The sequence below is a fragment of the Budorcas taxicolor genome, chromosome 9 (assembly GCF_023091745.1).
Source record: "Budorcas taxicolor isolate Tak-1 chromosome 9, Takin1.1, whole genome shotgun sequence".
Classification (NCBI taxonomy): domain Eukaryota; kingdom Metazoa; phylum Chordata; class Mammalia; order Artiodactyla; family Bovidae; genus Budorcas; species Budorcas taxicolor.
In genome coordinates, this window is record NC_068918.1 from 41,846,674 (window position 1) to 42,135,031 (window position 288,358).

General features: G+C 40.4%; 4 protein-coding genes across 7 annotated transcripts; all 4 read left to right on the plus strand.

Moving 5' to 3' along the window:
* The first annotated feature begins 5,062 nt into the window (after positions 1-5,062).
* USP45 (ubiquitin specific peptidase 45) lies at positions 5,063-54,565 on the plus strand. The gene is made up of 17 exons (XM_052645870.1): positions 5,063-5,162; positions 8,513-8,685; positions 10,075-10,178; positions 11,181-11,281; positions 23,140-23,282; positions 23,890-23,985; positions 26,520-26,650; positions 27,939-28,026; positions 36,782-36,863; positions 38,731-38,822; positions 40,394-40,450; positions 40,779-40,922; positions 42,220-42,886; positions 46,379-46,476; positions 50,584-50,670; positions 53,726-53,879; positions 54,435-54,565. The coding sequence occupies exons 1-17, from the start codon at positions 5,063-5,065 to the stop codon at positions 54,563-54,565; spliced, it is 2,448 nt and encodes an 815-aa protein (XP_052501830.1).
* Positions 54,566-63,941: 9,376 nt separating this feature from the next.
* Positions 63,942-90,821, plus strand: PNISR (PNN interacting serine and arginine rich protein). Of its 3 annotated transcripts, none has more exons than XM_052645665.1 (13): positions 63,942-64,019; positions 73,006-73,086; positions 75,234-75,352; positions 76,975-77,163; positions 78,519-78,742; positions 80,213-80,384; positions 81,524-81,714; positions 84,065-84,202; positions 85,857-85,956; positions 86,684-86,737; positions 87,809-87,979; positions 89,239-90,325; positions 90,572-90,821. In XM_052645665.1, exons 3-13 carry the CDS (start codon positions 75,265-75,267, stop codon positions 90,600-90,602), a joined length of 2,445 nt encoding a protein of 814 aa, XP_052501625.1. In that variant the 5' UTR covers positions 63,942-64,019; positions 73,006-73,086; positions 75,234-75,264; the 3' UTR covers positions 90,603-90,821. The 3 variants fall into 3 exon arrangements, with proteins under 3 accessions (XP_052501625.1, XP_052501627.1, XP_052501626.1); XM_052645667.1 differs by having other exon boundaries at positions 89,272-90,325; XM_052645666.1 differs by having other exon boundaries at positions 75,238-75,352.
* A 4,036-nt stretch (positions 90,822-94,857) lies between these two features.
* On the plus strand, positions 94,858-118,453 carry COQ3 (coenzyme Q3, methyltransferase). Its single transcript, XM_052645827.1, has 7 exons — positions 94,858-94,966; positions 105,136-105,262; positions 106,794-106,946; positions 108,942-109,041; positions 113,074-113,316; positions 116,215-116,374; positions 117,665-118,453. Exons 1-7 carry the CDS (start codon positions 94,858-94,860, stop codon positions 117,883-117,885), a joined length of 1,113 nt encoding a protein of 370 aa, XP_052501787.1. The 3' UTR covers positions 117,886-118,453.
* Positions 118,454-134,548: 16,095 nt separating this feature from the next.
* FAXC (failed axon connections homolog, metaxin like GST domain containing) lies at positions 134,549-208,701 on the plus strand. Of its 2 annotated transcripts, none has more exons than XM_052645731.1 (6): positions 134,549-134,612; positions 140,663-140,798; positions 151,853-152,049; positions 162,140-162,363; positions 186,131-186,247; positions 207,676-208,647. In XM_052645731.1, the coding sequence occupies exons 2-6, from the start codon at positions 140,760-140,762 to the stop codon at positions 207,963-207,965; spliced, it is 867 nt and encodes a 288-aa protein (XP_052501691.1). In that variant the 5' UTR covers positions 134,549-134,612; positions 140,663-140,759; the 3' UTR covers positions 207,966-208,647. The 2 variants fall into 2 exon arrangements, with proteins under 2 accessions (XP_052501691.1, XP_052501689.1); XM_052645729.1 differs by lacking the exon at positions 134,549-134,612 and adding an exon at positions 134,947-135,212 and having other exon boundaries at positions 207,676-208,701.
* The last annotated feature ends 79,657 nt before the right edge of the window (positions 208,702-288,358 follow it).

Genomic DNA, 288,358 nt, shown 5'->3' on the forward strand with positions numbered 1-288,358 from the left:
GATAGATTTGACTTAACAGCACGGAAGAGTGTGACGGAGGGAAGTCGGAGGCAGTCTGCGCAGGGTGTCCAGCCACAAGTGGGACTTAAACCCGACTCCGAGAACACGGGAGGTGGGCAAACTCCAAGCCCTATCAGGATCCAATTAGGATCTATTTACGTTACCCTAAGATTAGCTGGGGTCTACCTACTGCTGTATAAGCACGGGAAGCATGTGCGACTGCAGCCCGCAGAGCCCGGTGTCCACGCCCAGCTCCGGGTAAGCCGCCACGCGAGGGGCGGTCCCAACTCGTCCGGACGTTGGGGCGGGCACACGAGGCCCCGCCCCTGCCGGCGGGAGGGGCGGCTGCGCAGGCGCAGTCTCATGGGGTTGTGGACGCGGCTGCTCGGCCTGTCAGGGTGAGTTGTGGGTCCGTTGCTGGGTCGCCTCGTTTTCTCTAACTTCGTTTACGCAACCCTGGCCCCTTGTGGCTTGGACAGGCTTGGGAGAGAACCCTCTCCCCGCCTTTCTCGGTCCTTGGGGGTTCCAGGCGGTCACCGAGGGCCATGTGAGAGCGGCGGAGCCGGCAGGGTGTCGGGGCGGCCGCGGGAGGAGCCGGGGAGGCGGGACGGGAGAGGGGCCGCCTCACCTTGACCTAGGGGCGCGGCGACCCAGCAACCTTCCGGCCGCCCTTCCGCGTTCAACCTCGCGGCGCATTTTCTCTTCGGGAATTTGGGATGTTTTTGTTAGAGACCAGAGAAAGCGTGTCTTACCAAGGTCTTCTGGCAGCATCGTGTAGTATTTGGAACCCTGGAGATGGACTGCCTGGGTCCAGATCGCCATCTACCACTTACTGGCTTTTGGCTTCTGCAAGTCACCCAACTCCTGGGTGTCTTTCTTCAAGTGTAAAATGGGGGAAATAATAGTAACCTACCTCATAAAGTGGTTGGTGGTTGGGAGGATGAAGTGGGTTAATATCACTGAAGTCCTTAGAACCGAGTGTGATGCACGAAAAAGTGAGTGCTAGTCATTTTTTTGAGCCTGGTATCCTTTTGAACCTCTGAAAGGAGAAATTTTGTCCCTTTCCTCCCTCCCCTCGCACCCTCGCAGAAAGTAATGGCTCAAGAGTAGGAAAAGAATTTTTTTTTTCTTTCTTGAGAATATGGGCTTCTACAAGCATGGCCTTAAAAAAAAAAACAAAAAACTTATAGTTTAGTTGCACATCCTACATTATGGACAAATATTAGGCTAATGCAGAAGTTGGAAGTTGGAAAGTTTTATTAGGAAATCACCTGAGAAAAATGGCCATAATTTATTTGTGCTGAAAAGACAACATGGCAGGCCTGAGACGGCTGTCCTTAAAAAGGTCTGCTTGCAAGGTTAGCCCTTGCTTGGCTTGCCTAGGAACAATATGGTTTATTCTGTAGGACATAATTTATCCAGAAGTTACTAGCCCCCATAAAAATCCTGCACCTGTGAGTGTGTAATGGGCTTCTGTGAGCAGAAACATTGCACAGACATTACTTATTGGGGGAAGGATGTAGGGTATTTGACCACTCTTGGGAGGGAGAGAATGGTAAGGAAGCCTGCATTTGGATTGCTCTAGACTTCACCTGTGTGTTTTTCATTATGATAGTCTGTGTGTTCACACTACATTGCTGCAATAAACGTTAGCCGTGAGTACACCTATATGCTAGGTCTTGTGAGTCCTTGAGTAAATCTCCACATGTGAGGGTGATCTCAGAACTCTCCAGACGCATTATTGATGATATGCAATATGTGAAGCTCTAATAATTGGAATTTTTTTGTAATAATTGGACTTTAATTTTGACTCTTTTTACCTGAACGGGGAATTGAAAAAGAAAGCTATACAAATGAGTGACTGCTTAATAGTAGGTTACTGTCCAAAATGACTCTATGTTTAGACATACTGCGTGTGTCAGAAAAATCACTGGAATTGACTATATTGCCACATTTGAGTCAGTGTTTTTGAGAAAAGGCATAGGTCTTTTATAGATTCTAAGTTAAGTATCTTGTTCTTTTGGTTCCTCTGCCAGGATTAGTTATGTATTAATGCTCATCTTTATCAAGAGTTTACCTGTGTGTGCGCGTGTTAGTTGCTCAGTCATGTCTGACTCTGCAATCCCAAGGACAGTAGTCTGCCAGACTCCTCTGTCTGTGAGATTCTCCAGGCAGAAATACTCGAGTGGGTTACCATTTCCTTCTCCAGGAGATATTCCCCACTCAGGGATTGAACCTGGGTCTCTTAAATTGCAAGCAGATTCTTTACCATCTGAGCCACCATGGAAGTTTCAAAGTTTAGCTATGCGGGGAGTGTAAAAATATGACCAGTTTCTTATGGACCATATTTCTTGGATTCCCTTAGTTATGCCCATCTCTTTTTCAGGACATCAAGTTACAATAGTTGTAACAATAGTTACAATGGTAAGTGTATAAGTTTAAGGGTGGAAATATCTGATTTGCAATCTCTTTTGTGTCCTTTCTGTCAGTAAAGTAGAAGACCGGATGATATTTGAAAGAGTAGGGAGAGGAGGAGTTGGAGATTGGGAGAGTGAAAACAATTTCAGATTGCTGTGTAATAAGTTGACCAGAAGTTGTAGTAGATAATGGGATGTCTTGATCTGTTTGCAGTTGTGGTGGTTAATTTAGTGGACCCAGTCACCTTTCTTGCAAGACTTTTTCTCTAGCCTCTTTGGATACTGTCATGGAGAACGTGGTTAATTGGCTTATCTAGGATTGAGATTGTTAGGGGGGTGACATAGTAGCCATTAGGCTGTGTACACGTATTCTTTTCTTGCTAGGTACATGATAAGGTTGTACTCTTTGTATACTCCCCTTACTCTCACCCCTCCCTTTCCCCTACCATGTCTATTTGAAATTAAATGTGGCTATATGACTTGCGTTGGCCCGTAAAACATAAGCAGACTTGCACCATTTGCAAGTAAAGCTTGAAGAACCAGCACTAAATTTTCTGCTTCTCTTTCTCCTTTCCCTGCTACAGTGATCATGGAAGGGCTTGTTGAGATGTAGCCTCTTCTCAACCTGGGCATTAAAAGAGAATAGGAGTGGCTGATCAAGCAAGCTGGCAGAATTTGAAGCTGTGGTCAGAGAATGGAATACTCGAATTAGTGATTTTGTGAGGTTGAAATGTAGCCATAGGTTGATGAAGTAGTCTGGAGGGTGAAGGCAGGAATAAATGAAGTGGTCAGAAACTTGGAGGCCTTCTGCATCTCTGTAACCTTGAAGGCATTAATTTATTGCAGTGTTGTTCAATAGTGATGACCCTTGGGCCTGAAGAAATGACTTTTAAAATGGTAAACGCAAAAGCTTCCTTATGTGGAACTTGGTACAACTAAATCAGGTTTCAGAATTTATTATTGAATTGAGCGATTGTTCTACCTTGATCAATCAAAGCATATACACAACCACAAAAATTACAGTATAGCTTAGCCAGGTAGCAGCATGATATTAGGTAGGATTTAGGATATGTGTGTGCTTAGTTGCTCAGTTGTGTCCAGCTCTTTGTGATCCCCATGCACTGTAGCCCTTCAGACTCCTTCTGTCCTTGGGGATTCTCCAAGCAGGAATGCTGGAGTGGGTTGCTGTGCCCTCCTGCAGGGGATCTTCCCAATCCAGGGACTGAACCCAGCATTGCAGGTGGATTCTTTACCATCTGAGCCATCAGGGAAGCCCATGAATACTGGAGTGGGCAGCCTCTCCCTTCTCCAGGGGAACTTCCTGATTCAAGAATCGAACTGGAGTCTCTTGCATTGCAGACAGATTCTTTACCAGCTGAGCTACCAGAGATATAGTGGTTTTTAAAACATGCATTAACTTCTATCTAAAACCTTTAGAATTAACTTTGAATTTTTATGAAATATAAGAGATTTCTTAAAAATATATTTAGAGGTAAATAACAGCATGAACAAAAAATTAAAGTCTGTGTGAGACATTATACAACTTTGCTGTTGAAAGTGTGGTCTGTGGATCCCAGCAGTGGCTTCCTGTTGGAAGCTTTTTAGACAGGCAGACTCTCAGGTCCTGTGCTAGACTTAAATAAAAATCCACACTTTGAGAGGATTTTGCTAGACTGGAATCAAAATCCACACTCTCCAATGTGACTCATATGCACTGTCCTGATCTCTTAAAAAGTTAGGGTCTTAGGAAAGTGAAACACTATTCTCCATTTCTTGCGGGAAGAACAGCTGTCAATTAGAAGATACTGACATAACCAATTGAATCCTTATTCAAAAAAGCAGACGTTTTGGGTTACCTGAAGAAATTAGAATATGATAAGATATGATATTAGGGAATTACTCTTAATTTTCTTAGAAATGATAATGATGTGAGTGTATAGGAGAATCTCCTTAAGGAATATATGTTGTCTGCAACTTCTAAATAGTTCAGCAAAAACAGATGTACTCACATACATGTGTAGATATGTCTATGTACACATTGATATTTAGATAAAACAGATGTGGCAAAATGTTCCAGATATGGACTCTAGATAGTCTATGGTGTTCGTTATACTGCTGTTTCAACTTATGTGACAGTTTTAAATTTTTCATAACTAGAAAATGGGGAAAAAAACACACAAAAAAGGCAAGAGCTTAAAAAGTTGGAAATGTATTTCTCTCTTTGTAGTCCACTGGGTTGTACAGTGCAGGAAGGGTGGCTGTACTGTGCTTGGCACTTGGCATCCATCCCTGGCATGTTGTGGCTTTTCCAACTCCTACTGCTTCCTAGCTGGTGAAACAAGAGAAAGGGCGAGATGAGCACAGGAGTCAGAAGTGGCATAAAGTTTATTTTTTTAAATTCACCTGGACATCATACATGTAGGGAGCTGTTGGTTAAAGTCAGATGTAATGTGGCATTTGTGTGTTGGTGTAATAAAAATTTCTTTAGTTTCAGCTGATGTTCCCCTCTTTCTCCTCTGTTAATTTACGAGGCTCATTAAACTTGAAGTCATTTTAATATGCATTAAGTAAAATACATACAGTTTTTAATTTTGAGGATTAATGTGTTTTTCCCCCCAACCCCCAATCTTTTCAGTAAATAACAGATGCGGGTGAAACAGCCATCCAAAGCTTCACCTGAGAAAGCTAAGAGAAGTAAAAGGCCTCCTATACCTCACGATGAAGACTCGTCAGATGACGTTGCTGGTAAATTATGATGTCTCGCATCCTGAACAGTGTTGCAGAGGACAAATCATATGTGCTTTTAATGAATAAATCCTTTGCTCTTTATTTTAGCCATTTTCTGCATTACTTCAAAATCAGCTTGTCTATTTCCAAAATACCCTGTTGCCATTTTTGCTGAGATTTTGTTTATTTTTTAAAGTAACTTAGAACTGGCATCTTCTCTTGTTGTTTGTTTCTCATGACTATTAGAACTGAGCCCTGAAGCCAGTGAGGTTGGTTGATGACCTTGAGGGGCTTCCTGGTTTGTCTTTCTCTTTAGCCTCATGCCTTGGGTTTTAGCTTCTGAGGATTTTCCTTACTGGCTTTACCAGTTCAGTTCTCCATTTAAAAAAGATGTTTTTAATCTGTTGTTTCCATTTTGAGTATTTTTAACTTGGACAGTGTTTCAGGACAGATTGCTGAATTGAGGGAAGTCTGAATTATGTCTTCAAATATTTGTTCTGTTAATATGGTGTTCTTCAGGGGTTTGATTATTCTTATAACTCTCTTTTGCCTATCTACCATAGTTACCATTTTTTCTTAAAGCCTCTAAAACTCCTGTTTTCCTTTTCTTGTTGTCTGCTGTTCATTTTTATTTTTTTAGTGTGTTCAGCAGTGTCTCTTTCATCTTCTTTTTGGTTTTACCTTTGTTTGATTTATTTTTCCTGAACTCTGCTGGTCACTTCCCTTTGTGTTGCCACTTGAGCCTCAAGTGTTCACTTCTTTTTTTGTGTTTTCCTCTCATGGCAGTGATTGCGCTGCCATTTTTGCTTTTCCTTCCTTCCCTTTTCATATTATCTTAGCACGGAATTTGGGGCTTTGATTTTCTTTGATTACCTATTCTTTCATGTAGAGTTGCCTTTCTTGGGCCAGTTCGGTTTAGAATATTTGTGTAAGAAGGAGGGCCAGAGCACTGCTGAGACCTAACTGTTGAGTTTGAGCCCAGTTAGTCTTTACTTCTTTCCAACTACCAGGATTATTCAGTCCTGGGCTTTTTCAGAATCCAAATTCTCTCTTCTTTCCAACTGCCATAGGAATAAGGCTGTTCTCTGCCACTATGGCTTGCTTTTTTACTTTCACTTAGTGAATGAGAAATCCCCTTCTTTCATTTCTTCTGAAAACAAAATTGGATAAAGGGGTGCTCCTGCCACTTTTGTTGCAGCACAGAAATGTAGGTTTTGTTCTGTATGCGCAAAGCGTGCGTGGTTCTCTGAATCCACTGCTGCGGTGTTCTCTCCACGTCCTTCTATGCGCATTCCTGTTTGATCTCCACTGCTTTGAGGTGGAAGTCTTCCCATTTGATTTGTGACTTCGGGCTTCAGCTCTCTCCTGGTTGCTCTGAGAATGAGCTTTGTATTTTTACTTTCTGTTCTTTTTGCCCTTGGATAGTTTTGGGGAGGAGAAAGGGGAAGTGTTGATTTTATGTCGCCATTCGCATGCTGGAAGCCCTCCATGTAAAATTTTTATTAATATTTTTAAAATGTGAAGATTTTGATTATTGCTTTTGATTTATGAATGTGAAATAACTATTTGCTTTTAATACATTTTTATATTTTTATTCAGGAATCTCTAGAGGACCTGTTTGTCAAATGAAAATTTGACAGTTATATGATTAAACAACTTGCAGGAAACTGAGGAAATTTACTTATTATTGTAGAAGGATATTTTTTACATTTTCCCTCCTCACAGAAGATAGTAAATGCTGTTTAAACACTTATAGGAAAACCTCAGACTTTTAAATTTGTTTATACTTATAAAAAGTATATACAGTTAAGATATTTAAAAGCTAGTAAGTTTAATTTAGGAACCTGCAACCTTTTTATCTTGCATTCACTTATCTTTGAATTCATTAACAATTTCAGTTTGTAAGTCTGAGTTGTAGAGTCAGAGACTGGTTAAGTTGTACCTTGGCTACATCTTATACTAGAGATGATTCAAAAGGTGTATGGAATGATTTTTCCTTAGAATTTTAAAATATAAAAGCTCAAAAACAAAGTGATGACTTTTGGTAAACCATTTCTAGTTCTTGTGTGGTCATTTTTATCAGTCTTTCTCTAAACACCTTTTTTCAATGACATGTATCTTTGCTGTTCAACCAAAGGACTTCAGAATTACTTCTTTTATGCCGATTCTTATAACTTGCTTTTGGTGTAATATTAGAAGTTTTAATCTTTTATCAGATTTACATTTTACTTTTGTTGAAATTATTTATTTTAATTTGTCACATTCTTTGTCTTCAGAATGAAATGGAAGTAATATTTAGTCTCATTAACCAGTAGATAAAAAGGAATGCTTTATGTTCAGAAAGGAAAGTAGGGAAAGTTGAAATGTATATACTTCTGTTTCCCTCTTCAAGGTATTCAGTTTCTGCCTTTGTTGTTTGATTTTGGCAGATAGCTGTAGGTTTAGTATTTGGGACATTTGAGGTGGAGAAATTGAAGAGTTCAGGTATTTAGGAGAAATGGAAGTGTACTGAGCCCTTGGGAGACAAATATGGTTATTTGAAGAATTAACATATATGCTCATTTTGGCCTTTTGTCTCCACACAGTGCACATAGTTGGAATCTGTTATAAAGGATAATTATTGGCCATGCAAAATATATTTGTTATTTGGGAATATTCATTAAGAAGAATTCAGATAATTCTTGTTCCTGCAAATTATGCCATTGTTTGTTCCTCTCCTTTCTTTCAGCAGTGGTGAAAATAGTATCACAGCAGAGCTGGCCCATGGGAGAAACTTTTACTTGTGTATCTTAGCGGAAAGAAAATATGTTCAAAATGCTTGAGGCATAGTAGCTGCTCAATAAATAATCTTCTTAATTTATTTATTAAACTTTAATTTTTGAACTAATTTTAGATTCACAGGAAGGTACAAAAGATACTCCATTTACCCTTCATTCAGTCTCTTCTGATTTAATATCTTGCATTTCTGTTGCACAGCATCAAACCCGGGAAACTGAAATGGGTACAGTCCTTAGAGCTAATTCAGGTTTCACCAGTTGTACATACGTGTGTGTATGTGTGTGTATAGCTTAATAACGTGTAGCTTTCTATAACCAGCACTGTCAAAATACTTGACTACACACTGGCCACTCTGAGTGCTGCTTATGTATAGCCACACCACTGCTCTCTATCGAAAGCCCCTGGCGACTGCTAATGTGTTCTCCAACTCTATAATTATGTTATTTCACAGTGTTTTATAAGTGGTATCATACAGTATGTATTCTTTTAAGTTATTTTGTCTTTTGAATCTTCGTGCTTTTTAGTTAATAGTACTTTAATATTGCTGACTTTTGCTTGCTGATGTTCAAATTTTGTTTTGCCTCTTTCAGTAGGTTTCACTTGCCAACATATAAGTCATGCTGTCAGTGTGCATCATGTAAAAAAAGCAATAGCTGAGAACCTGTGGTCAGTTTGCTTGGAATGTTTAAAAGAAAGAAGATTCTGTGATGGACAGCCAATACTTCCTCCTGATATCTGGTTGTGCCTCAAGTGTGGTTTTCAGGTGAGAAAAGTCTCTTTTCTGTGCGAGTTTGTCTTAAATATTTTCCTTAATTGCTCGCTCTGAGTTGGACTGTTGGTAGTGCTTAGAATTTAAGATAAATTTATTCTGTGTTTAGATAGAACTCTCCAGGGCCAAGCATAGAAATGTTTAAGGTAAAGTAAAACGTACATTGTGTTCAGAGAGTTATTGTGCATAGTTTATAAGTATTTTGAAAGGGAATCCAACCTACTTGCAGTAGTTCTCATATGTGGACCCTCCTTTACCTATTTGTATTTACTTAGGAAATGGATCCAAGCCTTTTTAAGAAATCTTTTGGGATTCATTTTCTTCTCTATGAGAAGTGATTTTTCTTTTTTTTTGCAGAGTAACTTCTCTTAAGAGCTTAGACGCAACTGATTCTATTAACAAGGGAATTTCTAAATAAAATTAAAAGTATATATGTATATTTTTCAATAAGAGTTATCTTTATTATCTCATATAGAAAGCCAGAAATAGGGTCACTCCTGAGTTAGTTACTTCAGTGGAAAAAACATTAAAAACTGAGATGTCTTCCATTTTTCTGCTGTGCTATCCTATTCCATGGTTTCAGGATGGTCGAAGATGTTTCATGCATCATGTATCATACAGCAATCCCCAAAGGTCAGAAGGAGGACAAAAAGTACATCCCTTCCCATATGTAAAACTTTTCCAGAAACATATATTAGACTGCCCCTCATGGCACATTGACAGAAATTGAGTCTCATTTCTTTACTTACCAGGTGATGGGAGTTACTGTGATTGGTCTGAGTCTCAGTAGTTTTCAGTGGAGTTGGGTGAGGTGTGAGGATATGAGAAGTGTGTGTACAGGGGAGAGGCACTGCTGGCCTGTGAAGATGCTCAGTGTTCCACTGTGCATCACAGAAATGGTATGGAAATTAACTTGGCTCATGCCTGTTTTTACTATATGACAAGAAGTAAATTAAATTAGCCTCTCTGCAAGAAGTTGAGTTTAATGAGAATCTAAATTGCTTTCTGAAACTTTTTTAAAAAGTTTAAAACAAAACTCCGCCCCCCCACCCCCCACATTTCAGCCATTTGTTTTTTTTTTTAATCTTTTAATTCCTCTGGGGTTCATTAGGTCTTTATCAGTTAACATTCTCATTTACAAAGACCAATTTACATTAACTGTAGTTAAATCTGACATATCAAGGGTGTGCTGCGTGCTGCTGCATGCTCAGTCCTGTCCAGCTGTTCGTGACCCCACGGACTATAGCCTGCCATGCTCCTTTGTCTGGGAGTTCCCAGGCGAGAATGCTGGAGTGGGTTGCCATTTAAGGATAATTTAGGTTTTGATTAATTTGAAATGAACTTGTATGGAAGTCATACAAATAGTGTTCTATTTATCTTTAGGGATGTGGTAAAAACTCAGAAGGCCAGCATTCACTGAAGCATTTCAAGAGTTGGAGAGCAGAGCTTCACTGTATTATAATTAATCTGAGCACATGGATCATATGGTAAGTTAGATTTGGTTAGTACTTGTAAACATCTGAGTTTTATAAGGTAAGATATCTAAAGCTATTATATCAGCTTGCACTTTTAAGCCTGAACAGAATCTATAAAATAAGAAAATTAACATTATCCATGAATATAAAATTTAAGTAAGAAAGAAATTTAGTCATATCTCTAGTTTTCTTTAACATTTTCTCTGTACGTTAAAGAAAAATTCTTGCTAGTTGATTTTGCTAAATTAGAATTCCAGAGGAGAAAGTATCAGTTCTTCAACAGTCAGTTGGCTTGGTGATTCTCTACAGGGAATAGCCTAAGCATGTACAGTTTGTGAAAACTTAAGGATCTCTCAATTTCAGTACTGTGGTCATTTGGGTTGATAATTCTTCATTGTGGAGGGGCCTGTCTCATGAGAGGACAGAGTTAGCCCTGGCCCCTAGCCACTGGGTGCCGAGAGTAGCTTTGCCAGTTGTGATAATCAGAAGTGTCTCACAGCTTTACCAGATGTCCCCAGGGGTGTGGGTGGGGCAGAACTGCTCCTGTTTGAGAGTCACTTGACATACCCACATCAGCTTCTCCCTTTCCTCTTTCTTTTCATGTCCAGTTCATTCCTGCCTGAACCTGAAAGTATGTAAATCTGTTCATTTCTCTCTCGAGCCACTGTATCTACCCTGATCTCCTGCTATTCCTGATGCTATCCAGTCTGACATTAGACAGAGTGATGTTTTTAAAATGTAAATTGGATCATGGCAACCCTTGCTTAAAAACCTCCCATGGCACTCCATTACACTTAGGATAAGTGACCCAGACTCTTAATTTGAATACCAAGGCTCTGTATGAACTGTCCCTGGTTATGTCTGTAGCTGTATCTCATTGCTCTTGCCTCACCCTATGTATTTTCCTTACCCCTTAATTTAAAGACAAAAGTGGATAAATACTAACTTTATTACTTGATGTGTAAAACTACTGAACATGTTTTCATAATATTTGCTTAAATTTATTTTTTTTAGGTGTTATGAGTGTGATGAAAAATTATCAACACATTGTAATAAGAAGGTTTTGGCTCAGATAGTTGATTTTCTCCAGAAACATGTTTCTAAAACACAAACAAGTAAGTTAACAGCAGTTGCTAAAGAAATTTGTATTAAAGTGTAATATTTTATAATTCCTATAAAGAAATGATACATTTATAAAGAGTACTTTGAATTTTAGTGTTACCTCTCAGTATGAGTGCTGTGAATTCTTAGGTAGCGATTTTGTGATGTTATCTTGTGTTGTACTTACATAACTAATAATGAGAAGATGGAGAGGATAGTTACTGGATTGTGGGCTTTGGAGTCAAATGGTGCTGAATTTGAATTTCAGTTCCACCTAAATAATTAAATTGTCTGTGTGACTATAACTTCTTATTTGTATGATAATTCTATCAAGTGGGATTGTTGTAACGCTTAGACATGTTCTCTAAAGATTAGGAAGTAATGTGTATAAAAATACATAAATCTCAACACATATTTATGAAATGACATCTGTTATTTGTTATCATCATAATGCCATCCTGACATTCACTACCTGGAGTTAGGCTAACCTGGCAGATTAAGGGCTCAGTTCCCAAAAGATTGCCCTCACATCAGACACCATTTTCGGGCTAGGAGTTCTCAGGCCCCCTGCATTTCTGACCGACTGGCTATCAGGGTGCCCACTATCTTCTTAGTTCAATAATTTATTGGAATGACCCAGAACATAGGAAAGTGCCATACTTAAAATTACTGTTTCAATATAGCAGCAACAACAACAAAAAAGACACAAATCAGGACTGGCCAAAAGAAAAGACATAAGCTGAGAAGTGGGAAGGTAACAGACATGAAGCTTTTGTATCTTCTTCCTGTGGGGTCAGGATGCATCATTCTCCCAGCTCAGTGATGTGTCAGTACACCCAGGGTATTGTTAACCAGGGAAGCTCACTGGAGCTTTGGTGTCTGGAGTTTTAGTAGCGTTTCATTGTATAGGCATGGTTGATTGAATCACTGGCCACATGATTTAACTGAGCCTCCAGTATCCCAACCCTCTAATCACACGTTTGGTGCTTCTGGTATGGCTGGCCCCCATCCCTAGTCATCTCATTAGTGTACACCCTCTAGAGTCCCACATGAATAAATAAAAAAGATACTTTGCTAACATAAACTATCAAGAGTGGTATGAAGGGCCCACCATAAGTAGAATAGATTCTCCAATCACTCTGGAAATCCAAAGATTTAGAGAGGTCTTCTCAGGAACTTGGAATAAAGAGCAGCCAAATTCTTTATTATGGAAGTGATGTATTATATACTGTATTTTCTTATCTAACATAAGAAATATGTAACACATGTTAATATATATTAAGAATATATAGAGAAGCAGTTTCTTCAATCAAAAATGTTAAGTGCCTACCACTTAATACTTTGATATGAAGTGGTAAAACAAAAGCAGTTTTAACTTGTCCTCATGGAGTTTAGAGCATAGGGAGAGAGACAAACATAACACACATGTAACTTCTGATAAGTGCTGCAAAGGAAAGGAACAGATTGCAGTGATATGTGGTTTCATGGTCATAGTGATCAAGAAAGGCTTACATGGCTGGAATGTGGTTTGCTGGGAGAGAGCAGAATGTGATGAAGTTAAGATACCATTGTCAGGTCATGAAGGATACCGTAGGGAATTCCATGGTAAAGAATTTTTATTTTATTGGAAAAGTCATGGAAACTGTTAAAGCATTTTAAGTAGAAATGTAGTAGTCATTCTGTCTTTTTAAAAAATAAAGATTACTCTGCCAAATGGAGAATAGACTGTTGTGCATGAAGAGTGGAGGTGGGGAGATCCTTAAAGAGGTTATTGGGGCAGGGCAGGTAAGAGATGAGGAGGGGTTCTGGTGGATAGCGGTGGACTAGGTGTAATGAGTGAGGGAGAGTAGGAGGCATCAAGTACAGATCTCAGGATTTGGGTTAACAAGGTGAATGGGGATAAATGGCCATGATAATTTTGAAATGCCTTTGGAGCAGGAATTGAGCTGCTTAGTAGGTGGCATCAGAAACTGAAAAATTATGTAAAAGTATAGTTTTCAGCTGTGTTTTCTGTAGCCCATTAGAGAATGATTTTTTTTTTTTTTTTGAGGATGATTTTTATTAGCTATTGCTCTGAGACAGTAATGGTGAAAACACTGGAGGAGGAGCTGGAGAAGGTAAACTCAGGTTCTTGGACAGCAGAAGAAATGATTAATTTTATCACTCACTCATTGGAAAATATGGTGGTTGTAGATATTTAATACTTAAAGAGCAGATGTTGGTCTTGATGGCTCTCTCCTGAAAGCTGCACATTACTTTTGTTGGCCAAAAGAAGAAATGTAGGGACAGGATGGCATGGGTGCTAAAACTACAGTTGTAGAAATTATTTCCTCTGGATTTTTACGTTAGAGCTTCCTTGAGGTTGAGAATAAAGACACTCTGATTCCATTGAATTTTACAGATTCCTTGTGTATTTATTATCACAAAGGATGTTGTAAGGTAGGGAGTGTGGAATGGGAGAAAAATCATGGGGGGATTTGGCATTCAAATCTGACTCTTTTCAATCACTAGCTCTCGTTCTTTTATTTCTTTTCTTTTTTTTAAATATAAAATTTATTTGGCTGTGCCAGGTCTTAGTTGCGACATGTGGGATCTTTAGTTGCAGCATGTGAAGTCTAGTTCCCTGACCAAGGATCAAACCCAGGCCCCCTGCATTGACAGTGTGGAGTCTTAACCGCTGGACCACCAGGGAAGTCTTGTCTGAGCCTGATTTTCCTCAGCACTTTATCCATCTTTCCCATGAGAAGAGAGGTTGACAAGACCTTTCTTAAGGTTTAAGGTGTGAAATTAAAAAGATAATGATGTAATTCGAATAGAATTTATATTTTGAGTGATATTCACATAGAGTCCTTCAGAAATTCGAAGAGGAATACAGTGTTCAATTGAACTCAGTAGGAATCACACATGAGTGGATGAGCTGGCTTCCTAGTTGGTCCTTAAAGGATAAACTTTGGACAGGTAGAAGACATCATTTCAGGTGGTGAGAAAGAAGTGCTAATGTAAGCTTTAACTGTTTATGGAACCAGGGTAGCACTTGGAATAGGGGAAACAGGTTCTTGAAGGAGTTTGAGAGGTGTGTAGAACCTTTAAAGTCAGGGAGAGACATAGTTCTGAATTCAGGGTTTCCAGAAGTTCTAGGCCAAAATGTTATTATCTCTGTGTTCCAAGTTTCAGTAGCTCTTGGGCAAGTTTGATTTAAGATAAGATCCCATGGTATTCTAGAAGTAAGTTTTTTGGGATAGTAATATTATTATAAAATGCTTTACAAATCAAATGTGGAAGTTGCTATTGAGGTTTGTAAGAATGCTGGATATGATTATATAGCTATTTTAAATGATAATCATGAAGATTGTGGAAATATAAAAGTGTCTGTATATGGAAACTCAAAAAGACTATTAAACCATATACACTGTGTTCAAGTGAAAGGATAAGAGTGACTTAAAAGGAGTCTTTTTATATGTTAAGTAAAAATAACTACTGAGAGGAAAGCCTGTACCTGTATGTTAAACATGTTTTTAAGTTACATGATGCCTGGGCTCGTTTCACATCTGATACATCTAGTTCAGCCTCTCTGCTCGGTGAATCTCAACTTTTGTTCCCAGTAACTCTTTAAACTCTATCAATATTTCTCATACTAGAAATTAAAACTGAAAAAATTAGAATGTTTTTTAATTTTACTGAAAAATAGCAGTAATTCCATGACATGTTAACACAAATATCATATTTTTAGGACAGAGAACTGTTTCCAGAACAACACAAACCAATCAGTGGCATTGTTTTACATTTTTACAACTCTCTTGAATGTCTGGCTTAATAGAAACAGCTGGATTCTCATAGCTACTTATGCATCCAATCTGTTCTGATATCACATGGCATGTAGCTGCTGGAAAACTGCTTTGTATAATTGAGAATGAATGAAAGTTAAAAAACCAAATAACATCTTGGGCGTATTACGAAAATACTGTTGAGCTTAAGGATGCTCAAGAGATGGAGGTCATCTTCAGATCCACTTTGAGAACTGCTGAACTAGCACATTTTTGTCCTTGTAGTTTCTGTCTTCCATCTTTCTTGTCTGAAGGCTCGGCTCAGATCCTACTTCAGTGGCACTTTCCCAGTCCTTTGTTTTATCTCTGCTGTGTAGCCTACATTATAATCTTAACACTCGGTTTTGTGGTGTTCAGCTTTTGTGTGTATCTGTGTCTGATTTTTACAACTGTACATGTCTTGAGGAATGTACCCTGGCTTACGTTCTCTCTGATTCTCATAGAACTAGGCAGTAAATACTGTTGAACTGAACTGAATTCTTGCATTTTCACCAAGACACCCCTGAATATTATAAAATTATTTGTTCATTCAGTCTTTTAATATAGCTGAGTTTCTACCTTGTGCCAGAAACTGCTAGATGTTGGAGATACAGTAGTGCATGAGACACATCTGCTTCTCAGTTCCTGCCATTATTGATCTTTTAGTCAGTGAGGGATATTGACAAGTCATAATTACAATTGCTGTTTAAATAGTGCTGTGATGGAGCAAGTACAGTGGACGATGAGAACACTTTGGAGTGGTATCTAACCTAGAGGATCCAGGAAATTTTTATTTAGAGGAAGAGATTTCTAAGCTGGGAGCTGAAGGCAGCTAAATATTAGCTAAGCAGGAAGCTGAAGGACAGCTAAACATTAGCTAAGCAGAAAGGGAAGGGGAGATAGCTTATTGATGAAGGATCTGTTCAGGGGATTGTATAGCTGCAAGGTTGAGTTTTGTGATGATGGCCATGGTGAGAGGTGAGAATCTGGAGGTAAGTGGAAATACCTATTGAAGGGCCTTCTAAGTTTAGAGTTTATCTTGCAGGCAGTATTGAGCCGCTTGTAGGTGCTAAGCAGAGAAGTGGATGATCAGTTACGTATTTTAGAAAGACCACGTACTGTGCAATGGAGATAGATAAGAATGCCCTTGTATGTATACCTGCCCACTCATATGGCAGTGTCATTTTATTATATGACTCAATCCAGACTTCTAAGGACAATGCTTAACCAGGAGGTAGAGGAATTTGGAGAACAACCAGCTGAAGTCATTGTTATTTGATTCCAAGGTAGAGGAATAGTGGGATAGCAAGTTTTTCCTTTTACTCTTTAAAGATTAAACTTCTTTTCAGCTGTAGAAATGGGCAAATTACATTAATACTACATGACTGGTTTAGGTAATTGCATTAAGCAGTTGAGGGAACCCCAGTGCTGGTTCCCAGAAGAATGCTTACAGCTGTGTAGATCTCACATCTGATGCTAGGATTTGCTTTAAAAAAAAAATCTCCACAACCTCCACCTCAAACACATATCAGAAAACTAAAAACAACAAATAAAATCTTATAATGAAAAGGTCATATATAACACAAGATTGGAAAAAGAGCAAGAAAACTTTCTTGTGAGACCCACCCAGAAAACCAGAAATATGTACTGTTAAAAGTGGGCCAGTTTTCTCAGAGGGCTTATTGCTCATTTTGATAGTCTTGTAAATGTCACAAGTATTCTACACATACAGGAATTCCTGTCGAAATTGTGTCATTGCATATATGTGAACTAGGCAGATGATAGAGAATCCCACATTCTTTCTAAACCAGTAAATTTGAGTAATACTGATGGGATGCCATTTTCAAAGAACTTAAAGGAGCATAAAATATTATATTCTGTTCAATTAATTAAGCTTATGCTCCTGATGTAAAAAGACATGTTGGTTCTTTGGTTTTATTAAGTTTGTTGTACCTGTTTTTGAAATAAGAAAGTATATACATTTGGGATCTGAAATAATATATCTGAGTATAAATAATATTGTACCCTTTTACAATAACAATGTATAATGTAATACTTTTTAAAATAAATAATACAGTTCTGCTATCAAGTGACAGTCGTATGCCTAAAATTTGCATTTTCAAAACATAAGTACTAAAAATAGTTATTCCCATATATGAAAGGGGTTAGGGACAAAAAAAATGTTGAACATTTAAAAAAACCACTTGTTACCTGTAGGGATTTCAATCTGGAGTTCCTCTTCCGAATTACAGAACACAGAAAACCACTTGAATGAATTTCCTCAGTTCTCCCAAAAATGGTGCTAACTTGTACCCTTCTGGGTGTAGGGGAAGATGTTAAATTGCATACAGTGGGTACGTAGAGTATTAGGGCTTAATATTTTTTGATGAACCCTTTGAGAATCTCAGGGCTGCTGTAAACTTTAATAAAGCTATAAATTCATACACCAAAGACATCCAGCAATTGATTATATCCAACTTTTACTTGAAAGCAGTAGTCTTTTCTATCACCACTAGCATTTCATCAGTGTCTTAAGTTGTTACACTTAGAAACCTTATCGTCCATTGTTAGACAGATAGCAGATCATAACGGATGTGTGGATTCTGAACCCAGATTGCCCACGTTTGAATCTACTCTGTACAGTTAGCTGTGTGCTTTAGTTTGATCATGATCTTTACAGTGAGGAAAGTTATCAGAGGAGATGATGCTTTCAGATTCTTTCTTTAAATAAGCAGACTGCAAAATAAGTTTGCTTTCCTCATGCCTATGGGACACTCAGGATGCACTAGTGTTCCAGCTCTGGTTTAACCAAGACAGTTCACAAATATTTATGCCTTTGCGAAAAGAGCGACATTTGATATTATTTGGCAACAAATCCACTGTTGGTTGTTTTCAGTTGTGTCCTATGATGAGCAAAACTGCATCTCTGTGTATTTGCTTCTGTATTTCTGTAGGTTAAATTTTTTGGAATTTCCGGCCAATTTATAAGCACATCTTGAATTTTGATTACTGTTGTTAAGCTGCCCTCTGGAAAGACTATGCAAAGGATATAGTTGGCAAGAATACTCATTTTTCCGTATCTTACTTTCTTTATAGTTTTTAGTGATTTTTTTGGATTTGTTTTTGGGGGTTTGGAGGGAGCAGTAATGAAGTTTTTAGAGTCATTGTTACTAAGTCCACCAGTCTTTTCTGTAACGGTTTTATAGCCTTTGAGGTCATGCTTTGAAAGTCTTTTGTATTCTAAGGTTATAAAGATATTCACTCACAATTTTCTGGTACATTAAGGATTTTTTAAAGTTTATAATTTAATGTCTAGAGTTGGTTTAAAAGGTAGGGAATCTTTGTGTTGGACTCATTTTTATGGTAGCAAAATTTGAGGTACTTAAGATGACTTTTTAGATAGTCTTAGCCAAATTTTGAAAATATTTTTTTTTTCTCTTTATTTTGGCTCTGCTGGTGCTTTAGCCAGAAAATGATGAAGACTTTGTCTAGTTTATTTTTTTTGTTATTGTTGTAGCAGCTTTGTCCTTTTAATTATACCATCCTTCAAAACATCTTGAAGTTCAGCCCTTAGTTGCATTCATTCTGTGTTCATAAAGGAAGAGTTCTTAAAGTGAATATGATCTCAAGTCGCTGCCAGATTGAGAAAGCTTTGCTGTCTCTAAAAACAAAATGATCAGTAGTTTTTCTACGCTGGAAGTAATAAATTGCCTTTTATTAAAATGCATACCTGTCTGTAGGTCAGATAATTGTGAGACTGATTCAAACACCCTTGTTTTCAACTAGAACCCTAAACTCGCAGCTGACAGTTTCAGTAAGTAAATGTACATGAATACTTAGTTTCTAAAAGTTTTACCATGATGTAATCATTAATTTCAGGCTAAATTTCTCTATGCTATTCACTGTGTGTTAATTCCTTATACTCCAGTCATAAATCATAGGCAATTAATTATAAATAATTACAGATAGTGGTACATACAGTATCTGGTACACAGTGGACATTTAATAAAACAATTTTATTTGAACTGTTAGATTTTACATTTATAGTTTACATGTATTTATATAAACTGTTTCATATATAACTGTTTCATTGTAAGCATGCTGCTTAGTAAAATGAAAAATGTGCCCTTTAAATAAGATACATATAAATAGTTCTTAGAAAATGTCAGTCTGTTTTCTAGTCCTATTATTGGATCTATTTAATATTCAAGCCTAATAACATAATTAATTTTGAATGTGTTCTCACAGAGTTACATGTAAAAGTCAACAAAACAGACTCTTGCCACTTGTGCGAAGTAGCTATTTAACCATGAAATAAACTATTTTTATTGCCATTGCCCCGTGGATATGTTCTTCCTGGCAGTGCTGTCCATATTTGGTGGCTCTGCATGGAGAGCCAGGTGGTGCTGAAAAGCATCGCACAGTGAAGCGTGGATATATCTAGGTTTGACATTTGTCATCCCTTACTGCTGAAGGGAAGGGTAAAATCTGGTTTTCCATATGCTTATGCTTTTTTTTGCCTGCAGTTTTGACCAGATGGTCTTATGAACATTGTTTACTTTAAGATGCTATCCCAGATGTTTTGAAAACTGATGGGTAAATGTGATATACAGATACATAAATCATTTGCACTTTATGGTTTAACAAATACTATTTGGCCTTAGAAGATTAAAATATAATTTAGTTCTGGAAGTGTTTTCCCAAGTGAATAATAAATATAATTTATAGATATATAGTATATATTTATATGGAGATAATATCTATATAGTTTGTTTCCCCCAGCCACTCTGTTTTCATAATAAGCTAAAACATGGCAACATTTATTAAGAACATTAACTAAAGGGAATACTTGTGAGAAGTCATATTTGTTAGGGGTTGAGAACAGTCAAATCTGTACGAATCTTGCCTGCTATTTTTTTGTAATTCTTCTCATTGTGCATAAATCACTGAAGAGAAATTACCTGGCAAAATGACAATGGATTTATAATCAAAAGATTATCATTTTTAATTCTGGGCAAATCACTTAACCAGTTGGAGAATGAGTTTTGTAAAATCACAGCAACAACCTTGCCCCAAAAGACGGGACACTGCTTGGATTTAATTATTCTTTTGTCCTAAATCTCTTAAAAAGCACTGTGAAGCCATCCAGTGGCAACAGCTACAATGAGAGCCTGAAATCTGCCAATTCTGGACTTCAGTCGGAATATCAGATATAAGTAAGAGGTGGACTGCTCCCGTTTGCAAGCCAGGATCGGCATGGGGCTTCCTCTTGTTTGTGTAGTGCTTCTTAAGCACTGGCTGGCTTTTTTCATTTGCTTTACATTTCCTTGCAAGTTTGAATACTGTCTGGCCTTTCCCCGCTTTTCCTTTTCTCTACGCCCGGCCTCTGTACTTCAGCGACCCTCTCCATTGATTGTACCAAGTTTTGTCCCCAGGCTCTACTATGGGATACAATTCTTATCATTTATTTTAATATCTGGAGGACAGGAGAAGAGATCTATTTTACTAGTTCTTTTCTGTGTTAATTCAGAACTCTAGGGTTGGGATTTAAAAACAATTCTTCGTTATCTGGATAACAAATATCCAGTAACAACCAATAGTGTTTAACATAGAAATAAAGGGGAAAACAGGAGTAAAGGGGGAAAACACAGGTAATAGAGTTTATGATAAAATGTTGCGTCACAGGGTAAAAGTTGAGTTGAAGGAAAAATCTTTTCTTTGTAATAGATTTGGTTAGTGAAAGAAATATCTGAGAACCTACAGATCTATTTTTCTCACTAAGATGTTTTCACATTAGGAAAAAAAGCAGGATCACAAAAACCATGAAGTCAATGTAAAAGGCAAAACTCACATTAGCAATTTAGGAAACTTGAGGGGGAAGTCCCTGGAAAATACAGGAAATGATTAAAGAGAAGAAAGTGAGAACAGACCAATAATGGATGTGACAAATAGCTCATGAAGATGTGGATGTTGGCATGAACAGCAATTTCGGGGGGCTCTCTGGGCTGTTTTTCACACACTTACATAGTGCTTAGCATGCTAGATACTTTGTAAAGCAAGTTTAGCTCATTTAATCCTTATACAAACCATATAAGAAAATATGTTAGTCATCCCACTTGATTGATACTGGAGCCCTATAGCTAGAAGCCTTTTCTTTGGCAAAAGTCACAGGTTCCAAGTCAAGCCTAATGTGACCAACAAGGTGTGCCTGATGTCAGTCTGCCAGTACCTGAGACTGAGGTTTCTTTTGATGGTGTTTGTTTCCCACTCCTGTCCCTGAGAAAAGGGCCTCCTCAGCTCCTTTACATCTCCCATAATACTTTTGTACAGAAGGCCGGGGAGGAGATGTGTTCATTTATTTCGTCTTAAGAAGTCATTGGAAAAAAAGTCATTGGAAGCATATAAAGCTCAAATTTGACTGTATTTGCTGTTTAATGTTGTTGGTTTTAATTTATATTGAGCTTTTAAAATGTATATATTCTCTTCAACATCACACCTCTGTGGAGGATAGAGCAGTCATGAGACATTCTTTTATCTCCATGAATCTGGTTGGAGAAGCAGACAGCCAAGTTAATTAGCAATGCAGTATAGCATGTCAGTATTGCGTGCATCCATGCTAAGTCACTTCAGCTGTATCCAACTCTTTGAAACCCCATGGACCGCAGCCTGCCAGGCTCCTCTGTGGGATTCTCCAGGCAAAAATACTGGAAGGGGTTGGTTGCCATTTCCATCTCCAATGTCAGTATTAGGTAAATAAAAATATAATTGGAAATATTGTAAAATCTGAGAGTTGAAAGGAATATAAAAGAACATCCCTTTAAAATCAGATTTGAGAACTTGGCAGTTTCCTGTCAAACTTCAAATTACAATGATTTAGAAATCTGTTAAATAGATAATAATGTCAGTTCATAAATGTTAGAAATTTTTCTTCATTTTCATAATTATTAAACACGATGAATTGATATAATTTGCAAATCAGTGTTAATTATGCAAGTCAGTAAGCCCAAAACATGCACTTTACCATACCCTCAAGTATTAGGTATTTTACTTTTTATATTATCTGTGGGGTTCCCCACCCCCAAGCCCCAGGTTCTACATCCTTGGATTCAGCCAACCACAGATCAGAAATATTCCCCCCCCCAAATTCCAGATACTTGCTAAAAGCAAAACCTGAATTTGCTGTTCACTGGCAACTATTTATTTACATAGCATTTTTATTGTATTAGGTATTATAAGTGATCTGGAGATGATTTAAAGTATATGGGTTGATGTGTGTATGTTACATGCAGATACTGTGCCATTTTATCTAAGAGACTTGAGCACCCATGGATTTTATTTTGACAGTTTCTAATTTATAGAAAACAAGAACTATACCATCCCCAAATTACTACTGTATGGTGTTTTTAAAATTCCATCACATTTCTTCTGTTTATTAATTGGCATTCTTTTGTAAGGAGACTTTTTTTCTTTTATACTCATTTAAAAAGTCTTATCAATTCAGACTCTTTCTCATTTTGTTCAGTGAGTAATATTCTTATCAGCACTCTTCTTTATTTTGATATTCAAATTGTTCTAAATTGGACCACTGGAAACCTGTTCAAAATGATGCCTGTGTATTTTGACATACTCATCTTTTTTTCTTCTTTGGAGCACTTATTTTCTGGCATAACAAAAATGGTATAGGCTCATTTTGCCTCTTGCTGCCCCAGGTTTAGAATGAGCCTTTTCTTCAGAGAGTCTTCATTTGTTTTAATGGACAGTGGTATTTAGAAACCAAGATCTTTTCTGCCTGCTTATTTAAAATTCATTTTAAACTACTTTATTTTTAAATTCATCTGGAATTCTACGGGGAGGTTTGAAGAATGGATGTGTATGTATTAAGATGAATTAAAATGAATTGCTTTAGCAGTAGGATACAAAACAAGAGCTACTTATTTCCATTTGTATTCTTGCCCCTCAGAAACACTGATTCAGAGGAAAAATCTTATTTAATTTTAAATAATATATTTAAATTGTATCAAATGATATGTATTTTAAGTCTCATATCCATTGTCTTTTCTCTAACTTAGGTGCATTTTCTAGAATCATAAAACTTTGTGAAGAAAAATGTGAAACAGGTGAAAAAAATAAGGGGAGAAAAGGTGGCAGTGTAACATCTGTAAAGGGAATTACAAATTTAGGAAATACTTGCTTCTTTAATGCAGTCATGCAGGTAAGAGCCATGGGAAAGCTTTGTAAAATATAAAAGTTTGTTTTACTTAATTTGTGTTTTTTGGCACACCTTGGACGTCAAATAGCACACCTTGGACTGCTAAATGTTCGTCTAGAAGTTTGTCTGTTTTCTTTTTGATTGTTTTAGGCTATCTTTAGCAGTTGGACTTCCTTTGTGGCTCAGCTGGTAAAGAATCCACCTGCCATGTGGGAGACCTGGGTTCGATCCCTGGGTTGGGAAGATCCCCTGGAGAAAGGAAAGGCTACCCACTCCAGTATTCTGGCCTGGAGAATTCCATGGACTGTATAGGCCATGGGGTCGCAAAGAGTCAGACATGACTGAGTGACTTTCATTTTCACTTTAGCCATTGTCATACAGTACATATGCCTTCTTTTTCCACAGTGATTCTGCAAAGACCTCTGTATTTTACCATGGCTCTGTTAGTGATATTTATTAAATGTAAAATGTATTTAGTTAAATTTTCTTAAAACCTAAAGACATTTTTGCTATATCAGATGATATTTGAAACTTGGAGAGAATATTTATTCTGTGAAATTGGAGGCATATTATAACTGAATCAGAAGATAATACTTTTATTTTCTTTCAGAATTTGGCACAGTCTTACATTCTTACTGAATTGATGAATGAAATCAAAGAACATGGTACAAAACTCAAGATTGTTCCTTCCTCTGACTCTCAACTGGTGAGAAGTATAATTATCTGGATAATAGCTCGTTTTAGAGAAGCCAGTGATGTTGCCAAAATCTATCTTCTCAGAGCTATCCATTGAGATGGTAGTCAGAGAATTTGAAAAAATAATTCAAAAACATTTTGTGAAAATAAATAATAAGACTTAAAACTGCTAAAATCAGAGCTTTAAGATATGTTTTGCTTCAAACATCTCATAAGTCAAACAACAGAGAAAATACTGAGGCAGCTCTTGAGTAGACTTACTAGAAAAGACTAAAGCGTTTTGATTTTTGTTGAATGAAACGTCTAAGATTCTTGTTTTATATTATAAAATCTCTATTATAAAGTTTATAGTTATTGGTAACATTTCCTTAAATACAGCATTTTTTATCCTTTAAAGGTAGATTTAATTTTAATAGTGATCATCTAAAGGTTTTTTGGAGCCTAGTTTGATATTGGGTTTTTTAACTAGTGAGAAAGGGAAAAAGGCAGCCTCTGACACCTGGAAGCTATCCTGATACCCACAGTTAGGCCATGTTGTTCACGTGAACCTCACAGAATACCAGCCTCAAGCAAGGTTACTCCAAGACTGTTAAAATGAGACAAAACAAGTCCGCTTTTTGTCTAAACCAAGATTACTCTTCCACTGAGAAGATCCCAGTCACCTTCTCTTGGCCAAAATGAGTCACTGTGACTTCTTTTTTCACTTGTAACAGCTTTATCTTCATTCTGCTGCTGCTGCTGCTAAGTCACTTCAGTCGTGTCCAACTCTGTGCAACCCCACAGACAGCAGCCCACCGGGCTCCCCCATTCCTGGGATTCTCCAGGCAAGAACACTGGAGTGGGTTGCCATTTCTCCTTTTATTGAGATATTTCATCATATAAATACCCCCACTTTCTTACAACATCCAACTGAGAGCAGACCTTTTCTAAAATTATTTTCCTTAATTTCTTCCCTAAACCACCCAACTGAAACCCAAATCCTCCATTGGTTCTTTTGAATACCTCTGATTGAGACACTCCATGGTTCCCTGTTATGTGTGTTCCCCCTCAAAGCAACAAGTAATGAACCCATCTTGTTCTGCTCCAAGTGTGTTCCTGGTGGTCTTGGAGGGTATTACACTAATAATTAGGATTCCAGTTAGAAATTGATTCGGAGAAGGCAATGGCACCCCACTCCAGTGCTCTTGCCTGGAAAATCCCATGGACAGAGGAGCCTGGTAGGCTGCAGTCCATGGGGTCACGAAGAGTCGGACATGACTGAGCAACTTCCCTTTCACTTTTCACTTTCATGCACTGGAGAAGGAAATGGCAACCCACTCCAGTGTTCTTGCCTGGAGAATCCCAGGGACGGGGGAGCCTCGTGGTCTGCCGTCTATGAGGTCGCAGAGTCGGACACGACTGAAGTGACTTAGCAGTAGCAGCAGAAATTGATTTGTCTGTGTGTTTTAGAGGAACAAAGAGTGAAGGTATAGCTCATAATCTGGCTGTTGAAATTCTTAAAAAAGAGCAATTCTAAAACTTACTAGCCCAATGTAGTAACCTTAGATTTTTCTTCCAAAGAAGCAATTTTGAAAGACACTATGGTTGTATTTTTTGTTGAAAAGTCAGTCTGTAAACTCACTGCCCTTTCATTCTCTTGAGATTTTTATGGTGGAGCCCAGTTGCCACCTTAGGAGCTAGTGAAGACTGCTTTACAAAATAATGATAGGTGTTTGAAAAGATTTCTGACCAACTGTGATCTGATGTTAGATTTAAGTATTTCACACTTGAAGCTGTGAAGTTAGTATATGGCAGTCAGATATTATAGCTGATCACTGTAGGTTTGTGTCATTCTAAGAGGGAAATTTTTAATCTTAGGTCTTAGTTTTCTAGGACATAATAATTGACCTGAGTGGTGGGACTATTGGTATAGATCACTGCTCTTTCGCCACCTGTTTTCTTTGGGCCTTTGTAATCTGTATGCCTTTTCTTTCTTTTCCATACCTTATTGTGGCTCAAACCACCAGTAATTTTGAACATAAGTTGAACAGAAGTGATAAATGTCTTCATCCCCAAATTAGGGAGAAAACACTCAGTACTTCATTATTATTAAGAGTATGCATAAAATAAGTACAAGGTTATGTATTTTGTGACATAATTCCCATTCCTTATTTTATTAGTAAAATATTTGGAAAAAAGAAGAGTATGGGGTTTTGCTCATAAATGTTTATGATTATTTGTGAATATGTACAAATAGCAAGTCAATAAGTAATTTTAGGAGGGTACATGAAGGGACAGTTAAAAGCAATGAAAGATTGGTTTTTTACTCTCAAGCTAATAGTTATATAAAGTCAAGGGCAGAGGATATGAGAATACCTATATTTTTCAAGGTAAGGCATTTAATTTCATTTTTTATATAGTTATCTTGTATATGAGGAAATAAAGCTTTTTAATACACTTGAGATGGTTTAGTCATCATTTAAACAGTATAACTCTTAGATTTTTTAATGACATTTTATTTTAAATTTGTTTATTTTTGACAAAGAATTGATCCTGTTTTTAAAGGACCCGTTAGTGGTGGAACTTTCAAGCCCTGGACCATTGACCTCAGCCTTGTTCCTGTTTCTTCACAGCATGAAGGAGACTGAAAGAGGACCACTTTCTCCCAAAGTTCTTTTTAATCAGCTTTGTCAGAAGTGGGTACATCTACCATCTTAATATGAATGATCATGAGTTACGAAGCACTAACATGCTCATCTGGGCTTCCCTGGTGGCTTTGACAGTTAAGAGTCTGCCTGTGATGCAGGAGACCTGGTTCGATCCCTGGGTAGGGAAGATCTCCTAGAGCTTAATATGAGTAGTTTGACACTTACTGTGACATTGCCGTTATGTCTTGGACTACCAAGAGAAAGGGACTTTCCAGGTGGCACTAGTGGTAAGGATCCCACCTGCCAATGCAGAAGACATAGGAGATGCAGGTTTGATCCCCGGGTTGGGAAGATCCCTTGGAGAAGGGAATGGCAACCCACACCAGTATTCTTGCCTGGAGAATCCCATGGACAAGAGGAGCCTGGTGGGCTATAGTCCATAGGGTCAGCGAAGAGTTGGACCTGACTGAAAGCCACTTAGCACACATGCAGAAAAGGAACTAACATTTGTTTAGTTGCCGCTGTGTGCTTTATGTAAATTATGTCTCATAATGCTCTGAAGACGTGATTGTTTTCCCCCATTTTATGTATAAGAAAACTGAGACTGCCAGAAGTTGAGTAGCTTCCCTTGCTCCATGTAAGGGTTTAAATAGATGTCTGTCCTGACTCAGAAGCCCATTATGTAATACCATAAAGTAAGAAAATTATAGAATTATAAAATCTAAAAGTGCCGTTATAGATCATCTAGCTTAGTTTTCTTATTTTTTAAGATGAGTTTTCAGGCATGCAGAGTTTAAGTAAATTTCCCAAGATATTGCCAATATAGTTAAAAACAAAACCCTTATGTGCCTAGAAATAAACACGTCATAAAGGACCTAGCTTAGCTTTAAAGCATTCATTTATTCTTTCCTAGAAATTTGAAAAAAAAAGTGTGTGTGTGTGTATGTGTGTGTGTGTGTGTGTATATATATATATATATTCCTAGTTTTGTGATATTCTGTGGTGTGTCATGTACCTTAAGGGTGTCTCCAAATTCTCAAGATAAAAGTTCAGAATACTGTACTGTGAAGCTTGACACATTTACGGTACTTGATGTGTAGTCACTGCTTAATAAATGTTAGCTATATTGTTTCCAGTGTCCTGAAGATCTCATCCTCATGGAAACAGGAACCATATTTTGTGCTTCTCTTTATAGAAAAAAGAGTAAATTGAACCTTTGAATATATGAATATTGAATATATGTTATTTCAAGGTGATTTTAAATAATAGTAATATATTATTGATATAATTACTTTATTTATTTATTTTCCTTTCCTGTTTTGTTTTTAAATCATAGGGCCCCTGCATTTAAAAGTTTTCAACAACAGGACAGTCAGGAGCTTCTTCATTATTTGCTGGATGCAGTGAGGACAGAAGAAACAAAGGTCAGATTTCTCAATGTTTATCACATATACTCTTTAAGAAGAAGGTACAAAATTGAAGGAATTTTACCAAAATTTTAATGTACAGTTGAAAGTAATTTGACTTTTTAAAAAACTATTTTGTTTATCCTCCTCCCCTTTTTTGCCCTGCCTACCACAAGATTATTTTTTTTATCATTTTACAGCTCTATTATCCTTTATTAGTTTGTATACTTTGACTATAAATAATAGAAATTAATTAAAACTAGCTTAAATAAAGAAAAAGGAATCTAATATTCCAGATAAATGGGGATATAGGACAAGAAGTTTTTCAGCAATCCAGAAAGTATTCTCCTCTTCCCCCTGGTTTCTCTGGCTCTGTAGATTTTCTTTATGCATGTCTCTGCAGACTGAGTAGCTTCTTTGCTTCCCTGTCTGAATGGTAGCTCCTAACTGCCGTGGCTTGCATGTTGCAGTTCCACATGTATAAGATGAACTGGCTGCTTGTGAATCCTAATTTTAAATTCCCAAAAGAGAGAAACCTCATTGTCCCATGTTGGGTTAGAATTCACTCAGGGACTAGAGAATTGGAGTCCCAGCCTTCTGAGTCAGGGTCTGTTGAGTAAAGAAGATCTAGATAGATTTCCCAAACAGTGTTTACTGTAACCCTGTCCCTTAATTTAGTGGCTGTTGGTTGACTCTAATATTAAATTAGTTATTTACACCTTTTTTGGTGGGGTCCTATGCAAATAGGATACAGTTTTTCAGAGAAAATGCCAGACATTAAAGATGTCCAGTATACAGTACATATCCCCCATTTCCTCCTTTCTCACTTGGAGCAGACCCTGCTAATCATTTCATCACCGTTCCACTGAGTCAGGATTCAGTCTCAGAATCATTCTCGACATAGCACTCTGGACAGCCCCTGCCAATCCTAATTGTCGTAACAGGTGAAAACCCTGTTTCCTGTTCAAGGTGAATATATTTCTTCATCTGTATGTTAATATGCAGTAGAACAACCAGGTGCAAGTGAAATGCTGATGTGCTTGTGGTAGGTGTTTCTTTTGTTACTATGAAGGGTGGTATCTTTTCTTTTTTAATTCTGCTTTGTTGGAATTGTACATGACATGGTAGTGTTTCTTTATTCTGTATGGCCAGTTTTCAGTGAAGAGACAGTCATGGTTCTAATAATTTCTCATAAGTTATCTTAAAGAATGAGTTAGTTACCAAACAGTGTATATTACAGTTCTGTCCTTAATTGGCTGTTTATAGGGTATCATATTAAATGAGTTGAATTTCCACTTCATTTTAATGGGGCTTCCCTGGTGGTTCAGATGGTAAAGCATCTGTCTGCAATGCTGGAGACCTGGGTTTGATCCCTCGGTTGGGAAAATCCCCTGGAGAAGGAAATGGCAACCCACTCCAGTACTCTTGCCTGGAAAATCCCATGAACAGAAGATCCTGGTAGGCTACAGTCCATGGGGTTGCAATGAGTCAGACACGACTGAGCAACTTTTTACTCACCTACTGTTTAAAATCAGGTCTGTCGTCTCTGAACCGATTGTCATCTCCTCAAGGAATGGTATTCTGTGTGCCTTGCACTTAGTAGGTGCTCATTTAATGTTCAATATGTTGTCTGTGTTTACTCTTTAAATGGACAATTTCATTTACGTATTGAATTGGGAAGAAAACAGTTTCTTAAATGAATAAACTAGCTAGTTTTGGGGGGCATTTGTACTTATTTTGAATATGTTATAATTTGAGTAAACTGTTAAATTGAAGGGTAGTTCTGCATTATGTTTTATCTGTAATTTGTTTTGAAGAAATCATTTAAGAGTAAGTTTTGGTAACATTAGCACATCCCCCTGAGCTAATAATTCATTACATTTTCTTAGATCTGGAAACTGATACCATGAGTTTGGAGATACAAACTTAAGTGTTTCAGACTACCAAACAAATGATCTAATTCTATACAATACTGCTGATTAAACTTTAATTTTAGGAACTTCCCCTGTGGTTCCATTGCAAGGGATACGAGTTTGAGCCCCAGTTGGGGGACTAAGATCCCACATGCTGCACAGTGTGGCCAAAAAAAAAAAGGTTTAATGTTAATGCTTGATCATCAGTGACTAGTATAAATATACATTTTAAGGTTGCTATTTAAAATGTAACCATAATTATTTCACTATTTGAAAAAGTATTGAATCTGATTTACTAATTGATATTCTTATTGAAGGGATTGATACAATAAGAATTGATATTCTTATGGAAGGGATTGATACAAGGTAGCAAAGTAGAAAGAGATGCTCTGTGTTAGGAATAGTAAATGCATTTTGACCTTCTGAGCCTACAGATGACACAGTAGTTACTTTAGGATTAATTGAAGCCATCAGTTGCTAGAATGATTTTTTTTCTTTTCCCCTGAGATTTACAGGAATATGTTTACTACATAGTGGTCATGTATCATTGTAATGGAATTAAAAGTCACCTTTTTACAATGTTTTTCTCTGTTGCTATTACAAATAAAACAATAAAATCTATCATTGTAATTTTTTTCTATTTTACTTTCATTGATGGCATTCTTTGTTGTAATTATTCTTTTGTCGTAATGATGCGTTGGGATTCACAGTATCTTGAAAACTCAGGCAGTACAGCAGGAAACATTATTTTTTGAAAGCTCTTATCTTTCTTCCTCTATGTGAGGCTTTTAGATGGAGTGGCAGAATTAAAATGTCAAGTCTTGGATCTGTTCTGTCTCGTAAGCAAGGACGGTCGTGCTGGCTGTACAGTGAGCACCCGGGCAGGAGCTGCATTGTCTGGCCTGGGAACTCCACAGCTGTTAATCGGGCTGCTGTTGTAGTGTGTCAGCGCATGTGTTCTTTGATTGAAGGAAGGCTACAGCGGTATGTCTGCCACCAGACTCTTCCAGTGATGGTTAAAAAACAGCTGACCTCCTTTCATCTTGTTTCACTAAGGTCTTTTTCTTATGACTATGAAGTTGAGGAATATAACTCCCTCTTGCTGAACAGAGAGATAAAAGGGATCATTTGTGGAAAAATTGTAAATTTTTTATCTGTGAAATAAAGTCAAATTCACAATAAGGGCTTCTTTTATAGGCAGTCTTTTCAGCTTAGAAATATATGCTTCTTAACTTTTTTTCCTTTTAGTTTGAGCTATCACTAAATTAATGGTATTATTACATTTTTATTATCAAAGATTTATCACTTTAATCCATTATTAGGTAACATGCTTTTAAAGGTAGACTAGCTCTGCTAACTTAAATTATGTGTTTTGCATTCTTATTTTTAAAAAGAGTTTAACAAGGAGGTTTGAACTGGTTGAACCTTGATGCTGCAAATTGATTAATGTGCTGCAGTTGTTAGTAGCTCTCTGACCAGTCTTTTTTAAAAATCTAAATGGTTCAAAGCACAGCTCTTAACAATGAAAGTTGTAGATGGACCTAAACCCATTTATTTTATTCAACTTGATGAACTACCTTTTAACTAACTTTAACAGTTTAGAGCAGAGAATGTAAATTTGTGGCTAGGATACAATAAAAAAAGCAAATGTCTAATAGTTTAGAAGTTAAGAATTTAAACAGCTTCATTGTTTTTATTCTTTTAAAAAAGAGTGATATTACAGCTTACATATCAGTGTATGGTAAAGGCTCATTAAAAGTCATGTCTGAATTAATAAAATGTTCACATTGTAGAATAAATTTATAGACTTGTAAGTTGAATTAGAGGTCTTTAGTTGCTCGAGAGACTTTTTACAGTTATATCTATAGATGATATTTATAGGTAAACTTGGGTATTTATGGCATCTTTCATTTAAGTCCATTGAATATTTCTCTTGCATATCTCTTGCACCATTCTAATTCGCTTCTTTTAGTTCAGTGTTCTCTTTTCAAGGTAAAAAAGTCAAGTTTACCTCAGACAGTATCAAAATGATATCAATTTTCAAGTTTATTGAGTCTGAATTGGAGATTATTTCAATATTTAATAGCTTCTGGGACACATATTTCAATATCCTTCACATGTAAGTATATTTTAGGAGTGAATAACATGGTATGGATTGTTGTATGTTTACTTTTATATCCTACTTTGTATATATTTAAATTTTTGAATCTTACATTAACTTTCAAAATACACTTGAAACAGAATAGTGAGCAGTTCTAGGAAATACAGTGTGCTGATCATAGGCTAGTTAATAAATATAACTTACTTTCATAATTATTGGGGAGGAATATTAAAAACTAATTATAAACATATCATACATATGAAAGAACATGTACAAATATAGTTTAAAGCATACTATAAATACTATTAGCACTCCTCCCTACCACCACCCCCAGAGTTAAAAAATAGATTATTAGTACCATGAAAGCTACCTGTTTCTTTTTTTCAAATACTTCTTCCTCAGCACAGGTAACCACTGTTTCGACTTTTACAGAAATCATTCCATAGTTTTGAAAGCTACTTCTGTATGCTTAAACAATATATTGTTTAGTTTTTGAAAACTGAGTAACAAGCACAAACTTAACTGCCTTTATTGGATGGTTCCCAAAAGATGAGAGAATCTCTGGAACATAGTCTGGCTTTGGCTTGCCAATTTACAAGACCTCTTTCTGGGAAAGTCAGTAGGCAAGGTCATGAATGTGTTCTGAGTCACACCTGTCAAAGTCGAGGTCAATTGACAGAGATTAAAAGAGACCAGGTACTAGTTCTCATCCCAAAAGGCTGGAGACTGCTCCGTGTTTTCTGCTTCTGAGTTCATCATGGCCCACATCATGACTCTCGGGAATAGGCCCAAGCAGAACAATTCTGGGGTGGTAAATTGTGTCCTCTTCTGATCAAGGTAGCAGAGCAGGAAGGGGAGATGTAACATTAGCAGCTCATTCCCTGTACATTCTGTTCTCAGAGAAAAACATGGTAGAATGGCAGAAGGGATCTTGGTGTCAACAATATGTCCATCTTGTAAGTCTCACTGCCCCAGTCTAGATTGGTTGCCTCCCACATTAGCAGTGTAAGCATCATTCTGAAATTCTTCCTAACTGTCCTCCTGGGAATTCTCTCTGACTCTCTTACATTATGTCCCTGCTGTTGCCTGTAAACCACTTTGTTATCTTTCTTTGTTTATGTTCTCATTTGGTGACATGTGTGTATACATATGTATATTTCCTTTTGATTCTTCAAAAAGTGGCATATACTAATCCATGACCCTGTCTTTTTGAGGTAACATATTGTAGCAACTTTCCATATCAGAAGATAAAAAGTTTCCTTTTTTTAAAAAAAACCTGTTCCTTTATAACCAATTCTAACCATTTCCCTATTGATTGTCCCTTATATGTTGTTTCCAGTGTTTTTGCCTTTATGAACAATGCTCTGATGAATAATGTATGTGTGTTATTTCACATGTCTGTAAGTATATCTGTATAAATATAGAAGTGAGCTTTCTGGGTCACATGATACATGCATGTGTAATTTTGATAACTGTTACCAAATTGTCCTCCATAGGCATACAGTTTTCACTGTGTCAGCAACATAAGTGTTTTTCCATAGCCTCACCAAAAGACTTTTGTACCAAACTTTTAACATTTCTGCCAATCTGATAGGTAGAAAATGGTATCTCAGGGTTATTTTAGTGTACGTTTTTCTCTTTATGAATAAAGCCCAATATCTTTTCATTTGTTCTAATTTTTTTGCCCATTTTTCTACTGGGTTTTGATCCTTTGATGATTTCTAAAAGCTTTTTGTGTACTAGAGAGGAAATATGTTACCAAGTTTATCATTTGTGATATGATTTTGCCTATAATGTGGCAATAGCTTTTTTTTTAAATGTAAGTTAAACATTTTTTTGTTTTTGAATTTAAAAATTTTAAGATTTTTTTTTTAATGGCTTCTGGATATTGAGTCTTAGTTGAAAAGGCATTTTTAATTTACTTCAAGGTTATAAAAGAATTTCCCCATGTTTTCTTCTGATACTTTTATGATTGACTTTTATCTAAATCTTAATCTATTGAAATTTACCCTGTTCCATGATATTTTCATTTTTCCCATTTGGCTGTCCTATAGTTACCCAAACTATATAGTATGCTTTCCCCACTAAATTGGTAGCACTCTTACTAACGTCTCATATTATTTGGGTTTTTTCTCAACTTGCTCTTGGTTGTGTTTGCTTATATGTTTAAGTACTAGATTTAACCTTTCAGTTATGAAGATTTTAATGCATTTGGTCAGTCATCTCTTACTACACTTTCCTCTCTGCCCCCAAGTTTTCATTGCTATTCTTATTTATTTTTTCCATATCTGGGTAGAACCTATCTCTCCCTTCAATCTCTCACATTAAAAAAAGAAAAAACTCTAAAATCTATATACTATTGCCATTTTCACTGGGATTATGTTAAGTAAATAAATTGGGTGGAAGGTGGATTGAAATGTTCATAATGATAGGACTTATCCAAGAACATGCTATGTCTTTCCATTTGATCAAATTTTCTTTTGTATCTTTCAGTAGTGTTCCTCATTTAGATATTACACATTTGTTTAGTTTATTCCTAGCTATTTTATATTTTCAGTTGCTATTATAGTTTATTTTTTGCTATATCTTTTGACAGTTCTGTTTGTGTGAAGGCGATTGACTTCATTATATTTATATATTCCCTATTAAATTCTCATTATTATAGTAGCTTTTTATTTAATTTAGTTCCTCTGGCTTTTCAAAGTAAAAAGTCATCTCATCTGCAAATAATTTTCTCTCTTTTATACTTTTATATCTCTGAGATTTATTTTTTGTCAAATACATCAGTAAAACTTTAATACAGTGTTAAATAGTAGTAGTGAATGGGGGTATTGAGGGATTTGATCTTATTTTTACTCAGTGTATATGATGGCTTATATTAATTAATATTATTAGATTTCCCTAATATCTCTGTATTACTAGAATAAAAGCCTCTTGGTCATACTGTAATCTTTGTGTGTGTTTTTTTTTAATTGTGCAGCTAGCTATATTCTGTTGCTGATATTTTATTTAGAATTTTTTTAGGTGATAGTATATCTGTGTGTACACTCTTGTCAGCTTTTGGTACCAATATTATGCTTCATGAAGATAATGATAGCTTCCCTTTTTCTGTGCCCTGGGACATAGCTTTACTGTAGTCTTCTGTGAAATTATTGGAGGTTTGTGTAGGGAATATGTAATTCAGTGACTTTAATGATGTTTTTTTTCTTCCTTGAAAGCTGGAAAATTTTCTAATGTTTTGGAAAATTATCTTTTTTTTTTTCCTGAATTTCCAAATATAATTACCTAAGAGTTGAGCAAAATGGTCTCTCATGATTATTTGTAATATCTTTCATTTAGGTGGTGATTCTCCATCTTTGTTATATGTGATGTTATGCTTTTCATGCTTATGTTTTTTTTCACGCTTGTCTTGATTTAGATTAGTTGGTGGGTTTATTTATCCCTGGTGCCCAGAAAATCAGCTTTTGATTCATTTATTTATTCTCTTCAATTTCTACTTTTTTCCTCTTAACTCTTTCCTTATACTTGTGTTCAGTTTGATGTCCTTTTCTAAATGTATAAGTTAGCTGCTTAATTTGTTTTAAATTCTTTTCAATCGATCTACATATATAAAGCTGTTCTGAAGAGTGAAAAGTATCTTGGATTCTGACATATAAAGTTTTCTTACTCTCTGAGAAGATTGCAATTCTGTTTAATTTCTCTTTGACATGATAATTTTTTAGCAAAAGATTTATGTATCATTTTCATATCAAGAAATCTAAGTCAAACAGTGGTTTCACATATATGAAAACCTGACTTTGCTTACTACCTTTCCCCTCACCCCACTGTTAAAATGTGAATTAGAGAAGATTAAATTTATCCACTAAGAGGGCCGCAATTAGTGTAAAAGATGATAATTTATTGGCTTAAATAAATCTTTATTTTTGAAATATATTTAGTTTTATTCTGAGAGTTTTTCGTGAGGTTAGATCTTTTCTAAACCATAAGAGGTGTAGAACCATAAGCCTTATCATTTACTAAGTGCTGCTGATGACTTGAACACGTGATTTTCATTGACAACTAAATTCAAATAAAATAAAAATCAAGTTCTGGAGTTGTCTTCTTCTTGTGGACAATATTCTGGACTTTAGTCATATATATATATGTTTATGCATATGTGTATATATATATATATAAAATAATCTATATGGAGGTCATAGTGACAAGTTTAATAGCTTCTTATGTATTACGACTTTCTTTGTAGATAAGAAATTTCATATGGTCTACTTGTTACTTTTTGTCCTGATTAAGGAGTAAATCATCTTAGGGATAGAGTTGGGGAGAGGAAGGGAGGAAGCGAGAGATGGGGGATAGAAGAAAAAAGGAGAACTTATTCTAAACCTGTAAAAAAAAAAATGGGGCTAGACTGCTTGCATTTTGTTGACTGTGAAAAATACTTTAAACACAAGAGAGAACCTGTATATAGGAACCTTCACTTATTTGGGGGAGAATCTGGCAACACAGAATTATTCATGCATGGAGTTTTAGAACTGGAGTAAAGGATACATTTAACTTTCTAAAAATTCAGTCATTTTAATTTACAGGCTAGGGAACTGAGATCCAGTGTATGTTGCTGTTTGAAAATCCTCTTGTTAAGAGGATGAAGCTTGAATCAGTTGTCATTGAAACCAGATTCTATTCACAGGAACACAGAATAATGCTTTGAAAGGATACATTCTAGTATAGATTCTTAAGAAATTCTTACTGCTTTGTTTTATAGCGAATACAAGCTGGCATTCTAAAAGCATTCAACAACCCAACTACTAAAACTGCTGATGATGAAACTAGAAAAAAAGTCAAAGGTATGTTGACAGTTTCACTGTTAAGAGTTTTTTCTAGAAGAAATTATTGTAAGTTTGTTTTTAGCGGGGAAGTAGGAGAGGAACTGAACATTATGTGAACTAATTCTCTGAAGTAATGAGAATTTACTTATTCCTGTGGTGGCAAGATAGTCTAATGGGTCATAGAAAGAAAATGTTAGAATCTATGTGAATTAAAAAAAAAACTAGTATCAAATATACAGTTTGACTGATGCACTTAAGAGAAGTATCCTATGGGAGATTTGAAAGGTTGTTGAAAGTAGCAACCTCCCTTGGAAGTTCACTTTTATCATACTGTGTCATTTTTCGATAGTGGATTTATGGATATTGGCTAGTCTTAGCTAGACAAAATGCTTCAGTGTTCCAGAGATTCCTTCAAGGAAATCATTATTTAAGAGGATACTGTTAAGTCAAGCATACATGTCTGCTCCTAGTGTTGACTCTTCATCAGCCAAAATATGAGGCAGAAACAATGATTAACTAACTGATCAAAGCTGATCATTTATAATGATCAGTATTTAAATGTAGGTTTATATCCCATTTATTAACAATTTATTGTGTCCTATAAATATATTCTTCCTTGAAGTAGTAATTCATTTTTAGAAAATGTTTTAAAATATTATTTCTTACTTTATTTATTCTCTTTTCTAATTCTGTTTTTATAGCATTATATATAAAGCATGTCTATATGAACAAATATAAATACATTAAGCTTCTATATAACAAAACTTTATGTGCAGTTGAAGGTTCAAGATTTTAAAAAATAATAGGTTCTCGGGTATGCTCTGTTCTTTTGTTTTGAGATAGTGCCATCTAGTGCATGTTTAGAATAACTGTTCGTTTTTTCTTTCACCCTTTTTCAATTTTGTAATCTGACTTATTTTCAATCCCTTGTACAGTTTTCCTTAATGAAACATCTTAGTCAAACATAACTTCTAAATAGTTACCATCATAATTAATAGGTATTTCTTGATATGTCCAGATAAAAATCTGCTCTGTCATTCAGTGCTTCAAGTAATGTTTTAAAATGATTTGAATTGTTTGCATGAAATTTGAGGATAGAGAGCCAAAAAGGATGGAAGAGAAATTTGAAAGAGGAGTGAATAGGTTTAAAAAACATTTTTTTAAATATATTTTCCCCTGTGGTTTACTGTGAGAAATTTCAAACTTCCATTAGAATAGTGTGAAGCCCATGTGCCTGTGTGCCCATAATCATGCTTAAATTACACTTGATTCATGTTTCATCTGTTCTCCCCCAATTCCATATTATTTTGAATCAAAGCATAGGCATCATTTTCTTTTATTTATAAATATATAAATATGTAACATATAATATATAAATAGAAATAGAATGATTTTAGCATTTTTATGTAACAGGAGTTAAATATATAGCTAAGTTATTAATTTCCATGTTAGTTCTTTATGCTTTGCAGGGTTTACTTGTCTTTTACTACTCTGTTGTTCCCACAGTTAGGGTCCTGGCATTTGTAGCCCTAAATCATAATCTCTTTTCTCATCCCTCTGTCTACCTCTAGGTTAGGCACAGAGGCTTTTTAAAGGGTTTAGTGGGAGCAGTTGACTGTGGTATGAACAGTGGTGATTACTCTACTTATTTTACTTCTTAAAGTTTAAGAACAATCAGTTTGTTATTTATTTGAGACTGCAGTAGTTGATAGTCACATTTTCTCTATAGCATTGTAAAGAAAATTATAGCATCGTATAGTAAAATATATTATTAAATATGGTCCCAGATTATTCAGATTTCTTTTGATTCAACAGAAAAAAAGCCTGTTACATTGTTAGGTTGATGGTTGATATGTTTTTTGCATTAAAAGTATTATTTTTACAGCATATGGAAGAGAAGGTGTGAAAATGAACTTCATAGATCGTATCTTTATTGGTGAATTAACTAGCACGGTCATGTGTGAAGAATGTTCAAATGTAGGTACTTTGGAATTCTCTTCAACACGGACTAGATTATAGTCACATTGTTTTATTGTTTTCTTTCACATGTAATGATCAGCAGTCATTTTTATTTGTGACAGATGACTACATAGTAGTTTTTGAAAGTCTTTAAAAAATATATCCTTCACTGCTAGAAAATAAACATAATGTATAATTTTTTTTAAGTAAATGTTATCTAAATTTTCCTCTTGACACACCTGTGAAGTTCATTTAGCCTGTTTTAGTATGGTCCTATGTGCTCGCTAGTCATTTGGGTTGAAAATGAAAGAGAAACTTCTGTGAAGAGAGTAACTACGTTAATATCATTATGCATTGCCCTAAATTGTAATCCCAATAGAAATAATTCAATGTAGTGACATAATTTAGACTGATCTTCTTTAAAAGTTTACATTTATATGACTTGTTCAATTTTTTCTTAAAAAGCAGACTTGACTCATCTTTGAATTTAGTGATAATTTCATTTTGAATGCCATCTGTACTGTAACAGCTTCTTAAGGACTGTGTAAATTTTTACAGGTTTTTCAATTGCTTGGTAAGGAATATTTCTGGAACTGTATGGCATATAATAGGTTTAAACTTCTGTCAGATTTTAATCATAAAAGAGAGAGTTTTTATATCTGTCTTCCTATCCCAGATTGTAGAGTATCTTCCCTCTCTAATCTTATAAAATCAGGATTATATATTGTATCTCCTTCAAGCCTATCATAGTGAAGCACAGAATGTGTCATCATGATACTATGGTTGACCCTTGAACAGCATGGGTTTGAATGGCATGGGTTTGAACTGCAAGGGCTCACTTATACACAAATTTTTTCAATAAATACTGCTAAAGTCCTACACAGTCTGCATTTGGTTGAATATGCAGATGCAGAATCCCAGATACAAAGCGCCAACTGTGAAGTTATGCTCTAATTTTTGACTATTCAGTGGGATGGGGGTCAGCATTCTTAACCCCCACATTGTTCAATAGTCAGCTCCACTTAGGTTTCTAATATATTCAACGTAGAAGTTGATTTCTTTTTTCATAAACTATAGAGTATCTTTTAAAATAGAATTATCCTGAAGAATCTTCAAAACATAGTCAAGTTCTCTAGCTTTTCTCATGGCTTTTTCTTAACATTTCATATTTTATTTATGTTATGTCATAACATATATCATATGTTATGGCCCCAATTTCACTAAAAATATACTTATATCCTCAGTTAATCAGTTTTATTATATAAGTTTATTTTAAAAGTTACTTTAAATATTCCACATTAGTCATATTAGCAGTATTATAAAAGTCAACTGTGTTGCATTTACTGAAGCTTTGGATTATCTTATTTTGATTAACTGCATATGTGTTGCCATGGGGTCACAAAGAGTTGGGTACAACTGAGCGACTGAACAAATGTATTGCTATACCCAATTAAATTACTCTTTCTTCCAGGAATGCTTTTTAACTTAAGATTTTAAGTTTTCCTGGGAAGATTTCTTTAAGAGTTTACAAAACTACATTGTTTACATTAGAATTCTAACTGAAGTTTTCAATGTGTTTTCTTTTTAAGATCTCCACGGTGAAAGATCCTTTTATTGATATTTCACTTCCTATAATAGAAGAAAGGGTAAGGAGAAAAACCTTAAGTCTTTTTGTGAAGGACATTTATAAATTCATAATGTAGGCATTTTTGAGTATATTATCAAGTATCTGAGAGTCATTAGTCTTATACAGTAATTGAGTTTGTGCAGTGTATTTGATATTGGAGTTTGTATATGTATGAGTGAAGGATGATATAGTTCCTAATCTCAAGGAATTTAAACCCTTATGCTTTATATTTTGAGAATTAACATTTAGGAAATTATATTTCAAGTGTTACAAATATTAAAAAGTATATGATATCCAGAATTTATTTCCTAAAGAAATTTTGTATTATGTACATGCTATCTATATAGGTTTCAAAACCTGTACTTTTGGGAAGAATAAGTAAATATGGAAGTTTACAAGAGACAGATACTGGTCAATACAGTGGCACTCTTACTGTAGAAAATACTCATCAACCCAGAGCCATCAGGAAGCATTCTTCATCTAAAGATATGGTAAGATTATATGCATTTGTGAAACAAATGCTTTTTGAAACATTTTAGTAAGAAAAAAATTTTAAAGTATACAAAAATAGAGAAAAAGGTACAATAACCCCCCATGTGCCCATTTCTCAGTGTCATAGTTGTCATCTCACAGCTAGTCATGTTTTATCTGTCTGTCTCACATTTTCCTCCTCCTCATCCTAGGTTATATTGAAATAAATCCCAACATATATCTAAATGTATGTCTCCAAAGGATGCTTTTTAAAGACATAACCATTGTGTCATTATTGTACCTAAAAATATTTAAAACTTATTGGACAAACATCTAGTCATAATTTTAATTTCTGTAATTGAGTCATAAAATATTTGTTTCTGCTTTTTCAAGCATATTTGAATTTAGGATCTTAAAAAGATCTATAGATTCCCACGTCTCATAAATGTCTTTTAATCCACAGATTCCACCTTTTTTTTCTTTGCAATTTATTTGTGGAAGACACGAGATCATTTTTTTCCAGCAGCCTCACCTTCCCACATCAATAGTAATGCATTTTGCATATTGTGGTAGTTCGTTTTGCATGCAGTAATTCATCTAGATGTTCTTAAGAGATGCCTCTGTTCCCTTTGTTTCCTCTCTAAGGCAGTTAGAACTAAAGGCCTAAGTAGCTTTAAGTTTGATTATTTAATTTTTTGCAAGAAAACTTTTTCCAGTGATGGTATGTATTTCCCTCAGGAGGTGCATATTACGTTTGATATGTCTTTTCCTGTGATGTTATCAGTAATTGATGACCATTGTCTGATCCACTGTTTCACCAGGGACTCACTAGGGAGGGTGACCATGGTGATTGATGAATAAAGCCATATAAATTTAAAGACATCCATTTGAATTTGCACCTTGTTAAGAAAAAAAAACGCTTTTTTACATGATATGATTTATACTAGCTTGGCAAATTGATGTATTACCAGATTTAACTTACTCTGTTCAAAAGTCCTTTAAGGGGCAAAAGTACAGAGATTGTGCAGAGGTTTACACTTGAAAAGCCTCCAGCATAGCACTGTTCCACAGAAGTCCTGTTCCCCACCCATAAATAGGTAACCATTAAGTTGGTTCCTTGTATAAAAAGTTTATTTTTAAATTAGAGCTTTTTGTTAGCATACTGTTCATTGTAGTTTGGGTAGATTTAGGAAATGGATTTCAGAGGTACTAGAAATAGTATTTAAATAATTGTGAAATGTTTAAATAAGACTTATTAGCATTTATTTTCAGTAAGGTCACAAGATTCTTTTCTCTGAAAACACTATCAACTTACAGAATCAGCTAATTCATGGCAGAAAATGTACAAGAAAATCTGGAGAAGATAAAGCTGCTGTCATATACCAGAAAAATGAAAGCCTTGAGGTGAATAGAGACTCTTCATTGTTTGCAAGCGTCATGAACACCGAGTTGACTGTGACTGAAAGCCCTACCGATGGCAGTGAGAAAGAAGACAGCCTTTCTGAAAGTAGCGTTGATGCTGACAGCGAGGCTTCGGAGTCTGAGAGTGCTCCGAAACAGACTTTGCTGCTGAGATCCAGAAGCGGATACTACACGCACACAAATGGACACCCTCACTACCCGTCCAACAGTGAACCACTCACTAGGGAGGGCGACCATGGTGATGAGGGAGTGGCTGAAGCTATTTCTGAACTTCATTTGAGCAGCACTATAATTCGAGCTAGGGATTTTGACAGAGAAAATCAGCCACTAAGTGTTTCAAATAATTTGTGTTTTTCAGAGGACAAGCATATGGTGTCTCAGAGCCCCCAAAATGCTTTTCAGACCCTTTCTCAGAGCTATATAACCACTTCTAAAGAATGTTCAGTTCAGTCTTGTCTCTATCAGTTTACATCTATGGAATTGCTAATGGGGAATAACAAGCTTCTGTGTGAGACCTGTACTGAGAAGAAACAGAAGTACCAAAAGGAAACCACTTCTGCAGGTAAATATTTAGCTTAACTTTTTTTTTTTAAGTATTCATGGATTATCTGATAATCAGTAACTAGTGGCTTATAGATCTTACATGGAGGAACCTAAGGACCTGTCACCATACATTGGCTGCTTGAAGTCAGGGGTTGTCTTACTCATATTTGTACCTTAGCATTGAAGACACTGACTGGGCAAGAGAAATTTTCAATAGAATTTTGTCCAAATTGAAGAACAGGAAGTATCCATCTCTGCCTTGAAAATGCAGATTCACATAATCTTATTTCAGGGAACTAGCTATCTCACTAGACGGACCTTTGTTGGCAAAGTAATGTCTCTGCTTTTGAATATGCTGTCTAGGTTGGTCATAACTTTCCTTCCAAGGAGTAAGCGTCTTTTAATTTCATGGCTGCAGTCACCATCTGCAGTGATTTTGGAGCCCCCAAAAATAAAGTCTGACACTGTTTCCACTGTTTCCCCATTTATTTCCCATGAAGTTATTGGACCAGATGCCATGATCTTCATTTTCTGAATGTTGAGTTTAAGCCAACTTTTTCACTCTCCTCTTTCACTTTCATCAAGAGGCTCTTCACTTTCTGCCATAAGGGTGGTGTCATCTGCATATCTGAGGTTATTGATATTTCTCCTAGCAATCTTGATTCCAGCTTGTGCTTCTTCCAGCCCAGAGTTTCTCATGATGTATTCTGCATTTAAGTTAAATAAGCAGGGTGACAATATACAGCCTTGATGTACTCCTTTTCCTATTTGGAACCAGTCTGTTGTTCCATGTCCACTTCTAACTGTTGTTTCCTGACCTGCATATAGGTTTCTCAAGAGGCAGTTCAGGTGGTCTGGTATTCCCATCTCTTTCAGAATTTTCCACAGTTGATTGTGATCCACACAGTCAAAGGCTTTGGCATAGTCAATAAAGCAGAAATAGATGTTTTTCTGGAACTCTCTTGCTTTTTCCATGATCCAGTGGACGTTGGCAATTTGATCTCTGGTTCCTCTGCCTTTTCTAAAACCAGCTTGAACATCTGGAAGTTCACGGTTCACGTAGTGCTGAAGCCTGGCTTGGAGAATTTTGAGCGTTACTTTACTAGCGTGTGAGATGAGTGCAATTGTGCGGTAGTTTGAGCATTCTTTGGCATTGCCTTTCTTTGGAATTGGAAAGAAAACTGACCTTTTCCAGTCCTGTGGCCACTGCTGAGTTTTCCAAATTTGCTGGCATATTGAGTGCAGCACTTTCACAGCATCATCTTTCAGGATTTGAAATAGCTCAACTGGAATTGCATCACCTCCACTAGCTTTGTTCGTAGTGATGCTTTCTAAGGCCCACTTGACTTCACATTCCAGGATGTCTGGCTGTAGATGAGTGATCACACAGTCATGATTATCTTGGTCGTGAAGATCTTTTGGGTACAGTTCTTCTGTGTGTTCTTGCCACCTTTTCTTAATATCTTCTGCTTCTGTTAGGTCCATACCATTTCTGTCCTTTATTGAGCCCATCTTTGCATGAAATGTTCCCTTGGTATCTCTAATTTTCTTGAAGAGATCTCTAGTCTTTCCCATCTATGGTTTTTCCAGTAGTCATGTATGGATGTGAGAGTTGGACTGTGAAGAAAGCTGAGCGCCGAAAAATTGATGCTTTTGAACTGTGGTGTTGGAGAAGACTCTTGAGAGTCCTTTGGACTGCAAGGAGATCCAGCCAGTCCATTCTGAAGGAGATCAGTCCTGGGTGTTCTTTGGAAGGAATGATGCTAAAACTGAAACTCCAGTACTTTGGCCATCTCATGAGAAGAGTTGACTCATTGGAAAAGACTCTGATGCTGGGAGGGATTGGGGGCAGGAGGAGAAGGGGACGACTGAGGATGAGATGACTGGATGGCATCACCGACTCAAGGGACATGAGTTTGAGTGAACTCTAGGAGTTGGTGATGGACAGGGAGGCCTGGCATGCTGCAATTCATGGGGTCGCAAAGAGTCGGACGCGACTGAGCTACTGAACTGAACTGAGCTATCTGAAGTCTTTCGAGAAATAATTTCTGTAAAACTTAATTGCAACACCAGTGAGATTAATGTCCTTCACAAAAGTCATATCATGAGATATAAATTCGAAGATTTTAAGTAATAGTATATTATAAAGCTAGCTATATACTAACTATGTTTTGTTGACAAGAGAAAAGTAGAAAAGGTTGATTTGTCAAGTAGGAAGTTTTTGGTGTACCTCTAGCCTTGATTAAATGAAGAAAAAATTCTGATTCTTAATGACTGTTTTAAAATGTAGGTTTTATTATTCAGGTATAATGAGCCTAACAGATGAGATGATTGCCACTGAAAAGGTAGTTTATTACTTAAGTGTAGTTCCCAAGAGAAGAGGACACACTAAGACATGCCACCCAGGGTAACAAGGGGAAGCACCAGGGTTGGTCGGGAGACAGAGGGAGCAAGGGGGAAAGTGCAGTCAAGTGCCTTTATTGTGGTTGCCGAGGGAAGGAATGAATGGAGCAGGGCGAAAAGGTTTAGAAGTGAATAATCTGAGGTATAGGGACTGTCTCTAGTGGTCTGGTACCTGGCTCTGGTGTGAGTAGGGCAGGTTAATAGTGACTTAGAGTATCAGAGCCCAGTATAGGAGGTAGTTGGGTAAGGGCTTTGGAAATACATATGAAAGGCACACTTAATTTGTTTACTGTCTAAGAATTAGGCCCTGGAAAAGGCACTTTGCAGTGTCAGCAAGGCCCCAGATGTCAAAGCATCAGAATGAAAATATGATTAATACATTAAAATTAATGTCTAGATGGGAGAGGAAGAAATGCCAGCTTATACTAATCCAAGTTAAATATGCAATTGGCCTTTGAAATCCTATCACAAATCTTTCCTAACAACGTCTTATTTTTTTATTAATTTATTTTTAATCGGAAGATAATTGCTTTGTAATGTTGTGTTGGTTTCTGCCATACATCAACATGAATCATAGATATACATATGTCCCTTCCCTCTTAAACCTCCCTCCCACCCCGCCCCACCCCTCTACATTGTCACAGAACCCCAGGTTGAGTTCCCTGCATCATAGAGCAGATTCCCACTAGCTATCTATTTTACATATGTAACAACCTTTTATGGAAATGTCCCATTGTTCCCATGATACATGATCTTCTTTCACTGCAATGAGTTATGGACCCAGTTTTTTCAACTACAAGTATACTGGAAGGCGTTGACATAAGTCACTTCTGGTCTATCAGCTTTCCAGCTTCCAGAGTTGTGTTGCAAGTGTCACCTCCCCTGTTCTTTGTCCTTATAAGTGTGTGGCTTAAAAATAAAATCCCTTTCATATCATTGGAGTTTTAGGGTTGAGTTGAGTCTCCCAGTAATCAGAAGTCTTAATTTCTTTTCTAACATTTTAAAAAATGTGGTATACTGCTTCTGTTTAAATGTTTACTATACTTTATGGGCAATAATGTATAAGATGTAATTTATAAATAAATTTATTATATTGTATCTTATGCAGAAAAGAAAGCAGAGGGGGTTTATACTAATGCCAGGAAGCAACTGCTCATTTCTGCTGTTCCAGCTATCCTGATTCTCCATCTCAAAAGATTTCATCAGGTAAATTCTCTTTAGTAGTACTATACATATTTTCATCATATGTTTTGCAGAGCCCTTAGTCTTGTAAGGCTTCCCAGGTGGTGCAGTTGTAAGGTATCCACCTGCTAATGCAGGAGATGCAGGAGACACGGGTTTGATCCCTGGGTCACAAAGATCCCCAGAGGAGGAAATGGCAGCCCCCTCCAGTATTCTTGCCTAGAAGATTCCATAGACAGAGGAGTCTGGCAGGTTACAGTTCACGGATTGCAAAGAGCTGGACACAACTGAGCGACTGAGCGTACACACACAAGTCTTGGTACTGTCAAGGATTAGACAGTAATTTTTTGAACTTAAAATTTTTCTTGTGAAATTTACTGCGCTTTCAGCCATGATAGCTTATAAGACTTTTCTAAATAAGATTGTCTAATTCACAATATATGAAGATTTAGCTGGTATGGTAGGAACCTCAGTGGTGTGTGTCTGTGACAGAGAGAGAGAGTGTGTGTAGGTTTGTGTCCGTGGAAAATAGAATTTTTAAGGAACCCTTAGAAGTAGGGAAATAACAAGGTACACATAGCTTTCTGAGGTTTTATCCCAGTGGAGAAGAGTGCTTGGGCTGAGTGTGGTTGGCTGGGACTAATTGCAAAAAGGGCTACAAGGCAGGCCTCACTTTTCTAGGATTCTAGTGGGAGAGAACCTATTTTTAAAAGTTTTTCTCCAGTTGGTTATACTTTAATGTCTTATCTCTCTCTCTCTCTCTCTTTTTTTTTTTTTTTTTTGTATTTGATAAAATGATTTTAAAGTTTCTCCAGAAGAAACTTTAGTAATTAAATACTGTGGTCAGAATTGTCAGTGAATTTGAGTACAATTTAAAGTCTGTTGTTATGATATAGGACGAATCTCAAATCAGTTGGGAAGAAGGCTAGGTTATTCTCTAAAGGACTTAAGAAAGGTGTTTGAAATAAAAATTTAGAGCTTCCTTCTAGACCAAATATGTTGATATCAGTACTGTTTTCAGACAGATTTTTTTAATTGTATGAAACATTATAAGAAAACTTCAGGAAAATTACTAACCTGATCCTTGTGTGAACAGTTTTCTAAATATAAAACCGTTGAAAGAAATCTCAAGAGATGGAAAGCTTTGATGATATATCTGCTACATATCAGGTGGGCGACAGATGGACTAGAAGAGATTTTTCTCTGTATCTGCATCCCTACCCATGGAAATTAGATGAAGTTCTTGATTTCCTATAGCCAACATTACAGAAACTCTGTGGAAATGGCCATGGAAAGCAGAAGCAGATGTATTGTGTCTCATTACAGTACATCAGAATGCTAAATGGAAGGTGTATATCTGCAAGGACTTGGTGTGAATTTGCTAGGGTCATGCCAGATTTGAGAATGATATACCATGGTTATTTTATATTTGGTACTTGCATCCCTTTTAGGAACAACCTACAGAAGGAGTTCATGCCCTTACCGGGAAATTTTTCTAGACGTCTAGGTACGTCAAGTCTGTATATTGTTACCCTGCTCGTTTAACTTCTATGCAGAGTACATCATGAGAAACACTAGGCTGGAAGAAGCACAAGCTGGAATCAAGATTGCTGGGAGAAATATCAATAACCTCAGATATGCAGATGACACCACCCTTATGGCAGAAAGTGAAGAGGAACTAAAAAGCCTCTTGATGAAAGTGAAAGCGGAGAGTGAAAAAGTTGGCTTAAAACTCAACATTCAGAAAACGAAGATCATGGCATCTGCTCCCATCACTTCATGGCAAATAGATGGGGAAACAGTGGAAACGGTGTCAGACTTTATTTTTTTAGGCTCCAAAATCACTGCAGATGGTGACTGCAGCCATGAAATTAAAAGACACTTACTCCTTGGAAGAAAAGTTATGACCAAGCTAGATAGCATATTGAAAAGCAGAGACATTACTTTGCTGACTAAGGGCCGTCTAGTCAAGGCTATGGTTTTTCCAGTGGTCAAGTATGGATGTGAGAGTTGGACTGTGAAGAAAGCTGAGCGCCGAAGAACTGATGGTTTTGAACTGTGGTGTTGGAGAAGACTCTTGAGAGTCCCTTGGACTGCAAGGAGATCCGACCAGTCCATTCTGAAGGAGATCAGCCCTGGGATTTCTTTGGAAGGAATGAGCTAAAGCTGAAACTCCAGTCAGTACTTTGGCCACCTCATGTGAAGAGTTGACTCATAGGAAAAGACTCTGATGCTGGGAGGGATTGAGGGTAGGAGAGAAGGGGACAACAGAGGATGAGATGGCTGGATGGCATCACTGCTTCGATGGACATGAGTCTGAGTAAACTCTGGGAGTTAGTGATGATTAGGGAGGCCTGGTGTGCTGCGTTTCATGGGGTCACAAAGAGTTGGACACGACTGACTGAACTGAACTGAGGTCCCTTCTTGATCTCAGGCTAGATGTAATGTCTGCAAAGCCACATTCTCATTCCCTGGAACTGTGAAATAGAGGGATCAGAATCTCTAAGCAGTGTCTCTGCTTCTAGCTTTCTTGTGTCTCTGAAAACCTATTTCCCCATACTAATTTTAGATTTCTATTAGAAACATCCATAGAACCTGAGAGAGCTCAACAAGATGGAGCTCTTTGTCATAAATATAGCAAGTGATTAATATTGAAAATAAATAAAGAGCCCTTAAAGACTGGATGGACATGAGTTTGAGTGAACTCTGGGAGTTGGTGATGGACAGGGGAGGTCTGGCGTGCTGCGATTCATGGGGTCACAAAGGATCGGACACGACTGAGCGACTGAACTGAACTGAACTGAAAGATCAATAAGAAAAAGATCAAGACTCTAATAGTAAAATGGTAAAGAACATGAATTGACAGTTCATAGAAGTAAAAAATTCCAAGAAAAAGTAAAAGGAAGTTCCATTCTTTCTAGCAAAACAAATGCAAAATACAATGACAGTGGGATTCCTCTTTTAGCCTGCCCAAAATTGCAAAGATTATAACAGTGTTGATAGAAGTCTCTTCTCTTAAGGGGTAATTTTTCAACAGCAAAGTACTGTTTGGGGAGGACACATAAGCCTGACATGATCTCAGACATTGCAGGTATCAGCTGCAAAAAAAGGAGGCAAACAAATTGAATACAGATTAAGTTTTCCTGATATGACTTCATAATTTCATTTCTGATATCAGGTTAAGACTCCTAAAGATTACTTGAAAATGTAAATCACTGGCAATATTTTGGTCAAAAAATAAGTTGTTTTTTTTTTTCTTTAAAGAAAGATAAGAAATAGGCAACAATCTATAGTAAGTGTTATGTGATTAGTATGCAAATAAAAAGACTAGTCATTGAAATAAGTAATGAAACCTTTTCATGAAAGGTTGCGTCTGTATTAATTTTGTCTACCCAAACGGGATTCAAATATCTTCTTATTCTAAAAAGAGTCCATTTTTATTTTTTAGTTTCCTATCCAATATATTTGATGGTCTGTCAGTAAATTTTTATTATTACTTAATGCAAATATACATTTTTCAAGGCCTGCCTTTGGATACTAAAAATAGAGAAGGAAGTAGAGTTTCTTAATCAACATGAAGATTCATTTTGACTTATATAATATGTAATGTTTACTTTTATTGATAAAATGATTTGGGTGTTCAGGCTTTTTTCTTTTTAATGAATGAATATCACTGAATTTTAGAACTGAACATGACCTAATCTAACCCATTTATCCCCATTTTCTGCCTTGATCTAGATAAGGTTGTCTAGAGTCAAGTTAACTGTTAACCAGTCATTGAGTCAGGCCTGTAACACCAGACTCTTGACCCTTCAATTGAGTACATTTTTAGGTAGCATATGTGTCAGTAGCTTAGCTTCAGTCACATTGAGTTTATTTTTCAGTGTTGAAATGCACAGTGAAAGTAATTATTTTCATATTGTCTGTGGTAAAAATACCCATGTAAATGAACTATCTTTGCAATAAGTTTATGAAACCTAATTGAGAACTTAGTCATATATCAGTTTTGGATTGTTGATGTTTTAATAGCTATGAAGAAACTAACTTTTTGGATTTCCCTTTTGGTTTTAATTAAAATTAACAAACCCAATGATCTATAAATTAAGTTTGTTACAATTTTTTTTTTTTGAGGCTGGTTTGAGTCTTCGCAAAGTAAACAGACATGTAGATTTTCCACTTATGCTTGACTTAGCACCATTCTGTTCTGCTACTTGTAAGGTATAGTATATTATTAATATATTTAATTGTCTTGCAAATAATATGCTTTAGAATATCCTATGTATTGTTTATTAGACCATGTCTTTCTCCCTATCTCCTACCCTCTGTCTCTCTTGTCCCCTTCCTCCCTTTCTTCTTCCAGCCAACATTTAACACACTGAATATGACTTTTGTCCTTTGGGAGACAGAATAAGTTGAAAAGATGCATAAAGCATAAGTGAGGCATGATGTTACTGATCAAAGCTGCTTGTAAATGCTGCTAGAGTCAGATAGTTGCTGAGAGAAATAAGCAGACTTTGTGCCCTCTCCTGTTCCTTGTGAATGATGTGCTTAATTGGTAGTAGTTGTAGCATTTGAAGAGTTTTCTTCTCGTTTGTAAACCGGTGTACTAGTGCATTGTCTTTCATGCCATTTCATTTACGTAACTGAGACTAGTGTACTTGCCAACTGAGTACAAATTTAAAATTAATAATACTTTAATAATCAGACATAGAAAACAAGCTGGTTTATATTTGCTTGTGCTTATATGTGAGAACTAACTGTAAGTGAAATTGACGACTTTACTTTCCATGTGGAAACCACACAGTTCTGGGGTAACTCACATATTGCCCTGTTCGCCATTTCTAGTTAACAGTCTGGGTTTAGTGGTACATAAACTTATTGAACTTAATAATTTCAATACATTGATCAGTCAAGACAAAAATATCTTAAATGCAGTTTTTCAGTGAATCCAGTTCGTCTACTGCGGAATACCAGCACTTTTCTGCCAGATGTTTATATTCAGTCTCCATACAATTTGATATATTCATAGAACTTGATAATCTGGCAAACAAAATGTCTAGCAAGCTGTGTATTAAACTTACAAAAACATATTTTTTAAAAGTACCTATTATGGAGAATTTCCAACAAACACCAAAGAGTACAGTACAAATGAACCTCTCGCCCCCAGATCCTACCTATATGGCCAGTCCCACCCCATCCACATACTCATCTACCTCTTCCTTTTATATTAACTTTTTTCTTACATTATTTTGAAGCAAGTATCAGGTATCCTTTCATTCATAAATCTTTTCCTCTATGTTTCTCTAAAAGATAAGAATTACCCCCTCCCCTCCCTTTTAAACATAACCACAATACACTTTCACGCCAAAAGAATTAGCATTACTTTTTATATCTTCTGGGCTTCCCTAGTGGCTCAGATGGTAGAGTCTGCCTGCAGTGTGGGAGACCTGGGTTCAATCCCTGGGTCAGGAAGATCCCCTGGAAAACGAAATGGCAATCCACTCTAGTATCCTTGCCTGGAAAATCCCATGGACAGAGGAGCCTGGCAGGCTACAGTCCATGGGGTCACAAAGAATCAGACATGACTGAGGGACTTCACTTCCACTTTCTATCTTCTAGCATACGTATTTCCAATTGTCTAATAAATTCTTTAAATGAATTAATATCCAAGTAAGGACTACATGTCATGATTGAAAAATCTCTCTCTTAATACATAGTTTCCCTCTCCCATCTCTGCTTCTTACAATTTATTTGTTGAAGAAACTGGATCATCTTTCTGGTAGTTTCATAGAGTTTAGATTTTGATGATTATTCCTTTATCCTCTTGATTTCCTACAAATAGGTAGTTGGATCAAGAAAAGCTTAAATAGATCCTCACCCCACCCCTCAACTTCCACCCCAACCCCTGATAAGGCTGTTTCATAGGGAGTTTCTGTTCTTTCATCAGGTGGCACATAATGCCAGTTACTTTTCTGTGATGTTAGCAACCAGTGTTGCCCAATGAGTTCATTAACAGTTACAGAATGGTGGTATCCTGTTACTCTTTCTTCATTTATTTACTGGAATACTTCTATATAAAAGAAATTCCTTTCATCTCTTTAATTATTTTACATTATAGTTCTTTTAGAAAAGGCAGGATAAATGCTCAATTCTTTCCCCATTCTCCTTTTAAGCCAGTTTCAGAATAATGAATTTACTATCATGCTCAAACTGTGATCAGTAAATTTATCATTATGAATTCATGAATTTTAACACACTAAATATGTTTGAATTTACTGCACTCTTCTTTTAATTCATAGTCTAATACATCTAGTGGGTCCATTGTTGACCACTGAGAGCCTCTTCAGGTTGGCTCCTCGGTTCTTTAGACATGACCCCTGTGGTTGCTCACAGAATGATTATGCCACCAACTGGATGTTCACTTGCTTATTTTAAAATTTTCATTTTTAGGTATTATTACTTAAATTTTTTTGTTGTTGTTTAATAATTACATAACGTATTTATGTAGTTCTAAAGTCAAATGTATAAATCAAGGTAAATTCAAAAAGTGTAAGTTTTCTCCATGTCCGTTCTACCTGTTTCTTTCCTTTCTTTAGAGGTAACCATTTTTTCAAATTATTATTTATTCATCTATAATTTTAAAAAATATAAACAAATAAGTACATATCTATTATATATATATAATATCTCACCTCTTTAATAATTATAGCTTACGAGATGTATCCTTTCTTTCTACCGTATTAACATTGTATCCTGGAGAGTATTTCATAGCAGTGTTTAGAGATAATCTGCACTTCATTTTTCAAACAGCATAATACTCTATTCTGTGGATGCATTATAGTTTATTCAAGCTGTCCCCAGTTTATGCACTTTTGAGTCTACAGTTTTTTGGTATTACAAATAATCCTGCAATCACTTGTCTGGTGCATGTGTTTTAACATATTGCTCATGATACCTATGAGATAGAGTCCTAGAAAAGGGACTGATAAATCCAAGAGTAATGCACGTGTAGCTTAGCTAAATAGCATGAAATTTTTCTGAATAGAGCTACCCTTTTGCATTCTCACATGTGAGCACTCTTTTTCCCGACAGCCCAGGCAACAGAAAGGTCAAGTTTTTGCATTTTGCTAGTCTAGTACAGGTGGGCAAGTACCCCAGTATAGTGTTTTGCTGTTATTTTAAGTAGGATATACATTTAATTTAATTTTCCTTTATAATAAGATGTCACTAAATATTACTAATTAATTTGAGTTTTTTTTTCTTTGTCTAAAAGAATGTAAGTGTGGGAGGTAAAGTTCTCTATGGTCTCTATGGCGTAGTGGAACATAGCGGCTCAATGAGAGGAGGTCACTACACCGCTTACGTGAAAGTGAGAACACCCTCCAGGAAATTACTGGAACACATCACTGGAAAGAAAAATGTACCTGGTATGCCACCCTAAGTTTGTTTTATTCTTAAAAACAAATTAATTTATTCTTTTTCTGGAAGAAGTAGGTTTTTTAATGGACACTTCATGTGGATTCACTTTGTTAAGTGAGAAATACCTTAAAGAGTACCTAGATAATCTTAAATATTGTAAAACTGTACCCTTCACATCATGTGAAATGGCATCCAGTTTTTCAAGGTGTTAAGTCATTGTGTTTTGCAGTGGAATAGCATTTTAATAGTATCAGTAGTTTTTGAAGATATACTAGGTCCTCAGAATAGAGCTAGAGTTAAAAATTTGCTTCAGTCATCTATGTATTTCTTTCTTTCTCTTTTAGTGTAAATGCACTTTTCCTTAAATAAGGCTATCTAGTATTTCACTAGATATTTAAATGCTCTTAATATTAATGCTTTGAAAGAGTTCATTTTGGAATATGTTTAACCCCAAACAGCCTTATGCAATGAAGTCTAACATTAGATACATATAGTTAATGATAACTTTCGTGTAAAGTCAGAACATACTTATTGTAAAATTATACTTCTTTTTGTTTTGTTAGGTTTGAAAGAAGCTGATAATGAATCAGCAAGCCAGTGGGTCCATGTTAGTGACACTTACGTGCAGGTGGTTCCAGAATCAAGAGCACTTAGTGCACAAGCATACCTTCTTTTTTATGAAAGAATATTATAATTATTTGTTAATTAGTATTGATAATGATTATTTAGGTCACTTTTATTTAAATGCTGCAGTGTTAACCACAATATGCAATGTGCCTTTGTAGTCTTTTCTGTAGGAATAGCATGTTCCTCAAATGTTCCTGAACATTGTTACCATTTTGGTGAATCCTTTTAAAGTAAATTTACTAAATGCATTCAGGGACTTCCCCAGTGGTTCAGTGGTTAAGACTCAGCTTCCACTGCAGGATTGGGTCCCTGGGTAAAGGAACTTAAGCTTCTGCATACCTTGTGGGATGCAGCCAAAAACAAAACAAAGTAAAAACAAAACTAAATGCTTTCAAACTTATATCCTTAAAATAAACATAAACACATGTTTTTAAAAACTTACTTGTCCTGGAAAAGAATAACAGAGTTCACAATAGTTAACTCCTTTATAATGTGACTTATTGCAGGCATTCAGAAATGATGCTGGCTAAGTCAAATCATTCCTTAGACAGTGTTTCCCAAATGTGACTCACATACCAGTTTTCTGTTTTCGTGTGTGTGTGTGTGTGTGTGTGTGTGTGTATATCTCCTGTGCCATTGTTTATTATTCTTAACCTTATTTTTTAGCCTTTTTAAACCATAGTGTTATTTTGATCATATTCCACATTTTATGTGCTAGTTATATTTTTTCTAATAAGTATTAAAATAAATGTATAACTATTAAAGAAAAATTGTTCACTCATGTAGCACTCCACTTAAAATCATCTCAGGGCTATCCAGTGGTATATCACCCGGCTGTGTGGGAAACATTGCTATAACATGTGCTATGCTGTGCTTAGTTACTCAGTCGAGTCCATCTCTTTGTGAACCCCATGAACTGTAGCCCGCCAGGCCCCTCGGTCCATAGGTATTCTCCAGGCAAGAATACTAGAGTGGGTTGTCATGCCCTTCAGAGATCTTCCCAACCCAGGGGTCGAACCCAGGTCTCTCGCATTGCAGGTGGATTTCTTTACTGTCTGAGCCACCAGGGAAGCCCAAGAATACCAGAGTGGGTAGCCTAACCCTTCTCCAGGGGATCTCCCTGACCCAGGAATTGAACCAGGGTCTCCTGCATTGCAAGGGATTCTTTACCAGCTGAGCTATCAGGGAAAGAAGCCCTTTTTGTAACATATACTTACACAATTGGCATAGTGACTTTATCATTTTTTATATGACTCAATCATATAAAAAAGCACCACTGTTACTTCAGTAATATGGATTTACAAATAACATTGATTAGCTTATTGCTTTGAGGTTTTGAGAACTAGAAAAATACTAAAATATTTTATCAACATACTATATTCAGCCTATTCATGATGGAGTTGAGAATAATTTACAGGTGATTAACCAAGATCAAAATGTATTTATAGATAATTGTTACATGTAGAATTGGTAAATAGAAGTTGTTAATTCATATGGAACCATAGGATACTTTTGAAATGTAAATTACCAAATCATATTTGTAAATAGAGAATTATATTCTTATACTTAACAGGAAAATATGCATTTTTCTGGTTCTGTAGAGCAGTAAATATTAATTATGATTTTGGGGTTTTGAGATCACTTTGTCTTTAGTAAGCATCATTAGTAAGTTCAACTAGGTTTTGTTTTTATTTTAATGGACCATTAAGTTGGCATTTCTGATTTTCTTTCAAAATAATTAATATCAAAATGATGATATTTCCCCCCACTCCTAGAAAACAAATTATTAAGCTGTCAAAACTTGCCATGAAAATGTTACTATTCCTTAGGCTTAAATGTTTAAAAAATGACTACTTTGGTGTTACATTATTAAATCAAAACACATAACTGGATGGTTCAAGCATCCTCATCATTAGTGCTCACAAATGATAGTACAGGCAGGTGCTGGATAAGTGCCTGGTGCTAGTTCATTCTCCTGTTGTTAAAGAAGTGGCTATAGATAACGTGTGGAAATATTTAACCAAGATTCTGACCCTTCTTAATATTTAAGTGTATATAATATTATCAAGGTTATTAGTGCTGCCTTTTGCTATATGGATGAATGGAATTGTGATTAGTGTTAAAGACAGTAATAATATATGAAATTCAGAGCTTTAAAAAGTCATTGCATAAACTCTATTTTTAAGCTGTCAAAATTTCAGTAGTAGTGATTTCCTTGATTTTTAACAGTGAAATGATGGAAAAATTTATCTTTAACCTGTAAACTCAGGTTGTATCCTGTAAAGGTGAACAGTGTTTAAAGGTTTTCTCTTTAACTTTAATCCATTAACATTGAAGAGTTCAGTACCAGAGCAGTGAAATCTTTTGGAAAACTATTAGTTAAATCTCTTTATTCAAGTCAGCCATCTTGGTAATGATAATTACCAAGATGTAATTGTCACTCGTAAGTTGCCTCATTTTTCTCCTAGAAAAAATACCATTAAGAGGCATGCAGATTTCTTTGGATGTCACCTGCTTCTTATTTCGTTTATAGGTAGATGGATAGATGAAAAAGAGAAGGAAAGAAACAGGGAAAGGAAAGAGAAGAAGAAAGAAGGGGAAGAAATGAGCATTCTTTTCTGCTTCCTCTTGGCTTACCCATTACACAGTTAAGTAGAGATGGTGAATAATCCCTGAGGACAAGCATCAAGGAAAGTGCCTAGTTCCTTTTTTCATTGATAGGATGCTAGGACATGAACTAGGGCTATATTTGTTAATTAGGAGATCTATTAAACTTTATTCTGAATACCAGTTAAGAGTGACTTTTCATTAAGTGATACGTTGTAGCTTCAGAATATTAACTGAGTACTCAAGTACTACAGTAGTTTTTATGCTTAACTTTATGTTTATTCATTAAGTATATATTTTATTTAACATCATCCAGGAGTCAGGCACTGGACTGGCACTATTTTAACATCTTTTAAAATGAGGCCTGTGTAAATTTTAGACATTATTCTAGAGGTAAGGAGATACTTTTATTTTCATTTCCATAGTGTTAAATGAGTTAATTCTGATATATATATATTTTTTAATGGCCTGAAGTTTATGAATGCTTTGCTTTTCCAGGTCTGCTAGTAATGGAATAAATTTAATTTTGAGATCTAAGAATTGACTAAAAATAGCTTTTGTAATAGAGAAGGTATGTTAAGTTACACATGGATCTACATTTAAATTTTTGCTTTTATTTTGAATATTTCCAAAGCACATTTGCAGGGGTATTAAATTGTGAAGCTAATTTAGTAACAGTAGCTTCCAGATGACCTCAGGAAATAGTACAAATCAGTGAGAATGTTTACAGATCCTCAAAACAACTACCACAGTGTTTGGCCAGATGAATTTAAGAAGTAAGGCGAGAGTTTAGCTTTATTTAGAAACTGGCTTACAGTGTATATATAACCTCGGTTTTCCGTCGTTATTCCATATTTAAAATGATAAAGTTTTGACTATATATAAATTATGTGAATATTTTTGACATAACCAAAGTATGTTTATATTTAAGATTTTGTCATGTAATGTTTTTAAAACTGATGTAAAGGCCACCGTTTTGAATGGCCATGGAGAGTGGCATCAGTTCTAAGAGTAGGTGATATCTGTTTTCTTATTGTAAATATGCCAACGAAGCTATTTTACTATGATATATTTAAGAGCTCTTAGTTTGCATGTGTGAGTTTAGTCAATGATTTTATATGGCATCTGAATAAAATTTCCTGAGGATTAAGCTGTGAAATGTATCAACTTCATCTTATTTTTGAGGTATAAAATAATGTCTTGCCTACTTTATTAAATTCATCCTCATAATTTGCCTGCATGTTACCTGAAGAAATAAAGCTAAGCCAGATGTGTACAGTAAATGTGATTCTTTATTATCTGTTGCATTAAGAAAGACTTTTTAGATATTTAAATGTTCAGTTCATGTAGAAATGCATCAATTCAAATCTATTTAAAAGATAACTATATTTTTAATTTTGAGTAATAATGATTATATATCATTCCTACTATTTTATCTTTTTGTGCAGTTTTTTTTTAAAATAGCTATGTAACTTATGGAATATTATTTTGATGTTATTATATAAACATGCAAAATAAATATTAAATTCATATTTACTTTATGTTTCAAGACTGGTTCTGGAGTCTTTTCAGTGCACATTATTGACAGAATATTTTTTGTATCAACACTGTATCAGCTTACTTAGCTATATTTAAAATATCCTTCATATTTCAGAAGTTTATTATTTCAAACTAAAATATCTCATGGGCCTCTTTCATTTTGACTGCAGTATGTAACAAGGCTAAGTCTTCATGCTTTCAAGTGTTTCTCAAACTGTTTGAGTTATTTAGGTAGAATAATTCATTAGGAAATATTTTGTCTACCTTTTTTCATTTAACTGTTATATTGAATGTTACAGACCATCCTTCATAAATATTGAATATCTGCTGTGTGGTAGCCATTGGGGATACAGTACTGACCACAGGAGATAGAAGTCTCTCCAAAAAGTGAGGAAACAGACATTCTAAGGAGTGAAAATTAAGGAAAAGATATTTCAAATGTTAAATGATACAGAGAAAAATCAAGCAGCATTACCCACAGAGCCATATGGGAATTAAGTTCCATGGGATGAAGGATGTTCTAGGGATAAAAGATGGATGATATTAGTCCTGATAGTTCCAAAGGAAAGCTATGAGTGTTGGAGGAAGTGGAAGGTTTTAATTCTGGGGCCGTTTCTGAACTTCTGCTGATGGCAATAGAGAGGCTAGGAAGGGAAATTTTGACATTTATATTTTATTAGAAAAATATATGCCTCAGATTTTTGAATGTAATTTCTGAGGTTCATGGACCCTGTGAAGCCCTTTTAAAACCATTTTTTATATGAGATGTTTAATTAGTTAAACATTGGCTGTGCCACAGGGCTTGTGGGATTTTAGTCCCCAGGGATTGAACCCACATCCTCAGCAGTGAAAGTGTGGAGTCCTCACCATGGCACCGCCAGGGAATTCCCTGAAGCCATTTTCATACATTTTTAAAGTTGTACTCAAGCAGAAATATCTAAAACGTCTGCATCCCCGTATGTATTAGAATAGGCTGGGTTATGCTGTAGTAACAGTGACTTAACACAATAAAAGTTTATTTCTAACAATAAATCCAGGTGCACTGAGGGGGAAAAAAAATAGTTTATTTCCTCCTCATCCAAAGTCCACTAAGAGTCTGGACAATCTGCAGAAGCAACTGTTTGCCAACTGGTGACTGTCATCCTCACTCACTGCGTTCTGGCTCTGTCATTTGAACACCAGGCCTCTTCACTGTGTCAGGGGAAGAGAACACCAAAGCTCTTGCACCAGCAATTAAGTTCTTCACTTTAGATGTGTTTCACACACCTGGGTGACCAGAAAGAAGTAGTCACATAGCCCTGTCTGATTGCAAGGAAGAATGGGAAGAAAAGAGTTAAGTCTCCAGGGCTCTGAAGAAAAGGAGAATGGGATTGTGAGTGCACTAAAAGTTTCTCAGAATCTGCCCTCTGGTCACCAGATACTCAGCTCTTCTTTCTGCATGTGGAGCACAGTGACTGTCTTTTCAAGAGATAAGCCCCAGAGTACCATCTACCTTTCCAAAACCAGGCTCTTTGGAAGTGCTATGTCAGGTCTGAATGCTGCTCCCACCGGTCAGGCTGGAGGCCCAGGAAACGAGTATGTTCTGTTTTCCACACACTTACTGTACAGTGGTGAAACCAGTGGAACTATTATCACAATAAACATCCTCGTTCAGAAAGGGGAAGAAGAATGGAGACATTGTCATTACCCTGGCTATGGGAAATGTTCATTATCAGCCCTTTCCTCTATTCTCTTAACAATTCACTTCTCCATTGTTCTCTGTGACTCAGACGTCACTGTTTGGCTACATTTGAATGGCTGTTGAGGAGTATGACATCCTTGAAAGTTGCACAGCTTTTTTTTCAGGCTTTTCCTAGATAATTGGGAGCTGAAGTTTTAAAGTTTGGAATAGTCACAAGTTCTGTTAGCTAAGGCTTTTGGTTTCTTTTTCACTATGACTCTTAAAAGCTTAGTAAACCTCTTTGTTCCTGGTCAGATTTATATGTCAATACCACTTTTTTTTTTTTTTTTTTTGAGACAAATAGTTCTTGGGTTGGGTGTATTTCTTTGATTTCCTACCTCCATACATCTCTCCTGACGTTATGGCAGGTACCTTCTGTCTATAAGCTTTGATGGGAGAGCCATCCTCTTAACCACATTTTCATCCTTAGGTATTTTTTTTCCCAAGTGAGAAAAAAAAAATTAGATTACCCTAATTAACCCATTGAAAATTTCCAAAATAACTATGATGTTTACACCCTTAGGTATGATCTTTGCTGCAAGGCTGAGTTTTAATGATCCTTTGTCATTTAACAGGCTTTCTAAAGTTTATCTCCTACTGCTTGGAGTTGAAAATCACAAACATGAGGCTCGAATTCTGGTTGCCTCTGTTCCCTGATTTCAGCTTTACAAAGTAAGCACTGCTCTCTGAGCTCCGCTCGTTTTTAATAATAGCTTGCCAAATGCATCCAGTACCCAACACACACTTTTTTTTCAACTTCTTACCCTGCTCAAATTTCAGTAAATATATTTTCTGCCTCCCAGGTTATTGTGTGTGATAGTTACATTAAATGTTTTACCATTGCATAAAAATCCCATGTTTCTAGTCTCCAATATTAATTTCCTGTGTATATCAAATAACCGGTAAGCTGATGCCCCATATTTTCAATATGCCTGATGTCTTCTTCACATCATAAAGCAACAGAGAAATCCTCGATGAAAGTGTTGAGGGAAATGTAAAACTCATTTCCTGGTCTGGCAAACTGTTTGCAGAGGGTGCCTCATTAAACTGGCAGAAGGCACAAACGTGAGGTATTTAATAATTCTCTCACTGGACAAATGGAGAACTTTCTATATGCTAAGCAGTATGTTGGCCAATTGGAGAACAGAATTCAAAGGAAACAACAAAAACCTACCAGAAAATTGTTTCAACGTTACGGTAAACAAGCAAACAAATATAATTACAGAAAGTAGGCGCTTAAAGTTTCTCTAGGGCAATCAGGTTTCACATGGAAGATAGGATGTTTCTCTGATTAGAAAGTTTCTCAGAGAAATAAACTTGAAAATCAGGGCCTAGGCAAAAAACTTGGAAAATGATCAGAGAGCAAAATCAGACAACCACTGATAATATGTGGTAAATGTGCTTCTAGTTTTTATTTCAGAAAGTGGTTTTAAAAATCACACTAAGGGGACCTCCCCTGTGGTACAGTGGATAAGAATTCCCCTGCCAACACAGGGGACATGGGTTGGATCCTTGGTCCAAGAAGATTCCACATGCCTGTGGAACAACAAAGTCTGTGCACTGCAATTAGTGAAACTTCAGTGTGGCAACTTCTGAAGCCCATGCACCTAATGCCTGTGCTCCTCTCGAGAAGCCACTGCAATGACAAGCTGTTCACCACAAGGAGGGCCCAGCACAGCCAAAAATAATATTTTTTAAAATAAAATATGAAGTACTTTTTAAAATTCTCTTAAAAAAAAAATCACACCAGGGAAGCTTCAGGGCAGTCCAGTGATTAGGATTCTGTGCTTTCCTGGCCCAGGGCTGGAGTTCAAGCCCTGATGAGGGAACTAAGATCCCACAGGACACAACCAAAACAACATAAAAATCACACTAGACTGTTGTGTAGTCTTTTTGTGTGTGTGAAATTAGGGCAAGGATCAAAGGAACCAAATTTTCCTTTTGCCTCCAGTAATATTATGTACTCACTTGATGGTGTTGGTAGGTATACTTAGTGAATGTTTCGCCCAGGATGAAGTTGTATTTTGTGGGTGGTTTTGATTTGAGGACCAAGCGGATCGTTACTTATTGAGGACTTTGTTCTAATACTGATTCAAGAACATCTGGATGTCAAGTATTTTCACAAGAAGGCTGAATTTCATGCAAACGCCATCTATTCACCTGTGTGATCTTTATCATTTTTTTATCCTTCTAGGTGTGTTTTTAACATTTTATTTTACTGTTAGTTGCTATTTCTTTTGCACAATTCCCAGTGAAACAATTTAGATACTTGGTGCACTCTGTTCAGTCATGCAAAAGTTTAATGTTACTCTCTAGAAAGACACTTTCTAACATTTAGTTGAGAAATACTGTATTTTATCTTCAGAACATTTTTGTTTTCTTTGTAGTTCCTAGTCTAGAAATGGATACTTTTGATACCTGAATATAATTCCTATTAAAAACATCATGGAATCAAAGTATTCCATTTGAAGAATCTCATTGCATAAGTCCTTTTGGGAGGCCATCTTGTGGTTGAAATAAAGGAGCTGCTGCTAAGTCGCTTCAGTCGTGTCCGACTCTGTGCGACCCCAGAGACGGCAGCCCACCAGGCTCCCCCGTTCCTGGGATTCTCCAGGCAAGAACACTAGAGTGGGTTGCCATTTCCTTCTCCACTGCATGAAAGTGAAAAGTGAAAGTGAAGTCGCTCAGTCGTGTCCGACTCCTAGCGACCCCATGGACTGCAGCCTACCAGGCTCCTCCGTCCATGGGATTTTCCAGGCAAGAGTTCTGGAGTGGGGTGTCATTGCCTTCTCCGAATAAAGGAGCAGCGGGACGGAAACTGGGCTTCGCTGCCTCTTTTCCCTAAAGGTCGTGGGGAAGGAACGAAACATCGGGACTAGCCGAGTGAGGAAGAGCTTAGCAAGTGTCCCCCGGAAGGGGGCGCGATGTTTTCTAGGTTAGCAAAGACCCCCCCCGCCCCCCCGCTGGGGGGTCAGCTAAGGTCTCCGCTATCTCTCCATCCAGACCAGTCATTTTACCAACGTCCGGTCTCTCCCTGGAGGCGGAGCCCTTGGAGGCGCTCGATGAGACCCAAGCTTAGAGTATTGTGGAAGTTCGGGCCGATCCTCGTGGCCCTGACTTACGGCTCAGGGTGCACCGAGCAACCCGCCAGTTGGTTCGTTTGACCCTGGGGCCCCTCCGTAGTCTGAAAAGTAGTGCCGCGAACTCAACCTTTATGGAATCCAACACACATCCCCTTGAAATAGGATCGCGCTGCTAAAGTAAAAATTTTGAGTGCGCTCTGTACAGAATACTTAAATTCTTGGCTTTCTGTTCACTGTGAAGATAAAAATGGGTCAGGCATGGCGCTGGATACTTTAAACAGTAAAGTACAAGAACGTCCAGATATTTGCATTGTGTTCTTTACAAAGTCGAGGTGGGTTTGCCCATAACAAAAATGGCGTCTCAACATGTTAACCGGGTACAGTCATGTGCTCAAAGACCTGGATGGGGGACAGTATGGCTTCAGGTGACTAACGGATGTTATTATTATTCACTTCCGGGTGAGACGAATCGGGCGCCATCTTGTCTTGTTCGTGGAGAAGTAGAAGCATCGAAAGGGTTGGAGAGGTATTACAGGAACGGTGGCGACAGCGGTGTTCCGGAAACAGAGTGGGTAAGTGGTGTTGAACGATTAGGCGCGGGGACTTGTCAAGCCATTACAGCTTTCTTGGTTTCTGTGGCGAAGGTAGCATAACTTAAACACGTAGCCTGCGTACGCTGCTTGGGGCGACCGCTGGAACCTCTTCTCCCTTAAAGCGGTGGCGTCCGCCTGACTTGATGAATCACGGCGATGCTCCCGGTGAAAAGGAAATGTTCTTATTGAAAGAGAGTGCTCACGAGCTCTCCTAACTACGAGAGTTCCTTCTCCGAGGAGAAGGGAGTGATTGTTGGGCTCCTGACCGGCCGTTAAGCACTGCGCGTGCGCAGTGGGAACCCTCTTATGGGGAGGGGGTGCAGGGGAGCAGAGGAGGCGGGGGCTCGGCCCTGGACCTTCTGTGTCTCGTAGCTAAGACTACGCAGGCGCAGTCAAGGGCAACTGTGTTCTTTTAAGTACAGTTAGGTTCCTTATAGTTTGTATTATCCTTGTATTTTTAAAGTCATAGAGACTGTCTTAAACTTCGGGAAAGAAAGGTAGCATCCGGCATTTCAGTTTCATTATCCTGTAGAGGATACTATTGTCGTCTGAACCTCTCGGGTCCTCGACAGATTCTGATTGTTGGTGGTTAATTTATAGAACAGCAAAATAAACTTGGAGTTTCTCGTTGGAGTGCAGCAAGGCAGAGGCAACAAAAACTGTTTTGTAAGGTGATGTGGGCTGTAGGTAAGGTAAATCTGTTATTTTAAGGTGTTCTTGAGACTGTTTAAAAATGTATTGTTAATAGGCTTTAATTTTTTTAGAACAGTTTTTGATTTACAGAAAAATTGAGCAGGTGGTACAGAGTTACCGTATAAACTACTTCCTCTCCCCCACCCCTCATACACAGTTTCTCCTATTAACTTTAGTATGGTACGTTTGTTATATTGAATGGACCAATATTAGTACATTACTACATAAAGTCCCTAGTTTATTCACATTGCCTAAGTTTAAACCTAATATCCTTTTTCCAGCCCAAGATCCTATTTAGAATATCATATAAATTTAATGGCTATATGTCCTTAGTCTTCTTTGGTTGTGACAGTTTTTTAGGCCTGTTTTGTTTTCTATGGCTTTTACAGGCTGAAAATTCATACAGTGATGTCCTAACTTCAGTGCCTCAAAATATGACTATATTTGGAGATAGGATCTTTAAAGAAGTAAAATGAGGTCATTAGCATGGGCCCTACATGTTATAATGAAACTTCAGTAATGTTATAATAATAACTTCGCTCTGTGTACTGCTCTTTTGGAAAAAAAAGAGAAACGCTTAGCAGCCTCCAGAACAATGAGGAAATAAATTTCTGTTGTTTGAGTTATCCAGTCTTTGGTACTCTGTTATGGCAGCCCTAGCAAAGTAACACAGTGATCTTGACAATTTCTAGGGGGTACTGGCCAGATATTTTGTAGGGTGACCTGCTATTGGAATTTGTTGTTTTTCTCATGATAAGATTGGTATTAGGGTTTTTGAGGAGGAAGATCACAGAGGTTCAGTGCCCTTTTCATCACGTTGCATCTAGGCTACATACTATGAACATGACTTACCATGTTGATATTGACCTTGCTCACCTGCTTGAGGTAGTGTTTGTCCAATTGCTCGGGAGTATAGTCTCCCCTGTCCACTTTCCCCTTTCCATACTGTACTCTTTGGGAGTCCCTTTGCACAGTCCATACTTAAGGAGTAGAGAGTTAAGTTCTTCCTCCTTATGATGGAGTATCTACATAAGTTATTTGGAATGCCTCTGCATAGAAGATTTGTCTCTTCTCTCCAGTTTATTTTAATCACTTATTTATGTCAGGATTCATAAATATTTATGTCATATTTGTGTTGTAATCCAGTACTACTTTATTTTATTGCCCAAATTATTCCACCTTTGGACACAGGTAGCTCTTTGAGTTGTCTACTCTGCACATTTGACATCCTCCCATGTTACCCATTCCCCTTTTTGAGCATCATCTTACTTCCTGGCACTGCAAGATGCTCCAGGCTCATTTTGTATATTTCTTGCCCCAGTTCTAAGAATCAGCTATTGCTTTACCAACCCCTGATTACTTTCATTACTTGGAGAATGGTATTAGAACAAAGGTAAGTGTTTTTGTTGCTACTGGGGGTTGTTTCCTTTAGATTTTCTACAGTTTTTTTCTTCCAAATTTATTTTTCAAATATCACTTGTTTTTGTTGTCTATAATCAAAGGATTCAGTTCTCCAGTATTTTTTGATTACCTCTCGAGTTGTAAGCTATGGACGTATTTCAGTATATACTAAAATGCATTTCACACCAAGTAGCAAAAAAAGTTAGGACATTTCAAATGATTACAAGGTTAACTTTGTTAGTTCCATTTTTAAGTAATCTGACTTGATCCAAATATATTCTTTTTGACTTTGAGGTCAGTTACCATGAGTGTAAGACTGAAATGGCAAGGGGTAAGAAGGTTGTTGCATTTTGTGGTTTGTGTTTGATGTGAGAAACTTCATTATACGCACCAAAGAATGGGTATATTTCTATATTTCTTTGATTTTCCAATTGGTGCATTAAGGGCTTTAAAACAAACACTACATTTTCATTCTCATTCATCTGTCATACAGTCTATAAGATGACTTTTGCAAATATTAATGATTGTCATTTAAATGAGTAATTTTAAGAACCTCATAGCAATGATTGTTCTAATATAGAGTCATCTAAGAAATAAATATGATAATTTATGGTCATTTCCGGTTGTATTAGTTTCATAGAGATACTGTACCAAATTGCCTCAGACTGACTTTAAAGCAACAGAAATTTGTTCTTTCACAGTTCTCCAGCCTACAAGTGTTTGACTGAAATTAAAGGTTTTGACAGGGTCATGCGTTGTGTGCTCAAGAGTCCTCCCCACCATTCTCCTCCTTTTCCTTCTTCTCTTTCTCTCTGCTCTAGGGGAGGGTGTTTTCTTGCCTCTTCGAAGTTTCTGTTGGTTCCCAGCAGTCTTTGGCTTTCCTGGGCTGTAGACAATTTACTCCAGTCTCTGCTGCTGTGGTCACATGGCATTTTCCCAATGTCTGTCTCTCTTTTTCTTAAGATGCCAGTCATACTGGCTTAGGACCCACTTTAATCCAGTATGACCTCATTTTAATATATTTGCCAAGACCCTATTTCCAAATAAGGCCATGTTCACAGTTAATGGAAGTCGGGGTAGAACTTCAACATATATTCTCAGTTCAGTTCAGTCACTCAGTCATGTCCGATTCTTTGTGACCCCATGAATCGCAGCACACCAGGCCTCCCTGTCCATCACCAACTCTCAGAGTTTACCCAAACTCATGTCCATCGAGTCGGTGATGCCATCCAGCCATCTCATCCTCTGTCATCCCCTTCTCCTCCTGCCCCCAATCCCTCCCAGCATCAGAGTCTTTTCCAATGAGTCAACTCTTTGCATGAGGTGGCCAAAGTATTGGAGTTTCAGCTTCAGCATCAGTCCTTCCAATGAACACCCAGGACTGTTCTCCTTTAGGATTGACTGGTTGGATCTCCTTGCAGTCCAAGGGACTCTCAAGAGTCTTCTCCAACACCACAGTTCCAAAGCATCAATTCTTCAGCACTCAGCTTTCTTTTAGTCCAACTCTCACATCCATACATGACCACTGGAAAAACCATAGCCTTGACTAGACGGACCTTTGTTGGCAAAGTAATGTCTCTGCTTTTTAATATGCTGTCTAGGTTGGTCATAACTTTCCTTCCAAGGAGTAACATATCTTTTAGCAGAACACAATTCAATCCATAACACTGGGCATATTTATTAACTAGATTTTTGTAGCTGTGTGTAATAATGTGCATGATCTGATGTAAACCATGGTTGTTGATCTTTCTGGTCTTCCCAAATCCCAGTTGTTTCCAAGGAAATAGCAGTTAATTTAATCCTGTGAAGGGAAAGTCTTGCAGCCCAGCTCATCAATGATCACATTTCTCTAAATTTGAGAAATTGAGCTTATGGTTCTTTAAAACTAAGCAAAGAATGAATAGATTGAAATTGATTTTTGATGTTACAAAGTCAGAGATGCAGTACTGGAATGTCATCCTCATCAGTGAATATTAATATATTTACTTGATAATAAATTTCAGTGACTGAGTAAAATATTTTACCACTAAATATGGGCAAAGCACTTTGGAGAATTCAAAATAATTATATTTCCTATGCCCTCAATATTCTTGAGTCAAGATAAAACACATAAAAATTTTGATGATCAGCTTCTTGGTTCTTTGTATCTTTAAAAATCTTTAGTAGATTTGTTTTTTAAAATGCACTGTCATAATTAAATAGTTCAAAGAATACAGAAAGAAAATAAAAAATTAAAATTAACTGATCTCTGTTTTCCCTCTCCAGAGCTTACCAGTTTTAAGAACTTTTTGGTAATTTAGTAATTTTCTATACTAAATTGCATTCTTAAAAAATAAAAAACTTTGAGTGGCATCATTATTGATCCTGCATCATAACTTTTTCCCGTATACAATTCATAATACAATTTGTACATCAGTATATGTCAGCATATAAAAATCTACCTTATTCATTTTAAGGGCTAAAAATAGCAGTCCACTGTATGGTTCACTCTTAACTCACCTATTGCCTTTTGAGTGTCACTAAAAGCAGATGTTCACTGTTACAGACATGCTACAGGTTTTTGAATTAGATGGTGAGTATGCTCATCCATGGTTCTAAGTCCCTGAAGTGGGATTGCTGGCTCAGAGGGATGAGCATTTAAAATTGTGATAAAATACTCTACTGTTAACTTGCCTTCCAAAAAGACTGAAACTTTGGTGTTCTGCCAACATGCTTGTTCAACATTCATTTTCTGTAGCCAAGTAAAGTTTCTCAAGTGCAGGTTTAACTGAAGCATTTTATTGTTGTCATTGTTCAGTCACTCAGTCATGTCCGACCCTTTGTGACCCCATGGACTGCAGCATGCTAGGCTTTCCTGTCTTTCACCATCTCCTGGAGCTTGCTCAAACTCATGTCCATTGAGTTGGTGATGCTTTACAACCATCTCATCTTCTGTCATCCCCTTCTCCTGCCTTCAGTCTTTCCCAGCATCAAGATCTTTTCTAATGAGTCAGCTCTTCGCATCAGGTGGCCAAAGTATTGGAGCTTCAGCATCAGTCATTCCAATGAATATTCAGGATTGATTTCCTTTAGGATGGACTGGTTGGATCTCCTTGCAGTCCAAGGGACTCTCAAGAGTCTTCCCCAACCCCACAGTTCAGAAGCATCAATTCTTCAGCACTCAGCTTTCGTTATAGTCCAACTCTTAACGTCCATACGTGACTACTGAGAAAACCATAGCTTTGGCTATACAGACCTTTGCTGGCAAAGTAATCTCTCTGCTTTTAATATGCTGTCTAGGTTTGTCATAGCTTTCCTTCCAGGGAACAAGTGTCTTTCAATTTCATGGCTACAGTCACCATCTCCAGTGATTTTGGAACAAAAGAAAACAAAGTCTGTCACTGTTTCCATTTTCTCCCCATGTATTTTCCGTGAAGTGATGGGACCAGAGGCCATGATCTTTGTTTTTTGAATGTTGAGTTTTAAGCCAGCTTTTTCTGTCTACTATTTCACTTTCATCAAGAGGCTTTTTAGTTCCTCTTCACTTTCTACCATAGGGTGTTGTCATCTACATATCTGAGGTTATTGACATTTCTCCCCACAACTTTGATTCCAGCTTGTGCTTCATCCAGCCTGGCATTTCGCATGATGTACTCTGCACATAAGTTAAATAAACAGGCTGACAAGATACAGCCGTGACATACTCCTTTCCCAATTTGGAACCAGTCTGTTGTTCCTTGTCTGATTCTAACTGTTGTTTCTTGACCTGCATACAGAATTCTCAGGAGGCAGGTAAGGTAGTCTGGTATTCCCATCTCTTTAAGAATTTTTTCACAGTTTGTTGTGATCCATACAATCAAAGGCTTTAGCGTAGTCAGTGAAGCAGAAGTAGATGTTTTTATTCTGCTTTTGTCACAATTTCACATTGTTTCCATATTTTTCTCAGCCTAAGTGTATCAAACACTGTATTTGAATAATAGCCTTTATAAAAACTTTGGAGGGAACAAAGCTTTGGAAAGTATAGTAAAAATAGAAATGGTTGGTTTTAACAAACAGAGAAATGGTGTAAGTAATACAAATCACTTTTGAAAATATGCACATAAAATCTCTATATAGAAAAACTTGAAAAATTTTGCTTTGTTTTGTTTTAATAAAAGCTTCAGCTTATGATATCGTGAGAAATGGGAGCAAAAAGTTTTGTTGTTTTTTTTTTCCCCCAAAGATAAAATGAAATCTGGATAACTTTTAGATTGCTTTAAGGTAAGAAAATGGAATTGAGTTGAAATGGATTGGGTTGATCACCCCTCCCTGTCCCCAGTTGTAAACTTGAGTGCTATCAAAAACATTGTGAGAAAGTCAAGGTGGTGATATTAACTGCTACTTATTGAAGCTTTTTGTGCCCAGTTTTTATATATTTCCCACTCAATCTTCATAATAACCCTGTGGGATAGACATTTATTATGTCTACCATTTTAGAGTTGAGAAAACCAAGGATTAGAGAATAGTTAATTTCCCCATATTCACATAGCTAGTGAGTGGTATAGATAGGCATCATCAGCTTGTGTTCTGAAGTCTAGATGACAAGTGATAATCAGAAAACTTAAGAAGCGGAATTGAAAAAATTGGCCTTGACAACCATTAAACGTGAGTAAGTAAAAGAAACTGGTTTTAGAGTGGTTTCCAGAAAAGTAAATGTGTGTCTTGGCAATGATGATTGTCAACATACATCACTGATATGTTAAAGTGATTTTATTATGTGCACATCTATTTGCAACCCCAGCAGACACTATATAGAGCTTATTATAGTCCCTGCGTTGTATGAGTTTACAACCTACCACAGAAAAATCTATGCATTAACTCTGATGTGCTGTTAGAGCTTTGTAAAACATAGCAAACTGTGCTTAAACACCAGCCTTTTGGTTCTCATGTATGTAAGTCAACAATTTTCTTATTAACAAGGTAAACAATAAAAGTAAACAGAGGGAAAGAAGAACCTATAGGCTTATTTATTCATTTGTTGTTTAGTGACTGCAGGGTCATAGGCTTTAGGACAGCAAGGTGTCCAGTACCTTTGGAAGGTCTATCAGCTTTAAAAAGGTATTAATATAATGGGAAGAAGATGAAACTATTTGAAGGACAAATTGTTCTCACCTTGCTGATGTAATTTTTAAACTTAGAATTCCATGGAAGACTGAATTTATTACCTTATTTGTATCATTAATTTCATATCAGATAAGACGAGATCTTTTAAAATGTTCCTTTTTTTCTTGGCATATATGACAATTGCAGCTTTCATTCCAATCCCAAAGAATGACAATGCCAAAATGTTCAAACTGCCACACAGTTGCACTCATTTCACATGCTAGCAAGGTACTGCTCATAATCCTTCAAGCTAGGGTTCAGCAGTATGTGAACAGAACTTCCAGATGTACAAGCTGGATTTAGAAAAGGCAGAGGAAACAGATCAAATTGCCAACATCCATTGGATTGTAGAAAAAGCAAGAGAATTCCAGAAAAATATCTACTTCTGCTTCATTGACTACTCTAAAGCCTTCAACTGTGTGGATCACAACAAACTGGAAAATTCTTCAAGAGATAGGAATACCAGACCACCTGACCTGTCTCCTGAGAAACCTGGATGCAGGTCAAGAAGCAACAGTTAGAACTGGACAAGGAACAACAGACTCGTTCCAAATTGGGAAAGGAGTACATCAAGGCTGTATCTAGTCATCCTGCTTATTTAACTTGTGTACAAAATGCATCATGCAAAATGCTGGGCTGGGTGAAGCACAAGCTGGAATCAGGATTGCCAGAAGAAATATCAACAACCTCAGATATGCAGATGATACCATCCTTATGGCAGAAAGTGAAGAGGAACTAAAAAGCCTCTTGATGAAAGTGAAAAGAGGAGAGAGAAAAAGCTGGCTTAAAACTCAACATTCAGAAAACTAAGATCATGGCCTCCAGTCCCATCACTTCATGGAAAATAGGTGGGAAAAAATTTGAAACAGTGACAGATTTTGTTTTCTTGGGCTCCAGAATCACTGCAGACAATGACTGTAGCCAAGCAATTGAAAGACGCTTGCTCCTTGGAAGGAAAGCTATGGCAAACCTAGACAGTGTGTTAAAAAGCACTTTGCGGACAAAGGGCCATATAGTCAAAGCTATGGTTTTTCCAGTAGTCATGTATGGATGTGAGAGTTGGGCCATAAAGAAGGCTGAATGCTAAAGAATTGATGCTTTCAAGTTGTGGCGCTGGAGAAGACTCTTAACTTGGACAGCAAGGAGATCAAACCAGTCAATCCTAAAGGAAATCAACCCTGAATAGTCATTGGAAGGACTGAGGCTGAAGCTCCAATCCTTTGGCCACCTGATGGAAAGAGCCGACTGGTTGGAAAAGACTCTGATGCTGGGAAAGATTAAGGGCAAGGAGGAGAAGGGGGCGACAGAGAATGAGATAATTGGATGGCATCACTGACTCAGTGAATGTGAGTTTGAGCAAAGTGTGGAAAATAGTGAAGGACAGGGAAGCCTGGCCTGCTGCAGCCCATGGGGTGGAAAAGAGTCAGACACGACTTAGTGACTGAACAACAACGAATGACAGTTCCTAAATTGCTGGACGTGTTTTATATTGTTAGTGAGCTGTTCAAGTAAATAAAAAAGAAATTTTTGAAAGAAAAATGTTTTAAAAGCTTTGCTTTCTCATTTTTGATGTACTGGTTTCCTTAAATTTACAATGGTAAATGTTTTCTTATAAAATTAATGGAAGAAAAAGTTTCAGATTAATTTGGAGATGATCACACTTTTGTGTTGCATCTCTAGAATTTATTTTTATTAATTCTCATAGCTCTTTATTATTTAAGTGCTAACGTTCACTTTTTTTTTTTTCCAGGGCATAAGTAATCTTGCTGCTATGCTTCCAAGCTGTAGGTCTGAATCATCCTAAATTTTGAACAGAAGGTGAACCTCTGAGGTTAGTCAAAATAGCATTTGGTGTTTCTTCTGGCTGTTCCTCTACTTATTTGTTTCATTTTAGCTAAAGTTATTTAAAGTTTTCAAGAGTGCTAATGAGTCATTAGCTTTTAAAGAACTTTAAAGGTATAGTTGGAAAAGAGGAAATTGGAAAAAAGATCAGAAAAAGAAGCTTGGAATTGATACCCAGTCCAGTTATTGGCCTTAAGTGTGGTACTATTTAGTGCCTGTTTTGCCTTATTCTAATAATACCATTATAATAGAACATATAATACAATTAGAAGACAAGTAAGTGCACTTGACCTATGAGTAAATAAGGTATAACAAAGGAGTGCATCTTCCCTAATTCACAGTGTTCAACTGAGAGGTCAGGATCTGCCGCGGATAGAAGTATTTAACATTGTGAGAATGCAGCAAAGACTAGTTGCAAATGCTACAAGCCTGGATTGTAATAGCCCATTGTTGTATTTAAGTTGGAGAAGGCAATGGCACCCCACTCCAGTACTCTTGCCTGGAAAATCCCATGGACAGAGGAGCCTGGTAGGCTGCAGTCCATGAGGTTGCTAAGAGTCGGACACGACTAAGCGACTTCACTTTCACTTTTCACTTTCAAAAGAAATAGCTTTGTTCTTAGAATAGAGGAAAGGGTCTGAAAGGATGCATTTAGTAAATATTTATTTAATGCCTGCTATATGTTAAGGCCTGGGGTACAAAAATGAAGAAACATCTGCCTACTGTGCATGTCATTGATTCTTGAACAGGGTTGTATATCTGAGTCGGAAAAAGTATAAAAATGACTTGTAGGCATTTAAAACTTTTTACTGTGAAAGTTTTCAAGCTAGTTTACAGTTTTGTCCCCATACCCATCACCTAGATTTAATAGTTACTAACATATGTCTTTCCCCCCTACTTTTCCATCTTAATTATATATTAAGAAACCTGGTCTTGGGGGGTTCCAGGTGACCTAGTGGTTAGGATTCTAGGTTTCATTGGTTCAGTCCCTGGTCAGGGAACTGAGATCCCACAAGCTGCACGATGTGGCAAAAAAAAACCTTGTCTTGTGGGCTGTCTCACCTTGTAGATTTGTCTGATTGTTTCTTTTGATACTGTTTAGCCAATACTCTTGTCCCCTTGTAATTCCTTCACACTGGAAAGTGAAAGTCGCTCAGTCGTGTCCAACTCTTTGCAACCCCATGGACTATACAGTCCATGGAATCTCTAGGCCAGAATATTGGAGTGGGTAGCCTTTTCCTTCTTCAGGGGATCTTCCCAACCCAGGAATCGAACCCAGGTCTTCCACATTCCAGGGCTGGGAAGATCCTCTGGAGAAGGGAAAGGCTACCCACACCAATATTTTAGGCTTCCCTTGTAGCTCATCTGGTAAAGAATCCGCCTGCAATGTGGGAGACCTAGGTTTGATTCCTGGGTTGGAAAGATCCCCTGGAGAAGGGAAAGGCTACACACTCCAGTATTCTGGCCTGGAGTATTCCATGGACTGCATAGACCATGGGGTCACAGAGTCAGACACGACTGAGTGACTTTCACTTTCGCTCAGTTGGATTCAGGTAAACATTTTTGGTGAAAATAGTAATTATGGGGACATAATATTGTATCTCATTGAATTTTTGATTTCCCATCAACTTTTCTTCTAAGACTGTGTGAATCAGCTGTTTTTATTAGGTTTGACAGTATGACTGCTTTCTAAATCTATTCTACCTTCTGCGCTCATGGTTTTCTTTCATTAACTAGAACTATTTGATAACCCTCTTCAGTAAGTCTTGGATTATGGGAGGCTAAATAGATAAACCCTTTTTTTCTTATAATCTTCAAAATAATTACATTCCACAGGTTTATATGAGATTTTAAATTAAATTAGAATTAGAAAAAATTAGAAAAATTAGATTTTTCACCCTTTGAGCTAAATTGATTAGAGCTATGCTTTCCTCCAAACTCTTGACACCAGCATTAACATGAAATTTTCTATTCTTGCTTGCCAACCAAAAAATTCCAGTTGCTTCTGGCAACCTTTTGAGCAGAATTTTAGAGCTCTGATGACATAAATGTAAAATCATATAATAATTTCTGATGTGTGAGCTTTTTTAACATTAAATAACGCTTATTCTCTCTTTGTTAAACTATTTTTTGAAGACAGAAAGACAGATATATTTTAAAAGTCAGGATGTGGGATCAAGGAGGACAACCTTGGCAGCAGTGGCCTTTGAACCAACAACAATGGATGCAGTCATTCCAGCACCAGCAGGATCCAAGTAAGGAAACAAATTGAATTTTGGGGACTAGAGTAGGGAGTTATATAGAAATGGGTGGAAGATAGGCACAAGGATTAAGGGAGGTAGAATTGAAATTGGTTTATTGGGTCATTTTATGGTTGGATTTTAATTTTTTCTCTTGAATCATCTTACCTAGCATACATATCAAGGAATGGATTTCCCTTTGGAATATTTTCTCAAAGGGTAGAAAGTTTTGTATAGATTTCATATTTCTAAAACTGATTTAGTTCTTGTTTTCTGAAGAAAGTCTTTCTTAAATGTGTTGCTTAAGTTAATCATATTTCTGCTGTTAATTCTGAGTCTTAAGATTCTATGTAGGTCATAATCAACTGATGGTATACTATATAGTTTTAAAACCTCTCTTTAATATGAAGTATCTCAAACTTACATAGATGCAGAAAAGGGTATAGGGATCCCCCATTTATTACTGAGTTCTAACAGTGGTTAATTCATAGCCAATTTTGCTTAACTGGTATGACCTCTTCTACTGCCCTGTGTTTACTGAGTTAATGCTTTCCTATTTCTTTTTTTTTAATAGCTACATAGCATTCTGTTATAGGACTGTACTGTAATAAATCTACTTTTAGATGATTGATTGTGACTTGACTTTTTGAAGACATTCCCCTAATTTTGTATACATACTATTATTACTTATCCAGTTATTTTCTTAGGAAAAAAAGCTAAGAAATAGGTTTGATAGATCACAGTTGTACATTTAAAGTTTTAGATATACATTACCAAGTTTAACTGCACCTTTGTCAAAATGTATGAGAATATATTTATTTAATCTTAGCTAAACTGAGATGTAAAAACCTGTGTCTTAGTCTACATTGTGTACTTTATTAATACTGTTAGATCTTAAAACGTTAGCTATAGTTTTTTTTTTATGATTTTTAAACCTTTTATTATGAAATAATTATACGTTTATAGGAAGTTGCAAAGGGATTACAGGGAATCTCATGTAATCTTTATCTTGTTTCCTTGAGTGGTTACATTTTACATGTTTATAACAGGAAAACCAGGAAATGGACATGGGTAGTACCACATGTATGTACAGTTCCAGTCACTTTAATCACATGAGTAAAAGCTATAGATTTTTGATGGGGATAGAGGAAACAATGAATTTTGAATAAAAATGAGTAAGAAGTTGTTGAGATATATTTTGACTAGAGAAAGGAGTTAAAGATGCTCAACAAAGGTGACTGAGAAGGAATAGAAATAGCTAGCTATACTCACCTGAGGTGTGTAGGATCCAGTGTAGACCTGAATGGGACCTGTCTGAGAAAGAGTGAGTTTAATCATTTGTTCTTATAGTGATTTTTAAAAAGAGTTTTTAAAAATTCAGTGAACTAAGGTACAGGGAATATATTTTCTTACGAGTAATACTAGAAATTGGTTATTTTGTAAAGTCTTTTTCTGAGTGTCTTAAGTCATTTTGTAACCTGCATATGCATTATTTTTAAGCATTTTTTCCACTATAACATTCTATAATATTTAAAATCTCTAATAAAGATGAACTCAAATGCTTCTTTTACATAGAGGCACGTTCTTTTAGCTCCTACATTCTGAATGTCAAATTCTGCTGTGTTAAATTTTGTTAGGCCAGATTGACTGGGCTGCATTGGCTCAAGCTTGGATTGCCCAAAGAGAAGCTTCAGGACAGCAAAGCTTGGTAGAACAACCACCAGGAATGATGCCAAATGGACAGGATATGTCTACAATGGAGTCTGGTCCAAATAATCATGGGAATTTCCAAGGGGATTCAAACTTTAACAGAATGTGGCAACCAGGTTTGTTGTTTATGTTTTCCAAATTTTAGGACTCAATTTTAAAATAAAATGAGGATTAAAAGTAAATTGTTTAATCTGCTTAGTTTTATGACTTCTTGAATACTTCTTGAAGACTAGGTAGTTTCAGTTAGATTTGACCTTGAAATTTTATGGTTAAAATTATTCTATACTCATTCTCCTAGCATTGTGGCACTCAGTTTGATTCTTTTCTTGGTTCTTCATTCCTAGGCTGACAGGGGCTGGGAACACTGGAAACCTCACTTGGCATCTAGGGAAGAGAGCATTCTATGTCTCTCTGTTGCAACCTCTGGCCTTTCAGCAGCAGCACTGGCAGAGCAAAACATGTCTAGTCTCTAATTAAAGAAAAATTGTGTCATTTTCTGACAGATTAGTCTGTCAAATATACTCTGCCCCTACCATCTGCTTATTTTTCTCTTCCCTTTTTTCAGATAGTAAAGATCTTCCATAAGTTTTTATCTGTATATTTTTGTTTGTTTGTTTGCTTTTTTTACTTTATAGTGTGATTTAGGCTCCTTGATGCTAGTTCAGTTTTCTGACTTGTGTTATTTTTAACAATCACTTCAAATTATTTACAGACGAAGCTTACATTTGAGTATGTTAACAGTGAAGTCATAGCTCCATTTTCTTATTAATACTTATTGTTTCTCAGTGTGAGAATGGAAAACTCAAGAAGTAATCCTCTGATATCACTTTTAAAATAATAATGAATATTCTAATCTTTAATATTGAGAGAGAGTTCATTTCTAGTTTTCTTGAGTCTGTGCCAAATTTTCCCACATTTGAAAATGTTTTGGTTCCTAAGTTCATCGATGATTCATCTTGGCATTCTCATTCCCCAACTTTACTGTGCTGGCTTTGTGTCCCAGGCAAATGATTTAAACCTCTGTGTGCCTCAGTTTCCCCTCCTGAAATTGGCGAAAATAGTACCTGATTTCTTCCTACCTCACAGGGATGTTGTGAGGATAAATGTGTTCATGGAAGAAAGAAATTATATAAAAATCTGGAGGTATTATTTTTATGGTATTGTTACTGAACACAAATAGAAAAATTGAACAAAAATTTGCTTTGAATTTTGTTATGTTCATTAAAAGTAATTTTGGGTATTTGGTTTCCATTTGTTTAGAATATAAATTAGAGTAGTAGTTAGCGCATTTGAATTATTTATTAGATTCATTGCTTATTTTTAAGATATACAAAAGGAATTTGACCAAGAAGTCATAGATTTTTTAATCTGTTTCTTTACTGAAAAGTCTAGCTTTCTTGAGATCTTAAAAATTTGTGTTGATTTTGTTATAACCCCCTGTTGAATGTTTTTATGCCTGAATCCTAAATAGAATGGGGAATGCATCAGCAGCCCCCACACCCCCCTCCAGATCAGCCATGGATGCCACCAACACCAGGCCCAATGGACATTGTTCCTCCTTCCGAAGACAGCAACAGTCAGGACAGTGGGGAATTTGCCCCTGACAACAGGCATATATTTAACCAGAACAATCACAACTTTGGTGGACCACCCGATAATTTTGCAGTGGGGCCAGTGAACCAGTTTGACTATCAGGTGAAAGATATTTTGTTGCTTTAATATTGTAGATGTGCACGTAATCCATTCTTTGGAAGTGTCTCATCAAGAGTATCTAAGATATGTGTTTCACTTCTCAGTCTTGTACAAATAAGCACGTATGTGTCCAAAAAAGTTACTAGTTTTTGAGTATTAAAATCATTAGGTTTTTGTTTTCTGGTTTTTGATTTGCTTAGGAAAATGGTATAAAAGACTGTTAGGGAAAAAATCGGATAAAATGAGAAATGTGTAAGTGCAATAGCTATGATGTTTTGTTTTCTAATTTATAATTTCAAGATGGTACCTTTAAATATTAAATAAAGTTTAGAAAATGCACAGTAGTTGAATACATTATTTATCAAAAATAGATTATGGTTAAGACATGAATAAAATACATGAAGAACATAGATCATCTTCCTAAATGCAATTCCTTCTGCTGTGTAGAGTAAGACTTTTTCTAGTGTTGTCATTTTTTTTTCCCATTCTAACATGACATGTTAATGGAATTGTACATACTTCCTTTGTAGCATCTGATTCATTCCTAGGGACATAGAACTCTATGGGGAATAGTGTCATGTGGGGCTTTATTTTCTCTAATCACTTTGCCAGAGTCTACCCTAAATTATAGTGCTAGGTGTTATTTTGAAATAATTGATTGCCATTTGTTACCTTTAAACTAAGCTATCATTTAAAATTTTGGGAAAAAACCCATATGTTGTTTCACTAATTGTATGGATAATGGTCATAAATGTGAACAATATTAACCTTCGACAGTACTCCCCTTATTCATACTTACTTAGATACCTTTTTATAAGAATATTTGATATACAGATATGACAGCTTTTGTTTGTTTTGAAAAAATGTAGTCATGGGGAGCTTCTCTTCACACAACATTTGCTCATAGATCCCCATGCTAACAAGATAAAAAGCTCTGTTGGCATCTGGCTTGGAAAAGCCTCTGAAAATAGCAAAATTGCAACAACAAAAAAATTAATACAATGATTCAGTAGCTTTTATCTTTGATTAGTTATTTCTTGCAAGATTATAGAAATAACAAGTTCATAAGTAGGAAGTTGTAATTGATTTAAATTTTTTTTCCTGTAATTTTCTAGTTACAGAAAAATTGACATTTATTTGATTTCTTGGTAGTGGAAGGAGTAGTTGATAAATGGATTCAGAATGAAAAAGCTCATATTAATATATATCCTTTTCTATACTTCTTGAATGTAGTATATTAAAAACTGGATTTTACATGGCTCTTTGATTTACATAGGCAGAAAATCTTTATCTTTCTTAAGAAAAGTAAGCCTAGGTTCTTAGGGCTACAGAAATATCGGTGGATATTAGAACCATGGAAATCTTGGATTTGCTGCACACATGGATTTCTACTGTCCCAGTTCATAACACACGTGTGTCCCAGAGAGTATATTGTATTAATGTGAAGAAAAATAAACTGCAATACTCTTTCAGCATGGGGCTGCTTTTGGTCCACCGCAAGGTGGATTTCATCCTCCTTATTGGCAACCAGGACCTCCAGGACCTCCGGCGCCTCCCCAGAATCGAAGAGAAAGACCATCGTCATTCAGGGATCGGCAGCGTTCACCTATTGCACTTCCTGTGAAGCAGGAGCCACCACAAATTGGTAGCTATTTAAATTTAGGGAACCACAATTGGCATGATTTCTTGATGATGTAAAAAGGATGCTGTGTTTTCTTAAATTGTTCTAATACTCTCATATGTTAGGAATTGATACTTTAAAGTCCTGCCATTTTATAGTCATAAATCTTAAAATTATAAAAAAGATACTATCTAATAATACTTTGTTTTCAATAATTTTCTTTAAATCTTTTGTTATAAAATTTAAATTTATCATAACCATAGCATGTTAATATTTCTTTGATGTTGATAGTTAGATACATTTTGCCAATATATGGTCAGTTCCCCCTTTTAAAACTTATTCATTCTCTCTTTATGGACTCTTTCCACTCTCAGTTCGTTGGATATACTGTTGTCAGATTGATTTCTTTGATTTATTTCATTCACCTTCCATAGTATTTTGGCAAAAAAAATTAACTTTTAAATAACAAAATAGAACTATTTTATTGCCATCAGTAAGTTACATATATATGTTCCTTTTTATCTGGAAATCCAAATCTAGCACTTAATGGACATTTAAGTCTTTCTTTTTTAAGTCACAAAGTAGACATTTTATTAATAGAAAGATTCTGACTTTTTTAACTTAAGGAATAATACTCAAATGAATTCTTAATATGAAGGCTCATGGTTTTGTAATTCTTTCAATATTTTAGGAAACCGCATAGTACAACAGTTGGCTCTGAATTAGCCCACATCACTACTTATTGTCTTTATAACCTGGAACACAACACTTAATCTTGAGCATCAGTTGCATCACTTAAAAAAGATGAAGTGCTCTTTTAGGGCTTTTATAAGATTAAGTGAGATGATGGACTCTCCCAGTGCTCTGGCACATTATAAGCGTTAAAGCCATATTTACTTTTGCTATTAAAAGTGATGATTTTATTTATTTATTTATTTTATTTTTTAAAAATAAGTGATGATTTTAAAGAAAAGCATAATGTTTAGTGAATTGTTTTTATTACCACTGCCTTGCTAGAGAATGATAATATTTTCTACAAGCACTTAAAGGGCACCAACATTTTTTTTTTAACCTGCAAGGATTATAGAAATTTAAGAATAAAGAACTCATGCATTTATGATTTTTACTTAACTGACACGAATATTTTGTCCCATGTGAAACAGATGCAGTAAAACGCAGGACTCTTCCAGCTTGGATTCGAGAAGGTCTTGAAAAAATGGAACGTGAAAAGCAGAAGAAGTTGGAGAAAGAAAGAATGGAGCAACAACGTTCACAATTGTCCAAAAAAGAAAAGAAGGCCACAGATGATGCTGAAGGAGGAGATGGCCCTCGTTTACCTCAGAGAAGTAAATTTGTAAGTAGACTTTCTTGATCTGAACTCCTTGTGACATCTATGTGAAAAACTTAACTGACTTTCTGACTTAATTAATTTGGTATGATAATCTCTAGGTCCATCCATGTTACTGTAAATGGCACTATTTCATTCCTTTTTATAGCTGAGTAATATTCCTTTGTGTGTATTATATACACACACATACCACATCTTTATCCATTCATCTGTCAATGGGCCTTTAGGTTGCTTCCGCGTCTTGGCTATTGTAGATGGTTTCCACAGTGGCTGCACCAGTTTACCATTTACAACTACAATATATCATTTGTATGTGGAATCTAAAAGAATACATATGGGGAATCTAAGAAGATACAAATGAACTTACTTAAAAAACAGAATAGACTCACAGACATAGAAAACAAACTTATGTTTACCAAAGGGAAAAGATAGAGGGAGGGATAAATTAGGAATTTGGGATTAACAGATGTACACTACTATATATAAAATAAAAAACAAAGACCTATTGTGTAGCATAGAAACTGTGTTCAGTATCTTATAATAACCTATAATGGAAAAGAATCTGAAAAAAAATGTCTGTTAAAGCACTTGCTATATGCCTGAAACATTGTAAATCAAATATATTTCAATTTTTTAAAGTTTATGAAAATAAATAGGTATTAATTTAGTCTTTGAAAAGTACTAGAGTAGTATCCTTGAGATTAACTTTCAGTTAAGTATACTGGAGTTTATTTTTATATATGTTACTGAGGGTAGTAAGGAGAAAAGAGGGCAGCAAATATATAAAATGTTTCATTTCAGAGAGAAACTACTCAGTGAGATGCTAGATAATAGGTTTTACCTTGACAAATAAATCTCTGCTCCTTTATTGTAGTACAGTGAACTCCCCAGTGATGGCCTATAAAGCAGCTATACTTACACTCAAGGATATAGTAACTTAGTTTTTGACAGGTACTGAAAGTAACATAAGGTTTTAACTCTTTAAATCTCTTATCAGTTAGATGGCATGAATGGCTTGATAATTTTTTTGTTTTTAGCAGCTTGACAGCCACAGCAGTGGCCTGTGTGCAATTCAGGAAATTCTTCTTCCTCCCAAGGCCATTTTTTTCCTTCAGAAGTAAGTTTTAAGGACAGCCAGTTAACTGTTGGCTCAGCTGGTAAAAAATCCACCTGCAATGTGGGAGACCTAGGTTTGATCCCTGGGTTGGGAAGATCTCCTAGAGAAGGGAAAGACTACCCACTCCAGAGTTCTGGCCTAGAGAATTCCATGGACTGTTATAGTCCTTGGGGTCGCAAAGAGTCGGACTGAGTGACTTTCACTTCACTTCAATCAGGTACTGGTTTTGCTTCAATTCCATGAATGCCATAAGCTACTTTTTTTTTTTTTTAACAAAACGATACCAAAGATGTGATTTTGTTCTGGGTGTTATGCAGATAAGAAACAACAGGCTGCCACTTTTAAAATTTATCTTTAAAAAGAAAAAAAAAATTTTTTTTAATCTCTACATGAAATAGTAGATTTCCCAGTTTGATTTTTTTTTTAAGTGTCCAAAAATCCCCTCAAAACTGGAGATTGTCCTCCCTTTTCTCCCAGATGCCTTTGGACTTGTTTTTACGTGTAGTCTTCCTCTGGTTCGAATAGTCTTTCCATAGTATTTTTTAGGTTAGGTGATCACCTTGGCTTTTACTTAGTACGATTGTTAAGAGTGACTGTGGAATATTTCTTTGCCTGAAGAAGAATCTACCTTTTAAGATGTGCCATCTGAATACTGAAAACCTAACACTATACAGAGATAAACTACTGGTATTTCCTCTATCTGAAGTAAGCCTCATTTCTTGCTTATCTGTCCATTATATAGCTAAAAAAAAAAAAGCAAATTTCAGTAACCAGTTTAGATCTGGAAACTGACTTTAGTTTTGTTTTTTTTTTAAAGTCACATGATTTTAGGTAAAAAGCTTAAATTTACAGCTATAAAAGTTATACGGAGTATATGACTGTGGCCCATTTATCCAAAATTCTACATACCACTCATCTCAGGACCATCATATATAATGTATATTAATTAAATCAATCTCTGGGCATGATGTGCTTCTAGTTATTTATCTTAGGAAAACTTAACTAAGGGAAAAAATTGAAATTGATTCTCACAAGCCATCTTGTAATCCTGTATTTCCTCTCTTTAAATTACCAAATGAGATCTGTAGCACAAAAGTGTTATTTAGAGAGAAATTTCATTTTTCTGTAGCTGTTTCATAGACTTTAATTTGGGGTTTTAAAATAGAATATTTAAGATAATTATTTTATGACAGAAGCATGAATTTGGGTGGCCCAAAAAGTGCTGTTACTTTTTTTTAGGATAGTGATGAGGAAGATGAAGATACTGAAAACGTTGAGGCTGCAAGCAGTGGAAAAGTCACCAGAAGTCCATCTCCAGTTCCTCAAGAAGAGCAAAGTGAACCAGAGATGACTGAAGAAGAGAAAGAGTATCAAATGGTAGAATGTTAAATTTCCTACCTTTACCATGTACTGGCTTAAAAAATTTTGGGGGGGATATAATGACATTCAGCATTATATTGTAGGATTTATCTTATTAATAATTAAAAAAAAATTTTTGGTTGGCTATCTTAAACTTGGGAACTTGTAAAACAGTAATAAGATGTATATTTGCTGGGCACTAGTGTCTGCAAAAATCCAAGTAACTCATAGTATATGAAATCTCAGCTTATAAAGCAGTTATTAAGCACATTTTCTAATATCAACAGCATGATTAAATAGTGTTTTATTAATACTACATGAGACCCAAGAGACCATTTCCCTGGTGGCTCAGATGGTAACGAATCTGCCTGCAATGCAGGAGACCTAGGTTCAATCCGTGGGTTGAGACGATCTCTTGGAGGGGAGGGCATGGCAGCCTACTCCAGTATTCTTTCCTGGACAATCCCCATGGATAGAGGAGCCTGGTGGACTACAGTCCATGGATGGGGTCACAAAGAGTCAGACATGACTGAGTGACTAAGCACAACATTATTTTCTAAAGTATGTTTTTTGTATACTGTAGAAGATTAAAAGAATGTATAGAAAAATAAATTTAGGAAGCTCTAGGTTTAACATGGAGAAGGTGATGGCACCCCACTCCAGTACTCTTGCCTGGAAAATCCCATGGACGGAAGAGCCTGGTAGGCTGCAGTTCATGGGGTCGCGAAGAGTCGGATACGACTGAACGACTTCACTTTCACTTTTCACTTTCATGCATTGGAGAAGGAAATGGCAACCCACTCCAGTGTTCTTGCCTGGAGAATCCCAGGGATGGGGGAGCCTGGTGGGCTGCTATCTATGGGGTCACACAGGCGACTTAGCAGCAGCAGCAGGTTTAACACAATTAAAGATGTTTCATTGAAAGACTTCGCAGACTTCAATGTCTATAATGTGTACTGTAGATTTCTGAGATTGGGTATATAATATGCTGCGTTTCTCATGTTGGTTAGTCAGTGATCTTTGGAATGTCCTTAGATGATGCTGATTCGGTGTACTCTTATTTTAGTAGATGAGTAATCTGGATCCCAGAGAGGTGCACATTTGAAACAGCTGTTGGTAGCCAAACGAGTGCTAGAATGCAGCTCTTATTTCAAGTCTATTGTATGCTATACGATAGTAATAAAGAAAAAAAGAATTTCATTTCACAAAATGCAGTAATTGCCATTTCCTTATTTTCCTTGTTTTTTCCCCTTAGATTTTATTTTGAGCTGAGGGTTAATGTAAATTCCGAAGTGACATAAGAAACTAGTATTGTGGTGCTTACTAATAATATTATTAAGTGAAAGGATATTCCTCTCAACTTAAAACACTTCTGGAAACTTATTAATAGGGACTTAAAAAAATATGTTTTGTCTCCAGAATTAGAATTCAGCGTTTCTGCTTTATAGATAAATTTTATATATATTTTAATCCATATGATTTAAAATGTTTTTAAAGTTCTGATAATTTACAATAATTTTCAAGATACTCTGTTTCTTGGAATAGCTAATCTGATCTTTAAAAATGTTTTATAAAATGGCTTTGCCTTTTAATTTTGTTGAAAATGTCAAACTGTGTTAGTAACTGTAATAATTAGGAATAAAAAACAAATGTATAAAATATCCTTCCTTAGATGTTGCTGACAAAAATGCTTCTGACTGAAATTCTACTAGATGTCACAGATGAGGAAATTTATTACATAGCCAAAGATGCACACCGGAAAGCAACGAAAGGTATATTGTGGGTGTTCTTGGTTTTCTTTATCTGGGGCTCTTTGGTTTTGGTGGCTACTTTGGACTTTTTTGTTGTCCTTGTTGAATTACTAGCAGATTATGGATCCTCTTGCATGTTCTAACTCTTTGGGAAATATTAGATTTGTAGACACCATATTAAAACTATACATATATTTTTGTTTTATCCAGCCTAAGCACAAATTAGCAATTTTGCTGTTGTCCTATAACACGTACTGTGGAAAATTCTTGATGTTCAATTTCACCTGATTTTTTTTTTTTTTTTACTATATAGATACCATGGTATTAGGTGTATGATTTCTAATGCATTTAGTTTGACTATTGAATTATGAACCTTCAGAATTTTCACAGTTACCACTTGCAATTCTTACAGAAGCAAGTAATATGTCCCACCCTCCCATAATTTTAGTAACACTTAAAAAGTATATTGAAAGAAAATTTTAGTTATGGTCCATACCTCAAAAATAAAAATACCAGTGTATTGGTCAACATTTTCCCTCATTATCAACCAGTTTCAGCTCACATCAGAGTTATAATTTCAAGGCCAGACATACTACTGGTTTAAAATGAATGTTATGTTTTTAATGTTTCTTCTCTCCCCAAAAAGCAGCAAATAGTAGTAGATTTAACAATACCGTAGACTCTCATGACTATGAAATCGTGGCTATTTGTGTTAACATGTTGTTCCTGTTGTTGATGTGATACAAAGCTCCTGCAAAACAGCTGGCACAGTCCAGTGCACTGGCTTCCCTCACTGGACTCGGTAAGTATTCTCCTTATTTGTGAGAGGGCCTTAAAGGGAAAATCACACTTACCTTGTCTCTCTACATGTTCTGTTTAGAAACTACTGGGCCTACTCAGTGTATAAAATTTAGGTCTTAGGGTTATATCAGTCTCTAAAAGGTTTGCTTTTGTTTTTTTTTAGCTAAAGCATTCACAGTGAGATTATTACAAATGTGGTGACTAATTAATAGTTTATTAGTACAAGTTGTAATAGTATATAATTTAGCCATGATAGCATTTAAGCTCACTTTCATAATTATTGAATACATGCTTTAGGGGAGAACCTATCCATAAATGCTTTTAAGGACCTTTATTTAGATTGTATTGTAGCAAGTCAAGTTTACCATAGAGGAAAGGGTTTATCTTAGAGCGTGATAGTAGTGATGTTCATAATTTGCCATTTGCATGATACAGTATCAAGTGTATAAAAGCTTGAGCTTGCCTTTTCCACATCTGCATTTCAAATTAATATTTGTGAGGGTCAGCAGAAATGGGTAAAACCAAATGCCCATATGATTTTGTTATGACTACTATCTAGATCACTTCAGGGTGGGGAGCAGTTATATAGCGCCTTGCCATTTCTGTACCATTGAGAATTACAGTATTCTAATTTTGTTAGGAAAAAAATATTTAGCATCCCTTGGATTTTTGAACTTTGAACAGTGAAAGAGTTAATTTTAGAAATATTTTCAGGATCATGGTAAATTTGTGTAAGGTAGTTTGAATTAATTATGCTTTAGTAAGGCTTTGTTACTGCCCTATTAAATGGTTTTGTTGGTTAGCAGGGACAATAAGATAGTCATTTTCAAGATTCCCTATGGTGAGCAATATATGAAATATTCTTGAAAGAATAAGATATTAAGTATCAGTTTTCTTGAGGATTCTGTATACTCCTTAAGCATTGTAATTTATACTCCTCCCCACCCCGAATAAGCATATTCTTCCAAGAAAAGGCAATGAAAAAAGAAATGAGCTTTCTTCTCGGACCTTAAAAAGTTTTTAGTGCACAGAATAATGTTTACATGTGATAGACTGGGCTTTATGCACACAGGTGGACTGGGTGGTTATGGATCAGGAGACAGTGAAGATGAGAGGAGCAACCGAGGTTCTGAATCATCTGACACTGATGATGAGGAATTACGGCATCGAATCCGGCAAAAACAGGAAGCTTTTTGGAGAAAAGAAAAAGAACAGCAGCTGTTACATGATAAACAGATGGAAGGTATATCTTTTAGACTCATTCAGTGTTTGTACAGTTCAGTTTGTATTTCTTTTTATTATTTTTTAACCAACCTAAAAATAACAGGATAGAATCAAAGCTATGTGACGTAATTGAAACTAAGGTTTTTGACTCATTTGCAATTTTTATCAAACTTAAAAGTAAAAATTAATTATATTATTCAAAGTGTGTAGTTTATGAGAGTTAAACTTTTTTTGTTTGGGGAGACATTAATTCTACTGACTGTAAGTTAAGCTATTTGGTGTCTTTTTATTTCTCATTGAAGTTCCTAAAATGAAAAGACTTTTGAGAGGAATACATTATAAACTATTGAAGAGTAATTTGTAGCTAACGGACAGTAGAGGACTTTTTAGAATTCAGTTGAGCTTCCCTGGTGGCTCAGAGGGTAAAGGATCTGCCTGCAATGTGGGAGACCCAGGTTCAATCCCCAGGTCAGGATGATCCCCTGGAGAAGGAAATGGCAACCCACTCCAGTATTCTTGTCTGGAAATTTTCATGGACGGAGGAGCCTGGTAAGCTACAGTCCATGGAATCGCAAAGAGTCACACACAACTGAACAACTTCACTGTAGAATTTAATTATGTAAAATGCTATACATGTGTACAGCTCTTAGTTTATATAATGATACTAGGAATAGTGAAAGAATATTTACGTAGACTTTATTGTTTGAAAAATCTTACTGGACAATCTCAGAAGTAATTATTGAGCTAACAGCCAAAAATTTCCTATAAACTACTAATTTACCTTCAGGTTGCTTTACTGTGTAAGAGGGGAATGTTTTCTTACCTGCTTTACGGTACCTCTGCACTTTGGTGCTCCATTGTTGTATTGTCCAGACAGGTCGCTAACTGCATGTAGCTACTGAGCATTTCAGATGGAGCCAGCTTAAACTGAAATGTGCTGTAGGTATAAAATAACACACTAGACTTCAAAGACTTTACAATACAAAAAAAAAGAGCAGAATATTTTGATTTTCTTTTTAACTCATTGGATGTTGAAATGATATTTTTTATATGTTGGGTTAATAAAATATGAAAATTAATTTCAAACCGGTTTCTTTTTAGTAGCTTTTAAAAAATTGTTTAGTAGCTGTTAAAAAATCCTGAATTGCTTACTGCATTTTATTTCTGTTGAACAGTGCTGCTCTATTTTTATAGTCTTTCAGCTTGAAATTTGCTAGTATGGAAGTTTTTTCATTGTATGTTTGCCTGTCTTACTATTTTTGTCTTTTTCTGTTTCAGAAGAAAAGCAACAATCAGAAAGGGTTACAAAAGAGATGAATGAATTTATCCATAAAGAGCAAAATAGTTTATCACTTCTAGAAGCAAGAGAAGCAGACGGTGATGTGGTTAATGAAAAGAAAAGAACTTCAAATGAAACTACGTCAGTTTTAGAACCAAAAAGGGAACATAAAGAAAAAGAGAAACAAGGAAGGAGTAGATCAGGAAGTTCTAGTAGTGGTAGTTCTAGTAGCAATAGCCGAAGTAGTAGTACTAGTAGTTCTGTCTCTAGCTCTTCATACAGTTCTAGCTCAGGTAGTAGTCGCACTTCTTCCCGATCTTCTTCTCCTAAAAGGAAAAAGAGACATAGTAGGAGTAGATCTCCAACAATTAAAGCTAGGCGTAGTAGGAGTAGAAGTTACTCTCGCAGGATTAAAATAGAGAGCAATAGGGCTAGAGTAAAGATTAGAGATAGGAGGAGATCTAATAGAAATAGCATTGAAAGAGAAAGACGAAGAAATCGAAGTCCTTCCCGAGAGAGACGTAGAAGTAGAAGTCGCTCAAGGGATAGGCGAACCAATCGGTCCAGTCGTAGTAGGAGTCGGGATAGACGTAAAATTGATGATCAACGTGGAAGTCTTAGTGGAAGCAGTCATAAGCATAAAGGTGAGGTTAAAGAACAAGAGAGGAGAAAGGAGAGGAGTCGAAGTATAGATAAAGATAGGAAAAAGAAAGACAAAGAAAGGGAACGTGAACAGGATAAAAGAAAAGAGAAACAAAAAAGGGAAGAAAAAGACTTTAAGTTCAGTAGTCAGGATGATAGGTTAAAAAGGAAACGAGAAAGTGAAAGAACGTTCTCTAGGAGTGGTTCTATATCTGTTAAAATCATAAGGCATGATTCTAGACAGGACAGTAAGAAAAGCACTACCAAAGACAGTAAAAAACATTCAGGCTCTGATTCTAGTGGAAGGAGCAGTTCTGAATCTCCAGGAAGTAGCAAAGAAAAGAAGGTTAAGAAGCCTAAACATAGTCGATCGCGATCCATGGAGAAATCTCAAAGGTCTGGTAAGAAGGCAAGCCGCAAACACAAGTCTAAGTCCCGATCAAGGTAGTATACTTTTTAAAGTATTTTGTCTGATTTTTTAAAAAAAAAATTTGACTGAATTTATTCAAAGTTGAAAGTGTCCTTTCTCTCTCTCTCTTTAATAAACTCAGTTTGGTACTTGATAAATGATCATAATCATAAGTAATTTTAGAAATCCTATATAATAATATTTATTTGAAAATTGCAGATTCTTTAGCATAAAATACATTTTTATTTTTAAATTTTATCTTTTCCCTTTCTTTTTTTCAGATCAACAACCCCTCCCCGTCGTAAACGCTGAGGAATGATGTGGCAAGAATGCCATGATGTTTAAAAAATTCCATGAGTTTTAAGGGCTTGTCTCATTATAGAGGCATATTGTGGCTGTGTAGGTGAAACCAGAATTTTTTTTTCTAATCTGTAAATAGGTGTACCTTTTTCAAATGCTGCTCCAAGTTACTTAATAGGATTTCTTTCTATTACATTTTTTTCAAAAAATAGTGCATAATAAGACTATAAACATGCCATTCTCTTTCAGCTGTAATGTTCTTAAAATTATTCTTGAATGTACTGTGATGTCAATAAAGCTCTTTAGTTCATTTTTGTTAAACTCTTGCACCTTAATTTTATGATTTTAGTCTAAGGAACGTACTTTTATAAAAAGGCAGCTGGAATTTTGTATAACAGGTTTTAAAGGTACTTCCTCTCATCTCCCCCAAAGAAAATGGTTTTAACTTAATAGTTTGTCAAAGTTTGTAAATTGTACCCATGGATTTTTGTCAGATTCCAACTATAAGGATGTGAAGAGGGCCAGAAACAGATCTTTACTTTTCATTTGGAAGCATTTGAGAGCTTTCTAAATTTTTCCTGTTTGGGGGATTTTCAAGTAATATATTCTCTGTGTATAAAGTATGGTTCACTCCTGTTAATGAAACTGCTGGAATCAATCAGACCAGTGCACCACTAGAATTATTTATAAGGAATGATTGTGTTTGACACTAATAGCAATTCAAGTCCGGAACTATATCCTGCAGTTACCACTTCTGTTTTAAAGTGTATTTTAAACACTTCGGGATTACTATAGAACTAAAACTCACAATTGAATATGTTTGTTTATATTTTTAAAGCATAATATGACCTCAGCACAGTGGAAGCATACTATGTTATGCAGGTTTGTGTCAATTTCATAACATTAAAATGATTTGGTTTTGTCACTTTCTTCAAATTATGATCAGTGAGTGGTCTAGCAATTTAAGGTAGTCATAACTTATGAATAAAATGAGGCTCTGCAGGCACTGAAATGCTGAACTGCTTCTAGGGTCCATTTTATATGATTACTCACTTGTGCCACAATAGATAAACCTCTGAAAACCAATGCTTTTAAATTTTAATTTAAAAAAGAAAGAGCAGGTGCAGATCACAGAAAGGTTTTAAAGTATGCCTTCGTACCAGCAATAGTTCATTTGAAAGTAAGCCAGGTTTTTGCCAAGATCAGTGTTTCCTCAAAATGAAGGTAGAAATAGACTTGTAATAGTGTGCTCTTGTACCTCTACATAGGTTCTTAAATAATTTTGAGCAGTTATGCATTTATCTTGAAGAAATAAGTCAACTGTGAATAAATGCATGTTTACCAAAATGATTGTTTTACAGTGCAGTTAGTTCTGATATTTATAAAGTTGACATTTCACACAATAACTTTTAAATAGTTTGGAATTCTATATAGTTTAGACATCAGTCACATCTGGAGACAAAATAAAGGAAAATGTGCAATATTTTTTATGTAGATGAGCTTAACACCATGTACCTAATTACAGAACTAATTATCTGATTAATTTGTAATAAATAAGTTGTATAAATTTTCATATCTTAAAATGTTTTTTAGAACAATCTTCAAGTGAAATAATATTTTCAAAATAAAATTCTACAGAAAAATACTGGCTATGATATGCACATTTTTGGGCAAGATATGAACTAGAGCCAAAAGTAGTATTTGATAGTTTGATTTACTCTGCCATAATATACCAGGTTATCATTTAAATCTGTAGATAGTTTTGAAAGCATAGTCATGATGTATATGATTACTAGTAAATATATCAGTGTTAGATATTTGGGTTTTCAGTTTAGAAAATTCATCATTTCATTGACATGTAATGAAGTATGTTTACCTTGAGTGGTAAGATTTTATAAAAAATAGGGCTTCCATGATTTGGGATGTGAATGCTAAAACTTACACATAAATTAATGTGTAATTTGGTTATGAAATCTTTTCTAAAATGATACCACCAGAAAATTAATAGATTAAGTTTTTGAGATAATTATTTGTCTGGATTGGTTAATAAAAATCTGTCTTAAGAGGTTTTCCTTTAAAATATTTCTAGTGTATTAATAATCATACTTGTTTTTGTATAATGGGGGTAAACCACACCATTAAGAGAATAAAATGTAATTTGGAAGAGGTAATTATAAGATTTGTTTCAGGCCCCTAAATATAAATAAAGACTGGTGTGGAATTTCAGTGTACGTTTCCTACCCTTGTAAAATGTCTTTTTTAAAAAGCATCTATTTCTAGTGGTATAATACATAATAGTTAAACTTTCCAAAAATATCTATTTTTTAATGTCTGAGTTACTCTTTCTTCGAAGAAAGACATGAAGTATAAACAGTAGTTATATTAAAGTTTCTAACCTGTACAAAGCATGGTGTAGTGGAAATAGATTCATTTGGATTGTCCTGGCTCTGCTTCTTGATGGTTTTGGGCAAATCACTAAATCACTGTGGAACTCATTTTCTTAAACTATATAAGGTCTTAAACACTTCTTGTCCTTAAGTTCTTCAGTTTTAAGGAGAATTTGTAATGTCTAAACCTAAAGGAGAAGATGGGCTTAAAATAACTTAGTAGCCCTTAAAATAACTCATGTGTGATGAGTTACATTTATACCCTAAAGGTTTATTAGGTGTCACCCACAGGGTTTTCCTATTTCCTATTTTGATTTTGGTAATATTTAAGATAAAATTACCCTAAGTTACCAATTTGTATGGAATTTTATAAATACAGAAATGTACCAGTTAAACCTGAGTGGATATAATAGAGTTATTTCTTTTAAAACTTTATATAAAGTTATAAAATTGAATTTCAAAATATTAAATAGATTTTTAGTTTTATAGCAAAATAAACTGTAGATTCTAGTTTACAGTATGGGTGAGACCATGGAGATGATCTGGAAATAACTCCAAGGACAACTGTACATCACATAGCTGCTAGTCCTTCCAGCACAACTTGTGTTTAAGCATCATTGGAAAAGCCTTTTGTTGATACTTGTAGAGAAAACTCTGTAAGCTAGTTTTGCTTAACTGAAGCAAACCAGTGGGTGTTCAAGAAACTTTGTTTCCTCTTGGTATTAAGGCAAATCACTGCCTTTGTTGTCGAACTGATGTGAAAGCAAACTTTCACTTTGCTTTTTCCTGGGATCTCCAGCAAATAACACACATGCTAATAAATGTTCTTTTGTGCAGAGCTTTGTGCCTTCAGTTGGGAGAGAGATTGGAAAGGAGCTCTGAAGACAACTTTTAAATTTGCAACCACTTAAGAGATGGTCAATATTTTACTAAGAAGCCATAGGCAAAGACCATTACTGAACAGTAGATTTCACTAATTCACAGAAACATTTACCAATCTGACCCTGCCGGTAAAAAATGTGCAGTGAATTTTTTGTCTTTAATGTTCGAAACTTATCATTCTTCTTACCCAAGGAAAGGCTGTTGAACGTGAACATGAAGTCGCTCGGTCGTGTCCGACTCTTTGCGACCCCATGGACTGTAGCCTACCAGGCACCTCTGTCCATGGGATTTTCCAGGCAATAATACTGGAGTGGGTTGCCATTTCCTTCTCCAAGGGATCTTCCCAACCCAGGGATCGAACCCGGGTCTCCCGCATAGTAGACAGACGCTTTACCGTCTGAGCCACCACACAGAAGTAATATGTAAATGATTGCCTCTTCTAATTCTTCAGTGAAGTTGCCTAGCCTGAGTGACTTAACAGTTCCCTGCTACATACTGTGTGCCCTGTCTGGAATATTATCAGGTCACTCACGGAAAAAATTTTCAATTTAGATTTCCGGCCCTCTGACATTTGAGTGCCTTGAAAGGGGGGGAACAGTATTCCCCTTAAGAAAGAAATGCTTCAGACCTTTTGTTATTCTCTTAGGGTCAGTGTCTCATAGATAGGAATATAAACGTCCTTGGGAGACATCTGTTAAGTATGAAATAATTAGAGCTATACAGGAATAAAAGCTAGCTCACACAGCTCATACGTGGCTACCTGGAGGTGGTCTGATGGCTGCTTTGAGAGGTCATATAGGAATAGACAGCCAAATATGATAATGCAAGCATTCTATAGTCTAACTGAATGCCTAGTTGACACTAAACGTGAACACTAATTACAGCCACACATCTATAATATCCACCACAGTGACCATGATTAAGATGGCTCTCGGAACCTTTCTGTTGGGGATCTTTTACGGGAAGGACCGGAAGAGAGGCGTATCCGTTCTGTCGTGATGTGGGGAGGAAGCAAACTAAGCTCCTCCGGGAGCCGAATTTTAGAAGGACTTAGATTGGGATTCCAGAGGACACAGGCTGACTCTTCTCGCTTAACTACGTCGGCGGGTGAGTGTGTGTCTGTGTGTTTGTGTATGTGTGTCGCGCTCACGAAGCCCTTGGAGCGGACAGAGTGTTCTGCGCAGGCGCGGTATAGGGGGGTTCCGCGCGGGTTGGGCCAAAAGTCTGTGTCTTCGGTGCTGGTCCTTCCTGTGAGTCGAACGCTCGGCCTAGGCTCTTACCCTCCCTTTCCCAGAGGCTGGGAAAAGTAGCTGAAGACTAGTGGTCCTGGCGGAGGAGAGCGAAGGCCGCGCGGTCCGCCGCCATATATTCAGTGACCTTTGTCTAATTTTCGTTGAGCTCCTTCCCTAGGAGCCGGCGACAACTGTGCCTGCTGGAATCGCGGTCTTTTGCTTTTTTTCTTTTGCCTCAGCGGGAAAGGACACCAACTGTCTTATAGTTATTGATTGTCTTGTATTTGTGTTTTATTTGCACATATCTTGCCCCTCCCCCCTTTTTCCCAGAGCATAAGGCAGCTATACTGTTTTTTGATGAATAGGTTAATTCAACAAACTGAGAAAATAAGAAAAAAAACCCTCACTGAACCTGATGCTTGTAGAAGACAGTTTGATTATTTAACTCCCAGTATTAACCAGAACGTTAAGTTCATTCTTTGCATGAAACTCATTTAACAAATACCCTATGCAAGGCACTGGGAATTTTAAAGAAGTGATAGCTAAAGGTCATTTTAAATAAAATGTTAGTTGAAGCTAAGATCAGGTTATAAAGAACAAAACCTGGGAAACTTAAAGGCCTCCAGTAGAATTGAGAAGTTGTGGGAGTTCGCTGGTGGCCTAGTGATTAGGATCCCAGTGTTTCACTGCCGTGGACAGGGTTCAATTCCTGATAGAGGACTGGAATCCCACAAGCTGTGACCCAGCCAGTTAAAAAAAAATGAAGGTGTTACTGTCAATACAGTGAAAAATAATGCTGCCTCAATTAAAATCATAGTTTAAATCAAAGTGAAGCCACGTGGTAAATGATTAAATGTAGCGTTAAGAAGGCAATGGCACCCCACTTCAGTACTCTTGCCTGGAAAATCCCATGGACAGAGGAGGCTGGTGGGCTGCAGTCCGGTGGGGTCGCTTCCAGTCAGACACGACTGAGCGACTTCACTTTCACTTTTCACTTTCATGCATTGGAGGAGGAAATGGCAACCCACTCGTGTTCTTGCCTGGAGAATCCCAGGGACGGGGGAACCTGGTGGGCTGTTGTCTCTGGGGTCTCACAGAGTTGGACACGACTGAAGCGACTTAGCGGCGGCAGCAGCAGTGTTAAGAAAGTAAGTTACAGAAGACCTAAATAGACATTTCTCTGAGGAAGACATTTGGGTGACCCACCATATGAAAAGCTCAATATTGCTAATTATTCAGTTCAGTTCAGTAGCTCAGTCGTGTGCGACTCTTCGTGACTCCATGAACCACAGGACACCTTGGCTCCCTGTCCATCACCAACTCCTGGAGTTCGCCCAAACTCATGTCCGTTGAGTCTGTGATGCCATCCAGCTGTCTCATCCTCTGTCGTCCCCTTCTCCTCCTGCCCTCCATCTTGCCCAGCATCAGGGTCTTTTCCAATGAATCAACTCTTCACCTCAGATGGACAAAGTATTGGAGTTTCAGCTTCAGCATCAGTCCTTCCCATCAATATTCAGGACTGATTTCCTTTAGGATGGACTGGTTGGATCTTGCAGTCCAAGGGACTCTCAAGAGCCTTCTCCAACACCACAGTTCAAAAGCATCAATTCTTCAGCACTCAGCTTTCTTTATAGTCCAACTCCCACATCCATACATGACCACTGGAAAAACCATAGCCTTGACTAGACAGACATTTGTGGGCAAAGTAATGTCTCTGCTTTTTAATATGCTGACTAGGTTGGTCATAACTTTTCTTCCAAGGAGTAAGCGTCTTTTAATTTCATGGCTGCAGTCACCATCTGCAGTGATTTTGTAGCCCTAAAGAATAGTCAGCCATTGTTTCCACTGTTTCCCCATCTATTTGCCATGAAGTGATGGGGCCAGATGCCATGATCTTCGTTTTCTGAATGTTGAGCTTTAAGCCAACTTTTTCGCTCTCCTCTTTCACTTTCATCAAGAGGCTCTTTATTTCTTCACTTTCTGCCCTAAGGGTGGTGTCATCTGCGTATCTGAGGTTATTGATAGTTCTCATGGCAATCTGGATTCCAGCTTGTGCTTCCTCCAGCCCAGCGTTTCTCATGATGTACTCTGTGTATAAGTTAAATAAACAAGGTGACAATACACAGCCTTGACGTACTCCTTTTCCTATTTGGAACTAGTCCATTGTTCCATGTCCAGTTCTAATTGTTGCTTCCTGACCTGCATACGTGTTTCTCAAGAGGCAGGTCAAGTGATCTGGTATTCCCATCTCTTTCAGAATTTTCCACAGTTTATTGTGATCCACACAGTCAAAGGCTTTGGCATAGTCAATAAAGCAGAAATAGATGTTTTTCTGGAACTCTCTTGCTTTTTCTATGATCCAGCAGATGTTGCCAATTTGATCTCTGGTTCCTTTGCCTTTTCTAAAACTAGCTTGAACATCTGGAAGTTCTCGGTTCACGTATTGCTGAAGCCTGGCTTGGAGATTTTGAGCATTACCTTACTAGCGTGTGAGATGAGTGCAATTGTGTAGTAGTTTGAGCATTTTGGGGGATTGCCTTTCTTTGGGATTGGAATGAAAACTGACCTTTTCCAATCCTGTGGCCACTGCTGAGTTTTCCAAATTTGCTGACATATTCCAAATTTGCTGCTAATTATTAGAGAAATGTAAATCTACAATGTGGTATCACCTCACACCAGTCAGAATGGCCATGATTGAAAGAAAGATCTACAAATAATACTAGAGAGGTGTGGAGAAAAAGGAAGCCTCCTTTACTCTAGGTGGGAATGTATATTGGGGCAGCCATTATGGAAAACAGTATAGAGTTTCCTTAAAAAACAAAAAATAGAGTTACCATATGATCTTGCATATGGGTTGAGGGGTTTCAGTGTCAGCAGGATGATCAGGGATGAAATGATGTACTTGAACGTGAATGAGATGAAGGAGTGAGGTGTGTTGATAACCTGGAAAAGATATGCCAGGCAGCGACAGCAGCAGTTGCAAAGGCCCTGAGGTGGAGTCACGTCTGTTGTGTTCAAGAAGAGCAACAAGGACCCTGCAATTCCACTTCTGGGCATTTATATGGAGAAAACCTTGATCTGAAAAGAAGCATGCACCCCATCGTTCATAGCAGCACTGTTTCAATAGCTAAGACATGGAAACAGACTAAGTGTCCTTTGACAGACGAACAGATAAAGAAGATGTGGTATATATACACAATGGAGTGTTATTCAGCTTTTAAAGAAATAATGCCATTTGCAGAAACATAGATGGACCTAGAGATTGTCAAACAGTGAAGTAAGTCAGAGAAAAACAAACATCACATGATACTATTTATATGTGGAATCTGAAAAAAATGATATAAATGAAACTTACTTACAATACAGAAATAGACTCACAGACGTAGAAAACAAACTTACAAAAAGGGATAGCAGGAGTGGGGTAGGAGGGGATCAATTATGAGTTTGGAATTAACATATACACACTAATATATGTTATTTATATATATATAAAATAGATAAACAATAGGAACCTACTGTATACCACAGAGAACTATATTCAGTATCTTGTAATAACCTATAATGGAAAAGAATCTGTAAAAAAATGTGTATATATTCATATGTGTATATATATACATCCATCTGAGTCACTGTCTGTACACCTGAAATGAAGACAATATTGTAAATTAACTACATGTCAATTTTAAAAACAGTAAAAAAAAAAATCAGCTACAAATCAGCTTGTATTATGAACTTGGAGATATATAGCAAGAATAAAGATATATTAAAATTTTAGCAGTGATTATATGAAGTGGAGTTGGTGATCTGTGATTTTATCATTCTTTATATACTTTTTGTAATTTTTCAGTAAGTATGTCTTTTATAATCAGAAGTTTAGAAAACATACAGTGTAAACATTTCCAGTTTTCCGGAGTGGACATAAAAGAAATAGATATTTGGGGTCAGGGAAAGTTCTTAAACAGGGTATTTAAGAAGCTGTCTTAAAGTTGTCCAGTTTTAGAAGTTGGAGTGGCCAGAGGACCAGCTTGAGTATCTGTGAGGCGGTTTCTCAGAAACTGCAAGGTGTTGCTTGAGAAGTATGGTGTGGATAAAGGGCCATAAGTGAGGGCAGAGAATGGCCAGGGATAAGACAGGAGACGTTGTAGGTCATGACGAGTACATGAAAGACCACACACAGCTCCTGGGATTGACTTTATCTTGAGGAAGTGGGAAATTACTAAAGGAATAACATAATCAGACTTGTTTTTAAGAAATAACACTTGGCATCTGTGTAGAAAGTGGAGTGGCGGCTCAGGGAGGCCTAAGAGTAATCCAGACCATGACGAATGCTGGAACTACAGCATTGGCAGGGTAGAGGGCTTCTGCACTGTTAGCTAAGTACACGAGAAGTGCTGATAAATGACTTTTTGAATAAATAAAATGAAAAATTTCCCCATTCCTTTGAAATTTCAAATACCAGAATGTCACAGTTTCAAGGTAAAGTAGGAATTGATATGGGACTTCCCTGGTGGTCCAGTGGCTGAGACTCCAAGCTCCCAATGGAGGGGGCCTGGGTTTGATTCCTGGTCAAGGAACTAGATCCTGCAGGCTACAACTAAAGATTACTCATGCTATGATTAAGACTCAGCACAGCCAAATAACTTTTTTTTTAAAAGAAGGAATTGTTAGCATCTATTAATACAAACTTGATTAGTTTCTCTCAGTTATGGTGAAGCAATTTTTAAGGCTGTTAAGAATTCTGGCCATACTGATGACTGAAGGCCTAATTATCCTGAAATGAGATGAGGTGAGAGGGAGACAGGGGTCATCACTGGCCAGAGAGCAAGGACTACATTAAAATCTTTGAGGCTCAATTTCATGATAATACCTTATACAATTGACCCTTGAACAATACAAGTTTGAACTGTACCAGTTTTCTTAAATGCAGATTTTTTTCAGTAAATATGTATTCCAGTTACCATACTGTCTGAGGTTGGTTAAATTCAAGAATGTAAGATGGCAGATACAGGAGGCTGTCTGCAAAGTTATACCTGGGGTTTTGACTGCATGCATGCCTTGTCACCCATAACCCCCAAGTTGTTCAAGGGTCAGCTGTAAATTCTTATCTATGTATCACAGTTTACATAATTCTCTTCTTTTTTAAAAATATTTTTGTGATTTGGACCACTTTTTAAGTCTTTATTGAATTTGTTACAATGTTGCTGCCTTTTTTTTTTTTTTTTAACATTTTGGTTTTTTGGCATTCCTTCCCCAACCAGGGATTGAACCCACACTCCCTACATTGGAAGGCAAAGTCTTAACCTCTGGACCATCAGGAAAGTCCCACTTAATTCTCTAATAGCTCATTTACCTACCTAAAGAAATAAAGGAGGTGATAGTTGACCTGGGTCTTAAAAAGTAATACAGCTAGCAATGATGGAAGAGAGAATAACATAAGCAAAGGCTAGAAACACAGACTGTTTTTTGAGAACATTGAAGTTAATTTGGGCCAGACTGTAAAGTCCTATAAGACAAAATTTGAAAAACATAAAAATCTCAGGAGGAGAATGTTCAGAGACTGTGAAAAGGCAAGACATGAAATATAAATGACCATTTGTCTTAGTTCCACTACTGCAACAAAATACCACAGACTAGGCAACTTATAAACAACAATATTATTTTTCACAGCCCTGGAACTGCAGAGTCCAAAGTTTGGTACCTGGTGAGTGTGCACATCCCTGGTTCATAGGTAGATCCTTTTTACTCTTTGCAGTCTTTTTATATAAGGGCACTAAATTTAGTCATGAAAGTTCCATCCTTAAGACCTAATCCTGCCCAAAGTCCACCACCTAATACCATCACCTTGGGGGTCAGGATTTCAACATTTGGAGGGGATATTATTCAGACCGTAGTACTACTGGGGGCTTCCCTGGTGGCTCAGATGGTAAAGAATCTGCCTGCAATGCAGAAGACCCAGGTTCGATCCCTGCGTCGGGAAGATCTCCTCGAGAAGGGAATGGCAACCCACACCAGTATTCTTACCTGGAGAATGCTATGGACAGAGGAACATGGCAGGCTGTAGTCCATGAGGTCACAAAGAACCAGACAGCTAAGTGACTAACCCTTTACCTATAGCACCATTAAATTTAAAAAAGACACTTAACTTCACTCATGATAAATTGAAACTCTACTGAGATACGATTTTCACCTATTGGATTAGCAAAGATAAAAAATTTTGATAATACATTGCATAGGTGGCTATCAACATATTATCAGTGTGGGAAAATCATCCCTAGAATCTCATATTACCCATGAAATTGCATTGGTTCAACATCTGTGAAGGAAATTATGAATTTATAAATACACATGCCAGTTGACACAACAGTTCTTGGGGTTTTATATGCAGGTAGTCTCAAAAATACATGAAGTCACCTGTGTAATTCAATCTTATGTTTTTGGAGTAGCACAAAATTAGAAGTAGCCTAAATAAACATCTATTAGTAGAGCACTGCTTAAATAAATGATGAAATATAGCCATACAGTGGATTACTGTGTAACTCTAAAAAAAGGAAGTTCTTATGCTCTATTATGTAAAAATGTCTTCAAGATACATCAGTACCTGAAAAGAGCAAGGTACAGAAGAATGAGTGCTACATTTTGTATAAAAGGAGAGAAGTTGATATACAAGATAAACTATGTATAGAATATCTGGATGCTTCCAAGCAAATCTAGTAACATTGGTTGCCTCTGGAGAGGAAAATTGGATAGATGTATAGTCAGGAATAGGAGAGTCATTTTGTAGTGTGCACTTGTGCTTTTTAATTAAATTTTATTTTGAATAATTAGACTCATAAGTTACAAAAATAATACAGAGAATTTCCATATGCCCTTCACCCATTTCCTCAGTGATAACATCTTACATAACCATATTATTGGGCTGGCAAAAAAAAAGTTTGTTAGGACTTCCACTACATTGTATGGAAAAATCCAAAAATCAACTTTTGGGCCAATATAATACAATGTCAGGAAATTGACATTGGTGTGATACCATTAACTAAACTACAGTCCTTATTTGGATTTCACTACCTTAACATGTGCTCCTTGGGTCTGTGTGTGTTTGTGTTACTACACATAGAGATTTGTGTAATAGTCACCACAATCAGGATATGGAACTGTCCCATAATCACAACAAAAGTCCTGGTACTGCTCCTTTATAGTCAAATCCTACCGGCAACCTTAAACCTTGATCTGTTACATTATATTATTATTTCCATTATAATTTAGCCATTTCAAGAGTTTTATATGAATGGAACCATACAATATATACCTTTTGAAAAAATTTTTCTGTACTCAGCATAAATACCCTTGAAATTCATCCAACTTTCTGCATGTATCTATAGTTAACTCCTTTTGACTTGTTAGTAATATTTCACGATATGACTATGCCACAGTTTGTTTAACCATTCACCTACTGTAGGATATTTTGATTGTTTCCAGTTTGGGGCTGTTATGGATTAAGTTGCTATGAAAATTGATGCACAGGTTTCTGTGTGGATTAAATTTTTACTTCTCTGGGGTAAATGCTCAGGAATGCAATTGCTAAGCTGCAAGATAAATATGTTTAACTTTATTGGAAACTGCTAAACTCCTTTTCATGGTGTCTGTACCATTTTACATTCCTACTAGCAATATATAAGAGATCCAGTTTTTTCCTATCTTCATCCACACCTGGTCATATCAAGGATGGTTAAATTTTAGCCAACTTGAGAGGTATGCAGTGGCTTTCATTTGCATTCTTCTCCAGGAGTTGGTGATGGACAGGGAGGCCTGGCGTGCTGCGATTCATGGAGTCGCAAAGAGTCGGACACGACTGAGCGACTGAACTGAACTGAACTAAACTGAACTGAATGGCTATTGATACTTAATACCTCTTTATGTGCTTATTTGCATCTATATATCCTCTTCTAAGCACAGAAGAATTGATGCTTTTGAACTGTGGTGTTGGAGAAAACTCTTGAGAGTCCCTTGGACTGCAAGGAGATCCAAGCAGTCCATCCTAAAGGAGATCATTCCTGAATATTGATTGGAAGGACTGATGCTGAAGCTGAAATGCCAATACTTTGGCCACCTGATGCAAAGAGCTGACTCATTTGAAAAGACCCTGATGCTGGGAAAGAGTGAACGCAGGAGGAGAAGGGGACGACAGAGGATGAGATGGTTGGGTGGCATCACCGACTCAATGGACATGAGTTTGAGTAAACTCCGGGAGTTCGTGATGGACAGGGAGGCCTGGTGTGCTGCAGTCCATGGGGTTGCAGAGTCGGACACGACTGAGCTACTGAACTAACTGACTGATCCTCTTTAATGAAATGTCTTTTTATATCCATTTTATAATACCCACACCCATTTTATAACTGTATTGCTTATTTGTTTTGTTTTTTCTGTGGGAGATTTTTATTTGCTTTTGTTTCATTTTACTGTTGAGTTTAGAGTATATATTCCAGATACCAGTTCTTTATGAGATATATGTTTTGCAAATATTTCCTCCCAGTTTGTGACTTGACTTTTCTTTTTCTAAACAAGGTGTTTTGCAGAACCTAAGTTTTGAATTTTGATTAAATCCAATTTAATCAATATTTTCTTGTATGGATTGTGATTTTGGTGTGAGATATGAGAACTCTGTGTAACTCTAAGTCATGAAGATCTTCTGCTGTATTTTCTTCTAAAAGTTTTATAGTTTTGCATTTATATAATTTTGATTTCAGGTTTGTGTAAGATGTGAGATTTAGGTCAAAATTTTTGTTGTTGTTGAGGACGTCTAATTGTTTCAACATCATTTATTGAAAAGACCATTCTTCTTCCTCTGAACTGCTTTTTGCACTGTTGAAAAAAATCAGTTGGGTAAATTTTTTTTTTTTGTCTGTCTTTGGACGTTCTTTTCTTGCACTGATATTTGAGTCTGTCTCTCCTCCAGTACCTCACTGCCTTGGTTACTGTAGCTCTATGATAAGTCCTAAAATTGGGTATTTGATTCTTGCAATAAAATTCACAAAATTTTTATTTTTTTTCCAATATTGTTTTAATTATTCTATCTCTTTTGCCTTTTTATATAAATTTTAGAATCAGCTTGTCTATAACTACCTAAAAAAGGCTGTTGGAATTTTGGTAGAAATTGTGTTGAATATATAGATGAATTTGGGGAGGATTTATGTTGAATCTTCCACTCCATGAATATCATATGTTTCATCATTTATTAGGTTGTCTTTGATTACAGATCTCTGAACATGTTTTGCTGGAATGGAAGTATTTCACTGCAATGGAAGTATTTTTTTGGACTGATTTTAAATGAAAGAACATTTTGAATTTTGCTTTCCAGTTGTTCATTGTTAATGTGTAGAAACCATTGACTTTTTTTGTTTGTTAAATTTCTAATGTCCTAGTAGTTTTCTTTGCTCTGAGGTCTATTTTATTTAAATGTTTAGTGAACAACTGAATGTTTTGCTGCAGAGTAATTCATGAAGTAGGCTCTTGTGTAAATTGGAACTTGTAAACTGGATGACTATTTATTTTAGGATATATATACACATATGTATACATTTTATATATATATGCACATTTTTTCCTCTGTAAAGAGTATTGAGCATATGTATAAATCAATTTCATGTAGCTAACATGAAAGTGAGAGAATTTGAACCAGTTTTGATAAATAATCTCAAAATTAATATTACCTTAGCTTAAAAGGTAATATAGTTTTAATTTGAATGTAATTTTAAATAATTTTATACAGCATTATGTGGATATAAAAACAAGTGCATGAAAAACTTTAACATAGGCATTACTTATTTTTGCTAATTATAATTTCAGGAATGTCTGATTAGAGTTAGATAGCAGACTGCAAGATATTTTTTATATAATTTAGAATAAAATACGAAATTAAGAAAAAAACCCTTTTGTTTGTCAATTGTAATACAAGATTGCCATATAAAATAGTTTCTTCAGTTACATGCATATCAGGGATTCACACTGTACAATGCTTTGTTTAGACATTTAGTTTTCTTTTTTCAGTTTATCCAAAGAATCAGCTCAGTTGGATTCCACAAATTAAACCATGGGTTTTCAATGAAAACAGAATCATGTGGTTCAAATCCTATAGCATGACTTTTGCCTGCCTGAATTGGATGAAAATTTATAGGTAAGTTTATTCATTACTGTGGCAAATATTTACACAGTTATGTACAATAATAGTTTTGTATTGATTATATTTAATAAACTGTCAGTATAGCTCATGTGGTTTGATTAAGGTGCTTAGCCACTCGGTCATGTCCGACCCTTTGCAACCCTGTGGACTTAGCCCACCAGGCTCCTCCGTCCGTGGGATTCTCCAGGCAAGAATACTGGAGTGGGTTGTCATGTCCTCCTCCAGGGGATCTCCCCAACACAGGGATTGAACCCAGGTCTCCTGCGTTGCAGGCGTATTCTTTACCATCTGAGCCACCAGGGAAGGCCTTAAGGTAGCTTTTGTTTATTTAAATATTCTTATTTTTCCAACAACTTTTAAATTTGAAAGATTTCAAATGCACAGAAAATTTGTGTATAGTATAAATCCAGTGCTCACTTTTCATCCATATTCAGTGATAACTTTCATTTTTAATGTAAGACTATATTACTTGGAGAACTACTTTTACTTCCTTGTAATATCCTTATGACAGAACACAAATAACACAGTGCTTAAATCATAAATGTTTTGGGTGCAACATAAATATATAGTGGTTAAGTATACATTCTAGATAGTAAGATTGAATCAAAGTAATATCTTCATGTATTCATATATTATGAACCAATTTCTAACCTTGTGAACAATATTGCTTAGAGTTAAGGTATGAGCTCTGTTTTCCAAATGCATGCTTTTACTTCTCATAAATGAATGAGTTCCTTTGAGATTGGATGTCTGTAAAATCATTCTTGATCAACTGAGCAACCACCTGCTGTTATCTATTGTAAGTTAGTCCTTCATTACCCAGGCTTTGCATGAAGCATGAAAAAGAAGGTAATATTCATAAGATAATATTAAAGAAGAGTGACATTTAATTCTTAAAAGGATAGTGAGTAATTAGTATAGAACGTACTCTGTGTAGCTAAGAAAAACGAGGTACAAATTTAAATGTCATTACCAATGCTAACCTAACAACCTATTCTGTTACCCAAGAACCTCTGGGGGATTTTCTATCATGTTCTTTGACATGGGACCTGGTGTAGTGTCTGTGTGATCCCTATTTAGTCCCTATTTGATCCCATTTGATTTTTAAAAAATTTAGGTGAACTATATACTCTTCTAGCCCTTCCCCTTCAGATTATTTATTTGACAAATGTTTCCTGAGCACCCACTATGTTTCAGGAACTGTGATCAGTAAATAGTTACTACTACTACTCCACTACTACAGCTGCTACTATTAAGTGACCCAAAAGTCCAAGTTTTATAAAGTTTCATTTTTGTTGTAACTTACTTTGAAAGCAAATTAATTTGTTATATATATATGTATATATACACATATATATATGCACTGTAATTATAAGAAAACTTGTTTTGAAATATCAGAAAATGAATAATATATATGTTTAGAATCTAATAAATTGTAAATTAGACTATCTTTCTACTTAATATATCCCATGGTGCATTTTTTTAAATGGTAATTTTTGCCTGGCTCTTCTTAATGATCTCTTAGGCTCCCTTGGACAAGACCATACAGTACTTCACAGACCACTGTAGACACGAGTGAAGTGAAGACCTTCCTGGCCCTGGCTCACAAGTGGTGGGACGAGCAAGGAGTATATGCACCCCTGCACTCTATGAATGACCTGAGGGTGCCATTCATTAGGTAACAGTCCAGAAATTCTAGGCCTTTTAAAATACAGCTCTTTTCAATAATTCATTTTCTTTCAAGTTCATTTTTCTCTTGGTTTATGCCTAAGTTCAAAACTTTGCATTTTACGTTTGCTCTGGAAATTAGGAAGATTCTCTTCAGTGTCCATTGTTCAAAACTATTAATTTTTTTAAATAACACCATTTAAATTCTAGACTACTGTCATAAATTAGCTAGAAGTATTTTTGGTTATTATCAAGTTAATTAGAATTAAATCCATATGAAAAGGAATTATGATCCTATGGCATCAAGGTCATTTTATAGCATCTTTGACATTTAGGAAGTTTGATAAAAGGAATGCTACTTAGAAAGTTCAATTCAACAAATTTTTTTGAGAACTTAACCTTGTACAGAGCTTGGGGTCTAGACTCTGTAAGAGTATAAGAGCTGCTGAGGTATTCATCATTCAAAACATAGTTCATGTATTTCAGGAACTTAGAGTTTGCTACGGCAAGGGTTCATCAGAACCCACCTATCACAAAATTGCTTATTCGTTCAGCTGTCCATGTCTTTATTTATTCATTAAACATTTTTCAGCAGCTGATAGGGCAAAGCTCTGTGATAGACCCAAAATATCAGATCAGACTGCCTTTAAGGAACTTCCTGACTGGTTTTGCTGGTTGATATTAGTGCAGCAAAAAGGAAACTGCTGGTGTGTTTTTGCTACCACTGAATTAGCGGATCACAGAAATACTAAGGCAGAGAAAAGCAGAAATGTCATTCTGTTAAGCTCGATCAATGGTTCTCAAGGTTAGCCCTGGACTAGCAACATCAGTATTGCCTGTGATTTTGTTAGAAATACAAAATTCTCAGCTATCATGATGGACCTACTGCTTTGGGGGTCAGCAGTCTGTGTTTTAGGAAACTTTCCAGATGATTCTGATGCACACTTAGCTTGAGAACCACTCTATTCCAACCACTGTGACTCTCTTAGTGAAGACATCACACTTAAAAAGACCATCCAGGGCAGTCCAAATTATGGTTAGAAGTTTAGATTTTATTCTAATCATAATTAAAACCATTGAAAGGGACCAATATGATTTGAATTATGATGTAAAAGAGTCATTTTGTCCAGTGTGTGAAGAATAGATTGGATTTCATTTGAAATGGGTCCTTTCTGTTCTAATATTCCGGAGTTATCTCCTTAACCACTATGTAGGTTTTTCTTAAAAATCAATTAATTTGAATAGCAATAAAAGATATCCTAATTACATATATTCATTTTAATATAAGTATAATTAGAATTCCAACTATAAGTGTAATTAAAATTCCAAGTATAATTAGTAGTCCAACTTAAAAGTTCAGTTTATGATATTTTGGCTATATGTATCTGAGTGTGTTTGGGTGTATATATGTGTGTGCTTACATTTGTGTATATGGTAAAGTATTATTATGATTATCTTAGAATTAAGTTTACTTGATTTGGATGCCTGTTTACGTGATCATAAAAACACCACTAACTTAGAAGATTAAAAGAGACTCAATTTAGAAGGGAATATAGACAAAATCTGAAAGTACAAATCTCTAGTCTGCTTCTTCTCAGCCCTGTTAAAGAGCCTATTTGTTGCTAATATGAAATGAATCTAGCAAATACTAACAGTGTAGCTAATAAATGTCTCAGGTGACATATCAAGTGAATAAAAGTAGGGTAATCTAAATGAGATTGTTTTTAAAGGTTTTCTTTAGATTATTACTAAAGTAATAATTGAGTCATAATTATTACTAGATAATTTCAAGAGCTTTACTTTAAACCTCCTGCTTTTGATTACTAAAAATGTTTTATAAATTAAGCATAATATCATTTTATGCTGAAAATAAAAGATTTTTTACCCCCCAAATCGATAGTCTTAGATTAAAAACAGTTTAGTATTTCTTTGAAAATTATACACTTTTAAGACTTTATGGATAAAATTAATAATCTGTTTTTATATATTTTGAATTTTTTTAAAGAGATAATCTTTTAAGAACAGTTGCTGATCACCAGCCAGGAAAACCTTTGTCTGGGATGAAGATTCTTGATGTTGGTTGTGGTGGTGGCTTGTTAACAGAAGTAAGTGATTTACGGCTTTCTTGCCATTTTTAACTGGGAACAAAATTGAGAAGTGGGTTTATGCCTCTTTTATCCTTTTTTTTAAATTGGACAAGGTTCTTTTCCCACTTATTTTATTTGTTTATCTTTAGCTGCACTGGATCTCCACTGCTGCGTGGGCTTTTCTCTAGCTGTGGCGAGCGGGGCTGCTCTCTAGTGCTGTGCAGGCTTCCCATTGTGGTGGCTTCTCTTGCTGCAGAGCGCGGGCTCTAGGGCCTGTGGGCTCCAGTAGCCGTGGCACGGGGCCTCTGTAGCTGCAGCTCCCTGGCTTCGAGCACAGGCTCAGTAGTTATGGCCCTCGGGCTTAGTCATTCCAGGGCATGTGGGATTTTCCCAGATCAGGGATTGAACCCATGTCTCTTGCATTGGCAGGTAGATTCTTTCCCACTTAGCCACCAGGAAAGCCCCTCTTTTATCCTTTTAAGAAATAATACTGTTCATTTTTTTTTAATGGAAAAGTATAATGTTTTTAATATTTTTATGATTATAAAAGTAATACATGCTTTTTACTTCCTTAAAATATATAAATATTTCAGAAAAGTATAGTGAGGAATTTTTTTTACACAAAAATGAAGCACTGATGCAAATAAATAAATGGGAGCTAATTAAACTTAAAAGTTTTTTTACAACAAGGAAAACTATCATCAAGGCAAAAAGATGACCTACTAAATGGGAGAAAGTATTTACAAATGATATGATTGATATGGGTTTAGTATCCAGTCCCTTCACTTCATGGCAAATAGTTGGGGAAACAGTGGAAACAGTGGCTGACTTTTTTTTTCTGGGCTCCAGAATCACTGTGAATGGTGATTGCAGCCATGAAATTAAAAGACGCTTGTTCCTTGGAAGGAAAGTTATGACCAACCTAGATAACATATTAAAGAGCAGAGACATTACTTTGCCAACAAAGGTCTGTCTAGTCAAGGGTATGGTTTTTCCAGTAGTCATGTATGAATGTGAGAGTTGGACTATAAAGAAAGCTGCTGAGCACCGAAGAATTGATGCTTTGGAACTGTGGTGTTGGAGAAGACTCTTGAGAGTCCCTGGACTGCAAGGAGATCCAACCAGTCCATCCTAAAGGAGATCAGTCCTGGGTGTTCATTGGAGGGACTGATTTTGAAGCTGAAACTCCAATACTTTGTCCACTTGATGCGAAGAACTGACTCATTGGAAAAGACCCTGATGCTGGGAAAGATTGAGGGCAGGAGGAGAAGGGCACGATGGAAGATAAAATGGTTGGATGGCATCACTGACTCAATGGACATGGGTTTGAGTGGACTTCGGGAGTTGGTGATGGACAGGGAGGCCTGGTGTGCTGTGGTTCATGGGGTCACAGAGAGTTGGACACAACTGAGTGACTGAACTGAACTGAACCAAAATACATTAAAGCTCACACACCTCAACATCAACAAATAAACAACTTGACTGAAAAACTAGCAGAAGACCTGAGAGACATTTTCCCAAAGAAGACATTCAGGTGGCCAACAGGCAGATGAGAAGATGCTCAACATCCCTAATCATCAGAGAAATGCAAATCAAGACCACAATGACATGTCACCTCAAACCAGTCTGAATGGTTATCATTAAAAAGTCTACAAATAACAAATGTTGGTGAGGCTATGGAAAAAGGGAAACCGTAGGACCCTGATGGTGGGAATGTAAATTGATGCAACCAGTACAGGAGAAAGTGGGGAGGTTCCTCAAAACACTGAAAATAGCACTGCCATATGATTGAGCAGCTCTACCCCTGGGTCAACATCTGAAGAAAACGGAGAAACTAATTCGAAAAGATACAGCAGACCAATGTTCAGAGCAGCATTATTTACAAGAGCCAAGATATGAAAGCAACCCAAGTATCCATCAACAGATGAATGGATAAAGAAGATGTGATACACAACACACACACACACACACACACTAGTAGTATTCAGCCATAAAAAAGAATGAAAATTTTGTCATTTACAACAATGTGGATGGACCTAGATGGTATTACACTTAGTAAAATAAGTGAAAGACAAATATTGCAGTTACTATTTATATGTGGAGTCTTAAAAATAAATAAATGCCTATAACAAGACAAAAACAGATTCACAGATATAGAGAACAAACTAGTAGTTGCCAGTGAGAAAAAGGAAGTGGGGAGGAGCAAGATAGGTATAAGAGGATTAAGAGGCACAAACTGCTGTGTATAAAACAGATAAGGAACAAGGATATATTGTATAGCACAGGAAAATATAGCTATTATTTTATAATAACCTTAAATGGAGTGTGAAGTGAAGTGAAGTTGCTCAGTCATGTCCAACTCTTTGCGACCCCGTGGACTACAGCTCACCAGGCTCCTCCGTCCATGGGATTTTCCAGGCAAGAGTACTGGAGTGGGTTGCCATTTCCTTCTCCAAAAATGGAGTGTACTCTATAAAACTATTGAATCACTGTATGATTATATACCTGAAATTAATATAATATTGTAAATCAACTATACTTCAATTTTTAAAGAAAGAAAGAAAAAAAGCACTGGTCATTCAAATAGTTTTGAAAATTTTGTTGTCTCTTTCCTCGCAGGATATTAGGCAGTTTCCACTGGTTTAAATGTACTGATAAGCTGTCCTTTTGCACTTGCTTCAGTATCAAAATGTAAGAGTCTTGTAGGCTTTGAAGGCTCTCCCCTTTTTAGGTGCTCTAGAGTTCTTGGAAGAATACTCATTCTCCCTGTGAACAATATTTGCTTTAGCTTAGAGTAAATTTTGTAATCTTCTATTAGCACAGTAACTTTTTGTTTCAATGCTGCATGGTAAGCAGACCTTTGAAAGATATTTTAAGTAACAGTGTAGGTAAGAGTCAAATATCAGTGAAGATCCAGGGGTGTGTCTTACTGTCAAGGTCATAACAGCCAAGTTGACAGTGAGGTTAGCAGAGGCCTTTGATGCATAACTAAGTTTCTGTATGCATAGAACATGTGTTCTTCATATGGCAGTAGCCTGGTTTCTTTTGACATCAATTATAAAATTTCAGGAAATGTAAAATACATGAAAATACATCCCCTAGAATCAAGAATATGAGGTGTATCAAATGGTGAGTGAGTACACTTTCTGTATGTGTTCTATGGCTTTTTCAGTGTATTATTACAGATCTTATGTCTCCAAGTTAAAATAATTTGATTTTCACTTTTAATTTGTTAACTAAGGAGTGATGCTAAAGCTGAAACTCCAGTACTTTGGCCACCTCATGCGAAGAGTTGACTGATTGGAAAAGACCCTGATGCTGGGAGGGATTGGGGGCAGGAGGAGAAGGGGACGACAGAGGATGAGATGGCTGGATGGCATCACGGACTCGATGGACGTGAGTCTGAGTGAACTCCAGGAGATGGTGATGGACAGGCAGGCCTGGTGTGCTGCGATTCATGGGGTCGCAAAGAGTCGGACACGACTGAGTGACTGAACTGAACTGAACTGAAGGAGTTATAAAGTAAATACTGTGCAGTGTTTTGATCAAAATTAAGGCTGTGTTTAAAAACTTAGGCATGTCATGGGACGCGATCAAATGTAGAGGTTGAAAGAAGAATTGGCTGTGAAGAATCATTTCTAGTCAGTCACAGGAGAAACTATTGAGAAAAAATGTTCCTTAGAGAATTTGAATATTACAAAATTTTGCTCTTTTTACAATGACCTGTTTCATTTAATGCACTTTGTAAATATTTTAATATTGTACTATATGCCTATAAATGTATCTAGAGAATGTAGACAAAAATTCCTCACTATTCGTAAGTAGTTCTTAATAAGTTTTTTGTTGTGATTATTATTCTCACTTTTAAGCTTTTTATTATGGAAATTATCAAACATATAAACTAGAGAAAATGGTATATTGAACTTCCACGTACCCATAAACGATCTCCAGTCATTCCCCTCATGTTTAATCTTGTCTCCTTTTTGAGAAGGTTTTGACTGCTAACTGTTCTGTTTTCTTCCTGAGGGTAACGGGTTTTTATGCCATTAGCCTCTAGGGCGGCTTGGGGCTTCGGTTATTGGAATCGATCCTGTGGATGAGAACATTAAAACAGCACAGCACCATAAGTCATTCGACCCAGTCCTGGATAAGAGGATAGAGTACAGAACGTGTTCCCTGGAGGAGATTGTGAAAGACACTGTGGAGACGTTTGATGCTGTCGTAGCTTCTGAAGTTGTTGAACATGTGATTGATCTAGAAACATTTATACAGTGCTGCTTTCAAGTGTTAAAGGTAAGACTTTCAGAGTTTACTTGTTTGTTTTTTCTTTTGAGTATATGTATGTATCCGTAGCAATAAATGTTCTATAATACTTGAAGCCAGGAAGACAGAATCTAGGGACAACATCTCTACTGAAGATTATTTCTGCCTCTCAGCTTGCCCTGAGTCCTGGGGTTTTCTAGATCCAGTATCTTGATGTCCAGGGATCCTGAAAACTCTTGGTATTAAACACTGTAATATAAACAGTAGATTTACAGTGGTGTTTTTCCCTTGGTATAATTTGGATTAAATACCTAATAGGCATTGAATGACAATTACTAAGAAACTAATTTGGATTAATACTTTAAAATTTAAAAATATAATTAGCATAAACTGGTTAGCCAGCATTTGTTAAGTCACTCTGTATACATGACATGTGTAATAGTTACCAGCTTTTAAAGAAAGAAAGAAAAGTGAAAGTGTTAGTCACTCAGTTATCGCTGATTCTTTGTCATGGACTGTACCCTGCCAAGCTCCTCTGTCCATGGAATTCTCTAGGCAAGAATACTGGAGCGGCTAGCCACTCCTTTCTCCAGGGGATCTCCCTGACCCAGGGATGGAACCTCGGTGAATTGCACTGCAGGCAGATTCTTTACCATCTGAGCCACCAGGGAAGCACTTGATACAAATGATCTCATTTGATCTTACCTACAACCAGGTGAAGAGGGTAAGGCAGGCATTCTGAACTCCTTTGACCTGGAGAAGATCAGAATTCAAGAGATGTCAAAGGTCACATGGTCTTTAAGTTAAAGTCACTAGGCACTTAAATGGGACATAAGACTACATCTTTTTATTTCAAGTCTGGTTCTTTCCATTACATTATTTTGCTTATGTAACTTGCCACAGACTTAGTCCTCTGAAGGTGGTTCCAACTCTGTTGTTTATGTATTCAAGAGGTAACCCCCTAAGTTCAAGAGCTAAAAGCATTAAATGCCTTTATCTAAATTTGTTGTTATTGTTTTTGAGTCTCTAAGTTGTGTCTGACTGTAGTGACCCCATGGATGGCAGCATGCCAGGCTTCTCCGTCCTCCACTATATCCCTGATTTTGTTCAAATTCATGTCCATTGAGTTGGTGATACTATCTACTTTGTCATCCTCTGCTGCCCTCTTCTCTAAACAGAGCTTTTAAAATATACTTTTCCTTTTAAAATAATTTTAAATGTATAGATGTTACAAAGACAGTACACAGTGTTCCTGTTCCCATGTGTCCCACTGTTAGCATCCTACATAATAAGGGTAGGAACTGGTAAGAGCAAGTGTGGTACCCAGGGCATGATGTCCGAGGCAGCACCAATCCTGCGTTTGCACACCCCGAAAAGGGAGCACCCCCTTGGGTTTTGTGCTCGAGGCATCTCACTTGCCTCACCATAGTCCTAGCCCTGAATATAGCTCATGATATATTTTTCAAAGCTACAAAATTAACATTGACATTATACTATTAACTACGCTACAGACCCTGTTCAGTTTCATTAGTGTTTGCACTAATGTCATTTTTCTGTTGCAGGATCCAATCCAGGATTCCGTGTTGCATTTAGTTACCATGTATCCAGGGTCTCCTTCAGTGTGTATTGTTTCTTGATGGTGTTCCCTCTTAAATGAGCCTTATTAGGCATAGTTCCTATTTTCCAAGCAAATCTCCTGAATTATTTCTTTTTGTGTAGTGTCTCAGTCAGTATGTATGGATGGAGAGTCTTTCACATATATTAGGAATACTGGCAATGTGGAATTTCAAGCTAATTTTTGCTTTAATGGAAAGCTTCTTTTTTTAGAAAAATGCGTGACCAGTACTCACCACTGTTTCCTTAGAATAAGATTTTATGAAACACAGATTAGATATTTATAATTGATTTTTCCCTTAGCTCTATTGAGATATAGTTGACACATAAGTGATTTTGAATGATATTTTAGAATACTAAAGTTTTACAGAGAAATGTTACAATGTGTCATGAAATAGTGTCTGATATTTTAGTTTTAAAGGTACATCCCAATATTTCAGGGCCTTTTCGCATCATTTTTATTTTCGGTTTGGAGTGGTATTTGAGATATTTTCATATATATATATATCTTAATATGATTATCTTGGAGGGGCATTTTATCTCCATCAGATGCTGATTAGAATGTTTAAAAGAGCCATTAATGTTTTTGCCATTTGTGGGAGTAAATATGTATGTGTGTGTGCTAAGTATGAACTATAGCCTGCCAGGCTCCTCTGTCCCTGGGACTTCCCAGGGAAGAATACTGGAGATAGCTCCCATTTCCTTCTCCAGGGGATCTTCTGGATCCAGAAATTGAACTCTTGTCTCCTGCTTGGCAGGTGGATTCTTTACCACTGAGCCACTTGGGAAGCCCAAACACTTTCCATACCTTAATCATTAATGCTTTTGTCAGAGAATACCTACCAGCCTTGCTGGCCTGCGCAAGCTGTGGGGCTGTGTGCTGTGCCAAACAATTTAGGCAGGCTTGGCTTCCCCGAAGAGAAGGCAGTGTTGACACGTTAAAGCATCAGTGTGGACATGAAACAAGGACGAGCAGCCTAATCTCATTTCTATACTTTTATTATAAAGTATTTTGTATGTACAAAAGAATGTATTTAATATAAACATAAGTCATAGTAACATGTGATTTTAGGAGTTAGTTGTAAGCACTGTTGCATAAACTCAGTAAGTGCATCTATAGTGGACTGCCTATAACAACGAATTTCTCAAGAGGGAAATAAATATTATTTTGGTAAATTATATTTTATTTACACTTGTGTATCTTAACTGCGCTTAAATTATTTGGAAGGGAGGAGGAGGGCAAGGGAAGCCAAGCTTTTATCTAGCTGATACTCCTGACATATAAAATTTTACTTCTATTCATACTGTTTTTAGCCTGAGGGTTCTTTATTCATTACTACAATCAACAAAACACAGCTGTCCTATGCCTTGGGAATTGTTTTCTCAGAGCAAATTGCAGGTATTGTACCAAAAGGTACTCATACCTGGGAGAAGTTTGTTTCACCTGAAAAGCTAGAGAGCATTCTGGAATCAAGTAAGTATTAAAAATGTTTCCAATTTTCAAGGCCTAACTATACTTTTGAAAGTGAAAGTCACTCAGTCGTGTCCAACTCTGCAACCCCAAGGAATTCTCCAGGCCAGAATACTGGAGTGCATAGCCATTACCGTCTCCAGGGGATCTTTCTGAACCAGGAATCAAACCGAGGTCTCCTGCATTGCAGGCGGATTCTTTACCAGCTGAGCTCCCAGGGAAGCCTTTAAATGTGCCAATAATGATTAATCACAGAACCTAGTACTGAATGAACTAGGCCACTCTTTTTTGGATGTTGGTTATCTCTCCTCAACTAGATCATAATTCCTTAAAGTTAGGAGTAGGTATTACATACCTCTTCTCTCTCACCTGTGGCACCTAACCCAGGGTCAAGCAAATCATAGATGATCAATGAATCCTTTTTGGCTATTTAGCTCTCTCTTATTTAAGGATTAGGTACAAATGTCTTTTATTTACATATCCTCGGTTTGTCCTGTTGAGGTCATTCTTGAATCAGCTTATCTTACATATTATTTTTCCTGATTCCTTCGTGTGTGTGTGTGTGTGTGTGTGTGTGTGCATGCATGCGTGCACGTGTCAGTTGCTCAGTCGCGTCTGACTCTTTGCCATGTCAGTTATATTTTGAACTTTTCACTTTTTATGTAGTGTTTCATATCAGTTATAACAGGCCTTGTAGCATGGTTATTTTGGTATCTGTAACATCTTTCTGGCTATAAGCTCCTTGAAGACAAGACTGTAAATCTATTTTTGTGCTCCCTGTAATTCCTAGCCCTGCTTTACACTTCCTGAGGACTTGATTTATCTGTTGAATTCCTGTCAAGTAACAACATTGGTCTGTTCATTTATTTGGCATTTAGTATTCCTCTGGAATATTTAGAGTCATGTGTGTTTCATGCTTTTTGCTCATATAACAGTATATCAATAAACTTGATGTTACTAAGACTATTATCTGTTCAAAGAAATGTAGCAATTTCTACAAGTTAGCATTGTTGAAATGGAGCTGAAAAAAATATTTTAAAGGTGCTTGATTGGAATAGTCACTTGTCTTCAAGTATTTTCTAATAACAGCTAACATTTATCGAGCACTTACCCAAATTCCAAATATCATGTTCTGTTGCAGTAAAGAATGAGCTGTAATGGTTACAAAATATTTGTGTCTGTTGAGTTAGAAATCTTTTTTTTTTTTTTTTAATATGGAGAGTTGTATGAGACTCTTGGCTTGTGGAAGGTAAATATTTGTTAAATATACTCTGTTTGATATATGTTTTGTAGATGGTCTGTCAGTTCAGACTGTGGTGGGAATGCTCTACAACCCCTTCTCAGGTTACTGGCATTGGAGTGAAAACACGAGCCTTAACTATGCAGCTCATGCCCTGAAATCCAGCCTCCAGGAACACCCAGCGCCTGCCGAGTTTGCTTTAAAGGGGGAAACAGAAGAGCTCCAAGCTGAAGCCTCCACCAACACAGGTGTGCAGGAAGAGCTGAAGAAATGAAGTGTTTCTAAGGACTGTAGTATAATGGCTTGAAGGTCTGATGTTTACAAATACACAAAATATATACTGTTTGTTTTTTGAGACAGGATCATAAAGAAAAAGTCAATAAAAAGGGCTAAAACCTAGATAAAAGCCTTTGCTGTTTCATCTAATAACTACTTTCAAGGGATTATTCTGTGGATAAAAAACATTTTGATGAGGTATTATGTGATCTAGAAGTTTAAGTTCCTCACCCGTTGTTACATGATGATTATTTAATTGCTAAGTTGTGTCTGACTCTTGCTACTCCATGGACTGTAGCCCTCCAGGCTCCTCTGTCCATGGAATTTCCCAGGCAAAAATACTGGAGTGGGTTGCTATTTCCTTTTCCAGGGGATCTTCCTAATCCAGGATTCAAACCTGTCTCCTGCATTGCAAGGAGATTCTTCACTGAGCAACCCTGGGAAGGCTTTGTCATATAATTAGGGTATACATGTTTCACTTCACCTTACAGATTATATAACATTTTCCCCACGTGTATGCACACACACACATATATATATATATACTGTAATATGTTTTAATTTCACCAATCTATATCATCTACATTCTTCTTTATTTGGTTTTAGTTAAAGGCAGTTATGCTTCTGACTGATGAAAACCAATTGTCATTTTATACCACTAATATTTGGGAAGATAAAATGTATTTTTTCTTATAAATTTTTGTTTTTTGAAAAACAAATTGATTGTTAAATATATACTGAGTTTTATCAAACATTAGAATCAGGAAATTCAGATTATGCTGGGCATATTTCTCTGTACAGTTCTATAAATGTTTCGTGGTGCTTTTTTTTTTTAAATAGAAAGAAATTTTAAACTTAATTTAAAAGTTCGTTTATAGGACTTTCTTCTTCGGCTAACATTTTATAATTAAAGTTACTGACTTGAAATATATTTTTATGCTTCTTGAAGTATGATTCTTTGGCTTTTTCTGAAAGCCCAGGATGTATAAGGACTTTGATAGAGGGTGTTGACCAAAAACGACATAGACTGAATGCATGCTACTCATGTAGGAAGTCAGCTTTTACTTTCTAGCCTTTTTCACATTTTGTGTGTGTGTGTGTGTGTGTGTGTGTTTTGGCTGCATTGCACAGCTTTCAGGAATCTTAATTCCTCAAATGGGGTTTAAATCTGGGCCCCATGAGTGAAAGTGCAAAGTCCTAACTGCTGGACTACCAGGCAATTCCCTAGCCTTTCTCACTTTTAAGCTCATATGTCTTCAGTATTTCTTTGTCAATGCCTGTTGTATTGGGCTCACCAGACAAACACTTTCCAGTCACATTAGCTTATCATTTGCTTGTTCTCAGTGGCATTTCAGGGAGGAAACTGAAACTTAAAGTGTTAAAAGAAATTTTAACTTCAGTTGCTAATGTCTAATTAGGACACTAAAAATCAGGAGTGCCCATTGGATTTCATTTAAAAGTTTAACTCCTATTCTGAATTCTACTAGTTTTATTACTAAACAAAGTCTCCTCATTCTATCCTTCAGGGGGAAAAAAAGTATGGGTATTAGAGATTAATTTAAATATAAAATCAATAACCCTGGAAGAAAACATAGGTGGAATACTCTTTGACATAAATTGCAGCAGTGGTTTTTTTTTGGGGGGGGGCCTCGTAAAATAAAGAAAGTGAAAGCAAAGATAAATGAATGGAACCTAATTAAACTTAAAAACTTTTGTACAGAAAAACAACAAAAAAACAAAAAGATAATATACAGAATAGGAGAAGGTATTTGCAAATGATATGACTGATAAGGGGTTAATATGCAAAATATATAAATAACTCATACACCTCAACATCAGAAAAACAACCAGGTTAAAAGATGACCTGAACAGACATTTTTCCAAAGAAGGTATGTAAATGGCCAACAGACACATGAAAAGATGCTCAATATCACTAATTACAATGGAAATGAAATCAAAACTGCTTGAGATACCATCTGACATCAGTCAGAATGACTATCATCAAGAAGTCTACAAAGAAGTGTTGGCAAGGATGTGGAGAAAAGGGGACCCTAGCAGTCCATGGGGTCGCTAAGAGACGGACATGACTGAGCGACTTCACTTTCACTGTTCACTTTCATGCACTGGAGAAGGAAATGGCAACGCACCCCAGTGTTCTTGCCTGGAGAATCCCAGGGACGGCAGAGCCTGGTCTATGGGGTCACACAGAGTCGGACAAAACTGAAGCGACTTAGCAGCAGCAGCAGTATACTGTTGGTGGAAATGTGATTTGGTACAGTCACTATGGAAAATGGTATGGAGAGTCCTCAAAAAATTATAAATAGAACTACCATGTGACCCAGTAGTTTTATGCCTGGGCATATATCCAGAGAAAATGAGAACACTCATTCTATAAGGTACAGGCCCCCCAGTGTCAAAACAGCATTATTTACAATAGATACGGAAGCCTCGTAAGTGTCCATCAACGGATGAGTGGACAAAGATGTTTTTATACACACACACACACACACACACACACACACACACACACACACACACACACACAGAGGAATACTACTCAGCCATAAAAAAGAATGAAAATTTGCCATTTGCAGCACCATGAATGGTCTAAGTGAAATAAGTCAGAAAGACAAATACTATACATCATATGTGGAATCTAAAAAATAAAATTATTGAATATAAGAGCCATTTCTGATTCTAACTGTTGCTTCTTGACCTGCATATAGGTTTCTCAGGAGACAGGTAAGGTGGTCTGATATTCCCATCTCTAAGAATTTTCCAGTTTGTTGTGATCCACACAGTCAAAGGCTTTGGCATAGTCAATAAAGCAGAAATAGATGTTTTTCTGGAATTCCCTTGCTTTTTCTATGAGCCAACGAATGTTGGCAACTTGATTTCTGGTTCTTCTGCCTTTTCTAAATCCAGCTTATACATAAATGGAGTATAACCTGTAAAAACTGTAAATCATTGTGTTGTACACCTGAAATTTATCTGATTTAATATAGTATTACAATTAAGATATATAATATAGTACATCAACTATACCTCAATAAATTTTTTAAAAAAGATTAACCTCAAAGACTAAAATTGATTAAAAAGCCACCCCCAGAGACTTCCCTGGTGGTCCAGTGGTTAAAGACTGTGCTCCCCGTGCAGGGGGCACAGCTGAAGTCCTGGTCAGTGAACTAAGATCCCTTAGGCCACATGGCAGGGACTACGGGGTAAAAAAGACAGCCCTCAAACAAAATGTATTTATTTTGGAAAGAACACTCACTTTCAGATATTAAAAATATACATTGCGAAGTAGTAGAAATTCAGGATGATTCAGTAATAGCCCTGTGAGGTAGGGACCGTCGTCCCCACTATTTCACAGAGATGTTAAATGTGCTGAGCCTCACACAAGTAGTAAGACGCAGGTCCAGGCAGTCTGATCGCTGAGCCTGTGCACTTCACCACTTTGATACTTACACCTATGCCATCGTATGGTCGTCATAGCATAATCACACATGACTGGACTATTATCACTTATTTGAATTGTCTGAACTGTCTGAAGGTAGTGCCTTCAGAAACGAGTAAATCAAACTGTCACAAAGTCTAGAGTCTAGGTTATTTGCTTAGAGCTTCAGCGCCTTTCTGTGAGTAAAACAACTACATGCCATTGATGGGAACTTAATGAAATGCTTTAATGACACTGAATAAATTTATAACCTTTGTATAGTATAGTTACATGTTTTACTATTGTATTAATGATAAATTGAAGAAAAGTGTTGATTTAAAGTACTACACAACAAAAATATCTCAGTCAAGCAAAAACGTTAAAAATTTTGACATTATTTGAAATGTCTTTTTGATGTGTGCCAGGAACACACACACAGGGGTTTCTATGCTACTGTTGACCTGGAAAACACAACGTTGCTGCTGCTAAGTCGCTTCAGTCGTGTCCGACTCTGTGTGACCCCATAGACGGCAGCCCACCAGGCTCCCCCGTCCCTGGGATTCTCTAGGCAAGAACACTGGAGTGGGTTGCCATTTCCTTCTCCAAAACACAATGTTACGAGGCACCAAGTAAAGATTTAGAGAGACTGCTCAGTAACCAGGCACAGGGGTAAGTCATGCTTGCTGGAAATATTTTTAAAATCTGGATTGTCAAGAGTCCCTGCAATTCCTTAAAACATATATGCATCATTACAGACTTACAGATGTAAATCCAAAAATCAAAGAATCCTGAGAAAATGTCAGTGGAGAAATAATAAAGATGGAAACAAAACCAAATGGAAGTGTTAGTATAGCCAACACATAATTGCTTTTATTAACTTACAATGTGACTCTATTAGAAGGGAGATTCTTACTTGACTATTAGAGATGCAAATGACATGCAAGCCTTCTCTGTATCAAAAAAACCATCCTGACACTGATGGTTTGTATGCAAATTAAACGAGAATGTACTGTGAGATCAATAAACCTCTTGTATCTCAGCAAGAAAAGGATGCAGTTTGTATAATGAGCCACTGTATAGGAGCTAAAAGACACCAGTTGAAGCCAAATTTAAAAATATGTTCTCAAGATGATGTGAGCAGAGCCGAGAAAGGGGGTGGAGAGTTACAAGGTAAGTATGGATGCAAGATGTTTCTGCTCTGATAGATTTCAAGCTTTGTTTCCTGTTGACAGGTGGGATGTAAGGGACATAAAAGTCACTGACATGTAAAATCTCCACTTGTCTTTCTGACTCAAACTAGCTCTGTATCTGGGGTCCTAATATAGGCTTCTGAGGTTCCAGGAACCCTCTGAAATAGGGAACAAAATTGTGCGTGTGTATTTTTCTGCTGAGAATATTCCATAGCTTTCCTCAGAGTCTCAAGAGCATTCATGACCCCCCAAAAAGTTTAAAGATGACTGTCCTAACATACTGCAGTAGGGAAATACATCCTTTACTTGACAAAGTATGTCAGGAAAAAAAAAAAAGGTCATTCTATCTTTTGCTTATATTTTGTAACAGTGAACACGAAGGCTGTCGATAGTTGTGAAAGGCGAAAACTGGAATATGATTTAAGTTGTCTTTTGCTGGTCATTCTTTTGATATTAAATTGAAAAGACATTCTGAGATTGTTTTTAGACTTAGTTTTGTCAGGATGAGATGGTAGAAGACCAGTCTGGATTAATTAACAATCAGATTTATGCAGTGGTAAAAGAATTTCAACTCACAAGAAAAAAGATTTATTTTATTTATTTGTTTTTTGCCATGCCGTAAATCTTGCAGAATCTTAGTTCCCCAACCAGGGATTGAACCTAGGGCCTAAGCAATGAAACACAAAGTCCTAACCATTGGACTGCCAGGGAATTCCTAAAAGATTAACTTTAAAATAGAGATAAATAGTTGGATTAGTCACCTAGGTGGATGGCTAGGTGAATGGACAGAAATGGATGGATGAGAAATACTCAACCCAATGTTACCAAAGAGCCTGTGGGAACTACAGTGGGCTATCCCAGCAGCTTTCCCCGTCACCCCATCCTCACACACACCACCAGGTGGCACCCAGACCCACCACACGGTAACCAGGGCTTTGCCCTCTCAGGCCTCTGCTTACCCTGAGCACCCACAGACCTGGCGGTTTTGTGCCCGTTTTTCCCCGAGAACCAATCAGTGGATGCCTTCTGTGTTCCTGAGATGACATCTTCCTCTGAAATCAATCACGCTAGTAAAGTAATGCTCAAAATTCTCCAAGCGAGGCTTCAGCAATAAATGAACCGTGAACTTCCAGATGTTCAAGCTGGTTTTAGAAAAAGCAGAGGAACCAGATATTAAATTGCCAACATCCTCTGGGTCATTGAAAAACCAAAAGATTTCCAGAAAAACATCTATTTCTGCTTTATTGATGATGCCAAAGCCTTTGACTGTGTGGATCACAATAAACTGTGGAAAATTCTGAAAGAGATGGGAATACCAGACCACCTGACCTGCCTCTTGAGAAACCTGTATGCAGATCAGGAACCAACAGTTAGAATTGGACATGGAACAACAGACTGGTTCCAAATAGGAAAAGGAGTACGTCAAGGCTGTATATTGTCATCCTGCTTATTAAATTTCTATGCAGAGTACATCATGAGAAACTCTGGGCTGGAGGAAGCACAAGCTGGAATCAAGATTGCCGGGAGAAATATCAATAACCTCAGATATGCAGATGACACCACCCTTATGGCAGAAAGTGAAGAAGAACTAAAGACCTTCTTGATGAAAGTGAAAGAGGAGAGTGAAAATGTTGGCTTAAAGCTCAACATTCAGAAAACGAAGATCATGGCATCCAGTCCCATCACTTCATGGCAAACAGATGGGGAAACAGTGTCAGACTTTATATTTTGGGGCTCGAAAATGACTGCAGATGGTGACTGCAGCCATGAAATTAAAAGACACTTACTCCCTGGAGGGAAAGTTATGACCAACCTAGATAGCATATTGAAAAACAGAGACATTACTTTGTCAACAAAGTCCGTCTAGTCAAGGCTATGGTTTTTCCAGTAGTCATGTATGGATGTGAGAGTTGGACTGTAAAGAAAGCTGAGCACCAAAGAATTGACACTTTTGAACTGTGGTGTTGGAGAAGACTCTTGAGAGTCCCTTGGACGGCAAGGAGATCCAACCAGTCCATTCTAAAGGAGATCAGTCCTGGGTGTTCATTGGAAGGACTGATGTTGAAGCTGAAACTCCAGTACTTTGTCCACCTGATGCGAAGAGTTGACTCATTGGAAAAGACCCTGATGCTGGGAAAGCTTGAGGGCAGGAGGAGAAGGGGACGACAGAGGATGAGATGGTTGGATGGCATCACCGACTCAATGGACATGGCTTTGTGTAGACTCTTGGAGTTGGTGATGGACAGGGAGGCCTGGTGTGCTGCAGTTCATGGGGTCACAAAGAGTCGTACGCGATTGAGCAACTGAACTGAACTCTGAGATCAATCAGTTCAGGCCTCAGCAACTGGCACTCCAGGGATCTGCTGTGGCCAAATGTTTCTGCCACTCTTGTAGCCTGAGAAGACCCTCACAACCCCGAGTCGTTGCCCAAGATTCAGACACCTCACAACATTTCTTTTCTACAGTCTCTCCCTGAGACTCTTTCTTGAATTGGTCTTCCCTGACTTTACCTTCCACCACTCCCTTCTACACTTTTCTGTTGCAACCTCTACAAGCCCCATTTCATTATCTATCAGTTCCCTACTTCTGAAGTCTGTGTCCAAGTTTCCTTTGCTTCCTACCTTACCTGAAACCTGGCTTTCCTCTGAGGATATGGTTTCACCTGGAGCCATTTTGAGAGGAAGTTTCACATTTTCTATGAACCTCAGAGTTGGGAGATGGAATGTACGTCACTTTCACTCACCATCATTACTCTTGAACAAAAGCTCTTGTGTCTCCAAGCCTCAAGTCCAAATCTCCTGTCTTCTACTTCCCCTTTATTGCCAAGCCCTGCTTCTGGCCACTCCCCTCAATCACAACAAAGTCTTTATTTTTCCCTAAGTCCTCCCAGCTTCCCAAGCAACTCCGCCGTCTATGTGGATGGTGTGTGTCCTACATCATCAGCAGCTGGACTTGTCTAAAGAGGCCTCTACCGCTATGGTCAGCGCTTGGAGTCACCTAACATCTGAAGCCATAGGCTAGCACAACCCACTCGGAAGAGAAGCCTTCTCTGAAACCACCATAGAGAACCAAGGAGCCACAGAAGAAAACATTTAAAAACAGCAAGCTGGGGAAATACCTGCAAGTTAATTAATTTACAGAAAAAGAATTACTTTCCTTAATTGCTGCTGCTGCTGCTAAGTCTCATCAGTCGTGTCCGACTCTGTGTGACCCCATAGACGGCAGCCCACCAGGCTCCCCCGTCCCTGGGATTCTCCAGGCAAGAACACTGGAGTCGGTTGCCATTTCCTTCTCCAATGCATGAAAGTGAAAAGTGAAAGTGAAGTCACTCAGTCGTGTCCGACTCTTAGCGACCCCACGGACTGCAGCCTACCAGGCTCTGCTCTCCATGGGATTTCCCAGGCAAGAGTGCTGGAGTGGGGCGCCATTGCCTTCTCCGTTCCTCAATTAGGACCTCATATAAATCAATAAGGGCTTCCCTGGTGGCTCAGACGGTAATGTAATTAATGCAGGAGACACAAGTTCAGTCCCTTGGTCGGGGCGATCCCACATGCAGTGCAGCAACCAAGCCAGTCCACAATTACGGAGCCTGTGCTCTAGGGCCCGAGAGCAACAACTGCTGAGCCCTCACACTGCAGCTGCTAAAGCCTGTGTGCCCTAGAGCCTGTGCTCTGCAACAGGAGGCGCTACGGCAATGAGAAGCCCTTGCACCACGACTAGAGAAAGCCCGAGTACGGCAATGAAGACCCAGCACAGCCAAAAAGAAAGAAAGAAAGAAAGAAAACTACAGTGAGACCCTGCTTTCTCACTGACAATTGGGAAAGATCAAAATATTTAAGAATACGTGTGATCAGGCTAAGTATGAGGAAAGAGACACTTTCAAAACTGTGGAGAGTGCGTATTGCCCCTTATGGAGAGCAATATGGCAGCATCTATCACAATTACAATGCATGGCTCTTTTGACATAGAAATTCCACTGTATATATATGTATTTTTAAAATGTATATATTTATATATGTATACATATGGAATTCCATGAAGAATGATAGAAAACAAGAGGACTTCTTTGGCGGTCCAGTGATTAAGACTCTGAGCTCCCACTACAGGGTTTGATTCCTGGTTGGGGAAATAAGATCATGTATGCAAAAAAAAAAAAAAAAGTAAGATGCAGGACAGGCAGTTAAACAATACAATTTGTATAAAAATAACATAAAACAATATATACACACATAATATTAATACAAGTCCATGTATATATAGAAGGTGCTTTTATAATGCATAGAATATCTCTGGGAATAAACACAGAGGCTGACAGTTGTATTTGTCCCTGGGCAGGGGTCTGGAGAACAGAGTTAGGAGGAGACGGTATCCTTTAGAATCCCAGCAGGAAACTGAAGGCACATGCAAAGCAGATATTTTGAGGACCATTTAATAAAAGGCCTATTTACAAAAGTGCAGAACCTCAGGGTTGGCAATGGCAGGAAGCCATTACCAGCCCTCCTGTAGAAGGAGAAATGTGAGCTTGGCTTCTGAAACCCACAACGGGAGCCATGTAGAGAGACACAGTGCGGGGTGACTCTGCAGGAAAAGGTGCTCAGGGTTTGTCTTCCCTTCCTTTCTGTCCTCTGGCCCTCCCCTCCCCATCACCAGCAAGTCTCATGGGCAACGTGGGTGCCCACAGCCTCCGCTGTCCTTCAGGCAGGTTGGCCTCTGGGGCAGGGAGGAGGGTGTATCCGGATGTGAGGAAACTGAGTAGAGACTGGCTTTTCATTGTATTCTCCTCTGTAACATTTGAACTTTGTACTATGTTTATGTATTGAACTGAAAATGGGACTTCCAAAATAGGAAGAAAAAAAAAAGGACTTCCCTGGCGGTCTAGTAATAAGACTCTGCCTCCAGTGCAGGGCGTGCCAGTTTGATCCTGCTTGGGAACTAAGATCCCACATGCCTCCCAGCATGGCCAAAAAAACCCATATATATATATATATATATATTACATGTAATCCCTTTTTTTAAAAGATTCAAGAAATATTTATTCCCCTCTTCAACTATAAAATGATCAACCTTTACTTCCTTCTTTCACACCCAGATTCATTTTGGGTGTTTTCTACTATCCTGCCTTCAGTTTTCAAGCCTCGCTTCTGACCCCCTGACACTTGAATGTGCTTGTCTGCCAAGGTCACTAATGTCTGTGCTCTGAGCTGCTGCTAAATTTATTCTACTTGTTGGGAGCAGATGATGCAATTGATCCCATCTCATACTTTCTTGAGACACCCCCTTCCCCTGGCTCCTGTGGCCCCACACCTGGTCTGGCCCCCCTCCCCCCCACTGGCCCCTCTTTCCTTCTCGGTTTCCTGGAAGGGCCCCTCCTCCTCTGGCCATCCTCTCACTGTGGTGTTCTCAAGGCTCTGTCCTTGACCCCATCTCTCCTCTCACTTAGCATTCACCCTCATCTTCTCATGTCTACCCCTTTCAACACCTTTAGTGATCCCCACCCATCTCAATCCCAGGCCCAAAGCTCATTTCTAAACTCACACATTCAGTCACCATTGGTCATCTCCACTTAGACATTCAATAGGCCATCTGACTCAGTGGACATGAGTTTGAGTGGACTCCGGGAATTGGTGAGGGACTGGTGTGCTACAGTCCATGGGGTTGCAAAGAGTCAGACATGACTGATCGACTGAACTGAACTGAGGCCATCTGTTAGAATTTGCATTGTGTCCCTCTAAAATCCGTATGAGTTGAAGTCCTAACGTCTAGTGGGTAAAAATGTGACTGTATTTGGAGGCAGTGCTTGCAAAGGGTAAAAAGAGATTGCTAGAGTGGTTGCAATCTAATGCCCTGATGAGAAAAGGAGATTTTGGAAAGACCGTGTAAAGACACAGGGAGAAGCTGGCCATTAATAAGCTAAGGAGACTGGCCTCAGGATAAATCAACCCTCCCAACAACTCGATCCCAGACATCTAGCCTCCAAATACTGTGGGGAAATAAATTCCTATTGTTTAAGCCACCCAGTCTGTGGTGCTTTGTTATAGTACCCCCAGCACACTAATGCACTGCCCAAGCTAAAAACCTTCCAAATCCTTTCACAACCCGTCTTCTCAATTGCCCCTCACTTATCTGAGCCTGGTTGTTATTTGCATATCCTTTCTCAGTATCAAGTCAATCTTGCATGAAATGTTTTCTGAGAGTTACATACTGAGTAATAAAATGCTCAAGTCCAGTGGATCAGAAAGTAGACAGGTAAAGTCAGCTATGGTGACAGGTGGCTTCCAGCTATAATGTTGGATACCTGGGTAGGGGAGTATTAGACCTCTTCTCAACAGGTCGAGCCAAGAAAGCAGAAGCTTTCTTGTTCTGTAGCTATCCCTCCTCAAGATTGAGGAGTATCAAAGAAAAGGGGGGATTAAAACGGAGCAGGACCATGTGGTCCTTGCCCCCGTCCCCTACCGTGTCCTCTGCCTGTCTGCTGCCTGCGGAAAACTTTAGTCAAAAAATAAGTTTAATCAGAGAAGTCAGATAATAATAATGTAGTCATTAAGTATAGTCAAGGACCTTTAGTTCTTTCTCAAGGGCTGTAGATAATATTCTGAACCATATCCTATGAGCTATCTTATTATAGATAACATAGCACCAGGTGATGTTAACTACATGACAACCAGACTAGTACCCAGGACTTGAGCTGCCACAATTCCGAGAACTGACCGCAGAGAAATGGGAACAAGTGCACCCTGCAACTGAAGATTGCTGCTGCCTTAGCGTCACTTCAGTCATGTCCAACTCTGTGTGACCCCATAGACGGAGGCCCACCAGGCTCCCCCATCCCTGGGATTCCCCAGGCAAGAACACTGGAGTGGGTTGCCATTTCCTTCTCCAATGCATGGAAGTGAAAAGTGAAAGTGAAGTTGCTCAGTTGTGTCCGACTCTTAGCGACCCCATGGACTGCAGCCTACCAGGCTCTGCTGTCCATGGGATTTTCCAGGCAAGAGTACTGGAGTGGGGTGCCACTGCCTTCTCCACAACTGAAGATTAACTGTACCATTGGAAAAGACTCTGATGCTGGGAAGGATTGGGGGCAGGAGGAGAAGGGGACGACAGAGGATGAGATGGCTGTATGGCATCACTGACTCGAAGGACGTGAGTCTGACTGAACTCCGGAAATTGGTGATGGACAGGGAGGCCTGGCATGCTGCGATTCATGGGGTCGCAAAGAGTCGGACGCGACTGAGCGACTGAAATGAACTGAACTGAACTGAACTGAACAACCAAGATGATGCTAGTCAGACCACTGATGACCAATTTGAAGATGACTGTTAGAGACGACTGTGCTGTTTCTGCATGTTGCCCTCTCCCACCCCTCCCCCACCAACTCTGCCTATAAATGCTCTCACCCCCTACTTATGGGGGAGAGGGGAGTCGGCCTTTGGACGGATGTCCGCCACCCTCCCCCCACACAGTTGCCAGCATCTGAAATAAAGCAAACTTTCTTTTCTACCAACCTGGCCTGTTCACTGGCTTTTGAGTGGCGAGTAGCCCGACCCCCCATGCATACCTTTCGGTAACAGCTTTACAATAAAATACAGGGTAACGTTATCCAGTAAACTGTTTATTTTTTAAAATAATACAGAGATAGTTAAAAAAAATAGCATACTAAATTTCATTATGTAAACTCAGCAATAATGCTAACATCACATCCTACTCAACAGCAGGATCTTAAATCTCTTAAGCTATATTTTGAAGCGTGAAGTATAAAATTCTTGTGAAAATGTTTTCTGGGACAAAAAAAATTATAAAATATTTTACTCATTTGTTTATGCTCTTTGTGTTGGTTCCTATAAGAAGGCGCTGTGATACCACTAGTCTCTCCAGGACACCCTGGTTTCTCCCTCTTCTCCTAACACCTCACCCCCACCTCTCCTTCCACATGGCTTCCATCAGATTATCTTCTCACAAGGAACATGCATTTCTCACTGTTCTAAATGCTTTTCTTGAGTCTTGATTCATTTTCTTTCCATTTCTGATTCTACTACCCCACCAACCCTTTTATCTGTGTTTCTGGTGTCCAAACTCATCAAGAATGGTGACTTAATGGGGTTGGTTAGGAACCAGTCAATACGGGGTTCTGTCTCTTTGGGGCAGAGTTTTTGATGCTGCTTGTAAGCTAGTGTTCCAGATGATTGATATAGTGTGGTCTGGCTTCACCTGGAAGCTTGTTAGAAATGCAGAATCTCAGACCTCTCCCCAGAACTCCTGAGTCAGAATTTGCATGTTAACAAGATCCCCAGTGACTCATATACATGGTGATGTTTGAGAAACACTGAACTAATTGCCCCTTTTGATCATTGTGGCAGATTCCCAGATGATGAGTATACAAGGTTTGGGAAGCACTGATTGAGTTGTCCCTTGTCACGTTGTTATGACCACGCTGCAGAGTCACATGACAGAGGCATAGCTGTGTAAGGAGCTAAGTCTACCTTTCTCAAAAGGTGATAGCGTAACAGGAAGGCATGCTTGAGGCTTTGTAGCCATCAGATTTAGACGTGGTTCAGAAGACTGAGTGGAGAAGGCAATGGCACCCCCCACTCCAGCACTCTTGCCGGAAAATCTCATGGATGGAGGAGCCTGGTAGGCTGCAGTCCATGGGGTCGCTAAGAGTCAGACATGACTGAGCGACTTCACTTTCACTTTTCACTTTCATGCATTGGAGAAGGAAATGGCAACCCACTCCAGTGTTCTTGCCTGGAGAATCCCAGGGACGGGGGAGCCTGGTGGGCTGCCATCTATGGGGTCGCACAGAGTCGGACACGACTGAAGCGACTTAGCCACAGCAGAAGACTGAGACACAGACTGATGTCTTAAAGAAGAAATACCATGGACAGCGCTCGACTCCTGGTCCTTGGGATGAGCGCCTTTGTAGGTGGTGGAAAGCCCAAACAAAAGGCAGCTGGTGTGAGACATACTGGGTTTGTCTCACTCTATCATTACTAGGCTCTGGGAATTGAAATTGTTATTTTACCTCTCTGAGCGTCAGTTTTCTCATTTGTAAAACAGGGATGCCAGTACTCATTTAATACATAGTTTTGGCATGTTACTGAAAAATGTATCATTAGACAAATAAGTGTTCAATAAATGCTAGCCCCTTCCTCTTTTTTTTTTCTTTTTTGTCTTGTAATAACTTAGCAGTTAGTAAAATAAGGTCTTTGAAAAAGCAAAAATAAAAAAGATGCCTATAGCCTGGAGTTAATGTCCATAGTTATGATGCTAAGGCTGTCAGAATTGGTGTTGGTGGGGGGGGGGTGTGGAGTAAAGAGTGTGCCCACTCTCGCTGCCAAGGTCTTCATACTGCCTCATTAGCTGAAGGAGCTCTGGAAGGGGAGCTGGAGGGCAGATGTGCTCAGATCAACTCTCTATATCTTCACCCTGCAGGGCCGGGGGTGGGAGGCTACACAGGCACTTGGGCTTGAGCCTGGGATCTGGCTTCACACAGGGGCCTCTGAGGAGCCCCTGTTTGGGAGTCAGTCTCCTCAGTTAACCTAGCTGTGTTCACTCCCTCTCTGGGTGTTAATTACACTAACACCCTGGGGGCTGAGGCATTGCCCCTGAGACACAGTCTCCCTTCTCTCTGACTGGATTGCAGCCCTTTGTGGTGCAGCCTTTCCATCTACAGCCCTGTCTGATTTTGTACAAAGTGTTGGTTAAGGCTTGAGTCACTGCTGAGACTTTAACTCTAGCGGGTTTTCTTGTTTCCCCGAGCTTTGTTCTACATACTCATGCCAAACTTTTGCTCAACTTAGGTCTGTTGACTTCTTAGATCCTACTCTATCTTCTTTCACCTTTATATGAGCCTGAATTCCAATACTCTTCTCTCTTCTATGCCATGAATCTAAAAGCTAATTTTAATCTGCATCAGATCATTTAAGATTATATTTTAACTTCTCTTACAGGATTTTATTTTACCTACACTTGCTTTTAGTGGCTTCCCTAGTGGCTCAGTCGGTAAAGAGTCTGCCTGCAATGTAGGAGACCTGGGTTTGATCCCTGGGTCAGGAAGATTCCCCTGGACAAGGAAGTGGAAACCCAATCCTTGCCTGGAGAATTTCATGGACAGAGGAGCCTGGAGGGTTACAGTCCACGGATGGGGTCACAAAGAGTCGGACACAACTGAGTGACTAATTTTCACTTTCATACCTGCTTTTAAAGACATTGACTTCAGGGAATTCCCTGGTGGTCCAGTGCTTAGGAAGCCACACTTTTACTGCTGAGGGCTCAAGTTCAACCTCTGGTTGGAGAACTAAGATCCCACAAGCTATGTGACTCGGCCAGAAAAAAAAAAAACACACAAAACATTTACTTCAGAGTAGCTCTGAAAATTTAAACCGTACTTAAACCAAAGCCTAGATAATGCTCAATAATTATCTGGTACTCCCAGGACCGCAGCAGTGGCCAGTGGCCTCCATGAGTGGGCGTGTAGGTCTGCTGACAAGAGCAGCTGTGAGAGTGCAATGCATTCTGTGGATCTCAACATTAAATTTCATCTAGTTTCTAACTTGCTTTCCGGGCACAGGGTTTGCCAGTGTTGATTCTCTCTTTTGCCTTCTATATTCCTCCCTTCAAGGTAATTTATCCCCACCCCATCCTTGTGGCTGGACCCAGACACTCAGGTGAATAATTAGGGGATATTAAATACTGGCCCAACATGTAAAGAGAGCAAAGGCTGAGTGCCACGTGGGAAGGACGCAGAAAAACAGTGGAGAATCCCTGATGCCAGCACTGCTTGTCCCGTCTCTGCACCAGAGCTTTTCTGCCCTGATCCCACTCCTACCCACTCTGCTTCCTAGGCAGCCTCCTGGTCCTCTCCTAGAATGCGGTCTGATGACAACTTCTATCTCTCCAGCAGGCCCTTGAGTTCCACTCCTTGCAACCTGTTCATGAAAGGTCCCACCTCCAACCACACACTCTGCTTCTTTCTGAGAGGTCATCTAAATGGCTACCGCGGTGCTCTGTTCCAGTCCTTCCTGCGCGAGAGTGCTTGGGCCCCAGCCTGGCCAGCCCCTCCCCTTTTCTGGTTGGGACTGACAACACGCCAGGATTTTATTAGCTATATGGCAGCACTCACTGCCTATTCTAAGTGGCTGGCGTGGGATGGGAAGTATTAACAGAAAGGAGGAGTCCCTCTTCACTCCAATCTCCCTTCCCTCACACAAAAGCTTAGATTCCTATATCCATCCTTTCACCTTAAGAGTGATAACCCCCACTACTTGAATTTTTTTCAGTTCCTTTAACAATTTTAAACTATCCATGCTCTTGCTAAAATTTGTGTGTACATCCTACACTTCTATGAAGCACGACCCTGTTCTTAGCACGAATGAACTTTTAAAAATAAAGTTAAAGGCAAAAACAATTGAACACACGCGCGCACACACACACGTTTGACAGATTTTCTGCACCGAAAAGGAAAAACAACACTCCCCCCGCCCCCCGCCCCTCCCCGGGCCCACCCTGCTCCATCCCTAAGTTCCCCGATAATGATTTCCAAGGGGAAAGACTAGGACTTGGGCTGTGTCTCTCAGAGGGTAAGTCACTCTAGGGTACACTTTTGTTGTTATTTGTTAAACCAGACATCTCTCCGGGGGCACACGGCCAAGACCCAGGTAACCGTGTAATGTGATAAGAGCGTTTTTGTAAGTTCTGCAAAGACACAGCGCTTTCCCGACGGCGAGAACAATGTAATTCGCCACCTGGCCCGGGCCCTGTTCCCCGGCTCGCGCGGGGCGGTGTCTCGGCTGGAGCTCCGCGCGGCCCCAGGTGAGTCCTGCGCGCGCCCCGCTCTCGCGCCCGCGGGAGGGGCTGGAGCGGAGGCGGAGGACGGGCCGCGGGGTGCGGGAGGGGGGGCGACGGAGATCCGGGCCCGACTGCAGCTTCCTCCGAGCGGCGCCGCATTTCCAGCCACCTCCGCAGCCCTGCCCTCGCCCGCCGAGCCGTTCGCGGCCGTGCCGCCTGGAGGCGCGGAGCCCGCCCGGCGCGCCCAGCCCTGCAGCTCCGGCCGGGGCGGAGGCCGCCGGACCGCGGAGATGCGGGGCGGGGGCAGGGCGCGGGGTAGGTGACTTTATCCCGCCTCTGTTTCCCTGCCCCGGGGAGCAATGACATCACGCGGCCTTCTCCCGGCGCCGACACAAAGAGCGGCGCGGAGAGGCCGCTGCGGGGGGAGCCGGCGGCCGCCGCTGCCGCCCAGGGCCCCCGGGCCCCGCCGGCCAGGCCCGCCGCCCGCGGCCCGCGCCCTTCCTCCTGTGCCGCCGCCGCCGCCTCGGTCACCGCTGCCCGCGCCGCCCGCGCCCCCAGCGCGCCGCTGAGCCCGCGCCCGGCCGCGCCGGCCCCTTCCCATGCGGGCGGCGCGGGCCCTGGGAGGGGCGCCCACAGCCAGCCGCGCAGCATGCACTGGGGGGTTGGCTTTGCCTCGTCCAGGCCGTGCGTGGTGGATCTGAGCTGGAACCAGAGCGTCTCCTTCTTCGGCTGGTGGGCCGGGTCCGAGGAGCCCTTCTCCTTTTATGGGGACATCATCGCTTTCCCTTTGCAGGATTACGGTGGGATCATGGCAGGGCTGGGCTCCGATCCCTGGTGGAAGAAAACCCTTTACTTGACCGGGGGAGCTTTGCTGGCCGCAGCTGCGTATCTGCTCCACGAACTCCTGGTCATTAGGTGAGCCGGAGAGAGGGCCCCTCGCAGGGGCGCAGAGAGGGGCACCTGGCTAGGGCCGGGCCGGCATGAGGGGGGACCCGTGCCAGCCCCTCGGTCACGCTGCCCAAATGCCCGAGTCCTGTCCTTCCCTTTCGTCAGAAGAGAGTCCGTGGTCGCCCGGCCATGAGGGGCAGTTTCGAGTTGACAGGATAATTAAACTGGTACCGGGAGGGGAAAACACTTGAATCCCTATCGTTTGGTGCTAAAGCAAAAATTCTCTGGGCTGTTATGGAGCATACTAGTACGTTATGAAGATCCTAAGTGCAGTGTGTTTGCGACAGTAGAAGTAGGCCCTGTAGAGATACTAAGTTACATTTTTATGAAACGCCCTATTTGTTTATAGATGATCATGCTGGAATATTAACCACTCATCTTAGCTTTTACTTAAAGGTTAGTTTTTCATTGTCCCTTCCCAAGTGTCACCATCATAAAAAGGCTGAAATTGCACAAGCTCCAGAGAGCTCTGGGTCTCCGTGAGGGATGCACAGCGGAGAGTGCGATTTTGATGCAGCCTTAACCCGGTTATCTGCTAACCTGGTATTTAAAGCTAAGCACCATCTTCAGGTTTAAATGCCATTGTTGTGCGAACAGTAGGGGATCTGAGGACTGAACGAGCACAAGAGCGTGCACGGGAGTTGCCCAGTGCCGTAAACACTTGCGTCTGCTTCCTGCCGCAGAATGTTTACAGGATTGACACGGAAATATCGGAAAATGGAGGCCCCGGCTGTTGGTACATTCAGCCGGACGCCAGATCTTTGAGTAGAATAATACCGTAGGCTCCTGGGACTAGGGGTTTGGCTAATTGGTACAATTTATGGTTAAAATTTCCATGCGTTTTAAACCTCTGTCTCTGGGAGAGGACCAGGAAGAGCAGTTTTCAGTAGCTCAAAATGTCCCTCTTGGCCAGTATTTTCTAAAGAGTGAGAAAATGTGTCCGCATGCCTTTTTCCCATGGGGAATCCTACACAATAGGTTTATAAACAAAGACAGCGATAGGTGACCTTTAAGGGGCCTGCAGACATGCAAGGAGGACATTGTGACAGCCTAACAGGTATTTGGAAAATTTCTAGTCTCCGAGAGAGGAAATCATTTAGGTCTGGGGCAGTGTATTGGCTTGCATATTTAGCCATAATTGAGAAGTTTTACTTTAAGCTTATCATTGAATTCTCTGACTTAGCACAGTGTCTTGAATATTGTTGAGCCAAATTTTTTAAACATTACACGAATCGTTTCCCTAGATTATTTTATATATTTGCCAGTTTTGGGACTCAATTTCAAGTTAGGTTTCAAGCTATATGAAAACCGGAAACATCTGTGCAAGTAACTAAAATGTCATCCACTTGTTCTGAAATTAGATATCTGTCCAAAGCCTTTTGAGGATCCTGAACCATGTGGCTTCTCACCAGTCTTCCACTCTGAGGAGGGAGAAAGGCACAGCTTCAGGGAACTGAGTCTAAAACTTGCTTAAATGACCTTGCAGAAATGGGGAGGTGGGTGGGAGAGCTCAGAGTTGACCCTGGGAGCGGGCCATACCGTGGTCGGTGTGGTCGCAACTCTCAAGAGCCCTCTGCCCACGTGGATGCTTATTTGAGAAAGTGTTTTTGATCTTTGGTTTATTCACTTTTGTTTCTTGACAGATGTTTATATTGAGTAGGGAAACCCTGTTGTAATGCAAATAATAAACAATTGCCCATTTTTGAGCCCTTAGTAGCGGGCTTTGCTTGGAAGTGCTTTACCTTCCTGATGGTGTTTAGCCTCCTCCTCTGCCACTACCATTGACTGCTTGGTCTCCACTTCGTAGATGAGGACATTCCAGCTGAGGGAGGTTAAGCAGTTTGTCCGAGACCACGCAGTAAGAGTAGTGGGATCCGGATTCAAATCTGAGAATGTGTGTCTTCGGCGCCCACACTGGTACTACTTTCTGCTAACGAGCACCAATTCTGGAGTAAGTTTTGATGGCAGAAAGAAAGGAGAATTGGGGCAGTTCCCAGGGAAGACAAGCCTGTGGCAGCGACCTGAGTTTTTGACAACTGCTAAGGGCACAGAAGGGATAGGAAAAGAAGACCCAGGAAAGCGGGGCACTGGTTGCAGGATAGAGACCGTCCCTTGATGTGAAATACGAGTTTCAGTTGTCAGTGTAGTTTACGCAGAAACTCAGAATAGTCTGAAATACATGGGATGGAAAACCCATCTTGCAATGGCTATACTGTCTGAGTTTATTGGCAATCATAGTCTTCACCACTGTACTTGGATTTCCTGCTGTGTTGACTTAACCATAATCTATGGGTACGTCTCCAGAGTGGATAGTAAAGTTGACAGGTGAGAATTATTTAGGACGTTTACTTAATGAGTACCGTATAATAACTAAAGCAGGTACTTTGGATTTTTCTCATATTTTTCCCATCATGGTATTTTTAAAGAAATATAGTCCCAGTCCTTTACTTTATTCTCTCCTAGTGGAAAGAGACTTGCAGCTCTCCTGAATTCAGTCCAGCGTTTGGAACTGTGTTGTCTGTAAATGGTATGATACCGAAATGACTTGTTACCCACACAGCTTGTCTGCACTGTAGGCACAGGGGCTCAGCCTGCCCTAGAAAACTTAGAGAATCAGAGCAGCCCATGGGTCATGGGACCTCTGTAAACTAACAGCCCATCGACAGCGCAGAGGCATGGTCACCCATCTGTGATACTCTTCACCATGGGGGCAGGCTAGTCTTGATGCTCGACAGGTGCCCTCTTGTACACTGCTTATCATAAGGCCACTTCATGTCTCGATATCCTGCTCCTTCGATCCCAAGTTAGAGAGCTTCCTGATGTTGAGGAAGGGCTCTGGAGCCAGACTGGGTTCAAATTCACTCTGCCTTAAACCAACCATGTAACCTTGGACCCAAGAGTAAACTTGGTTACCAAGTGTGAAATGGAAATAATCTGTGAAATGGGAATAATAATATTAGCCTTCCTCACAGAGGTGATGACATGAGTTAACATGTGACATGCTTAGCAGAATCAGTTAATTGTCAAATCTACAGAGTTCAGCCTTATAGTGAGCATTCACTAAAAGTTGGCCATCATTAGTTATTATAGGCTTTCATCAGAAAGTTCCAGGCTTGAGTGGTCTGAGTCAAACTGGCTTCTTTAATAAAGTTAACTGGGAAATTGCCCATTTTGGTGTAGTCAAACTGCTTGGGAGTTTGGGAACTAGAGTTATTAACAATTTGATCTTAAATTGATACTCCTTGGGCAAATTACTTAACCTCTCTGAACTTCCGTTTTCTTGTCTACTATAAAATATAAGTATGGTATAATATACAAAATTTAGGGACTTCCCTGGTGGCCCAGTGGTTAGGACTGGTTAGCACTGGTCCAGTGCTTCCAATGAAGGGGGCTTGGGTTCAGACCTTTGTCAGGGAACTAAAATCCCATGTGCTGTGTGGCTTGGCCAAAATAAATTTTTTCTAAATACTAAATTTAAGGTATAATGATATTCACTCTATGGTGTTACTGTCAGAATGAAATAATATATATAATGTACACAAAGTCATTGGCATATGCTAGTCACATCCATTTTTATTATGATAGGGCCCAAGTTAACCATCAGAATTAGGTTGTTCTGGCCAATGGAGCAGGGAATTTTATGTTTATCTTTTCTTCTTTCAGTTCTTTAATTTTTGCCTGGCTGAATTTACATGAACTTACTCTGACTTGAATTACTTGACTGGACAAGATCAGTTAATGATCAAATCTACAGTTTGCATTTTCTGGAAACGTAGTCTGAATGGCTTCTTAACTTTAATATCTGACCTCCCAAACATCTCATCTAAATGAAAAAGTTTGTTTTATAGCAAGTATTGTCAAGAGGCAGCAAATATTTTTATTCTTTTGACCAGTATTTTCAAAATGAGTTGTTTTTAACTCTTTAAGCAGGAATGACACTTACATGGTAAACTTCTCCAAGAGAGTTTGTTTTCCTGGAGATTCTGCAGGAAATGGGCATCCTTGTGAAGCTGATATGAAGAACCTGCCCTTGCTTGCTTCGGGAGAAGGATGTGTGGGATTAAACTGGGAACAATGTGAGAGAACCAGAGGCTCAGGGAATGCTAAGGGGGAAGAGTGAGGTTTATCTGACTCAGAAATGGTTGGGTAGAGTGAAACAGGGAGGTTGCAGAAGTTCCCGAATATGGTATATGAGCGGTGCTGTGTGGAATGAGATTTTGTTCCTTAAGGGGATAAGACCCTATCTCTTTGAATGAGAATGAAGTCCACGGCTGGTTCACAGTGTTTGGTAGCCACCAAAGGTTTACAGATATTGTCTTATTTAGTCTTCACGATAAAGGAGGCAGAATTGGTATGGTCCTCATTTTCCATCTGAGAGTGTAGACGAGGTCTCAGGTGACATAGCTAGCTGGTAGGAAGCAGGGCTTGCACTTGACCCCACGTGTCCAGAAGTAGAGTCCAGCATTCCTTCTACTACATGGCGGCTGATGAAAAGCTGTGCCAAGGAAGTCCTCATCACCCAGAGAAGTAGCCAAAGGAAAAGAGGTGTGTGGCTGAGAAAGAAGAAAGGGAAAAGGCAGAGGTTCGGGGGTATATGCTGTGTGGTGAAAGTGTGGAGCCTTGAAGGGAGAGAGGAGGAGAGAGCACCCAGAGGGTAGGTTCCTGGGCGCCGCGGGTGAAAGGCCAGGGGAGGGCACTAATGGTTTGGAAGAGGGATCAGCAGAGTCGAGTCTCAGGTTCCCTGCAGACTTGAGTCGTGGCAGAGCAGATCTGCACTGTTCCTCTGAGGTCCTGTGGGTGAAGAGACTGCTTCAAGGAACAGACTCATAGTCGAGAACGTAGGTTCTGACTACACGGTTTAATCCAGGGTCTGCCATTTACTAGCAATGGGACTTTGGGTAGGTTTATCTTCTGTGCCTCAGTTTCCACATCTACAAAACGTAGATAATAATAGTACCGACCTCATAAGGTTATTGTGAAGATTAGATGAGATAATCCCTGTGAAGCCCTTAGAACAATGCCTGATGCACAGTAAGCACAGAATACCTTTTTAAATCCATCCAGCTTGTCCCTGGCAGGTAGATAGATGCAGCCCAGTGGAGAAGAGGTGGACCTATCCCAGAAAGTACACCTCCTGCCCATAGGTTACAGGTGCTAGAGAGAGAGTGACATATAGTTACTCCCCTGAGCCCATGCCGTGAGCCTGTGCCGTCATGGTAACAGCAGACTTTGTGAGGTTCTCTTGTGTTTTGACCAAGCTTTCCCCCTCAAAGTGCTTCTGAGTGAGGTAAGGCCCTGTGACAAACACATGTATTTATTCCTGGAAGAGCTGCAACCTAGCAGGGACCTCTGAGGAACTAAGGGAACCACATGTATAACACACGGATTGTTCTTTTTTTCTGTTTTGGTTTTGACAGGAAACAGCAAGAGATTGACTCCAAAGATGCTATTATTTTGCATCAGTTTGCAAGACCTAACAATGGTGTCCCCAGTTTATCTCCTTTCTGTTTGAAAATGGAAACTTATTTAAGGATGGCTGACTTACCCTATCAGGTACTTGTGTGCAAATATGTTTTATCCTCGTGGCAGCAGTATTGGCTGGCAAGGCAGGGTGGTGGGTGATGGCGGGGAGGGGAAGTACTTACTCTCACAGTGGGGGAAGGGTTCCCTCTTGGTGCCAGAGGAAGTGGGTATGAAAGCAGCGGTGCCCAGTTCTTAGTAGATGCTCAGGAACCTTAGTTCCAGTCTTTTGATTTTTATATCCAGTTTAATGAGTGATCTCATTAAATCAAGAAGAGTTTGGATTTTTCATAGGTTTCAGGCAGGGACCATGTTATTTTTCTCCTGACAAGAGTATTCTTTGGTTAATAGTGTGGATAGGCCTTCTGGGCAGCTATAAATAAAGGTGAGCCTGACATGGTTCTTTCCTTTAGGTTTCTATTTATTGGAAAAATTGTATTTATTTCTCATGAATCTTGGGGGCAGAGGATCCAGCAGGCCACCAAGGAAATATTTGTAGATTTTGTGAGATTTCCCCCCAGAACTTTTCGCATTCTGTTTGGGTGACTGTCAGCGAAACACTTGCTCATTTCAGCCTTAGAGAGGGAACTGAAGAATGAATGCATTGAAAATATACATTTTTTTCTGAGTAAGGCTGGAACTGTCTCACAAATTTGACAGGTTGTGTTTTCATTGTTGTTCAGTCATATTTTTTTAAAAATTTCCCTTATGTTTTTCTTTTTCACTTAATTTCTAGCCATAGGCATTAAAAAAAAACAAGCTTTGATTTTGTTATGTTTTTTAATTTTATGGTCAAAGCAGGTAGTCTTTGTGATATTAATTCCTTGGAATTAACTGACACTTTAGCTTAGTATATGGCTACTTGTTATAAATGTTGAGAATAAAGACATTCTCTGAGAGTAGAGCTCTTTTTATATACTTCTCTGAGCATGTTTAGTATATCATTTAGAACTGTTATATCTGTTTATTTTTTGTCTGCCTCCTCTAGCAGTTTCTGGAAGGACTGAGTTAAAATATTCAAGTATATGTTTTGATTTGTCTCTTTCTTGTCATTCTGTCTATTCCGCCTTTAGATAAGAGTATGTATATATTCAAGGTTATATTTTTTAGGGCCATATGATATGAAAGATTACATCTTTTACTGTTTTATTTCTTTTTCTGGTATATAGCACCCATCTCTGTGCCTTATGAATTTTTAAACCTTGAATTATGTATTATCAGATATTCAGATTGAATCTCCAGCTTATTGGCCTGGAATATCTTTCTTCATCCTCTTTCTCTATTTTTTTTGTATTTGTCTCTTGTAGGCAATGTATTAGTTATAACCAATTGGAGAGTCCTTAATTGGTGAGTTTAATCCATTTTTACTTGTAATGATTATTTTATTAGGACATATATCTAACATCTTATTTAATATTTTTCTCCTCCCTCTACTTTTTTTTTCATTTCCTGCTGTCTAATAGATAAATTTTTTTCTTGTCATTTAAAATAAATCCTATTTTTGTTCTTATGGCAGTTGCTCTTAAGATCCAAATTCGTGTTTATTTATCCCTACTCACTTCTTATACATGTCAGAATCTGTGTTTGCCCTCTGATGATACAGGTCTGTTAGTAGGTTCATGTTAGTCTTGGGTTTCTTTCTTTTCAGGCTCATTCCAGGTGTGTTGCTATTACCTCATGTGTTAATTATGGAATTCTGGAAATCCTTTCTCTCTTTATAGTCCTTTTTTTGGCTAAGAAAACTTACCAAGTTATTTGACTAGCCTTATTTCCCATATGTCTTATCCTACAAGATTTATTTATGTTTTTCTATAAGTACTTCTTTGATGAATATTTTGAGTGAGCCTTTATGGGGCAAACCTTCAGTGGATTTGCATGCCCCAGAACATCTTTATTATGCTGCACTTTTGATACGTCTTTGTCCAAAGTTTTTTTCCTTTGGTGCCTTAAAAATATTACTCCATTGTCTTTTTGCATTAATGTTGCTGCTGATAAGTCTGATGTTCATCTGGTTCTTTTTCTTTCTCTTTGGAAGTTTTTAGAATTTGCATTTATGCTCGACTCTTTTTTTTTTTTAATATCTATTTATTTGGCTGCACCATGTCTTAATTGTGGCAGACGAGATCTTTTAGTTGAGGCATGTGGGATCTAGTTCCCTGACCAGTGATTGAATCCCAGCCACCTGCGTTGGGAACATGGAGTCTTAGCCACTGGACCATCAGGGAAATCCTTAATCTCAACATTCTTAACTGTCATCATACTCTGACTTGGTATGGATTTTTATGTATTTTTTTGGTCCTTTATAAATGCTTTTCATCTGAAGTCTTTAATCTCTTTTTAATTCTGAGAAACTACCTATGTTCTTCACATATTTCTTTTTCTTTTTTATTTGTTTGTTTCCCCTTCTTCTTTCCTGTTCCTGATTATCCTGGAATCTGGATCCTGGAATCTAGGCTTTTATTTTCTGTTTCTCTGAACCTATCCTTTATCCTTTATTCTTTTCCTCTTCCTCCTTGGAGAATTCACTTCTCTGAGCTTCCATTGCATCCCTCTGTTCTCTTCTTGTAACCATCCTACTATTTATCTCATCTATTGTGTTCAACTTTGCATTTTTCTCCTTACTATTTCCCCTTGGTTTGTATTACAATCCCTTCCTTTATCCCTTGGAGGATATTTCTTATGCTCATTAATTAGATTAAATTGGTATTTCCCAATCATTCTGCCTTACATTGTATATATTCAGTGTGCTACCCTTCTCTTAGTTACTGTGCCCTTAGATGTCTAGTAATTTGGTTTGCGATCTCCTCTTTCCAGGGATGTTAGCTTCCCTGCCCAGGACTTTGTACTGGGAAAGGTCTAAAGCTTAAGATGCAGGCTGTGTGCCTCTGAAGGAATGTAAGTAAAGTAGGGAGGTGAGCCCCAGGCACCCCCACACCACTGTGATCCCTCCAGTTTGCTGCGTTTCCTCAGATGATCAAGGTTCCACTTTAAGCTCTTACATAGTAGCAGCACTGGGAGGGGTGGTCTTCTTAGCAGGAAGCAGAGCAGCTGGGAGGTTAGAGAGGGAAGTCCCTCACCTAGCCAAGCTTTTGGTTGCCCTGCTAATGATATTATCCCTCCAAGTCCTACGTCCCAGTGGCCTGTGCTTTCTGAGCTGGTTTCTCTACAGAGAAGGCATGTGGGGTGGCAGGGTGTGGCACTGATCTTCCTAAGGCAGGGCTGGGAGAGTTGAATGACATGCTCAGTTTGGTCACTGGTCCTCTGGGAATATGACACTGAACCTGGATTTCAGGCTGGGAGATCTGGGAGAGCAGAAGATGCTGGAAAAGATTGAAGGCAGGAGGAGAAGGGGACGACAGAGGATGAGATGGTTGGATGGCATTACCAAGTCGATGAGTTTGAGCAAGCTCTGGGAGTTGGTGATGGACAGGGAAGCCTGGCATGCTGCAGTCCATGGGGTCGCAGAGTCGGACACGACTGAGCAACTGAACTGAAGGTGATCCAGGTCTTAGACTCACAGAGGGTCTTTGTGAGTGGAACTGGAATGCAAGGGGTGAGTCTGGACAGAGAGGCAGGAAGATTATTCAGGATTTTGGAAGCCAGCAATGGAGGAGAAAATAGCAAAAGACTCCACAAGGCTTGAATCATTGTTCAATTGGATTTGAAAGACCCTTGTTCAGCTCGGTGTGGACAGTCAGTGCTTGAAGGTGTGTGTCACTGAGGGACTCACATTGGAGGGAGAGACTGCTCCCCAGTGGCCGTTTAGCTGTGACCGCTTGCCACTGGTCCCTCATCACTCCCCACCACATCACTGCGTTTAGCTGTGACTGCTTCTGGCATGAGGGTCTGAACCTGAGTTTTCTGCTCTGTGGCCTCTCCTGGCTTTCTAGATTTCCTGTGCCCCCCATCCTTGATGAAGTCATCCTGTGGGCAGTGGTGTGGCAGCTGCCATCCTGTGTTACCTTTTCCTTCCCTGGTGGCTCAGACAGTAAAGAATCTGCCTGCGATGCAGGAGACCTGGGTTTGATCCCTGGGTCGGGAAGATCTCTTGGAGAAGGGAATGGCAACCCACTCCAGTATTCTTCCCTGGAGAATCCCATGGACAGAGGAGCCTGGTGGGCTACAGTCTATGGGATCACAAAGTGTTGGACACTAATACTTTTCTTTTAAAAGAAAGAATGTAGATGATACCATCTAAAAAAAAAATTTATTTTTGCATGCACTGGGTCTTCACTGCTGTACATGGGTTTTCTCTTGTTGTGGCTCCTGGGCTCTAGGGAGCAGGCTCAGGAGCTGTGGGGCGTGGGCTTCGTTGCTTCATGGCATGTGGGATCTTCCTGGATCAAATCTGTGTCCCTTGCATTGGCAGGAAGATTCTTAACCACTGGACCACCAGGGGAGCCCTGCCCTTTCCTTACTTGCCTTCAAGCCGTCAAGCTCTAAGTGCTCTGCTGCTGCTGCTGCTGCTAAGTCGCTTCGGTTGTGTCCGACTCTGTGTGACCCCATAGATGGCAGCCCACCAGGCTCCCCCGTTCTTGGAATTCTCCAGGCAAGAACACTGGATGGGTTGCCATTTCCTTCTCCAGTGCATGAAAGTGAAAGTGAAGTCTCTCAGTCGTGTCCGACTCTGTGCGACCCCATGGACTGTGGCCCACCAGGCTCCCCCGTCCCTGGGATTTTCCAGGCGAGAGTACTGGAGTGGGGTGCCATTGCCTTCTCTGTCTAAGTGCTCTAGCAGCAGCCTAACCCCCTCTGGTCGTGTTTCAGGCTTCTGCTTTTCGTTAGTATAGCTGGAGCAGCTGGACACACGCCTCGCTCTGAAGCCTAGAGAAACCTTCAAGAGGGGGACTGCTTACCCCTTCTAAAATTATTATTTCCTGTTAAGTTATATTTTTTATGAAAGGAGTGATATTGGAGTGTTTCTTCTGTGAGGTCTCTATGGAAAATAAATGAAGTGGGTGTTCACTGGGGTAGGTAACAGGAAGATGGTTTTATGATTTAGAAAGGGATGCTCTGATCCCGTCTCAGGGGTGAGGGTGGGGATCCTTTGAGACCTTGTGCGTCCTCAATGAGGGTTTGTGTTGTTGCTGGTGATGCCTGGGAAGTACTATTTGGGCTCTCTGCTTGGAGGATCAGTAGAGAGGTATTTTGTCATCAACCCAGGGAGCACTACCCTCTGCCCCTTCTTTGCCCTGTGCCTTTTAAAAAAAGATTAAAATGTCATGTTCCTAAGAGCATGACTTTATATTTGAAGCTTTTTTTATTTTTTAATCAAAATGAGACAGGGATAAATATTTGATGACCATTAGTAGGAACTCACAAGGGTTTTCTTAAAAAGCCTGATGTATTAGTTGCAGTTGTTAGCTTTTTAAAATAAGAATATAAATATTGGCAGATGAACTTTTAAAACTTCATTTTGTTATAATTATAGATTCATAGGAAGTTACCAAAAAGATGTAAGGAGGTCCTGCTGCTGCTGCTGCTGCTAAGTCGCTTCAGTCGTGTCCGACTCTGTGCAACCCCATAGACAGCAGCCTACCGGGCTCCCCCGTCCTTGGGATTCTCCAGGCAAGAACACTGGAGTGGGTTGCCATTTCCTTCTCCAATGCATGAAAGTGAAAAGTGAAAATGAAGTTGCTCCTGCAGATATGGTTTTTTTTTCCCCAAAATGAAAACAGTTTACCATTTGTTTTTCTGATTACATTTGGAGGATATGGCCCTTATAGGAATTTTAACAATTTCAACAAAGTGTCAGTGGAAAATGAAAATCGATGATATCTTACTAGCTGGAGATTGTCATCACAAATACTTCTGAGCATCTTTCCATACTTGTTTTTAGACATACATACATAAAGGGCTGGAGAAGGTGAAGGCACCCTAATCCAGTACTCTTGCCTGGAAAATCCCATGGACGGAGGAGCCTGGTAGGCCTGCAGTCCATGGGGTTGCTAAGAGTCGGACACGACTGAGCGACTTCACTTTCACTTTTCACTTTCATGCATTGGAGAAGGAAATGGCAACCCACTCCAGTGTTCTTGCCTGGAGAATCCCAGGGACGGGGAAGCCTGGTAGGCTGCCATCTGTGGGGTCGCACAGAGTTGGACACGACTGAAGTGACTTAGCAGCAGCACATAAAGGGCTTCCCTAGTGGCTCAGATGGTAAAGAATCTGCCTGCAATGAGGGAGACCTGAGTTTGATCTCTGGGTCGGGAAGAGCCCCTGGAGAAGGGAATCACTGCCCACTTCAGTATTCTGGCTGGAGAATCCCATGGACAGAAGAGCCTGGTGGGCTACAGTCCACGGGGTCACAAAGAGTTGGACACGACTGAGTGACTTTCACATAAAGATACCTGCATCATTTGCCGTAACTGATTGTATAAGAAGCATGTATTTCACACAATCATTCTTTTTAAATCTGACAAAGAAAAGAGAAGGAAATGGCTCTTTTTGAAACTCTCTGCTCTGGTTCTTAGCCCTAACTTCTGATGTTCTATTTGCTGTTTTTGTTTGTACACCACCCTCCTGCCCTATACCACCCCACTATCTTTTTGTTTTGGAAATTTTCGGAGCTACAGACAAGTTAAAAGAATAGTATGTGAATATCCATATGCCCTTCCCCTAGACTCACCAACATGTTAACATGTTGTCTTCTTTCCTTTACTTCATTTTATGTATACCTTTATGAAAAAAATTTTTAATGCAACATTTGAACATAAGCTGTAAGAATCTCAACACTTCACCCCTCCAAACTTTAGGGTACACCTTCAAAACACAAGGACATTCTTCTACAAAACTATAGTGTGTAGTTATAAAGGAAAGTACTCAGATTTTTCCTTCCTGTGTAGGGGAAACCAGTCCCTCCCTACTGTGTGTTTCTCCCCATGAGTCTCCTTTGCGACTCACATGAAACACTTCATTTCTGACACTTCTGGTCAAACATGAGGCCCACAGCAGTCAGTCCTCTCTGACACCAGCTGGACGTTGTTATTCAGTCACTCAGTCGTGTCTGACTCTTTGCAACTTTGCGACCCCATGGACTGCAACATGCGACGCTTCCCTGTCCATCACCATCTTCTGGAGCTTGCTCAAACTCATGCCCATTGAGTTGGTGATGCCATCCAACTGTCTCATCCTCTGTCGACCCTGCCTTCAGCTGGACAACCTACACTTTAGTTCAGTCCTGACGCTACCCAGAGGCAGCATCAGATTCCCTGGGTGAAGTCCCACAAGACTGCCCCGGCTTTAGATGCAAGTCGCAAGCCCAGATTGTCGCCTGTGCTTCTGACCAACCGACTGTAGATCAGAGGTTCTAATGACCCCTCCTTAGGTTTGATTACTAGGCTAGAGCAGCCCACAGGACTCAGGGAAGCACTTACGTTTACCAGCTTACTGAAGTATTTGATAAAGGATACAGATGAATAGCTAAATGAAGAGGGACGTGTGGGAGGGTCCTGAGTAGGAACGTCTGTTCTTGCGTATTTGGGAGTTTCACCCTCCCAGTGTGGATGTGTTCACTGGCCTGGAGGCTCTTCAAGCCCCATACTTAGGGGATTTTGTGGAGGCTTCCTCAAGTAGTGTGCGCATGTGTGCTAAGTCATTTCAGTCATGTCTGACTCTGTGACCCTGTGGCCCGTAGCCCACCAGGCTCCTCTGTCCGTGGGATTCTCCAGGCAAGAATACTGGAGTGGGTTGCCATGCCCTCCTCCAGGGGATCTTTCTGACCCAGGATTGAACCCGCATCTCTGAACATCTCCTGCATTGGCAGGTGGGTTCTTTATCACTAGTGCCACCTGGGAAGTATAACTCCATGTCCAACCCCTCTCTGCTCTCTGGAGGATGGGGGAGGAGGTTGAAAATGCTAAGCTTCTAACTGTGACTTGGTCTTTCTGGTGACCAGTTTATCCAGGAGCCCACTCAGAGTCACCTCCTCAGAACAAAAGGTTTTCCTCATGTTCTGAACACTTAGGAATTTATAAGGATTTTAGGAGCTCTGTGCTGGGAACCAAGGGCAGAGACTAATGCATTTATTTCTTATTCACAATAATGGATGCATGAATTTTTTTTCAACGTGTTATATAATCCACAAAAGGTGCTCAAATTTAGCTCAAATTTACCCAGTGGGGGACCTTTCAAGATGATTCCAGAGGTGCTGTGAATGTAATGGATATAAATTTAACTGAAAAGTTGGGGGCACTGTGGCCAGTGTAGCACGTCAAAGTTCCAAGATTGGGATTTCTCTGAAGGTTGCAAGTTATCCATTTTGAAATGGGGATGGTGATGTTAATACTTCTGATAAAGGCACTCTGTCAAACACATTGTGTGCATTTTCTCATTTAATTTTAGCCACTGCTATTATCCTAATGGGCTTCCCAGGTGGCACTAGTGTTAAAGAACCTGCCTACTAATGCAGGAGACATAAGAGACATGGGTCGATTCCTGGGTTGGGAAGATCCCCTGGAGGAGGGCATGGCAACCCACTCTAGTGTTCTTGCCTGGAGAATCCCATGGACAGAGGAGCCTGGTGAGCTACAGTCCATAGGGTCGCAAAGAGTCGGACACTACTGAAGTGATTTAGCGTGGCATAGCATATTATCCCAATTATATAGAGATGAATCCAAGGGGATTAAGGGAGACCAGGGAGGTCCAAGGTCACACAAATGAGGACTGAATGAGTACACCAGAGTTTTAAACCCAAAGCCTATGCCTTTCACTGCTGTGCTAATAATGTAGTGTAAGTGTAGATGCATTAATCTCATCTAGGGCAGACTTGCAGGGGGAAACATCAGCTTTGCAAAGATAAAGAGGATTTACCTCTTCATCATTCTTCTGAAAATTACTTTCAGAAACTATTGTTGGTGGGCCAGTCAGACTCCAGTTCAGTTCAATCACTCAGTCACGTCTGACTCTTTGCAACCCCATGAATTGCAGTACGCCAGGCCTCCCTGTCCATCGCCAACTCCCGGAGTTCACTCAGACTCACGTCTATCGAGTTGGTGATGCCATCCAGCCATCTCATCCTCTGTCGTTCCCTTCTCCTCCTTCCCCCAGTCCCTCCCAGCATCAGAGTCTTTTCCAATGAGTCAACTCTTCGCATGAGGTGGCCAAAGTATTGGAGTTTCAGCTTCAGTGTCAGTCCTTCCAGTGAACACCCAGGACTGGTCTCCTTTAGGATGGACTGGTTGGATCTCCTTGCAGTCCAAGGGACTCTCAAGAGTCTTCTCCAACATCACAGTTCAATAGCATCAATTCTTAGACTCCAATTGCCTAAATAAAATTAGACCAGGTATTCTTTAATATGTTTAAGGAAGTTAAAGAATATTAAGTATTATTTAAAAATTATATAGATTTATTTTAAAAGGAATATAACATTCAGAAAAATTGAAGTTCATGGAAAAAAGATTACTGTCATCTCACACTTAGTTTTGCCGGTTACTTTTGTGTTTCTTTTTAAAAATATTTTTTGAATTCATCTAATCTTTAGATATTTTCATAGTATCTCTAAAATGTTGTCTCCTGCTTCCTGGAGTAGGAAGTGGCAACACGATTCAGTATTCTTGCTGGAAAATCCCATGGACAGAGAAGCCTGGTGGGCTGCAGTCCATGTGGTCACAAAGAGTCAGACACAGACTGAGCAAGTGAACACGCACGCACATGCACACACACACACCCCGCCATGAGAAAGCATATGTACAAGTCTTTGCATGGACATATGCTTTCTTTTCTCTTAGGCAAACACCTAGGAGTGAAATGATTGGATTGAGTGACAGGGTGTACTTAACCTTTTAAGAAATTAACAAATGGTTTCAAAATTGTTGTGCTGTTTTACATTCCCATCAGCAACGTCTGAGAGTTCAGTTTACTGCACAGGAACTAACATTTGGCTACTAGTCTATAGTATCCAAACTATTGACTTGTATGAAGTATGAGAAGTTTGTAATACTCTGATTAAGCTGTGTTGACCACCCAAAACTGGATTCAGATTTAAAAATCAACTTTGAGATTCACACAGTCCAAATTTATTGAGAAAAGCAATTGAATAAATACAATCATTATTACAGAATCCGCTCCATCAGTGTAGTTAAGATCTTTTTATACAGGGATTGGAAGATGTTACCCTGTCATTCTCAATGCTTATAAAGTCTTTGACTCCACCCCCACCTCTCACCAACCCCGTTTTGGGATCAGAATCTCCCCTGAGACACCACAGACTTCTAGTGTGGGTATGAATCAAAGGGAGGTTGTCAAATGTACAGATTTCTGGCCACCTTTCCCTGGATTCTAACTCAGTGATCTGGGTGTGGGCCTAGGAATCTGCATTTTCATAGGCACTGGAATTGAGTCTGTTGGGCACACTTTGTTATATCCCACTGTTGTAATTTCTGGGACCACTTGTTTGCAATATAGTGGTATTATGATAAGCATTTTCAAGTGTAAGGTACTGTTCCAAGTGAGATTTGTGATCAGTAGCCCAATCAGTATATGCCTCCTTATGGTTTATTTTCAGTTTCTGTGTTTTTGGATTGTTCAAACATTATAATTAGATGGACTCTGACCAGGATTAAGATCATTTCAGCTCTCACCTTCCTTTCTGCCTTTTTTTTTTTTTTAAAAAACAACAACAAACAAACCAGTAAGCCAGAACAATAAGGGCTCCCCTGGTGGCTCAGATGGTAAAGAATCTGCCTGCAATGTGGGAGACCTGGGCTCAATCCCTGGGTTGGGAAGATCTCCTGAAGAAGGGCATGGCAACCCACTTCAGTATTCTGGCCTGGAGAATCAGCAGGAACAGAGGACCGGGCAGGCTACAGTCCATAGGGGCACAAAGAGTCGGACACAACTGAACGACTAAGCACACACAAGCCAGAACCCATGATAAAATGTACGGGAGTAAAGTAATATTTTCATGTGAGATAAACCTTTTTTCCCCCAGATTAACTGTTTATCCCCTTAAGAGTTTTTATGCTGATTTCATTCACTTGAATAGTGCAGTCACTATCAAATATACTGTTGGAATGTTTGTTTCTGTTAACCATACAGTGAAGTTTAAATAAAACTTTGCTTTTCTCTTTACAATTTACTCTGCTTAGAATTATTTTGGTGGAAAACTCTCTGCTCAAGGGAAAATGCCTTGGATTGAATATAATCATGAAAAAGTTTCCGGGACAGAATTCATAATTGACTTTCTGGAAGAGAAACTTGGAGTGAATTTAAACAAAAACCTTGGTCCTCATGAAAGAGCCATCTCCAGGGCAGTGACTAAGATGGTGGAGGAGCATTTCTACTGGTGAGTGCCCCCAGGGGCCTGGGTGGGTGTCCAGGGCACGTCCCCATCATGTGAAGCAAGCCAGTTGTTGCACGTTTCAGCTCCCCCTCCCCCACTGCTGCGCCTTTCCCAAAGTGTTCTGCGTTCTGACCGACTTAGGGGTCAAAACTGTGACTGTTAAGTCTCTAGGTATCTAGAGCAGAATTGACATTTTCTGCTGAGGCCCAGCTAGTACATATGTTAGGCTATTTGAACTACATTTGTTTGTGGCAACTACTTAATTCTGCGGTGTTAGCGCAAAAGCAGCCATAGATGATACACACATGAATAAGCATCGCTGTGTTTAAATAAAACAACAAAAGCACTGACATTTAATTTCATTTAATATAAAATACTGTTCTTTTGATTTTTGTCTCCCTCAACCATTTACAAATATGAAAACTTCTTAGCCCATGGGCTATATAGCTCCTTACCCACAATCTAGGTCACTGAAATGAGGGCGATAGACTGGGCTTTTTACAAATACAAACTGCTGAGTTAATGTTTCATCAGATACTCAGAGGAGGGAACAGAACACTAAGGCAGATAGAAGTCTTAGGTGAAATAAATTATGCAAGCTTTGGCAGAGTATTGTCAGTTTTCCCTGTATGACAAGAACTTCTCAATGATCCAGAAGTAAAGCTTACTACTGTTTTCTGAGTACCTTTGCCTTGATTGGCTTACTCCTAGCTTATACTTTGTCCTAATTGGCTGACTCCTAGCTTGTACTTTGCCCTGATTGGCTGACTCCTAGCTTGTATTTTGCCCTGATTGGCTGACTTTCAGCCCATATTTCCTGAGTTTGAAGCATTGCAGACCCCGTGTGGGTTAGGTGCCCCTGTTTTGCAGGTGGTATGCTCCTGTGACATTGCGTGAGTTAGGCAGACTTGGTTCTTCTTGCTTTACAATTTCATTGAAATGTGGGGTTTTTTTTTTTCCATTTATCTTCTAGAGTTTTAGCCTTTCTGTACACTCCAATAGGTAATAAATATTTTTCCCCTGATTTCTGCACTTCATCTTGTTCTAAAGATTTAATAAAGAATTGCTGAGTCCACTTTTTTGGGCATTAATTGTTACTACTAGGTCATTGCTCACTGAATAGCTTTCACCTCTTCCACTGAGAGTTACACTCAATGTGGGGTTGACTGTAGAAAGTTCTTTGCCTTCACATTCCTATTTCATACATTCAGCTCTTTCTAAATGGAAAACTTGTCTCTTGAATTTTGTGACCTTCTCCTTTTTTTCTTTTTCTTTTTCCGCTTTCAGTTCTTGCCCACTTTATTCCAGGACTGACCTGAAGCATCACTTTCTTCTGTTTCTCACTGCAGAGGTGAAGGTGTTGGGAGGAAGGAGGGAGTCAGGCAGAGTGAAGCCAGGGCTGCAGATCAGTGTGGGATAGATTACAGGCTCAGTGTGGTCTGTTCCTTATAATACTTATGGAGAACTGCTGGTCCTTCCCTCTCAAAGAGTGCAGGGGTTGCAGGGTGGAACAAAATGCAGGAGTGCAGGTGACATGCTTAGCCTCAGGGAAAAGCCCTTGGGGGACAGAGTCGTCTCACTTGCTTGCCCGGGGTTGCAGGTCCTGCTTCGCAGTGATCAGGAAAATGAAGAACCAGTGTAGGGCCACCCAGGCTCTCTGTACTTTCCCCTGCTGAGCCACCACCGGCCCCCACGAGTGCTACTTCATTTGATGGATGGGCCATTAATATGGAGAGCTAGCACTTTTTCAGCTGCCTGAAAAGCTGAAAGCCTTACAGTTAAGTTGGTACTTTTGCAACACTCTTTGATTTCTGTGTGTGCTATGTGTGCGTGCAGGAAATTTATATTTGGCTTAGAAAGACTTTGATCCAGCAAGATTTCCAAGTACCAGCTGTCACTGCTTCTTGCTCTGGGTATTAGTGATGTGTTATATATGTTTACTTCCTGATAGAAGTTCATCTTCTGTCCTTCCCTTCTCTTCTTTTCCTACTGATGTGGTGAGGGGGCAGGGTGTGGTGGGGAGGGCTGGGAGGGAGCCTTAGGAGGTGGTACTCCACTGGGTGAGAATCTTAATTTTACAGATCACAAACCCCCAAGTGCTTGGGAAGTTGCAAAGGTCATATGTAGATTCTTCTCTTTTTTAATTAAAAAATATTAATTTTAAATTAGTACTTTAAATTTTTTTTAATTTTTGTGACTGTGCTGGGTCTTCGTTGCTGTGTGGGGTTTTCTCTAGTTGTGAGCGGGGGCTACTCTAGGTGCAGTGTGTGGGCTTCTCATTGTGGTGGCATCTCTTGTTGCGGCACATGGGCTCTAGGTTGCAAGGGCTCAGTAGTTGCAGCTCCCAGGCTCCAGAGCACAGGCTCCATAGTTGTGGCACGTGGGCTTCATTGCTCTGTGGCATGTGGGATCTTCCCGGATCAAGACTCAAACCTGCACTGGCAGGTGGACTCTGCCACTGAGCCAAGCCACCAGGAAAGCTCGTAATTAGTATTTTTAAATTAAAATACAAATAGCTTACTTTTGGGGGTTAGCTACTGTTTCTCATTTGTGTCTCCTCAAGCGTTTATTTGAAAAATGAATAGTGAAGGTGGGAGGTCAAGTCTTGACTGAGATACAAATATCCAGTGACCTTTCAAAAAATAAAAAAAAATCCTACTTCCTCCAATTTCTTTTAGTCTTCGGTAGCAGAAGGAAAAACAAACTTTCTCTGTTTCTTTAAGTTTCCAAACCTTTAGCAAACTTCTTGCTTTGGCGGGATCCTGAACGGTCTTTCTTGAGAGCTCTAAATCCCAACACCCACCCCCTTTACTCGGTGCAATCCATGGTAAGAAAGTGCACGCCTGTGGAAACCGAGGGCCGGCATAGGAAACTGACCACAGTATGTATGAAAATATTATAAGTATGAGCTTTCCATGAGAGCTTGTTGAATTTTGACCATTGATGAGCTCTAGTTGTGTTTATACTTACAGAAGTGTAAGAGGGAGAATTAATTATTTGACTCAATTGATTCAGTTATCTGGAGTTTTCAGATATGTCTGTCTGGGTCTGAAACTTTAAAAATACTCCACTTGAGATATGATTTTCTGAAAAACAAAGACTCCTGTCATTATATAATGAAGACATTATTTAACATATAATTCTGAAGCTCTGAATTAGGTCTGTACAAAAAGCACGCTCAGCTATAAAGTGGTTTTTTCTTGCACTTGAAATCCATACAGTTATATCCCACTTACATTATAAATGCTATTGTTGAAGACAGTTTTTTTATCCCCTTTGTTTCACTGGATGCTAAAGTTAAATGCAGGGAAGCCAGAATAAAGCAAAGTCTGAGAGACTTGGGGTCAGATTACTGGAATGAAATTGTTTTGATAACAGATGCTATAGTGGCTTCTAGGTGACATACTGTCCCCTTGAGGACACTACTGGGTGTCGTGTATGTTTGTATGTGTGTGTGTGTGTTAGCAGCTCAGTTGTGTCCGACTCTTTGTGACCCCATGGACTGTAGCCGCCAGGCTCCTCTGTTCATGGAATTCTCCAGGCAAGAGTACTGGAGTGGGTTGCCATTTCCTTCTCCAAGGGATCTTCCCAACCCAGGCAATGAACCTGGGTCTCCCATATTGCAGGCAGATTCTTTACCTTCTGAACCACCAGGAGTGTCTTAAGCTCTTCTAATCTCAATGGTGTTGGGTACCATTGTCAAACTCCCTATAGTTATAACAGTGTCACCCATAAAAATATGGATGTTACAAAAGAAGATTCAAATCACTTCTAGGTTGGCTATAATTAATTTTTTTTTTTGATGTGGACTATTTTTTAAAGTCTTTATTGAATTTTTTGCAATATTGTTTCTGTTTTGTTTTCACCCCTCTCTCGAGGCATGTGGCGTCTTAGTTCCCTGACCAGTGATCAAACCTGCACCCCCTGAATTGGAAGGTCAAGTTCTAACCACTGGACCGCCAAGGAAGTCCCATTTTTTAAAATTTTGAGTTTGGCTTTTGGTGAGTGGGAGAGATGGGATGCTTTAATAAGAGGACTTACCCGAGATTTTCTCTAAAAGCCAGGAGACTCTCTCTCCTTGATTACAACTCGATTGAAGCAGTCCCCTCTCCTTTCTTTTTTGTATCCCTCCCCCCAGTTTTAGATGTAGTGAGGGCCCCGTTCAGGGAGGCATTTCTAATCCTGTGAAAGGTGGTGAAATTGCAGAAGCGTATCATATGCTCCTGCACCTTAGAGCATCTAGAGTACAGGTGAAAGGTGGCAAGGAGGTAGTAGTGTGACCAGGGAAAGGGCGTTCCTATGGCAGGAAAGGCCACATGCTAAGATTCATTCAGCAAACAGTAGGTTTGCAGTTTCTTCCATATGTGCTAATAGTCATTTCGGCCACAGCCCAGGCTTCATGGGAGCTTATAATGAGAGATACCTTTATTAAAGCATCAGAGATCTACTTTTCTTTCCTTCCTAGCTCCTTTAAAAATGTTTCAGCAGGGTTTACTCTTCAGTTCTAAGATCATCGATAGTGGGGAGGGAAAACCTCTCTGACGTCATTTTGTAGGAAAGACCAGATATATCCGTTGTGATATATAAAACAAAATGAGTATCAACTTCCTGACAGAGGCTCTCAGAATGAGAAATTATTTTAATTGCTCAGCTTGGTCCAGTTTCCAAATTGGCCCGCCCCATCCTCTCTGGTTTATAATTCACAGTTCTCCGAGTAGTGGCCTCTTCCCAGAAGAGAGTGAAGAGGCAGATCCCAGAAGGAGGACGGGGGCAGCCCTTCTCCCTCAGTCTCCACAGGCCTCTCTCTTTCCATTTTCCTGCGTAAATATTGTCAGCCTTTAGAAACACCAGCAGCAGCTGTCTCAGAACTTTTCATTCAGTCAGCAGTTCATCCTTTCAGCAGAGTTCCAGGATGAATGACCCTAGAGGCTGGATGTCAGGGAAGACAAGGTGCCTGTCCTCAGCTGGCTCACAGGGCGGGGCGCCATCCAGCCTGCATAGGCAGGCAGCGCTGGGGGAGAGTCTGAAGAGCCCGTGCTGGAGCGATGCGACGCAGGCTTCCGGAGGCTGCTAAGTCGCCTCAGTTGTGTCCGACTCTGTGCAACCCCAGAGACGGCAGCCTACCAGGCTTCCCCGTCCCTGGGATTCTCCAGGCAAGAACACTGGAGTGGGTTGCCATTTCCTTCTCCAATGCATGAAAGTGAAAAGTGAAAGTGAAAGCGCTCAGTCGTGTCCGACTCTGTGCGACCCCATAGATGGCAGCCCACCAGGCTCCCCCGTCCATGGGATTTTCCAGACAAGAGTACTGGAGTGGGGTGCCATTGCCTTCTCTGGCTTCCGGAGGAGATGATGTCAAACAGGATCTAGGGCCAGTCAGAGTGGTGGGGGAAGGGATTGGCTGAGAGGGTAAGATGAGGATGTCAGGCGGAGCGGGCAACAGTCTGCAAAAGTTTAGAGGCAAGAAGGAGGCAGTCGGGGAGGCATGTATAATTCTGTGGGGAAGCAGTGCCATTTTGGGGTCAGGCTGGTGGGGGGGGGGTTAGGATGGGGAAGCTGAGGTGCCAGGTGAAGCAGCTATGGGGAGAAAATGCATGACTCCAAGAAGCAGTGTGATACCATGGGATTTGTGTTTTAGGAAGCTTTTTGTGGCTGACTAGAGGAAAAGGGATTTCTAGAAGTCCTTAAGGGGGAGTCCTTAAGGTCTCTCCAATGGGAGACCTATGAGGAGGCCACCGTCCTCAGGGTTCGGCAGTGATGCAGCCTGAATGATAGTGTCAGTCGAATTGGTGACAAAGCCGCAGGGTGACCGGCTGTCAGGAGGGAGAGGTGGGGAGCGGTGAAGAGGACCTCCCAGGATTCTTTCTGGTTTTGGTGCAGAGTGGCAGATTTGCGAGGAAGAAATAGGATGAATCCAGCTTTGGAAATGTTGGTTTGGGTGCCTGAGGCTCCCTCAGTGTATCTGCGGATCTCAGGACAGAGGTCTCGTGGGCTGTGATATGGAGTTGGGAGTCCTCACTTTGAAATCATGAATGTGAAACATAGGTCACCCCACAAATGAGGTGTAAGAAGGTAGAAGGGATAAAGATAAAAGTCTTGGCAACATGTAAGAAGTGAGAGGAAAGTGGTAGAGACGTAAGCCAAGAGAGAATTCTAAGAAAGAGGCTGATAGTGTTGGATGCTGCAAAGAGTTCAAGGAAGATAAAGATGAAAAGAAAATGTATTTGAACTTTGCAACAAGAAGGGATTGTTGACTTGGACGAGAGTGGTTTCGGTGGAGTGGTGGGTATGGAAGTCCCTTTCACGTGGAGATGTTTAGGAAGCTTTCATGTGGGAGAGTGTGGACTTGTGGTTGTCAGGATATGGCAGCATGTGTGAGGGATGTCTTTGATCTGTAGAAATTGACTTAGGGACCCTTGAAGCGTGCATTTTCATTGACATTGCATTTTATACTCACTTCACAGGACTTGGCCATAGAAGAGCCTGCCTGGCCCTCATTTGCTTCTCTTCCCCGGTACTGGTCTACAGTTTTGGGCACAGGGAGTGAAAGAGAGGAAGGAAAATGAGAGCAGGGTGGGAAAGAGAAGGAAAGAAAGCCACTGTTTGAGGTTACTTTCAGCTGCCACATTCTGAATCAACCCAGTGTTTCTCCTGTGCCCTGAATCCAACCTGCTAATGCAGGTGGAGAGCCTTACACCATAGCCTGGGGCTGGGGATGGTGTGTGTTTCTCTTCCCTGCTCAGCTGTGTGGCCCAGATAGCAGCCGCCTCGTCTGTCCCCATGGCTCCTCTAACTCATTCGTCTTCTCAGACTCTCTTCCCACTGCTGCACCCTCATCTTCTGCACACGACCTCACTTCCTGCTCTCAGAGGAGACCGAGTTCATGGGGCGGAAGCTTGGAACCTCCTTGCAGCCCCTTACTTCTCCATCTCACAGAGAGTGGTGTCCCTGCTTCTCTCCATGCTGGCCTTTCCAGCCTGGCCCTCTAGTCTTCTCACTTGCCTTTGAACTAGGCTTCCCCTAAACCACTCCTTATCCTAGAAACTTTCTTAGGCAACCTCAGTTCCTCTTGCATCTTTGAAACTGCCACCGCCACTGCCACCTAAACCTTCGGGATCCTCCCTTGCAGGTTTTATGGAACTTTCAAATGCAACAGGTTAACTCATCTTTCATCACCTAAATCTGTCCACTTCGTGTGTGCCGGGACTGGTTACCGTCCACTGCAGCCATCAGCCTGGGAGATCGCGTCCTCTATCATTTCTCTATTTCCGGTCCTTTCCTCACCTTGCCACACATCTGATTATGTGTCTCATCTGCTTAAAACCTTTCGGTGGTTAAACTTGGCTTTCACAGTAAGTTCTAGTCCCTTTGTGGCAGGCGCATCTTGACCCAGTCCTTGCGCATCCTTCTGGCTTCGGCGCTTCCAGGCTCCCTCAGGCATCCCAGGCCCCACCTGCCCATCCTGAAGTTCTTGCCGTTCGTGGAGCAGCTGGGGCTCTTCATGCACACGCCTCTGCCTCTGCTCTACCTGGTGAACTGCTGCTCATTCTTCTAGATCAGTTGTGCTTGTGATCAAACTCATGTGATTTGCCTACAAAGAATGAATTCTTTTTCATACCGATCTATCTGTTTAGACCCATCCCAATCCTCATTTTTACACTTTAGATGCTTCCTGGATGCTATTATTACCTGGTCATGCTTAACTTAGGGTAATTTAGTTTTATTTTCAGATCACTGACTTCCAGAATAATCAAGGATGGAATTGACCTTTTTACTGTGAATTTAGGTCTAGCATAGTTATTACTAGAATCAAAGTGCTGATTAGTGGAATATGAAAAGTGACACCCTAATTATTGCAGGTATAAAAAAGAACAACTAGAAAAGCATTTTATTTGCGCATTTATAAAAAAACGTGAGAATAAATGAAATCTTTTATATCAGAAGTTTTATTGGCTCTCTACATATTAATTAGTTACCATTGCAGTGTACTTTTTCCTCTTTTCAGTCAAAATTTCTTGCCTCCTCAATACTTTATTTTGAGATCCTTACTAAAAGAGGTGCACAAATCTTTCTAACGAGATTTGTAAGCACCTTTTAAAAAGCTATTAAAAAAGAGTTATAGTTGTGGAATACAGTATGTTGAAATTGGTTATGAGACTTTTCAGTGAAAATCAGGAAGACTTTAAAAATTAGAGAAATCTGTTTTTTCCCCCTTATTTTTATACTTCAAAGAATAGAACTGTATAACATAATCAAAATATCAGGATCTTATTTTCTGCTTTTGTTTCTTTTTCTTGAGATAGAAAGTAGCTACAGTTAGCTATCATCCCTTGTGTTCTCTCTGTAAAAAGTATTTTCACTCCTCTGATGCGACCATTTTCACTCCAAGTGACCATTACTGCTGTATCAACCAGCAGCAGGAGATGACTCCAGTACAGCTTTTATTGCTCACTGTGAGGAAAAGCTAAACTATCTTCTGTCTCTACGCCCACAGCTATGTTTTTCTTAGCCTCCAGTAGGAAAACCTTTTAATTTCTATCTACCAACACTATGAACCATAAAAACAGTCTGGCGATCACTCCAGCTTCAGAGAACAAAATCAGCAAAGGCCTGAGTATTGCAGCCAGCACACCATACGAGCAGCTGTTAACCGCTTAGCTGTCCACACAGATCACACAGGAGCTTCTGGACTTTTTGCCACAACCATCACCTAGTTGGGAAGAATGATCCAACCAAGTTCCTTTAGTATTTCTATTCACTCTAGGGTCCTGGAGAACAAACTGAAGCAGAGAGCTGCCTTTCTGGAGAATGAATCATTTGTATACTATTTATAATTTATATAATTCATAGTAAACATGGACAGCTACAACTGTTCCGTGAAAGTGAAAGTGTTAGTTGCTCAGTTGTGTCTGACTTTTTTTTGCAACCCCACGGACTGTAGCCCACCAGCCTCCTCTGTCCAAGGAATTCTCCAGGCAAGAATACTGGAGTGGGTAGCCATTCCCTTCTCCATGGGATCTTCCCAACCCAGAATTGAACCTGGGTCTCCTGCATTGCAGGCAGATTGTTTACCATCTGAGCCACCAGAGAGTCTGTCAAAAAGGCAAAAAAATTTCTTTTTGGAAAAAAAACCCTTTTATATCAGGAAGTATAAAATGTATACACAAAGTGTATAAAACAAAAAAATGTTCAGCTTAAATAATCAACATAGAGCATAAAAAAGAATGAAATAATGCCATTTGCAGGAACATGGATGGACCTAGAGATTATCATACTAAGTAAAGTAAGCTAGACAAAGACAAGTATCATATGATATTGTTTATATGTGAAACCTAAAATAATGATACAAATGAATTTATTTACAAAGCAGAAATGGACTCACAAACATAGAAAACAAACTGATGATTACCATAGTCAGGGAGGGGGACAAATTGGGAGTTTGGGATAAAAATATATATGCTACTATATGTAAAATAGATAATCAACAAGGACCTACTGTATAGCACAGGGAATTATATTCAGTGTCTTATAATTACCTATAATGGAAGAGAATGTAAAAGAGACTATAAATGTGTGTGTGTCTGAGTCACTTTGCTGTACACCTGAAACCAGCCCAATAACTACATTTCAATAAAAATTAAAGACACAGAACACAGGCTTGTATGACCATCACTTTGATCGAAAAAGAATGAAACCAGCACCCCAGTCACTGCCACCTCCTTCCCATTGCCACCCCCCTCCAACCCACCCACACAGGTACTCACTGTCCTGCCTAAAACCCTTTTAAAGTGAGTTTCTACTTGTTTTCTGTGGGGCTGCCTGAGAGAGAGCAGAAGCACGGCCTTGGGGGGTGGAGGGTCTCCAGGCAGGTTCAGAGGAGGCTTGGTGGATGGTAGCGTGGCAAGCTATCTGACCCTACGTCCAGGCATGGACTTGAGCCTATTGTAATATCTGCCATTCAGACTACTCTTTGTAGAAGCTGCAGTGATTCAGTCCTCTAGCGTGTGCTGAATTCCCAACCCCTCACTGGAAATTGACTCTGTGGACCTACTATGTATCTAACGCACAGTAGTAACTTCTTTCCACGCAATTCCAGGACCTTAGCTTATTGCCAGTGGGTGGACAATCTCAATGAGACCCGGAAGATGCTCTCTCTTAGTGGTGGCGGTCCCTTCAGTAACCTGCTGAGGTGGGTCGTGTGCCACATAACGAAAGGAATCGTGAAGCGCGAGATGCACGGCCACGGCATTGGCCGCTTCTCCGAGGAGGAGATTTACATGCTGATGGAGAAGGACATGCGGTCTTTAGCAGGGCTTCTGGGTAACGTACCACACCTTCTATTCTGTATTTTCTGTCCTTACGTTTTGCATGAGTAGTAAAGCACTGCTAGTTTACTGCTTGAAAGCTTTATTTTGGTTGATTTCTTTACTTCTACATGTAGGTTGCAGCCCCACCTTTTAACCGAGTCCCCTAATTTTCAGGAGCATGCGCCTCTGAATCACTAGAGGGTGAGTGTTTCTAGTGTGGTGACGCTCCCGGGTAAAGAGAACATAGAACGTGGCCTAGCATTACTAACTGGCTGTAAGTGATGGTATTTCTGAATGTGTTGTGAGCCAAGGAGGAATATGAGCGCTTCTATTTATAAATGGGTCAGGGTGAAAGGCTATTTATAGACAAGTCTGCTCAGAAGATTTGACTGGGCACTACTGTTGACCTCCAGCTAAGAGAGATGCCGACCCAGACTGAGAGAATGAGAAAATTTGACATTTTATCACGTCTTTCATTTCTCTTTGTAATCTGAGTCCTCTTCTTACTAGCATGTTTGAGCTCTTCTGATTTTGTATTTACTGAACCCAGTGGGTTTAACTGCATTTGGGAAGCCGCTCAAAGAGAAGCACCGGGGGGCCTGTCTCCATGGGTACGTGACGATGCTCAGTCGAGTGACACCCCCCCCCCTTTGCTCACCTGGTTGGCTGGTGGCTGGGCTAATGTGACATTGTTCTGAGTGAAGCTTGAGCCTTAGCTCTGACAGTTCACAAACGGATCATTTGAATTCAGCTTCGATGTGTGAAATAATGTCCTCTCCTGGGAAAAGCTCGTGTATACGGAACCAAGGTCATAGGACCTAGTCCTTCAGAGCTGCTGATTTTGTCCAGCGACTGTGGTTGTCCTTGGTCCTCTCTTGGTGCCCTCATCTCTGTTCTGGAGCACATTAAGTATCTCCTCCAAGAAGTGGAGTTTCGGATTTGTTTTGTTCAAACCTACCAGGAACCCAGGAACTGGGGGCTGTTCTGTCACCCATCAGAGTGACCCACTCTGACTAGCTCCTTCCTGCTCCTCGCTGCAGATGCTTACTGGACCTGGAGTCCTCCCTGGAACCTGCAGAGGGAGATCCCAGCAGCACACCCAGCTCTTGGCCAGCTTTGTGGTGGGGGCAACAGTAAGGGTGGGTGGGCCTTGATGTGCTGGGTTCCTGCTCTAAACAGACACTCCGAAGCCCTGCCTGGCTTGGAGGTTGATGCTGTCTGGACCTGCTGGCGCTTTGTCTCCGTGGCCCTAGGGGGGCCTGCCTGATGTAGGTATGAGTGGAATTTGCCTCCAGTTTGTCTTGTTCCTTTGGAAACTTAGTGCTGGACTCTGGGCCACACAAAAGCCAGTGCAGAGAGAACCATTTCTTCTCAGCAGCGGCTCCATCTGCTCCTGGCTTCTTCCCCAGTTTTCACTGTATGGAGCCCCACAAAGCCAGGAGCTGAGCTTTCAAAGTGAAGATAGCTCATCTCTAATGGTTTAACAGTGCTGGCTCCTTAACCGGAGTGGGGTGATCATCTCCCTTCTAGAACATTTTTGGCTGGGGAACTTGGAATCAGGGTGATAGTCACAGTGAGGATAACACTAGTGTCTCTCCCATGTTTGATTTCTCCCCACTACTGGTAAGATGGGAGGCAGTTGCGTCACTGATTGCTAGGCTGGGTCCCTGGCAAGTATCACAATGGCATTCTGAGTCCAGATGAGTTTCTAGGATGAGAAACTGAGTGGGTTATTTGAAAAGCTAAAGTTTGCTAGAGTTCTATTCTGAATGGGGGTCCAGGGAGCAGTCTGGTTTTGAATTCTATCGTAAGAGAAGCACATTTTCTGTGTCTAGGGAAGAAGAGGCTCTCTGGCTGAGCATCATTATTTTCTTACTAAATGAGGCAGAAAGCATCTATTTTTCCCTTCACCCAGGATATAGCTTACTTATAATATCCAGCTGTTTTATGATGTTGCTCTTGGAGGCTGAGGGCAGCATGGACTATGGAGTCTCATCATTGAAGTCAGTTTCCTGGGCTTTGTGAGTTGAAGTCATACTCGTCCTTAGGAGGCTGGCTTCCAACAAGGAGATGTGTTAAAACTCCAAGCTGAAGTGCACAAGTACTTGAGGAGAAAAGGTCTTTTTCTTCTTTAGGAGCTGCTATTGAAAGAGCCTTGCTTCCCTGCTGGCTCAGTAGTAAAGAATGTGTCTGCCAATGCAGAAGCTGCGAGTTTGATCCCTGGTTCAGAAAAATCCCCTGGAGAAGGAAATGGCTAGCCACTCCAGTCATTTTTGCCTGGGAAATCCCATGGACAGAGGAGCCTGGCTGACTACAGTCCATGGCATTGTGAAAGAGTCAGACAGGACTTAGTGACTAAACAATAACAACAACAATGGAAAAAGCCAAATAATAAAATGGAATTTGTAAATGAAAGTGAGAAAAACAAGCTGGTTTCCAGCCAACTATACTAGACTAAAGTGAAAGTGAAATGCATGTTTCCCTCCTGGTCCAAGGCTTTATTGATTCATGAAAATGGCTCGGGGCATCTTTATTTTTCAGCGTCCTTGTTGCCATTGGGTTGGCACATGTCAAAAAGTCAGATCTGTTGGTTATTTTAATAAACATCAGTGTGTAATCTTGGCTATTTAATAAAGAGTAATGGGATGTAAAGTAGTTCTTTCAAAGGAAGCAAAATGAGTCACTTGTCATGTGTATGCTTCATGTCACTCTTACCAGCATGTAGAGTTACAATGTGGTATAGTTTTTCAGAATGATTATTTTGCTGTTGAACTAAAAAATAAAATTATTTAAAATTTGTTTATTTTTCAATTTGTAAATAACTTTGTTTTTCAAATATATAGATATTCAACTGATCACTTAGTTCTTAGATAAATAATATGTGAAAGTAGCTCAGTCGTGTCCAACTCTTTGCTACCCCATGGACTGTAGTCTGTGGAATTCTTCAGGCCAGAATACTGGAGTGGGTAGCCTTTCCCTTCTCCAGGGGATCTTCCCAATCCAGGGATCAAACCCAAGTCTCCCGCATTGCAGGTGGATTCTTTACCCGCTGAGCCACAAGGAAAGCCCAAGAATACTGGAGTAGGTAGCCTATCCCTTCTCTGGCAGATCTTCCCATCCCAGGAATCGAACTGGGGTCTCCTGCATTGCAGGTGAATTCTTTACCAACTGAGCTATCAGGGAAGCCCATAAATAATATGCAGAAGATTAATAATATATAGGCTTTGTGACTAGTAATAGAAAAATCTCTAACTCATTTTTAACCTGAAATACCTTTGGGGTCCCATCTGTCCAGACTGAAAAGGCTTGCTATGGAGCAGAAGTGGTGATTTAGTATATTAATTTTGTATCCTGCAACTTCACCGAATTTATTGATGAGCTCTAGCAGTTTTCTGGTGGCATCTCTAGGATTTTCCACATACTACCATGTCATCTGCAAACAGTGACAGTTTACTTCTTCCCTTCCAGTTTGGATTCCTTTTATTTCTTTTTCTTCTTTGATTGCTGTGGCTAGGACTTCCAATACTCTGTTGAGTAAAAATGGTAAGAGTGGTCATCCTTGCCTTTTTCCTGATCTTAGGGGAAATGTTTTCAGCTTTTCACTGTTGTGTGTGATGCTAGCAATGCGTTTGTCACATATGGACTTTATTATAAGAAAACTGGTCTTAGAGTTGGGACTGCAGAGCAGGAAGCTGGGCTGGGTAAGAAATAGATTGGGGTGGGAATCTTGTAGCTGCAGTACAAGAACTTCGCTCTTTGGGGAATGTGCCTTAGGTTGTTGCCAGACTGCAGTTTTACAGTCCTTGTCTTGTGGTTCTCAAGCGCCTGATTGCAATATGAAGCCTTTGGAAAGCAGCTTTTGTCAGGTGGACCGGAACTAAGGAAAGGTGAAGCGGTAGCTCCTTGTGTGTGGGCGTTGGGGTGGATGAAGCTGGACCAAGTTTCTTCTCATGTCTCTGACTGCCCCTCAAGTTCAGGCTGGGGTAACAGTCTGCAGGGTGGGGGTGTAGGTGGTAGTTCATACTGTTATGAAGGGGTCTTCAGGGAGCCATGCATTTATCTGATCATAATGAAGCAGCACAGATGACTGAACTCTAGTGTTTCTTTACTTTTGATTGGACCTTCATAGACCCTGCCTAGTGACACAGCACTTATGGGAAAAGCAAATGAATAACTGGCAAATAGAGTTGGTTTGGGAGACATAATCATATAGGGGATAGAATAATAAGAATACAATTTCAGTTATGAGGCTCAGCTGGGCACTGTTGGTGGGCAATAGATACCTGCTGGATGAATGAAGGAAAAAATTGAATGAATGTCTGGAGATGTTTAGCAGCCAGCCAATGAGGCACTCCAGGATCTGTGGATCTGAGGGTACTTTCTGAGCAAAATTTGAAATTTGTGAATGCTTTTAAGAGGCAGGATCAGAAATAAGCCTGGGCTCTCTAGGTGGAAACTGAAAAATCCTATGAAAGAATGTTCTTTTTAGCCATGGCTGGAGACCGTAGGTGGGAGAGTGTACTTGGAATGATTAGAATGCAGACAGAAGGGTAATGCCTTTGACTCAGGACTGTATGAGTCTGACTGTAGGAGCGTAGCTGCCTTCAGCTCTTTGTAAGGGACTGTGAATGAGTTGGGGATATTTATTGATTAATTTTTGACTGCGCTGGGTCTTCCTTGCTGTGCATGGGCTTTCTCTAGTTGTGGCAAGTGGGAGCTGCTCTTCATTGCAATGCACGGGCATCTCACAGCAGTGGCTCCTCTTGTGGGGCACAGGCTCTAGGGTACAGGGTCTTCCATAATTGTGGTGCAGAAGCTTAGCTGCTCCTCAGCGTGTGGAGTCCTCCTTCACCGGCAGGAGAATTCTTAACTGCTGAGCCCCCAGGGAAACCGGATCCGCCTGATTTCCGCATCTGCAGTTCAGCCAAGCCTGGATCCTGTAGTACTATGTTTAGGATATGTGATTGGCTGAATCTGTGGATGTGGAACCTGTGGATATGGAGGGCTGACTAAGGGAGTTACTTGAGCATCTGCGGATTTTGGTATATGTGGGAATCCTGGAACTGATCTCCTAAGGGATGACTGTAATTGCTAGATAATTAAGCCTTTTAGGGTTTTTCCTAAAAAAAAATTACGAGAATTTTTATCTATAAAGAGAATTATAATGCTGAAACACTGATTATGATTATTAATAGTACGGATTTTTTCTGTCCAGAGTGCTTGGTTTTTGTTTGATATGGTAACGGGAAGCTTAAGTTACTAGGCATTCACCACTCTCTTTTTCTTCATTGTTATCTGCCCCCTTATATTGTCAGCTTTCCCTTCTCTTGGGGCAGCTGAAGGTCAGCTTCCCCTTCTCTTAGGGCAGCTGAAGGTTTAACCATGACAGAACACGTATAAATTGGTTTATCCTTAGGTGGCTACTTGTGGATCGTTTGTAAGTAATTTGCATTTTTCTCCGGAAAGAATGATGCGTTTCATCAGTTCTCTTTGATCACAAGCATACCCAACGAAATTGTTATTAGTGCAAAGGGTGCTCTAAAGAGCTGAGCAGAGAGCTGTAATGTCAGGAGACTGAGGATTGTGGTTTGCAAGAGAGCTCAGAACATTTAAATGTTTTGTTTTTTTTTCCAAGGATGCAAACTTAAGTGACAGCGAGGATAAAATCAACACTCAACTCATAATTTGCTTCTACATAAAAAGTTGAATTGAAATCTAAATTAACTGAGAAGGTCAAAAGAGAGCATTTCAAGATTTTTAAACAACTAAAGACTAACAGGAAAAATACCTGAACATTATTTTTGTATCAATTATGCACTGGCTGCTATGCTAGGCTCTTGGGAAATTAAGATGAATAATAATGGTATAATGGTGTCCACTTTCAGGAAGCTTATAGTATATTGGAGCTCATGTTTCTAGGCTGACAATATCCTAGGATGTGAAAAATTGCCCCATGTGATCTTAGAATTATGATTGTAATCTTTCAGAAATGAGGAGGCTAGGAAAAATGTCAGAAGATGGAGATAGGAAGTCATCCTTGTTTCCAAAAGGGGGAGAGAGAAAGTAGATTCTCATAATGAAATAAAACACTAGAATGAATTATTGAATAGATGACTGGTTTTCTTGAAGGACTGTTACTGGTTCATTGTGAATGTCATATCAAAAAATGATTGCAGTCATCCCTCTGTGTCCACTGAGAATTTGTTCCGGGACCTGCTGTTAATACCAAAATCCGTGGATGCTCAAGCCCCATTGTTGGGTCTTTGTTTCTGTGGGTTTCACATCAGCAAATTCAACCAGCCTCGGATCATATATGTGAACAGTTTATTTATTGAAAAAAAATCTGCATACTAGTGGACCCGCAGCAGTTAAAATTCATGTTGTTCAGGATCAGCTGTTTATTTTCTTGACTTGCTGGGCCTACTGATTGGATAGACAATCTCTTGATTTCTTCAAACCATTGGAGACCATCTCTTATGATATGCTTGTGGGAGATGGCTCATTTCCAAAGGTGGCTTCATGGATGCCTATGGTACCACCAAGGTTTCTTGAGTGGTTTGTTGTGGGGGAGAGGGATCCCTTGATGGCTGAACTTTTTCTACCCTTTCTTCACTTAGATCAGCTCTTCTGTTACTTCTCTGTGTATTGGGAATCTGTTTCATTTTGTTTGATAGAGAACTTCCCCTACCAAAGAAAAAAGTTGGAAACCCCTGGATTAATTGGTGGTGGATGTGTGCTTGGCTGAGTATCTGTGTCCTCACAGTACCCATTAATGGACTGGTATCCCCTGAATCTCCAGGGACACTGCCCTTGTCGTTTCTCAGAGATCTATTGACAACTTCAAAGACAAGTTTAATGGTTTTTAAATGACTCCAGGTGGAACGATAGCTAAAAATTGGATGGAAAAATCAGGGATCAAAGCTGTCAACCATAACAAGAAGAAAGCCAGTAGGGATAAATGTCAAATTCTATACTTAGGACCTCAAATTGAATTGCACTAATACAGAGTGGGGAGAGATGTATGAAAAATGATATGAGGATTTTAGTTGACTTCAATCTCTATATGTCACCAGCATGATGGACTCCCAAAGAAGCTAATAAAAATGTAGCCTGTTTAAACAAAGCATAATGTCTTGGATTAAGTTGTTTCCTCAAGGAAGCCTTTCTGGAACTTTCTCCCAGACTGTGTCAGGAGAACCTGTTTCCTGCTCCCAGGCCCCTGGTACTTTTCCCTCCAGAGCACTTCCTGTACTATCTCTGAATGGTAGGCATGACTGTCTCCTCAGCTGGACTGGGTGCCAGGCCTGGTGGATAAGTTTCTGTCTCTAGAGCCCGAACAAGCCCCTGGCATATATGAGGCTTTCAGCAAGTGTTTGTTGAACAAAGAATGCAATACTCAGTTCTGAGGTCCATCTTTTAAAAAGAACGTGGCCAAACCTGGGTGCATCCAGAGAAGGGTGATTAGGAAGGTGGTTAGTCTCAAGATAATTTCCTGTGAGGAAGATAGTGGGCATAGATAGTCTGGAGAAGTGCAGATATAAGGGTCATAAACTAGTTTTTTTTTCAGGTATTGAAAGAGGGTGCCTTAGGTGTTGCTGCAGGTGATGGGCATGTTTGGGCAGAGGAAAGGAGGGCAGAGGGGGACTAGGGTGTGTATGAGGGGAAATGACAACAGATGGCAGCTCAGGGTTGACAGCACTGTAGAACAGACCCATCTAAAGTTAGACGGGCTTGTGACAGAGAGGCCTGGTGGGCTACAGTCCATAGCGTTGCAAAGAGTCGGACGTGACTGAAGCGACACAGCACGCATGCACACACACATCTTGTCATGTGGTCGGAGCCGCTGTTTTTCATTTGCTCCATGAGGGTGAGGACCACCATCCAGATAGCCAGGGAGTCTTTCACAGGCAATATCATGCTTAACTAGAAATTGTCGTGGGGATCCTTTCGGTTCTGATGGTTTGATAATTTTGTATTCATTCTCTAGAGAAAAGAGCAGAGGCGAGTTTCCATGTTATAAGACGAGGCAGATTTATTCACTCGTGTTCTGGTTCATCTCTTGGATTGAGATTTATGTTTGGGCTGCCACTCATGACTTTCAAAGGCAGGGTGCTTTAAATGATCTGCGTTTACTCCGTGCCCCTTGTTTTTAAATCTACTTTTTGAACAAGGTTGATTTCCAATAAACCTCTCTTCTAACCTTCTACTTCTTTTGAAGTGATTTTTACTCCAAGGCTTTTGGACAGTAGCAAAATTGTTTTTTGTTTTTTTTAAGAGAGCTTGGGAATAGGCTGTTTTAATAGCTGCTCATCCTACCCTGTTTAATTGCATCATGTAAGCTGCACTGCCTTTTCATGAGGCGTTCCGGCCGAGGCTGGGAGCCTACCTGGCACACAGCAGCCACACGCCATGCCTCCCAGTGAAAGTGGCAGGGCAGAGTCTTCACAACTGGCAGCAGAAAAGGATGAGAAACATTAGGTTATATCTATGTACATATTAGCCTATTTAGCATATGTTGAGTAACTGAACAGAGGGCAGAGGAGGAGAACAAAGACAGGAGTAATTATGCCTGTCAATCTAGCTCGAAGGAGAAAACCCACAGATAAAGAAGACTATGATAGACACTCTAAGGTATGTTCTGGAACCTCAAAGCAATGTTTCCTAATGTAGGTTCTAATCCCTTTGCAAATTACAGGGGCCTGTCTAGGACAGTGGTTCTCAGCCCTCATTGTTTATTAGAATCAGGGCTGGGAAAGGTATTTTTAAAATCCAGGAGGTGATTCAGATATGTTTGTCATTTACTATAGGGCAGAGAGAAGGGCAGGTGTGTGTTCTGGGAAGGGGCCACATGAGGGAACTGTGTCTTGGTTAGGGTGACCCTGGTTGGGTCTGTCTGCATGGGCCTTGGCCCACTCCTTCCTTCTCTCCATGTCACAGACCTACTACGCAGACTGCAAGGGTTTTTTTGTGTGTGAATAAATTTTAGACAGTATTTTTAACAGTGTCCTGAAGATGTTGTAGTCTTACAGCACCCGTGGGAGTTGGTTATTTCACAGATGAGAAAGCCCAACGGGAGTCAGAGAGGCTAGGGAGCCAGTCTCGGGCTGTGCAGCTGGCGAATGACAGTGCATTTCTTCTGCTTCAGGACAACTTCTGTACGTGTGCATAGGTGGCTTGTTCAAGTCACCTGCAAGAATGGTAATAATTCGACTTGGAATCCATAAATTTTATTTTTACCTGGATTGATGGGGTTCCTGTGAAAACTTAAGCTTTGTACAGATTCATACCGGAATCTGATCTGACTGAAGTGAAGTGATCCATGTGCTCTGAAAGATCTTTACATATTGTTGAGTAACTAAATTGCTGCAGCTTCTAATGGAGAGGGCCATTAGCTCCAATCCTCAGAGAGCAGCAGCTCTTCTCTTCAGGCATCACATCCATTCCAGGCTTTCAGAAGGCGGGAGCAATGGAGGCCTGGGGGGCCTGGCCACTTTCAATAGCCGGGGATTGATTGGTGGGACCAGGCCCTGCTCTTGTTAAAATCTTTATATCCGTATGGGATAGACAGTTGTGGCCTTGAGTTGTGGCTGATTTCTTTTCTAGTTTCATCGTTGCTATCTCAGTTGGTAAAAGTGTGTTGATTATTAAGGAAACAAAAAAGTTACTTAGCAGATTAAAGTGGAATGCTAATCAGTGCTGAATTCTTAGAATCTTTATGGCTTATTTAGTGGCACAAATTGGTTGATGTCATTCTGACAGAAGCAGTCTGGTTTTTGCTTCATCCTAGGGGTCTTCTAATTGTTTCTTCCCTGAGAAAAGTCACTTTATGTTTAAATGTAGTGTGTGTGCGTATCCAACTTTCTGCGGCCCCGTGGACTGTAGCCTGCCAGGCTCCTCTGTCCATGGAATTTTCCAGGCAAGAATACTGGAGCGGGTTGCCATTTCCTATTCCAGGGGATCTTCCTGACCCAGGGATTGAACGTGTGTTTCTTGCATCTCCTGCATTGGCAGGCAGATTCTTTATCACTAGCGCCACATGGCAGGCCCATGTATTTAAATGTTTTGGGTTCCAATTCCTGAATGATTAAAAGAAAAGAAAAATGTTCACAAGATAATGCCATGCAGACGGTAGATCTTTAAATCCCACTCCGTACTGAATATTTTATAATAACCTTTCCCTGGTGGCTCAGACGGTAAAACGTCTGTCTACATTACGGGAGACCTGGGTTCAATCCCTGGGTTGGGAAGATCCCCTGGAGAAGGAAATGGCAATCCACTCCAGGACTGTTGCCTGGAAAATCCCATGGACAGAGGAGCCTGGTAGGCTACAGTCCATGGAGTCGCAAAGAGCTGGAAACGACTGAGCGATTTCACTTTCACTTTCATAAGCCTAATAGGGGAAAAAAAAAAAATATATATATATATATATACACACACACACATATATATTTAATACTTCGCTGTACATCTGCTGGGGTCCTGCCTTCTTTCCGATTTCATTTCTTTTTTTTAAATTTTTTTATTGAAGGATAATTACTTTACAGAATTTTGTTGTTTTCTATCAAACCTCAACATGAAACAGCCATAGGTATACATATATCCCCTCCCTTCTGAACCTCCCTCCCATCTCCTTCCCCATCCCACTGCTCTAGATTGATACAGAGCCCCTGTTTGAGTTTCATGAGCCACACAGCTAATTTCCATTGGCTATCTATTTTACATATGGTAATATGCAGATGACACCACCCTTATGGCAGAAAGTGAAGAGGAACTCAAAAGCCTCTTGATGAAAGTGAAAGAGGAGAATGAAAAAGTTGGCTTAAAGCTCAACATTTAGAAAACACAGATCATGGCATCTGGTCCCATCACTTCATGGCAAATAGATGGGGAAACAATAGAAACAGTGTCAGACTTTATTTTTGGGGGCTCCAAAATCACTGCAGATGGTGACTGCAGCCATGAAATTAAAAGATGCTTACTCCTTGGAAGGAAAGTTATGACCAACCTAGATAGCATATTGAAAAGCAGAGACATTACTTTGCCAACAAAGGTCTGTCTAGTCAAGGCTATGGTTTTTCCAGTAGTCATGTATGGATGTGAGAGTTGGACTGTGAAGAAAGCTCAGTGCCAAAGAATTGATGCTTTTGAACTGTGGTGTTAGAGAAGAGTCTTGAGAGTCCCTGAGATTGCAAGGAGATCCAACCAGTCTATTCTAAAGGAGGTCAGCCCTGGGTGTTCTTTGGAAGGAATGATGCTAAAGCTGAAACTCCAGTACTTTGGCCACCTCATGCGAAGAGTTGACTCATTGGAAAAGACTCTGGTGCTGGGGAGGGATTGGGGGCAGGAGGAGAAGGGGATGACAGAGGATGAGGTGGCTGGATGGCATCACTGACTGACGGATGTGTGTTTGAGTAAACTCCGGGAGTTGGTGATAGACAGGGAGGCCTGGTGTGCTGCGATTCATGAGGTCTCAAAGAGTTGGACACAACTGAGCGACTGAACTGAGCTGAACTGAATGTAAGTTTCCATGTTACTCTTTTCATACATCTCACCCTCTCCTCCCCTCTCCCCATGTCCATAAGTCTATTTCCAACGTCATTTCTTAAACCTTGCCCACTCTGTGAAAACAACACTTGTCTTCTCTCTACTTCACAAACACACCATGCTTACCCTGACCTTGTGATACTTCTCTTAGCTGTTTTCCCTGGCTAGGATCCCCTTCTCCGGATTTGTGCACCACTAGATCCTTCTTGACATTCACGTCTCTGGGTAACTATCACCTCCACAGAGAGGCCTTCCTTGACCACCAGTCTAACATAACTGTCAGTCACCCTCTCTTACATCAGCTTCCTTTAATTCTCTGCATTGCACATATCACTGGCTGATGCTTTCTTATTGGTTGATTTGTTTATCCTCTCTCCATGGGATGTAGACTCCATGAGAGCAGTGACCTTGTCTGTTCTGTTAGTCACACAATCCCAAGTACCCAGAGCTGTGTCTTGCATAGAATCAAAATAATTTCAAGAGCTGACATTTATGGAACATTTCCAGTGTGCTTAGGCAAATAGTAATACAATACATAGTCCTTACCCTCATATGGTAATATATATATTTTTATAATAATATACATGTGTATTTGAAAGAAAGTAAAAGTCGCTCAGTTGTATACAACTCTTTGTGACTCCATGGACTGACTATACAGTCCATGGAATTCTCCAGTCCAGAATACTGGAGAGGGTAGCCTTCCCCTTCTCCAGAGGATCTTCCCAACCCAGGGAATGAACTAGGATCTCTCTCATTGAAGGAGGATTCTTTACCAACTGAGTCACAAGGGAAGCCCCACATGTGTATATGCATTAATTATATAATATACAACATAATAAAACATATTATACATATGATGTATAATATGTAAAACACACAGAGAAGTAGAATAGTATTTAATAGTCCAAATAATAGCTCTATAACCATCACCTCTATTTAATAGTTAATGTTTTGTCATACTTACCTCAACTATTTTTTTCTTGATGTGGAAGTGTTTTAAAGTTACAGATATCATGACATTTCACCTGTGATTTTAAATGCTGTGCTGATATTTTTCTCCTGTGGTCGTCAGCCTCCAAGATGCCCCAGTGATCCTTGCCTCCCAGGATTCATCCTCTCGGGTAATCCCCTTCCCTTGAGCACAGGCTGGACTTACTGCTTTGCTTCTGACAAACAGAATATGGCAGAAGCAATGGGATGTCCCTCCTAAGATTAGGTTTTAAAAAAAATGGCAGCTTCTGTCTTGCACATCTTACTTCTCCTGCCCTTGATCTTCCACTTGCTCTGGTGGAAGCCTACACCGTAGTGAGCAGTGTGATGGGGAGGCCCACGTGGCAGGGAACTCATGGCCAGGATCCAGCAGTGCTATACAGTACTGTTAACAACATTATGAGTGAGTTGGGAGGCGTCTTCCCCAGTCAAGCCTTGAGATAACTGCAGACTGGCTGACATCTTTTTTTTTTTTCCCCAATATTTGGGATTTTATTTATTTATTTATTTTTATTGAAGTACAGTTGATTTACAATGTTGTGTCAGTTTCTTCTGTATAACTCAGTTATACATATATACACATTCCTTTTTATATTCTTTTCCATTATAATGTATCCCAGGATATTGAATATAGTTGCCTGTGCTATACAGGAGGATCTTGGTGCTTATGCATTCTATTTGTAATAGTTTCCATCTACTAACCTCAAAATCGCAGCCCATCCCTTCCCCACCTCTCCTCCCCCTTGACAACCACACGTCTCTTCGCTGTATCTGTGAGTCTGTTTCTGTTTCGTGTGTGTGTGTGTTAGTCGCTCAGTCGTGTCCGACTCTGTGACCCTACTGACTGTAGCTTGGCAGTCGTCTCTGTCTATGGAATTCTCTAGGCAAGAATACTGGAGTGGGTTGCCATTCCCTTCTCCAGGGGATCTTCCTGACCCAGGGATCGAGCCCAGGTCTCCCACATTGCAGGCAGGTTTTTCTTTACTGTCTGAGCCACCAGGGAAGGCCCTGTGGATGAATTCATTTGTGACGTATTTTAGATTCCACGTGTAAGTGTTATTGTATGGCCTCTGTCTTTCTCTTTCTGACTTGCTTCACCTAGCAGGATAATTCTAGTTGCATCCCTGGCTGACATCTTCACTGCAGCCTGTTAAAGACCCTGAGCCAGAGGCACTCAGCGAAAGCTGCCTGGATTCTTGACTCACAGAAACTGTGAGGTAATAAATATTTGGCCTTTTAAGCTGCTAAATTTTTGAGGAAATTTGTTATGGAGCCATCAATAACAAACACACCTACATAGCCCCAATCCCATTAATCCTAGTAGGAGCCTCTTTGAGCACTGCTGAACTGTGAAGGGTACAGCTGGGTTGTCAAGAGGAAAGAGTGCTTATCCTGCTGTGATGGGCAACAGGCATCAAATCTCTGTTGCCTTAAGTTATGTGGATAAAAGATTTTACATCTTTTGGAAATGGAATCTTATCTTTCAGTCTCTTCAGAGACACTACTTCTCATTCTGGTTTTAGCAGTGTTCTTGTCTTGGCTGGGAAGAAACCCGGATTTCTTTCGAGACGATAGAGCTTGACTCACAGGAGGTTTCCGTCTCTGGATTCAGTGATCTTTGAGAAAATGGTGTGCACTGGGGAGACAGTTGTGTGGGACATTCTTAACCATCTAATGGTCAGGATACATGGACAAGAGGGTTCAGTAGGGGAGTGATAGATCTCCCACAGGGTAGGAGCTAAAGACCTAGTCCTGTGCTTGAAAAGACGCAGCGCACAGAATTCTGATGTGATACCCAGCGTACTCATGGGTATATCATCTGAGAAGCAATCAAATTCCTTTTTTTTTTTTTTTTTGCCATTCCTAGACCAGGGCTCAAACCCAGACCCCAGCAGTGAAAACAGAGTCCTAATATTGGACTGCCGGGGAATTCCTCAGAAAGATGAGGTCGATAGTAGTTTGGTTTCATCCCAAGGGACTTGTGCCTTTTGTGTGAGTCAGGTCTACCACTCTGGCCAGATGCTAAACAGTTCTGGTGGTTAAAGATTTTCACCAATTTTTGGTGATCACTCAGGTGTTTGAGTGGAGAAGGAAATGGCAATGCATTCCAGTATTCTTACCTGGGAAATCCCTTGAATAGAGGAGCCTGGCTGGCTATAGTCCATGGAGTTGCAAAGAGTCGGACACGACTTAGCAACTAAACAAATGTTTGAGAATGGTTGAAGATCCTGGATTCCAGCTAAGGTAAAACCTGAGATCCATAACATGAAGATAAGTCCTCCAGGAATGTGGAGTCTGCTTGTAGGACCCTGATGGCCAAACAAAACCTGCCATTAGAATCTGCTTCTGTTCAACTTTCTTAAAAGAAGGATAAGTTCCTTACAACAGAATTTGATTTTAAACTTCAACATGACATTGAATTCAGTCTGATGTGTTATTTTATTAACTAAATCATATTTGAGGGCAACCAGATAGTCTTTATTGAATAAAGAGAACAGCTGCCTCCTCTGCTGCTCAAATACAGAACAGCCAGGACAGAAATGAAATTAAGGAGAAAGCCTCTTGGGAAGTGATTTGACTTGGGGTGCTCTGTATTCTTTACCCTTAGACGGCGTAGTTGGGAAAGTGAAACTGGGGAGATACATAAAGCTTTTATACTCCTCAAATCTCACTATTTCAGTTAAATGTCTAATCAGACCCAAACCCAGCAATATTGCAGCAACTTCAAGAAAAGAGATGAATAAGAAGGCCCATCGTCAGTGAGTCAGTAACGCTGCGTCATTGTTAGAGATGTCAGCTATGGTTCTTGAAGACTTCCAGAAGCTGCTGTTTAATGATACTAAATTATAATAATAAGTGAAGCTAATCAGGTATTTGCCTCCTCCTGGGAAATATTTTCCTACTCTAGATCTCCCATATATGAAATTTTTCTACAACTGCTGCAATTCCTTTATCCCACTTCCTTAAAATTACAATGTATGTGCATGAATGCTTTGAGTGTGGAGTTCAGAAGGTGTTCAGACACATTAATAGGAGGACTGAAGTTCAGAAGAGCAAGTGCAATCCTGTCCTTATAGTGGAGAATGTATGTGCATCCTTGTTGGATCCACAGGGAGTTTTAAGAGCAGGGGCATTAACAAAGAGAAAATTGGGAGGAAGAGGTGAGATGGCAATTAGGGAAGGGGTCAAGATAATGCATGTACACTGAAAAAAATTTTCTTGTATGTTCCTCTAGAGAATTTTGTAGATTATAGGAGTATCTAGTTGCCTTCCAGAATGCAGTCTGAGGAGCGATTAAATTTAGGGGCTTCTTCTGGTGCCCACCCCCACCTTAATTTTTTTCCCAGAGTGGAAGCCAATTGGTGCAACTAGTGAATGTCAGAATGTTGTAAAAGTTAATGATTTTAATTCTGATATTTACCCATAAGGACAGTTAATAATCTCTTATATAAGATAGCACCTCCTATAGTTGAAAGAATCACACATTCAGTGATTTTAGAGTGTGCTGGGAATATGAGCAAGAGCTCTTTAAGAAGTGGCCTGTCCTATTGTTTCTGACAAAGACAAGTCTGACCAGGAGTGTAAGAGACTAGAACGTAGATTTCCTGCAGCTTTCCGTCTGGGAGAGTCTCATGCAGAAAAAGAACTTCAAGTGTGTGTTCTTTGAAGGTTGGAAGGTTACTGGGATCTTGCCATCCTTGGGGAAGGTACTCAAAATCTTTCTTTCTCAATAGTCCTTAAAGTCTAAGTTAATTGAGAGAGGGACAATTAGAAAAGGAATGATATTGACATTGACTTCACTGGAATTATCTTCTTATAAATCGTATTGGTGTCAAGTATAGCGGACACTAAGTAGGTGAAACATGTAATTATCATTTATTCTTAGACTAATAGAAAAATGAGTGCTTGAAAGTCTTTTGACTATTAATCTTTAATTTCTCTCTAGAACAATATTTTCCAGCACAGCCAGTCTTTTCTCCACTTACAGCACTTGGAAATTTAGCTAAATGGCAGAAATGGAGCTGATAGTGGCCAGTAAAAGCTGGGAACAGAATTAGTAAAGGAGTAAGTAGATGAAATTCTGTGTTCATTTCTGTAGCTGCTTCCCAAACACTCTGCTCACTACCCATAGTGATATGTGTGAAAACAAGTCATCAGTTTTTACCTAGAAGCATGTTAGTGGAGACTGAATTTTCCTAGGAAAGGGTGCTGTGCAGAGTTGTTGTTTAGTGTCTAAGTCATGTCTGACTCTTTGCAACTCTGTGGACTGTAGCCTGCCAGAATCTTCTGTCCTTGGTATTTCCCAGACAAGAACACTGGAATGGCTTGCCATTTCCTTCTCCAGGGGATCTTCCCGACCCAGGGATCAAATACGCATCTCTTGCATCTCCAGCATTGGCAGATGGATTCTTTACTACTGAGCCACCAGAGAATCCCTGCCATGTAGAGTAAACGTGACCATAAATACTTTGTGTGCTTCCAGAGGAAAGATCTGGAATCAATGGTAGATGTCCCATGGAGACATATTTTGTCTCAGTATAAGGAACTGACTATCCATAGAATTGCCTGTCTTGCCCAGGAAGTGATGGATAAGTTCCTGGAGGGCTTGGGTTTGGGAACTGTCTGGTCAGAAAGTGGGTGAAGGGATTTCTATATTGGGAGGAAAGTTGGACTGTTCTGCCCACAAATAGTACTTGTTCTATTATTGGTGATGAGTGTGAAATAATTGCGTATGTTAGAATAGCACCTTCTAGTTTGCAAAATGCTTTCACATTTTTACGCTTTAAAATCCTTACAGGAGTCCTCTATTCTAAGAAAGGACAGAGATCAAACATACTTAAATCTAGTTGCTGTTGTTCTTGTTTAGTTATTCAGTTGTGTCCAACTCTTTTGCGACCCCACGGACTGTAGCCTGCCAGGCTCCTCTGTCCTCATGGGATTACCCAGGCAAGAATGCTGAAGTGAGTTGTCATTTCTACCTCCAATGGAGATCTTCCAGACCCAGGGATCTAACCTATTGGCAGGCGTTGGCAGGTGGATTCTTTACCACTAAGCCACTAGGGATAAAGGTGGTTAATACTTAAGGCTATCGACACCTTATTTGCTGATTTCTACTATAATAGATATCAGAGGGACAGAAAAGTAAGAGGGTTACCTGCCCTCAAGGAGATTAAACACTACTTGAGGAGATAGGACACACACATAAATAAGACTATGAGATGACATGTGTGAATTACCTAATGATTGATTTAGATGAGTGTTTCCCAAAGTGTGGTTCCTGGACCAGCAGCCTTAGCACTACCTGAGCTCGTTAGAAAGGCAGAGTCTTGAGTCCCACCCCTACCTACTGAATCTGAAACCTGGGGATTCATGGGAGATAAATCAGTATTTTTTAAAAGTCCTCCAGGGGACCATGATGCATGCTTGAGTTTAAGAACACTGATATACTCTAGTCTAGACCAGCACTTACCAAACTTCAGTGTACGTGAGAGCCATCTGGAATAGCACTATTCAAAGTGTGGTCCAAGAATTGCTGGCTCTCTAAGAATCACTGACCTGAAAGCTCGTTAAAACACAGATTCTCTCCCAGTCTCACTCTCAGTCATTTTGATTAAATAGGTAGCATTTGCGATGCTGATGCTGCTGGTCCCTAACTGCTGTTTGAGCAGCCCTGCTCTAAGCAGGTGTGCCTCTCAGGGTTGGTAGAGGAGAAGCGGTCGAGGACTGGACAGTGCAGGTAACCTTTCTGGAGTGGAGGAGGGAGCATGTGATCTGAGCCTTAAGGGAAGTGTTGAGTTAGACCAGTGGAGGTTATTGGAGGAGGGATGGGATGGGAGGTGGTGATGAGAGTACCACCAGCTGCTTCTGTGCATCTGGACACATGAAAATGAAGCTTGAGTTGTCTCATCACCCAAACCTTCTCCCTCAGTGCTGCAGAAATGCCCTTAATGTTCTGCTTTTTGCTGAAACCCTCCAGTAGTGAGGACTGGGCCCGCTTGGGGACGCCTGGGGATGCTACAGACTTGAGACTCTGACGTGGCCTTTTCATCTCTAAGCAGAATCTAATCTAATTTCAGTCTTTTTCTTAAAAATACTTCCTGCTAGGCTCAAAAGACCAAATTTGGAACAATTTGGGCAACATAAGGAATAATGAGAGTACTGGATTACAGGCCATACAGTAAAAGAAATATCGACAAGTGCGTGTTTACATAAATAAATAATTGAATATGTCAGTAAAAGGGGGATGAAGGGAACAGTAGTATTTGAATCAATACATGTAGAAGTAATAGAGAGAAATAGAAAATCCTGATTAGGCAAACTCCACAGTATTTAGTTGTTTCAGTTGACGTCTACTGATGGATGCTAAAATTAGTGGGCCAACGTTTGAGGAGAAACAGGATAGTGATACAGTCTCAAAGTTTCTCCCCCAAGGTTATTAACTACAAAAGGAAAACTAGTAACATTACAGGGAAGAAACCTTACGGATACTACCATTACCACATGGTCAGGGTTAATATCCCCAGTGATAAGACATATGGACATTGTGGACCTCCTGATATGATGCTCTGAGAAGGGGTGTCGGGGTCTCCAGAGAAAGAAACCAGTAGCAGATGTAGCTCTAGATATCTGGATCGATCCATTTCTATTTCTCTTATGTAATAAATTTATCTGGGCTCATACAATTTGGAGGCTGACAGATACCAAGATCTGTAGAGGGGGTTGGCAAGCTGGGGACCCAGGAAGGCTGATGATGTAGTTCCAGTCAGAACTGGCTCAAGACCCTGGAAGAGCCAATGTTTCCATTTAAGTCTGAAGTCAGCAAAGGCCTCCGTCCTAGGTCAGAGGCAATCAGGCAGTAGGAATTTCCCCTTCCTCTGGGGAGAGTCAGCCCTTTTGTCATATGAAGACCTTCAACTAGCTGGAGGAAGCCCACCCACACTAGGGAGAGTGTTCTGCTTTACTCAGCCTATCACTTAAATGTTAACCTTGCCCACAACACCCTGATAGAAAATCCCAGAATAATGTTTGACCACATCACTTAGTCCCCCATGCAGTAGTCAGGTTGACATATGAAATAAGCATCACAAGAGCATTTGTAAATATGGATTACTACTCTAATGATTAACCACCTTGGACAAACCCAAGTTGATGAACATTTTGCAAAATAGCTGATCAGTATTCTCTAAAAATGTCGAGGTTATGAAAGACAAGGAGGGACTTTCCTGGTGGTCCAGTGGTTAAGCCTCTGAGCTCACTGTATGGGGTTCAATCCCTGGTCAGGGAACTAAGGTCTTGTAGGGCATGGCTGTGTGGGTGGGGGGAGGTGGGGGTGTGTGACAAGGACAGACTGAGGAACTAAGGTGACCTGACAGCTACATGCAATGCGGGATCCTGAAGCAGATAAGAACAGTAGTTGAAAAACTACTAAAATTTTAATGAAGAGTACAGCACAGTTAATTGAATTATATCGATGTTAATTTCTTAGTTTTGGTAAATGTACTGAGGGACTTCCCTGGTGGCTCAGTGGTAAACAATCTGCCGGCAAGGCTGGAGATGCAGGCAAGAGACATGGATTTGACCCCTGGGTTGGGAAGATCCCCTGGAGAAAGGAAATGGCAACTCACTCCAGTATTCTTGCCTGGAAAATCCCAGTCCATGGGATTGCAAAAGGGTCCAACACAACTGGGCGACTAAACAGCGACAGCAACAATAAATGTACTGTGGTTACCTAGTTCAGTTCAGATCAGTCACTCAGTCGTGTCCGACTCTTCGCAACCCCATGGACCACAGCATACCAGGCCTCCCTGTCCATCACCAACTCCTGGAGTTTACTCAAGCTCATCTCCATTGAGTTGGTGATGCCATCCAACCATCTCATCCTCTGTCATCCCCTTCTCCTCCTGCCCTCAATCTTCCCCAGCATCAGGGTCTTTTCCAGTTAGTCAGTTCTTTGTATCAGGTGGCCAAAGTATTGGAGTTTCAGCTTCAGCATCAGTCCTTCCAATGAACACTCAGGACTGATCTCTTTTCGGATGGACTGGTTGGATCTCCTTGCATTCCCAGGGACTCTCAAGAGTCTTCTCCAACACCACAGTTCAAAAGCATCAATTCTGCGGTGCTCAGCTTTCTTTATAGTCCAACTCTCATATCCATACATGACTACTGGAAAAACCATAGCCTTGACGAGACGGACCTTTGTTGGCAAAGTAATGTCTCTGCTTTTTAATATGCTATCTAGGTTGGTCATAACTTTTCTTCCGAGGAGTAAGCATCTTTTAAAATTTCATGGCTGCAGTCACCATCTGCAGTGATTTTCGAGCCGCTAAAAATGAAGTCAGCCACTGTTTCCACTGTTTCCCCCTCTATTTGCCATGAAGTGATGGGGCCAGATGCCATGATCTTAGTTTCCTGAATGTTGAGCTTTAAGGCAACTTTTTCACTTTCCTCTTTCACTTTCATCAAGAGGCTCTTTAGTTCCTCTTCACTTTCTGCCATAAGGGTGGTGTCATCTGCATATCTGAGGTGATTGATATTTCTCCCGGCAATCTTGATTCCAGCTTGTGCTTCCTCTAGCCCAGCGTTTCTCATGATGTACTCTGCATAGAAGTTAAATAAGCAGAGTGACAGTATACAGCCTTGATGTACTCCTTTTCCTATTTGGCACCAATCTGTTGTTCCATGTCCAGTTCTAACTGTTGCTTCCTGACCTGCATACAGATTTCTCAAGAGGCAGGTTAGGTGGTCTGGTATTCCCATCTCTCTCAGAATTTTCCACAGTTTATTATGATCCACACAGTCAAAGGCGTTGGCATAGTCAATAAAGCAAAAGTAGATGTTTTTCAGAAACTCTCTTGCTTTTTCGATGGTTACCTAAGCTGTCCATATTAGCAGAAGCTAGTTGAAGGGTATACTGCTGCTGCCTCTGCTAAGTCGCTTCAGTCGTGTCCGACTCTGTGTGACCCCATAGACGGCAGCCCACCAGGCTCCCCCGTCCCTGGGATTCTCCAGGCAAGAACGCTGGAGTGGGTTGCCATTTCCTTCTCTGATGCATGAAAGTGAAAAGTGAAAGTGAAAGTGAATTCACTCAGTCGTATCCGACTCTGTGTGACCCCATGGACTGCAGCCTACCAGGCTCCTCCGTCCATGGGATTTTCCAGGCAAGAGTGCTGGAGTGGGGTGCCATTGCCTTCTCCGTGAAGGGTATACAGAAACTGCTATTTTTGTAACTTTTTTATGTCTAAAATTAACTAAAAAATTAATTAGGAAAGTTTTTTAAAAAGTTTCCTGCCATTGGGTACTCTGAGGACTTCTTAATAACAGAGAGTTTTTTATAATCTTTAAATTTATAACTGTAATGTGTGTGTATATATGTATAATTGTGTGTCTACCATGAATGCTAAATTCTATCCATTTTTTGAGGGAGGGGGCAAGTACCTTTAAAAACCCTTAGACTTTTGTTCCTTTCTCCTTCTATATTCTGTATTCCCTCCTGATCAAAAGCATCCTTTTGTAAACATTCACAGCTTAACCCTCCTGCTGTTCCTTGGGGTCTTTATCTCATAGATGAAGCTCTCTGTGGCAGCTTGTGCAGAGCAGAGAGTATCAGGCTGGGAGTCAAGAGACTGGGTGCTGGCATTTTTAGTCTGTTTCTGTTATTATTAATAACTCAGGGTCCTTCTAGCTTTAATGTTTTGAGCCAAAAAGTAAATTTGGGCTGAACGCTATATGTATTAGTTGATGTACAGATTCAAATGATTATATTTATCGTTATTATTTTTCTTTTTTTATCAAGGTTTTATGTGCTCTATTTTTAGGTTTCCTAAGTTTTTATAAAACTCATGTACATTTTTTCCTCCTGCTCCCCCAAATATTTGGAGTCTACAACAGACTTCACATTGTACTCTAGCATTTCCCTTAGACTCTTTCCTTTTAGCAGTTTAAGGAAATCAACGTTTCCGGGGGGCCAGGAAGCCATTGTAGCTCTCCTTTAACCCGTTTTCTTCCCTTTGAATCTGGGTCGTATGTGTAAAAGTGAAATTTGAAAGAGGGCTGTCTGAACTGACAGCTTCCATTGCCATGAGAAGGCTTGTGCTGGAAAGATGAATATAATTTATGGGATGGAGAGAAGCAGGGGGCACATACGGGTTCTGGGAGGGCAGGGAGGTGTGTGGGTGCAGCATGAGCAGAAGTGTAGCAGTGGGAAGCATGGCATGGGCGGGTGAACGGGGCCGTCCCAGGCCTGCCGGGTTAAAGAAGGGTGAGGGGCAAAGCCGGCATGTGGGTGGGAGCAGAATGTGGTGAGTCTTGGACTGCAGGATGAGTTTGGACTATATTTCATAACCCATTTCATAAATCATTAAAAGTTGTTGTGAAAGGCAGTGCCACTATGAAAAGAATGTCCTAGAAATTTAGCTTTGGGTGAGATATGGAATAGACTGGAAAAACAGAAGGGCTCTTATCATGAGTGCTGGTATTTGATGAGTTACCCAGATCTGGTGCTAAGTGCTTCACATGTGTTATGAAATGTAATCCCCACAGTGGTCCTAGGAAATACCTTTAATATCATCTCCTTTTCCAGATGGGAGAACCGAGGCTTGGAGAGGTTGATTAATGAGCAGGCTTTCATAGTGAATAACGGTGGGACCAGGATGTGAAGGAGGATGGATCCAGTTCCTCCTGGGATGCAGTTTTAAAGCTTCTCTTTGTTTGTTTCCTGTTGGTACACAGTGGTGAGAACCTTGCCAAGACCATGGAGATATCATACAGAGCCTTGCCTCCTCAAACTTAGTAGCTTAGGGTTCTGGTTCTCCCTGAGGAAATCTATTAATTTAATAAAGTAAGTGCTGAGGCTGGCTGTGCTTGACTTGAGATGGTTTAAGCGAATGTCCAGATGTTCTTAAGCATCTCAAGCTTTAACAACTAGAGCTGGAGACAAGGAGGTGCCTCTGGGGTTCTGGGGGTGATAAGTTCTCCCTTTTCCCCATGAACCCCCCCCCCCTCACCTGCTTACCTTGGTATGTTCCCAGTTACTTCCCTGCTGTGCTATCCTATCAGTTGATACGTCACAGAATTCTTTGTTTTACTTTTGTTTCTAGTTTTTGGTAAAAGAAGGTGCATGCATTTGGTCTTGCAAAGCTTTTGATGCTCTGTTAAGCAGATGGATGATGGAAGATGCTGAATGCCATTGTGACTTAGCGGGACAGCAAGGGCCAGCCAAGTGACCTCTCTCTCTCTCTCTGCTGCAGGTGACAAGAAGTACATCATGGGGCCCAAGCTCTCCACCCTCGATGCTACTGTCTTTGGACACTTGGCCCAGGCGATGTGGACCTTACCTGGGACGAGACCTGAACGGCTGATTAAAGGCAAGCCCTGTGAAGCTCTCAGGTTTGGGGAATTGCTGGGGGCCGGGGGTGGGGGCAGCACAGTGGAGAATTCTGGGCCCAAGCCTGTGAGCTTGGCTCTGCTTTGTGGAGACACCAGGCTGTGGTGTCCAGGGCCAACGTTAGTTTTCTGTGTCAGGATCGGTAGAGGCAGAAGAGGAGAGATGGGGCTTCTCACCTGTCATCCTGCACAAACCATGTTCCTAGCAAAGCTGACACACATCCTGCCATGTTCTACACAAGGGCTTTTCTTCCAGCAGCCTACCTAGTGGATTTAATGCTTGTCACCGAAATAGGACTTAAATTCCCCTAGTGTCCTTGTTTTGTCAGCCTGCCTTAATTTCCTTTGGATGGTGGGGGCTTTCCGGTTTCTGGTTTATCCAGCGCTGCGGCACCTGAGCTTGGGTGGTCGTGATGGACTCACTGCCTATCTTGCATGCTCCTTTTGAGTACAGACTGGCCTCAGATAGTTCACATGTGGATATAGGTACATAGGATTCTGTGTCACAAGTTCAAAACATTCCCTTCTATTCCAGTCAGGTGTCTGTAGATCATACCTGGAGAGTAGTAGAGCTGGAAAATTCAAGAACTTTGTGGGAAAATGAGGAAAAAATGTCAACAAATTCTTTGTAAGTTTGGTGCTGTATGAGGTATTATTATTGATATTATATATACGTTTTGACCAAAGAAATACAATCTTGTATCTTTGTTGTGTGATCTTGATGTAGGCCTGTGAGAATTATAATTCTAAACTGGTGGAGTAAAAGTGGGCTGAATGGGGCCAGAGCTAGAGGATGAACATGTGTGTGGGGGTAGTGATGGGGATGGTTGCCAGGGGTCAAGTTCTTGTTGGCAGTGGGGCAGGGAAAGTCAACTTAACCTGGGTTGATGTTAAAGGACCAGGTCTTCATGTGTGTTCATTTGTGTGTGTGTATGTGTGTGTTGGAGTGGAGTGTTGGAATATGAATGGCTGCTGGGGCCTCTGAGAAAGGATTCTTCTCCATGAATGGAAACCACTTTGAGTCATCTCTGGTTTGAAACTACCTAAGAAAGTACCTGGTGCTGGGAATGTGGGGATCAAGGTTCTATATTTTGGTTTGGGGAAGGGGAATGACAGAAGTTAATCAGGGCTTTGCTAGCTCAATCAGTAGAGCACGGGACTCAATTCCAGGGTCATGTGGTCAAGCCCCATGTTGGGTGGTTACTCTTCAATATTTGGGCTTCCCTGGTGGTTCAGACAGTAAAGAATCTGCCTGCAATGCAGGAGACCTGGGTTCAATCCCTGGGTTGGGAAGATCCCTTGCAGAAGAGAATGGTAACCCACTTCAGTGTTCTTGCCTGGAGATTCTGATAGCTTATAGTGAATGGTGCTGCCAGATTCGTGGTTTCCAAAGGAGAAGATTTAACTCTGGAACCAAAGACAATCTCAGTTACTCAAAAAGTTTTGTGTAGGTTTTATTAACGTAACGGGAATAGAGAAAGCTTCCAACAAGAGGCACTGGAAGAGGGCAGGAGAGTACCTGCCTCACAGATTTAAGTGAGGCCTTATATACTTCTCAACTAGCTGCTAAAAATAGATAAAAAGGATACCTCAAGATTGTAAGTCCCACCAGACACTTTCCCAGGGCATACCTCCTGAGATAACTTTGGCACAAGATTAGCCAGGGAGAATGGTTCCAGCAATGTCTCTGGGTGAGATATACTGTTGCTGTTAATCAAGATAATTAGTCTTGAGAAACAGATTCCCAGCCAAGATCTGTTACAATTATAATTATTAACATAGAGTTTAAGAAAAGCATTTCCATGAGTAAGATGTTCTGTGTGATCATTAGTTCCTGGACCTAAAGAAAGGCCACTTCTCAAATAAGATACATTGTTGCATAAGGCTCAAGGAAAGCATGAGCAGAGGATGTTCAGTTCAGTTCAGTTCAGTCTCTCAGTCGCTCAGTCCTGTCGGACTGTTTGTGACCCCATAAATCGCAGCACGCAGGCCTCCCTGTCCATCACCAACTCCCGGAATACACCCAAACTCATGTCCATCGAGTTGGTGATGCCATGCAGCCATCTCATCCTCTGTCGTCCCCTTCCCCTCCTGCCCCCAATCCCTCCCAGCATCAGAGTCTTTTCCAGTGAGTCAACTCTTTGCATGAGGTGACTGAAGTATTGGAGTTTCAGCTTCAGCATCAGTCCTGCCAATGAACACCCAGGACTGATCTCCTTTAAAATGGACTGGTTGGATCTCCTTGCAGTCCAAGGGACTCTCAAGAGTCTTCTCCAACACCACAGTTCAAAAGCATCAATTCTTCTGCCCTCAGCTTTCCAGTCCAACTTTCACATCCATACATGACCACTGGAAAAACCATAGCCTTGACTAGATGGACCTTAGTCGGCAAAGTAATGTCTCTGCTTTTTAATATGCTATCTAGGTTGGTCATAACTTTCCTTCCAAGGAGTAAGCATCTTTTAATTTCATGGCTGCAATCACAATTTGCAGTGATTTTGGACCCCCCAAAAATAAAGTCTGACACTGTTTCTGAAGTGATGGGACCAGATGCCATGATCTTAGTTTTCTGAATGTTGAGCTTTAAGCCAACTTTTTCACTCTCCTCTTTCACTTTCATCAAGAGGCTTTTGAGTTCCTCTTCACTTTCTGCCATAAGGGTGGAGTCATCTGCATATCTAAGGTTATTGATATTTCTCCTGGCAATCTTGATTCCAGCTTGTGCTTCCTCCAGCCCAGCATTTCTCATGATGTACTCTGCATATAAGTTAAATAAGCAGGGTGACAATATACAGCCTTGATGTACTCCTTTTCCTATTTGGAACCAGTCTGTTGTTCCATGTCCAGTTCTAACTGTTGTTTCCTGACCTGCATATAGGTTTCTCAAGAGGCAAGTCAGGTGGTCTGTTATTCCCATCTTCCTTAAAGGGCTTTGGACTGCCTGCCCAAGCTTTAATTCTTTCATTCCTCCCTTTTTCTTGTAGGAGAATATGATTGCCAGGGAAAGGGGTGGAGAAATCGTTCTGTAACTTCTTCCTGCTGGTAAGGGGCACAGACTCTAAATTGTTGAGGCAACATACTCTCCTTACCCTCATATTGAGGGTCTCTGATCCAGGGGCCCTGAGTAATAGCTAGAGGAGGCAGTAAAAACTATAGGAAGCATGAACAATCATTAGTAACTTAAATGTCTCAAGCTGCTTAGATACAAAGTTAATTATACAGTTACTGATATAAGGAGCAAACAGCAAGAATAAGATGATTACGATTATTACAGTCAAGATAGTTTACCACTAAGGAGAGCTTCTAAATCAAGATTGTATCTGTGAGAAGAGTGGAACATCAGGAGAGCCCATTTTGAAGAGTGACCAGAAGCTCTGCATCACGGTTACTTTGTCTGGGAAGCCATTGTATCCTTTAGAAAGAACAAACTAGATAAGCAGATTAAAAAGCAGAGAGTAAATATGAGTAAAAGAATTATTGTAATCAGCAGTCCAAGGAAGAGTCAAAGAATCAGGTTACATTTGATAGTAACTTTGATCCTGGTCCAGATAGAGTCAACACTTGGGCTTCCCTATTTATAAGAATGGAGCCATTTGGCATGTTCATATACATTTTCAGTGTAGGTATCACAGACCCAGTTAGAAGTAGTTGAAAGAATGACAACCTGAATCTTAACAGACAAAATAAATATTACCATTTCTTTTGAGAAGAATGAGTCTGAACCCCAATGTAGACAGCTATTTTAGGGACTTATAGCCAGGTAGCGGAGAAGGCAATGGCACCCCACTCCAGTACTCTTGCCTGGAAAATCACATGGACGGGGGAGCCTGGTAGGCTGCAGTCCATGGGGTCTCTGAGTTGGACATGGCTGAGCGACTTCACTTTCACTTTCCCCTTTCATGCATTGGAGAAGGAAATGGCAACCCACTCCAGTGTTCTTGCCTGGAGAATCACAGGGACGGGGGAGCCTGGTGGGCTGCTGTCTATGGGGTCGCACAGAGTCGGACACGACTGAAGTGACTTAGCAGCAGCATAGCCAGGTAGCCAGTTGTCTAAGTTTGTCCAAGTAGGCTTTAGCCTCTTATTGTGGTATTAACATATAAGCCAAAGTAGTTGTCACCACTGACAATTTTAGCATTTTTTTAGGTATGAGAAGATGCAAGAATTTGGGTTCAAGAAAATCTTTACCTGAAAATATCTAACTGTCTGAAGGCCTGTTTTGTCCATTTTTCCAGAGCACAGAGTGAGTGCCTAATTTCTGATTTCCATCCTGAATTCCATTCAGGAGATGTTGACGGTCAACAGCTGTGTGTTCATGAGTTAATCTTTGTAGATGCCAATGGCAAGTGCCAGTTTCCAGTTTCAGGACCCCTTTATGGCCATGAGTTTGACCCTAGTTTGGGGGGCATTTCATGACCACCTTGTCCCACAGTACTGGGAAGGCTCATTCCCAGATCTGTCAAAGATTTCACCGATGGGCCACTCAACGTGCTGTTATTGCACTAGGCCCTGTGAGTAGCAAAAGTCTCTAGACCTCACCTGTCTCACTAGTCTCTTGGTCCAGGAAAACATTCCTTCTTGTTGCTTCTTCTCATATACAGAGTCACACCATTATAACTATGGGTTTCATATGGAACTGTGACTCGGTCACACACTTGATAATGTAAGGGACAATACTTCTTGAAACAGGCAACGTAGAAAGCAATATAGTTAGCAGTAATAGTAAAATCATAACTTAAGTCAAGAACTTCCATTAGGTATAGCCCAGTGACATCTCCAGGTCATCTGACCTAGTTTGTTAAATGACTACAGCCTGTTGTTAATCTCCTGGTTGCATATCCTGGAGCATTTGATCTTTATTCAAAGACTGGTTACTGAGATAAGCTTTAGAGACAGCTCAGAGTGTCCTTTTTAATAACTTAATTAAACCTCTTGGCAATGTAACATAATTGCAAGGAACTATGTCAGAAGTGACTTTTAGTAAATATAGACCTTAATTAACAAACCTAGAACTTAATATTTAGGGAAACATAATAGATGCTGTAGGCCTGACATCAGTTTGGTGGATTTTTCTTTTAGAGCTCCCCAGTATACTTTGAAATTTCTGTATATATCCAGAAACAGTCTTTTTTACCTTGATGAGGCTGTTCAGAACCCAGATGTCTCCAGTTTCTCGAGGGACGAGGCAGAGAAAAAAGAAAAATGTTTTAATTTTACCCACAGATGTAAATCACTAAATTGTTTTAAAGCATCAGTAACTTAAGGAGAGAGCTTCTTTATATCTAAAAACAAAGATTAGAAGCCAGTAATATGTCAGACAAAAAGTCATGAAAATTGTAGTCATATTTAGCAGTCTATTCAATCTCATGTAACCTAGCCTTTGTTCTGTCATCCTTGCCCTACGACCGAGGACATCAGTGAAAACGATAGTCTCCAAGAAGCTTGTGAAGTTTCTTGCCAATGTCTGTACTACCTGTCCAGCAAAGTGGGTGCCCCAGTCACTGGAGATTGTAGAAAACATATTTTAGACATTTTTTCTCTATTGTGAGATACTAACCCTGAAGCCAGGAAAGGCTTTATCTTATCAAATAAAAGTGAAATTTGTCGGGGAGCTAAGAAAAGCGAAGTGGCTGTCTTGGATTTCCCATAACCCCGACTATTTAGTTTATAGCCATTGTTTATCTGTTTTAAGTTCCCCACTGCTGCTGCTAAGTCGCTTCAGTCGTGTCCGACTCTGTGCGACCTAACAGATGGCAGCCCACCAGGCTCCCACGTTCCTGGGATTCTCCAGGCAAGAACACTGAAGTGGGTTGCCATTTCCTTCTCCATAAGTTCCCTGATGAGGGGTTAATTTTTGTAGAAGCAGAATGAGCTTTGTCTATGTGTGCCATAGTCTGTCATCAAAAGCCACATTTAAAGAAAACTTTGTTCTTTTAACAGGAAGAGAAAACCAAATTCCAGATTGGTACCAGCTTTCATTCACTGTGAAACAATAGTTATTCACTTAGTCAAAGTAACAATAAAAGGTTTCAAAGACAGTTTAATGTCTTAAGAAGCTTGTATCATGCACAAAACTCTCTTCCCCTTGCCACAAACCTTTTTTATACTTCTGGGTTATTTTATTTGCCCATGCAGAGAACAGCCACCTGTAAGTTTAGATTTGCTTCCTTTCCCTTGATAGAAGGTAATTCCCTTCCTTATGCCTTTTTATTGAAAACACACATCCTACTTTCTTTCAGCAACCATGACCTGTACTTTATATCATCATTTTGTAGCATAGTAAATATAAATCACCCAAAGCTATATCATTTGGAAAAGTATCTTCACAATGTCTGTGTTAATTAGATCAATAAACAAACATCAATACCAGGTATCAACTCAATAGTGAATATTTACCAGTTCACACAAGCCTGAAATTTGTTTTAGTTTAATTTTTTTTAAATTTAGAATTGATTGATTTGTAAGCACTTAGTTCTCTTTAGGCCAATTAAATAGAGCTTATTGACCAATTAGCCTTTAGCAATGTTGTCCAAGGATGGAGACACACACTGGGACACACAGAAACCTCACAGTTTTCTGCTTGAAACTTAAAATGTCTGTTTGCCTTTTTTTCCTTTGGCCTGAAATTCTACCAGTTTGCTCATGGCTGGAGTCCCAGAAAGAATGGGCTGTGTATCTCAAGGACATGATAAGAGATAACTTCAGAGTTTTTTCCCAGGCATGTTTTTATTTCTCAGGCAGGGTTGGAGCTCCAAAAAAAAAGTATTTTAATAAACCAGCTTTTTCCTAATTGCACAAACAAAAAGAACCGGTTTTGCAATTTCAAAAAGATTTCATTTTAACCAGTTTCCTCCAGAATCTAAAGAATATCGTGGCCATTCAGTATCAAAAATGTCATCTCTCTTTCTTGTAGTCATAGTTCCATAGCTAAAATTTAAACCAGAGAGTATTCAAATTGGCTCTAATGACAGGGCTAGCCTGACTGATAAGGTGTTGTCCCAGCAGGGATTGTCTCTCCGGGAAGGTGAGGGCTTTTCTTAAAGAAAGCCTGTTTAGAAGGGGCTTTTTAGGCTCTGGGGATCAAACTTATCCCAGTTTTTCAATATACAATTCAAAGGGGTGGTTCTGGAACTGTTAGCTCTCATCTGTAAGAGAAGAAAAAGCAGCACCCCGTGTCGTGGCTTTTTCCTACCAGAGGCATCCCTCCCTGCTCTAGATGGGAGTGGAGACAGGTCTTCCACCTAAGTTTCCTTCCCTGGCCGGAGTTAACCTGTCCTTACCAGCGCAGGTGTCCCACTGTCGTCCCTCCCGCTTCTACCACCGAGGAGGGGTGGAGATGCACCAGGGGTAGACCTGATGGCATCCCAGATTGATGTCGAGTTCCTCGCCATTAAAACCTCTGCCTGATTTCTGCTCCTCCTCTGAGGCCACCGGGGTAGAGCAGAGTAGCCTTCCAGAATGCCTCCCAAGCTAAGACCGCTAGGGGAAACACCCATCTTCCGTGTGCCTGTGTATATTCCTGAGCATATTCCTGACCACAGTAGAAGCAGTAAGTTATAAAGGGCTGAACAGAAAAGCCAAGATGTCCCTTCTGAGAGCTTCCATATCAGCCTATGTGATAAAAAAGGAGGTGATGGAGGGCTGGCCTGCTAGGAAAAGAATAATCTTTCATGTTCATGGAGTGTCAAGGTCAACATTTCTATTGCTGTCCAGCAGATTGTACAAAAAGAATATCTAAAGAGTTGAGACAAGACTCACTGGAGGGCTTTCTTTGGTCCACTAAGAGCTTGCATTACTAAGGGAAGAAGCCCGTTGCATTTCCAATCTGCCCAAATCTGGGGTTCCCTGATCTGAGTCCTCAGGAATCTCATGTTCACCAGTAATGTATCCATCCATGCAGTCCGGAGGCATGGCCATAACAAGAACTCACCTCTGGGTCTCTGGGGTCAGGAGGGGGTGTTTTTCAGTCTGAGAGATGTCCCTGGAGCTAGAGCTCCACTTAGCTCCCTAGTGTGTTCCTGCCTGCAGTGTCCTGTAAAACTTGGAATGGTGGTCTGACTAGAAAAACTCAGTAACAGCATGGGTTGTAGGTCTCCTGACAGTCTGCAGTCTGGCACACTAGGTTAGTACCTTGAATTCCTCAGGCAGTTATGAAAGCAGTCAGAGAGACCAGGAAAGGCTGACCAGGGAAAAGAAGTTCGGTCCATACTCTTCATCCACTTTTGGCCGTTCCCCTCATGAGGACATTGGGTGCCTCTTGACACTGGCAGGTCAGTATAACCCCCTGACAGGCATACTGCCATATGAGGATCACCATGGAACCGTGGAGCAGGACACAGCTCTTGCTTCTTGCACATTCACACAGACAGGCACACACTGAGTTAGCAAAGTAGAGACTTTACATTAAAAGAGCAAAACAGTCCCAGCTCTGAACATTCTTACCTTGTCTTGAAGATCCCGGACGAGACCCCAAGATGATAGCTTACAGTGAACAGTGTTGCCAGATTCATGGTCTCTGAAGGAGAAGATTTAAGTCTGGGACCAAAGACAGTTTCAGTCACTCAGAGCTTTGTGTAGATTTTGTTAAGGTAATGGGGATAGAGAAAGCTTCCAGCAACAGGCATTGGAAGGGGGTAGGAGAGTACCCGCCTCACTAGCTTAAGCAGGGTCCTATATACTTCTCAGCTAGCCGCTGAGAATAGATAAAAAGAATACCTCAAGGTTGTAAGAGTTCCACCAGACCCTTTCTCAAGGCATACATCCTGAGATAACTTTGGCACAAGATTAGCCAGAGAGAACGGTTCCAGCAATGTCTCTGGGTGAGATATACTATTGCTGTGTCATCAGAGGTACAAGTCTTGAGAAACAGGTTTCCAGGCAAGATTTGTTATAATTATAATCATTAACATAGAGTCTAAGAAAAGCATTTCCATGAGTAAGACACTGTGCTGTGATCATTAGTTGGGACCTAAAGAAAGGCCAGTTTTCGGGTAAGATACATTGTTGCACAAGGCTCAAGGAAAGCAGGAGCAGAGAATGTTCACCTCCTCCTTATAGGGCCTTGGACTGCCTGCCTAAGCTTTACCTCTTTCAGTTCCATGGGCAGAGGAGCCTGATGGGCAACAGTCCATGGGGCTGCAAAGAGTTGGACATGACTGAGAAACTAAGGCTTTTCACTTTACATACCCTGGCTGAGAGACTGGGGGTGTACATGAGGTCACCAGTGAATAACGTATATAATACTCATAATTAATGTTGGATGGATGGATGGGACCAAGCAAGGCAAAATCATACAAGAAACTGAGGCAGGTGAGCAGTCATGTGTGGTAGTCATGGGTGGGTGGGTAGGGAGGATGGTGAAGGCTGTAACTGTGTGTGTGTGTACTCACGTGTATGCCCAGAGGTTCAGACCAGGCTAATGGCAGCAGGAGTATGCTCCAGACTGGTGGGGATAGGACTTCAGATAACACATTACCAGGCTTAGTTGGAGGGAATCAGGCATTTGTTGAAGGTCTTCTAAAACTACCACTAAGTGGAGGTGAGAATAGTATGGGCTTATATTTAATTTCCTAGATAATCAGCATGAAGATATTCCTTGTCTTGTGATATGTTGGGAATTATCTGAATTGAATATTCAATTCATAAGTTGACTATCAGATTGGTGATGCTTGTAGCACTTAAAATAGTTTCCCTTTAATGTAATCACGTTTTCCATGGTGGTCTAAAAGATACTGATTACTTTTAATTCATTTAGGAGTGTGTTTTGTATATACTCTCTCTTCCTGTTACTTCCTACTCTGTCCTTCCATTTCCCTACACACCTGTGAATACAAACACACATTTACTTGCTGGGGTCCAGCCCCAGTGGATCCAGGGAATTCAAAGTGAAGACGGCGTTGGCGTCTGAGGATTAATTGCTTAATTAAAGATATGGAGGGAGATTAGAAAGAAATAGTGTAGTAGGAAAATTAGTGGGGAAAAAGAGGCTGAATAACTTGGTTTACTTGGAAAACCAATAAAACTCCAAGACAAGGAGTTTGCATCACCTACGTAGGCCACCGGTGCCCGCTTGAATAGCAGAGGGTGCCCTGCCTTGGGCTCCCTCTTGCGTGGGTCTTAGAAGCCAGGGCAAGTAAGTATACATGGTGAGCCTCCACGCTCCAGGTGGGAATTCAGCCAGAAAAGAAGAGAATGAGAAAAGACCACACGGGGGAGGCCAGTCTTTCCAGGAACTGGTCTGTTTCTTTATTTTCCAGGTCCACTTTTATACTTTCAGTTGTACATAGAGATAAATGTGTTCTCAGCATATCTTTGTTCTTACAAGGGTCTCACATTTGTTTTACAATATTTTCTGGTCTGGAGACTGATTAACATTTTATGGCCCCACCTTTCTTTCTATTGATAAAGGTTAATCGATCAGAAAACTTGTTTCCCCTTAAGATCTATTTAGTCTTCAGTTCAGTTCAGTTCAGTCGCTCAGTCGTGTCCAACTCTTTGCGACCCCATGAATCGCAGCACGCCAGGCCTCCCTGTCCATCACCATCTCCCAGAGTTCACTCAGACTCACGTCCATTGAGTCCGTGATGCCATGCAGCCATCTCATCCTCGGTCGTCCCCTTCTCCTCCTGCCCCCAATCCCTCCCAGCATGAGTCAACACTTTGCATGAGGTGGCCAAAGTACTGGAGCTTCAGCTTTAGCATCATTCCTTCCAAAGAAATCCCAGGGTTGATCTCCTTCAGAATGGAGTGGTTGGATCTCCTTGCAGTCCAAGGGACTCTCAAGAGTCTTCTCCAACACCACAGTTCAAAAGCATCAATTCTTCGGTGCTCAGCCTTCTTCACAGTCCAACTCTCACATCCATACATGACTACTGGAAAAACCATAGCCTTGACTAGACGGATCTTAGTTGGCAAAGTAATGTCTCTGCTTTTGAATATACTATCTAGGTTGGTCATAACTTTTCTTCCAAGGAGTAAGCATCTTTTAATCTCATGGCTGCAGTCACCATCTGCAGTGATTTTGGAGCCCAAAAAAATAAAGTCTGACTGTTTCTACTGTTTCCCCATCTATTTCCCATGAAGTGATGGGATCAGATGCCATGATCTTTGTTTTCTGAATGCTGAGCTTTAAGCCAACTTTTTCGCTCTCCTCTTTCACTTTCATCAAGAGGCTTTTTAGCTCCTCTTCACTTTCTACCATAAGGGTGGTGTCATCTGCATATCTGAGATTATTGATATTTCGCCTGGCAATCTTGATTCCAGCTTGTGTTTCTTCTAGTCCAGTGTTTCTCATGATGTACTCTGCATAGAAGGTAAATAAGCAGGGTGACAATATACAGCCTTGACGTACTCCTTTTCCTATTTGGAACCAGTCTGTTGTTCCATGTCCAGTTCTAACTGTTGCTTCTTGACGAGCATACAGATTTCTCAAGAGGCAGGTTAGGTGGTCTGGTATTCCCATCTCTTTCAGAATTTTCCACAGTTTATTGTGATCCACATAGTCAAAGGCTTTGGCATAGTCAATAAAGCAGAAATCCATGTTTTTCTGGAACTCTCTTGCTTTTTCCATGATCCAGCGGATGTTGGCAATTTGATCTCTGGTTCCTCTGCCTTTTCGAAAAGCAGCTTGAACATCAGGGAGTTCACGGTTCACATGTTGCTGAAGTCTGGCTTGGAGAATTTTGAGCATCAGTTTACTAGTATGTGAGATGAGTGCAATTGTGTGGTAGTTTGAGCATTCTTTGGCATTGCCTTTCTTTGGAATTGGAATGAAAACTGACCTTTTCCAGTCCTGTGGCCACTGCTGAGTTTTCCAAATTTGCTAGCATATTGAGTGCAGCACTTTCACAGCATCATCTTTCAGGATCTGAAACAGCTCAACTGGAATTCCATCACCTCCACTAGCTTTGTTCATAGTGATGCTTTCTAAGGCCCACTTGACTTCAGATTCCAAGATGTCTGGCTCTAGATTAGTGATCACATCATCATGATTATCTGGGTTGTGAAGATCTTTTTTGTACAGTTCTTCTGTGTATTCTTCCCACCTCTTCTTAATATCTTCTGCTTCTGTGAGGTCCATACCATTTCTGTCCTTTATCGAGCCCATCTTTGCATGAAATGTTCCCTTGGTATCTCTAATTTTCTTGAAGAGATCTGTAGTCTTTCCCATTCTGTTGTTTTCCTCTATTTCTTTGCACTGATCCCTGAAGAAGGCTTTCTTATCTCTTCTTGCTGTTCTTTGAAACTCTGCATTCAGATGCTTATATCTTTCCTTTTCTCCTTTGCTTTTCACCTCTGTTCTTTTTATAGCTATTTGTAAAGCCTCCCCAGACAGCCATTTTGCTTTTTTGCATTTCTTTTCCATGGAGATGGTCTTGATCCCTGTCTCCTGTACAATGTCACGAACCTCTTTCCATAGTTCATCAGGCACTCTATCTATCAGATCTAGGCCCTTAAATCTATTTCTCGCTTCCACTGTATAAGCATAAGGGATTTGATTTGGGTCATACCTGAATGGTCTAGCGGTTTTCCCTACTTTCTTCAATTTGAGTCTGAATTTGGTAATAAGGAGTTCATGATCTGAGCCACAGTCAGCTCCTGGTCTTGTTTTTGTTGACTGTATAGAGCTTCTCCATCTTTGGCTCCAAAGAATATAATCAGTCTGATTTCGGTGTTGACCATCTGGTGATGTCCATGTGTAGAGTCTTCTCTTGTGTTGTTGGAAGCGGGTGTTTGCTATGACCAGTGCATTTTCTTAAGATAGTGATAAAGTTACATTTTTACATAGCAGGGACACAATGATTTATAACAAAGAAAGAGGAGTACAGTGATCTATAACAAAAGAGAAAATTCATTAACTCAAAAAGTCTAGTATTGCTAACATCAAAACTACTATATTTCTTTTTCTACATTCCAATTACATTGATTATCATACTCCCCAGTGCCTAAGGATATGGAGGCCTGGCAGCAATCATTAACTCAGCAATGAAACCCCTCACCAGCATAATTTCTAACTAACTCGCTAATACTATACTAATAATTTTCTAACTTCTCAAGAGAATCTGTTTTTAGAAAGTTTAAAGCATCTCGTGCCTCTCACGGTTGGGAGGCTGTAAACAATCACATGTGGCCGGATAATCCTGTCAGGCAGGCTAGAGAACCATCAGAGGAGTTTTTGGACTGAAACACGCCCAGGAGATTTATTAACTGGGGTCCTAAGTTAACTGTTACAGAGAGAGGTGGTGGGGGATAGCCCCCCATAATGTCAGAAGTATAGGTGAAAGGCATAATGCAGCAAGGCAGGCTAACTCTGGTTTTTGGGGCAGATTCACAAGCAGATTCAGCGAGGCTCCCTTAAGGCTTGACTCGCCTTTGCCTGTCGGGCCCCTTAACCTCATGACCTTTGCCATGGGCGGGACTCCTCGTGCTGGCTCCCAGCATTTACTCACATAGTTGTATACATACTGACTTATTCACACACTTATACTTTTACCCAAGTGTGTACACATACAGTCACATGCCCTATGCACACAGGCACTACATTTGGCGCCTGAACAACACAAGTTTGAATTGCACGGGTCACTTATATATGGGTATTTTTCAATAGTAATGACTGTGGTGCTATACAATCCATGGTTGGTTGAATCCACGAATGTGGAGGAACCTTGGATACAGAGGACTGACTGTAAGTTCTATGTGAATTAACCCCCACTTTGTTCAAGGGTCAAGTGTATGAGGTCATCTGTTATTTTAGAAGTATTTAGGCATCCAATATCAGTAGAACCCTTAGATTGTACAGAATCCCTTCTTAAAGAAATGAGGCATCTTTTACTGATTTATTTATGACTTGGCAGTTTCCTCTGTTACCTCCTGGAGGGACTTGAGGCATTTAGTATTCTTTTTAAAGAAATGATTGGTGCTTTTGGAGAATTGATTTTGAGTCTCACTTGGAGATGCACACACTGGGAGAATCTGATGCCATCATCTGCAGAGCATAGTTGGCACATAGTTGCAGGCACTTTGATTCTTAAAACAAGTTAGTAGCTTCCAGCTCTCCTTGGGGACTGGAGGAGCACAAGTCATTCAAGTTCACAGTGACTCTTTAAAACTCATTTCAGTCATTATTCCAGGCCGCTCCTTTGATCAGAGCTGCTAGTGCAGGCCAGCTACTAATCTGGTCTCAGCTTCTTTTTCTGCCTTTGCTTTTTCTGTGGTGGAGACTTTCCCAAGAAGTAACAAGAGGAAGGAGAAGTGGAAACAAACCACCAGGAGCCTGGATAACGGAGAACTGGCTCACACCCAGGGGTGCAAGTGGCTTGCATCTGGCGATTTTCTGCTGTAGCTTTGGGACAGCCAGGGCGACACTGTCCTTGCCCCCTGTGTGAGGCGTGTGTATAAATATTAGCTTTTTGGGAGTTCCCTGGCAGTCCAGTTGTTAAGACTCCATGCTTCCATTTCAGGGGGCAAGGGTTGGATCCCTAGCCAGGGAATTAAGATTTTGCATACCTCATGGTGCAGTCAAAAAGTTTAAAAAAATTAGCTTTTTGATCCTAGATATTATTTACAATATCTAGTTACACAAACTACTCCAGGAAACATCCAGAATAGTGAGAAATTTTCCTTAATTTCGGTGAGTAGGAGGACAGACTTTGAACATTTGACAGTTCTTAAAATATATATAATATGTTCGTGCATGATATGAAATATTTCCTGACTGGAAAAATTTAGAAAAGATAAAGAATTTTTTAAAAAGATTATTAATAACTTGTGACCCTAACACCCACGGAGAGCTTCTGTTAATATTGTAGTATGTTTCTTCATCTTTTATCAAGTACATGTGTGCATATATGTTTCAAAATTGAGATCATTATGTTGAAATAGTTATATCCTGCAGTTTGCAGTTTTTGATTAACTGTATTATGGCCATTTCCTTTGTCATTAAATATTCTTCAAAACAGTGTAGTTAGTAGTGCAAGATATCCTATCCTACAGCTGCACTGTAATTTATGTGATTAATCTTTTTCTGGACTTGTGGGTGGTTTGCTTTACTTTTCTTTAGTTTTGGCTGCACTAAGTCTTCGTTGCTACATGCCAGCTTCTCTGCTTTCAGTGGTCAGGCTTCTCATTGCAGTGGTTTCTCCTGTTGCAGAGCACGGACTCTAGAGTGTGCAGGCTTTATTAGTTGTGGCTCAAGGGCTCCAGAGCACAGTCTCAGTAGCTGTGGCACACAGGCTTAGGTGCCCCAGGGCATGTGGAATTTTCCTGGGCCAGGGACTGAACCCATGTCCCCTGCACGGGTAAGTGGATTCTTTACCACTGGACTACTGGGACGGTCTCTTGCTGGTGATTTTAAATAATTTTTACTAACATTCTATAGTGAATATTGTGTATTTATTTTATATATATATATATATATATATATATATATATTTCTAGCTAAATTTCTAGTTGGGGAATCACTGTCTCAAAGGGTGCAAACGCTTGGTCTACACAGCTAAATTGCTTTCTAGAAGGACTGTTTCAATTTATATTCTCATCAGCAGTGTCTGGAAGTACCTCAGATGGAATGGAATTGCTGTATCATATGGTAGTTTTATTTTTAATTTTTGAGTAACCTCCATGTTGTTTTTCATAGTGGCGGCACTGATTTACATTCCCAACAACAGTGAATGAGGGTTCCTTTTTCTCCACATGCTCACCTATACTTGTTATTTCTTGTCTTTTTCAGCAACTCTTTTAATATGGAGTCACATTTGGTATTTTGATCGGAGTATCCTTACTAAAGAATTGCATGTGGATTTGGCCCGCTTGAACACAGGCGTGGAACATGTAGAGCCTGGAAAGTAAAACAGCAAAAGGGAAAGGGTTTTGGCACTCCGCTGCTCGCCTGGGGAGCCAGGTCAAAGTCAAAGAACCTAATGCTATTTTTCTGAATTTGTAAGAAACACAACCCTCCATTGTTTTTGTTATTTGGTTGCGACCCTGTGGGCTGCAGCATGCCAGGCCTCCCTGTCCCTTACCATCTCCTGGAGTTTGCTCAAACTCACGTTCATTGAGTTGGTGATGCCATCCAACCATCTCATCCTCTGTCGTTCCCTTCTCCTCCTCCCTTCAATCTCGCCCAGCATCAGGGTCTTTTCCAGTGAGTCAGTTCTTTGAATCAGGTGGTCAAAGTGTTAGAACTTCAGCTTCACCATCAGTCCTTCCAGTGAATAGTCAGGACTGATTTCCTTTAGGAATTGACTGGTTTGATTTTCTTGCTGTCCAAGGTGGGGCTCTCAAGAGTCTTCTCCAACACCACAGTTTGAAGGCATCAATTCTTCTGTGCTCAGCCTTTTTTATTGTCCAGCTCTCACATCCATACATGACTACTGGAAAAATCATAGCTTTGACTAGATGGACCTTTGTGTTTTAAGAAAAACCCTGTTCAGCAGATTTTCTATCAATAATTATTTATTGTACTTGGATGTATTCTTTGCTTATTTTTTGACAGATTATAAGATAGAAAGAATGCTGGAATCCTTGAAAAACATGCAGGTATATACTCACCCCATATCTTACTGTTCTCTATTTGGAGGTGTTTAGGAAGAGGTCATGGGGGAATCTGGGTCTTGGGAAAGGGTTGGCTTGAGTGACCTTTGCTGGTGTTTGTATTTTTAGATCTGTGAATTAGCTTCAGGGAGACTGGGAAAGGGGGCGGGGTGTCCTCATTGCCACATTCAAGTTTGATAAGAACTCTTCTAAAGAGGAAATGTTCAGCGTCCTTGCTGCTCGTATGATACAGGGTTAAAGGAAGCAACCATGGGCATAGCTGGCACCCAGCACAAGAATGGAGCAGGGAGGTGCTGAGTGAACACCTTGAAAACAGTGTGTGTGGCCCCATTTTCTAGATATTGGCTGGTTAAGGGTCCAAGGCTGCAGCAGTGCTGGGAGGAGCTGGAGTGATACAGGAAAATGAAATGAGTCACTTTTTCCAAAGAGTGGGGAATATTTCCATTAGCGAAACTTCAAGAGAAAAGTTCTTTATTCTGTCTGGGAGTGTCCTCGGGGTTAAGGGCCATTTGGTTTTCTGATAATAACCTCTCCAGTTGTCTGAAAATATTAATAACTGCTCATTAGTCATTTTACTAATTTATTTTATTGGACTTTTAAATTAAGAAGTAATACATAATTGTCACAATAAGTTGAATTAGGCAGGTGTGTTTTAAAAGATTTATCATCTCCTCACCTATATTATGTATATGTGCCAAGACTGCTTCAGTCATGTCTGACTCTGTGTGACCCCATGGACTGTAGCCCATGCCCTCTTTCAGGGCATTTTCGCCACCCAGGGATTGAACCCATGTCTCTTAGGCTCTTGCATTGGCAGGCAGATTCTCAACCATTAGTGCCACCTTCCTGTAGAATATTGTGCAGCTATTAAAAAGATATAGTATTCTATTTAGTGAAAAAATTATAATGTGTATAGTGCAATCCGACTGTTTATTTTTAAAATAATAAAACAAAAAAGACAGTTATATACATGTATGTAAATTTGTATATGAAAAATAAAGGCACAGATGTCCAAAATCACTCATAGAAAACCAAGATTAGCAATTTGAAGTGAACCCTTCTATGCTTTTTATTTTTCATATACAAATTTACATACATATATATAACTGTTTTTGTATTATTTTAAAACCAAATGGAATTACATCATATACATTACTTTATAATTTTTTTTTTGCTAAATAGAATATTTTTTTAATAGCTGCACAGTATTCTATAGGGTTGATATAACAAATATCAGTCAATCCTTATTGGATATTCAGGCTGTTTCCATCTTTGTTTTCTTTCTCTTTTTTTCATTGACATAATACTACATTCAACATCCATGTGCATCTATCTTTACATACCGATGCTTTTATTTTAGTAGAATAGAGTACTAAAAGTAGAGTCCTGAGCCACCATATAAGTGCATTTAAAATTTCAATAGGTAACATCAGATTACTTTCCTGAAAAGCTTTTAACAATTTATACTTCCACCAACCATGTTGTACAATGTCTGACTGTCCACACTGGATGGTATCAGGCTTCAGTTCTTACCAGCCTGATAGGTGATATTATCTGTTTGTTGAGTATCCTTTGAGAAAAAAACCTCCTGTTTTAAAAAATTATTTCACAAAGTTTACATCTTCAATATAGGCATTTATGTTAACATGAGCATATCACACACACAGTACACATATAACCTGTTTCTACTGCTGACTTTTTTCATTCTTTTTGGCTGGTAGCATGTTGAGTGGATCTGCTGGTGGAGGATCTATGCGTAAGAAGGGACTGGCAAATCCAGATAAAGGGAGAATTGAAGTGTAAATTTTCACTCTTTGCTTCACTGTTTTTATCAGGGCCAGGATATGAGGATGGGCATGTGAGCTCCCAGTCCTTGCTTATCAAAGCAGACCGTTTCTTAAGAATGATCTCTTCTTCATGATAGCCCATTGTCTTTGAATGATAACACCTGTCCTCTCATAATTCCTGAGACTCTAGAAAGAATTACTGAAAAATATTCTGTGACAGGTAGCTGGAAGCTATGAATTCCCAGATCAGGCTGTCAGCTCATCAGGAGAAAGGCAAGGTCAAGTCTTGGTGAAGGGCATGGAGTCTGGGGACTGCTTTTGTTTGAATCCTGGCTCTGTCACTGTCTAGCTTTGTGACTTTAGGCAAGTTAATTAACTTCTCTGCTGATTCAGTTTTCCTATCATAAATGCAGATAGTAATAGCTCCTGTCTCGTGGGATTGGTGCCAGGACTAGGGATGGGAGTTCATATGAATTCAATAATAAATAAAGCACTTCAAGTAGTGCCCGGTACACAGTAAGGCCTATATACATGTTTGCTATTGTTATTATTATTAATTTCTATTGTTCCTGATTGACAAGTTCTATTCTAATGACACATAGTCATGAAGGGGGGCAACTCTCTTGGATGAAAGGTAAAGAAAACGGCTGTAGAGAGGACAGCCACAGAAGGCGTGCAGACGGTCATTTATCATGTAGATCCCGTGCACTTTGTACCTAGGTTCTGGCTTTCTGGGAGTGGACTTGACTGAGGCAAAGAGGGTGGTCCCCAGCTGTGAAGTGACCCCCAGTTCATCTTCGATATCCTCTACCCCAGTGGCCCTTTGCTGCCACTTCTGGATCTTTGTCTAATTTTTGGTCACCAGCAATACCGGCTAAAGCATTTTCATAACTGCTTCCCTGGGGGAGAAAATAGGTGAAAAATTTGCATGTGTCTTCCCAAAAGGAGCAGTGATGTGGGCTTCTCAGCTTCTGGCTCCTGAGCTCATAGATCTTCAAGTTGGGGGCAATCAGAATGGACTCACAGAAGCGTGAGTCGGACTATTTTGATCTGAGAAGACTGAACATGGTGAACCATGTACAAATCCAATAGTTTACAGGATCCATGAGGCAGGAGGATTTGCCTTATGTTTTGTAGGGGATGGGTTTATTTAAGCAGAACAGCAATCAAGTTTTGAACAACTTTAGTGGGAAAATGTTTACAGTGTTACTGGAAGTGACAACTAATGATAATAATGACAATACATAAATTGAAAAAATACTGAAAGAAACACACCAAAATGTTAATTGTCATTACCTTGGATTGGTGTGATTATTGGTGCTTTTGTTTTCTTCTTTATATATATGTGTGTGTGTGTGTATATGTATTATATATATTTATACCATTCCTATATACAGACTTAAGATTTTCCAAAATGAATATATACTATTTTCTTTGATAGAAAATGAGATAGAGTAGTTACAGACTGTAACCAATAAAGCTATTAATATAGAAACAGCCTAAATGGCTATAATAGGGAGCTGAAATAAAATGAAACTGTGGTACATCTGTATAATAAAGTACAATACAATTATCAAGGTGGTCATAGAGTAAAATTAAAAAGGTTTTCATTAAATGTTGTTAAGTGAAAAAAGTAGCATGGGAAACTAGGAAAAGCTCATGGGCAGTTAACCTCTGAGCCATCAGGGAAGCCCCAGGGAAGACCCAGCACAGCCAAAAATAAATAAATAAAAATTTTAAAAAAGTAGCGTAGGAAACAATATACTACATTGCAAATGTACAATATATTACATTTGCAAATGCTACATTGCAAATGTAAATATATGTAAATATATATATGTGAAAAGTGAAAGTGAAAGTCACTGACTCATGTCTGACTTTTTGCGACCCCATGGACTATAGAGTCCATGGAATTCTCCAGGCCAGAATACTGGAGTGGGTAGCCTTTCCCTTCTCCAGGGGATCTTCCCAACCCAGGTCTCCTGCACTGCGGGCAAATTCTTTACCAGCTAAGCCACAAGGGACGCCCAAATGTATATATAAATAAGCATAAATTTCAGGAACAGCATAAATGAAAATGTTATGACAAATGGGATTATTGGTAATTCTTTTATTTTTTGCTTACCTATATTTTCTAATTTTCTGCAATAAAACATGGATTACCTACACAGTAAGTGAGTGTTTATATAATAAAAAAAATTAACATCCAAAGACTATTCTTAGAGCAATAAAATCCTGTAAGAGTTGGTGACAAATTATATGCTTCTTGAGCAGTGTTGCCATCTGGTGGCTCAAAAGCAAAAACTCACCCTCTTTCTGCAGTTTGCATTTGGAATTAGGAGATGAAAGCCAAATACCGTGTCATGTTTCAGACGAATGCCTGGACAATTCTAGCAAGTTAATGAAAGTGTTCCTTTGATTCACAGGAAACAGAAGTAACCTGGTGGCCAAGCAAGAACCCGATCATGGGTGTAGTGTTGAATTTTACTTAAAAAATTAAACAATCTCTGTTTTACTAAATGTGTTTGCAGGCATGTTCATCCATAAAGACAGTTCTGAGTTATCTATTTTATGGATGATTCAGGGCAAAATTTCCTTCCTAACCTTTTTTTTTTTTTTCCCCAACTACTTGGCATAGCAACCTGTAACAACGCTACAAATATTTGTGGAATGAATGATCACTTCTGGCTGACTTAATCCAACTAACAGTTGGTGTGTTTTCATGGACTATAAATTAATTTAGAGATGAACCAGCTGAAGCACTAGTTTTCTTGACATGCGAACATAAAATAATAAAATGCTTCACAAAGCCAAACAGTGGGTACTTTAGCTGCCATTTTGAATCAGCTACCCTGCTCACTCCTCACCATCCTAGGACTCCCTCCTGAATTTCATGCAGCCCACTCACCTTTCTTCTTCTGTGTATAAAATCTGAACATTTGAACAGTGCCTCTGTGGAAAAGCATTGTTCATGCCTACCCTACACTGTTCTTCTGAGTTGCCCAGAAAGCCAAGTGGCTGGTAGATGGTTGCTTTTGAGAACTAACCCTTGCTTTCCTTCCCCCCCGCAGGTGAGCTGATCAATCTCGCTATGTACTGTGAGAGGATAAGGAGAAAATTCTGGCCTGAGTGGCACCATGATGATGACAACACCATCTATGAGTCCGAGGAGAGCAGTGACGGCAGCAAAACACATACGCCCCTGCTGGACTTCAGCTTTTACTCAAGGACAGAGACCTTTGAAGACGAGGGAGCAGAGAACAGTTTTTCCAGAACCCCAGACACAGATTTCACCGGACACTCGCTCTTTGACTCTGATGTGGACATGGATGACTACACAGACCATGAACAGTGCAAGTGACGGCCAGCCTCGCTGACCCTCCTGTTGGAGCTGCCACTCCCTGGGGCCAGTCCAGTTTCCCAGGCAGAAATCCATCGAGCTGGGAGGAGATCTTCGTGCTTGGCACAGTTCTCACAAGCTAACTGGAGTAGAGCAGCCTTATTTCTTTTTTGTACAAACAAGACTCAGAACCATTCCTATGGCTCCATTTAAAGCAAAGAGGCAAAAAAATTAAAAAGTCAGCATGGTTCCTGAAATCCATTTTTGTTTTCATTAGAAAACTAACATTGTGTGGTAGAGCAGTGCAAGAGCGGGTTGTCCACAGACTGCTTATACCTTGATCCCCTGCAACCTGAGGGCTTAGGTGTGAGTTGGATCCTTGAACATCCTTCATCCAGTAGGATTCAAAGTCATGAGTGATGTCATCAGAAGGAATGCAGGAGATAAATGTTCTTTGGTGGCCACTTGTATTTTCTGTGTGTATATTGTATGTTGAAATATAAGTCAAATAAAATCCATAGATATTCAGTGAACACCTACTATGTGCAAAGCACTGTGCTAGGTGCTAGCCAGTATTGGTTTTATCCTAAGCCCTGCCAGTGACTAGCTGTGTGATTCTGGGCAAGTCCCTTAATTCTTGTGTGCCTCATTTCCCCCACCTGTAAAGTGGGGGTGACAATAGTCTCCACCTACCTACCTCACAGGGGTGTTGTGAGGATTCATGTGGTAACATTTGGCGCTTTAAACCTCTAGGAAGAGGTGTGACATAAACACATTTTATTCTTTATTGTGCTTCATGCGTGTGAAGATCGGCGGGCGGAGGAATTCCACATTCAGGCAACAGCAGCCACGGTCACTCGCCCAAGCCGAGCCGATGGAAGACACACCAAGGCACAGTTAGGACGCGCTCATCATCCTCTTTGTGATCTTGCTTGAATTGAAACCTTTTGCTGAAAGAACCTTGGAAATATTTTTACAGATCATCAACAGCCGCAAACGGTCTTCACCTCTACTGTATATTTGCAGAGAAGTCTCTTTTGTTGCCTGAACTCACACTGGAGAGCTGTCCTTCGTTGATTCCGGAGTGTTAAGTTGCCTACATTTGATTTACTTGGAGGGTATAAAGCTCAGGAATAAGATCTATTTAACAGAGGTGAAAGGGAAAGGATTTGATTGATTTTTTTTAAAAGCAGAAGCTTGCCAACTTGTAATGTCTTTTTTGAAAACAAACTTTGCAAGATGTACTGAAAAGATGAAGCAGGAAGAGGATTGTTGTAAATGGTAGCAAAGCACTTTGTGCTGTGTAGACTCTATGCAGTTTTTATTAATGCAGCTTTTCTGGTCTTCTCAGCCCTTGTCCAGTGAGGGGAAGGTGATGCTGAGGAGAATCTTAATGTTTCTTAAAGATTTCCCCTCCCCTTCCTGTCCTCTCTTTTCCTCCCCATAGAGCACCTGAACTCTTGGGGTTACAGTGTTGACTAAGGCACTCTATCTCTGAAGACATAGTTTTGGTTGAGTTAGAATATTTTCCAGTGAAATATGGGGTGTAGATCCTGGGGTGATGGCTGTGGATTTGGGCTTCTGACCACAACTGCCTGGGGAAGGGCTATTCCTAATGGAGTTAAAAAGGAGCTTCTTAAAAGACAGCAACTTCTGAGAAGTTCATATACTTTATTTGAAAAAGACTCTGAATATAGTTTTGGCGAAACAGTCCTAGAATGCTGTGGATTCACAAAGATGTAATGAGAGAGAGTTTTTGAGGTGATTTACCATTTAAGCAATGTATAACTGGGAAAAAGTGCTGAAACACTCCAAGCTAGAGATTTTTTATTCCACATAAAACTCAATTGTTAGTATCTTATCAAACCCTTCATCTTTGAAGGGACTGTTTGATGCCTAACGAGAATGTGTTGGAAGATATATGAATGGATAAGCCTATTTTGTTTCCAGTATCATTTCCAGGATTACCCACCTCTTATCTCTCTAGCAAATGCATTCCAAGACCAACTGGTGGTAGTTCTATGTGACAGGGAAAGTCCTGGCCTGAAAATGTGAATGGAGTCGACAGACTGTGGACCTAGCTCTGCTAAGACTGAGTTGCCCTTTCCCCGCCTTCAGCGGGAAAGAGTTGTGTTTGAAATTTTGTCTATAATTTATTCTTTCTGTATAGCACAAAGTATACTGTATCTTCATGCTAAGAAGGTTTAAGTTATGAGTATGTGGGGTCACAGATATTTTTTATTGTGTATTACTTGGAGGGCACATCCGTGGAGAACCAACATTAAATATGTGAAACCTTCATTCATTTTCTCCAGGTGCCTCCCACGGGGGCTGAGTCCTGGGTACTGCCCAACAACTCATGTTTGGGTACTCAGCATTTTGTAGGTATGATTTGATTAGGAACCCTAGAATATACCCAGGTTTTACTTTCCCAAAGTGGGTTATGGAAAAATAATGACTAAGAGAAAACCCACAGTGGTGTGGGTGACTTATGCAGTCTTGATTAGGTGGGCTTTAATTTTATATGTTTCATTCTTAGGTTGCCCAGATTGAACTGTTCTCCTATTTGATGAACAGGTGCTACTTATAAGAAAAATAACAAGAAATTAGGGGATGTTTTGGTTATCTGACTCTCTTGTTCAAGTTCTGTATTTCTTTTTTATTGGAAGATAACTTAAGGAAGTGTGATCTTTAATGCCAAGAGATGCTTCTGGATGGCCAGAAGACCTGTGAGCTACCTGTTCTTTTTTACCTCTCATTGTAAAATTAAATTCTATCTTTTTCTCCACTTCCCTTTGCCTACCCCACCCTCATCTGCACTTGTCTGGATGAAGGAGCAGCCGAATTATGCTTTGCCTTGCATATGTCAGAGTAGATACAAGGATGATTTAAATTTATGCAGAGGTAAACCGTATTGCCAGAGGTTCCCCTTTCTTTTATAACATCATGATTTGTGAATATTAATGCTGTCAAGGTGATGGGCTGCCCAGCTGACTGATCACAGAGTTAGAACAAATGGACTCGAACCAGAACTTGAGTCTCATCCTCACATGAGCCCTACTTGTGTGTACTGAGGTATGAGGATATGTGTTTGTGAAACAACTAGGGTTCAAGGAAAGGAGGTGTTAAGGATTATAGCTGTGGGAGTCTTGCCCAGATTACTTGAGAGAAAGTTCAGACCCATAGACATGGATACCTGGGTGGTGGATTTGCTCTGGAAAGCCATATTTATTTGAAGGGCAGGCCCAGAACTGAGGTCTTTCACCTTGCCTTACAGAGTTCTTGCCATTACATCAGCTTGACTTGGATTATTTTTAAAACCACCTCCCCGAGAATTCACTCCATGTTTGTAGAACCAGCACATCCCAGCCTCTCAGAGAGTGCTCGAAATCTTTCAGTTTTGTCCCCTGTATCTCTTCACCCGGGTCAGTTCAAGGGATCTTTGTTTGGTATCTACTCTGTACAAAGTGCTGCTTGTGCTCTGTGAATGTCACCAAGACAGGTATTTAAGTTCCCAAGACCCTTGTTCTTGGATTAGATCTTTTAAGGAATCCTTCCCCATATGATCTCTCACTGGGTATGTAGTTACTCACTGATGAGTTGATAGCCCCTTACCTTAAGCCTGGCCCTGGAATCCACACCGGATATAGAGTGCTGAACAGATGTGGGGCCCTGGTTTTAGGTATTCTCTTTTGCCTAAGCTTCTGTGATAATCTCTTTTACATGTATCGCCACTTCCCTGATCCGTTCTACCCATCGTCTTAGATTAATATTTCTCAAAACTCCCATAGGGCACTGTATTGCTCTAGGATGAGGTATTCCTTTGGGCCTGGTGTCCTCACATTTTTGTTTATCTTGTTTGCCAGGGCTTCTCCATGTAAGCCATCCAGTGCATCCAGGCGGATCCATTTGCTGTTGCCTAGACATAGCTCATGTGCTCTGCTCTGTGTGTCCGTTCACGCCAGCCCCTCTCCTGAAATGCCTGCCCTTCCTCTGCTTTGGCTCACACATCTCACATGGCCCAAGCTTGTCAGTTCTGCGGGAAGAGGTCTCAGCTTATCGTAACCCTCGCTTCCTCTAGAAACACAGCTCCCATCACTTCCTTCCCTGAAGGCTGCATGGGGGAAGGGATTCCCAGAAAGAGGGTCATACCCTAGAAAGTTATTGTGCTTCCTTGGTGGCTCAGCAGTAAAGAGTCTGCCTGGAATGCAGGAGACTCAGGAAAGGTGGATTCAATCCCTGGCTTGGGAAAATCCCCTGGAGGAGGAAATGGCAGCCCACTCCAGTATTCTTATGGGAAAGTCCCATGGACAGAGGAACCTGGCGGGCTAGAGTCTATGAGTTTGCAAAGAGTTGGACGTGACTGAGCACACACACAGTGGTTTTTAATTTTTGTGTCACCATTGATAATCTAATGCAAGTCCTATGCCCTAGTCCCAGAAAAATATGGAGATATGTGAAATTTTGCACATAAGTTCAGGAGATCTAGAAATGTCTTAAAATTACCTGTGGATTCCTTAGGGGGTTCATGGACCACAGGTGAAGAAACCTTGTTTGAAAAACAGTCTTTAAAAGTTACTGCTCTTAATGTTCATTCTTGCTTGCTTTTATCCCAGCCAGACAGGAGACAAATTAGAATGGGAGGTGCAAGCACAAGTAATCCGTATCATCATCCACATGGAGAGTGCTCTGTGACAGGGAAGGAAGAAGAGGCGCCTCACACTGATTGAGAAAATATCCTTCTTTTGACAAGTTTGGCATTTTGAAAGTGAAAGGATTTTATTGTCATCATCATTGTCATCTACCTCTGACCACCCAAAATGTTGATTTTGCAAAATCAGTTCAGGGACAGGGGCTTCACTTCAGCCCTGAAAAGCACCACTTCTGCATGGATAAGCTGATTGACTGGTCTGTGGCTTAAGGTGGGAGAGAAGAAGCTGGATTTTTCCTTACAGGAATAAGTTCTGCACAATCAGGTTTTTCTGCATTAATTAGTTAATTAATTGAACAATTGTTGAGTGTATTTTCAATAAAAGGATGGTGCCTTTTGTTGATAGGAAACAACTCAGGCTCTTCCTCCTCTCTTTCTCTTCTTCATCTCCCCTCTCCACTCCCTCTTTCCTCTCCTCCTCTTCCTCTTCTTGTTTTTTTTTTTTTTTTATGGGGTGAGACTATTTTCATTGCTCCTGGCTATGATCCAGGATCCTTTGTTCTCCTGCCTATGCAGTGCTGTTTAAGAAGAACAAGGACTGATGAAAGTACATTCAATGGCAAATGTTTCTTAAGTCTAGATGTGGAACTCTGGCAATCCATTTCTAACAGGTTCAGGATCGATTGCCTGTGACTGTGGCATGCTTGACCTTTATTCATTTACTTTTAATGGTCTGGATGCAATTTGCAAAGTTCAAAAGGACCCCTTGGTGTGTGAGCAGGAGGTTCCTCTGGATGGCAGAACCCTTGCTAGTGCCAGGAGTAAATGCAAATGGATGTGGGATTTTCTTCATTTTTTTAGGTTTTTAGTCCCTGACTTTAAAGAGTATCTTAAAGGTAATTAAGGCACCTTAATCTTTAAGATGACTGGAACCAGCAACACATTGGCCTTGCCCCTTAAAGAAGGTTACAGAGAATACTGAAAACAGTGTAAAAGGAAGCAACTCACTGTTTGGGGGCTGACAGTAAGACCTCCTTAACCATTCTGGCTCTGACCAGACAGGGACTTTGTCCCCAGACCAAAGCTCTCTGAAACTTCTGCTGCTGGCTAGACTGTTTGGATGCTCAAATGTCAAGTGGATTATTGCCCCTAATTATCAAATTTGTAGATAAATAAAGGGGACCATTGCAATAATAAAACAGCTTATGAATATGGTCCAGCCAGCACAAACACTCTTGACCATTTCCATGGGGAAACAAGTTATCTAGAGCCAAACATTGGTACAGTACTTAGGTGTTCCATACACAAATAATTTCAGCAATTAACTTGATTAGTGTTATAATGTTCTTAAATATTTTTCAGCTGCTGTTGTCCCTAATTACAGCTTTAAATATTTTGAAACAATTCACTAGCTATAGAGTGATACATATTTATGATGCTATTTCATTTTATGAAATGTAGTATTACTAGAAGTGACTAATTCACCTCCCATCCCCCATTGGCAAGCATCTTTGCCCTCCCTTTTTTATTTTTTACTTTTAGCTCTAGAATAGAGTAACTTTGATTTATTAGTATAATTTAGACCTTCTTTAGTATTAAAAAAAAGTTACCCCATGGGTTTGAAAACAGTAGGATTTAGATCCTAAATTGTCAAGTTAATCAGCAGTGGCTAAACAGATAGCAGAGGGAATGTGATGTAATTCGAGGCTAGAAAGGAGTAATGCTTTGGGTATTTACTACCTCCCTCCCTTAAAAAAGGGGACTTCCCTGGTGGCTCAGAGGTTAAAGCGGCTGCCTGGAATGTGGGAAACCCGGGTTCGATCACTGGATTGGGAAGATCCCCTGGAGAAGGAAATGGCAACCCACTCCAGTACTCTTGCCTGGAGAATCCCATGAAGGGAGGAGCCTGGTAGGCTACAGTCCAGGGGGTCGCAAAGAGTCGGACACCACTGAGCGACTTCACTTCACTTCACTTCCCTTAAAAAATACAACAATCTATAGACTGTTCTCTTTAATAGTTGTTCAGAATTGGAAGTATTCTCTCATACTTGTTTCTATACCCCAATAAGAGATCATGTTTGGCTTATTAAAATGTCAAACATGTCCAGATGATTGTATTTTTCTCTTTAACAAATTATACCTGATTTTTTTTTTTTGCAGCAATAAGACTAGAGATAATGTTCATATTTTGGAGGGAAACTCTGCTTCAGTAGGAGCAACATGTTTGTGTGACTCCTGTCAAAATGACTTTACCTCAAGTAAGCAGTCTTATGGGATCATGCTTATCAGAAACATGTGTTTTTCCCAGCGATCTGTATCCTGCTGAGTGTCTGACAACTCCACCCTTGAGGAGGGTGACGTTCCCCCAGTGGTGGTGGTTAAAAAGATGAGGATCCAAGTCCTTCCTCTGGTGGTGGTTGAATTTCACTGAGTGGCAAGAGAGAAGGAAAGAGGAACAGATCAAGCAATCGTGTGGTGTGGCTGTGTTAGAGAAGTGCCAGGCACGTTGAGAGTGTTCTGAGTGGTGGCATCTTACTAAAGCAATCCGAAGGACTACGGGTTTAAGTGAAAGACAAATGCAATCTGTAGGGAAGGACTGTTGTGGTTATTCTAGTGGCCAGTGCAGCAAGCCCTGGAGGAACCCTGATCTTTGTCCTAGTTTCTGGCTTTTTCTCCCGGTTTGTCCCACCTGAGTCTGAGCCTGGGAACTGGAGGAGTGGCCCTGGTGTGTTCACTCCTTTGATTCTGGAACTTCCTTCTCGTCTCTCAAAAGTGTTTGTGACATATAGTTTCCATTTTCTAATATAAAAAATGTACAGAGTATATTTATATATTTGTTTTATAGGAGACCCCAAAATGTTTGGAGACACCCACCTCATCTCTCTGTAGGCAGTGGTCTCCAAACCTCTGCGCTCATTGACCTCATCAGTAAGACTTTCTAAGCATGCCCCGAAAGGTATTTATTTAAACACACACACACACACTGCTCCAATGATTTGTTATGTACATTAAAAACCATAGCAAACGTAGAAATTTACAGGGAATAGTCTACTCAATAGAGTTTAGAGTATGGGGTAAGAAGGACTTGAGGAGAGCACCTAGAAGGCAGCAGTTGTTTAGCAGTTGTTGGAGGGCAAGTAGATGTAAAATAGGCATGGAAGCATGATTTTAGATCAAGGTTATTCATCCATTCATTCTTAAGAGCCATTTTTGGCTAGAAGAAAAGAGTGAATAATTAGATATTACCTTTATAAGAACTCTTTTAAATTCTATTTTGGGGACCACTTGATATAGTACATCTCTTAAATTCCTGAATGTTTTCTCAGTACCCTGATTTAAGCAAAACAAGCAAAGAAAGGAGGGAGGGAAAATACTCAGTAATGCAAATACGGACTCTAATGCCTGAGAATTTCTGAATCTGAAAAGCACGTTTTGATAATTCCTGGTAATCATCATCTCACTGATTATTTGTTTTTTTTTTTCTGTTTGTTACCCCGTGTCTCCAAATGTGTGGAAGATGTACAGATTTATTTTCAGATATTTGAGATAGGAGGGACCAATGTTGGTATAATTTGAACCTACATTTCAGCTGCTTGGGGGCTGATGGGTGGACACTGCCCGGAAACAATCACTTGCACCCTCTGTTCCGCAAACACAATGGATAGCATCTTGCTGAGCGACGGCCTCGATATGGAGGCGGCATTCCAGTGTTTACTTCTGGACCTATGAGTTCCTTTAGCACAGTTATTGTTAGTAGTTTATAAAGCCATATTTAAACTTGTACACTTGATTGTAAGATAGATTTGAATTGTGCACTATGTTGATTACTGTATATAAATGTGGAGATTCTGTATATTTGGTCTCATTGCTGTATGTATTTGATGTGTAAATGATAACTAATGGATATGAAATAGCTGGCTGTGAATGTCTTTATTCCAGTTTGCTTCTCTTTTGCAAATCTGAATGTTTAAACTTTACACCCATGGGGAAAATCTGAGATCTTTTTTGCATCTAATATACTGTTAAGTGGTGGCCTCTTAGATGATTGGGAGAATATTTTAGTTTTAAGGCTCATGTATAATTAGAAGGGAGGTAATGAATTTTTTAGGCGTATGACTTTCTGATAGAATTTTAAACGAATGTTTTTTAAGTAGAAAAACAGGTCTCTGGATTATGCAGTCTTTCCTCTCTTGCCCTTGTTTCATGCCCAGTGTGCCCGTCAGAGCTCTGTCAGAACTGATGTCCACTAGCAGAGAGGAGAAAAGGAGATGCGGAGAGCGGAGCAGACGTAAAGACCGTCCCTGTGGCTGCTGGGCCTGGTGGGTAGACCAAGTCCCCTCTGTATAGGTAAATATGCCTCAGTTAGTTTTCCCAGCTGTTCAGGGAAGTAATTCTGATTCCCATTTTATAGATGAGAAAAGAGGCTTGAGGTGGTAGATTAGGGTAATGTGGCTAAGAGATGCTCAAGTCATATATTGGGGTCAGAGATTCACAGTGAGGTTTTGGAAACACGAATCTTACTAAGTGTTTCACACACATGCCTGGCAAGGAACCGCGAAGGAGAGGTGGGCCTGTGGGCATTTCAGAATGGGTGGAGGCATTCAGAATGTTTAAAATCTGTTCTACAAATTTGAGCAACTATTATTCAAATGTTAGCTTTTTACCTGTTAGAGTGAATTACAACAGATTTGGGGCTTTCATTGCTGTGGCCCCAGTTCAACAATGGTCAGGGAACTGAGATCCCAAAGTCATGCAGCATGGCTAAAATCACCCGCGCCCCACACCAAACAAAACAGGAAAAAACCCAAACCCCACAAAATCCCAAATTCTTCACTGTGGGACTATCTGTTAGGTCACTAACGAGGGGGTCACTAACCCCCCCCCCCCCTTCCACTTTCAGAGATAATAATTTGCTTTTTATCATTTAGATCCCCTTCCTCTGGTAACCTGTAAAGACTGACTATTCAGCCGTTTTACTTACTGGAAATGCTCTGGGGCAAATCTGCAACTATTTCAACTTAAGTGGGTTCAAACCCTTCTAGAACCTGTGTGGGGGTCCTGGACTCAGGTTTGGTGTCTGTCCCTTCAGGGAAGCTTTGTGCTCCTTGCTTTTTAGAATGAAGAGGGTGGTTTGCCTTTCCAAAACACTGCTCCCAGAAGTGTTAAGAGAAATATTTTGCAACCAGTTGTACCGAGTATTCCATGATGCTATTTTTCACATTTTTGTCTTTTTCCTTCACGGGGGAGACGGCACAGTCGGTCTCCTTGTTCTCTCAGGGGCTGCCTGTGTGGTTTACAGATGGTGCCGCTGTCAGTACCTTTTAAACACTGCCCAGCCGGGTTGGTGCTCACTGGCAACAGGATTTCCTTTTAGTGGTAAAGAATTTTCCTGCCAATGCAGGAGATGTGTGTTTGATCGATCCCCGAGTCAGGAAGATCTCCTGCAGGAGGGCATGGCAACCCACTCTAATATTCTTACCTGGGAAATTCCATGGACAGAGAAGCCTGGTGGGCTACAGTCCATGGGGTCGCAATGTGTTGGACACGACTGAGTGACTGTGCGTGCATAGGCACAGGCAAGGTTAAAGTAGCTTGTCCTTTGGATGAAAGGGAACTTTGGAAAACAAAGAGGGAAGAGAACTCACTTCCTTCGTCATGGTAATGTCTGCGTTGCTGCCTGTGTGCCTGCTGGTACCTGGTCTGTTTGCCTGACAGTGTTCTTGTGAAGACTTGGGGGTCATCTCCAGGTGAGGGATGGGCAGGATTGGAGTTCCCCTCCCTGGACTGTTTGGTCTGGGGCGAGCTCACTGGGTCACTTGTGCTCCACACAGATCAGAAAACCCTGATTAAAACAGCATCCCAGGCAGCCTTGGAAGGGAGGGGACTTGAAGGGAGGGGACTTGAAGGAAGGGCTGAGTGTGGGAGGGAGCAGCTCCAGGTCTCTTCCCTACCCTACTGTGCCAAGGGTTTATTGTGGGGAAGCCTGGTGCTGCTTTTCCACACTCACAAGCCTCCTCTAGCCTTAGCTGGTGCATTTCAAGGAAAATAGCAGAAATTCCAAAGACTACTCAGGGGTGTCAATAGTCTTGATTTGCTAGTGGCACCAAAATGGGAAGGTGGGTAAGTGGGGAGAAAGGACCCTGGGGCTAACTGTTGGGAAAGTCATCCCTTTGCGGGTGAGGAGAGTTTCTGAGCCGGGGACTAAGGTGAGGAATGAGTTTTTAAAGAAGATTCACTGATGACAGCCTGTATGTAGCACTAGTCAGAGAGTGGCCGGATCTGATCTCAGTGGTTTGGAGTGAAGTCAGAGGTCGGAGATGAGGACAGGGATGGGACATGGGGAGAAAGGAGAGCAGCCGCGCCGTGCACAAGGAGAACCTGAGCCTCCAGGAAGTGGGGAGCCCGGGAGGGGGTGGGGCTGGGATGGGGGGTGCGGAGATGGTGAAGGCGGCAAGGTAACGCTGGAGACCGTGGACTGCTGCTGCCAGTGCAGAGAAAGGGGAGGAGGGGGAACTGATCTGGGGCAAGAGCAGTGCTTGGTTTTAGCTGCTCTGAATTTGAGGAGCCAATCTCTACTGGACTGGAGCTTGTGAAGGGGTAGAAGTGAAGCCACCTCCCTGAAGGGATTGCTGAAGCAAATCGGCTGGAGAGATCATAAAAATTTATTGGCACCTTGTATTTGCATAATGTACGTCTTTAAGGTACTGTTAAGAGTCAGTAACACTGAGACCACATCACTTAGTGTCTTCATTTACAAAATGAGGCTTCTTACAGGTTGATCTTTAAGATAGCTTCTGGCTCAAACTTCCTTTTATCCTTGCCTGAGGCTGAACACCACTCCTCCGGCAACACCACCTCCTGCTCTGCTGATTCTTACTGTGCTGAAAGGAGGAGTTAATTGACCAAATCAACTAGTAATAGCTAATTAATTAATATTAATATTAACCATAGTGGTATAATAATGAAGTATTATACACAATTATTATGTTATATATGATATTTTAATATTACTGATAGCTTATTAATTATTTGTACCATATTAATTGGACTTCCCAGGTGGCGCTAGTGGTAAAGAGTCCACCTGTAATGCAGGAGACACAAGAGACATGGGTTTGATCCCTGGGTCGGGAAGATCCCCTGGAGAAGGCAATGGCAACCCACTCCAGTATTCTTGCCTGGAAAATTCCATGGATGGAGGAGCCTGGCGGGCTACAGTCCATGGGGCTGCAAAGAGTCAGACACGACTGAGAACATACACACCATGTGACTCTGTGCCAAGCACTGTGTTCTTAGCAACCTCCTGTTAATCATTTAATCCTCACCACAGCCCTGTGAGGTTTTATCATTCCTCATAATCACCCTCATCACCACACCTTGATCCTTGCCATCAGCATCATTGGTTTACAGATCAGGAAACTGAGAGAGAAGTTAAGTAACTTACTCCAATCTCTGTCAGATGATCAGCAGAGCTGCATTCTAAACTCAGTGAGTCTGAGAGTTCAGCTTTTACACTGCTGTTCACCACTCCTTTTATACGGCTGAAGAGATAAAGGAGGAAGAGGTATCGTAGATAGGCTGAAACGGAACAAGTGTATTTGTGTTGCTGAGACGTCATGCCAGCTGCTTGGAGCCAGGTGGTGGGGGCTGATTGGGTGTTTGCACCTATGTCTTAGTGTCAGGAAAATAAACCGCCTTTCCCCTAAAAGGAGCTTTTCCCTGTAAGCAAAGCCTGGGAAACTGCTTAGAGCCCCAAGGATGGAGTACTCAGGGAACCCCACCCCTAAAAAGCTTGTGGTTGTATCTTCCTTAAACACTTGTGTTACTTTTTCATTGCTGTTGACTCCCCAGGCAGGGGTCTTGGCCATGGGATGTCTGGTTTCTGGTGTTGGATAACTTTAAGGGTTTAAAGCCTGCAGCAACTGGAGGTCCCCAGGGGAGAGGCACAAGGCAGCTCTCCGCATGGTGCGCTGCACGCGGTAAATGATCAATAAAGGTTGGTTACAGGAATGGACAGATTCTCAGGTAAAAGACAAATCAAATTGCAAGGAAATATCCAAAGTTTAAGATTTGACAAGACAGACCGTGCCAAGGCAGCCCATAAATTACTCATAGAACAAACCGCACAAGACTGAAATACAGGGTAGTAATTTCTGGAGGCTCAAGTGGCTTATGCAGTCCTCAGGATCCCTTGATGGAATTATAACCCCATAATTCAAACAGCTCCCATTTCATTGACACACTCACACACCACACATCTGAATCCCAAATCCTGCCCTTGGTTGGCACTGTCTTCATCTCCACCCTTGCACTCTTATGTTGCCCAATAAATTCTCTTGTTAGAGCCTCTGGTGTTAGGTACGTTCGCCTACTACTTGTCCTGTACTGTTTCTATGTAGTATAGGATATTTAACTAATTAAGCAGACTGCATACATTAAAACTCTGTGTATGGGAGAAGGAAATGGCAACCCACTCCAGTGTTCTTGCCTGGAGTCCCAAGGATTGGGGAGCGTGGTGGGCTGCCATCTCTGGGGTCGTAGAGTCGGACACGACTGAAGCAACTTAGCAGCTTAGCAGTAGCATGGCTTTATTTGGGGGTTTTGGAAGTTTATTCCTTTTAGCTCTGGTTTTGCATCCTATAGGAACTAGAGTGCAGTTAGAGATGCTTTCTTTGGATTCAGCCTGAACTCTGTGCCTAAAGATAGAGCGAGAAGTTCCTAGTAGGGAGGAGATGTCTTCCTCTTTTTTTCTCCTCATGCTCTAACTCTTTCTCTGTATTAGGAATTTGAATTCGTAGTAATATGGAATTGTTCTTAGCCCTATTTCCTGTATCATCTTGTGAATATGCAACTAGTAGCTTGAAAGTAGACATGTCAGGTACAGTCATAAATTACCTTTTTATTATTATTATTATAACTTCCCCTGCAAAGCTGCTCTGTAGGGCTAGTTTTCTCCCTAATGTTGGATGAAATTTTAGGCATGTCTCACCATTTATCTGCTCACTCTTAGATGATTGAAAGATAGGGATCCCTTTAGTCCCTCAAAACAGTTGCAGTGCTGAAATTATGGTTACCAAGGGGAAGGGTTGGAGGAGGGATAGTTGGGGAGTTTGGGATTGACAGGTACACACTGCTATATTTAAAACGGATGACCAACAAGGACCTACTATATAGCACAGGGAACTCGGCTCAACATTTTGTAACAACCTAATTGGGTAAAGAATTTGAAAAAGAATGGATTCGTGTATATGTATAACAGAATCACTTTGTTGTACATCTGAAACTAATACAACTTTGTTGGTCATCTTTACTCCCATATAAAACAGGAAGTAAAAAATAAAAGTGAAAAACCACAAGCAAACAAAAACCAGTTGTTGTTCAGTTGCTCAGTCGTGTCTGACTCTTTGAAACCCCATAGACTGCAGCACACCAGGCTCTTCTGTCCTGCTTGTCCAGTTTTCTGTCCAGTTATGGTTCTGATATTAATATGTAGTGTTAAGGGCAATAATGCAAATTCTGAATTGCACTCAACACTGAAGCTGCTCCTCTGCTTTGCATTTGTCTCCATCAGAAGAAGGGCAAGTTTCTTTTATTATCTTTCTTCTGTCAGCTTCCTCTCCCTGCCTCCTTCTTTCCCACTCCACATGTATTGGCTAGCCTCAGCTTCTGAGGCTACTGGGGATGAATCAGAGAAAGGCAGAGGAGTTTAGGGGGACGTGTCTAACTTAGCTGCTGCCAAAATGGTTGCAGATATTTGCAGATGTTTGAAGATGATTCTTGTGCGCACTTTCCAGGGCCAGTTGGAGACCTCCCTAGTACCAGGAAATCTTCTACCTGGAAGTTCCCAGGATACAGGTGAACGCTTCTCTGGCTGATTCCTTATGATTCTGTTGTCCCCTGATTGGACTTCTAGCACTCTTCCAAAAGTCCTCGCAAGCAAATTTTCTTATTTATTTATTTTAAAAAATATTTATTTATTTGGCTGTGCTGAGTCTTGGTTGCAGCACTTGGGGATCTTTAGTTGCAGCAAGTGAACTCTAGTTGCAGCATGGGGGATCTAGTTCCCTGTTCAGGGATCGAACTTGGGTCTGCCAGGGAAGACCCAGCAAAGGCTCTTTTAGATGGTATGTTATCTGTGTCTTTCTTTGTGCTAAAATGTAGACCTCTCCAGCAAAATGTCCAGCTCTGCACCAAGCCCTGCTGGCTCACTAAGCCTGAGGCAACTGGAAATTTCCCTTACCTCTCACTTCTCCTTTTGTGTCTAAGACCCCACTACAGAGTGGGTTTAGTTGATGCTGACTGTCTCGGGGCCTCAGTGGAAGGTGAGGAAGCAATCCCGTAAAATGTAGCATATACCTGTGCTTGGGAACCAAAGGATATTTTAAGGTGAGTTTGAAGAGTGAGTTTCTCAGGCTGGTTATGGGAGGCCCTTCTTACAAGGACTTTGCTCCAAACATCCTCAGCTTTTCTGTTCCTTCTGCTGGGCTACTCCTTCTTCCTTTATCATTGCAAAATAAGAGAATGAAAAATGCTCCCTTAGTTCCACTAAACTGGCTATCTCCCCCTTCATTTTGTCTCTGAAGTGAGATTCTGAGAAACTCTGAAGTTGTCCCCTTGGTATGTAGGGATATTTCCAAATGTACTCCCCACTCCCCACACACACCTTTTTTAGTAACCTAGAATGAAGCTGACACACACATATGAAAAATCAGTCATATAATTAATCTACATTCATTGCTCATCTGTGCTCTGTTTTCTGCTGGTGATTTGGAGAGACTAAATAAGACTGATTTTAAATATGGGAATATAAAATTATATGACTGTGAAAAGTCATCTGGCAAGTGGGTAAGCGGACTGTCAAGGGGCCTGGAGACGGACTCATAAGAGCCTTGGCCTTATGGAAAGTAAGTGGACTTTTGCGGGAAAGGTTAGTTAATAAAGTTTCTCATCTAAAGCCAAAACTGAAGGGTAAATTGGTTATGTAGGGGATTATTCCCAAATAATGATTCAGGGAAGCTATAATGATTTTTGTTTTTGTTATGCATATGTATAAGATTTAGGGTTACTCTTAAGAGTATGAAAAATAGAAATCCATGCTTTTCAAGTCCAGGTGTTAGGTGCTGTTGTTCCCCTCAGTACACTATTGCCCCCTGGTGTCAGCGTGTGCAAGTTGCAGGCACAGTAGGTAATCAAGAATAAAAACCCATCTTAAGTGCTGATTTTTTTTTTAAGTGAAAACTTTTTGACAGGTTAAAATGATAAATGATGAATTATAATAATAGAATGAATGGAAAATGTTATAAGCACAGATGAATTCCTAGTAAGTGAAGTCAGCCTGGGCAAAAGTGATCATTGATGGCTGTGAGGAAAATGTGGACTTGAGCTTCTTCTGGATGAATAGGTAGGATTCAGGCACAAAACAGTGGGAGGGGCATTCCATTAGACTGTGGGTCTTCCAAAGCAGTGCTCTATTTTATGACCCTTTCACTCTCACATCTGGCACAGAACTGGGCACAGCATGTGTAACCATAAATGTTTGCTAATAATGAACAGGGTGCACGTTGGAAATAGTAAGCAGATTGGTTAAAAGTGGAAAGGCTCTGTTTTCAGTAAGCAGCAAATGATAGATCTGTGAAACTCCGTAACACATGGCAGGTGCCAAGAAGTGGACCTTGGACTTTGAGTGGGATGCAGCGAGGACTTCTGAATAGAAGGCTCATAAGATGATACAGAAGATGGATCCAGCAGCAGAGGGCACTAGAAGGGAGGAGCAGGATATCCTGTACGTGTGTTCCTTCCTTTCTGTTCACATTGTTGTTCTCAACTGAAGTCTTTTCTGCTCTTGCTCAAACATCTCTGGTGACTCTCCCCTTTTGCAGAAGAGTCTCAACTTTTAGCCTGCTTGCCAAGCACTTCCAACACAGATGTCCCCGGCTATCAGAAAGTATGAAAACTCTCATGAGCTGAAATGATGTAAAGTGAAGAAGCAATTACTCTAGGACACATCTTGATAATGGATGCACAAAGTAAACTGAGATAAAGCCCAGATACTCACAGACACAGTTCAAAGTGATGTTGGCTTGAGGCTGTGATAATGAGTGTGGTTCCCAGAGAGGAACCTGGGGGAACCACGCTCCCTGCCTCTCTAACAGCTTACTGAGAAACAACCACTTTTCTTTTCTTTTCTCCCTTTTTTTGTAAAGTGAAAACCCTTTTTGGATTTCTTTTGGTTAGTGGAAACAGGTACTAATGTAGGTCTTTCTTAAAAGTGAAATCACACAAAACTTTCAAAAAGTGGGGGATACCTGTATTTTGTTCCTAACAGCTTCATTTTCCTCTTCTATGTGACATTCCTCCCATGAACTCCATCCTTTACCCAGACAGATGATTCGTTCAAAATTGTGTCAAACCCTTGGCTACTTCCATGCCTTGGCTGTTGGGATTTTCTTGTTTGCTTATCCATGCCATGATTCCATGCATACTGCCCATGTCACATCCATCCTTCTCTGCAAGTCTTCCTGCCTTCAGAAATGGCCCTTTCTTCTTAATTTCTGAAGCAATCCTTGTTCATCTGTTCACTGATCACCTACCATGTGCTTACATGCTCTGCTAGATGCCTCTTGCTATATACCATGCCCCCCTTTCTAGATTATAAACTTTCAGAAATGACACCTGAGTTCTTGTGTTTTGTAAGAATTCCTTTGAGGTTTCAGTAAATGTATGTTGTCCAATATGGGGATAGTGGAAATAGAGAGGAAGAGACAGAAACATGAATGATTTTGAAAGAAGAATTCACAGAATTTTGTGATTACTGACTTATCTAAATCTTTCGTGGGAACTTATTTTTATTTGTGTGCTGTTCAAACTCTTGGAACCTATTATCATATGTTCCATATACATCCATACTCCTGTGCAAAGAAATTCTTCCTTTTATTTGTCCTAAATTGCCCTTTATACTGATGATCCTATTTAAAGCATAAGGGTCTATATGCCTTTTAAAGGTTAGGGCACTGTTTAGCCAGACACCCAAATATTTATATACGGAGACCTACAGGAGTGTTGTCTGATTAATACCTGTCTTCTTGGGAAAGCTCTGAATAATGTCAACATGAACTACATTATTCCTGCTAAAAATTCATCCATTTAGTTTAACTTGCATGTAACGACACCTGAAAGTCAGGAGCTGTTTGCTGAGTGCTGTTGCAATACGGTTGTAGCTCATTCATAACGAATGGTGATGAAGTACCTTCAGCATACCAAATGGGAGTCTCAGCATAAATTGGAAATTTAGGGGCTCCTGGAAACCTTTAATATATGATGAATATAAAAGGAAAATGCATTGGGTCTCAGAGAGATCCTTGTTTGGGAAAAAAAGACGCCTTTAGTAATAAAATTGAATTGGGTGTTAAAACTATAGTATTAACCACATGGTTTATGTTAATGCCAGTTGAAATTTATCAAGATAGCTGAACAATAAAGAAGGTGGAGATGGGACTATTAAATAGAGCTGGGAGGGGCTGGGTAAGGCAGAAACTCTCCATTGTCATTGCGTCTTTCTCTTTCCTCTTTTATGAATTTTTCTTTTCTCTCCTGTTACTTGACTCTCCATGCTTTCCCTCCCCTCCTGAAAGTTTTTATTTCTCTTCCTCTTTCATCAGCCTCTCCTCTTTTCCCTAACTGCAGGGTCCTTTCCCTGTTCCCACTTCTTTACTACTCTCTGGGAGTCCACCCTCCCTCTACCTCAGATGACCTGTTGCCCCTCTGTTGTAAATGATAGAGGTTTGCAATGAGAGGGACCTTGAGACCATCTAATTTAGTTTTCTCTTGCTACAGGTGAGACTGAAGAGCTCAAGGGAAGTTAAGTTGCTTGCTCAAGGCACCCAGATAGCGAGTGATAGGGTCTGCACAAGAGATACCACATCTGAGTGCTGAAAGGGACTGGAGTGTCATCTATGTCATCTTTCTATCCAGTGCAGAAGCATTTTCTGAAATGTGTGGACATATTTAGCCTGTTTGTGAATATTTCCAGGAAGAGTAGCTTACTTCTTGTTAGGTACCTTATTATAATGTTGGGAAATTCTGATAGAAAGCCTTTGTTTTAGATTAAATTCTGCCTCTCTTTATTTATTTGTTTTTTTTGAAAAGTAAATTTTTATTTTAGGTAAAGTTTTTCCCTTTTATCCACTACCTTTAAAGATAGCACAGCTTAATTTCAGTAGCCAATGCGACAAAGGATGTACTAAAGGTTAAGAGAACAATGATTATTAAAACACAGGCTCTTTCCTCAGGGAGCTCAAGTTTAAAAGGAAAGAAATAACCCACTTTTAAAAGCAACTTCAATCCAATTCAATGAGTGATTTAATAAAATAAAAGGGACAAAAGAAACTCAGAAGGGAGAGAAATAAAGACTCGCAGAGGAATTTATTATATTTTAGCAAGTTTTATCCAGTAAGTAGAAGTTCAGCAAGGGAGAATTGTTTACCAGCAAGATGAAGTGAAGAAAGTCTAGGCAAAGGAAGATGAAAACGACATAGAAGCATGAAATACCATAGTTTCACGAACTGGTAGGTATCTTGCTATGACTGAGGATATAGGTGTGAGGGAGAGGCAGGAAATAAAGCTGGAAAATCAACAAATGCCAAATTGTATGTGCCACATAGGGAGCTTAGACTATATCCAACAAGCAATGGGTAGTCACTGGTGGTCTGCCTCTCTTTAATTTTCTTTTCCTATTCCTCCTTCTGTCTACTAGAATTACAATGGAGGGTTTCTTTCATGTGTTTGCTCTTCAGATATATGATGAAGAAATTGGACTTTCTTAATCCTGTCCTTCCCAAAACCAAACATCCCCAATTCTGTTAGCGGTTCCTGGTGTCACATGGCTTACACATTTCTTGTCATTTTAGAGCCCTCTCCTTGACTATCCTGCTAGGATGACAACAGATTTAGACACAGTACTTCAGCTAGTATTTAATCCATGTCTCAGACTACAGAGTCGTTATTACATGTAGTAATAACAATCATTATTATCATGATCTGGGAACTTTATTAGTGCTCATCATGCTGGGCTCATGTAGTCTTAGGTAAGTCTGAGATTAGATTCAGCTGAAACCCTCAGCTCTCTTCCATTTACACTGCTGAGAAATCAGATCTTTCCAGCTCCTCTTTTCTGATTATGTAGATGAGTATAATGTGACTTTAGGTCTTAATTTCTATTCCTGTACAATTCGGTCATTTTGGTTTTGTACCATTTTCTAGTACAGACTCTTTCTAGGTTGGTAGCTGTCACTCATATTCTTGCACCCTACAGTGCACTGACAGCTTCCAAGTGTGAACAACTTTGATCAATGTGTAAATTCACTTTAACTATACCGGAATAAAATGTCCATAAGTTATAGTGATACCTGCCAGATAGAACATTAAGTGACAGAGTTCTGTTACAGGATGGAGTGGAGGACACCTTGGCTTGTATTGGTTAAAGTTCATTTGATTACAAGCAATAGAAATCGATTGGAAGAACCCTTGTATCTCACAAAGCTAAAGGAAGAATGGGACAGCTCAACCTCAGAATAGGCAGTTCTGCAGTAAGTGTTCAGGATGTTTTCCAGAAGTGGTGACTCTCAGTCTCTGGGTCTTCCATGCTACCTTTCAAAATTCATGGTGAAAAAAATCTGATTGCTCCAGCTGGGGTGCCACTGAGGTCCCTGGAGCAGCCTTGGTTTTTAACCCCCTCCCCCAGCCCCATTGTCTCATTCTGCTCTGTGTCATGAAGTCAGAGGTACAAAATCTTGTTACATATATGCAGAGCCAGCACGAGCCAACTCCTGTGTCCTGACTTCCTAGTGAAGGGGAAATATTATGTTATTCTCCCAATGATGCCTGCTAGAGGCATAGCAAAGTATAAAGACAGTGCCAAAGGAAGAGAGTGTGCTTACTGGGACAGGAGAATGTAGCCTTATTACTGTATAAGATAGCAAGGTCAAGACAGTAAAGAGATCTTCTTAAATAGCTGCACAATGCTGAAGAGCAACCACAGAGACAGTGAGGGGTTTAAAGACACGGCAAAATGTAGCTATACTGTAAAGGAGTGATTCTGCTATAGTTTTGCTGACCTCATTTGCTTGTCAGATAGTCCTCAAATACTTATTAGGTGCTTACCACATGCAAGCCATCATCATAGGGGCTTGCTGCTAAGTCGCTTCAGTCGTGTCCGACTCTGTGAGACCCCATAGACGCAGCCCATCAGGCTCCGCCATCCCTGGGATTCTCCAGGCAAGAATACTGGAGTGAGCTGCCATTGCCTTCTCCCCATAGGGGCTTAAAACCACAATAAATAAGCTGGCTAGTCTTCCCCGATGTGGCTTATATTTTAGTGAATATTTGGGCACACAATCAATAAGGAAACAAATAAACAAGAAAGATAACTTCAGAAAATGATAAGTGTTATAAAGAACACAGAAGGGCGTAGTGTGAAGGAGAATGTCAGGGGTGGGTCAGGTACACAGTCAGGGAAAGGCTTTCTAAGCTGATGCTTGAGCTGAGCCCTGAACATCTCAGGAGACTGTGCACGTTAATTTGGGAGAGCTAACCATATCTGACTTGCTTTGTGTTGTTTTGAGTTGTTTTTTTTTTTTTTTCCTAGCACTTTAAGCTATCCTGAATAATTCTAGTCTTTGAAAGTTAATTAGAAACACAAGACCAAAATCTCAGCCCTACGTAGACTGACTCCTGACTTGTCTATAAGAATCTGGTGACTTGACTGAGGTAATAGTCCTTGGAGTTATCCAGCTTGGTGTGAATGAAGGGAGAATAAGGAGAGGTTTAGTTAGATTTAGTTTCCAGAAGCTTCATAATGAAGAAGGGGGCATTCTGATCTCCCAGTTTCACCACCCTGTATTTCTACCATTTCCCATTGGCTACCTGCTTAGATGTAGGGCTGGATGAACTCAGTTCTTAGGAATAACCAGACCCAAAGCTTCATTTGATAAATGAGAAAGCAGAGAGTTTTAGACCCTTGCCTAAGATTACGCAGCTAGTGAGGATGGAACCAAGGATTTGACTCTGAGTTTCCTGTTTCCCAGTTCAATTCTTTTTTCTCCAGATCAACCTAACCCTGAATATAGAGAAGCTGTTTTTTTTTTTTTTGAGAACTGTGTTTCCAACTAGGGTGGGATCAGAGCTGTCATTTATTTTTTAAAATAATTATTTCATAAAATTTCCAAAGATACAATGACTATTCTGTAATAATAATGACTATTACTAAATAATAAAATACTACATCTTAGTAAAAATATATTATTAAGCATAATTAATATCACACATATTTAATAAATAAATAAACAGCTATGGAATTACTTATAAGAGGCCAATGAACCTCCTAGTTGTGGGATAGGGGAAAGTATATCTTGGAGAACTGCAGGGAGGAGGTGATATTTAACCTGGATTTGAAGAATTAGAAGCAATTCACAGGTAGTGGGGGTGGAAAGTACAGGGAAGACATTCCAGGGAGATCAGCAGAAGTGGTGGGTTAGAGGGCCAAATAATGGTATATTTGGAGGAGAGGCCAGAGAAAATGGTAAGAAGGTGGACGGGACCAGGTTGTAAAGGGCCTTATTTTCTTTGCCAAAGATTTTCAACAGAAAAGTACTGTTCAAGGGCCCCTTTTGTGGTCTTGGAAATGTTTGACATTTCTATTGTCCAGTCGGGTAGCCACATGTGGCTACTGAACACTTGAAATGTGGTCGATATAATGGAGGTATTTAATTTTAATGCCTTAAAATGTAAATGTAAACAGACACATGTGGTCCGTGGCTACCATATTGGGCAGTTCAACTCTACAACATGTGTGGGCTTCAGAGATGCCAGATAAGTGAGTAGTGCAGTCAATGTATGGTTAGTGATTCCTCCTTTTGAGGAATCATGACTATGAAGCTGAATCTATGTGATGCTACGAGAGTCAATCAAGTAGGAAAAAATAAATTCATTGATCAATTTTTGCACAGACCAGCCTCAGAATGAAAACAACAGCTATCCTGGGATGGAGAAGGCTCATGAAACAGGCTTTTCTAACATGAATTCTCCTGGGATCAGAATGCATGCTGCTTTAAAACCACAACTCCAGGAGTGCTATCAGTAGCCTTTGTATTGTGAGACACCAATAAAGAGATGATAGCAAATAAAATATTGTTTTATTAAGTCTCTCCTCTTTCCTTAGATTATTAGACAGTGCTGCTGCATTTCTATAAGGTTTCTGAACTTTCATGTATGTATCAAGAATGCAATGATTTAAAAAAATCCATTCTGGTTCATTTATCTGTTGCTAGTTAAGTTACAGATGATGAGTTGGCTAACAGGGACATCGTTAGTCTTTCGTTAGCACAGGGTACTCCCCAGAAAGACAACGACTTCAACACATATTTTGGATGTATTCCAAATTAGGGAGGATATCTTTCAACAATTCTAAAAACACACAAAATTTCTTAAGCTTCTGATGGGCTAAGGCCTCCTTTGGCCCAGTGGGGCTGGGACTAGGGGGCTGTGGTGGGTACAACACTTGCTCCCCAACCAAGCTGCCTTTGGTGTGGATTGACCTCGCTTTCAGCTCCCTGGAGCTGGGTTTGGTTTCACTGTTGATTTAGTCCAGGATTTTGTAATGGGCCTCAACTGCTGACCTCATCTGCTCTAGAGACCAGTCTTAGAATCACTCACCTTCTTGGTTCTTCCCCACCTCCCATCACCCTGCTGGCCAGGGTTAGGCCAAGAGCCCTGATCCAGACTGTAGCACAGGAAAATGATAAAAATTATAAGCCAGACCTTTTATTCTTTGTCTTCCTTGCCCTTTTCTTCCAAGGCTAAAGACATACTCAGACTTCCCTTAAGTACACTGAGCCTTGGCCAGAACTAGACCGACTTCCAGACATGCATGGGATGGTCAGGAACAAGCAGAGGTGCAATGTCTCCAGGTCCTTTGCAGAAGGCAGCAGATCTTTTGGACACCAACTCTGTGTTCCTGCTTTTGCTTGTGTCTCATCTTGAAAACCAGAGGGACAGGATACCAAGTCGGCCACAAGAGGGCAGCAAATGATTTCTGTTCTAGATTTGTTTCTTTTCCACAGAGCTGCTATTTAGTCAAGAAATAAAAATTTGATGTTGATGAGAGGAATGGGACCTGGGGCTCATTTCCCTTTGCAGCTTTTGCACATTTTCCCGGGTATCCTTGTTAGTGCAGCTTATCGCTGGAGTGTGGCAAGTTGTGGCTGGCGGTCCCCTGGCACAGGCATGCAGGATGGGAAGCCTGTGGGACGGGGCCTTCTCCCTGCTCAGCTCTCGAGGTCAGGGTTTATCCCCGGGGAAAGGAAAATCACAGCCCTGCATTTAGTAGAGTATTTATACATTGTCTTGTTTCAACTTCCCTTCTTCTGAAAGATCTCTCAGATTTGGATAATTTGTGGACCAAGTTATTAGATGCTGCTCAGTTGCCAATTTACCTGCACAGGAGACTGAAGGCAGAGGTGATGTCTGGAGGGCAGAGATCTTTGCCTCACTGGTCACGGAGAGGGGCGCTGCTTTGTGGGTCATGAAGTGCGATCATTCTTGTGTTCCCACCTCTGTGTCTGTGAGGCGCAGACCAGGCCTAGGCTGACTCTTGAGAGTGGCCCTAACCTGGCATCATTTGATTAGCTCCTTCTCTATGTCCTTCTCTCATGGGAGGAGCTTTTTATACTCTCCAAATTCAAGTCAACAAATATTTATTAAGCACCTCTACTGCTGAGTCACTGAGTAGATGCTGAAATGGCTATCAAATGGCACTAATAATAACAACGTATTTATTAAGTATGTATGCTCAGCTCACTTCATGAATGTCCTAAAAAACCCTAAGAGGCAAGTATTATTCCCAGTTTGCAGATAAAGAAATTGAGGCTTGGAGAAGTGAAGCAGTTTGTCACTTAGCTGGTCAAGGGGAGGAACAGAAATTTGAATCCAGGCTTGGCTGACTCCAGGACCCTAAGTACACTGTTACATTGGTTTTCTTCTTAGAAAGACCTGGACACTCAAAGACCTTACAATTTATTGCTGTGGTTTTATAGACTTGGGTCTACATCAGAAATCACTCAGGGAACTTTTAAAAATCTCAAAGCCAGGGTCTTATCCCAGGCGTGTGTGTGTGTGTGTGTGTGTGTGTGTGTGTGTGTGTCTGGGAGAGGGTGTAGTGCCAGCACTTAAAAAATCTCCCCCAGGTGATTTCCCTGTGCAACCAGATTTGAGAAGCCCTCCTCTTGTGGAGGGGAAAGGATGGGTGATATGAAGACCAGGGACCAAAATGAAGAACAGAGTATATTTGTTTTTGTTGAGATTGCCTGTCTGTGTTCCTGCAAAGATGGGTACCTGTGTCTAAAAGGAGCTCCTGGCTAATAACAGCTGTGATAACTAACATTGCTTTCTGTACTTGTTCCTTTTGAAGCAGTTTTAAAATTTTTACCTTTATCAACTCTTTCAATTCTCACGAAAGCCTATTCAGGAAGTACCACCTTTTCATCAGGTCTAAGAGGGTTCCAAGATGGCATCATCATCGTATGTGCACTAAGAAATAAAGAAAAACACCACCAGTTCATTGTAAGTCACCATAAATGACGGATCGTTTTTTTCAGAGGTGTTAAAATGTGAGAAAACATGCATCTTAAAATTAATGGATTGTGTTTTTTTAAAGTGTATTTTCACTTATGGTTGAGGAAACAGAGGCACAGACATCTTCAGGAAGGTGTCCAAGGTTGCTCGGGTAGGAAGCACTGTGAGCATTTACCACGTCATCAGTCTTCTTCCTAGACATAATTTCTCTCATTTTGGCCACACTGCATAGCAAGTGGGATCCTAGCTCCCTGACTAGGGAGCGAACTGGTGCCCCAAGTAGTGGAAGCTCAGAGTCCTGACCACTGGACTGCAAGGGCTGTCTCTTCCAAGACATAATTTTTAATGGCGATAGTGAGTTTCATATAAATAAACCCTAATTACTTTAAGTACACCTCTAATTTTAGTTGATCATATCTCAATGTAAGTTTTTATATGTCTTTTCCCAGGGCTTGGTTCACCCTGCTTTGGGTACTATTTTACAGCTGATAATTCCGTTAAATTGTCCCCACTTGTGTGAGATAGATGCTGGGACATTGCGCGCTTCCTGTAGAACTTTCTGGTTTTCAGCCGATTGGGTCGCGGATTGGCTGGCTTCATCTGCTGGCGTCTGATTGGTCCTCCTGTCTGGACTCTGGAGGAAAGTTTGTCGTCACGTTTGCTCGTGTCTCGGCCAGTCCTTCGTGCCTTTGAAGAGCTCGCGGTGGAGCTGAATGCCGAGAGAGAGTCGAGCTCTCCCCGTGTGGACCGTCTCTCCTGGAGGACAGGCCGGTGTCTCGGCTCCGTTCGTAGCTCTAGTGCCTGGCACGGGGCACGCAAACAATAGACTTGTTTCAGTTCAGCTGCAGATGTAATAAAGGAGACTGGGCTCACCTAGGCCAGGTCAGACAATGGAAGCACGGGAGACAAAATGAAAGGACTGTCTTCCTGCATTCAGCCTCGTATTTGGTGAGGGTTGGGGCAGAGAACAATAAGGGAGAGACTTGAGGCTGAAATCAGGAGAAAAGCGTTAGAGATGACAGTCAAAAGAGGGAGGACTCAGAAGGTCCAAGTGGGTTGAGGAATGGAAAGAATGCAATGCAGAACAGGATTTTCAGACGTTTATGTGAGAGGAAATCACGTGGAGGGAAGTCTTGATAAGAGGCAAATTCTTAATTAGTAGGCTGGATGGACTCCGAGAGTCTGTGTTCTTAACAACAGCCCAGGTAGTGCTGATGTTGTCTGTCTAAGGAAGATCAAGTGGAAAGGAGAAAAATGAGAAAAGTTTTCAGGATGAACCAAAGTAGGTAAAGCTTGGAGGTGATGCTGAAGGGCACTGCTAAAGGAGTCCTTTTCTTCGGACAGCTCTAGCAGGACTAGTAAAGACAGTGACCTTCCAGAAGGCAAGTGTGTGGGAAGGAATGGAGGCAACTGTCTCGGGTTTTTTGTCTATTTATTTTGTGCAATTTGAGCAAGTTGAGTTCAGATATTTTCTTAAACATTTCTCGCTTCACACTGCCTACCACCCCCCCAGGTGTACTGGGATTCCATTTTTCTAGCATTTCCTGTAAAATGGTTTCAGAGATTCCTTTCTGGGGAAATAGGGAATTTGCTAATTTTGAAACTGCTTTGATATTGTGGACAGATGCCATGAGAGCCCCAAATTCATTTGAAGATGAAAATGATGTTTGAAGACCTCAGATGGTCAACAAAGATGAGAAATAGTTGAAAAACATATCTAAAGACCATTTGCCATTTAAGGATATTATTTATTTTCATTTTTCTTACCCAGTAAGACTCATTTTGCCAGTTCAATATGGTAAAAGTTTTAAGTTATGTGGGGTTACTTCTACTTTTAAGAATATGCTTCTAGGCTCCCAATAAAGTCCTGTTCATCCTAAGAGTACTGACTGATTAAAGGGGAGATTATACCCAGGAAAGCACTGGCTTCTCCTGTAGCTTCATGGGGTTCAGTGTCTCTATTCCCTCCGAGACAGACAAGTCCAGAACCCCCATTTCTTCCATGGTGAGAGCTGTTTTAAACTGTAATGAGAAGTGGACACTACTGCAGATTTATGATTCCCAACCACCTCCCAGTGACTATTTGGATAGACAATATCTCCTGTTATCCGTTCTGTCATATGACATCCCTTCTATCATAACTTGGGAGATAGCGGTCAGGGACCAAGTAAATGATAACACTAGAGTTCAGTTGGTGATTTTTTGCATCAGAGTAGCGATTTCAGGTGTATACTCCCAAGTTCTATGAGATGCAGGCTCATGTCTTTCCTGTAGAAGAACTGTTGATTTGTAACACTCATTTTCCAGATAATTGTTTCCTTTGGTCTTCTGCTGCTGCAAACCACTCCCTAGAAAGCTGCTATTGTATTTTCTTCTTTTCAAGTGGTCCAATTTAGAGAAGGAAACGTGTTTCAGATTCTTATCCAAAGCCTATGCAAACCATTTCAGTTTAGAAAATTGGTCTGTAAATCTTAACAGGGCTTGGGATTTTCTCGGACACTTATGTGGTTTCAGGTGGATCAAAAATGGATGCAGTCTGCCCTGAGGACTACAGCATGGCTGTCTGAAGCCAGCCTGTAACTGCAATAATGGGCAGTGTTATGAACGGGAAAAGAGAGGTAACCAGATGTTTTGCACCCTGAAGAGAACTTCTGTTTTATTTCCAGTTTAGCTTAAAGTTCAGTCCTCTCCAATGGCAAAGCTTGTCCTCTGGGGCTCACCTCACTTTGATGAGAACGGTTTGCCTGCTCTCCAGGGGTGCGAGCTGATGGCAGCCAGATTGGAGCGATGCTGCAACTGCCTTGTCTGGTGAGGTTGAGCTGTGTGTGGTACTTGTAGCCAGTGACAGAGGAGGTAACGATGGTGTGCAGGTTGCTGGTGTGCCTGGCTTGTCAGGGGAGAGAACAAAGCAATGGTATGCAGGTTGCTAGTGTGCATGGCTTGTCAGGGGAGAGAACAGTGTGATACCTGCCGACATGTATTGTATGTCTGCTGCATGCTGGGCTCTGCGCATTCATTGTATCATCTAATTGTCTCAGCAGCCCTGTGAGGTAGGTATTGTCATCCCCTTTTCCCTGTGGAGGAAACCACAGTTTGGGGAAGAGAGATTTTCAACTTTCTGCCAGGATGACATGGAAGAGTCCTGCCTCCCCAACCCTGCTTTACCCTTTAGGGAATTCAGGAAGGACAAGGAAAGGAGGACTGTATTAGTGGTTCAAGCTAGGACAAGCTCTCAAAGGGAAGTGGAGGTGAATGGAGTAAAGCCGCTCTGTTTTGAGTCTCTAGGCTCTGACACACATGAGCACTTTTTCCCCTCATGGGAAGAAGACAAGAGCGGTCCAGCCAAATTCTTTGAAATATCGTGGAGGGTCTGCGTGGAGGAGTGGGTCTTTGGGGTGAGATCTCCTCGAATCATTGCTGGCACTAAGGAAGCTGTGGTGTGAAGATCCAGGAGTCTTTCATTAGTGTGAGGGGTGCTCTCCTGTTCTTTAAAATCAGCCTGGTGGCTGTCTTCTTCTTAACATTCAGATTTCAGATTTTTTTTTTTCCGCTTTTCTCAGCACTGGAAGCCAGACTTTTTGCAGAAGTACTTCCTTTCCTCTGTTAGAGCCACACGGCCCCCAGGGGTGAGGATGCTGCCACATGGTGCTTCACAGAGCTGTGGGATGAGGTCCCCCAGACCCTGGTTCTCGAAAGCCGAGTCTCCACAGTGGAATCCTCCATTGTGGCTCTGGTTTATAGGGCAGCTTGTCTCTCTTCTTTGAAACCGGGGTTATTTGCTAAGCAAAGGCAGCACAATCACATCTCGCTGACGCTCCCAGCAAACATCAGTAGCAAATGATCCTCTTAAGCAAGTGCGCATGGCTGGAGGCAATGCTGGGGGCTAAGTATATGGAATGGACTCAGACCCAAGCAACTGTTCAGTCTCAATGCCACTTCATCAGAGGACCCCTTCAGAATACAGATGTGGAGAAGGCACCTCGGAACCGCAGGCGGAGGGAGTGGGAGAAGGGGCTTCTCTCCACATGAGCAAACGGCTGTATCCTAGGGCACTGGGTCCATGACCTCAGCTCCTCTGCTTTGTCCTGCTGGCTGGAGAGAGGCTCAGCCACTGAGGCCGACCTGGATGAGGGCATCACAGGACTGGACCTGGGCTGGAATGTGAAGTGCCTTCTGCGTACTTTGGCTGTTTGATTGCAGCAAGTGGCATTCCTATGAGTCCAAATGGACCATTTCCCATCCATTTTATTAAGTGGCAGAAGTCCCTGCTACTTGAATGAATGGTCTTCTTTTTGATTTTGAAAGAGAAAATCCTTGGCTATTTTTCACATCATCACTGCTCAGTCTTACCATTCCTGTCATCAGTTTATTCTAAATCGAAGGAATTCCATTTCCTGGTGGGAACCTGGGACAGGGCTCTTTGCACAGAAAGGAAGGCAGGGAATGTTGGTGGCTGGTGGTGCTGGTATTACCAGGTTACTAGTGTAACGGGGGCATGTAGAAGTGGGACTGCATGAGCTTTCAAGCTCTCAGCCACAGTGCTGTTTGTCTGCAGGGTGGATGTGCTTTCAGATGACTGTTGGAAAGGCCCCTGGGATTTGATGTTTGTGTTTTTTTCTGGAGCTCCATCTCAGTTCTTTCCTTTTTTCTTTTCTTTTTTTTTTTTTGTTTGTTAGGGTTCTGTTTGCTTCCTAGGCTGTCTGATTTCCACCCACTGTCTCCTCTCCCCAAGGCTGGATCTTCTTAAACACATTTGTAGTCTCAGCCCTGGGCTCAAGGACTAATTCCACTTGCAGGCAAGAAGGATTTAAGGAGTTTCAGATTTGAACATCAAGTGGTTTTTGGTACTGGTACAGCCTTCATCTCATGCCTGTGCCTGAGACATCATCTCACCCTATGCTCTCAGGACCCGATTGTTCTTGCTTCCACTGGAGAGTTCAGTTTTTGTATTATTTGCCTGTTACAAATGACAACGGTCTTCCATATATTTTGCTTTCTCCAGGATGGAGAGTCTGCCCTTATTAGATTCCTCTCCATTCTCTCTTCCTGAATACCTTCTATCTGTAGAAGGATCTCTCTGATGCTGCCTGCCTGTCAAGGCTGCTGGGGTTCTCCTGGGTCCCTTATATTCCCTGATGAACTGCCTTTTTAGGTAGCATGCTATCTCTTTTTGGACTCTGAGTCTGAATGCCCATTCATCCACCCATCCACCCTACTGTCCACCTTTCATGAACTCATCTATTTGCTCACCAACCCATCTACCCATTCAGCCAGCCACCCATCCATCCATCTATCCATCTATCCATCCAGGTGTACCTACTGTGTGTCAGGCATCATGTTCTCTGACTATACCCTTTAGAGATGATATTGCACCTGTCAGGCTGTGTTTCCTCCCAGTGCTTATGACTAGATCTCTCATTTGACTCCACTGAGTGGATCCAGGTGTGGTCATCTTCCTTGTTATCAGGCCCTTCCAGCTACTCTGTCCAGTTGTACTTTACTGAAATTCTCATTTGCCCTCATATGAGAGAGATTTCAAATCAGTTTTTATTCTTTCTTTTATGATTCTGATTACCGTTATGAAAATACATAGTTTCACATTTTTAATCCAATTACTATTAACTCCATAGTATTCCTTGAACTTTATTTATGAAGACTCAGGGTCTGGTCAGAGTAAATATAATTCTAGTGTTTTAGATATGGTCACCTTCTTTGTAAGTTGCACAGTTTGTTCATATTAATTCCACTGCTACTTTTATCAGGATAAATTTTGATGTGTCCTTTTGAGAAATTTTGCATCGTTTTGTTAAAATCTCTCATTTTTAATACACTAATGGAAAACACAGGAAAAACAAGGTGAAAAAGAATAAATATCTTGTACAACTCAGGCAACCTCAGAGAGAGAAAAGGCTAGGGAGAAAGCCATCCCATGCTTTTTTCAGATTCCTCAATGGAGTCAGCTTTGCAAATGTATTGTTTAAAGCTGTTTCCTTTGAAGTGACAGATTTGTTCTGCAAAACAGTAAAGTGGTAGAAATGAGTCAAAAAATTAAGAGGACATTATAAAATTATTAGGTTTAAGGGAATGTGAAAAGACATTTAATAGTTTGAAAATATGGTGCAGGAAAATACTTTTTAGCTTGAAAGTTAGTCGCATAGATCATAAGTGAGTCCAAAAGCAGGTGCTAAATGCAAATTAAGCGCTAAACTCAGTGAGTGGGTAGAATACTTAAATATCCCAGGGAGAGGAGATTGGTCCTTTTGGAGGAAGACTGTTGGAATCTGAGTGACATTCTCAGGAAGGTCAGAGACTCCAGGGTTGGGTGGAGACATTTAAAGATAAGCAGAGCCCACTGGAATCCTAGACACTTTCATTTACACTTCCAGACCGTGTGTTCTGAACGAGCACTTGAATACTACCTCTGGGCAAAGTCCTTAGATGTGATGGCTGAAAGCCAGTCCTATTATTTCCACAGTCCTCCTCACTCTTAACTTTATAACAATTCACTTGATTCCCAAATGAAATGTTGCTCGCCCGTCTGTCTTTGATCTGGCGTGTCAGCGTCACATCAGATTGCGTCACCTGCTCCCTTCCCTCATTGCTGTATCGTCTTACTCCGTTCCTTCTGAGCTGCATGTCCCTTCACATTTGGATGATCATGTTTGAAAACGCTGCCTCGACATTTTCCCTATTGTATCATGTGCCTCACGCTCCCACTCTCTGTTGGAAATGAGAATGCACAGTTAAAGAAACCCAAACATTTCAGTTAACAAGATAGGATGAAAACCTGCTGATGTATACCATGCACTTGAGTACATCTGATGAGAAGACCTTAAAAAAAAACACTCTTTTTTTTTTTAAAGCATTGCATAGAATTCACTTAAAGTAGTTAAAAGTTTAGCAAACTCTAAATTCCAACCAAACCAACCAAACTCTGATTGGTTCATTTTCTCTTGCATCTTCGGCAAATTGAGACCTACCTGCCGAGTTATTTGGTTCTCTCTGCTCTTTATTACAGCATGGTTCATATTATTTATTATAGAATAGTATTATAGTATGTTATTAAATGTGATTATAATCATCTGGGCCCTCATCAAATTTATAATTATGATAGGCCTTACTTATTAAGCACTTCCTATAGGGAGTAGTGGTTTTCAAACATGAGTATTCCTATTCTAGGATGTACCTAGGATCACCTAGGGAGCCCTTAAAAATCTCAAAGCTCAGGTCACACCTCCAGATCAACTAAAAGTAGGACCCAGTCATCAGTATTTTTAAAACTTTCTTGTCAAGGTGTAGCCAGGTTTGAGAACCAGTGATGTAAAACCTTGCTACTCAAAGCTTGGTCTGTATACCCACAGCACTGGTGTCACTGGAGAGCTTGTTAGAAATCTCTCCTCAGACTTAGTGAATCTCATCTATATTTTGTCAGGATCTGAAGATGCTTCCTTATGCACTTTAATATTTGGGTAGCACTGATGGACACAGAAGGGCACTCTGCTAAGTATTTTAAGGCCATTCATTTGCAAATAATTTATTATGTTGCCACAATATACTAGGCACCGGACAAGGCTTAAATTCATCACTGGGAAAGTGGTTCTTGAGCACTATTTTATAAGGAAATTGAGGCTTGGCCAGATTAAGTATCTCAGAAGACAGCCAGAATTTGAATCCTGGCCTCTGTTAATCTAAAACCTAGTGTTCTTCTCAGTACCAAGCAGCTTCTAAGTATAGTTCTTGGATATTTTTTTACAGTAACTCAAATAATAGAAACTTCCTAAATCTATATTAATAGCATCTTTCATCTGTTTATCAGGAGCTGAAATAAAGGTGAGATCACCTGGTGGAACATGTAGTTCCTGGTAGGGAAGCGGTAAGGTTGGTGAGTTGTTTGTTAATCCCCAATGCAGAAGGCAGAAGGCAGGGACAGAAATATTCCCCTCTGGTTATGAGGGAGTCCCAGGGGACACGCTGAATATTCATTTTACGGATGAAATATCCTCATTTAGTTATGTTGGGGCTCTAGTGTGCCAGACTTCGGGTAACAGGTCTGGAGGAACCAAAATTGCCTGTGGGGCAGCTTCACGGAATTCGACATACATTCTTGTCATCTCGCTCCTTTGTTTGCCTCAAGGGCATCATTCTGGGGCTACTTGTTCGAAGATTTTGTGTAAGCAATTCACAGGGATTCTAGAAGCTAGCATGTGAGGGATATTTGATATGACTGAAAATGTGCTCAGCCATGTATATTGTATGTACGAATATTATTTCAACTAAATAATAATAATGATCTGCCACCATAGTTCTCTTCCACAGATCTAATTTTTGGCTATCTTGTGTCAGTTTCTCTCCCAAATTAGAGATGGTTTTAATGGGACATTTCTAAGATATATTAGATGTAATAAAATGGAATAGGTAAAATAAACCTACCTTTTCACTTCATCATAAGTATTTTTTCCTATTATTAAAACCCATAAATATGCAACTGCTTTTCAAAATTATTGTTTAATATTCTAATTTATTTGTTGTTGTTGTTTAGTTGCCTAAGCATGTCCGACTCTTTTGTGACCCCATGGACTGTAGCCTGCCAGGTTCCCCTGTCCATGGGATTTCCCGGGTGAGAATAATGGAGTGGGTTGCCATTTCCTTCTCCAGGGTATCTTCCTGACCCAGGGATTGAAGTCTCCTGCATTGCAGGCAGATTCTTTACCACTGAGCTACCTGGGAAGCACATTCTAGTCTATGGATACACCATAATTTATTTCACCATCATCATACTTTGGCCATCTTAATTTTTTTTTGTTTTGAATAAACACTTTTCTCTATAAATTTTTGATTCACAACTTAGATCTTTCCTTAGGATGTGTTTCCTCAGTGAAGACAGTGAGTTAGCATGAACAGTAAAATTAGAGAGGGAAGGTATTCATTTACAATGAAAAAGGTAATTATCAAAAAGAACACTAATCAACATATTCTTTTCTCGTCATAGGAAAGTACAAGAGTAAGTACAAGTCCTGCCCTTGTGACGATGATCAGCACGGTGGAACAGCTATCAGGATGGGAACTGATACAATGGGGAGCTAACCCACTGGAGATATATTGGAGACTTAAATTAGGTGGGGGCAGACTTTGTCTAAAGAATTAATTAAGCTTCTCCAGGAAAGTGATATTTCTACTGAAACCCAAAGAATGTGTTGGCTATATGAATGATGGCAGAGAACCTTTCAAGCAGAGGGACTAGCTTATGGGGAACATAGGAAGGGCTGGGGCTGAGAAAGAGAGTGGTCCATTTAAAGAAGCCCAAATTGGCTGGGACACAGAAAACAAGAGTGGTGCAGGCTGTGACTGGACAGGTGAGTAAGGGCCAGATCATGAGGGTCTTAGAGGCTGTGGTGGAGCATTTGGATCACTCTAGCTGAAGTGTGGCTAATGGAGATGAGCAAGACTGGGGAGCCTGGAGCCACCAGGAGCTACTACAGAGATCCAGGCAAGGCAGAGTAGTGTCTAGACCAATATGGTGAAGGTAGAGGAAGGAGAAGAGGTATTGGAGACAGCAGGAGACAGAATTAATAGGATTTGGATGCAGGGGAGAGGGAGGAGAAAAGAATGCCTCTGCTAAATGGCCATTTAGAATGTTTTGCACCTCTGAGGTGATATTCGGTGAGCTGGGGCCAAGGTCACAACAATTTGAATTTTTTTTTTTTAAGAAGCACACTTGGCTCTTGGGAGAAAAGGACAATCTTTAAATCCCAGGAGGAATTCTCAAAGCCAGGATAAAAATAAGCATATGAATGATAATATTTTTTAAATATTTTAGGCTTATTTATTTTCTTCTAAATAGCTTTATTAACAGATAAATGACATTCAGTAAACTACACATATTTAAAGAGTACAATTTGATAAGTTTTGACATAAGACACCATCATCGCAATCAAGATAGTAAACATAACCATCACCCCAAAATATCTCCCAGTGCCACCCATCCCTAGGCAAACACTGATCTTTGCTCACTGTAGATTAGTTTGGATTTTTTAGAGTTTCATATAAATGAAATCATATAATATTGTACTCTTTTGAGGGGAAAGCTCTGGCATCTTTTACCCATGAAACTCTTTTATATGCCTTATCTGATAATTTAAAAAATAACCCTTTATCTAAGGAACTGATATTCAGAGAGGCTAAATCCCAAGTTCACCCAGTTGAACAGTGGTAGTCCTTGGTCTTGGAGGCCAGGCATTCTCCATTGCCAACCACAGCCTGGCTAGGGCAACTCCTGCACTAAGCATAGTCTCTGAGATGCTTCGTCTTCATGGCATGAGTCTAAGGGGGTGCTTAGCCCACATCTCATGGGTTTGGAGGTTGGAATCAGGACCTGCAGAATCTGAAGATGAGCCCCTTACCTCCAGGACAGTGCACCTGTGAAAAATTTCTGTGTCAGAGAAACAGACACAAATGACCTGAATTTTTGTAGGATCTTAATTTGCTAAGGCCACAGGAAGGCTGGTGGAGATCGCAGGGATGAAAAGGGTGGGATAGATGGTGTGCTCCCTTGGTTTTTAAAAAAGAACTCAGTGCAGATTGGGTTCAGCAGAAGATGGGGGGAGGGCTCTGGTGGCCCTCCTTTACCTCTGCCATAGCTGCTTTGTTCTGCCTATTCCATATATTGTGCATCTGGTTAAGATTTTTTTTTTTTGGCCTATGCCATGGAGCAGATGGGATCTCAGTTCCCTGACCATGACTCAAACTCGTGCCCCCTGCAGGGGAAGTATGGAGTCTTAACCACCGGACTGCCAGGGAAGTCTCCAAGAATTTTCTTTTTTTTTTTGATAAGAGAACTTCATCCTTCAAAAAATCTGAAAATCACTGATCTAGTTTTAATATTCCATCTAGAGATAAGGAAACTGAGGTTTCCTCATCAGGTTGCCAGATGAATACCATGGGGCCCAATTAAATTTGAATTTCAAATGAACAAAGACAAAATTTTTAGTAGAAGTATATAAAAAATATTGCATGGGATAACTTACATTAAAATTCATTTTTGCCGACTCTGACAATCCTAAGCGTATAGAGCATAATTTGCATGCCCTACAGAGGGTCAGGACTGGAATGTAGGAGCAGGGTGTGTTCCTGATGCAGATGAAAAGCCTCTTGTCCAGATGTGGACCGTGGTCAGACTATATAGTGTAAAAGTTCAGGTCTTCCCTTGCTGGAAGCCTAAAAGTTTGTTTTCAGTAGAGCTACACAGCTTTCGGTGCTGGAGAGAGGCAGGCTCGCGAAGGCAGAGCCCTGGGGGAGGCCGATGGTCCTGCTGGAATCCATCGTGCCAGGCTCCTCCCTGTGTGTCTTTCCGTCCTCCCTCCACTGTGTGCTCTGGCGTTTGGGGACAGAGCAGCCTGGGACACCTTGGGTGGTGGTGAGCCACCTAGGGTCCAGCCCTGGAGCCGGCTGAAGGGGGCGCGCTGGAGTCTTCATGCAGAGAGCGCCCAGCTTCTCTCTGGAGCAGGGAAAGAGGAGAAAGGGTCGGGGTGGGGGCAGAGAAGAGGCTGAAAGTTAACTAGCAAAATCACTCAAATGATCTCCTGTCTTCCTTTTCCCTGACTCGGCCTCATTAACACGAGGAGGCTAATATTTGACTCGGGAACGAAGGCAGGACTGACGCTCTCTCCAGGGGCTCTGTTAAATGTCATAAATTGCAAGAGCGCAGCTTGAGGAGTTTGTGAATGGCATCTGAGCCCGAGGCCATCTAGTAATATTTATACTGTGGAAGTTCAGCTTTTTCCCCCCTTTGGAAAAAGTTTCCGATTTGTTTCAGAGGATGTCCATCTTAATCACTGTTTCCAGCGCTCTAATGGGCAGGCTTCTCAGTTCCCCGCTGCCAGGGGAAGGGCCGGGGAAAGACGCGAGACTCCGCACTGCAGGGCATGCTTGCCCAGGCTCGATTCCGGACTTTTATTCCACCCCATGCCTTCTTTCTCTTTGGGGTGCAGCTAGGAAACAGGTCTCCATCTGTCATGGGCCAAGAGACTCATTCTTATTTTTAGTCTATAAGATCCAAAGAATGAATTAAATATTCCTGTTTAGTCATGTCCAAAGGGCGTGAAACTCTTCGGGAGGGTGGATGAATGTCACAAGTAATAAGGAAATAATAACTTATACTGAAAACTTATTACTTGCCAGGCCCCCTGTTCTAAGCTATATGTTATTATATTATTTATGTGTATCATGCTATGTGTTAGGTATAAGCAGTCTGCGCTGTGTGTGCTCAGTAATTTCAGTCTTGTCTGACTCTTTGCTACCTCATGGACTATGGCCTGCCAGGCTCCTCTGGCATGGAATTCTCCAGGCAAGAATACTGGAGTGGACTGTCCTACCCTCCTCCAAGTTATCTTCCTGACCCAGGGACTGAACCTGGGTCTCTTGCATTGCAGGTGGATTCTTTACCCACTGAGCCACTTGGGGAGCCCAATAAGCAGTATATGTACGTATATACTAATATGTAATTTATCAGCTTAGATATATAAGCTATATAAATGTATATATTTATTTTCATACACACATATATAAAACAGTTCCATATATATATATATATATATATATATATATATATATATATATGTTACTGTGAGGAGGTGGTTATTGTTCTATCCCCATTTAAAGGCTGAGAAACTGAGGCTGGCTCTTAACCACTAATCTCTCTTGCAGATTCAACTAAAGGGTAGCGCTAGCTGCTCACAGTTAGGTTAGCTTCTGAACCCCCAAAGTCTGGCCTTCTAGGCCCTTCACAGTTTGTCCCCAACTTGCCTTTTCAGTCTTATTTTGCACAACTCATCCTTGGATACAACTCAGATGTGGTCCTACTGTCCCTGAAGTCACCAGGCACATTCCTCCTCTGAGACCCTGGGTCTGCTTGGCATGTTGTGAATGTTGTCTGCCCATCTTTTCATAAAGAAAAAAAAATTCCATCCACACAATTCCATCAGGTCCTAACTTCTACCCAGACACCCTTGCGGCCAATCCAGACCGTCAAGATTTCTCTCTTCCTCTGAATTATTGGAGAACTGCTCCTCAGTTGGGTAAACCTGGACAGCCTTGAAATTGCTTTGTGTGGCTGCTCAAGCTTGATGCTGTTTCTTGATGACTCATTTCTCTGTCTTGTTCCCAAACTAGATTATAAACTTCAGGAGGGAAGAGGCTTTGAATGAACATAATGGCCCCTCAGTCAGAGATACTGGAGGATAAGGGGTAAGTGCTTTGTTTTATACTTACTGGCTCTTCAAAGAACCACAAAAGAGGTAAGTGGTTCTCTGGCAATTGGGATGCTCCTGGTATCTCTTGGAATAGGTGAGGTCTGAGATTTAAGACAGAACATAAGCAGACACTCATGCAATACGGGCCTTACCCAAATTCTATTTTCCTGAAATTATTCCATAAAAGCCATGGTAAGATTGAAGCATTGCAGAGAGTTTATGTTCTTACAGGAACACAGTCACTGGTTACAAGCAGCAGGCCACTCTGAACTGGGCTTTCCCTTTCTTTCTGGCATGACAAGGGTGACCACAGACTCAGAAGGCATTAACCTGGGGTACGTCAGTGTTATTTGAGTCATTGTCCCATCAACTGTCATGAGTTCCCACTAATTGCCTCCTCTTAAGTGCAAAGCAATGATTCAGGAAAGCCCCGACGTCCGACTGAAGATGTAGGGCTGAAGTCTAGCGATGCCAGCACCGACCCGGTATCCAGTCACGGATGGTTCATTAAATTGAGCTCGAGCTTATTTTTTGATGTAATAGTGAGCTAAGATGGGGGATTGAAAGGAAAAAAAATTATGCTGAAGTGTTTTTGACTTTCACAAAACTTGGTGAGTTTTGCAGGACTTTTTCTAATTGAACACTTGGGTGTCTTAGGGAGCATTTGTTTTTTTGTGGGTGAGATAAACCAGAGGTGAATTCTCTCTGGAAATGTGTAAGCATTTTGTGTGCTATGCCCTTGGCGAAGTATCCAAGCTTACACGCATGGTCCTCTGGTCTCCACCTTTCCTCAGCTTTCTTCACTGTCCAGAGAGGCCTGTTTGTTCTCATGGTAAGGGGAGGAGAACTTTTGGGGACAGAGAGTGATGACTGCTTTTCTTTTGTGTTCATCATAAAGATTGATAATCTGCATATAATTTCCATATTGGGCTGTAAGTAGGAGAAATTATAAAATAATTAAATGTGCTAAGGGTGGTCAGGACTGTTAAAAGAGCAACTATGTAGCTAACTCCTCTGTGTTGCCTTCACTTTGAGCTAAAATGAAATAATTTGAAATAGAACATCAGCTTTCAGAATGAACATTTCAGAGCCCTCTTTGGTTACACAGTTTACCTGTGATAGAATTTCTTTTTTCTTCCTCAAAGCTTAACAGACTGAACAGATTCAGTCTTAGGACTTCCAACCAGTGCAGAGACAGAGAGAATTCAAGACTGTGCCATGGCTGGACCGTCCCCATTGCATTTGTCCATGCTTCTGTTAGAAGCCTGCCAGTATTTCAGCACCTAGTTCAAATACCACCTTCTCTTGAATAAATTCTGTTATCTGAATTATCTTGAGTTCCTCCCTGATCATAGTACCCCCTACTTCTTTAGGAGAACTTCAGTTCAGTTCAGTTCAGTTGCTCAGTCCTGTCCAACTCTTTGCGACCCCATGAATCGCAGCACACCAGGCCTCCCTGTCCATCACCAACTCCCGGAGTTCACTCAAACTAACATCCATCGAGTTGGTGATGCCATCCAGCCATCTCATCCTCTGTCATCCCCTTCTACTCCTGCCTCCAACCTCTCCCAGCATCAGAGTCTTTTCCAATGAGTCAACTCTTGGCATGAGGTGGCCAAAGTACTGGAGTTTCGGCTTCAGCATCATTCTTTCCAAAGAACACCCAGGACTGAGCTCCTTTGGAATAGACTGGTTGGATCTCCTTGCAGTCCAAGGGACTCTCAAGAGTCTTCTCCAACACCACAGTTCAAAAGCATCAGTTTCTTCACAGTCCAACTCTTCCATCCATACATGACTATTGGATAAACCATAGCCTTGGCTAGCCTTGACTAGCCTTTGTTGGCAAAGTAATGTCTCTGCTTTTGAATATGCTATCTAGGTTGGTCATAACTTTTCTTCCAAGGAGTAAACGTCTTTTAATTTCATGGCTGCAGTCACCATCTGCAGTGATTTTGGAGCCCAAAACAATAAAGTCTGACACTGTTTCCACTGTTCTCCATCTATTTCCCATGAAGTGGCGGGACCAGATGCCATAATCTTAGTTTTCTGAATGTTGAGCTTTAAACCAACTTTTTCACTTTCCTCTTTCACTTTCATCAAGAGGCTTTTTAGTTCCTCTTCACTTTCTGCCATAAAGATGGTGCCATCTGGATATCTGAGGTTATTGATATTTCTCCCAGCAATCTTGATTCCAGCTTGTGCTTCTTCCAGTCCAGAGTTTCTCATGATATACTCTGCATAGAAGTTTAATAAGCAGGGTGACAATATATAGCCTTGACGTACTCCTTTCCCTGTTTGGAACCAGTCTGTTGTTCCATGTCCAGTTCTAACTGTTGCTTCCTGACCTGCATATAGATTTCTCAAGAGGCAGGTCAGGTGGTCTGGTATTCCCATCTCTCTCAGAATTTTCCACAGTTTATTGTGATCCACACAGTCAAAGGCTTTGGCATAGTCAATAAAGCAGAAATAGATGTTTTTCTGGAACTCTCTTGCTTTTTCAATGATCCAGTGGATGTTGGCAATTTGATCTCTGGTTCCTCTGCCTTTTCTAAAACCAGCTTGAACATCTGGAAGTTCACAGTTCATGTATTGCTGAAGCCTGGCTTGGGGAATTTTGAGCATCAGTTTACTAGCATGTGAGATGAGTGCAATTGTGTGGTAGTTGGCGATTTATGGGGTCGCAAAGAGTTGGACACGACTGAGCGACTGAACTAATTTGAGCATCCTTTGGCATTGCCTTTCTTTGGGATTGGAATGAAAGCTGACCTTTTCCAGTCCTGTTGCCACTGCTGAATTTTCCAAATCTGCTGGCATATTGAGTGCAGCACTTTCACAGCATTATCTTTCAGGATTTGAAATAGCTCAATTGGAATTTCATTACCTCCACTAGCTTTGTTCATAGTGATGCTTCCTAAGGCCCACTTGACTTCACATTCCAGGATGTCTGACTCTAGGTGAGTGATCACACCATCATGATTATATGGGTTGTGAAGCTCTTTTTTGTACAGTTCTTCTGTGTATTCTTGCCACTTCTTAATATCTTCTACTTCTGTTAGGTCCATACCATTTCTGTCCTTTATCGAGCCCATCTTTGCATGAAATGTTCCCTTGGTATCTCTAATTTTCTTGAAGAGATCTCTAGTCTTTCCCATTCTGTTCTTTTCCTCTATTTCTTTGCTTTGATCGCTGAAGAAGGCTTTCTTATCTCTTCTTGCTATTCTTTGGAACTCTGCATTCAGATGCTTATATCTTTCCTTTTCTCCTTTGCTTTTGGCTTCTCTTCTTTTCACAGCTATTTGTAAGGCCTCCCCAGGCAGCCATTTTGCTTTTTTGCATTTCTTTTCCATGGGGATGGTCTTGATCCCTGTCTCCTGTACAATGTGACGAACCTGACTCCATAGTTCATCAGGCACTCTATCTATCAGACCTAGTCCCTTAAATCTATTTCTCACTTCCACTGTATAATCACAAGGGATTTGATTTAGGTCATACCTGAATAGTCTAGCCGTTTTCCCTACTTTTTTCAATGTAAGTCTGAACTTGGCAATAAGGAGTTCATGATCTGAGCCACAGTCAGCCACAGTATAGAGCTTCTCCATCTTTGGCTGCAAAGAATATAATCAATCTGATTTTGGTGTTGACCATCTGGTGATGTCCATGTGTAGAGTCTTCCCTTGTGTTGTTGGAAGAGGGTGTTTGCTATGACCAGTGCATTCTCTTGGCAAAACTCTATGAGCCTTTGCCCTGCTTCATTCCATATTCCAAGGCCAAATTTTCCTGTTACTCCAGGTATTTCTTGACTTCCTACTTTTACATTCCAGTCCTCTATAATGAAAAGGGCATCTTTTTTGGGTATTAGTTCTAAAAGGTCTTGTAGGTCTTCATAGAACCATTCAACTTCAGCTTCTTCAGCATTACTGGTTGGAGCATAGACTTGGATTACTGTGATATTGAATGGTTTGCCTTGGAAACAAACAGAGATCATTCTGTTGTTTTTGAGATTGCATCCAATTGCATTTCGGATTTCGGACTCTTTTGTTGACCATGATGACTACTCCATTTCTTCTAAGGGATGGTCATCTGAGTTAAATTCACCCATTCCAGTCCATTTTAGTTCACTGATTCCTAGAATGTCGAACTTAAAACTCTGTAAAATCTGTCTTATCTTATGGCTTTTTGATGATAAACATAATAAAAGGCTTTCTATAGTGCTTTATAATTTATGAAGCATTTTCACTTGTCTCATTTTTATCCTCATAATAACCTTGTAAATACACACAGTATTGCAGATTTATGGCTTACAAAACAAAAGCTGACATGATTCAAAGCAAGACTTTTAAATTCAAATGCCCATAGGAGCTAAGCAAATATAAATACAGAGCAATCTGTTCAGGTATGTATCAGTCAGCATAAACTAAAGTATGGACAGTAACAAAATGATCCCCAAATCTTGGTGGCTTGTATCAACAAAGGTTATTAATATTTCTCAATCAGATTTCATGTTCATTGCAGATACACTGTGGTCCTGTTCCATATATCCTCACTCTGGAATTCAGGCTGATAAGCAGGGACATTGCTTGGAATGAGGCAAGAGATAATATGGTACAGCCATGTGATGGCTTCTAAAGATCTTACCTGGAAGTGGTGCGCATCTCATTTGCTCACTAATTAAAACATGTCCTTTTCCTCAAGTTTCTCTAGTATTAATAGATCTGTTTGAAAAAGACAGGACTTCCCAGGTGGTGCTAGTGGTAAAGAACCTGCCTGCCAGTGCAGGAGACATAAGAGATGCAGGTTCAATCCCTAGGTTGGGAAGATCCCCTGGAGGAGGGCATGGTAACCCACTATGTATTCTTGCCTGGAGAATGGCATGGACAGAGGAGCCTGCTGGGCTACAGTCCACAGAGTCCCAATGAGTCAGACATGACTAAAGTGACTTAGCATGCACGAACACACACACATGAACAAGACATCCATCCTGCATTAGGGGTTGACACACTGATTCATGTTCATGAGCTGGATCTGGCCCACTGCTTGTTTTTGTGTGGCTTGTGAACTAAGAATGATGTTTAGGTGTTTAAAAGATTGAAAAAAGTCAAAAGAAACATAATATTTTGTGAGACGTGAACCTTACATGAAATTAAGATTGTAGCATTTTTGTAAATGAAGTTTTACTTAGATGAAGCCACTCATTTGTGTATTGTCTGTGGCCGATGTCATGATGCAGTGACAGGGGTGAGCAGTGGTGGCAGACGGTATGGCTCGCAAAGCCTGAAGTATTGGTCTGGCTCTTTACAGGAAAACTGCGTTGCACCCTGTCTTGTATCATTGGTCAGAAATCACCTTGGTCAGGTAGGAGTTCAGACTGTCTCAGCTGCTTTGTTTTTGGACACTCTTTGTGGACAAAGTGTTTGGAATCTAGGCCCACTGTGAGGGGTGGCGGGTGTGTGCTGTTGAAATCTCTCCCAGCATGACTGGAGCCCCTGAACTTGTGCGATGTGCTGCCTTGCTCACTCTGGTCGATGTTAGTTAGGGTCTATATGCAGAAAGTTTCTTATCTCTTACTTGGAACACTTTCAAAATGGCATATAAATTGTAACAAATGTAAATAAGTGATATTATAAAGCAAATGTTAGGCCATCGAAAATCCTGGAAACAAATAACAGTAGACAAAAGATGGATATTTTTGATGCATAAAGAGCTCTTAAAAATAAATAGGAAAAAGATAAATACCATAATACAAACAATGGATAAAAATTATAAATATTTAAGCAAATGTCCAAAAAGCATATGCTAAAATGTTTAAGCTCGTGAGTAAACAAAGAAATGCTGATTAAAATAGCATGCTCTCAATTTCACCTCTTATATTTCTAAAAACTGGAAATGCCCTCTATTGGTAAAGGTACAAGAAATAGAGCATATTCTACAAATATGTACAATTTTTGATGGGCAACTTGTTAATATAAAAATAAATCTTAAAAACACTCACACTTTCTAACTTTGTCTCCTTCAAGGAATTTATAAAGAACAAGTAATAGAGATGCACAAAGAGTTTTATGCACAAAACTTTTACTATTGATGTTATTTGTAATATAGAAAATTAGAAACAATTTAAATAGCTCACAGCAAATACCATTCAAGCAGTAATATTGTGTTATAAAAGAAAAATTAGTGTCATCAGCTCAGTTCAGTTGCTCAGTCATGTCCGACTCTTTGCAACCTCATGGACTGTAGCACCCCAGGCTTCCCTGTCCATCACCAACTCCCAGAGTTTACTCAAACTTATGTCCATCGAGTTGATGATGTCATCCAATCATTTCATCCTCTATCATCCCCTTCTCCTCCTGCCTTCAATCTTTCCCAGCATCAGGGTCTTTTCCAATGAGTCAGTTCTTTGCATCAGGTGGCCAGAGTATTGGAGTTTCAGCTTCAGCATCAGTCCTTCCAATGAATATTCAGGACTGATTTCCTTTAGGATAGACTGGTTGGATCTCCTTGCAGTCTAAGGGACTCTCAAGAGTCTTCTCCAGCACCACAGTTCAAAAGCATCAATTCTGCGGTGCTCAGCTTTCTTTATAGTCCAACTCTCCCATCCATATATGACTACTGGAAAAACCATATCTTTGACTAGATGAACCTTTGTTGGCAAAGTAATGTCTCTGCTTTTGAATATGCTATCTAGGTTGGTCATAGCTTTTCTTCCAAGGCACAAGCGTCTTTTAATTTCATGACTGCGGTCACCATCTGCAGTGATTTTGGAGCCCTCCCAAAATAGAGTCTGTCACTGTTTCCATTGTTTCCCCATCTATTTGCCATGAAATGATGGGACCAGGTGCCATGATCATTGTTTTTTGAATGTTGAGTTTTAATCTAGCTTTTTTACTCTCTTGCACTTTCATCAAGAAGTGCTTTAGTCCTTCTTAGTGTCATAGGAAATTATTTAAGTATATCATTAAGTGAAATAAGCAGTATACACATAGTCTATACAAAATGTTTCCATTTTTAAAAAAAACAAACAAACAAAAATAGGTGAGACAAATGTATATCCACAGAAAAAAAAAGGGATATAATCACCAAAGTGTTAATAGTGGTTATCTCTGAGTTAGTAGATAATGACTGATTTAAAGTTTTACCTTTGTTCTTTTCTGTACTGTTCTAATTTTTTACCATAGAAATGTACTTGGTAATCAGAGAAATGGCTTCCCTGCTGGCTCAGACTGTAAAGAATCTGCCTGGAATGCAGGAAGACTAGGGTTTGATACCTGGGTTGGGAAGATCCCCTGGAGGAGGGCATGGCAAATCACTCCAGTGTTCTTGCCTGGAGGATCCCATGGACAGAGAAGCCTGGTGGGCTACAGTCCATGGGGTCACAACGAGTTGGACATGACTCAGCGACTAACACTTCCTATTAAATCTATTTAGCCTGAGGAAGCTTGGTATTTCTAGGATTCTCATGATTATATTGAGGACCATATAATCCTCATTTATTTCATCAACTTGGAATACATAATTTTGAAACCACGTTTTGGGTGAATCATGAGCTTTGTCTTCCTTGATACACTAGACATGTGAGTGTTGATCATGCTGGGAAAGGAACAGCCTGACTCAGTTTCTTTTACCTGGGTATTAATGAGGAAATATTTTGCTTATATCAGTTCAGTTTGGTTCAGTCGCTCAGTCATGTCTGACTTTTTGCAACCCCATGGACTGCAGCATGCCAGGCCTCCTTGTCCATCACTAACTCCCAGAGTTTACTCAAAATCATGTCCATTGAGTCAGTGATGCCATCCAACCATCTCATCCTCTGTCGTCCCCTTCTCCTCCTGCCTTCAATCTTTCCCAGCATCAGGGTCTTTTCCAATGAGTCAGTTCTTTGCATCAGGTGGCCAGAGTATTGGAGTTTCAGCCTCAGCATCAGTCCTCCCAATGACTATTCAGGACTGGTGTCCTTAGGATGGACTTGTTGGGTCTCCTTGCAGTCCAAGGGACTCTCAAGAGTCTTCTCCAGCACGACAGTTCAAAAGCATCAATTCTGCGGTGCTCAGCTTTCTTTATAGTCCAACTCTCCCATCCATACATGACTACTGGAAAAACCATAGCCGTAACTAGACGGACCTTTGTTGGCAAAGTAATGTCTCTGTTTTGAATATGCTGTCTAGGTCGGTCATAACTTTCCTTCCAAGGAGTAAGTGTCTTTTAATTTCATGGCTCCAGTCATCATCTACAGTTATTTTGGAGCCCATAAAAATAAAGTCTGACACTGTTTCCATTGTTTCCCCATCTATTTGCCATGAAATGATGGGACCAGATGCCATGATCTTAGTTTCCTGAATGTTGAGCTTTAAGGCAACTTTTTCACTCTCCTCTTTCACTTTCATCAAGAGGCTCTTCAGTTCCTCTTCACTTTCTGCCATAAGGGTGGTGTCATCGGCATATCTGACGTTATTGATATTTCTCCCAGCAATCTTGACTTCAGCTTGTGCTTCATCCAGCCCAGCGTTTTTCATGATGTACTCTGCATATAAGTTAAATAAACAGGGTGACAATATACAGCTTTGATGTACTCCTTTCCCTATTTGGAACCAGTCTGTTGTTCCATGTCCAGTTCTAACTGTTGCTTCCTGACCTGGATACAGGTTTCTCAAGAGGCAGGTCAGGGTTCTGATGTATTTAGAGAATTGCTTCAGCTCAACAGATCACTTTATTACAACAGCTATGGCTGAGACAGGACTTCCCAGGTGGCTCAGTGGTAAAGAATCCATCTACCAATGCGGGAGACACTGGTTGAATCCAAGAGTGGGATGGCTAAGATAATCAGAAGCCAGAGTGCTTTTGGAGATGCAATGATCAAGCTCAGAACACAAACGCTCTTCTAAATTAGGGCAGGACTTTGCTGCCTGCAGTTTTCATCGAGAGTCAGTACACTTTTCCACCCCCTGAGATGAGTGGGCACCTGCTCACCCAGCCTGGGCAGAACCCGCCTGAGCCCAGGGGGTGCAGCCTGATGGGGCCTCTCTTTGGAAAGGTTGACATCTGCTCCTGAAGAAAATTGCTTTTCTTCTGAACGTCTCCTTTCTGCTAGTCTGGCCCTGGTTGTCTGTGGTAAATGAAATTCTAAGAAAAAGTTTGGAGAAAGTTTAATACCTTTCTTGGGTCTGAGGCTAGGCTTCCCTTGTGGCTCAGCTTGTAAAGAATCCGCCTGCAACACGGGAGACCTGGGTTTGATTCCTGAGTTGGGAAGATCCCCTGGAGAAGGGAAAGGCTACCCACCCCAGTCTTCTGGCCTGGAGAATTCCATGGACTTCATAGTCCATGGGGTTGCAAAGAGTCGAACATGACTGAGTGACTTTCACTTTGGGTCTGAGGCTAGAGATCTAGAAAGTTCTGGGCAAAGCCTGTTCTTTTTTTTGGAAGTCAGCTTTTGCTCTGTCTCTTGGGCATAGTGTCATCACAGAATCTATTACCTACCATCTCTGGTGTCCTGATATTTTCTGTCCTTTTTTGGGAGGGCTTCACACTGCCCTGGATCAGTGGTTCACAGGCAGGTGGGGCAGATTGAGGGGCACCGAGGAATGACCCTTGGTCAGCCTGCAGGGCCAAGGGAAGAAGATTGGTCTGGCCAGAGCAGGAGAGATTCCAAGGAGTAGGGACATAGCCTGGAAGAGCCAGCCATGCAGAAGAGAAACAGATCCCAGCAGAAGGAGTTCATTAGTGATCTGAATACCCGTAAGTCAGTGGGTAGCAGGGCTCTAGGCACCAGCTAAGGGTTCAGAGATGCTGAATGCTCAGCATAAGAGGGGTACGGTCCAGCACTGGCCATGTGGTATGGCTGAAAGGGCATAGACTTTAGGGCCAGACAGACCTGGATTTAATTCTGGATTCACTACTGACTCACTATTGGTAAAAACGCAGATGTCTTACCTTTGAGCTCATGCCACCTAGTGCTGGCAGAGAGTGCTGGGAGAATTAAATAGGTGGGGATAAATTGTATAATGCATTCAAAACAGAGGGAACGCACAAAGGGACCTTCTTAACCTTCTTGCCCCAGCTCAGGATTAGACCTGGGAGTGCTCCTGGGCTTGCAAATGGAGAACCAGTGGTCCCAGCCAGCGGACCTATTGTGCTAGGCTGGAAGCCAGCCTGCATCTCTGTTGATGTCAATTTTGAGCAAATATTCCCATTGGACTTTTCTACTTTCTTTCCTAATGGCTTCTCTTGGGAAATTTAAGGATTTTGATCTGATATGATCAGCATCTGAGATGATTATAAAAATGGGGGTGGTCTGAAAAGCCACTGAAGTTGGACCCATGGAGAGAAATCCAAGATGCAGTGAGAAATTCTTGCAAAGAAATAAAATTATGAGTGTCTGGAGAGAGACAATAACAATGTAAAGATCCTTGTTCATCTGACACATTTATTTTCAGTTTTAGTGATAGGAAATGAGTATAGACCTAGTCTTCTGGTTTTAAACTCTTTGCAAATAATCTAAGAGGAGTTATTGAGGTCAATTTTTTTATTAGTTTGTAAAATTAATGTCACTGTCACCCTTTAAGCACTGCATTAAAAATTTCCAGCTTTTCTATAGTCATGACATAATGCCCACTATGGCATTCAGTGAAAATAAAGATGCGAACTCCTTGAAACCTACCGAAATGTGCCACGTTCACCTCTGCCTCACTGACTTTTAACACAGTGGTTCCTGCCTTCTTCTTTGAGGGCTCTCAGTAAAGAGCTGTTGAGCTGAGCTGAATGAGGAAACAGCACTTTATTTTATTTTACAGCTTTATGAAGTATAATTACTTTGTCAACAAAGGTCTGTCTAGTCAAGGCTATGGTTTTTCCAGTAGTCAAGTATGGATGTGAGAGCTGGACTTTAAAGAAAGCTGAGCACTGAAGAATTGATGCTTTTGAACTGTGGTGTTGGAGAAGACTCTTGAGAGTCCCTTGGACTGCAAGGAGATCTAACCAGTCCATCCTAAAGGAGATCAGTCCTGGGTGTTCATTGGAAGGACTGATGCTAAAGCTGAAACTCCAATACTTTGACCACCTGATGAGAAGAGCCAACTCATTTGAAAAGACCTTGATGCTGAGAAGGATTGAGGGCAGGAGGAGAAGGGGACGACAGAGGATGAGATGGTTGGATGGCATCACTGACTCAATGGATATGAATTTGGGTGAACTCCAGGAGCTGGTGATGGACAGGAAGGCCTGGCGTGCTGCGGTTCATGGGGTTGCAAAGAGTCAGACACAACTGAGTGACTGAACTGAACTGAACTGATGAAGTATAATTGATATACAAGAAGCTGCATATATGTAAAGTATTCAGTTTGATAGTTTGAACATATGTATACACCTGTGATACATCACCACAATCAAGGTAATACTCATACTCCTCACCTTCAAAAGCTTCCTAATAAACAACATTTTTTAATTGAATGTGAGGAGCCTTGTGGGCTACAGTCCAGGAAGTTGCAAAGAGTCAGACACGACCAAGTGAGTAAGCACAGCATAGCAGCTCCTCTCAAAGAAAACCCTAAACACATCAAGATTTACCAAACAAATACAGAAGATGATGCTGGTTTGAATGTGAGGGAAGTTAAAATTCATACAACAAATGGTTTCTTATTATACATAGCAAAAACAACTTAAAAAAAAAGTTCCTGTGTTGAGTTAAAAATAAGATTCAAGCTGGAGAAATTCATCTTTACATTCCTTTTGGGGACATGTTTGGTTTTGTGAACTAAGGAACATAGATACTTATTTTTTCTTATTAAAACTATCTTTTAAAAAAAGTTAGATTTTCCTTGAGGTGTTCGAGCATATATGCTCTTTGACCCTGATAAGAAAAGGAACCTTCCCAATTCTCCTATGGACCTAAAGCCTGAATTCCTGAGGCTAAGATTCTAAGCCCTTCTCTAACTCACCTGTTGAAGCCTCTGTCCCAAATCCATATCCTTGTCCTTGAACGTGTGGTAAAGCAACAGTTCTGGGGACAGAAAGTCCTTGGACAAGAGGTACTGGTATGTTAGAGTCCCTTGGCCTCCCAGCACTGGTCACTCTTGGCATGGGAGTTTTCTGAGACAGCTGATTGTTCCTGTGGGTGCTGGACTGTTGGGAGAAATTCTGATTCCAGAGCAGCCCAGGGGCAGAGGCATGATCTCAGTGTAAAGGTGATATACCCAGAGAAGATGATTCCTAACATATCCTAGAGATGAGATTCATCTCGTCTGCATTGCCCTGAAGTATTTGTTTACCAGTAATGAGAGTCACGCCACTGACATATTTGCAGCCTCTTCTGTGGATCATAAAGATCGACTGTAGTTCACCAACAGAAGCATTTCACAGTCAATATAGGAGGCCACTTATAGACACATCTTTAGCCACAAAGGCAAAGTAGATTCAATTCAAGCCTGCCTCATGGTCAAGTCAAATAGCTTGCCAGTGAGACAGAGTCAGGTTCTTTATGCAGGGATTGAATTATTTAAATGCCATCTGTATTTCTAAAATCATTTAAAATTACCCATATTACATATTGGTCCTATAGTGGGTTGACGTATAATCCAGCTCTCTCATACTGCTCTATCGCATTTCTCCCTGTCCCACTCTGTGGATCCCGAGGTCCAGATTTGCTGAGTTATTCACTATTCCTATGTACAGCCTGTAGTTATTTGCGCCTGTGCCTTTGTTGAGGCTGTATCTTCACCTGAAATTCCCTTGCCCCTGCCACAAGTCAAATGCTCTCTTTCCTTTAAGACCTTAAAATGGACTGAATATTTGTGTCTCCCCTAAATCTGTATGTTGAAACTTAATGCGCAACATGACGGTATTAGGAGGTGGGGCCTTGGGGAGGGGATTAGATCACAAGGGTGGATGCAATTAGTACCTTTATAAAAGAGATCTAGTCATTCGCATGGAGGTTGCAGTGAGAAGATGGCTATTTATGAACCAGGAAGTGAGCTCTCACCAGACAACTAATCTGTGGAGAACCAGCCTTGATCTTGGGCTTCTCAGGCTCTAAATCTGTGAGAAGAAATGTTTGTTGTTTCTAAGCCAGCCCGTTTATGGTATTTTTGTTATAGCAGCCCAAATGGAGCAAGGTAGACCCTGGTCAAGTACTGATCCTCCGTGAAGACTTCAGGAGTGTAGGCTAGGTGACCCACCCCCATCCTCTTGCCCCATCTGAAAGACCTGCAGGCTGGTCCTGGGTACAGTGGGATTTATTCTGGAGAGTATCCTCTTGTCACAGGCTGGGGTTTGCGCTGCCAGGAAAAGAGAGTGACCGTCACAGGAGCTACCTTCAAGCTTGAGAGATGGGAATTGCGAGAGAAACACTGCAGCTTCCCCCTCCCTTCCTGTGGTGATTCGGAGATGTGTTCATGGCTCCTCCAGGGGCTCCTCAGGGAGGTGAGCCCAGAGGCTTGTGGTGGTAACGTACTCACTAGAGTACCTGTTCTGTTTTTCTGCCTTCTATTCCCTGTGCTTCCTGAGATCCCTTCCCCCACAAATACACTACTTGGACTCACATCTTTGTCTCAGGATCTGGTTTTGGGGAAGCAAACACCCAGACAGCTTCCCTGATATTCCAAGTACCAATAATGGGACTTCCCTGGTGCTCCAATGGTTAAGTTCTGCGCTTCCAATGCAGGGGCATGGGTTTGAATCCCTGGCTGGGCAACTTATATCCCACATGATACAGTGCTATCCGTACCTCCAACAAACAAAAACAAAAATAAACACTCCAAATGGCAGCAGTGTCTTTCCATTCCTTGGACACATGCCACTCTTCTTATCTCATTGCAAAAATCATATATTGTCTTATCTTAAAGAAATTATATCCATGACTTATCTCCCCTACTAACCTTTTTGACGGCAGGATACTCTGGAGAGCTCTTCTTTTATTTTTCACATTGCCTAACACAGTACACAGTATCACAGAATAGATATTCAATAGCTGTCTATTGAATCAGTGAGTAAGTGAATGATGATGGATGGATGAATGAATGAATGACAAAGCTCTTTCTCAGCTTGTGCTTTCTCAGTGCAGGTGGAGGCAAAACACATCCCAGGGCCTCTGCCTCCTCATTCTTTGCACATGGGAAGAACTCAAAGATGTTAGTGGTGTGAAAGAAAGCATATTTGACTGAAACAAAGTGATCCTCAGGAGGGGCTAGAGTCTTTTACCAGCCCCATGTTCAGTTCATGGTAGCAGGATTCAGTGGTATTCAAGAAGCTTCATGTTCTGCTGACTTTAGAGGCAGCCAAACCCAGGTTTCTGGGGCCTCACAGAAACAGCCAGAATGTTCTGTCAGTCTGGGCTCTGTCCCCATCTCTGAATGAACCTCAGGACTGGCCGTTGGCGAGAGGGAGGCTTGCCTCCCTGACAGCTGTCAGCTGCCCATGGACGGTAGGAAACCAACTCAAGCGGCAGCCTATAAAACTCAGACGACTCTGAACCACTGAGGGGAAACATTAAAACCCTCAGAGAGTGCCTCAGGGCCTGATCTCGGCCTCAAGAAACCCCTGGAGGGGCTGGGGCTTGGCAGGACTCCACTGCGGTGCATGGGAGGGGGAGCCCAGACAATTCTCTGGGTTGTGGGAGTGTTGAGGAGACAGAGAGGCTCTGACTCAGACTCTCAGCTGGTGAAGTTTTTCATGCCAGTGGACTGCAGTGATACCCAGGGTTCGGGGTGGTAGGAGAGGTGACACTTGCTTCCTGTGTCAAGGGAATTGCTTAGTGTGTCAGGACAAGGTCTCACCAAAGGACTAACGGACCACCCAACGTAACCCCTTGCCAGGAGTGGACGCTGGGAGCTGAAATCATTGAGGGATGGTAGGAAAAAGATAGACCCAGCTCTGATGCTTTTTGTGCAAGTCACATAAACGCACTCAGACCAAGCTGCCTTCCCTGTTACTGGGAACAATAACAATGACCTAGGACCATTGGGAGGATGGTGATGGACAGGCATGTAAAGTATCTGGTCCACAGTAGATACGCAAAGTGCATGTCCTTTCTTTTTGAGTGCTCCTCTTTTCTCTTCCCCTTTCCCTATTTCTTCCTCATTTTCATTACACCTTGAAAGAGTAATAAACTGGAAAGTATTCTTGGAGCATCTAGTATTTTATCCTCATCACTAACAAATTGTCAATTGACCGCTGTAGTTTTTGAATGATTCAGAGACACATGCAGGAACACATATGTTCCAGTCACTTGTCAAGAGAAGCCCCAGGCAGGGTGCCCCTTATTTAAATCTTCTCCCGGCCAGTCAAGGCCCAGCACTTTGGGTGCTACCTCTCCTCCCACCCCCATGCCTTGGCTGGGCTGATTCTGACCTGAGACCCCAAGCTTCTGCCTGAGAGATGTCCCGGGAAGCTGATGCTCTCAGGTACATCTGGGTCACCGGAGGCAGGAAGCTTCTGAGAGTGGAAGAATTTGGAAGCAATCTGGTTGATGGAAATGGTCTTGCACATTCCCACCTCCTGAAAGGAAGCAGAGAGACATACTTAGTTAAAAAGAGAGGGAGAGAGAGAGAGAGAATCCCCTGGGAGCATCCCACACAACTTAGAAAAGACCTTAAAGACTTCATAATTTTCAGTATTAAAAAAGCTTATAATTTAAAAATCTATTTGATGACTGAGAAACAGAAATGTTGCATAGATAACTTTAACACTTCTGTTTTTGTTGGGAGATGGAGAACAATGTGGGGAAAGGGAACATTTGTCAGCCAAATCTGCTTTGTTACAGAGAGAAAACAAGCGTTTTAATATCTCTTCTTATAGATCAGTGAGAACTCTCTTCTCTTACAGTTTTGTTTTTAACATTGGCAGCTATACTTTCTATTAATTAATTAGTTAATTTCTTTAGATCCTGTTTAAAGCATTCATATTTCAACAGAGCGCAGAAGACTTTTCATGTTTCTACAGACCTCTGTCAGTTATGCCGAGTGAAATACATTTTGGTATAAAAATAGTGTTGCTGCTGCTGCTGCTGCTAAGTTGCTTCAGTCATGTCCAACTCTGTGTGACCTCAGAGATGGCAGCCCACCAGGCTCTGCTGTCCCTGGGATTCTCCAGGCAAGAACACTGGAGTGGGTTGCCATTTCCTTCTCCAATGCATGAAAGTGAAAAGTGAAAGTGAAGTAGCTCAGTCGTGTCCAACTCTTAGCGACTCCATGGATTAGCCTACCAGGCTCCTCCGTCCATGGGATTTTCCAGGCAAGAGTACTGGAGTGGGGTGCCATTGCCTTCTCCAAAAGACAGTGTTATAGCTCTCTGTCTTGGAACACTTCTATTAATCCAATATGGGCTAGATTTGTGTATTTTAAAAATTTTTACTTACTTATTCACTTTCGGCTGTGCCGGATCTCTGTTGCTGCAAGTAGACTTTTCTCTGGCTGCTCTGCGCTGGGGCTACTCTCTAGTGCAGTGCATGAGCTTCTGATTGTGGTGGGTTCTCTTGTTGCAGACCACTGGCTCTGGGGCAAGGGCTTTAGTAGTTGTGGCATGTGGGCTTATTTGCCCGCTGGCATGTGGGATCTTCCCGGACCAGGGATCGAACCTGTGTCCCTTGCGTTGGCAGGTGGATTCTTTACCACTAGGCCATTAGGGAAGTCCAGGTTTGTGTATTTCATAGTCATCAAGTTCCAATGAGAATAGTTATGTTGACATTCCAAATACTCTCTGGCTTTTGGACAGTGGAATGAACTCAAGTGAAGGACAGAGAAGCCTTGCATGCTGTAGTCCATAGGGTTGCAAAGAGTTGGGCATGACTTAGCAACTAATCAACAATGACCTCAAGATGCTTACGTAAAGGAAAGTGAGGTGTCCAGAAAAAAAATTGTCCCATTTCCTCCAGTCTAACACATGTGAACTTAGTGGCTGCTTACAGCTAATTGCCTGAAGATGGATGTCTGTACCTGTGGTTGCTGAAGGGGCTCCAACTGTCCTTGGGGGGAGAGCATGAGGGGTTGGGGTGGGTGTGCAGATGGACAGGGGCAGGGGTAATGTTTCCATGAAGGTCATTAGAAGGTAAGGTCAAGATGAGGGAAGCTTACGTCTCCATTGCTGTACAGAACCAAAGATCAATGCAACCTAATGAAGGAGGAGGTGTAGGGGGAACAGGTTCAGTTCAGTTCAGTCACTCAGTCGTGTCTGACTCTTTGTGACCCCATGAATTGCAGCATGCCAGGCCTCCCTGTCCATCACCAACTCCCAGAGTTCACTCAAGCTCATGTCCATCGAGTTGGTGATGCCATCCAGCCATCTCATCCTCTGTCGTCCCCTCCTCCTCCTGCCCCCAATCCCTCCCAGCATCAGAGTCTTTTCCAATGAGTCAACTCTTTGCACGAGGTGGCTAAAGTACTGGAGTTTCAGCTTCAGCATCATTCCTTCCAAAGAAATCCCAGGGCTGATCTCCTTCAGAATGGACTGGTTGGATCTCCTTGCAGCCCAAGGAACTCTCAAGAGTCTTCTCCAACACCACAGTTCAAAAGCATCAATTCTTCGGCACTCTGCCTTCTTCACAGTCCAACGCTCACATCCATACAGGACCACAGGAAAAACCATAGTCTTGACTAGATAGACCTTTGTTGGCAAAGTAATGTCTCTGCTTTTGAATATACTATCTAGGTTGGTCATAACTTTCCTTCCAAAGAGTAAGTGTCTTTTAATTTCATGGCTGCAATCACCATCTGCAGTGATTTTGGAGCCCCCCAAAATAAAATCTGACACTGTTTCCACTGTTTCCCCATCTATTTGCCATGAAGTGATGGGACCAGATGCCATGATCTTAGTTGTCTGAATGTTGAGCTTTAAGCCAACTTTTTCACTCTCCTCTTTCACTTTCATCAAGAGGCTTTTTAGTTCCTCTTCACTTTCTGCCATAAAGATGGTGCCATCTGGATATCTGAGGTTATTGATATTTCTCCCGGCAATCTTGATTCCAGCTTGTGCTTCTTCCAGTCCAGAGTTTCTCATGATATACTCTGCATGAAAGTTAAATAAGCAGGATGACAATATACAGCCTTGATGTACTCCTTTTCCTATTTGGAACCAGTCTGTTGTTCCATGTCCAGTTCTAACTGTTACTTCTTGATCTGCGTGTAGGTTTCTCAAGAGGAAGGTCCTGGTATTCCCATCTCTCTCAGAATCTTCCACAGTTTATTGTGATCCACACAGTCAAAGGCTTTGGCATAGTCAATAAAGCAGAAATAGATGTTTTTCTGGAACTCTCTTGCTTTTTCCATGATCCAGTGGATGTTGGCAATTTGATCTCTGGTTCCTCTGCCTTTTCTAAAACCAGCTTGGACATCTGAAAGTTCACAGTTCATGTATTGCTGAAGCCTGGCTTGGAGAATTTTGAGCATTACTTTACTAGCATGTGAGATTAGTCCAGTCTAATCATATGGGTTCTTAAGAGTGGAGAACTTTTATAGGCTGGTCATGTATGGATGTGAGAGTTGGACTGTGAAGAAAGCTGAGTGCCGAAGAATTGATGCTTTTGAACTGTGGTGTTGGAGAAGACTCTTGAGAGTCCCTTGGACTGCAAGGAGATCCAACCAGTCCATTCTCAAGGAGATCAGCCCTGGGATTTCTTTGGAAGGAATGATGCTGAAGCTGAAACTCCAGTACTTTGGCCACCTCGTGCGAAGAGTTGACTCATTGGAAAAGACTCTGATGCTGGGAGGGATTGGGGGCAGGAGGAGGAGGGGACGACAGAGGATGAGATGGCTGGATGGCATCACTGACTCGGTGGATGTGGGTCTGAGTGAACTGGGAGTTGGTCTGGGAGTTGGTGATGGACAGAAAGGCCTGGCGTGCTGCGGTTCATGGGGTCACAAAGAGTTGGACACGACTGAGCGACTGAACTGACTGACTGAACTGATGGGCAGAGAATAATGTGACTGCAGAAGAATGTTCAGAGAGAGGCTACAGTGTTCATTGTGAAAAATGAAGGAAGGGGCCCCATGCTAAGGAATGCAGGTGGCCTTTGGAAGCTGGAAAAGGCAAGGAAATGGATTCATCCTCTAGAGTCTCTAAAAGGAATACAGCCTTGCAGACATCTTGGTTTTAACCCAGTGAGACTCGTGTCAGACTTCTGACCTATAGCACTGCAAGAGAATAAATTTGTGTTGTTTTAAGCTACCCAGTAGAGAACTAATAAGTACACACCTCTCAGAGTGGGAACAGTTCTGGAATTCCTTAATCAAAACTCCTCCATTATTAGTGAGCTCTTCTATATGAATAATTTCCTCATTAGCCTCCTCTATTTCTAGACAATGTGACAGCATAAAATAAAGTCAAATAGACTTAATGAGTTGGCTTATCTTGATTTTATAAACATTTTCTCATTGGCCAAATGTAGTCTTTTTTTTTTTTTTTTTTCCAATTCTGTTCACTCAGAATGTGCTAAGTATTCAGTCTTGTCTGACTCTTTGCAACCTTGTTGAGTATAGCCCACCAGGCTCCTCTGTCCATGGAATTTTCCAGGCAAGAATACTGGAGTGGGTTGCCATTTTCTATTTCAGGGGCTCTTCCTGATCCAGAGGTCAAACCTGTGTCTCTTGAGTCTCCTGCATTGGAGGTGGATTCTTTACCCGTTGAGCCATCAAAGAAACTCTAATCCAATCCAAGCACACTTAGAATAGTCCCATCCAAACATACTTCTTCTGAAATGAGTTCATATGCATATCCCCTACATATTGCCTGGGTTTTGTCCTTTAGGACCTTAGGAAATTAACTTTTACATTAACTTCACCTTTTAGATGCCAAGATGGGTCACTGACACCTTAACAGACACGATTTAACTAAAGCTTAAATGAAAACGTACCAATGTGCTACTGAGAGCAAACCAGTCCTGGCTGCAGAGTGCTCAGGATGGCTCTGATTCTGAGAGTCAGTTAGGGAGAGGAAAGAACTCAGGGACTGCAGAGCAGGGCATCGTATTGATCCCAGTCTCACTATGCTGCAGACACCCCAGGGTTGCTGCAGGAAGGAATCTCCCTTAAAAAGCAGCCGTTAGGCAAAACATCCTAAAATAATTTTTAATTGAAGTGTGGTTGATTTACAATGATGTATTAGTTTCAGGTGTATGCAAAGTGATTCAGAAATATATATATATATGTGTGTGTGTGTGTGTGTGTGTGTGTGTGTGTGTATGTATATGTATATGCTGTGCTTAGTTGCTCAGTTGTGTCCGACTCTTTGTGACCCCATGGACTATAGCCCAACAGGCTCCTCTCTCCATGGAATTTAGCAGGCAAGAATACTAGAGTGGGTTGCCATACCCTCCTCCAGGGGATCTTCCCAACCCAGGGATTGAACCCAGGTCTCCTCCATTACGGGCAGATTCTTTACCATCTGAGCCACTAGGGAAGTCCAAGAATACTGGAGTGGATAGCCTATCCCTTCTCCAGGGGATCTTCCTAACCCAGGGATTGAACTGGGGTCTCCTGCATTACAGGTGGATTCTTTACCAACTGAGCTACCAGCAAAGTCTATTTGCCTATTGGCTATAGTTCCCTGTGCTATACATAGATTCTTGTTGTTTGTAAAATTATGGGTTTTCAGGATTAAAATGAACATTTACAGTCAAAAGACTGAAAGATTTTGAAAAGGTAATGGGTCTATCTTCTTCCTTCCCAGAGTGTTCTTTCTGCCCTGTCTTGCAGCTCAGGAAGGAAGAGAAGGTGCAGAGATGTAGAAGCATCTACTTTCGAAAGAGGAAAACAAAATAAATTCCTACTTTTCAACAGTAAGAGGGTCACAGTCACTGAATCACAATTTTTTTTCAAGTCACGGTTCCTTAGATCTCTTTTTACCTCAAAACCTTCTGAAACCTCTAGACCAGAAGATATATCAAAGGTGTACCATTCCATTTTACTAAATTAAATTCATGTTTATTGAGCACCGATTATCAGTCAGGAGTTGTATTAAAAGTTGAGAAAACAAATCAATAAAATACAATGTTTATCCTCAAAGGACTCACTGTTAAGTGGGAAAACAGCAGAAAACTGTTCAGTTGAGAGGCTAGTGTAACTGTTGTTGTTTAGTTTCTAAGTCGTGTATGACTCTTTGCGATCCCATGGACTATAGCTCGCGAGGCTCCTCTGTCCATGGGATTCTCCAGGCAAAAATACTGGAGTGAGTTGCTGTTTCCTTCTCCAGGGGATCTTCCCGATCCAGGGATGGAACTTGGGTCTGCTGCATTGACAGGTGGATTCTTTACCTCTGAGTCGCCGTGGAAGCCCAGTGTTATAGCAGGAGTAAATATGAAGGGTAGAGGAAGCAGAGAAGGTGCCAAGCTGAGATGGCTTCATGAATGTGGGACCTATGTAGCTTCACAGGGGCCCATACATACTTGGTTTCTGCTGTCCAGTCTTGAAATTCTTAACAATGTTTTAATAGAGGAAACTGCATTTTTCATTTTGCTTTAGATGCTGCAAATTATATAGCTGGTCTTCCTGACAGGGAGGGTTGTCTCAAGGGCAGCCTGTTGCTTCTGTGCTATACCCCCCTCTTGCTCAAGGACTGTGGGATCACACACCTTCTGGAGATCCTTGCTGGGGGAGGGACTGAGGCATCTCTTCCTATGGGTTCTGGACATTTCTGGTACAGTGCCAGGCAAACCCCCTCATCCACCAGCTTGTTTGGCCCTGTTCTGGGGTATTCACAAAGGTGAATGTGGCATTGCCTCTCTGCAGGGGGGGGCTTCCCTGGTGGCTCAGTGGTGAAGAACACACTTGCCAGTGCAGGAGACGTGGGTTTGATCCCTGGGTTGGGAAGAGCTCCTAGAGAAGGAAATGGCAGCACGCTCCAGTATTCTTGCCTGGGAAATGCTATGGACAGAAGGAGCCTGGTGGGCTACAGTCCAAGGGTTTTTAAAAAGGATTCTTCATCTGATGCTCTCAATTATAAAATATTTTCATTGATCATCCAAAGAAAGGATCTAGGGGAGATTGAGGATTTTTTTCTTCCTCTCTGATAGAAGAATGATTGATAAATGTCTAGACTGAAAGGTGGCCCCCAGTAGAAAAACTGCTCTGTCTTGGTTCCGTGCTCTGTAGAGGCAGGTTTCCTGCCCCATCACTGTCTCCAGTGTACCCAGAACAATGTCAGACACCTGGTCAGGGCTCAGTCAACAGCTGGTGTAAAAATGGAATCAGAGTGAATGCTCCCTGGAACGCGAGTTTCCAAAAGCAATTTTGAAAAGTATAACGGAGCTTCCACAGCTTAGGCTGCTGAAAATGAGCCAACTGTGGCAAGGTCTTGGTCCACTCAGGATTCTGGACTGTATCTACTTTTGAACACCATGGTTATGCCTCCTTGATGCCGAGCGATTGGATCAATTAATTTGGGCTTTCCCTGAATTGGTGGGTTGCATGTTGTTCACTTGGAGTGAGTCATGGAAACCTGAAACTGAGCAGGGCCCTATGGTAGGGGTCCCTAACTCCAAGGTTCTAGGCTGGTACTAGTCTGGGGTCTGTTAGGAACAGGGCCACACAGCAGGAGATGAGTGGCAGGAGAGTAAGTCTATGGAAAAATTGTCTTCCAAATACCAGTCCCTGGTGCCAAAATGATTGGGGGCCACTGCCCTTTGGGGCTGTCCAAGGGCGGACCCCACCCCGATATCCTCTGCCTTAGCTCCTCTCTGAAGTAACTAGATAATAGTATCTTATGTATATTCCCAGAGTTTTTTCAGATGCTAACAACCACCACCAAATGGAAGAAATTAACTACTTGATGATCGGGAGCGTTTAGCCCCCAGGCCTTCTGACGCCTAAGGATTGCTCACGTTACTTCAGCCAATCAGAGGACTGTGCACGAGTGAATTGCTTATCCTGTAGCCTGCCTCCCTCACCATGCCTTTCAAAATACTTTGCTGAAACCTTCTGGAGAGTTGGGGGTTTGAGGGCAAGAAAGAAAGTGAAAGAAAGAAAGCGAAGTCGCTCAGTCATGTCCAGTTGCTCTGTCGTGTCCGACTCTTTGCAACCCCATGGACCAGGATTCTCCATCCATGGGATTTTCCAGGTGAGAATACTGGAGTGGGTTACCATTTCCTTCTTCAGGGGATCTTCCAGACCCAAGGATTGAACCCGGGTCTCCTGCATTGGAGGCCTACGCTTTAACCTCTGAGCCACCAGGGAGCCACCCATTTTCCTTGCATGGCCTGCAGTAAGCCTTTCTCTGTTCCAAACACCAACATTTTGGTACTGTTTGGCCTCACTGTGCCGTCGGGCAAAGGATTTGGCCTTTGGGAACAAGAGAAACAGAGGCCTGAGCCCCTTTCGAGAAGATTTCCCAGCTGAGCTGATTGGCTGTGGCATTAGTCCATGTAACCAGGTACCCTTTCCAGGCAGAAGCAGCAGACCCAGAGTCACAGCCAAGCGCAAGCATGTACGTCTTTCACGGAGCACTGCGCTATCTCAGAGCCGAGTCTCACCTTGGAGGTTGATGATGCTCCGAAGTCACGGGGAGCTGGAGCCCATCTCCATCAACAGCCGTCTGGCTTTTGGATTCCAGTCACATTCTTCACCAGCCAAAGGGAGTGCGCAAGGTGAGGAGGAGCTCCGAGGAGCTGAACTTCTGCCCCTTATTTCCTTATGAGAGGACCTAGGGCTTCTGATAAAATAACACCTAGCATTTTTTTTTTTTTTTTTTTACTTGATGAGGAGAGACAGAGAAAGCAAAACCAGGTAAAACAGAATACATTTAAAATAGAATAGCTCTGTAGTTGAAAACCTGAGGTCAGACTCCTGCCCTGGATGTCTTTCTCCTCCTTTGTGTGAGGAATAGCAACTTGCTGTTGACCAGATGGCCACCACCATTATTATTATTATTATTATTATTATGATGCATCACATTTGTGCAAAGGGACTTACTCTCATGTTTATGATTTATTAAACGGGGTTTAATTCTTTGAAGTGAATTGACTTTTCATCTGGGAAGTGTCTACTGAGCTTTGGTTCACTTAACTCAAGCAGCCAAAACACATGGCTCATTTTCACTCCTAAACTTGAGCACTTTTGTACACAACCTCTGTGCTTTAGAATTTAATACTTTGGTGAAAAGTGAAAGCCAGATACAGTTTTTGTGAAAACATTGTAGCCCTTTTTTTTAAATCCCTTTGGGAGGACTTTTGTAATATTGGTAGTCAAAATGAAGTTAAATTAGAAAAAAGAGAAAATAGCTGACCTGAAGAAAAGAATGACTCGTTTGGAAGCAAATATTGTCACTGCACTGCGTGGTCCTAATGCGGGCACTTGGATTAGCTTATGCTGTCTCCCCGTCCCCAGTGCATCCTCCACAGTGATGGGCTTGTAGAGGTGAGCATGTCCTCTCTTGCTTGAACTTGTTGATGGTTTTGAATTGCTTGTTACCCAGTGTCTGACACACAATAGATAGAAAGAAAACACAAGTTGAATTTGCTTGTTGAGATTCCCATTTACAATACTGTTAGGCCTTAGGGAAGGAGGAGAGAAAGAGAGATTTTTGACTGATTACTATTAAAGTGGGTGCTTTCCCTATGCTTGTTGAACTCTGTGTGTATATTTTCTGTATCCCTCATCTACTTTTCTGATATGGTGGGTAGGCTTTTCTTTTTTGGTTTCAACACATATTGTTTAAACAGTTTCTGGTAAAATGTGATGGGCCAGTTATTTGCTCTCTTGGCCATGAATACATGTGTACTCACACACACACACACACCATTCTTCTGTGACCTCTGCTGTGGGCCATCATTTGGTAAATTGCGCTTAAGCTGCTTCATCAAAGAAGTCCTAGATTCATATTCTTTTCTTTAAAACCTTGCTTTTCTCCCCATCCCAGACCTGAAGTGCCATAGGTGGTACTAACATTGTCTAGGCAATTAAGTCTCACCAATGAAGTCTTTTCATTTTTTATTTTTAACATTTATTTTATTGAAATACAGTTGATTTACATGTGTTAAATTCTGCTGTACTGCAGAGTGATTCAGTTATGCACACACACACACACACACACACATATACATACATGTGCTTTCATATTCTTTTCCATTATGGTTTATCACAGGATATTGAATATAGATTTCCTATGCTATACAGTAGGACCTTGTTGTTTATCCATCCTATATATAATAGTTTGCATCTGCTAATCCCAAACTCCCCATCCAACCATTCCCCATCCCTCTCTGTCAACCACAAGTCTATTTTCTATTGCCAATGTAGTCTTTTTTTTTTTTTTTTTGATGCAAAAGCAAGAGAGTTTTTATTACTAAGCTCGAGCTGGGGATCCCACTGATACCGGCGCAGCAGCTATAGGGAGGAGCCCCGGGTTTTGGATTACATTGCTTATATAGGGAGTATACATGGAAAAACAGGATTTCTAGGTAGGGGAACATCTGATTGGTCACTTTCTTTCGAAGGGTTGTGTGTTGGTTCTTGATTGGTCCCTATTGTCTAAGTAGACCACAAGTTCCTGAGCGTTAAGTCAGGAGATTTTGGTCTGGGGTCCGATTGGCTTGTGGGCAGTGGGGTGAGGTCAGGGCATTTCCAAAGGCTCTTTTCCTGGAACCTTACTAAATGGAGTTTTTGTGTTAACAAAATGGAGTAGCTTAGATTCTTCAAGTCTAGGTATGAGGTCAGCCTGGTCTGGTGTTTATCCATTGGGGAGGCTTGGTTACCAGATACGTAGTCCAAAGTTTGCCGAGTGCAAGAATGAGTTTCCTTCCCTTTAAAATAGAGTCAGTTTAGTCAGGGCCACCCTCTCCTTTCCTCCTTCATTCCCCTCTCTTGATGCTCCCAGCTTCCAGTGTGAGCATCATTCATAGGGATGTACTGTACCTTGGGTCTTCTAGCATATATTTGGGTGAATGAATTCAATCTCAGCGAAACAAAGTTGACGATACATTGGAGAATACAAGGTCCACATAACAAAACCAACTGAGCCACTATAACAATGGCCAATATAGTTTTCCACCAATCGCCCTTTATCCACGACAAAACAGAAATCCAAAAAGGACTATTATCATTAGATATAGCTTTTACCTGGCTTTTCATGTCCGCTAGAGTGGCTGATACATTGCCAGATAAATCAGGAATATATACACAACACTCAACTTTAACTGTAGCACAGGTCCCTCCTTGAGCAGCCGTTAAGTATTTCTAAAGCCATCTGATTTTGAATTACTGCCTTCCTCCTTTGTGTCTGTTCTTCATTTAAAGCTTGGATTGCCTTTTTGTTGTCCAGGAGGGCCTGTTTCATGAAGTTAGTTAGAGCTTCTACTTTAATCATAATATCTGTTGTTCCTATAGATGGTATGAACAAGGCAGCTATGTAGTCATACCGTTGAAACATGGACCTTGCCTGCCGCACATGTAAATAAGGCAAATCTACTGGGGCTTGTTGAAAGGATGGCTTAATACTTCCATGAGCAAAGGCAAATCCTAAAGTGCAGCGGCCAACCCAACAGACTGGAAGCCAAGGGCACAAATTCCACACTGCCACTGGGTACTGTTTGGGGCCACCCATCGGATCCCAGGGTTGTTCTTCCAGTCTGAGCCTGGCCAGCGATAGGTGACCTCTAATATTTGTTCACATTGCTCAGGGGAAAAGTATCCCACACATTTTAATTCTTTTGGATCTACAGGGTGGTCACCAAATCCAATCTTCTGTTCCCTTTGCTCCCAACAGATAGGGCAGGGACAATAGGCTGGCTTTGTTCTGGAGTCCTTCAAAAATATTCGTCTCATATCTGGTCAAATTGTTCAAAGCACCTGATGGACTGGCCCTTTTTACTGGCCCTAGAGTTCTCATCCTTTTTTATTTTTTAAGTAATAAAGCTTGCATTTACTTCAAATGTCACCCTATGGCCTTGATCAGTCTGATTAGAGTCCAGTTTACACCAAGAAAGAAGCGACAGGTTGTGAGTAACCAAAGAAAGAAACGTTTCTCATTGTTGTCTCAAAAAGGAACAGAGGGGGCTAAAATCTCCCTTACAGAGAGGAGATACCCACCAAGGAAGTCGTCCATCACTGACAAAGGCATGGCTCCACAAACCCAACAGTTAGAGGTGTTATCAAAGCCTGTATAGGAATGTGCCCACGAGATGAAAACGTTGTCTTGTGCTGAAACTGTGGCGAGTCTCAGGATGATGCGGGGAAGCCCATGTAGCAGAAGTTGATTGCAGAGCTTTATTTCTGTTTCCTCTTTTTTAAGATGATCTTCGTTTCACAGGGATCAGCAGGGTTCCTTTGTGTAGTCCACTTGGTGTCCTCAGGGGCCTGTGTGGTATGTCTTCTTCACCGCTGTGTGATGCCTCCAGGGAGGGACACCTGCAACTTTAACTGCCCTAGGCGTAGTTAGAGCAACAGTGTATGGGTCTTTCCACTGTGGGGCCAAGGAGTCACGGTTCCAGTCCTTGACCCACACCTGATCCCCGGGCACAAACTCATGAATCTGTTCCTCAAGGGGGAATGGCACCCTTTCTTGGACACACTTAGTTCTCTGGCTTATTACCTTACCTAATTGTTCCATTTGCTGCGAAATCCCATCTCCCCTTACTTGTGGCAAATTTGCCGACACCTGTCTTACTATGGGAGGGCGTCTCCCATAGACAATTTCATAAGGAGAATAACCGTGGTAATGCAGGTTCACTCTTAATTTGAGCAAGGCCACTGGAAGTAAGTCCATCCACGAACAGTCAGTCTCTATGATACATTTTGAAAGTGTTTCTTTAGGGGTTCAGTTAGTTCTGGCCACCATTCCGGAACTCTGGGGCCAATATGGGGTATGTAATTTGCATTTGACATTTTAGAGCGTTACATACGTGTTGAATTAAATCGGCTACGAAAGCAGGGCCGTTGTCTGATCCTATACTGGTTGGGAACCCGAGTCTGGGGATTATTTCTCGAATCAGACAGCGAGCCACTTCATTTGCTTTTTCAGTTCGGGTGGGGAAGGTCTCCACCCATCCTGAGAAGGTACATACCGTGACCAGTAAATAACGATAGTGTCTGCAGGGTTTCATGTTAGTAAAGTCCACTTCTGAATGTTCAAAGGGCAGAGTGCTCTTTAACTGTATTCCTGGAGTTTTCTGTTTATGTCCGGGGGCAGCATTGACCTCCTCCTTGTAGATCTATGCCCTTTTCCTCGAGACTTGGTAGCCTGCTTCCATTGAGAGGGTAACAGGCAGGAAGGCCGGGGTCTTCAAACGTAGGAAATAGCCAGCAAGTGTCAAGACATTTTTATCTCACTTAAGCGGCAGGAGGAAACAAACTCTGCCAATGTAGTCTTAAGGGCAGTGTTTAAATCAATTTCTTCACGGGGGAGGCCTAAGCTGTGTTCTGGAATAAGCACTCTTCCATCTGTTGGGAATCCTTTCCAGGGTCCTTGCATTGCCCATTGCCCCTGTCTGCAGCCTGCTCCATTTCTCTTTAGCTCTGCCTGCAGCTGGGAATGAAGGAGTAGGAAAGGAACGGATGTGCAGTGAATACATTAAGGAGCACTTCCTGCGCTCTTGTCATTGGGCAACTTGTGCGAAAGACATATCCCTTCCCACACCCCTTCCTCTGCTGCTGAACTTGGCCAAGTTGAGTGGTTGAGCCATAGAGACAATATAGGCTTCAGTTATGAAAAAAAATATGAGTCCATAAGTGATTAAGAATTTAAGGGAATGCTTTAGGTAATAAGCGCCATAGAAATCAAAGAAAGGCGAGATCCTTGGGAACTAAAAGGATAGGGAAATATTGCTAGAGAAAATGGGACTTGCCTTGGAATTTGAAGAGTGGCTAGTTTGAATTGCAGAGATCCTCCAGGTGAGGAGAGGAAGTCTGAAATGGTGTTTCTGTTGCAGAGATAGGGAAGTAGATGGATTCATTGGGCAGGTGTGGTTATCATGTGGTCTGGGGACCAGGTAAAGCTTGGGCTCTGGGCTGAAGACCTGCTGGGGACTTCTGAGCTGGTAGGAGTATGGCTGTGGGCAACAAGGTGTTAACGAGAGAGGAGGAAAGAACCTGGACAGTGGGAAAACCTTCTCCCGGCCCATAGTCCACCTGGAGGAGGGCCTCATCTTAGGAGATTAGAGCAGACAGGCTTGGCCAGATATGGGATCTGAGAGCTGACTGTATCAGTCAGAAGTTTAAGACGTGACTCTTTTGCAGGGTCCCTGACAGTGGTATATAGGGTGGGAGGGAACTCTGGGTCTAGTCTTTGGTGAAAGAACCAAAGGGCTGGTTCAGCTGTAAAGCTTGAAGGACGTGCTCTGGTTCCCTGAAGGTCGGCGCCTCTGTCTCTCGGCCGCTCTCCTGTTGTAGTCACCTGGCTTCGTACGGCTGTTGGTGCTGCCCTGGGCGGTAGGAGACTTCACGAGGCCATCAGAGGGCCTGTGACTTGCCTGGCACTCCTGACGCTGATTCGTCCCGCTGCTTCCACGCTTTCCTGGGAACTGGGGTGCGTGCGATAAAGTACTGAGCCTAGACGTGGTGTGTGGCTCTCTCCTCTGTGGGTGCAGGAAACTCTGCCGCACTCTCACGCTGCTGTTTCCGGAGCTCTGTTCAAGGAAGGGCCTAGGTTCCCTTTGCTCTCCACTTTTCCCTGCCTGTCATCATACTTCATGCTCTCCCATAACACACACACACACCATATGAATACAGTAGGACCTCTTTACTTCTCTGCATCTCCTTCAGCTCTTCCTTCGTCTGGGGAAGAGGTTCTTTAACCCTGGGGTAGGGTAGCGCTTCCCCAGTGGCTCAGTGGTAAAGAATCCACCTGCCAATGCAGGTGACCTGAGTTCGATCCCTGGGTCCAGAAGATCCCCTGGAAGAGGGCATGGCAACCCCCTCCAGTATTGTTGCCTGGGAAATCTCACGGACAGAGAGGCCTGGCAGGCTACAGTCCATACGATCACAAAGAGTCAGACACAACTGAAGCGACAGAGCACGTATAGGGTGGGGTAAGTGTGGGGCTTGGTGCTTCTTCACGTCACCTCTTTCCGATTGTTTCGCCTAAGACAGGGCAGAGGCATTTGAATCAAGACCTGACTCCTGTGTTTTCCACTTTTTGCTACCTCATCTCTTCCTTGAGGTAATTAATACCACAAGAAGAAGAGCAGGAACAATAAGAAATACTAGGAAAAAATCCTGACTAGTAATTCAGTATATGAAACAAATTTGGTGATGGGAGCATATCCTGCTATTTTACTTAAAATTGTGTTTTGTTATTTTCCTATCTCATTAAATAGTTCTCTAAAACATGATTTTTTAATGGCTGCTTTATTTATTTAACTACCTTTCCGTTGTTAGGATTCATTGTGTCATAGTCTGTTAAGGCTTCTTTAACAAAATACCATAGAAAGGTGCCCTGTAAATAGCAGAAGTGGATTGCTCACAGTTCTGGAGGCTGGAAGTCTGAAGTAAGGGTGCCAGTATGGTTGGGGAAGAGCCTTCTTCTGGGTTTCAAACTTCACTTTGTATCCTGACCTGGTGGAAGGAGGCCAGGGATCTCTCTGAAGCCTCTTGTATAAGAGCACTAATCTTATTCATGAGGGTTCCACCTTCATGACCTATTTTCACTTCCCAAAGGCCCACCTACTAATATTATAGGGTTAGGATTTCAGCTTATGAAGTTTAGGGAGAAACAACATTCAGATGATAGTACTTTTTTTTCCAAAAAATTTTTTTTTTCAATTTCAAGTAACTTAGTGATGAAAACATTGCATGTAAGACTTTGGCTACTTTTCTCTTTGTTTCCTTAATGTGGATTCCTAAAGAGGAATTACAGAGTCAAAGCACAGGAACATTTGAAGGACTCTTGATGACTGTGTCCAAATTGCCCTCCAGCTACGTGGCTTCAAACCCTCCAAACCACAGCACCTATTTATTCACACTGTCAGCAGCCTTATTATACTGAGTGTCATCAGTTCTTAGAATCATCTCCATTTGTAGATTTGATCTTTCTGTGTAGTTTTAAGTGGCATGTCTTTATCTGTAGTGAGGTTGATATTCAAAAATATTGGGAAGCTTTCTGGAGAAGTGTGGGCTTGGGTTTGTAAGAGAAGAGGGGAAGCACTTGATAGACTTGGAAAGGGATTTCCACGGGTGCCCAGGAAGGCAGGTGAGAATGTGGGGTGAGAAGCAGGGAGGAGGGGGTGGAGTCAGGACATCCAGGTGCCACCTAGACCTTCAATTACTTATGAATCTCAGTGTGGTCACACTCTTATTTTGCAGCCACAATATGAAAACAAAAAACAAAAAAACCTCTTTCATTTTTTTTCTAAGTAAATAAGAAGAGAGGAAAGCTCTGAGGCTGACATACAGCACATTCCAAGTGGGACCCATTTGCTGGCTAAGCAGTAGATCAGCACAATTATGAACATTTAGACAAGTGTTAACCCACTAATTGAGGGTAGAGGGACACTAGAGGGTGCGTTCTCCCTAGATGCCCTTGATCTTTCCCCTCCTGACTCCTGAAACACCAATTAACACTCTCAGTCAATACTAGAAAACATATGGTGAGGATAAACACCACCCCATAAAGAATCTCACCCCTGCTTGTCACAGGACATTAACGGACCCAAACTGGCACCCCTAGGGGGAGGCAACAGCAAACTGTAATGGAAAAGTTAACTATCTTCCTATTTAACTTTGTATTTGAGTCTAAAAGCACATAAGAAAGGTGTGTGTGTGTGTGTGTGTGTGTTGGGTCTTTGTATTATTGATTTGGTATAAAGGCTGCCTAACAGCATGGCACCCCACTCCAGTATTCTTGCCTGGAAAATCCCATGGATGGAGGAGCCTGGTAGGCTACAGTCCGTGGCATCGCAAAGAATCGGACACGACTGAGTGACTTCACTTTCAGTAACAGCGAAGGTGGAGAGCGGAGTGAGTACATGGTGTATTTTGAGAGTCATCCAAATAATTTCCTAAGTGAAGTCTGCATCGTCTCCCTGTGTCAAGTGGTGCCCCTTCCCCCAGGAGTACTTGTGTCATGGGAAGACTTCAGGAGTCCCTTAGTGTGGACACATGCACTCTTCTCACCCTTTCCTCAAAGGAGAAGCTGCCTTAGAGGAAGGGTGCTCTCATGACCTCCCTGGGATGGATGGCAGCACTAGCCCTTTGGTTGAGGGCTCTCTGTAGACAGTGTTCTCTAGTGTGGGCCTTCCATTCTCCATCTCAAACCACTGGTTCCCAAGAATTGGGAACTTTGCTCCCCTGTTCTGCCTGCCTGTGGTGGACAGAATGATGGCTGTAAAGCTGTCCATGTCCAGAGCCCTGGAGCCCATCAATGTGTTAGGTTACATGGCAAAGAGAATTAAGGTTGCAGGTGGAATTAAGTTTGCTAATTAGCCGACCTTGAATTGGGACGAGTACACTGAGTGAGCTAGACTCACTATAATCACAAGAGCTCTTACTAGTGGAAGAGGAAGACAGAAGAGAGAGGATGAAGGTGAAGGAAGAGTGAGAAGGGGTTAGACCGATGTTGTTGGCTTTGAAGATGCAGAAGTAGGACCATGAGCCAAGGATGCAGGTGGCTTCTGGGAGCTGGGAAAAGAGAAAAAATGGATTATCCCTTAGATTCTCAATAAAGAATGTACCCCAATGATACCTTGGTGTTAGCCTTGTGAGACCCATTTTAAACCTCTGAGATCCAGAACCTTAAGATAATAAACTTGTGGTAATTGTTATAGGAGCAACAAGAAATGAATACAATGTCCAAGATGTCCATTCATAGCCTGGGACCCTAGTAGGGATATTGACTGAGTCCCCAGTGCCATCGCCCTTCTAAAGTTGTCTTGAGTCTCTTGGCTGGTACATGTTGATTGTTTGGTAGAAGCTTATAATGTCCAAGAATGGGATACCTGGGAAGATACTGCAAACTGTTTCTAAACTGTGCAAACTGGGTTAGTGAGGAGATGGGAAAGATACACGGTGATACTTTGAGACCTGAAGCATTTTTCAACTCGTCAGTAGTACTTCCTGTTTTAAGTCATTTGAATCTACTGTACACTTGAAATCCTCCTTGTGTTCCCTTCAGCCTGGGCAGTTACTCCAGAAGGTCCATGCTATTCAGAACATGAAGAATCATGAAAAGGTTTTTGTCTTCAAAGCAGTGGGCTGACTAGAAACGTGTATTCATTATTCAATGTACATTAACTTAAAGATTTTGGTATAGAAGCTGGCATGAGGATACGTATCTCCTGCTCAGGAAAGGAAAATGTGTGGGAATGTCCACCTCAAGGACATGGGATCTATCCTTGAAATACTTATCCCCTAGTCAAGGAACTGAGACAGACTGAAAAAAAACCACACACCTTGACTCCCAATATAAAGGAGATTGTGACGACTCCCCGAGAAAGGTATCAGCAAGGGGCGATGTATGTTCAGATGGTCAACGACAAAATAGGTATGTGGGGACACTGGAACCAGTCTTTAAAGTGGGACAGATCACTTATTGCAAAGGTTCATCTGACTCTGAAAGGAATTTAGTATTCAGGGCCAGTTCGGTTTGAGAGACAAAAGTCTCAGCGCAGCCACAGGAACAAACCAGCATTTACCCTGAGCGCCAGAAGAGTTAAGTGCATTTTTAAAATGGGTTTACTTTTTTTCAGGTTTCATGATAATGATGCATGTGTATGATAGCAGAGTACTGTTCTTGAACAAAAGATCGGGACTTTAAATCTAGACGGTCAGAGTGTAACAGTGTCCTAAGGATGCAGACGGTAGGAGGGCAAGTCCAGAGCACTCACAATTGAGTTGCTTTGTTGTCTAAGCTCGAGTAATGAGCCAAGCAAGTATCTGTGAGTCATCCTACTTCTGTTTCCAAAACAGACTCACTGACCTGATTTAAGAGGCATTAAAAGGGACAAAGTTGACATTTGCAAATATATTTAACTTATTTGTCTTGCAGGCAGAGAACATGTTGGGACAACTTTCAACTGCATTTTGTGTGGTCCAGGAGCTTTGATCTCTTTATGCTTGCTTTATGTTGCAAAAAAGCTTTGAAGTATTCTGCAGTAATGAATATAGTAGACGCTTGTTGTAATGGGTTGCTATGAAATTGATTTGACTCTACCAAGGGTCAACTCCTGTCTCCGGATGAATCCCTCACATGCCGTAAAAGCCTTTTGCCTCCCAGTAACCTAAGAGAAGAGTGTTAGTCATACTTCCTCTTTTCAGCTCACGGTGTGGGGGAAGTTTCTCCTTCAGGTCTTTGATTACATGGGGTATCTGTGCCAGATGGCTGTCACACTGGCCATCACAAGTGGAAGTGACGTGATTCCCATGCATCCACCTCTAGGTGATTTTTTTTCAGTTGTAAATGAGCTTTTTGAGCAAAGCTGGTGATTTTGACATGAATCTTTTGCTTATGACCATTCCATTGATCAGGGAAACTAGAGCAAAACCTAAAAATAACAGTCTCTTGGATTTGTATTATCCATGGATCATAGATGGGTTTAGTTTGATTTTACTTGCCCCTTCAGAGCGCATAAAACATAAACCTTGTGTTTGATCAGCTGAGCAACCCTTTCTGAGCTCTTTGCCCTGGCTTTCCAAATTGGACCAAAGAATTGGGAGCTCTGAGGTCCCGCCTTTGCTGGGCCCTGGGACTTGGGACCAAGAGTTCCTGAAGGGGGTGGCATACACTTGTACTCGTTGCTGTGACTCCCCTGCCATTCTTCTGGAGATGGAAAAGTCTGGAGAGTGTGTTCTTGTGTGCTTCTGCTAAGCAGCAAGAATTTTCCTTTTTTTCCTTCTTTCCTGCCTCCTACTGCATCCTGGTCCCTTCATGTCCTCAAGCTTCTGGCTCTGTGGCACTGCCTGCTCAGAAGTAGAGAGGGGTATCTGGGAACTGAGCCCTCGTGGCTCAGGTTCCTGTCTCCATCTGCACTGAGATGGCCTGGTGTGGCATACAGCGTTCTGCATTGGTTTTGCCAAACCCTTGTGAGACCTCTTGAGAAACACTTATCCAATGGGATGGGTCATATGTGCCTACTGGATTTTATATCTTCTGAGTGAGGCTAATTCTCTACAGATGGTGCTATGTTGAGAGGAGGGTAGGGGGCCAAGTGATGGGCCTTGGTAACAAGGGTCTCCCCTGTGGTGGAGGGCAGGATGTGTTTTTATGATTTAGGGAGTAGGCTTATAGATGTGACTGGTGAAGACTAGAATTCCAACAATGAGACACTGGTCTCCAAGAAACTCCAAATCATCTCCTCTCACTGGGTTGACTTTCAATTCAGGAAGATCAGTTTGTGGCCTGAAATCCATTCACAGCACTCATTTAATGAGAAAAATAGTGACCTGGGATGGGGAGGCCTGTTTCAAGCACAAATAGCTATTATTACAATTTCAGATAACCCAGTCTAACAGAAGGCCATGTGATTGAAAGGACAGATGATAAAATCTAAATGTGAGCAGAGCCTGAGAATGCCCTCTTTCTTCTAGTGCTGACTGTCTAGTTGTGTTTGTTATCTAACCCTGTAATTAGGATGGCATTCAGAAAATAGGAGGAAAGTTGGTATTCTTTTCATAACCCCCCAAATCTTTGCATTGCTGCATGAAACTTTTGGCTTCAGCTTTTCCCTGTTCATTAACCATGCCAAAATTTTTAATCTAACACCACTGTTAAAGAGTGGCAGGCTTCCAGGGAAATATATCAGCCAGGCTTATTAATTTCATGCCAAGTGCTGGAGGCGTGAATGTAGAGAACGCTGTTTGACTTTGGATAATAGGAATCAGGCAGCTTAAAGGCAGGGGATAAAGATCAGGAGCCCTGTGTCTCAGGAGGAGGAGCAGGTGCAGGCTTCAAGCAAGGCCTTCAGGCCCAAAGGGGCAGCCCATGCTTAAAACAATCTGCAGTGCATTTTTTTTTTTTTTAATTTGGCGTGTGCCTCTCACAGCTTAACAGACCGCTGCTCCACAAAGAGGGGTAAACAGAGAAAGGGAAATTAAAAAGGGAAGTCCCAAGGTAGACAAAAACAAATTAGGGCAAACAAATTACACAGAGTCAACAAATAAACAAGGGAACATCTGTGAATATATTTCTTGGATTTTCTGATTCTGAATGCAACCTGAGAAATGGTAGCAGGAGGTGAGGAGTTTAATCTAGAGCAAAGTCCTTTTTGGAGGGAATGAGTGAGCTGATCACAAAAAGAGGAAGAGGTAACTGGGAGTCTGATTCCTGACAGGATAGTGGGTTGGAGACTCTCGGGGAGAGGGGGAACAAGCAGGCTAAAGCAGTAATCCTGGGGGGAGCTGGTGTTCTACCTCCCTGCTAACTCTCTGTCTCCCTTGGAGGGTGGTTGATAACTGTAGTTTCTGCTGAACTTCACATAGGAAAGGGCTGTAGGAACAAGGAGGTTGAAGTCCACTCACATCAGCAAGACAAACTAAAGCAAGCCCTATAGCAGATATGTGTTCCCCTAATCTATTTTCCACATCTATTCCCAGTGGGCACACTTACTTTGTGTGTGTGTGTGCGTGCCCAGTCACTCAGTTGTCTCTGACTGTTTGCGACCCCATGGATTGCAGCATTTCAGGCCTCCATGTCCATCACCAACTCCCAGAGTTTACTCAAACTCATGTCCATTGAGTTGGTGATGCCATCGAACCATCTCATCCTCTGTTGTCCCCTTCTCCTCCTGCCCTGAATCTTTCCCAGCATCAGGGTCTTTTCAAATGAGTCAGTTCTTCGCATCAGATGGCCAAAATATTGGGAGTTTCAGCTTCAGCATCAGTCCTTCCAATGAATATTCAGGACTGATTTCCTTTAGGATGGATTGGTTGGGTCTCCTTGCAGTCCAAGGAACTCTCAAGAGTCTTCTCCAACACCACAGTTCAAAAGCATCAATTCTTCAGGGCTCAGCTTTCTTTATTGGAGAGGGCAATGACACTCCACTCCAGTACTCTTGCCTGGAAAATCCCATGGACAGAGGAGCCTGGTAGGCTGCAGCTCATGGGGTCGCTAAGAGTCGGACACGACTGAGTGACTTCACTTTCACTTTTCAGTTTCATGCCCTGGAGAAGGAAATGGCAACCCACTCCAGTGTTCTTGCCTTGAGAATCCCAGGGACGGGGGAGCCTGGTGGGCTGCCATCTATGGGTTGCATAGGGTCGGACATGACTGAAGCAACTTTGCAGCAGCAGCAGCAGCAGCAGCAGCAGCAGCAGCAGCAGCAGCAGCAGCTTTCTTTATAGTCCAACTCTCATATCCATACATGACTACTGGAAAAACCATAGCTTTGACTAGATGGACCTTTGTTGGCAAAGTAATGTCTGCTTTTTAATGTGCTCTCTAGGTTGGTCATAGCTTTTCTTCCAAGGAGTAAGAGTGTTTTAATTTCAAGGCTGCAGTCACCATCTTCAGTGATTTTGGAGCCCCCCAAATAAAGTCTGACACTGTTTCCACTGTTTCCCCATCTATTTGCCATGAAGTGATGGGACCAGATGCCATGATCTTAGTTTCCTGAATGTTGAATTTTAAGCCAACTTTTTCACTCTCCTCTTTCACTTTCATCAAGAGGCTCTTTAGTTCTTCTTCGCTTTCTGCCATAAGGGTGGTGTCATCTGGATATCTGAGGTTATTGATGTTTCTTCCAGCAATCTTGATTCCAGCTTGTGCTTTATTCAGCCCAGCATTTCTCATGATGCACTCTGCATATAAGTTAAATAAACAGGGTGACAATATACAGTCTTGACATACTCCTTTCCCAATTGGGAACCAGTCTGTTGTCACCATGTCCAGTTCTAACTGTTGCTTCCTGCCTGCATACAGATTTCTCAAGAGGCAGTTTGGTGGGTCCCAACACAATTTTCCTTTTATCCCAAGACTGGTGAGTTGGGCTCAAGGTTATAATGGAAGTTCAGCATATTGCATGCTGTTAACCAGTAGAAACAGCATTACTGAATTTATAGACTTATATGTCTTTATCTGAAAAGTAGGAATTGGTTTACACCATCAACCATGGATCTTCTCATTGTGAATAATAGATAGTTATAATACAGGAGTCAAGAAGTGATAAATCTTTGATTTATTCATTGCATAAACTCCAATGATACTGATATAGTTTCTAAAACTTCTCCATTTGGATTTTTTAAGCTTTGTGAAGCATGTGGTTGTTTAGGATCTGAACTACTCTTTTTTAAGCTTGTGTGTGTTGTGTGTTAAGTTGCTTCAGTTGTGTCTGACTCTTTGTGACCCCATTGATTGTAGCCTGCCAGGCGCTTCTGTCCACAGGGATTCTCCAGGCAAGAATACTGGAGTGGGTTGTCATGCCCTCCTCCAGGGGATCTTCCTGACCCAGGGATCGAACCCACATCTTTTATGTTTCCTGCATTGACAGGCAGGTTCTTTACCACTAGTGCCACCTGGGAAGCCCTTTTTAACCTTACTGTGCTAAAAGCCCTATTTACCTATGCTATCTGTTACCTTCATTTTGCAGGTGATAATAACTTACTAGAAATATACAATAAAGTGGCAATTTTTTTTGGTAAATGCAAGAAGAAATGAGTGCCCAATTCACCCTTTCTTCCCCACTTTTATAGTTTTTCTTTACTGCTTATTCATAAATGGGACAAAATAGGTGTGAGCTGTGCATTAAAAGAATTATACCAGTATGGTCCATTTGCAGACATAAGAACGGTATCACTATGTTAGAAATAGTCTAGTAGTTAGGATTTGGTCTATAGTAGGAGTAACAGTAAGCAGAAAATTAACAGTAGTCAATAACTCATTTGACAGGTACTGGGGACACCCAGGTACTTGCCCTAGCTGAGGTGGGCACGTTATGTGACCTTTGTTGAAATATTTGATTTCAGTGCTATAAAATGGACATCGCCATATTTCTTTCTTCCTAGTCTTTCAAGAAAAGGTAAGAAGCCCAGCCAATCTCTATGAGATACTTTCAATTCTGGGCAGAAATTGGCTATAAAAATGCCAGCCTCCATTTATTATTAATTCTCAAGTCACAGGGCTGCATGGGGCCTTATGAGGTCAACCTATTCTCACCCAGCTTGTGGCGCTTATTATTGGGAATCTTGGGGAAGCGTGATGATGGATTATTCCAAATTCCCTTGTGTCAAGGTATTAAGATGAGGTACCCAATTACTATCAAAGCCCCACTAAAAACTCATCGTAGGATGCAAGAAATCAATATCATCAAATATTTATTGGGTGTCTATTGGGTGCTTTGTGTTTCATTTGTAACTATTTGCTATGATATAGAGCTCAGGTCCATAGGCTCTTATTGCTTATTTAGTAATTTTTCTCCCCATTGTGGTTTTTGGTTATTTTTGATCTTCAGATTTTTTTTATAAGCTGAATATATTTCTCTGGAAAGAATTTGTAAGAAGTCCAGGTATAATGCCAATTCTAGAGAGAAGGCATGGAAAAAACTGCAACTTTATAGAAAAAAATATCACTTGAAAGGCTACTGCTACAGTGAACTTGTTTGTAATATTGTCATAGCATTACTTACATGAGAAAACCAATTCTGAATTAAACTGTAGTATTTGTTGTCCTATAGATCTTATGGAATATTATTTCACTCTAACAGGCATATTTCATTTTATTGAGCTTTGCTTTATCAAGCTTCACAGATATTGTGTTTCTTTTACAGATTGAAGGTTTGTGGCCACCCTGCATTGTTAGAGGGTGGATAGAATTTTTTTTAGCAATAAAGTATTAAAAAAAAATTAAGCTGTGCACATTTTAAAAATACATAGCTCAGTCGATAAAGAATCTGCCTGCAATGCAGGAGACCCGGGTTCGATTGCTGGGTTGGGAAGATCCCCTGGAGAAGGAAATGACAACCCACTCCAGTACTCTTGCCTGGAAAATCCTATGGACAGAGGAGCCTGGTGGGCTACAGTCCATGGGGTCACAAGAGTTGAACACGACTTAGTGACTAAACCACCATTGTTATTGCACACAGTAGACTACAGTATAGTGTAAACATAACCTAAAATTTTTATTTATTTGACTGTACTGGGTCTTAGTTGTGGTATGTGAGTTCTTAGTTGTAGCATGGGGGATCTATTTCCTGGACCAGGGATTAAACCTGGGCCTCCTGCTTTGGGAGCTTGGAGTCTGAGCCACTGAACCACTAGGGAAGTCCCACACAACTTTTCTACGCACTGGGAACCTCCCCTCCCCACCAAAAATAATTTTTTTTGTGATCCACTTTATTGTGATACTTGCTTTATTGTGATGGTCTGGAATAGAACCAGCATTATCTCTCAGGTTTGCCTGTAATTATATTTTTAAAAAAATATTTGAGTAGTCTTAATGCAATCCATTTACTTGGCTTGATGAACTATCCAAACCAGCACTTAGTACCAGCTACCTACATTCCATATCCCTTTCGGTCACTAGAGGTTATGGAGAGTAACAGGCTTAATATGAATCATGGTGTACTTGAGGGGAGTCTACTTCCTAGGATTTTAAAGCACTTCAGTGATTTTGGTAGTCAGCACGTTAGTGCAGTTTTTGTCTAATTTCTCGGGATAGCTATGTACCTGGGAACTGAAGTTATTTTCTTCCAGTACTCCGTTTTAAGTTTACAAATTAGAGCTAGAGGGAACTAGTAATGGTCCTTTGTTAATGTGTGGAAGTACTTTGAAATCCTTGGAAGAATAGTGCTGTGGAAATTCAAGGTAGTTATTAGTCTAATTAGCCAAATAATTTAATGAATCCAATTAGTTCTTAACTTTGTATTGCTTATAGCCTATTAAAAAGTAATTACCACTTGTGCTTTCGATTAAGATGGAGTAGCTAGTATCAGACTAACCTTCCTGCTAAGTGCAACTATAAAACAGATGTTTGAAGGCAACAAAGGGAAATCAAGGCAGGCAGGACTTGACAGATCAAAGTTCCAATGAGAAGAAAAATGCACTGAAGCAAGTCTTACATTCTTTATCAATTTTTCTGTATGGAACACTGCCAGTTATAGCTCAGGGCACAAAGTCTAGACAAAAACCTTGTAGCAAGTGGGTTCATTAGGCTGGGAGTCAAATACTCATGTTCAAGATTGCTAAGGCAGCCAAGACTTGAGGAGTGAGATCTTAGAGGAAAGAGTACTGTAGGATATTGATCCCAGTATCCTGCCTGTAGTTTTCCCTCGAGTCATTTGTCACATCCTAAGAAGTACATGCTTGGAATGAAATGCTGATAAAATAAGCAGAAAGTAGATGCATAAGTCTAGAAAGCTAAGCAGAGAGGGTGATGTCACAGTGTGAAGGGGACTTAAGTTGGAATTCAGGATGGTGTGTGTGTGTGGGGGGCGGAGCTGGTAATGAGCTGTAGCTTTCACTTGGGACTCCTGGAGGACCAAGCACTGGGACAAGGGGAAACCAGAAATAGACTCACCTTACCTGGATCAGAATGATCTCTCAATTCTCTGTCTTCCAGGAAAAAAAAATTCTCTGTGGAATTATTCACAGACGAGATTTCTCACACATTAAAATACGAGATTATCAGGCATATTAGGAAACAGGATCAAAGGACTGAAAGCAAAACAAAATAAAAAACAAACAAAACCCCCAAACAACAACAAACAAGAAAAAAAAAAAAACCCCAAGGAAAATCTATAGAAGAGCCAGACTCACAGGTGATTCAGACATTGCAGTTCTCAGACACAGGCATAGTTTAAAACAACTGTGATTAATGTGCTTAATAAAATAGAGGAAACAATGGAAAATTTCACCAGAGAACAAGAACCTATATAAATGAATCAAATAGGAGTTTTATAACTGCAATTACAATAACCTAATTTAATAATTCAAAGATGAGTTTAATAGCAGATTAGAACTCATAGTAAAGAGGATTATTGAACTGGAAGACAGGTTAGTAGAAAATATCCAGATTGATGCACAGAGGGAGAAAATATGCAATATAAGATACATATATAGAAATGTCAAAAAGCT

Coding starts and splice junctions, on each gene's coding strand:
- PNISR (XM_052645665.1), top strand. CDS start 75,265: ATGTGGGATCAAGGAGGACAACCTTGGCAGCAGTGGCCTTTGAACCAA. Junction 78,743..80,212: donor TGAACCAGTTTGACTATCAG/GTGAAAGATATT, acceptor ATACTCTTTCAG/CATGGGGCTGCTTTTGGTCC. Junction 80,385..81,523: donor GCAGGAGCCACCACAAATTG/GTAGCTATTTAA, acceptor CATGTGAAACAG/ATGCAGTAAAACGCAGGACT.
- FAXC (XM_052645729.1), top strand. CDS start 134,947: ATGCACTGGGGGGTTGGCTTTGCCTCGTCCAGGCCGTGCGTGGTGGAT. Junction 152,050..162,139: donor GTGGAGGAGCATTTCTACTG/GTGAGTGCCCCC, acceptor ACGCAATTCCAG/GACCTTAGCTTATTGCCAGT. Junction 186,248..207,675: donor ACCTGAACGGCTGATTAAAG/GCAAGCCCTGTG, acceptor TCCCCCCCGCAG/GTGAGCTGATCAATCTCGCT.
- USP45 (XM_052645870.1), top strand. CDS start 5,063: ATGCGGGTGAAACAGCCATCCAAAGCTTCACCTGAGAAAGCTAAGAGA. Junction 5,163..8,512: donor CTCGTCAGATGACGTTGCTG/GTAAATTATGAT, acceptor TGCCTCTTTCAG/TAGGTTTCACTTGCCAACAT. Junction 23,986..26,519: donor CTTCCTCTGACTCTCAACTG/GTGAGAAGTATA, acceptor CTGTTTTTAAAG/GACCCGTTAGTGGTGGAACT.
- COQ3 (XM_052645827.1), top strand. CDS start 94,858: ATGTGGGGAGGAAGCAAACTAAGCTCCTCCGGGAGCCGAATTTTAGAA. Junction 106,947..108,941: donor CTGAGGGTGCCATTCATTAG/GTAACAGTCCAG, acceptor ATTTTTTTAAAG/AGATAATCTTTTAAGAACAG. Junction 113,317..116,214: donor GCTGCTTTCAAGTGTTAAAG/GTAAGACTTTCA, acceptor TACTGTTTTTAG/CCTGAGGGTTCTTTATTCAT.